Here is a 211,081-nt window from a genome sequence, read left to right on the forward strand (position 1 = left end):
CTTGGCACTCTATTTCTTCACCTCCAAAGAAAGAATGCAATAGTTGTTCCTTTGTCCATAGTTTTGTTTAGATTGAACAAATGTTATAATAATTTGTTACATTATGTAAACTATACATTAAGCTGATGATAAATGAGATAATTCAGAACAATTTGCCCTAGCCAATGATCAAGACCTGCTGTTTATTATGAATTGGTAAACTTTTCTGCAATGCATTTTGAATTTGGAGGGTTTTTTGAATGATAAACAAGAATTTTTCTGTATTTTTCAAGCAGAAGACATCAATTAAAAAAAAAAAAAAATGCCAATTCACAGCATCCCACTTCTCAGGTGTGTTCAACCCATTTCAACAATGTGGTTGCAAAAACACACCTAAATTTGTTGAGCTATGATTTCTATCCAATGCGACCCTATATTTCCTTGCCTTTCATAAAAATGCCAATGGCAAATAGCTTTGAAAGGGGCTAGGAGGTCACAGCTAGCAGCCTGCTCCTCAGTTGCTCCTAAATACAATGAAGTTAGGGTTGCTAAAGAGGAATTTGCAAGTTAGAGGAAGAAGTGGAAAAGATTCTGATCTGTGGCAAAAGAGAGAAGGACTCCCAGTTTTACTGCAGCTGGGTACCTTAAGCAATACACTTTGTCTTCTTCCACATATTTATCAAAGATAGTGACATTAGCTGGAACCGTAAAGAGTAAAAAGTGGTAGCTGAGAGCTTGCTGTCAACAAACATCTTGTCGAGCTGTACATATGTGCCATTTACATATAACCTCAGAGATGTTTCCTGATAAGACACAATCTGCTTGCCATTCTCAAAGTCTAAAAATGATGGCAACAGTACTCTGGTTATGCTGTGGCCTTATATAATTTTAAAGCACATAAGTGAGTGCATAAAAAAAATTTTTCCAGGAACCATTGAGAGCTTGTAATTGAAAGTCTTATTTCTCAAGCATACTCCTAAAATTTCCATTCCCCCTTGTACATTCACTATGGAAATTAATTTGGTACAGAAAAGTTATTCTTGGCAAGACAGAGATCTGTCTTTGGGAAGTTTCATAGTGCAACTAGTCACTAAAACCAGACTTTGCTGTCCTAGCAGCATACCTGTAAACAACTGGGAGTGAATAGAGAGCTTAGAAATATCCCTCTTCCTAGTTTTTATTTTTTGTTTAGAAAACAAACAAACTGGAAAGATTTCTTTGCTCAGGGAAGGAGAGGACTGAAAGTGCTAGTGAGAGCTGAGTTTGCTGCTGGTAGGAAATGCATGAATTACATTCAGTTCTACTGATGCCTTGTGTACCTGATGTACAGAAGCCTGCTATTTAGCTGGAGCCCTCCTAAGCTGTAGGATAAAAGTATTTTCCTTACACCCCCAGCTTGCCCTCTTTAACCACCAACATACGTGTCTTAAGGGACTCAGATATTAAAGAAAGGATCCTATGAGGCTGTACCTGTCAGTAAACAGAAGGGAGGACATTTTGGGCCACAGATCCACCCAAGAGTCCTCACAAGCTCCGAGTGTTGTATTCAGAGTTTTGCTGGGACCTGTGTGTCAGCACCGGTGCCATTTGGGGCTTGTCTCTGGGGGGAGGCAGCGTGTAGGGAAGCTAAGCTGTGAACTTGCAGCATCCACTTCACCCTGCATGCATTTGCTGGGCAGGCCCTGCGTGCGCTCTGTGCATGGGGGAGGCAGGTTACTTTGCTCTTCGTGCAGTTTGAGCACAGCTGTGTCGGGAGTTAATATACCGTGCACTGTAACTCACCATCTTGCTTGCTGCACACAGACTTCTTCTTTGGAGGGTTCTAAAGGTGATACGGGCATCTTCTGTGAGGGCAGGTGTGCCTGTTCCCAGGGTGTGCTTGTCAGAAATGTTCTGGAGTCCTGCTGCATGGCTGAAGGTTGTGGATACTCTAATAATACAAACTATAGTGGGTGACCAAGGCTTTTCTCTCAGCTTGGACACTGACCTGCTAGGTGACTGTGGAGAGCCATCTCATCCTGCCCCCATACTTTGCCTTGTCTTGGTCTGTCTTGACTGTTTAGCTTTTAAGTGCTGCAAGGAATAATAAATATTTTTAATCAAGTACTTATGAAAAAAGAAAAATAATTTTCAAATTGCTAGTAATGGAAGTCATGTGGGATTTTCCCTTCAGAGCAAAGCGGGCTCAGCCACTTTCAGGTGACAGTGTCAAAGCTGTGCTGGGGAGAGATGGAAGGTGTCACCTTAGGAAAAGCCCTAAGGGGTTTGTGTGCTGTGGATTTTCTCCCATTCATCTCTGCTTTCAAAGCAGCTGTGGACATCTGATGCTAGGCTTAACTTCTGCATTTAACAAGCTTTGCACTCTACATCTGTGTAAGTTGTTATCAGAAGTTGGCATCCCAAGGAAATTTAGAGATATTAATCATGTGAGCATGTTCTGTGGAGCAGAGGTTTACTGTACCACCAGCACAGCCTGTAATCTCCTTAGGGATGGGTCCAGTGCTCCGGGCTAGCTGTTCCCCACTTCAACCATTCTCCAGATCCTAACTATCACAAGAGGATTGATTCCTCTTTCATGTGAGACAGATCCTGTCATCTTGCAGCAGCAATACAAGCTCCACAAGCAGATCTTGGTACAAGTCCTATCTTGGTCAGATCTATGACAAATGGCAAGTTAGTGGGTCCTGACTGCCCAGCCTGGTGATTCTCTCCAGGCAGTGAATAAATTTGCCATTGGCAAGGAGGGCTTCTGTATTGCAGGAAAATATCTGCTAGAAACCAAACTAGGACCAAGTCAAGAATAATTACTGGAGGTTTAGGAAAGCATGTCAGGACTTTGCCCTATGGACCTTAACAAGAAAGAGAAAAGTCCATTACTTGCTCTAGATGGAAGCTAATTTTTCTTGTAACAAATTAAATAAAAATGACAGAAGAAAGTAGAGTGAGTTATTAGAACTGGTAGCTCAGTCTGACCTTTTCCACTCCAAAATCTAATCCCAAAGAAGCAGGATTCCTGGAAATCTAATTTTGCCTTCCAGGCTGATTAATTATTGGATCATGCAAGTGTTGGCCCGCCAAACAGTTTACCTTTCCTCCATGGCTGCTGTTCTAGTTAACAATGTAGCCTCAGAGAATAGTCAGTTTAGAGTTTAAACTGAGAAGCTGTAGAGAATTTCACACATTGTAACTGGATTCACTCCCACACCTGTTTCTTAAACAAACAAAAATAGGCTCTATATAAACACAAAGAAACAGATTGCTTTTGGAGGGGTGGAGTGTTACAAACAGCTGCTTTGATTGCTGGTGATACAATAGAAATGTTGATGTGGTAAATATTTTACATAAGCATCCCTTGTTTTTAAGTGATGCCTGTTCAGGACCTACAACCACTCAAAATGTCCAGGTGGCAGGATGGCAAAGCCAAGCAGCTCCAAGTGCTGAAGGGAGAAGGCACTTCAGGCACAGGTCACTGGCAGGAGGCCACTGCCACAGCTCTAACACAAGGTGAAATAAGGCAGAGCATGAAGCTGGGGGCCAGGGTAACTCAGGGATACTGTCAGCAGGAGCTGGTACTTGCTCGCTGCCTCCCAGGGCTGAGGCTTCACACCAGGCAGCAGTCCTTGCACCAGCCTTGAGGTGTCCTCTCTATGGGAGCTGTGCTCTGCAGGCAAGATGTGCTACTGTGCTTGCAGTCCACAGGCACTAGGCCTGTCCTGCAAATGCACAGTCTTGTGAAAATTGTATCATCTCTTCCTTAAAGTGGATAATACTGGGTAAAATGTCTTTGGGTTTTTTGGGGTTTGTTTTTGTGTTGGATTTTTTTTTTTTTTTTTTTTTTTTTCTGCCTTGGCATTATGGTTTTCTGCAGTGCCAATGGAAAAGTGCAGGGATAGGTATGGCATGCATTTGACATCCCTACAGGTTTTGTGCCCAGAAGTTTTTCCAAGTGGAACTTGAAAATTCTGAATATCTGTCTGGAATTTTGAAATGGCCAGCAGCCTTGCTGTATGCAAGACCATGCACCACTACTGGCCACACCACATATGTGCACTTATTTCTGTCCCAGAAATTGTGCTTAGGCATCTGGAAGTACTTGCCCCTAATAATAGTGAGGCACTGGGATAGATTATCCAGGAAGACTGTATTATCTTCAGTGCTGGAAAAGGTCTTTAAGAAACAGCTAGAAAACTGTTTGTCAAGCATGGCGTGTATCTAGTTCATCCCCGAAAGGATGAACTTTCCCTTTCTAGCTCTGCATTCATGAACTCTATGTACAAAAAATTCCTAGAGAAATGTGGGGATGCCCACTGTAGTGTGGACATTTGCCTTGCAGCCTCCCTGCAAACAAAATATTTTCTGACAAGAAATGGCAATCCTTGAAAAACCTCCCATTCCTCAGAATAACCCTCTTTGTAACTTGTCATACATCCCCCTCTGACATTTCTGTTTCTGCTGAGACAAGGTCTCATCTGTAATTCTCAGTAGAAAAAGTCTACATTATAAATACTACTTTGCCCCCTGCCAAAAGGTAAAGGTGGGAACAGCAAACTGGTTTAGAAAGGCACTTTGTTAAAAGTGTGTTTCTCTGTATGACAGTGTGGTTTGGAGAATATTCTGTTTATGAAGAGTGTTTTCTCTTAAAGGTGACTATCTGCCAGGAAGACTAAAATACTCTGGTGTGGGCTTCTCCCTCACCCCTTTCCATATCCTGAAGTCATTACATATCAGTTCTCAGCATTGCCTGTTTCCCTGTGCTGCTCTGCTCTGCTTGTGGCTTATGGGCAAAGATTGCTCATCTGCTCTGAGCTCAGGTTCTCCATAGCAAAGCATACAACCCCAGCACAGTCTGGAGACTTTCCTTATCTTATGCATCTCTTCCTGATCTATGCAGTAATTCCCCAAGAAAAATGAAAAAATGAAAGCATTTTCAAAGGATTTGTAATGGCTGGGGCAAGAAAGAATTTCCAACCAGGCCCCCCGTCCCACTGCCTGTCAAAACTCCCAAACAAAGGCCACATGGGTGATCATGTTTAAATTAGTAACACAAGAGAACATTTACTCTGGAATTACAGGGAATAGTTGCTAATTCCTCTTTCAAGCTGTATACATGGTAGGAAACCCTTCTAAAGCAATATCACAGTACCTGTTGAGGGGTTTGGTAAATGCCTCTGGCTTTGGTGTGGAACAGGTGAAATGTGGTGTTGGTGGTAATCTACTCAGGTCAAGCCCTGGATTTAAGATTTAGGTGATCATTGGTGCTGTGCCAACTCTGAGATGCTCTGATGTGACAGCAAGGATCATCTGAGTGTATTTATCAATATAAAATGACAAAAAGAAGAGACAGGCTAAAGGAAGCTTCTGCTGTAAAGCTTTCTTCATACAGACATGGTCACCTTCAGTGCAGCATTGTTATAACACTGCTTTAGCGGTGTCAGCCTTTGTCCAAATGCAAAAAAGCCCTCAGATCTTCCCTGCCACAAAATACCACTTTGGTAAAACAAGCAGACAAAGCTCCTGTATCCCTGAAATAAGCTTCAGGTTGTGGATGATTATTTTGGGAAGGAGGGAGGTGAAAGCAGCTGACATTCCTCCCCCCTCCCTTTTTCATTCTTTTTGCCCAGCAGCTCAGATTTCAGGAGAAACCTTCAGGTGAATGACACTGCATTACTTGCCTTTCTGCTTCTCGGTGGCACGAACATGAGTTCATCGCAGAACCAGGTGGTGGTCACACTCGACCGCTGGACCCCCCCCTCGCAGGTGGTTGTCCCACTCCGGTGAATGTCCAGGAGCGGAGGGCGCCCAGTGCTTCCTCGCCAGGGGCCTTTCTCCCGCAGCTGTGTGGTGTCCCTGCCTGGAGCCATCCTTGTCACATAAGTAACCCCACTCGCGCCAAGATGCCCGTGAGAGACCTGTCACGGTTGCCACCTCCTGTGGGTCTGTTTCGGTGGCAGGCTCTGATGCGGGTGGCGGCAGTTGGCCCTGAGGGGTCCTGTAGCCCCTCTGGGGGCTACATCACTCCCGGCCGAGGGGCACACGCAGCATTAATCGCCGCTATTAAACCGTAGGGCGCCATGACTTTACACCCGAGCTCGGCAGCCTGTGGAGGTGATGGCTGACAAACCTCCCGCGGGGGCTGAGCGGTACCCGGGTGTGCCGGGGCCCTCTCCGGGGCGGGGGGGGGGGGGGGAGGCAGCGCCGTGAAGCGGTACGCGCCGACCCGCCGCGCCGCCAGGTGGCGCTGCAGCTGCGCGGGCCCGGCCCCGGGGCTTCCCCGGCCGCCTCCCCTCGCCTTGGGCTTCCCGCCCCGCCGAGAAGACCGCACACCCCTCCTCAGACACCGCACTCCACCTCACACACACCCCGCCTCAGACACCGCACCCCACCTCACACACACCCCGCCTCAGACACCGCACCCCACCTCACACACACCCCACCTCACACACACCCCGCCTCAGACACCGCACCCCACCTCACACACACCCCGCCTCACACCCTCGTCCTCCCTCTCCTACCTTCCCGATAAAACTCAGGTTGTGTTTTTCCCCTCACTCCAGAGTCGCTCAGGAGATTGCCGCGATCCCGGGCAACCGGCCCACAGTTAATACATATAATTCGCGATGATAACGAAGCTGCTATAGATCTAGAAGGGAACGGTGTATCTTGAATAACTCTTCCTGAAAGCTCGTTTAACACCGGGGAAGGAAAATAAAAGACGAGAGGGCTCCTTTGCTTGCTGTGAGGGGGGGAACAGGGAAAGGAAACCGAAGTGAAGAGGCATCGAAGTGAGAACGGCAACGGGAGGCAAACGGTTAAACGCACCCTTGCCACAGGGCTCACCCGCAGTTCTTTTTCCTCTAACTGTGCTTCATGCAAAGGAAAATAAACAAAGCAGGAGATTTGGGAACATCTCCTCCTGCTACCAGAAACACCCAGCTGAGGTATCTGTTAGTTCATTCCTGTGGGAAGCCTGGTTCTGCCACAGTTTTTTTGTGCTGCCAGTTCAGGCAACTCCTGACCAAAAGCAGGCCATAAACTGGGAAATGGAGAAAAAAAAAAAAAAAAGAAAAAAGGGCAGGTTTCTTACCGAATTATTGTTAACTATGATGCAGGAAGGTGGAGGAAGCAATCCAGCCATGCTTCGGTTTCCCCCCAGCGTGTGCCTGAGTCCCGGGGAGCCAAATGGGCCGATGTGGTGGTGAGGGTGTGCAGGGCGCTGGGGACGGGGGTCTCGCCCTCCCTTGAAGGCCCATGTGCCACCTCCTCTGTGCCCCGGGGCACCTCCGAGGGTAGGAACCCCCACTGGTCCCCCTGGGGCTCTGCAGCAGGAGCAGCTTGGGTTGGAGTCACCTCCCCCCACTCTTCTATGTGGCTGCAAAATTCAGTTTTGTCTGTGCCTTGTTCTGCCCCTGCTGTGCTATCATTACAAAGGAGGAGGAAATTGCAGTTTAGCAAAAGGCCACCCAGTTAGCTGTGTTCCTGGGCCTCCCTTCTGGGAACAGCTCAATACAGGGGAATTCCTGTCCTTGTCCCAGCGATGAGGCTCTGTGTAGGCAAAAGGGCAAAAAGAAGTTCATTTTCAGGCCCGAGTCCTTATTTTCTATTCTTTCAGCCTAAGGGTCTCTGTTTTTCATTATGATTTTCCTTATACGTAGGACTGGCCCTGAGAGCCTATAAAAATCCCAAGTGCTTAAGCAAATAGAAACTACCAGGCTCTCCTTCCTCTGTGTAAACCAGATTTTGCAGTCGAAGTTCAGCACTGATTTCTCCCTAAAACCCAGAAGCAGCATCCAGAACTCCCCATCCCCAGTTTGTAAATGTGCATCTGCTTGGGGGTAGAAGACAGAAGCTGCTCATTTGGTCATCAAAAGTTAAATGAAGGGGCAGCACATCTCCCCTTACTTAATCTAACTTTGACACAGCATCCCCTCAGGCCGCATGGGTATTGCTGCCCTGCAGATCTCCCTTTCCTCTCTGGTGGGGAGGGAAGGGCTGTCCCTTCTCTCCCCATCTGCTTGAATCCTGGGCGATATGATGGCTGCAGTAGCTGCTGGTCCTGGAGCTGCCACAGCCTGTTTGCCCCGAGCTAAGCAAGCTGAGCTGCTGTCAGGAATGTGCTCAGATGGTCCCTTATGAGGAAGCCAGGACTCAAACTGGAGTGTTGTATGCACCAATCTGTGGCCGATATTTAGGGGAAGAAAGGGGATTAACCAGCCACACATGATGTCTGGAAGAGTTGGGGGGAAGAGCCAGTTACCTAATCTTTTATTCTTACCTGGAATTCTGTACATCCACATATTAACCCATGGTCACCTGCAAATTGTAAACCCACTGGGAGAGGGGCTGTCTTTTCATTCAGGGTGTATCCAGTACAGCATACTGTGGTGGCCTTTTTCTCTGATTAGAGATCTGTGATGACACCATGGGTAATTAGCAGTGATGAACACTGATTGCAAAGGCAGAGAGTGCAGAAAACAGCCAAGAAACCTGTTCTGTTCAGCATCATTTGGAGAGTAGATGAAACAGACCAGGAAGAGCTTTTAAGATGTTACTGATTGTGGGTGATACTGAGGCAGCGGAAGGAGGGAGGTGACTTCTGCTGTAGGAGAAATGTAGCTAAGGTTAGCACAGAAAAGTTAATGGGCATGGAAACATTTAAATGCTGTGTTCTGGCTTGCTCTCCCACTTCTGGTTGGCCTAGAAGTCTTCACTCTGTCCTGAAGCATTGGTGGCCCTGTATGGCAATACTCATGTTACCTGTACTTTGGAGATAAAGGAGCTGAGACACAGAAGGTGAAGCACTGGCCTTACAAGGCACCTTAGTAGTATAGGTAGAAGCAGAATAAAAGTCTGCTGATAACAGTACTAGCAATATTAGCCTACTAATGATACTTCTGCAGGGAAGAAAAGACAGTACCTGGAGGGCATGGTGGTAACATACCACTCTGTGTGAAGGATAGTGCTAGTCCAGAATTAGAGATCTTAGTGTGTGCTGAACATCAGTAATTTGCCTGCAAGTCAGACGGAGAAACAATGAATTGCACCAGCTTGCCTTTGAAAAATAGCCTTTATTAAACCAGTCTTGCTAAAATTGCTGGGAGTAACAGATTCTAAAACTGAACTACTGAATTAGTCTCAAATGGAAACTGTGACAGCCAGCCTTAAAGTGGATAAAATTGGATTTAAGAATTGGACCTTAGGCATAGCAGGATGTCTAGGAAGTTGCTGTGCTATAGCTGATGAATTCATGTGGAGCATGGATTTCATGCTGGTGAATAGCAATGAAGTGAATGTTCTATAGAAACATTACAAACCCAGGCTGGAGAAATTCCCTTTAAAGAGGTGACCCAGGTGAGAAAATACTTTGTAGACAAGCAATCTGCTGTGAGCAAGCTGCAGCCCTGGCGGGCTACAGTCACACTCACAACTACATGTGGTATCTTCCTAGCACATGAAGGAGGAGGGAGGAAAAGCTCCTTGAAACAGAGTAGTGAGAAAGGAACCAGCAAATGCTTCTGAGTGATTTCATGTGTGCAAAAAGCATTTCTGGGGTCAGGCCTCAGTTACAAAAACTCCTGAAGGACAACATCTCTGGTAGATCAGGAAGCCCTGTATCAATGGTAAGAGCTATGACCTTACAGCATGGTGGGTTCTGGTTCCAGAGGGACAGATAAGGAAAAGGTGAAGGTAGGTGTAGAACATTTGAAAGGCACTGAACACTTAGATCAGGTGGATCTGAAGGCTTTCTGAAGAATACAGTAAGGTTTATTAGTGCCCTCCTATATCAACTTGCTTCATTCACACAGGGGAAAAAAATCCGTTATTTTACACAACTCACAAATGATATTTTCTAGTCTTGAAGAATCCAATTTGGTAAGTATTTTACATGGAGGAAGAATCTCTTTGAGAAATACTTGTGAGCACCTTTGCTTGTTGGGGTGTAAGTGTTCATAGGACTAACATCTAAAAGGCATTAAGGATAAACAACAACATACTCCCCTTAATAATTCTACAAATAATTTTTCCAATGGACTTTCCTACTGATACACTGCATGAAGAAATACAGCAGCTTTGTGGTATTAAACTAAAGGTTGTTTCTGGTTTCTTAGAAACCCATATTGCAGTTCTCCATCTGCCTGATGGTTTCTGTATTTATATCTGGTATTAGGGCTCTCTCTAGAATGCAGTAGTCATTCTTGGCACTAGCTATCAATATATTCCTTAAAATAATCAAATGAGGTCAATGTGGGTTTTTTAAAATCTGGAATATAAATTAATATTTCCAACATTTTGCATTTCCTCTGTGTAGAGTCCACATCCGTCGGGAAGTGCTGAGTAGAAGCCTGGGTTAGCTGTCAGTTTTAGTGCAGACTTCCTACACCTCTCCGATGATGACTTCTACCTTAATCCATCTCCCTGTCTCAACTCCTTATCGGCAAGATGGAGGTGATAACACTACCCTGTAGGGAACAACCACAAAATACATAAGATTTCTTATCTAAATATGACAGTTCAGCAGGCGCTAATACAGTTGTGCTCTTGAGAAGTAGATGGTTTACATTCTTGTCCCTGATAAAAAGGAGCGTGCTTTGTCTAGTTTCAGACCACTCATCAAGAATGCAGTCTCATATTATTGGACTTCTTTTTAGCTGGAAAACGAATTGCAACAGGCATAGCATGTGGGTATATAAAGCTATCTGAAATGCTAAGGATCACATTTCCAACAGAGCTGCACACTCTAAATGGAGATTTGGCATTTTCTAAAGGGTTCGTCTCCCATTGAGAACAAGAAAAGGCTCTGGGAGCTTAAGCACTTTTGAAAAAAATCTGGCCTCTTTACAGGAGCTGAGCTGTCTTAAGGCTGGAAAAATGGAGGATGGGTTTGTGAAATCAAACCATAAACTAGCTCTGAGCAGCGGCACCCTGTGACCTGGCTGGCAAATGGAATAGCATGAGTGTAATGTGCACGCTGACGGTGAGAGAGAGAATTATCACAGAACTGATGAGACACCTGGATCAGAGCTTCAAAAGGTTAATATGCTCGTCACAATACAGAAGTTGGTTTCTACTGGCAGCAGTAGCTCTTCAAAGCTCATCTATTTGTTTTACCAGCGCTGTATGCATCAGCATTGTGCTTTTTAGACACATATGTGGCCTTAAAGTCCTAATCCTGTTCTGACTAAGGTCAAATTCAAAGGCTTTTCCCTGCCCCATCCCCTTAAGTTTCTGGCAGGACTTTTATTGTGAGGCAGCCAGGCATCACACTGATGCCTGGGTATAAAAATGCACACCTACATTGTATTACAAGAGGCATGCTGCTCCGTTCACACACACTGACCATTCTGTAGAAAGTTTTTTACTGTTAATCAGATTGAAGAGCTTTGAAACTATCCAAATGGCAATATTATTTTCAGTTTCGCAGCCACTGCTTTTTTGCTCCTGTTCTGAAACTGCGCATCTCAGACGTGCTGGAATATCAGCACACATGGAAGCGTAGCTGTTGTTCTTTTGTAGCACCCTTGCCTTGGAGCTCCGTGTGCCAGAAAAGGACATGTCCAGCCTCTTCTAGATGGTCTTCTACCGAGGGAGCCAGCTTGGATCAGTTGGAATTAGTGTGGTATATTATGCCTTCTATCAGGTATAGGGTACCTGTATCGGTTTCTGTAGGAATACAAGTTTTCGGTGGTCTTTGCTCTGAGTTACTCTCATGTCTGTACGGATCCTCCCTCCAGACGCTGTCAGGATATGAGGCTATATACTTTTCAGGGGACTGCTTGCCATGCTCTATGCTGCCATGCTTTCTTCTAGCTCTGTCTTGCCTTCAAATTCTGACCTTCGGGGCTATATAGTGAAAGGCTATTTAGGTCACTATATTCCTAGGTGAACTACCTGTCATGAATAAAGAAGGCCTCCCAAACACCTTCCTTGAGGGAATTAATTCTGGAAGAGATTAAACAGTGGTAATGGCTGTCTGTCTTATGTAGATGAAAACCTTAGCAAGTGTGTAACAAGGTGATTTGCAGCAACATCCACAGAGTCCCTTTCCTTCATCCACCTCATACTTGTGTGCAACCCCACCTTATACCATGGTCCTCAATGTTCACTTTACAGGCAATACCAAGCAAGTTATGAAGAGCTGCTACACTCCCCCTGGGGTGCAGGCAAACCAGTTTCATCCGAGGACGCTGGCAGTGTGGTTGCATTTCTTCCGCTCTGTGCAGATCTGGTACCAGACCCAGGTGCACCCCTTGCTTGTGGCCTGGAGAAGATCCAGCCCAGCATACATATAGGGATTCTGACTTCACTTTCTTCTTTTTTGTAACTAAAAGGTTTAAAACTGCAATGCCAGACACCATCAAACTGATACTTATTTGCCTTCTGTCTAGGGCAACTAGTAGATCAATATTTTGGCTGGGAATGTATTTTATGCTAAATACAGTATTTTACAAGATAACTGACTTGAAAATATAGAAGAGTTTAAATGTTTTGATTTTCAGGTTTTATGTGCAATAAAATGATGACTGGTATCAAATAGGTAATTTAATTTTTATGAGACTGTTTCTCCCTCTCCAATTCTCAAATAAAATGCTCAGCACCTTTTAAAAACCCCACCTGCACTAAGAGAATGCTTTTTGTTGGCCTCTAGAGCACTGGTTTTAATTTGCCAACAGGAAAAAAATCTATTGAAGGTGGATTATACAAGTTAAGAGATATTTTTAGAATGGGAGAGAGAAAGTGAAATAGCAGGCAACGAACTCCAGGAAACAGACTCAAGTATAGGACAAATGAGTGCAGCCTTAACTCTGCATCCTCTTCTGCAATGTGTATTCAAACTGTTTAAATTCTGCCCCTTTTGCTTGCTGCACAGGGGAGGTCCTCTAGTTGAACCATCCTGCCATCCCTTGTGCTGCAGCTAGCACGAAAAACAGAGTTGCTATTGCTCTTTAAAGAGGTATTTTTGCTTCTTTAAACCCTTTGGTCCTGCTCAAAGGAATCTCTCTGGCAGACTGTATTATCTTGCTCTTCATTTAGTCCAGGGTGACCTTCCTCCCCCATTTTGTTCATCAGCATGTCCAGGATGCTGTGCAGAGGAGTCTAAATATATATATATATGGAAGTACAGACATGGGAGATGTTCTCTGAGCTCAGCGAAGGGAATGCACTCTGCTCCTGGAGCCCTCCCTTACTGTCAGTGCCCACATCTGTACCACGCATGAAGTCAAGCAAAGGTGGCAGGGGGCCTGCATGGATGAATGAGAAGCTCCAGACATAACTCAGATATAAAAAGGAAGAATATAACAAGTGGGAGCAGTGACAGGTGACCCAGAAGGAATGTAGAAACACTGAGTGTGCCAAAGCCCACCTGGATTTGAATCCAGTGAGGGCTATGAAGGGCAACGGGGAAGGATTCTGCTAGTACATCTCTAGCGAAAGGAAGAGTAGGCAAAAAGTGGGTCTGCTGCTGAATGGGACAAAGGACGTGGAAAAGGCTGAGGTATGTACTCAAGGCCTTTGCCTTGGTCTCTACTGGCAGGAGTTGCCTTCAGAAATCCCAGGCCCCTGAGACCAGAGGCAAAGTCTAGAACAACAAAAATGTACCCTTGGTAGAGGAGGATTAGGTTAGGGAACGTGTAAGCAAATTAGACATGCCTAAGTTCATGGGATCTGATGGGATGCATACGTGAGTGGTGAGGGAGCTGGCTGATGTCTCTCCAAAGCCATTATCAGTTACCTCTGAAAGGTCATACTGATCAGCAGAGGTTCATGAACACTAAAAGAAAGCAAATGTCACTATCTGCAAGCAGGCCAATAAAGAGGATGTGGGAAACTCCAGGCTGGTCGAGCTTACCTCGATACTTGGGACAGTAATGGTGCAGCTAATCCTGGAAACCATTTGCAAAAAATATGAAGGATAAGAATGTATTTGGGAGTAATCAGAATGAATTTATGAAGGGGAAAACATGTCTAATCAATCTGATAGCCTTCTATGATGAAATGACTGGTATGGTCGACAAGCAGAGAGCAGTGGATGCTGTTCATCTTGACTTTAATAAGGTTTATGACACCACCTCCCACTGTCTATCCTCATACACAAACTGATGAAGGGCTGAGACTTCCAGCTCTGGTGTTTAGAGCTGACAGGTGTCCTGAACTCCAGTCTTGGCTGCAGAGGTTGTTAATACCTACATTATTACTGGATAATATACTTAACTGCAGGCTCCCAGGTGGACATAGCTCCAAAATTAAGTCATGGAAAGGGACAAGAAGTAAGATGGAGCCTCCCTCACTGCACAATCTGAGGACAGCTCAGCACTCTATTCCTTGTCAGTCTTGAGCACCTCTCTCTCCCCTGGGAGCATGAGGATCCCTTTGCAGGGATAAAACGCCTGATTTCTTTCACAGATTTACTCCCCAGAAGCTCCTGGTATACAGCTGTGGTAGCATTATGTTACTTGTATATTACCTGGTTTTCCAGCATGAGAATTTGCTGAATAGAGTGTATTTCTTTACTCTTTGAACAGTGAAAACCTGGAAGCCATCGTCCTTATTCTCAAAGGATGTATGCCCACACAACTCTTAACAATATAAATAAGGTTTCAAATAGTTAAGGATGGCTGAACTGAGCTCATAGTGTACTACAAACAGTAAAAAAAAAAAAAAATCTTACATTTTTTGTTGATGTTTAAATGGCTCAAGTAGACCATCTGCTTCTGAAACAGCTCATGTATTTTTGGATTTGGTTATAAACTGACCACAGCATTGCAAACAGCACTCATCCTCAAAGCTATCTGGTTTTATACACAACATGAGACTGGCAAAAGAGACGTGTCTACTCAGTGGTTTAGAAGTCAGTCAGGAATGGCATGACTTCAGATTGGCACAGCCACGTCCTTGTCATTTCACTTCACTACCACCTAATTTGTATAAAACAGGGAAAATTTTAAATGGATGTTACCATAAGAGGAGGATCCAATGAATCCCTTATTTGTGGCAAAGGAAAGCAGTCCTTCTAAGGTGACTTCACTTAGCCTTCTGTGATTCACATGGGATGTAGAATTACGGCATTTGTTCTTAAGCAGAATTATGGATGAGACCCAAGACTAACTGACAGCTCAGTTATTTCTTCCTGATGCATTTCATTAATAGCCCCTGCACCTCTCACCTCTATGAAATTGGCAACTAGTGAGGTGCCTGTAAGAGGCTAATTGCCTCCAGAGTCATTTGTCCTGGAGCCAACTGTTAATCTCCTAGTGTTAATTGCCAAAAGCAGGAGAAATCAAAGTAGGCAGGGGGCATAGGAGCTGCATGCATATTAGAGATACGCAGCAAAACGCAGAAGGTGTTCAGCTCTGCTCCGTGACACCACGGCAGAGATTAACAAGTGGAAACATGATGAGGCACTAGCTGAGTGTAAATCCTGAATGTTTTGCTGCATTTTTCATTCATCACCTTCAGATTGCTGTTCTAGTTGCAAGCTATAAAACAGGTGGGGTGAAATCTGGGCCCTGAGGAGGTCAAATAAAAAGTGTCAGAGATCTGACAGGGGTGCCTGTACCACTTCATGTTGGGATGACACTAGCAATGTTGTGGTGGGTTTGGAAAGAAAGAGAATGGAAGTGCAGTAGTTGTATAGTTCAATTCTCTGTTTTGCCATGGCTTTTCAATTTGGTGTTTCCAGACAGAAGACTGAACTTAATCCTTGGGTTAAATGAATCTCTGGAACTTTTCTAGTAACTTCAGTTGAGTTGATATTGTCTCCAGCAAGGTATATCTATAGTGTGTTTGCCTTGTGTATAGTGTGTATGACTTTTGGATCTGGTTTCCTAACATAAGGTGAATGAATAGCTTACTGATAAAGAAAGAGAGAAAACTCTGCTATTTTTTGGATAAATGAAGATGCATAAACAACTATGAAATTATACAGATTGCAGTGTGGGCCAAAAATCTGACCCGTGCTGATTGTTTGTTAAGTTAATGGGAGGAAGGTATGTTTGCTAAGATGCCTATTTTGCACAAAATCTGCTGGAAAATCCTGCTAGGCTCTTCTTTCAGTCTGTCAGACTGATGGCTTTTGAGCATCCCAGTTTACAGCTTCTGTCTAGACTATAGTTTGACCTTTTGTTCCTGGTGTCAGATGGTCTTTCAAGAGCTTGAGTCTGCTGCTGTTGAGCAGAGATGGAAGTGGATATTCCACTAACCTGAGCAGCTGGAACATCTGTTGGAGGGATAAAATGATCAGTTGTTTGTCTGAGTGGCTGAGTGATAAGAGACTTTGATTGGGGGGCTTTGTCAGTATGTGTGACAAATATTTTACCTCCCAGTTTACAGTATAATGATAATTCTTCTAAATAAGTATAGATCACTTTAGATTTATTTAAAAAAAAAATATTTTTTTTTTTTTAACCTATACCTGGAGGAGAAGAAAACAGAAATCTTCTGGGACTATTGCATATTGTAATGGACGTTTGTAAACAAGTGAAAACAATGATTAAATTAACTTACAAACTCCGGTATAGAAACTGCCTGCATAACTCCAGGGACTTAAAAACACTTGAAAAAAAAACACAAGACTTTTGTGATGCTGGTGACACAAATGAGGGTGAGGGGGAAAGAAGGAGGTAAGGCTGCTGCATGAATAACGTTAGGGTTAGTGAGCAGCCTAACAATAACGGATTCAAAAGAGCACCTCTGTAAAGTACACTTTGTTTTGATTCAGATTTCAAGTTGGCTGCAAGCTGTACTTTGAACACACAGCGTAGATATGCTGAAGAGCCATCTACAAAGCTCTGCCCTTCAGCATATTTTTTGCTCTGTGTTATATGGTACACTAAGATGTATAGGAGCTGTGAAGGAGGGTAAGGGGAGGAGGAAATAAGCTTTGTGACCTAGTTTTATACACAAATTAGAAGGCTTAATTTGAGGCACAATCATTTCATCAGGTGTGTGTTGCAACTTAAACTGTCAGGATGATTGGGTCCCTGGAGAGAGATTTTTTTTTTTTTCTGCCCTAAATGCAAAGCTACTTGATATTTGCTTTAGTATACATAGATTTGGCACCTGCTGCTAGCATTGTGACAGCTAGAGATAGTTATAAAAGTTAACATAAATGTATAAATAAAATAATCAAAAGCACAACTGCAATGTTTCACCTAGAGGTAGGGCCTGGCACTGGACTTAGTTATTGAAGAAACAAGCCGGTTTTCCTTTCTTCCCTCAGCCCTCTACCTCAGGGTGAATCTGAAACTATTGAGTGCAACTTCAAACCAAAGAAACAAAGTTCCAGGTGTTTTAAGAAAATCTCCCCTGTGGAATGGAGGGGAGGCCCTCTTCTAAGGGAGCTTCTCTAACTGTCCCTGAAAGTGCAGTAAAGACAAATGCCATCACAAGCCTTCACTTGCCATTTGACTCTTGCTTGCTACCAGAAGAGGAAAGGCGATCTCCTAGCCTGCTACACTACATTCCTTCCCCACTGAGGACCAAAGCCCTTGAGGTCAGCTGCCCACGGAAACTGCAGCGGTGGCTGCCCACACTTGAGTACCCGTGAGTGCGTTTTACCATAACGGCTGGTACGCCTTAAAGAGGACCCTGTTTCTGATGCCACAAGAAACCTATGGCTAGCCTCCAGAAGAAAGAACTCTGGAGGAAAGCTGCTAGCCTGAAGAAGACAAGAAGCACTGGTCGCTATTGTTGAGAAAAACCCTTCTGGAGAAAGGGTTGGTGTGGTTCCCTGGCCTCACGCAGGATTTGTGCCAGTGGCACGGATCACTACTGCTTCAGTTCTCTAGAGCCTCAAATCTCACTTCTGTAAAAGTTGTGTTAATGTGTAGCTAAAGCTGTGCACACACTGCTAAAATTCGGTTCCCTAAAGTGCTTTCTGGTCATGGTTTGCATTTTCCTTAGAATGAATCACAGATGGTTTGTTGTTTTGTTTTTTTTTTTTTTTTTTTTTTCCTTAATCCCATCAGTTACATGGTGGGCTAGCAGGCTGTGGTTTGAACTAGGTCTGTTTAATTTTATACTTCACAAACAAACTGGTGGTAATGTGTAGGGGGGAAACGGGGAAGAAAGGTTTATACTCCAAACACCCAAAAGATGATATCTACTTTTTCAGTGTATTTGACTTATGTGTCCAGGTTTCGGTAGTGACAGGGCTGCAGGGGTGGCCTCTGTGAGAAAGATGAGGGGCTGCCCCCATGCCAGACACAGCTGGCTCCAAACCAGACCCACCACTGTCCAAAGCTGAGACCATCAGCAAAAATGGCAGCACCTCTGTGGAAATGTATTTAAGAAAGAGTAAAACATGCTGCGTAGCAGTCATGAGAGAGAGGAGTGAGGGGGGGAAAAAAAGGAAAGAAACAGCTCTGCAGACACCAGGGGCAGTGAAGAAGGAGGGGGAGGAGGTGCTCCAAGCACCAGAGTGGAGATCCCCCTGCAGCCTGTGGAGAAGACCATGGTGAAGCAGGGTATCCCCCTTCATGGAGGACCACGTCAGAGCAGATATGCACACTGCAGCCCATGGAGGATCCCAGCTGGATCAGGGGAACCATGTGAGGAGGAAGGAGGGGCAGAGAGGAACTGTTATGCGCTGACCACAACCCCCACCCCCCTGTGCCGCTTGCGGGGAGGAGGAGGTAGAAGAGTTAGGAGTGAAGAGTGAGGTTGAGTCTGGGAAGAAGGAGTTTTGGGGGGAAAGCTGGTTTTTTTTTTTTAGTTCTTTGTTCCTCACCATCCCACTCTATTTTTAACTGGCAATAGATTAAATTAATCTTCCCCAAGTAGAGTCTGTTTTGCCCATGATGGTGACTGGTAAGTGATCTCCCAGTCCTGATCTCAGTTCATGAGCTTTCCCACCTTATTTTCTATACCCTGTCCGATTGAGGAGGGGGAGGCAGCAGCTGGGTGGGGGTCTAGCACCTGGTCAAGGTTAACTCAGCACATTCACAGTACGGCCACACTGGAAGTTGATTTGGTAAAAGACACACACAAAGCTCATAGAAATCTCCAGCCTTGGTGAGAATGAACAGCTAGCACCACGTGGAGACACAAACTTCCTTGAACAGATCTCCTGACAACGCAGCAGCAATCTCTTGGTCCACCAGTGGCTGATCTCCTCTAAGAAAATCTCACTTTCCCTGGTTATGCCACATGCTGGCTCAATTGCATGGCATGCTTTGCTGTAAGGGTGACATTCTGTCAGTAGATCAGTTTGCTTTTCAATAGTCTGAGTTTGATGTGCTTTCACTCAAATGGACGCTGTACCAGTAGTTAGTTAAAAAGTGATTTGAAGCCTTTTTGTGTCATTGGAAAGGATGGTTTGCAGTTGCATTGACAGAAAACTTCCTTCTCAGGGTTAGATAAATTTTTAGATGGGAAAACCAGTGTGTCTTTCAGGATGGATTTGCAACATTATTTGATTTTGAGACCAGTGACAAGGGAATTAACACAGGTTTGATAGTCATCGAAGTTGTAAACTTCTGCAGCCCGAACTACGTACATTCATTCTCTATTGGTTTTACTTAAATATTGCGTACAAGAAACTAATGAGGTAGCATGGAGCCTCCAGAAAGCATTTCTGATCTTGTTTTTTTGTTTGTTTGGGTTTTTTTTTTGTTTTTTTTTTTTTTTTTTGACAATGAATCATATATGGCAAATGGCCATTCCTCTTCCTATGCTGGGTCAGACAGACAGCTTAATGGTATTCATTCCTCATCAGCCTTTGATAGATGATGTAGAGTCAATATAGATATGTTATCCTAGCCCATCTCCAGGAAGAGATAAACTTTGATAGAATTATGGATCATGTTTTGTAAACCAGATCTGAAACCATACCAGATTGGATCAAGGAAATGTTCTGTAGTTGCTGCTGTTGCTCTGCAAGAAGTTGTTAACTTGCTGTTCAGAAGAAAGGTGACATAAATATCATTTTTTGCCTGCTAGACTGCTGAAGAAAGACTTATCAAATTACTGTAACTGAGTAACCTTTTTAATGATGCTTATTTTTCTTAATATGCTTAAACTAGTGGTAGACTCAAACCTTTCCTCTTCCTTAGGTCAATATATGCTTCACCATGTAAGCTGTGTTTTCTCCATAGTCGGCTATCAACATAGATATAGATACATATCTATAGATTCTCTTTGCTGGAGCTGAGTTGTGTTCTCCTTTGCAGAGGCTTCATAGAACAGTTGGAATTGTAATTCCAGTGTAGGCAATTCATAAGAATGGGGAGCCACACCAGAGGGGAAAAGTAAGGAGTAACTCATTGTACAGATGCAATACTGGTGGAGTGACGAATGTGTGAAGTGATTTAGAAAAATGTCTTTACAGGTTGAATAATATTATTTCAACAGCTGCTGTGTGATTTATTATCTCTGTTTCCTCTCCTGTAATATCACCTAGACATCCTTTAAATAGAAAGAGTCCCTGAAGTCACACCTTTTAATTGAGGAGGGATGGTGAAAGAGAAAAAACCCTAGCATTTAATTAGCTCTAGAAAATGCTTTGCTTTTAGATGTGTTTCTAAACTGCTCCTTATAATCCCATAGTGCTTTTCAGTTAAGCACCTTATAGCACTTCTCAAGCCTAAGGTCATTGCAGTGTAGACAGTGAGAGAATTCCTACTTGTAGGTACGAATTGCTGCCTCTTCTGTTCAGTCTGATGATTTTCATTAGTGCAATTGTCCTTTGGGCACAAAAACCTTGTTTTCAACCCTGGATCTGTTTTTTACACCTGTACTTTTACTGGCTTCAGTGGATTTTTCCCTCCTAGTGCAAATGTTAGAGGAATGAGACAGGAAAAGCATAACAACATAAGAAGTATGTGACTTTCCACTTAAGACTATGTGGACTTGCTGTTTATTTTGGAAAATCTTCAACACACGTAAGTCCTAAGGACGTTAAGCATATATTTAAATCAAATATGTGTGTAAACTGAACATGTAGTAGTTATACATGTGAACAAGAATGAAAACATGCACAGCACTTGTTTCACTACTGAAAAATAACAAAGGATTTTCCCAGCATCTGTTGACTTAAAATGGTCTTCTGAACAACTTCCAGGTAAAGAGGATATGTATTTATCTTCAGTTCTAGCATGAAAGAAAGAAAAAAAAAGGGAACAAAAAGAAAAAAGGATTTTCTGGAAATCATAATGGTACTAAATCTTGTATGAAAGTATTGAATTTTGAGATAGGATTAAAACTTTAAATGGGAAACATTTTATAAAAGAAAATGTTTATATCTGTACCTAGTTGGATTTTTTTGTGTAGAAAAAAATATAGGAAAAGAGAAGACCGCATATTATTGACCTAAAAGAACCTCTACCAAAATTAACATGCTCAAGTAACAATGAAGACTGTGGCTCCCATTTCTGACTGCAAGGTATTTTGTAAGGTAGGCGACAAGAAAACAGGATATAATGCTGAGCATTGGAGTACAGAAAATATGAGATTTGTCAGCATTTCCTTCAAAACAAAAAAAGATTTAGAAACCTGTGTTGGGATTTGTTTCACTTAACCTTCACCATGTACAATATAGGTGTCTGTGGCAGAATTAGACACTCAGGAGCTTTTCAGTCGATGGGCACTTTTTGGGCATGATTCATCTCATTGCACTTTAGATGTCCAAAATAGGGCAAATGAATTGTCATGTACATGTGTATTCCTTTCTGTTGACTAATCACCTACTGATATTTGACCAGTTGGAGACCTTCTCGATGGAATATAAGAGTTGGTGAGATGTATCTACCCCAGAAGTGACAGTAATAATGGTTTTGAAATAAATACTTTACAGAAAGTACTAGCAATTTATTTACATCATCAGAAATAATTAGAGACTGTTTCAGAAAAGGCAAACAATCACGTTAAGGTACTTTTAAAATCCCTAAACACAGGAGATTATATTGTAATTAGTTCAAAATGTAGGGTGGTGATGATCTAAGTATCTGTTCTTCCAATTTCCTTTTTCTTTGTTTGAGGGTGGGGTAGGTATTTCCCTTGTTCCTTCCCTCTCTTTCCTCCCCCCCCCCCAGATTTCTTGAACGATTCTCTTCACTTCTGCAAAGGTGTTGGGGTTTTGGTTTTGTTTTTTTTTTTTTTTTTTTTTTTAAAGTATGTATGTTTGTTCCTATTCAGCTGGATTTCGCCCCCCCCGAGTAACATATAAACTACTCCAACTCTTGGAGACAAATCAATTTGCTTCCAAAAGTAGCTTGCTTGGATTTTAGCTGAGAAAGTGCTGCAGGGTGAGTGGAGTGAGCATGTCTATGTTTTGTAAAGTATATGCAGTTTGTACTGATCTGGTGGTGTGCTGTTCCTGCTAGCCGACAGCTAGCACATCCTGCCTTCCTGGCTACCAGGTTTTATTCTGAGACCCTTGTGTCTAATAAGCAGCGTAGCAGGATGCCAGCAATATGTTCTAAAGAGCATGAGTAATCCCTGGTGTCTGAGAATAGAATTAGGATGAGCAACCCAATGAAAAGCCAGTAATTCCTCTTATTTCAGCTTCTGTGTGCTCTGAGTCACACTTCAGACGATGCCCTAAGGTCAGTCAAAAAAGAGATACGAATTTCAGTGCAGCTTAAGGGTGCGCTCCCGTTGCTGGGGAAAATACTTGTCCTTTTAACAAAGGCAACTAACTCAATACAAGGGAAATTTTCATGGGCAGAACAACTTTCCTTGCAGCTGCCTTGGCCCTTATGTTTGTTGAGTTTTACTCCAATTATTTCACTTCATAAAAAGTGTCCTTAACTAGCAATGGGGAAAACTGCAAAGGAAGTGCACATGGGGTGAAAAAAAAAAAGAGCTGAACTTCAGTGGAACTTGGCAAATATTTTAGTGTCTGCTTTGCCCAGGAATTTGTTTTGGCTGCTCTGGTTGTAGCTGTGGTGACTGGATGCACTGGAATTTTTCTTGGATTTGATTTTCCCGGGGGTGCTCCCCAAGTGCAGCCATTTGCATTACAGGACAAAAGCCAAGCTCTAGCTAATAAACGTCTCAAGCAAATGTCAGTCTTTTGGCAGACTTGACCACTGCTACCTGTTGCAGGGCTTAGTGATGTTTCCTCTGAAGCCAATGACATTGTCTCAGACAGTGCTGGACCACTGGGTTTGATCCACTACAGCTGTTGATCACTACGGGCAGAGCTGTAAGCATCCATCACCTCTAGAAATCGCACTCTTCAGAGCAAAGCTTAAAAATTTGCTTCTATGCCTATCTCCTTCAAGTCTTTTAACTAAGAGCTTCGCAATTAATTAATGCAGTCTTGCATCAACCACCGATTTTGCTTGTAGGTCCTACTTTAATCTTGAAATACATTGCATATTGCTTCTCCTGATTGCTTCTCCTTATGAATTTAGTTAAGCCAAATGTATATGCTTGTCCTTTCATGTATCTTGCTTACTTTAACCATGACCATGTATTCTGTGACCTTTAGATCAAGCCAGTTCTACGACAGAAACTTTTGTCAGCATTGTGAAGACATTTAAATCGACAGCATTGATCTTGGTTTCAAGAGGCACAAGCATGTTCTTGTCAACACACTGACATCAGCAGCACAGTTTAGTGTACTTGCAGACCAGGTATGTACCATTCTGGCAAAAATGTTTCTTGCAAGGGTCTGCACTAGAGGGGAGCTTCCTAAAGCTTACCTGGATGTTTTTCTATTGAGGATAATAATAACAGATAATTAATAATAAAGGTAATAATAAAGATTACTAATAGGTACCACATGCATTTCGAAGATGGGAATGGCTCCATATTTAGCCCTGGAAATGCGGTTCTGGTCCCTGGATTCTCAAACTCCTCAGAGAAGGGAAGAATCTGCTCCCATCACAGCACAGATCTACCAGTGAGTTTTGTGAGGAAGGAAGGAAGGAAGCTGTAATTCCTTAATGGACACACAAAGCACAAAACTAACCTGTGGTCTATCAGCACATGGGAGGTGGAGACAACAATACCTTTCAGATATGACTGTTCAGATAATACACGTTGTATTCTTAGAAATACTACCTCTCATCAGTCTGGTTTGCGTTACCTGGGGAGCATGCAGTCCAAGAAGCCATAAACTTGTTCCATCTAGAATGAAAACAGATGAAATCTTTGAAGTACAGGAGGAAGCCAGCAGGGCCGCAGAGTGACATCTAGTACAAAGTATTTTTAAATCTGGGAGAAAGATAACCTTATATTCCTGGGGAAGGGCACTGGGGATCTACCTGGAACCAACAGTGAGATACTGCAAGAACATGGGCCTTTCTTCTAATTCAGTACTTCAGGTTGCATTAAGACATCACCATAGAAAATGCAAGATGCAGGACAAGGTATTTCAGAAACACAGCAGATTCTTCAGCTTTGGGAACATGCTAGTGGTGTGTGGAGTTTCTTATTTGGAGGGAGGAGGAAGGGGGCAAGGCATCTGCTTACCTACAGAAAGGATTGTCTTTCCATTTTCTATGGTGGTAGCTTCCTGGAGGTGAGTGGCCTTTTATTCATGCATACAGTAAATTGCTGACTGAGAAATCTGTGTAGGTAAATGAGCTTTGTCGTACTACCACTGAAATCAGCTGGGATAGGGAGGTTCACAGGGACTTCTTTGAATGGAGGCAGAATCGGTATCTTAAAAGACTGTTATTATAAATTAATAGAATAACAGTGCTAAACACGTGTTGGCTGTCAGGTAATCCCACATTGCACTACAGGGCTGGCCTTACAGGGTATGAGGTAGGGGGGTGCCTGGCCGTTTACATGGGTCTTTTTTTGTTTGACTTCCAGCCTTCAGACAGCACAGTTTAGGGCAGCTGGTCAAGTGAAAGGTGTGCTTGACTGTCTGGAATCATTAAAACAATGTGCTTTTTCCTTGGGGGACAAAAAATAAGGCCTGGTCTCTTTACAGTATGGTTGTTTGAGGCAGAGGAAGTTAAAAACTATCTCCACAGAATATAACCAGAAGAGATGTCCAGAAGATTTTTTGACCCACCTAACTAGACTGCTTCACCCTATGGTGGTAGGGGTTGTAATGGGACTGGAGTCAGAATGGTCTAGGGACAGACAGAGAGAGAGAGTCTGAAATTTGCTGTTTCTGTTTCAAATCTGACGGTGGCTTACATGCCTAAAAGCTTGTGCATATTCCTTCAGTACTAGTTGCCCCCCCCTTGAAGACATTCTCTAAAAATTTCACCTTGTGTTTTCAAGAGGATGAAGCTAAATCAGTATATATAAAAAAAAAGTAACTTTTTCTGAGATTCTTTCATTACAGATAAAAAGTTGCACAGACACCCGCATGTCTCTCACAGATACCTCTATTTTCCAATGGTTTTCAGTTTCGTATTTCAACATGCTCTTCAATATTAGCCTGCTTGCCATTTTTTGATAAATTGCACCGAGCTTACTACACACTCTATTTCTGTCTGTGCTGTTTTTCAGCTGCGTTTTTGTTATTTTTAGAGCTTTATCAATAAATAGTGATGTGGGTGGCTTTGTTTGGTTGTTATTTTGTAAAGCTTTTTTGTTATACAAAATAATCTATGAAACACTCTCTGGACTTCTTTTGATGTCACTGGCATCTGGTTCTTAATGTCTTAAGTCTTTCTTTTCAGAAGCCTCTTAGATGACAAGACTATTTTTATTCAGGGATACTGAATGCTGGTTATTACCATGGGAATGGTAGGTGATCACACCTACAGTACTGTTCGGACTCCCTACTGCTCTGCAGCTGCTGAAGTTTCCACTCACAGGTCTGCTTTAGAAGAAGTGCCTGAACTGTCTTTGTACCTATTCTACAACTTGGCACCCATCTGGAAAGACAACTGTGTTTCCTTGTGTTCCCTCCGTTATGCTCTTTTCTGTAGGAGAAGCAAAGCACAGCTGTCTCTAATCTCTGAAAAATAGGCTGCTACATTTCATTGTCCCGATGCACCAGCCATTAGAAAGGTGGTTGTAGTTTGAAATTTTCCGAGATGCTGCAAGCATGCGGGTGGATGTTAAGTTTGTAGTCGCCAATGTGTGTAATGAAGGTATTGCTTTATAAAATTCTTTTAATAGTAAGTAGCAACACAGCCAGTGATTTTCTTCCTGCTGCTTTCAAACGCTCCATCATTCCATCAGAGGGTGATGCTCAGAAAAAAAAAAAAAAAGAGTAGCTATTGTTAAGCCACACTGAGCGACTGACCACCTTCTCCAGCAGCTTAAAGCGCTTCTCTTCTTGTGTTGACTGAGTATCGAGCTGCAGGCTTTTGCCCTCGTCCCTCGATGTCTTATCCAGATTTCTGGCTACAGTCCAGTTCTTTCCGTTAAAATACCACAGTTGCTGTTGTGCTGCAGCATATGTATTGATGGGTGGATGCTGAAATGCCAGGCTGTGCTGTTGGTTGACTTATGTTGGCTGACATAAAGATTCGCCACTTTGATGTGTTACATATTAGTACTTCTCTTTATCCAGCGTTTTCCATTGAATGCTTTTGTGTTGTGTTTGAGGTTTTGGTTTAAAAGAGAAAAATCAATTTAAAGTTTCCTTTACATGAGGAAGACTGGAAAATGGACACTGCATATCAAAACTTCTAAAAAAGAACTCTGGAAAAAAAAAATCTACTGAAAGTAAGCAAAATATTGTGTAAAGCTTTAATGAACAATGGAAAATATTTCTAACAAAAGGAACTCTAGGCCAAACCTAAATAATCTATTCATTTACAAATGTCTACCTAATTATTGTTTCAGCCTCGAGGTAAAATACTTTTAATTGTCTTTTGCAAAGCCTGAATGGAAAACCCTGATGACTTTCCATGTTTCTGTCATAATTACCCAGGAAGAAATACTCTTAACCTTTGATTTTGTTGGTTGGGGGTTTTCTGGGGGGGCGTGGGAGAGTGGGGTTTTAGCTTTATGTCTCTTTTGCTGCCCAGCTTTGGGCTGGGTCTGTTTAGGGCTATTTTAATTTTAAAGACCCCTCCCCCCAACCACATCGGAAGGACACAAATTTGAGGGGAAAAAAAATAGAAATCCTTTTTATACATGAAGATGGTATCAGCATCGGCAAAATGCTCCTCACTTTAGCAAAAAGGACCAGCACACCAGTATTTGGGTGCACCCGAGGAACAAAAAGAACGGTTAGCACAGCGCAGGGATGAGCGGTACATTGCTGAGAAGCCGATTTCATTCAGCAATGTAACTTCTCAACACCCTCCCGGTTCCGAGCAAGCGGACACCCCCAGTTCGGGAGCTCTGCTGCGGGGTTGACGTTAGAAACCGAGTTCAGGACTTCTGTGACCTGCTGTTGCCCACGCACCCCCGGTTCGCCAGAAGACCCGGAGGTCCCGGACCCCGATACGCGCGTGGACGAGGCTGATGCCTTTTGTTCTGTTGCACTGAGCTCGTCTGCATTCCTCCCACGTACGGTCTCGTATCTCATTGCCTGCTGGTGCTCTCCGGCTACCGAGAGGTAGACTTCGGTGGGGTGGGGGAAGAACCTTTTGTTTCCCACAGCCAAATGAGCAACCAGTCGGTTAATTCAGAAAACTTAAGAAGTCTCGCACTTCAGAACAAAAAAACCTTTCATTTCTAGCATGCCAGGTGGCACTGTTTTCGTTGGGGATGATTCAGTGCTACTGGAAGTCAGTGTTTACACCGATTATAAACATTAGCAGCTGCCGCTCGGGACAGCGAAACACCGAAGAAACGACAAGGACTGGCTATAAAGTAACGTCTTACATAATACTAAAGCGAGACAAGGGCTGGAAGAAGGCATTTAGGATTAATGGAGTGACAGGCACCACACATATATTAAAAAAAAAAAAAGAAAAAAAAAGTGAAAGAGGATTTCCCTCCATAAACGGGGCGCGGAGGAAAGCCTCCTTCGCGCGGAGCAGCGGCGGCCCGCTCCTCGCCGGCGGGCTGGAGGACCCGACACCCCCGGCGAGGGCGAGAATCCCCCGGAGGCGGCCGAGTCCGGAGCCAGGGGGGCGGCGATGAGCCGCTGACGGACCGGGGCCGGGAGCGGCCCGAGGGCGCCCGGCGGCAGCCACCGCCTCCCTCAGCGCCGGCGACGCCCGTTGGCCCTCACAGCGCCCGCACGCGCCCGGCACGGCACGCCCCGCCCCTCGCCCGGCGGCGGCGGCGGCCCCTCGAGGCAGCCCGGCGCGTCCCCGCCCGCCGCCGCCGCCGCCGCCGGGCGGGACCATCTCTCCCTTTGGCGAGGGGGGGGGAGCGCGCTTCGCCCCGGCTCCCCTCCTGGTCCGCCTCCCCCCCGCGCGGCGCAGAGCGCCCCTCCGCCTGGCGCGCGGCGTGGTCACGCCCAGCTCAGGCATTAGCGCCCCCCGGTGCGGGGCGCGAGCGCCCAGGCGTCCTCCGGCGCGGAGGCGGCTCGTCCCCGGCACCTCGGAGCGCCGCGGCTCTCAGCGCCGGCCCTGCGCTGCTCCGCCGCTCCCCCCCCGCCTCCCCTCCCTCCCTCCCTCTCTCCCTCCGCGCCGCCGGGCAACGCCATGAAGTCGGCGGTGCTGGAAGTAATGAGGATGAATCGGGTGTGCAGGATGGTCCTGGTCACTTCCGTGGGCTCCTTCATCCTCGTCATCTTCTATTTCCAAAGTATGTTGCACCCAGGTAGGGCACCGGCACCGCAACCGCACCTGGCATCGGCACCGGCCCCGCGGAGGGCAGCGCCCGGCCCCGCGGGGGGCAGCGCCCGGCTCCGCGCCGGACCCGCTCCCCCGCCGGCGCAGGTGGTGGGCGCCCCGGGAGCCCCCCCCCGGCTGCCCCGGGAGCCCCCCCCCGGCTGCCCCGGGAGCCCCCCCCCGGCTGCCCCGGGAGCCCCCCCCCGGCGGCCCCGGGACCCCCCCCCCGGCGGCCCCGGGAGCCCCCCCCCGGCGGCCCCGGGAGCCCCCCCCCGGCTGCCGCCGACCCCGGCTCTCGCCTCCCGGCGCCGCCGCGGCGGGCGCAGCGCCCGGCATCCCCGTCCCGGCCGCCTCCCGGGGCAGCCGCGGGAAGGTCGCCGAGCCCCCGGTAGGAAACTTCCCGCGGGCGGGGGGAGGAAAGTTGGGTTATTTTTTGAAGTCTGATTATTTTCTGCCTGATACCGTGCGAGTGGTGGACGTGGGGACGGCACCGGCTGGCGAGCCTGCCGCGGCGGAGAGCTGTTCCCTCCCCGCCGAGAGACGGGTGCCGCGTGTGTCTCCCCTGCCGCCGGGGCTGCGGGCCCTCAGCTTCGCAGCTTTTCGGTTTTTGGGGGGGTGTGGGGGACGCGGCGGCCGGCCCGGGGCCACCCGCTACTGCCAGCGGGCAACTTCGCGGCGGGGGGGGCGGCTGCCCCGTCCCGTTCCCTCTCGGCCCGGCCCGGGCGTTCGGGCTTCTGGGGGGGCTCCTGGCCGGGGGACGGGCGTAATCGTCCCCGAACCAAACTCCCAGCTACCTAATGCGACTTCTATTTATTTATTTTTTTCCTACTTTACCAGCGCTGGGGACACTAGGGATGGAGCAGCGCTGGGGCCGGGGGGCGGGCACTGGCTGCCGTGGAAATCACTCGCGGGTCGGCAGCCGATTCCCACGAAAGTGGGCTTGGGCCGCGGAAACTTCGTGCGGTGTCGGCTGCGCGCACGGAGCCAGCGTGGTTTGCAGAGAGGCTGCTTTGTGCAGTCGAGCGGCTGCGAAATTTATCCAGCAGCGCCATAAATGAAAAAAAAAAAAAAAAAAATTCTGATCAGCCCGTCTGTCTCTCTTTTTCCCCTTTCTGCCTGAGAAATGAGGTGGAAATTGCACTTGCAGTGTCTTTTTTTTGGAGGGGTCTGACAGCTGAGCGGATGAGCGAGGCTTGTGAGAGGGAGCGCTCCCTCTTAGCAGACCGGGAGCTGTAGCTGGCGGTGGCTGCGCTTCTCGGCGGGCAAGGCTCCTCAGCCGGACCTGTAAACCTCTCCTGCCAGCTCTCCCGTGTCGTGGGTACAGGGATAGCTGCAGCGAATAAGGGATTTGCAGTTTGGTAAAAAGAAAAAGGACGTATTCGGTTTGACTCTTTCCTTCCCTGCATGTGGCTACCAAACCGTAGTTGATTAAAGATGTGTTTTCCTTGAAGTTTTTTGGAGTCAAATGGTAGAGGCTTAGTGCGCCGATAGGGTTAGGAATCAGTAGATTGGCTGTTCTGTGGTGAAGCCAAGTCCTGTTTGGCGTTTCTCTATCCGAGGGCTGTCTGCTCCTCCGAAGTTGCTCTCATTTGCTTGATGAATGTTTTATCATATGGTGCCCATCTGTGTTAATACCTGCCAACTCCTTGGACAAATTAGCATATTTTTTCTTTCCTGCTGTGTCTGTTCCATGCTTGCTGTTTCACAAGGAGTGCTTAGCCCTTAGGAGACCTGGGGAAGGCTTTCTTTTAGGGCCTCAAGGCACCGTGCAGAATTGTTGGTTGTAACGCGGCTTTACCAGTTTAATTGAAGTATGCTACTTTCATTGGTTGCGTTCCACAGGTAGCATAGTTTGCACATATATTCAGAAAACTTGGCCGAGAGTTATTATTTTCCCCTTGTTTCAGATGAATTATACTGCTGGAACACAAAATCAGCATGCAGTAGGTAAGAGATTGAATGAAATATTCTTCTATGAATTTCTGAATGTAGAAAAATCACCTTTCAAGAATTTTCAATATCCTCTATAGCTAACTGTTGAAGATTATGGCTTTGTGGTCGAGCTATTGTGAGACTATAAATAGATTGAGATTTTAGTACAATTCAAAGGATTTACTATAAACTCTGAGGAGAAAATGTGATGCTGCAAAATCACTGGGAGGATAATCTGCACCCATTTCCCTTTTGACATATATTTAGGTTGTTAGCATGAATAGAGTAGATGTGGAAATAAATGTGATTGCAACCTGTCTGTCTTCATTGTACCTTTTTCATCATAACTGATTCTGCCTTTTTTTGGTGGGCTGTTTCTGTAGCAGAAACTGATAGAAATCTATTGAACTCCGATCTAGAACCATATAGAGTGCGGTCATTTGTCTTAAGTACAGTTTGTAAGGCTTGAACAGCTGTTTTCACCAGGTGTCTGCTGTGTGATTGTATGTATTACCGTCTTGGTGGTGCAAGTGACAGGTTAATGTGGAGTTCTTGAAGGGAGAAGGAGGTAGTAGACCTGCCAATGTGATATACATCAGGTAGCAGATAATTTTGAGGCATTATATTCTTATTTTAAGATACGTCAGTAACCCTTCTTGATATGTCTAAGATCACTGGAGCCAGACCCTGGGCAGAGTGCGTGTGAGGTGGGATGGGGCTGGAGGTATTAAGAGCTTTCAGAATCTTGGCTGATACTTCTTTTGGTGTGGAGGGTCTTTTCAGCTTTAGCCAGTTTGCTCTAGAGTGTTGGTTGTCTACCAAAGGGAGCCGTCCTGTGTACCCTGGCTTGCTGCCTGTCACTGCTGTTGGTAGCCTACTGTGCTAAGACTGCAATCAGAATTAGCTGAAAAATTTCTATCTAAAAGGTTTGGATGGAAAATATGGTTAAGTTCTTTGCAAGAAGTGTCAGCTCTTTATTAAAAATCCAACAATTTCTTCATGCACCCCACCACACCCCCCAAGTTAACTTGGTGAGTTTCAGAAGACTTGTTTTCTGCCTACAGAACTTTCCAGACAATTTTAGCAGTGTCACAGAAGGGAAAAGATGCTAGAAGGCCATCAGATGATGAGTTCAACCCCCCTTGGGGACAAGACAGCTCTTCATCTGTAAGACAAGAATTTTCTACTTTAGGAGGTCTGAGTGTGGATCGCTTGCTAGAAACATTAGAAAAACAAATTTCTGCTGGCAGGTTTGTTTTTTTTTTTTTTTTTCTTCGGGATAAACAAATAGGAAAATGACACAGTTAACAGAAGCCTTTCTTAAAAACAAACAAAACCCCCTAACAACAACAAAACCACACCCAAAGCCTGAAGTGGGAAAGGTGAGCTTAGCCTTATCTTTGCAAAAGAATATGATGTTGTGTCCCTTGCACTGTATCTCAAATACCAGCATATTGTAAGGAGATCAGGTGCTTTTTACTCCTTGTTCTTTTTGGCTTCATACCCATTCTTTGTTGGGAAGCAGGTGGTAAACATGCTGTCTGGCTAATGCACTTTTGCATTGTCCGAATTTTGTCAGAAATTGCCTATGTGCTGGGGGGCCCACTCTCCTAAATTAGGTTCTCTGACCACTTGTTGGTGGGGGAAGGTCAACGGTGCTGCCCTCCGGTGCTCAGGAGCACTGTAAAGAAGACTTTGGAGATGATTCTGGCTTTTATGGCTTATCTGTGGATTCGGGGGACTGTTTGTTCCTAAGGGAGGAAATGGCAGCTGGGACTTTGGTGTTTTCCTGTTGCCTGTCTAGGAATTGCTGAAGAGGAAAAAAAAAAAAAAAACCACAAAAAAAAAAACCAAACAAAAAAAACCCAAAACCAAACCCCAACTCTGCAGTGTTTGCTATAGCTGGATTTGTAGCAATATATAACTCATTTTCCCCATCTCTTGGCTCAGAATATTTTCCCCCTTCGCTCTCCTGCCTTGTGCTATCTGGGTATCGGAGTGCAACCTGATCGCTGTTCTCTGCTACTGGATCTTCTGTCTCTGTACAGTGGGTCAGTCTTGGGGTTTTATATGACAGCCCATCATAGTTTTATTTGCTGCCTTTCCTGTGAAATCAGTCTGCTCGCTAGTCCTTAGCCTGCCTACACTTCACAGATGTGTTTACTTTCTCCTGTAGGCATCCCAGCTGCAATGAGCGGGGGAACTGTGTGTCAGTAAGTTCAGGCAGGAGCTGCTCTGCTAGGCTGGGATCAGACTGGCAATGTCCTGTCATCCTTCAAGATGAAAAATTCCACATGAAGGTAGAATAATTAATACTATCTTTATCTTACCTGAGATAGGTTTATGAAACAAATTTATTCTAAGCCTGATTCACCCCCCAAACTGCAGGCCAGGATGTTTTTGCTCCGTTTTTCATCTCCTGTTCAAACTTCTGCTGTTCTCCTGTAGATGCTAACAAAGGTTAGCTCCTCAGACTCGCCTCCCATCCATGATCATCTGTTACACATGCAGCACTGTATGACTGATAGCTGCGTATTCCTTACAGAAGGCTGGTGTCTACCTTTGCTCAAATGTCAGAACAACTTGGATCACATGAGATTTTTTTTTTTTTTTCCTTGTGTCTGAAGAAAAGCTCACCATTGGTTTTAATGGAGGATTCTGTTTGAAAATCAATGCAGCAGTCTCCCATTTTGCAATTGATCCTTGCTTTTTTCCCCTGCTTATAAAGGAGAATGAGATCTGCAAAGCAGTGAGTGTGTGGCATTCCTTTGATGGACCCTGTATACTGGTTTTAAATTATTCTGTTTGGGATACAGAGAAATGGAGTTCATTTGACAGGCACAATAATCTGGCCCTCATTTAATTGCATGCAATGAAATCCATTCCCCAGTTGCAGGCAGAAACCCTGCCGTGTGCCTGTGAGGGGGCCGTGCTGTATTTTTTGTCAGTGTCCCCATAAGCTTTTCATTGATTTCCATGGGACTGTGTTATCAGTGTAGGAAAATTTACTCTGGACCCTCTTCTCAAAGGTACTGGTAGTCTGGAACTGCTTTAAGTTGAGAGTTAAACAGCTCTTTGTATCTTCTGAAAATCTTCCTGGCTAGTGAATGTTAAGCTTATTAGAAGAGCAACTTTTTTTATCGCAGTATGTATGAGTACAGCTTTTTACAACAGCTTTGCAGACCTTAAGAAATAAAAATCTCTATTTCCAAATGTGTTCAAGCAAAATTTACCTGGCACTGTCAACAGTAATGTCTTAATAAATTTTAATTTATCAGAATATTTATTACTCTGCAGTTACCGTTTCTACGGTGCAGGTTTTTATAAGCTTTTAGTTTTTTTTTTTTTTTGTTACTGTGAATCAATATTGGGAAACTGTGCTGACTTTAATAGCACTGACACTGTATTCACATATGTAAAGGTGTCATGGCTTGGCTAAAGTCTGACTTTTTCAGAGGTAAAGTCAAGGTGGATGGAGACTTTATTTTTCCTTTAGAAAAAAGCGTATAGAGCAGAAAAGCACAGTGCTTTTTATGAACAAATTTATACAGTTGATTGGGTGCAACTAGTATGTCAATTTTATCTCTGTATAGGGTGAGCATATTTCTGAATTCTTAATATTTTTCCATTACTTTTCAGAAGTGACAGGTAGTTTATCTTGTACTGTACCATGTTACTAACTCTAAAAGTGATTCAGAGAATGGGAAGAAATTAGATCCATGTTACTTTTCCCAAAGCCAGCACTACTGTATTTTGTTTGACTCTGTTGCCAGACGTACTGTATCAAATCCTGCCTGACAAAGCTGCTGCAGTTGTCCTTGTGTGAATGTCATTCCAGCACAGTTTTTTTCCTCTCAAGCCTTTTGGGCTGATGCATATGTATTATGTATCAACTTTAAGGTGATCCTGAGGGAGTAAAGGACAGGGTTGGGGGACGCAAGGGTTTGACTCTGATGGTTTTTCTTGCAGGTTGTTTATGTTGTTGAAGGCATACATTGGAGTTCTGTGTGTGACTTGTCTGAGTGTCAGCATCAAGCGTGGATGTGTGGGTGAAGAGCCCGGTTCAAATAGATGAAAAGAGCAGGAGTTTTCACATTAAGGAAATAAAATTAAGCTCAGGAATTTTGTACTTGTGTAGACCTGGCATGTCCATGATAAAGATGGAGATGTTTGTGGTGGGTCATTTAGATTCAGCAGCCACCTACTGTATTACAAGGATAATGTTTCAAAGCACTTTCGTGTGTTGTTGGATGTTCCTGTTCCCTGTGGAGCCCATTCATGCAAGATCTTTGTGAACGAGGTAGGTATCCGTCCTTACAGTTGCAAATCGAACTGTAGAGTTTGGTTAATTCCTCATTACTTGTGTTTCAGTATCCAGGTTATAGATAGCATCCTTTTGTTGTGGGCAGAATGCTTGCATGTGACAAAGGGGTGTTTCTGGCACAAGCCTCACGTTCTTAACTGGAAGATGAGACCACCAGAGACTACAGCAAACCAGTGAGATAATTCAGTTCCTAATTATCTCTGGCTCACACCTCCAGACAGAGGGATTTTCTTGGATTCCAATTTTGTGAATGTAATCAGTGGAGGATGCAGCGTGTTCCCCTTTCATGTAATTGTTTGGCACCCGAAACTCAGGTTTCATGAATAAATCAAAATTCTACCGCGTATACACTTGGACTCTGTGTTTCTTCTCTCGCATAATATTGTTATTCCCCGTTTTTCATTTAATGCCAGATCGATTAATGTGGTTTGTTGACTTGTCCTCTCCACATGCTCCTTAATATAAGGAGTTAGTTGTTGGTGAAATTGCCTGGAGTAGATCCATTCCCTCCTGTGAAACTGAAGTCGTAGGAACGGCCTGGGTTGGATTTCAGCTCCCTCTCCACTGTCCTCTTGGGTTGTCACGCCAGCTGCAGCATCGCTAGGAAGTACCTAATGAAAGGCAACCAGCCCACAAGTAATGTGTACTTAAATATAAGGAGTAAGTGCACGGAGGGTGGAGGCTGCCCTGTGGCAGTGTACATCCTCTGCTCTGCCTGTTTCTGTGATGCCCTCTGTGGTCCCTGGGGGCTGGTGGGGAGCCCCTCACGCAGGACATGTTTAATTGCAGCTGTATCTATCTGCGGGAGCTGCGTTTTACCTGTTCCACTCTGGGAACTTAAAGAGGATTGAAAACCTCTGTGCTGGCAAGTCTCAGAGAGCCTGAGCGGATGACAGGACTCTCATTTCTGTGACATGCTAACAGGACTTTGACTAAGCAGCATGGTATAAATAGGTGCAGCACAAGCATTTGTTAATTGGCAGTAAGCAAACTTTGTGTCCATGCAAGTCTGGGAGATTTCCCTGCATTAAAGAAATTTCCCTGCCTTATGCGTTTCACATTGAAATATTCAGTTTGTTTTCATTTTAAACTAATATGCTCTTTTTGGTTGCTTTTTACACCTTGCCCAATGTTGGCAATGAAAGTAAATGACTTCTGGTGTTACTAATTTTACATGTTAGAAATGAGGTCCTAAGTGAGGCATTAACATTTAGCTTCTAAGTATCAGAAGGGGATGTTATATTTAAAAGAAATAAAATTAGATGGCTGCCACTGGAAACTTTAGAGTAAAATGTCACTAGAGCATACTGACTGACTTTGAGGCTGAATTTGGAAACTTAATATTTAATTTTTTTTTCCTCCTGACAAATCTGAATCTCTGGAATAAAAAAAAGCGGAGTATGAGCACTTATAAAATGCTGACTTAAAAAAAAAAAAAGAGTGCTGCACACATGTACCCACCCTCCCTACGAAATATGTAGTTGGTGGCCCAGGAAATCCAAATGAATTGATTTCTGAAGAGCAAACCCTTTTCATCTAACAAGACTGCTGTAAGGAATGTGATGTTCTTTCTTACTAAAAGAAATCCCCAGAGTGCCAAGAGGGCTCCACGTAGGTGCCTTTATTATTTTACTAATTGAAACTGATAGTCAGTGTGGTTTCTCATTTCTGTTATTTCTTCTCAGCTTATATGTTTGGAAACATCCAGTGTGAGAGAAGTAATGATTTTATGAATTCTTTCTAGGCTGTGGAAGGGCAGCACTTTTTACGGAGGTATATCAGCTTAAGCAGTAAGAGCGCTTCTTCAAGGTAGCCTTCATCTTGTTTTTGCCAGGCTGTAGACACTGAAGGATGACTTTGCATCCGTTACTATCAATCACTGCTGCAATGGCTTCACACTCCTATGAAAAAACTTAAAAGAAGGTGCTGGGGGGAAATAGAAAATACAAACAATGCAATTGAGCAGAATTTCTCACAGCACTGTGATTCCAGGGGTTTGGGAGATGGTAACTCTGTCCAGCAAACGACGTGAAGGTAGGTGGACTGCACCATGGGAAGACAGGTGTGAAATGCTCACGTCCTGTAAATGTTGTCTGTTCATCATTTTGCAGTGAGGACTAGCCTTGATTTCAAGGATGTGAGTAAAACGATCTGCGTGTGGTTTTGCAGGACCTGGCCCTCCTTCCCTCTCTGCTAGGTGAAAGAGGAGGATAGGGGCCTTCTCTGCCGTGCTTGGTCTGCGAAGGAGCTGCTCCTGCTGCTTTGAACGTTGTCTCAGGCTAAAAGATGCCATCCGTGGTAATCTTAATAGCAAAAGATTGTGTATTTTTGTCACTTGGGTGAATGACGGGAGATGATGGCTTTTAATTGCAGTCCACACAAAATAGTCCACAAGGAATAAAAGGCTTTGGGTTTCAGTCCACATCTCAAACACAGTGTACTCTGTAAAAAGCAGAGAACTGTCTGGGTTTTTTTCCCTAGTTTTATTTTAAAAGCCAACTCTTTCTATTAGTTTTTAAGACATTTTGACAATTCGAGGTATGTTCTGTAAATGGTAAAAACATGGATTTCAGGACCCTTAGAGAGTAATGCCTTTTGAATTAGTGTAACAAATGACATTGTAACTCATCATTGTCATGCTTTTTTGGCTAATAAACGGTTATATAAGGCAGTCAAAAAGTTTAAAATGGATAAGTTGTAGGGATTTTTGGATTAGGGAAGGTAGCCATATAATTAATAAGGTAGCTATAATTGGATACCATGGATGATCTCTGCTGTAGTACCTTGTCTTAAAACCAAGAGCATTAGGTGGTTAAAATCCTTTTAAAGACTATTTGCATTATTGTGCTTTAAAGTTGATTGGTATGCAGGCAGAACAAAAATGTCTGTATTATCTGAAGTGACCTGACATGGAATAGCACATTCTGCACCCACACTGGTGGGTACAAGGAGCCGAATACGTCCTAGTAATCTGTATTTTTACAGCCTCTGTTGGAAGTGAGAGCAGAGAATTTATAGTAACTGAGGGGGAGTGAATTAACACTTTTTAAACACTTGGTGATTTAATAAAATGTGTCAGTTGGGGTCATAAACATAAAATGATAAAGCCTGTCTTGATTAACTTCTAAAATATATTTGAGTTTCCAGATGGGGATAAGCGCTTTATCTGTGGAGTTAAGTGTGTGTATCTATGTACATAATTGTGAAGTTGACACGTCTGCTAATCAAGTGGAACAAATACACCAGAGCATCAGGGTGGCTACTGACACATGTACTTTGCTTCCCAAGCATTTCTGTGTCCCGCTGTCTCGGTTTAGTAATTGTTGCAGAATCTGTCAGTTGGACATCGTGCAAAGGTCCTGCCACCGTGGCAGTAGCAATCCTGTGGTCCTTGCTGGCTGATTGAGACCTCTCCACCTTCCTTCTCTTCCCAAACCAGACTTGGAGGTCCTTTGTGGCAAGTTTAGGGAAGCTCAGGTAGGATGAATGCAGCTGCCTGCTAGGCTGTTGGGTTTGGGGTTTTGTATTGGGCAAGCCATAAGATTTTCTGACATTTTCTGAAAGGAGTACATCGATGAGTGGTTTGAATTTGCTGGTGGATTGTTTGCATGATGTCTGCATGATTGATTGGCTGCTTTTCAGTTGATTTTAATGAGCGCTGGGTCAGGTCTGCTGTGCCGGAGCAGAGGCTTTTTGAATTGCGTAAAGGGCACATCCCCCGTGGTGGTAGAAATGCAGGATTGCAGGCTTGGGTGAAGCTCTGAACCGTTTCTCCCCTGTAAATCTGGGTCAGCTCCATTGACTTGGTTATATCAATTCTGGATCAAAGCTACTGTAACGAAAAGCAGAATTTGTCCCTTTGTGTCTTCCTACAGAGCAATATACAATAGAATAACAGCTTTGATTTTCTGCTTTCTCACTTATTTGTCCTTCACAGAGCACTTCTGCATTCAAGTGAATGGTAACTTTTTCCCCATAGAGATACATGCCTGAAGTATTGAAGGGAGTGCTGTCTATTTTCATTAGTTTCAGTGGAAATGACATTGACAGATAAGCTATATGTAACCATTAGCATGCAGGGCATCAATATGATCGAAGGCTTCCGGTCCTGCTGTAAAGCTGCTCTGTCCCACGCAGAAAAGGCTATTAATATTTCTGGTCCGATGGCAAAAGTGTAATTGCATTAAAGAAAAAACTGGGAAGAAGTTGGGGCCTCTGGAGCTGTTAACTATTTTGAGATAAAACTCTTTTGAGATACTAAATGAGCTGAAATGGATAATATAAGACAGACATGATTTAATTAAAATTGTCTTCATATTTGGCTGTCTTGATCCAACTTGTTTGTTTGTTTTTTCCCCCCTAGAACACATCAGTGTTTCTGGTGAGTCTTTCCCCATTCTGTTTCCTGTTTTCCGAGTGCTTTTCTTAAAATCTAGCATGGAGAAAGGAGAACTTTTGCAGAAGTTGCCAGAACAGTTTGCAGAACAAAAGTATACATGGAGCTGTTGTGTCCAAATGATTCGTAATGCACAAAGCCTATACATCAGTATAATGTTAGTGACTTACAGCCTCATCTATCTCAAGGATGCTGTAACCAGCGTGGTAACACGTTACTGTGAGAACTCTTTGTGCAACTAGAAATGCATCTCATTCCCCCCAGTGTAGTTGGACACCAAGGGAAACGGGCCATAATTCTTGCATATCCAAACTAGCTTGGGTTGTTTCCCCTTGCCAATCTTTACATAGACTTTTTCCCCCTTCATTTTAGTTTTCTTTGTACTCCTTAGACCTTTTGCTTGTTTCTACATCCATTGGGATGTGATGTGACCAAGAGAGATTTATTTCACACTCCCTTTCCAGCTGCGAGGGGATCTCTTGTCATCAGATTGTACCTCAACTGCTCTTACCTTGACAGGATGGTTTATGCCTGGTGTATTTCTTCAGCATTGCATGAGACTGAAAACACTGCTGAATGTCAAGCAATATGTGTTGTATATCGGTTAATGGCAGGTCTGTGCTTTCCTGCTATCTGCTGTAGTTGAAAGCTTTCACTAGCAGCAAGTTAGGAGCAGTATTTCTGGAAATCTTTGAGAGTTTGGGTCCAAGTCCACTTCTGTGGTGGTAATACTTTGCTTTAATCAGAAGGCTTAAACATGTTCCACAAAGTATGTCCATGCTTGCTTTTTCACTCTACAGCTGGGGAAACTGAGGTATGGACCCCTGTGTGCAAGGGTTTGGTTAATGGTTTCCCACCAGGTTAGTGGCACATTCAGGAATAAAACTTGAGGGTGGGATGGTTTTGTGGAACTTGATGCTTTGATGATCTGAGGGCTGCAATCCCCTCTATGGTTGGAATTAGACCATGGTGCAAACTAGGTGTCAGGCACAGCCAAAGTCCCAGCACTCAGCCCAAGGGCGGCCACCACTACAGCTCCATCCAGGTGTGCTCTAGGCTGGTGAAGATGACTGTTGTGGATGGTCTCGTGTGTCCTTCATAGTACTCCTGCCAGGCAAGGCCTCCTGTTGCAGATACATGGGGCTTTGAGAACTCCTTTTGAGCTCTCTTGTACAAGGTGTTGCCTCCATGGGACCATGAGTCGTGCCCCAGGGCATCTGAGTCCTAATGCTAAGCTACAGACATGCTCTGCTTGGTTGTACTACAGAGCAGAGACATAAGTGGTTCATACTTCTAATTTTTTGCTGTGTTTTGCGTTTATGGTTAGGTTTTTTAAAGTGTAAATCTTGCCTGTGTATGCCCTGACAAACGTTGAATGGCCTTTCCTTTCTGGATCAGAAGTTGAAGGCATACTTGAAGGAAAAACATCAAAGGCCCTCACTGGCTCTTGGGAAGTAAAGTTAGTGGATTCTGGTACTTCAGCACTGAGGGATGTAGTCATTGACTAGGAGCATAGTGTTGCCTAGTGGAAGAGGGACACTGCAGCTCAGGAAACGGGGTTACTCCTGACAGTTCTTTCCTGCTCCGTGCAGACTGTATTTCAGCTACTTTATTCTTCAGCTACCTTCTCTCCTTGATATCTAAGCAACAAACAGCCTTTTCTTCATCTGGAAAGGTTATCTTCTATGTAGTGTTCAACAAAGAAAAGCGGTTGTCTAGGTGAAAAGTGTCATGGCAATGCCATTATACAAATGTCTAGTGAGATGTCAAGTTATGGTTTGGATATAGACAAACTGAGATGGAGGCCATGCCTGTGAGTAAAAATCTCTTTTCTGGAATAGCAAACCTGCCAGTGAAAGCTTTACTGGATTAATGATCAATATCGGTGACAAAAAGGCCTGCCTCTTCCCTTTTTGTTTTCTTTTGCCTTTGAGTCAAGGTCTACTAGAATTTTTGCTGGCAAATCTAAGTTTAATAAAAAAAAAAAAAAGGAGAGAGCGCATGCAGTAAGACCATACCTTTTATATGGTCTTCCTATGTCAGCAAAACTCTTAAGTGTCAGTCAAGGCTGATGTGCATGATCAATTCGGCGTTTTTTACTTGCACACCCATGATTAACATATCTGTAAATTAAAATACTGTCTTTCTGTAAAATAAATTGTCCCTGCACTTTACTCATTTTATTGCAGTTTTCAGCTCAAAGCTCCTATCACTTACCAAAATGAAACATCAGTGATCTGTGTGAGGGGCTGCAGCTGCTGGCTGATGCTCTCCCAGATCCTTCCCTTTTAGACCTCGATGTTTTCTGTGGTGGCTGTGGGACGTTACTGGTGTTCATTCCTTGAAACAGAAATCTCCGGTATAGCACTTCATGCATGTGTTTGCTACTGCTCAGAATGGCCTCAGAGTTAAATCTAGTGTCTTTTTCAGTTCATGTGGAGGTCTGGGGCATCAGATGTAATGCTTCATGCAGTGCTGTTCTGGGGGAAAACTGGTGCTACTTAGCATGTTTGAAAGGGTATTTTCTACCTTAGTCTTGGAAATGTAAACAAAAAAACTTCCCATCTATCTTGCTGAATATGTGTGTTTCTCATAAGTGCAGAGGACTAACAGCTGTAGTGTATGAGCTGCGGTGAGGCATTTTGAAGAGACAGACCTTTGTCAGCATTGCAAGGCATTTAGGAATACCTCTCTTCCTGCCTTTTCCTTCCCCTGCTGGTCTGTAAGTCTCTGTCCTCCCTCATACTCAGACTAGCGTAGCAAAAAAATGTACCTGTATCTGAAATTCTGGGATTTGTTTGCTTCTTGGTCATCTGTCAGAAATAAATTTTACATTGAATTACGAAAAGCGTTGCTCTGTTACAAGTTGTGGCTGGTACTAGATTGCCAGCACAGTACATCTGCGTTCGAATGTTCAGGAGAAGGGCTACTTTAAAACTTCAATTCTAGCCTAAAAATACATGTGGAGTCTTTTTTTCATGTTTAACTTCCTTGCTGGAAATAGCAGGGTTGTGTTGTGTTTGTCATCTTTTCTAGCCGTAGGCAGTTTTAAGCATGATGTAGTTATGTAGCAAACTGGAAAAGCGTACACCCATTGTCCTCAAGTGAAGGCGTGTAGGAACAGCACTATGGCTGCATCAGATATCATGCACGTGGAAATTAAAGGATTTTTGAGCAGACAACCAGTGTTTACAAGTTTAATTTATGTAGTAGCCCTTTCAGTTCCCATCTGTTCCTGTGCCCTTTGGCAAGCGGGTTTGCCATTTTTTAACAAGCAAAGATGTTGTCAAGTTGAGGGAATGAGACTGAGATTTTATTTTATTTGCTGCTTTCTTCATCTCTGTTATAAGATGATCCTTAGGGAAAAAAGGCTGACCCCAGGAAGGAGGGAAGCTTTGTCTTCGTGGGCTGCCAATAATTTGTTGGTACAATGCAAGGTTGAAAGGTCAAAATTGCAAGTTAAGCACTTCCAACCCAAATGTATCTCACTTTCTCAGACACAAGCAAGGCAGCTGCATGGTGGTCATGCTGTAAATGAACGTGATCTGAGAACCCTGAGTTTGTTTTTCTGCATCCATGGCTAAAGTATGGCCAGGGCTTCTTGTGAATGACTTTCTTCCAGAACAGAGGGTGCAAAAATCAGAGTTCATATTCAGATGGACCACAGCAATTGGCTGGCGGGAAGGAGGGCTTGGCTCCTGCTCTGCTTGTATCTCTGTTCTTGCTCTTCTGCAGCACCAGGGCACTCTCTACCTTCGTGGCTCTGCTGAAGCAGAGTGCTGTGGCAGGCACACCACAGACCAGAACTCAAGGGCAGGACTCTGATGTGCCTCGTGCAGTGGCAACACTGACACCTGAGTAATAGAGCTACTCTGAACGTGTGCAGTTTAATATAGGTAGGGGATAGCCCCAGCAAAATAGAAAAGCAAGCTACTAGTGGAAACAGTTGCTGGCTACCAACACTGGTCATTCTGACAGATCTATCCAAGCTCAAGCATGAGCCTTTGTTTGACCCCAATTACCGCTTCACTTCTTCATTGCTTTGAAATGGGCTTGTGTGCAGATACAGGCTTCATGGGAGCTCCAGGGTAGGGATGGAGAGAACATTCACGCATTCATTGCCACTGAAGCAAGGATACATACATCCCTGTCCACGGCACGGTGAGCCAAGCATAGATTGTCCATAGCTTCCCACTTGTATTCTTCACTGGCTATCTCGTATTGCCTTCTACCAGCACCATGAGCTTGTGCTAGGTCAGCTGGCCTCCTTCCTAGGAAAGAATACAAGTGGGAAGCTGTGGACAATCTATGCTTGTAGGGTGTTAAGCTGAGCTGCTGCCACAAGCAGTGTGGACTCGTGGCATCTGTGTCAGAGCGAGCTGTGCCCCACTTACTGTTCTCGGACAGTGCTGCTAAGAGTGGTATCTGTGGGTAATCTGCTTTGTTGGAAGACTACATTGCAGTAAAATGTCCAAATTGGTAAAATTAATCTCCTCCTTCATGCCTGTAACCATTCAGGAAGTGGCTGAATGAGCCATGAGTTGCACATCTCTCACTAGGACCACCTCTTCCATCCCAACTTGCACGCCCCTGTTGTGCTGATGTTGCCCAAAGACATGGTCACTGAGTAGTGACCTTGGAGCTTAGTAGGTTGAACAGACCCCAGGTGAATTGCCTTATACTGTGGTGTATGTTTAAACTAGAGGCATAAATCATTAATAGTGTCTGGTATTTTCCATCTCTTTTATTGTTTGGGTCCAGAAGGTTTTTACTTACTGGTCAGAAAGTCAGTGTTCCCTGCAAACTTTTAATGATTTTTTTTTACTGCAGCTTTGCTTCTGTTTATCCCTTTTTTCCCTTTAACTTGGAGGAATATAGATATCAGGGGGCAGCAGGAGCAGGGCTCCCCATGAGGGGTGGTGAGATGGGAGTTGAGGGTGAGCCCAGGGTGGGGAGTGCCCTCAAGGATGGGGTGCAGCCTCATGGCACCCATGTAGGGTGGTGACAGGCTCTGGCTGTGGTCCCAAGTATAGTGAGGTAACAATTTGAGAATATATCCACCCAGAAAACGGGGCCTAACTGTAAAGAAGGTATGATGTCCATTCAGGAAGACCAGCCAGTAGGTTTGGACATTGGGAGAAAAGGCTGGACAGAGGGCTACCCGTGACAGCTTAGGTCAGGACTGGGTGCCCAGACCTGAGCTTAAATACACACAGGGGCTTGTGGACAGGGGGTGTAGGTGGGGGTTCCTAGGAAGGCTGGTCAGGGCGACTAAGATCAGTTGGTGCCCGCAGGGCCCTGGCTGTAGGGTTGCTAGCTCGTTTTCATGATCTACTAATTTACTGACTGAAAAAAAGCTCTTCTGATGGATATCGCAGATGGCCTTGCACTGCAGAGGAGCCCAGAGATAAGTCAGTGAGGAGAGTTTGCAGTGCCAGTTGTTCCACCAACATGATCGTAAAGGTGTCGTGTTTTATGTAATGGGTTACAGTTAATCTTGGATTTTAGACTTCCCAGTTTTGGATGTTAAATGCACAGATGATTTGGGGGTGGGGGAGGAAAGGCATCTCAAACCACAGCATGGAAACGTAGCAGTTATAGCCAGGAACACCCCATGTCTTCTGAGCAACTACTTCTTCAGGCTTGGTGAAGTTAGTTATCCTTCAGATGACCAGATCAACCTTTGGTGTAATTCTGGGGTTTGTAGCATTGTTACAGTATTTAAGGTCACAGTTTGGGAAGAGATGGGTATAAGAGGATAAAAGGTTGGTGGGATATGAATGTGTAGGTTATCCGATCCTGTTGAGGTGGAAGAGTGTCTACTGGGAGAATCTATTTCATGATGAATATTTATTCAAAGGAAAACTAGTTGTTTTCAGCTAAGAGGATGCACACAGCCTGGCACATGTTGGTGAAGGGGTGTGACTGACTTTCCAAGTGGCCGGGCCCTGGCAGTATTAGCTGGTGACCTTCAAGTGCATTGGAGGTCATGGCTTTTGTTGCTTCCCCCTCTTCTGCTATGAACCTGCTGCCCTTTTTGTCTGGTTTGCTGGCTCTGGCGGTGCTGGCGTGCAAAGGACACCGGCATGCTATTCCATACTGGGCCATTCTTTACGGTTAATGTTGCTACACTGGAGCTGGAACTGGTGATGAAGCAGGCAAAACCTGATCAAAGCACATACCCACTTGGATTTTTAGATCATGCTTTAAAAATGTTGGATTTTCAAATACTCCCAGTAGTGGGCACTAGTACTGAAGAGAAATGTGTCACAAGGTAGTTTTTAGAGTCAGAATTTAAGTATAATTTAAAAGAGATTACTGAACTTAATATTATTAAAATAAATGCTTTCATTATATAAAGAACACTACTGGAACCTATGGGTGCATGTAGGAAGTGTGCTGATCCATCACTTGCAACTTGACGCTAAGGCAAGAGAAGTATTTTTGCAAATACAGAAAAAGGGAGCTCCTGCTCGCTGGGACTTCCATACTCTTGGCTGTGCAGAAGGTTTGTTTGGAGGGAGTGGATTGTAATTTTAAGGCAGGGAGCAGAAGAAATGTACATGGGTTCAGCTAAGACGTATCAGCCTAGCTAGCAACAGGTTCCACGGTTTGCACTGAAATAGTAAATGGAGAAGTAAAATTATAATTATTAAACTACATTTTTATCCTTTTGCCATGTATCCGAGTTAATTTGCAAATCTTTTGCAGTGTTGCCTGTCAATCAGGTACTTTTTACTCTGACAGTCACCACCTTAGGGTTGGGTTATCAGTGCTAACAAATATTTCAAATTAAATTGGATGTAACAGATATTAGGGAGAACAGTTTATCTCCAGTAGTAAGGACAAATTCCCCTCATTCTCAGTTATGTGCCACTCAATTCCATTATGACAGGAATTTATTAACCTTGTCTTATGAGCAATTTAGTATGCCACTTGTTACTGCTGAAGATCGCATTTTTATGATGCATTATTGATTAATATTGTTAGTGTTTGTGTTTACCACTGGTTATTCTTGGCTGTAATTTCTGTCTTGTGCTTGACTGCTTTTCCCTTTTACTGAAATACGTTATTCAGGGGCAATATCTTAAGGAAGACATTTCCACCTGCACACAGGACTGGGAAGTGTAATTAATTACTCGTCAGGATGACCAGAAAGACTTAGAAGCCATAGAAGAATTTCTTAGGACTTCTCTAGCAAGACTGACTCACAAGTGAGATTTATTTAATATTTTTAGTTTTCTCTGCAGCATTGCTGTAGAGCAGCAGTAGCATAGGCAGTCACGCTGCTTGGCTTTGCCAGTGACTCTTGCAATGCTAGAAGCAAGCTGTAGTCTACCAGGGTTGCCAGTTCTCTTGTCTTGAAGGGAGGCAAGAGGAAAAACCAGATACATAATTGACATAAAAAAACAAATGCTTCTTGTTTTATCTTCATACAGTACTAAAAGAAAAAAAAATCTCCTGATTTATGTTAGTCTGAAAGAGACATTTTATAGCAACGAAGTGCTTAGTCTTGAGCGTGGAGTTCTAGTGAAGCCAAACCTTAACTGGAGTTTGAGTGGGAAGTTTGTCAAGTGATCTGGCTGTAAAAAGTTAGATCTCAGGAAAGAGAATTTAAATTTATGTCAATTTATACAGTGTTAATCTCTTCAGAGCAGATCTTAATGCAAGACTGACAATTTGGGTCATGTTTGAAATTGATTCAGAGATTGGTCCTTGATCATTTTAGATCCAGTTCCAAAGCTGACTTGTGAGTTGGGATTGAGGATCAAAGCCTAAATGTCACTTCGTTTCAAGCTTCAGGTTCAGACTGAAGGGTCTTGTTTTAAAGTAGGTTTTTGTTGCATACTGTAACTTCAAGTGCAAAATACACCATTGTACTGAAAATCTCCAGTCTTTGAGGCTTAAAAGACTCATTGAAGATGAAGGTGAAGATGTTTGTGTACTGGTAAGCGTTGTAAGAAGAGACCTCAGTAAGAATAAAAAAAGTGCCAAGTGGCACAGAGAACTCTGGCAAAAGAGAAGCATTGCTATGGAGTTAAAAGATGAATGTTTGAAGGCAATGGCTTTGCCTATGTTTGAAGTTGTAGCATTTGTGAGTAAGGACATGCTGCCCTCTCAGGGAGGGAGGCTGGGCAGGGTTCGTGAGCCTCGAGAGGATGGCAGCTTTGGTAGGATATAGTCACTTTTAGCTACCATTGCATCAATGCATAGAGCTATTGTGCTTTATGGTTAATGCAGCGAGGAAAAGCCAATGCAAAGAACGTTTTTAGAAGCATGTTTATAGATGTGGCTGTAACTGTCAGTTCCACCTTTAAATCACCCTTACAGACACAGCTTTCAGAACCGAGTAATTGGCAGAGCTGAAGAGGAGATGGGAGTTTTGTGTCCTTGGACATGGAGAAAAGCACTCATCACATATAATCATTTTCCTGCCTTTCCTCACCTGTGTGAGGTACTACAGGTGTTGCAGTGCAGGTGTACAGTGTGACAGCTGGGAGGTGAGGACGGGCAGAGTGGGACCATCACGAGGTCACAAGTGGAGGGTGTGGGCAAACGCCGTGGAAGGCATTGAGGGTAAAACAGTTGAATGCTCACGTGAAGAGGGAGTCTGTTCACTTGCTTGAACTTTCCGTGTTTCTTACATTAGTTATGTGTGTATCATCTACTGCGGGTCACCCGCACGCCGTTGGCTTTGCCCTGGTCCTCTCTGCTCCCGCTGCACTGCTCTGCTAGCTCTGACACTTGCCTGTTCTGATCAACTGTCTCATCAAAAACTTTTTTTTTTGGGGGTGGGGGTGGAGACGATAAGTAGTGTTAGTGAGTTTGACTCGGGCAGTGTGGTGTGGTGAGCTGCTGAGGCGGCGCGGGTGCCAACAGGAGGTGAGGTTGGAGTCCCCGACCCTGTGCAGTCACAGCCAGGTGTACCTCTTGGTGAGCTGTCAGTGTGGCCTTACCCCCCGCTCCATCAGAGCTGGTGAGTTTCTACAAGAAGCAGATTTACTGTCTGCTCTTAATAAGTTTCTTCCTTCTATTCTCCCTTTCCGGTAAGTCAGTCTTGAAGGGACTGTAACAGAGCCAGTTAAAGATCAGTACAGTGAAGAGGCACGTCTGTTTAGAAATTGCAAAGAATGAAACATTTGTCAATAATGGATGTGTCTCTTTTGGCAGGATCCAGGGAGCTTGGAAAGTGTTTTTTTCTTCATTAGCGATCCAGATTTTATCCACAGCTTTAGTGTTTTGGAAGTGAGGATGAGATGATGTAATTGCATAAATCCGATATTAACTATTTTTTATGAAGAACAGAAGCTTCGGATACGAACTGTGCTGATTCTAGTTGACCTTTACATCTCCAGTGGGCACAGAGTGCGCTGAAAGCCAAGAGGATCTGTGTTGGTCTGAGCTACTTCTGGTTCTGCTCTCAAGCAGAGGCTTCCAGAGAATGCTTTGTTATGGGGACACAGATGAAATGAAAAGGGTTTTCTTTTTATTTAGGTTTTTTTTTTTTTTTTTTTTTTTTTATTCCAGGATCGGTGTAATCTCTCTGCACTTCCAACATGCCCCTAACAATGTATCATTTTTGGAGGTTCTAGGAAAACTTAGAGGGTTTTGTTTAAAACTGTCCCTGGTGGCTTTGAACCTAGCTGGAGTCTTAATTAAACATTTTTGGTCATGTGTGACTCCACAGTGAGTCAAGTACCTTCGCCTTTGGTGTTTTGTTTTATTTAATCACTAGAGTATTTCTCTGTGTAAAACACTGCAGCATTGCCATCCAGCTTCCTTTGTTAGTGTTAGGAGAGCTTCCATTAAAAATTGTTTTAACTGACCTTTTTCTGTCTTTATTCAACTTTTCATTATTAGTGACCTATTGCTTCTTCAATCTTTCTTCTATCTCCTGCTGCAAACTAGATTGTTTTCAAAGCATATGTTGCTTTTCTGTTCTTTGTTCTTTTCCCCGAACCATTATTTGTATTTTCTTCACTCTCTCTGGCCTTGCTTTACATAAAAGTCAGTTATTGCTCAGCCACTGTCCAGTGGTTTTATCACAGGAGTAGGTGTGTGTAAAACTTTTTTGAAGAGTGAAAAGTTGCACTGTCAAAGGTAGCTTTGGGGTCCCTGTAAAATATTTCCAAATTCAGCTAGTAGTTTTATCCAAATATATAAAAATATCTGAGCAACATATATAGAGCAGGTTTTGGAAACATCTTTCTTCCTTCTTACCAGGTTAGATTTGCAAGCTCTGTGCTTTTTGACAATCCCCACACTAGTTTGCTTCCTTAAGGAAATGGAAACTGAGAGTCCTGTCTGGTTTTACCCTATTGAGATGAGGAATTAGTGTTCCTCAGGTGGCTCCCAGTGGGGTAGAGGAATTAAACTGGTGACTCCTGATTTTTCAGAAGGGAGCCCATGGTACTGAGCTGTGGGGTTGCTCGGGATTGGTGACCTCTCCATCTTGCAAAGCTGTCCTACTTTCCTAGGAGGTTCAGCCAAAGTGACTTTATATCCTGGTGGTTACGCCATTTCCCTCCAGCACCTTTAATCAGTGTCTTCAGTGAACAGTTTAATATTTTATTGCTTTCATATCTACTTTGTGTTAGAAAAATTCAGCAAAATGAGAGGAAAAATCTTAAGAGCTTTTTTTTTTTTTAAATTCCAATAAACTCTTTATTTAAGAACTAATCAAAAGAAAATTTTCTCATGGATTTGCCACTGAAATACAACGGTATTTTACAGCATGGCTTTATAGGATCATTATCAGCTGGCTAACCTACAGTATCTGAAATTGCCAGTTCTCCATGGGAAAGTTCAAAGTACTGGCAGCTCAGTTCTGCCTTTTGCTACAGTGTTTACTGTCATTTGCCTGGCTTGATTACACTTTTCAGACTCCACAGTTTTGAGATACCGAGATTGGAACATGGCCCATCATCTGAGAAATTACAGTTTAATATGTAAAATATTTACAAAATGCTAATGATTTCTAACCGAATAGTAGTCATATATATTATTTACTTAATACAAAATCCGCCCTTCTGGGGTGACAACCACTCCTCCTCCCCAGGCACCCCTGTTTACTCATCTAGCTATCTGGATCTTAAAGATCACCCACTGAGTCATCCTGGTCCATGCTGAGCGCTTCTCGACCCACCCACTTATCTGCATCCTTTGCTGTTTATATGTTGTGCTGCTGGGTATAGCTGTGGTTGTGTTAGGATCTCTATGCAGTGAGAAACCTGCAAGCAAAGTAGGGCTTAATTTGAACCCAATCTCTGAAGAAAGCATGTAAAATTGAATCCACACCTTCTCTGTAAGCCAACCAGTTAAGTGTGAGATGCCTCCTTGCATGTTTTGTTGCAGACAGGAAAGAGGTGGAGTTTGAATCATTAGGGTAGCATTTGTTTTGGTGTCTGGACCTCATCAGCACTGTCTGATGGTAGGTCTAGGAGGCTGTAAAAATAGTAGCTTAATCTGCTGAATACTCCCAGGATTATTGGGTGAAGGTGTCATGCTGGAAACATTTGCCTGTATTGGTACATTTTGCATTTATATGCAGTGCCATTACGTATTTTTAGTTTATTTTTTATTAGGAGGAGACCTGAAACATCTTCTAATTTGATGTAAAATAAATTAGAATTATTATGTTGAGATGAAGCACTAGAATATAATCCATGTTAATTTTATTCGATGAATTGTTCATGCAACTTCTATATCTAATGTAAGTAAGCAACACTGAAATAGATTCAGCACATGCTTTATGTTGGCTGAGGAATGTAGGACATTAATGCTCATTTGTGACAATGAGTATAAAGTATTTGTTGGCAAATGAAGGTGTTCCCTTTATAAACATGTTGTTTCAACATGCCATACTCTTCCTGATGCATCTAGTCCTTACGATGAAGTTTATAATGTAATGAGGTGGAAGCTTAATTCATGTTGTCCCTGTTGTATTTAGGAATTAACTCTTCCCTTCTTTACCCACCCCTCTCCCTGGGTATGTGATCACAGCGACCAGTTGTAAGTCATCCTTTTTATCCCTGAAGTTTCCATTGTGTGATTTTTGGTTTTGATGTAATTTAGCAATACCTGAGTTCAATTGATGAATGTATTGACACCATGTGGGATCTACTGCAGTGTCTGGTAATAACTGTTCATGCACAGTGGTTTCCAGCGTTGCGTTTATAGTTCCCTGAAGCTCTCGGCAACTTTGAAAGAGCCTAAAAGGCGATTTAAAGCAAATTTGTATGTGCTGTTAGACCAATCCGAAACTTCTTAAGGGGCTGCATGCTCACTGGAAAACTTCAAGGACTGCATATAGAAAAACTTGAAATTCATTGGTGTTGGCACACTTTGTCCTTTCCTCCACACTGCAGGAACAACGTGGTACTGAAGCAAGGAACTTCAGCATTCCATTAATATTTTTTCCTTTACGAAGTGGGGATGGTGAATGGGAGAAGGGAATTTTGAAAGCAGACCCTTTCTGTAAAGCTTTCTGCTCCTGAGATTCGTGGTTGTGTTTTGAGACTTAGGTTTAATAGGCTTTTGGCCATGCTCACCTTGTGGTGGATATCATATGGCCTCTTTTCCTCAGAAACAAGAGTCACCCTTCTCCCAGACAGAGGGCCAAAGTGGTTGACTGTGCCTTAGCAGAACTGGTGATTCCAGATGGATACTGGGATCCTTGAAAATGCTCTCTAAAGGAAAAGCATAGGAAGTTGGATTTTAGAGCAATAAGATGTAGCTGCACTAAAAAGTTATACAGGTGAATAAAAAAAACCAAAGTGTGATTCTTGAAGTTAAATGTTGGCTAGGACCTGATAGAGTGATATAGTAAAAACAACCTAACCATCTATTTTATATTATACTATATATTTGGAGAAATTAAGTGGTTACCGTGCAGAGGGAGTACTATTATTCTTTCCACAAAAACAACCCCAAACATGGAGAGATGGAGAAGAGAAAAAGAGCTTATGTCATTGAGCTGCATTTCAAGTATGTTCTAGGACAGAAGACCAGATCAGTACAACTTTGTACAGACTCCTGTTATTTCCAAGCGTAGCTTGTTTTGCTCTTGTTGCCCATTACTAGGCACTGAACCTCAGCCATAATCCTCAGAGTGAGGTGTGGAAGGTGGTGGGCAGTATAATGGGTATGAGCCACAGATACTGGAATGCCCTTTGCAAACAAAAGTTTCTAAAAAGCAATATCCCCCCACAGAGAAGCAGGAACCATACTGGACACTTCCAGGAATTTAGACCATCTCTCCGAGACACTTGGCACATTTGTTAATCCTTTTGTAGACAAGGGTTGGAGCAAGTGAAAATGTTGAAGATAAAAATGTAATGAAAATTGAAATCCTGAAAGGTACTGGGGAAGTCAACAGCAAAAGGCTAATAGATATTTTGTTAGGATAGCAATTTAATGGTGAAATAAAGAGTAGATTTTAAATGCTACAAACCAGAAAAGGCTGCTGTCATTCATTAGGCCAGAATTGTAGGAATGATGGTTACAGTAAATAGTTTTCAGATGTGCAGATCTTGGTACGGATAAATGATGACTCTGTGGATGTGGGGTGAAAGAAGGGAAGTGAGCCAAACTAAACAGGACCTCCTTTAAAAGTCCCCAGAAAAAGTGGCAGAAGAAAATCCAAATAAATTACAAAGAAGCAGTAAATGGTGTGGGAGGAGACGAGAAGGAAAATATAATAGTAATATCCCCAGTCATTTCTGAAAGAGGTGCTGAAGTGTTTTACGGATTGGTAAATTTATACTGGCCAGAGCACATGTCGGGAGTAAGTGAAGAAAGGCTTCATGGCACAGAGACAGCCTGCCAGAGGTACTTGCTGTAGTTCTGCTTAGACCAGCAGTGGCAGATGTTGGATCCAGATGTGGAGCCCGTAATGTCTTCTATCACAAGGAGAAGCCACATAGTAAAAAGCTGGTTCGCCAAAGGAATGTTTGGAGACTTGTGGTAAGAGGCACAATCTTTGTCTATATGAGTTTGAGCAAATTGAGTGGCTAAGATAAAGCCATGTAGGTGGAAGAGCAAGGTGAGTTCAAATGTGTGTCAACCAGGTATACACCATGAGAGTGCAAAAAAGCCAAATGGTTAAAAAATAACACCCCAAAACCAACCCCACTCCTAGTAGGCTCTGCAGTTGGTAATAAAGCACATAATAGATTTCATAAGGGTTCACTGTAGAACACCTGAAGGGCAATGAAACACTAATAATAATTAACATCTTCAAGGCTGAATTTCAATGTGAAGCATTAAAATGAATGAAAGCTTGAGGGGAATGGCAGAGAGACCTGTTTGTCAAACAAAGGTTCATTCTTTCAAATCTGTATATCTCCTTGTAAATAGATAATAGATGATAGATGTGTAGATGAATCAATGCCCTGATAGTACTATATTGAAGATATTTCAATTGTGATTTTTTAAAAAAATAATTCATTAACCAATATTTGAATAAAGACCAAAATGTACTGGAGCATAACAAAAAAGGCTACATTTCCCCACCCCCGTAGCTAATTATTAATGACTGCCTCAACAGTTCTTAACTCATCCATTCTGTTGGATGGTAGAAAACAAGGAATTTGAGTCACGTACCTGCCAGTTGCTGAGTGTATTCAGTGGGGTGGGAGGTCACCTGGCTTTGCTTCCAGTTTAACTTGTGGCAGGGAACTGCGTGCAGAAGCCAAGTACTAAGCCATGGCTCAGAGTGAGTTCTTCACTTTATTTAAAACTTGCATGTATTGTTTGCACTGAGAGCGTGCCTCATTTGGGGGTAGAGCCCCAAAATACCATACCTTACGTATCTATATCATAAAATTTTGGGTTTTCCTCAGGGTAGTGTGGGAGGGTGACTTCCAAAGCTTGGCATCTTGGCTACAAGAGGAACCTTCTGCACCATCTTTCCCAGATCAAAGCAGCTGCAGGTAAAGCAGTTGCACTAGGACTGTTTTATGGGGTCCCCAAGCTTAGAGCATCATGACAAGAATGATGATAGCTGCTTCCACTCGTGTCCTTGTTTGAAAAGCAGAGTTCCTTGCTATGAAGTGCCTAGATCTTTCCTTCAGTGTTAGTTTTAAGTGCTTCACTCTGGTGAGAAGAGATTGCTTTTTGCAAGCATGCTGGTAAGAATGGCATGTGATGAGGGAGATTGTCCATCCTTTTTAAATCTAATCAAATACATGTACTTTGAGTATGAATAAATTTAGAACCACCAGAAGAGCTTTTGCAAAGAAGGAAGAAAAGAAATATTTTAAAGTTTGTCACTTCTATATTTTATAAAATATGCCATACAATATGGCTGTCTGCAGTAGCAAGAAACAATGATCTGTCCTGAACATGACTCCCTAGAGTGAGTAACCTGTGAGTCATGCCTTCAAGAAAAAACACTCAAGCCCTTTGAGATTCATGGTAATTTTATTCCACCTGGAAAATATATGGGTTATACCTTGAAAGATAACACCGAATTTTGGATCTTTGTTGTTTTGTTTTACAGTCTATGTGCCTGAAGAAAAAACACAATTAGATTCAGTTCCATACCACAAAGGCTGATGGAAACCATGTCTTAGATCTGTATGCCACAAAATACGTAACACCTAAATAAGTGATAGTTGTTCCTTTTCTTGGGTCTTTCACACAGTGTTGTAATTTTTTTGCGAACCTTACCCATTTTGCTCATTCCAAAAGTCTGAAATACCACAAGATGATGGTACAAGTCAATGGTGATGTTGCAAATTACTTTCTTTGGCAGGATTTCAGATCCTTTTGAGGTTCCTCGAGATGTGAGGCAGAAGGTGGGCATAGACTAAAGCACATCCTGAAAATGGGGAAGAATCTCAAAGATCTTGTTAGGGTTTTGACAGCAGGTTTTCACTCTACATCTCTCCTGCAATAATGAACCACCGCCGTTCCCTTAATAAAATTAGCTAAATGACCACTTGGCTGCATCTGTGGCCAAAATCAATTGAAGCTACTGGATATGGTCGAGCATTCAGATGCTGTGCTGAGTCTTTTCTTGCAGCCTGTTCCAGTTAAAGTCAGTCAGAAGTCTCCTTGTCCAGCAGCCTGATCCAAGGGCCATTGCTGTAATAGCAGCACATTGTTCTTCCCACTAGGATGTGCCCGTGCTGCTGCATTAAAAGCATTATACTCTTAAAATTGTTTTTTGAGTTGAACAAGGTAAAATGAGCAGTAACATTAACCACTTTTCTTCAGAAGTTGGGAAAGGCTAGGAAAGTCAGTTTAATTCAGTATTTTTGTTTAATTCTTAGTAAAGTGACCTAATCTAAAAGAAGATGCTACTCTTTAATAGGTCCTACTTCTGTGAAAGTGGTTTGGAGCAGGGACCACCACCTCTGCTTGCCTGGAGGCTGCTGAGGGCGGTGCTGCTCTGCCCCATCACTGGGGCTCCTGCAGGCAGGCAGTTATCTCGCAACCATGTGTCTCTGCCTTATCTGGACCTTACAGGCATCCCTCTGATCGTAGACTATATAGTGGAATAAAAATTAGTTAGTTAAATTTGGTGACAGGTCTCAGTATCTGTTTGTAGCTGTAACAGAAGGCTGCTTAATGACACTGTCATGCCAAAATAAGGCCTGGTTCACATTGGAACCAGGAAACTTGAAAAGGTCAGATGTGTGAAGCACCATGGCAAATAGCAGATAAATCTTGTGTCTTTTTTTTTTTTTTTCCCCTAGTTGCTGTTTACCTCTTTCACTTTTTGCTAGTAATTTAGGTCATGCGTGTTTTAAGCATGGCACTGCAAATTGGCTATCCTTGTGTTATAAACGAAGCACGACTGGTTACTTTTGGTCATGGGAGTGCATAGCTTTGAATCATGTTAACAAAGTGAATTTAATTTGAAAAACTTCAGGCAGTTGCTCTGTGTAATACAGAGATGTCTGATGTGTAAAACGCAAACAAAGTAATTGTTTTCCCATGGTTTTTTATCAGGGTTTGTTAGTATGCAGTGACATGCGCCAATTACTTCTTGTTAGAAACTAGCACGATGTCTTTTCATAGCTCAGTAACTCCACTCCAGGTATTTAGGTCCTTCCAATGGAAATTGAGGTTTCTTCCATCAAGATTTCAAATTTGCTGTTGCTTTTTACATGTAACTTGATCCCTGCACAAGTTCACTTCTGGGCTCCCAAAGGTCCCGGTGTCTTGGTTTGGGCTGAAACCGAGACAGCGGGTCCCCCAGCTGCGGTGGGAGGGGATCGGCAGGGGCTGGGCTGCGAGGAGGAGGCTCCAGGGTTCAGACTGCAGAGCGGTTTGTCATTGATCATCACAAGGATAGAGCATCTGAAGCAGACTGACTCATCCCCGGCCTGGTGACTCACTATATGTTTTCTTTTTCCTTGGGTGGAAAAATAACTCCTGTATTTCTAAAGGGAGTGCAAAGTGAGAGCCAGACCATAGGTACCAGTTTATATCAGTAAAAGGCAAATACATATTTAGAAGTATTTTTATCACAGGAGTCCTGGTATCCTAGAAAATGCATGCTTATGTGGTTTGAGGCAAGAACTGAGTCAAAATACGTATTGTTTCAGCTGTCAGGACTGGGGAAGGGTTCCCTGGCACAGAAATGAAGTAGCTTGCTCCTGGTCGTGTTGGGGTTCAGTGTGGAGTCAGGCAGCAAATACGTCTCCCCTGATTCATCTCTGGTCCTGTATACCTTCAGCCACCACAGCTCTCGGGATCTTTCGACCAAGTTTATCTTTTCTCCTATTTAGTATGCCACCATAAGTGGATTTCTTTTTCTGTTTTGCCTATCTGTGTTTGATGGTTTTGCTTGTTTTTCATCTCTGGTGGTCCAAAGAGCCTCTTCATTGTGGCAGTTTCTTCTATTTACTTGGTGGTTTTAGTTAAGGGACAAGATTTTTTCTCATAGGAGCTCTTATGCTAATCCCCCACCTTGTTTAATGAGATGATCTGCTTCCACTTGCCTTACGGGGTGACATTGCAGTCACAGCCCTGCCCTCCTCCATGCTCAAAATGTTATATTCTCGTGTGATTTGTAAATAGAGGACCTGATTCACCAATGTCTTACTGTGTATTTACACAGAGGCCTCTAATCAGGTTAATGAAGTTGAATTCTGTGTCAAACCAAATAATGCTGTGCTGTATCTTCATAGAACTTTTCTCTCCCGGTTCTAAATTCACTTTTCACATGTATTTTTGCCTATTACCTGCGACTTTCAGGACCACACCACAGCTGTCTCTGTTTGGAAGAGCTGCTGCAGTGTTTTTATGTTACCCTCCAACGTGAGCTCCCTGGTAAGGCTGCATGTACGTGCGTGGCCACCCTCGCTGGGGAGGGCTGTAGATCACAGCAGCCGGTTGCAGATGCTGGATCCATACCCTGGGTGGAAGCAGGCAGCTGACACGAGCCGCTGCAATTACGCAGCTCAGTTAAAGTAGTTCAGCTTTTGAGCGAAAATAGATTATTAATTTTGTGGAAGGAAGATGCTAAGAGTTCAGTTCCTTCACAATATTTCTGTTTTTTTCACAATAGCTCTAAAATAAAATCCTCTGCTGGTCCCTGCAATCAGATCTGCATATATTAACTCCTCCTGCTTACAGCTTATTAAATTCTTTTTTATTTAGTACTTACATTGAAACAGCAGTGAATTGTAGAAACTTACTCTACTGGAAGCCTAAGTGTGTATGTGGTTAAATGTGAAATTCACATTGACGGCCACCTGGCATGTTGATAGCAGTTTGGTAGGTATGTGCTCCAAGCTCTGTGTGCATCATTGGGGGTTGCAGGGTATGTATGTGATGGTGGAATTAAACAGCATTTCTGAGGCTTCTGCTTGCTTTCTGTTGCTGTAATTAATGTTCTTCATAGCTACCCTGGCACAGCATTGCTAATCTTTCTTTGAACTAGTGGGTACTATTCCATACTAGGATCACCATGGGTTATAGCACAGGGCAGGGCTGTAGGGTGGGTCTGGCTGGGGCTCAGGGAAGACTCAAGGAAGGAGTAACGATGTGGGCAGCTCTTTGCCAGAGTGTTTTATCCTGAATCTGGTTTTCCATGACCACTCATGAAATCTTTAGGGTAGTTCGGCATCTGAGCATGGGCAGCATGAGGGAAAAATTGTCTTACATCTGTCCTGGGACATGTTTAGTGGGGCAGAACAATGTGCGCTAAACATTTTGGTGAAGAATAGAGTGTGTTTTAAACAGGAATGAATAATACAGATGCTGTCCGTGTTCTCTTTGGCTACTCAAGATAGCAGATTCAGACTTTTCTGTTTCATCAAAATGACTGTGGTGAAGCATTGAAAGAAGGCTGGATTCAGGTTGTGAAGGATGATGTGCTCTGGTCAGGAACTGAAACAAATATTTGTCTGAACTGTAACTGTGTTTCACAAAGAAGACCCTTTACCTGGCCTGACACAGCCTTGCAAAGCTCCAGTATTTAGACTGAAGCGCCTTGCACTGTTCTCCAGCTCCTTTGTAACTTGAACAGCACTTCTCCTCCACACGTACCTGACCTTCAGAAGTCAAAGAGTCTGTGGAATAAAGATAGATGACTTTCAGTTGCAATAGTGTTGTTTTTTTTTTTTTTTGTTTGCTTTGCCTAAATTGAATTGTCTTGAAATCAATAGCTGATTTATTTGAGGTTCTCACAGTGTTGTTGACTTATTGATACTTTTCTAAGTGCAGTTTATTAAACATTAGGGTAGTCCTCTCAAGATGTGCTAGTTTAAGTTCTGAATTTTCTTGCATTAAAACTTCCTTTCTTTTCCAAAACTTTTTAGAAAGTCATTAACAACCTTCAGCCCACAAAATGTATATAAAGAAGTTTTTGTTGACTCTGAATTTGTTAAACCTACATTAGTGTGAGATGTTACTTGTTTCTGAGACAGTTCTTGTAAATTTAGTTTAAAATGTTGTTCATAAACATGAGGCAAGACTGTCTTCAACTTGTAGAAGGATGATTCAAGATACTCATATCTCTTCTAATGAATGACTGAAAGAGATTGCTTAGAGTTCAACTGAGGAACCTTCCCCAAGTAGCAAGTATGGAAATGTGACATATGAAGGAAACATTTTTTTTAAGAAGGGTTTGGGTATTTGTTCTTTATTTCAGGATTTCAGCATCAGGATTTGAGGTTGTCTTGTTCTCTCTTCCTTCTCTTTTCCAAATGCTCAGATTTGATGTAGGCGGCTAAAAAGGGACTAGATTATTGAAAAACTCCGTTATACAATTTATTGAGGTTCTTTTGTAAATCTGGCTAGCAGTGGCTAAAGATACTGCCTCAAGTCCTAGTTTTTGACACTTCTTTTTTCTTCTAAATTGTCCTAGGGGATTTCAAAACATGTTAATATGTTCTGATCTTGATTAGTAGTGTTTACTGTCTTGTTGCAATGAGCCAGGGAGCAGCTTGCTCCTTTCAGACAGCATCAGTGGTAAAAAGTTGAGGATAATCCCTAGACATCCTGACTCATGGGTGCATATTATAACTGTTGAGGAAAAGCATTCACTCGGCATGTACTGAAATTGAAAGTTTCTATTTTTTTTTTTTAACTAATCACTGCATCTGTCCTGCAGACCCTTAGGTTGACAAAGAATTAGATGTTTTGGGCAACCCTTTCCAGTAAGACCTGTGGTGCATAGTCTACATGAACATGTAGGGTAGTCAGAGCAGAAATAAGAGAGCTTTTTTTTGTTGTTGCTTTTGAGCCTCTTCAGGAGTCACAGCAGAAGATAAAATCCTCGTTAATGATAAATCTGGCATTTGCATATTTTCTATTTTTTGAGTGTGCCTTTTGGGTTTTGTTCTTCAGTTGCTGCTTAGCCCAGAGGGAGGCCAAAGTGCGTGTCTGCTGTGTTGCGTCCCTTATTCTGCCTCCAGTGCAAACAATACTGTGATGAGAACTGACAGAGAGGCCTCAAGATGATGGTCGGCAATTTCATTTTCATTTGATAGTGTCTGCTTATGGCATAGGTGGAGGAAGGGGAAGAATGACATTACAATTAAGACCAAGCTGTGTCATATTTTTCCTAAACGCTTTGTTTTTTTTTCCTCTTTCTCTCTCTCTTTCCCTATTTCCTTTTCCACCTAGCACTGGATGCCAAGGTGGAAATCTTTTTTTTTGCTGGGTTTTCCCCAGTACCATTCGACCTCGGGGCGTGTGGCTGCAGGCAGCGCGGGGCCGACGGTTCCCCGGGAGACACGTTGCTGTGCATGGGGCTGTCTGAAGCGGTCGCCTGGTTTCCAAAGGATCACCTTTGCGCTGCATTTTGAATAATAGTAGCTACTTCTAATAATTTTTGCTTGTCTTTTTTGATTCCTGAAGTTTGATTTTTCTGAGGCATCTGCATACCTGAGTCGTTTCCTTTTCTACTGAGCAACTACGGGCCTAAATGCGTGTTGGGCTCTGAAGTCCTCAGGCTTTTCTGAAGCTGTGTTTTCAAGATTTCCCTGCAGAGCTCCACTGGTGTCCCTTCCTCGTCCTACAACAGCTGAGGTCCTTGTGTTGTTGAGCAGCTCCGTGAGCTGGTGCTGGACAAACACCATGGTATATTGAGAAGGGCAAGGAGGACTGGGGAGAGCAGGGTCTCTTACCAGCCTGCAACTCTCCGCGCCTCTCACCAGCGCAGAGGTGTGCGAGGTGCACCCCGGCAGCTGGACTCGGGCGAGCGGCTGGAGGTAAGGTCATGCGTGGAACCTGGCCAGCTTTGCTGCATGGCGTCTACTCGGGGCCATCTTTCTCTTCTCAGCTGCCCTGTCCCAAGGCAGATGGGCTCAAACCATCGTCCCACTTGGCTGCCGCTCGGCTCCCCTCCTTCCTCTTCCTTGGAAGGTGAGGCCAGGCACAATGCTGTCCTTTGGTATTAGCGGGGACCAACCTAAACAGCCTCAGGCTGCCAGGGAAGAAGATGCCTTCAGACAGACAGCAGTGGGGGAGTTCTGAGGGTTTGCTTGCGGTTGCTTCAGCACTCCTGTTTCTCCCAGCCACCCTCCCCTCTCCGACCCTCTGTCAGCTCTGCTGGGAAACACCGGGGGGTGATATATTTGCGACTTTCCCGAAACGGGAGTAGAAGTTTTACAAGGGCGGGCGGTGAGCAGGCGTGAGGCCTGCAGCACTTCCTCACAGTACGTGGACCAGAAAGCCTGGGGAGCCGCCTTCCAAACCCCCGCACCCCCGCACGGCTGGCTCCGGCGGCTCCCCGGCAGACGCGGCAGGAGGGGAGCCTGGGCTGTGCAGGGGCTCCTGCCGTGGCGTGGGCTCACCTGCAGCCCCAGGGCCGTGGCAGCAGGCTGAGAGCAGCTGCCTCCGGGAGGAGGGAAGCGGGAGCTGGAGGCAGCATCAAGCCATCCGCCGCCAAGACGGAGGCAAGATTTATTCGATGCTGCTATGGTCCAATTCCCCAGATGCTGGGAGGAAAAGGGAGGGGGAAGGACTGTAATTAGTTTAACTGGCCACAGGTGTGTAACAAGAGGAAGCAGGAGGAAAAAACAAATTATAGGGCAGATTCTGGCCCTGGCTGTTGCTTTAGACAAATGGATCCTGTGCTGCCCTTGAGGCAGGCTGGATGTGTTTCTGTATTGGGGCTTGGTCTATGGAGACAGATATTTAGTAGTTCAGACTGCTGGAGGAACATGGTGACAAGTAGCGAGATTGACCCCACAAATAAAATGCATCTTTCCAGTTAGTGTGCTCCCCAGAGTCCAACTCTCTTGCTGCTGGTGCTACCCGTGGATGCGTGCACTGCCTTCATAGTCTTCTCTGTGATGACATGAGGATGGTTGATGTCTATCAGGCTGCTTACAAGGTGGAAAACCTTTGTGTGATTTTCCTAGGCTCCTTAAGCAGAAGGCATTGCATGCCACAGCTGGCCAGCCCAAAGAGGACCTTTGCTCAGCCCCCAGCCTGCTGAGCACCTTCATGTCTGGAGGGTTTGAACAGAGGCAAGGCATATCTCTGGCTAACATCTGGGGCTCTCCTGTGACAGCACTTCATTGTACCAAAGAAATCTCAATCCCTGTCCTAAGGGCTTTTCTTAAACAGATGAGAGGGATAAAGGTGGGAGAGGCAGCATCAGCATGCTGAGGACTGCAGCCAGCCATAACAGAACCTAGGTTTCTGGGCTTTCTCTCAAAAACATACTAATTTTTGCTGCTGATTTCTAAGCCTCTCATCGAGCTTGGCTCTTTTAAGAGCTAATGCTGGTTTTTAATTCCATGTGGAGGTTACTGTTGAATTATTTGACATGTTACAGGCTTTCTCATAAGAACTCACAGGAAGCTTCCTTGTGACTTCCCATGTGTTTAATGCATTGCCATTTTAATTTTAATGGCTGTAAAGGAAGTACCTTTGTAGAACACTAACCTTAATTGACTTTCTTTTAAAAAGTCAAATACAGAGCATAGTTTTACAGCTCACTTTTGATCTGTAAAAGATCATACTCAAGTAGAGATCTTGTCAGAATTTTGTCCCAGACTTTCAAAAAAACTCTCCTGTGGTGAGGGAGAAAACTCTAACAGAAGAGATACGTGTATTCTGGATGTAACGCATGATTGGCATGGAGTTGGATGGCAGGTTTAACTTTTCTCCTTGACTTGGCTGTCTGTTATTAGATCCTGCCCCCGGTGCAGCTGTTTCTTGAGTGTATAAATGAGCAAGTGTCCTATACAACCGAGGTACAAAACTACTCTGCACGGTAGGTAGGACCCTGCTCCGCAGGCAGTCCCACCAGCTTCAGTGAGACTAGTGAAGGGTATGAAGCAGTGCGGGGAAGGGCATGGTTCATCAGCTGCTGCACTGGTGCCAGCTCAGGGATGTACGGTTGCTGCTTCTGCTGGATTATTTTGCTGCCCCTCTCTTCCCCCTCTGTCAAGCAGCTGCCCTTGTCTAGTCAAGTACGATTTATCTGATTGTGCTCTGTGAATGACTTGGGTTTAGTTTTTAACCCAGTTTATTTCACAGGACCAGAGGAATGCACAGGTGTGTTCTAATTTTTCAATGTTTTTTAATATTTTAAAAATAATTTTTAGTGCCCTGCTCAGATTTGCAAAGTTAACTGTGTCATCCCTGTTATGGGGACAGTGACAGGAATAAGTTATCACAAAGACCATTTATTCTACTGACCAGCCCACAGCTACAAGTGAAAATTCAAGGTCTCTTTTTGCAGTATGTTTCCTCCATCTCCCTGCGGCAGTACTGACCACATTCTTCTGCTGCTCCGTCTCCTCTCAAGAGCTGGTGGCCCATGAACAAGCAGTGAGTTGCACACCACTGGTAGATCTGCCGTCCATCTGTGATGGCTGTGCCTGATGAGCAGGGGTGAGGGAGAAGGGCAGAGCTGGACAGCAGCCGTGGGATCAAATGTGCAGTGCTCCGGGCTCCAAGGAGTCCTGCCAGGGAGCTGACTGCTCAGCTGCAAACCAGCCCTGCCTCGTGGACTGGTGTGTTGCTCCTGGATTGTGAAAGAAGACCCTGGCAGAGCCGAATGGCAGTGTGGAATGTTTGCTGCAGTGGGCAGTGTCACTGCCAGATCATCTCACATGAGCCTCTGCCTGGATGCCATTGGATGTAAGCTATAGGGTACTGGCATTTTTCGCAGTCCTTATGCTTTAATGACAATTATTTGTCACACTTCTGGTTTTGTACTGATAGCATACAGCACTGAGATCTCCTGCAAGGCTCAGATGGGTATGTTATTTAAAAAAAAGCAAAATTTGCCATACTGTGTATAAGTACATTTAAAAGTAATTTAAGGGACTCGGAAAGCTGCAGTTCTCCATGAGGGTGTTCTCTGTTTCAAAGAGATTGCTGCTACTTATGGCAAGATATCTGTTATCTGAGGAGCCCTGCAAGGCACTGAACAATAGGCCTGTTCTTTGGCAGGCCTCCATAGTCACCAGCATCTAAGAACAGCATATGGAAGATCTCCACTCAATAGCAGTTGATATTGATGCGTGCGAGCAGGTGCATATTTGAATTCTTTGTCATATGGAGTCTATGACCTTGGCTGGTACAGTGTCTGCCTCAGGACTACTCTGTGCGTAGTCCAATCCTGATACACCACTGGAGAAAAACTTCCATGTTCCTTATATTCAGAGGGATGAAAAGCCACCTGGAACAGCAGAATCCACTTATCCACTACCAGCAGGATTTTGGGGAAGCTTGCTGTGGATTTTGTGCTAGGAGCACTTCCCCTTAGCATCTGTTTTTCATCTTACCTGTCAGCATCCCCTCCATGCAACGCTGAATCTCTGGTGTATGATGAAGGCTAAGACATGCAGCAACATTTTCTCTGTGGAGATCATTGATATTTTCTCCCCTCTGCTGCTCACATTCCCAAGACTTCCAGAAACTAGATGACTTGGAGATTCCTATGTTAGGTTTGGTTCAAAATTGCCCTAAACTTAATGAGAAGAGAAACACATGCATAGCTAGGGCTATGTCTGCACAGAAATAATGTCTTACGGTTGGAGCAAAAGAAGCTTATAGCTTAGATATTTTTTTCCAATGCTTGTTTTCAGAGTTGGCAAGAACTGGTGATTTCTGTTCCACTGGAAACATTGGCCTTTGGGTGGAAAACCTGCTTCAATAAAAACTAGAAGCCAGAGACTTTGAGCATTGCATTGATTTCCCTGATGATGCATATTTTGCTGCAAGTATCTTCCTGGTGCCTGGAGGCTCTGAGACCCAGGGCTTTGAGTGCAGGCTGGGTGTGCACCGGGAGAAAAGAACCATGTGCCACTTGAAAACTAGTATTTGTGAGTCTCTAATTCCTTGCCCCCATGATTTAGTTAGGTTTTCTGAGAAGAAGAAATCACCTGATAACAGCCTGACACTAAGAGGCAATAGAAACACTGTGCCTGAGGCTCTTCTAGAAGTTGTTGAGGTCCCTGGAAAACCCCATAGCCCACTATGTTCTTGTTTAGGGACAAGGGATCAGGGGGAAGAGCTAGAAGTTGGGATGAAACTTCACTTGATATGAGCTGATGTCACTTGTGATCAGGCTTTCAATAGCGAGTGGTGTAGAACTGACAAGATTTTGTACAGGTGGTGTAAGGGAATGGACAAATAGAAGAAGCAAAAACTAACGAAACAGACAAGTAATTTCTTGTGCCCACAGTTTGGAAGACTATCCTGTTTGGGAGTGTAGTTGCTTCTGAGTGCATTTTTTCTACTAAATGGAATATTTTACAGCTCAAATCAGGTCTAGACAGTTTAGCCACAAAATTTTAACATTCTTTTGAGATCATTAAAAAAAAGTTCCAGCCATATTTGAACAAATGGCTTTTCATTGACTACTCACCCTCACTTCAGCCATAGGACTAAAACTAAAAGGTTCTTTTTCTCCCTGGTGATTTGGCTGCCAAGGAGGAGAAGAATTGTCCTGTGGTCTAGATGTGGGGGAACAGGAGGAGGTATTTTCTTTTTGATAGCTGCTCATTTATTAATTCTTAGCCCAGCAGCAAGCTGCAGGGGTTCAGGTTACAGCTCTCTTTGCTTTGGGGAAGAATGTGCCCTTGTGAGTTCCTGTATAAATCTCCAGTAGTTCCAATTGCATCAGTACTGATAACTGGTTTAGCAGTGGCTCCCCCAGAGCAGGCCATAGGTAAAGATTGCCTGTCTCCATTTTAGTAATTGTCTGTCTCAATCCTTAGTAAAGATAAGAATGAAAGGTAGTTTAGTTTAAAAAAAAAAACAACCAAAAAACCTAAACACCCCAAACAAAACCCCCTACCAGTTAGCTGTATATAACTTCTGGTTCTCAATAGTGGAATTTGCAGAAAAGACTGCAAGATTGGGCCTATCTGCCCTGAACAATAAATCCTGCTTGAACACTGTTCAGTGTTAGGCCTAAAAAAAAAAAGGAAGAAAAAGAAAAAAACCCTGCCCCATCCTGTCTGATGTACATAGAATTAAGGCTCCAAAGATAGTTCTAAGACAAAGGGTTATTCTGTATAGCTTTTAAAAATCTTTTTGCATTCATTCAGTTTCCAGGAACATGATGAAAACGTTAGGCACCTGCTGGCAAGCCAGCTCAGTTGCACACTGGAGATAGGGCTTCCTCCCCTGTTGCTGCTGGGGAGTTACTGCTGCCGTTATCAGTAGGAGCAGCAGGTACTCAGTGCTCTGTAAAATCAGGCTACTTTTAATTTATAAAGTAAAAAAATGCATGCTGGAAGTGGTGGTATGTACTGAAGTCCTGGAGTGTACAGTGGATATTTGCACATACTGCACTGCAGTGATTTGACAGGTTTTTAAAACATTCACAGGTTTTTACTGTTGTTGCTGTCTCTATGCAAAGTAATGCTGGGGAGGACTCATTCTTGCTGCAGTTGCCACTCGTATTTCTTCATGTGGCTTTTCACTGGATCTGTAGCAGAGCCATGATCTGTGAAAGAGGGAAAGGACTGACATCTGGGGCTCATGTATGTGCTGTTTAGCCCTTTGATTGTAATTTAGTACTGATTAAATACTTCAGTTCCCGTGCAACCATTTGTTTTGTTCCTAATTTTTGTGGTCACTGTGGCAGGCGCTGGTCAGATCCCTGGCCAGGGAGGCATTTCACAGCCATTTGTCAAAGAATGGATACGCACATGTCCAAACTTGGCCACCAGAAGGAAGCTAAATAGTTGAATGTGAAACGAAAAGAGCACTTGTGCACAATGAATGAAGAGAGAAGAGCCCACTTGGAATATCTGTTGTTCTGTGAATTATGCAGTTAATGTGAGTTATGTGAGTTAATGAACTCAGGGCAAGGATCCCTGCGTGAGGGCCAGGTGCTGTGCGGGCAGCCAGGTTAGATGGTCTTCACGGTCCGTGTCCTGGCTCGTGTCTTATTCGCAGGAACTCTCCCTGTGACTTTAGCTGGTTGAGGTTTTTTCCCTTCTGTCCCATGCTCTGGTGTCAGCTGCAGAGCTCAGCACTGTTGATTGCCCCCTCCCTCTGCCCTTGGATTTCTCCTGTCGACGAGTATATTTTTGCAGTTTTGTGGAGCACGCGGTCAGACTGACAGCTCCCACCAGTGCTTCTCAGGTGCACGTACAGTCTGGTCAGAAAGATCTTGATGCGTCCCCAGCTACCATCTGTAGCACTGGGTGAAGTTTATGGTGCTTTTATTTTGGGAGTCTCACGTCTCTGGAGGGAAGCTGGTTCACCTGTTGCTTCATACAGGTATTAAACTAACTGCTGGTGATGAAAGGTTTGCTTTGTTGTAACTGTCGTTGTCAGAAAATCTGTCACAAAAAATAATTTACTCTTTCATATCTAATTAAAAGTCTTACTTTCATTCTGAGTCTTTTTTTTTTTTTTAATATAATTTTCTTTCTTGTCTGGAATAAGTTTCAGAACAAGATGCTAATATTGATGCTCAACGCTTGGGAAAGCAGAGAGCTTATATAGAATCTTCTGACTGTATCATTGACGTTGCTTCACACATCAAAGCAATTCATCTTAAGAAAAGAAAAAAAAAAAGGAAAAAGATAATTAGGAAAGCATGCAAAGTGCAAGAGAAGCATTGTTTAATTAAGAACAAGATTCGTGGATCACTCTATATGGGGAGTTAACTCCAGAGAATTTAGGAAAACATGTTTTTATAATGCGAATTTAAACTAAACAGATTGTCTCCTTCATAAAAAAAGAAAACATTTGATTGTAGGGTATAACTGCCTCCACAAGGAGAACATCTCTGATCCTGGGGGGTTCTTTGCTTCCTGTGGTTCCATGTTAGTCAGCAAAACTCAGTCAAGGGGGAAAAAAACATTTTAACAGTGAATGCAGTGAAGCAGTGGAACTGATTATCAACGATGTGATAAATCCTCAGTTGCTTGGAGTGTTTATTTAAATTGGATGGGATTCCAAATAATATGCTCCATCTTAGCAGAAAGTTGTTGAGCAAAGAAAGTTGTAGTGAGAATGGAGGCTTGTTTTATGTAGAAGATGAAACCCAATAACCATCAGCCCATTTTACTTTTGCTGCAAACTGAAATCTGTCAAAAACTGGGCGAAGGCTGCAGCTCATGTTTGATTCTTGGTTGCAGCTCCCATGGACTATATGAGACCTCTGTGATTTGATTCCATTTTTGTTCCATAGATGAAAGTCAAATGGAATTTTATGGGTTTGCAAAACTTGCGGGTTCTTGACTACTTCTGTTATGTTTGACGCTAAGGGAGGAAGGCTCAGAGTTGTCTGTTTGAAATGTTTTTAGCAATGAGATCACTGTAAAGCTGAGAGCAACCAGGTTATTATTCCTTGAAATCACATGGAAAAACTTCCAGCTTCTGTGGAGTGACTTGTGGTGAGGGTCACAGATGGAGAATACATTTGTACCACATCTTTTTAATTTATTCTCCAATTCCAGGAGGCTCGTTAATAGTTAGCAAGTGTCTTGGGAGTTTTGGATCATAAGGCCAGAGGAGGAGCGACCCTGTCACTGTGGCTTCAATGTGAATTTGAACTCCAGCTCTGCAGTGTGCTCCTGATGGGACCTGGGTTGCCCGGGTCCTCAAAGTTGAGCACCACCTTCTCCTTAAAATCACTGAGTGACAGCTGCCACTCTGAGGGGCTCAACTTCCATCTTTCGCTGCACCAGCTGCTTTCTGTGGAGTGGCAGCTGGGAAGTGCTACGAAACACCCCAGTAGGACCCAGAGGATGGTTGGGTGGTGCACCAGGATGCTTTTCCAAGAGGTCCTGTCCCACAGGGTATGTGGATGTGGGGCTCTCTGGAACGGCAGGTCCCTGGTTCTGCCCTGGGGCTTGTAGTTGGAAGTTACTGTATAAATGATTACATAGTAATGCCCCCCACCACAACTGATGCAGATTTGCTTTTGCAAGATTAAACTGTTATGTTCTGCTTCCCATAAAAATAAGGACACCATAAAATCAGAGAGGGAAAGCATGGTGTCTTTTAATCACACCTGGATGATTTACACTATTAATTTTGTGGAACTATACTAATGCCTTTTATAAACGCGGCAAGGTAATGGTCATGGAAATTTTAGGAGTAAAATAAAGTGTTTTGTGAAGATGAAATGATTTTGATTCCCCGTAGCAGACTGAGTAGTGTGGAACATTAATATTTATAGAGATTGGTAGTGATAGAATTGATTTTGATGACTAATCCTTGTAGCTTTGTTACCATTACAGATATAATTTGCTAGCTGTGTAAATATATCAGTGTATACACAAAATGTTAACCCAGTTAGATTGAAAATGCTCAACTGTTCTTATGCTTTTACTGTTTATTCAGTCCACAAGTCTATCTGTTTTGCTGTTGCAGAGCAGTTACCAAAATGGCCCTATCTTATTCCAGTGGAAAGTATTAGAAAAAATGTCTGTGACCTTTAACAGCAGCAAAACCTGTTTCAGTGCTAACACTTTCAAGTAACCTTTCTAAGGATGATCATGTACTATGGTTACACTGTGTCTGTCTTGACATTTAGTGGAACTTTTATCTCACTTTTCAAATCTATTATTTGAGAAAAATACAGAAGAAAAATGTGCCTGAAATTTTGAATTTAATTGTTTAAATGGATTTTTTTTTTTTTTTGATAGTGGTGCCGTAAAGATGGGGGAAGAAATAAAAAATCACAGTCTTTTGACATGTTCTTCTCCTAGCAAAGGTACATATTCCTGATCACCCACTTACTGGATGTACGTAACTTTTAAGCATCCTAGGCTTGTTGATGTGCAGAGTCTACAGTTTACTTCCCAGTGAGCTTAAAGTTCAGAGACATATCAGTTTAGTTCTATTGTGTATTTTGAATTTCTTTCATGTATTGATGTTTTAGCTTTTGATTAATCTAAACTCATGCAACTGACTTCTGGTACATATTACATCCACTTTATTTAAAACGTTTAGCCTTAGACACCTGATAATAATGTATCTATTTAGCTTTTTCATAAAGGTGAATCTTTAGTGACTTCAGCATGTGAGCCCTCTTGAAAAATAATTGGAGATACTCTCCTGAGTCCTCTAGACCTTTTCAAACCTCACCCAAATTATTAAATATTTCCTAGACAGATGTGGTGTGTTGGAATAGCTCCCTTGTTCACCAAGATTGGAGAGCTGCTCAGAAGAAAACGTCCACTTCAGGACCTTGAGAATATTTATTCTGGTGTAGTAGCCAGATCTTAGGGAAAATAATTTTTAAATCCAGTTGTCCCTACAAACAGTTTTTCTGTGGTTTTATCCAAAAACTGTGTTTGTTTTGTTGTGCATTTACTTACTCATTTCAGGCCAGAAATAGAAGTTTGTTACTATGTGCAGGAGGCATTACTGGGCCACTGAACAGAAAGCCAAAATATGTGGAACATACTGTGCCCTGCTCTTCTGTGTCCTCTTGTTTTTCTGGTGGGTTCACAGTGCAATTTTTGGCAGCAGTAGCTGGAATAGAAAACTTCTTTTTTCTTTTCCCTCTTGCCCTGCAGCTCTTTGGGATGATGGGTCTGTGGAAATCAGGCTGAGGGACACACACGCAGTTGTATGTTGCAGAGTAAGGAAAATGTGGAACAAATTGGCAACCTAAGAGGTCACTAATTTTTTCATTCAAATTCTTTTCCTCCCAGTTGTGCACTATATAATAAAGAAAATACTGCCTGGAGAACAAGAGGTTTGGAGGGTAAATTGGCCGTGATGAAAACTGGATTATAACAGTGATTTTGTTTCTCTTCAACCTTATCTTGACAGGTGGTTTCTGAATATTACATTGCTGAAGATTGCATGTAGGGTTGTACATATGTTTCTCACTGACAGGCAAGGTAAAGCTCCTCCAAGAGAGTCCTGTGCAATCTGCCGTGAGTTTTGTTGGATCTGAGGGTCTCATGAACTACAGCACCTTCGTCTGCCAGCTAATTAGAGGCCTATAGACAGAGGGAATGTGGGACAAAAGCAGGGAAGGGGGGGAGGCCCTACACTGCTGAAGCCTGATCTGGGTCTGCCCATCCCACATCTGCGGTGGGGTGCTGCAACAGGAGTGGGCAGGGAGGGCGATGCACTTGCCACAGGCATCTCTCATTGGGGTTGTCCCATCTCACCATCCTGCTAGGACTCACACAGAAGAGGCACCAAATGGGATCTGGTGCTGAACGACATTTGACGATGTTCAACATTGGTATCTCTCCGTTCCTATAGTTTCACCATTCTCTGATTTTGGAGAACCTCATCCTCAGTTATGGCAATTTAGAGGTGAGCATGAATACCAAATCTGGATGGGGAAGAAATATAATTCCCAGAATGAAGCAGAAAGCATCTGGCTGGTATCCTTCCACATCAAGGATTTTCTCTGAAGTTAAAATTATGGGGGTTTTTTCCTATAATAAGTTTTATGTTTTTCAGAAACAAAGTTAAAATATTACTGGTTTTTAAGGATCTGGATTTCATGGATGTTGAAGATCTGATACTTCACACGCTGTTGTTTTTTATAGACTGGATCCCTGTTCAGATTATGGCTCTTACAAATGTTCGAGGATCTCATTCCCTGTGTAGTGAAGTCATGTGGCCACAGAGCATGTTGGATTTAAATCCCACCTAGTGAAGTAGTTCAATCCACAGAAGATAACGCATCTGTAAGGCATTGCTACTCTTGTATAAGAATACCATGACAGCAGTTTAAAGTACTCAATGTCTTGGGTTTTGCATTTTCCATGAAAACCAGATACCAAGGGAAGAATTCACTTTATGCTAAAAAACTTACTTTTTTTTTCTGTTATAGAAATAAATGCAAAATTTTCACTTGGCTCTGATAAGGAGGTAGTTTTTGACTGTTCCCAGTGCTTACATTGCCAGTATACTAGTTTTTTCAGAGCATCACCAATAGGCTGCCTAGCTCTTTAGTGACTGTTAATGAAACTGTTGCAAAAGAAGGCTTTCTTTGTCTCTTTTCTGGAGCACATCCCTTTTAGGCTCCATTTGTTTTGAAATTCTTATCTCTTTTGGGGTGTGATTTCCTCTTCTAAAGCTTAGTTGGTATAATTTGCAGATGTACTTTAGACAAATAAAACCCATGTGTGGGTAGAAGGGGGTGAACGCACCAGCAGTCACAGCCAGTGGATTGACAACTTGTTGTGTGTGGTGCTGGAGGGCTTGTCCAGCTCGTGGGACTTCTTTGGAGGCCCAAGGAGGTGCTGTCCCCTTGCACTGTTACCTTTGAGGGATGTGTGTGGGAAGACATCAAGGCACCTCCCAGATGATACTAGAAGCAGGCCCTGTGCTGCATGAAGGCAGCTGTGGGGGAACCGCAAAACAGTGCTGGCATGTGTCGTGGTTTAGCCCCAGCTGACACCTAAGCCCCAAACATCTGCTCGCTTGTCTCCCCTCTGGTGGGATGGGGGAGAGGATTGGAAGAGTAAAAGTGAGAAACCTTGTGAGTTGAGATAAAGACAGTGTAATAGGTCAAGCAAAATCTGCGTGTGCAAGCAAAGCAAACCAAAGAATTAATTCAACCCTTCCCCTGGGCAGGCGGTTGCTCAGTCATCCCCATGACAGCCAGGGTCCATGATGTGTGACGGTGACTTGGGCAGTCAAACACCATTACTCTGAATGTCCCCCTTCCTTATTCTTCCCTCAGCTTTATGTGCTGAACATCCTGTCACGGGTGGAATGTCCCTTTGGTCAGTCGGGGTCAGCTGTCCTGGCTGTGTCCCCTCCCAACTTCTTGTGTCCCCCCAGCCTGCCCACTGGTGGGGTGGGGTGAAAGCAGAACAGGCCTTGACTCTGTGTAAGCATTGCTCAGCAGTAGCTAAAACATCCCTTTATTATCAACAATGTTTTAATCACAAATCCAAAACATAGCTGCATACCAGCTACTAAGAGGAAAATTAACTCTCTCCCAGCCAAAACCAGCACAGCATGCCAAGGAATGTAGCCTGAGCCAAGCATGAGTGTGGAAGACATGGCCTAATCAGAGGGTGCTCAATCCCGGTGCTGCCTCCCTCAGTGTGCCTGCACTCTGTCTCGTTTGGAGCAGCTCATGGGTCAGCCTCACCTTTTTAAGACCGATTTGTGCTTTTACTCCATCTGTAGACTGTTCAGTAAACCGTGAAGCTGGTGGTGGGATGATTCCTCTAAGATCCTTTCAGCTTGCTTTCACAAAACTTGACATTTTGTCTCGATGTACTGTTGGGTGCAAATATAGGTACGTCAAAACTTGTAGAATTTTTCCTCTCTTTCTGAACGCTGATGTTGTTGAAGCCTTTTTACACAGAATCACTTTGGGAGCTGTAAGGCTTGCGTAACACCACAGCCTAAATTTAAAGAAGTGCTGGGGAGGCATCATCTTTGACAGCCACTCAAGAGCTTAACGCTGTGTGTTTTGCTGTTTGTCTGGATGAATAAGTACAAGCATTGTTGTGCCCCATGAGTGCAAAGGTAGGCGCAGGGTTTATTGCCTTTAAGCTGCTTTCTCTGGAGCTTGTTGTTAGAGTTTTTCTTTCAAACATTCTGGAGAGATACTGTTGGAAATGAAGTTGCTTGGGGTGGTATAGAAGCGGGAATGGTCTCAGAGAGCCGGTGGGGATAAATTGGGCCAAAGGCTTATCTACTAAAAGTCTCTTTATGTATAGTTCATGTCAATTTAATGGAGTAAACTAAAGGACTGTCTAATCACTTGTAGGTGACAGTTCAGGGTACTCCTGCATAGTTTATTTACTCACCATGGTCTTGAGAGCAAAATTGCTTGGGGCTCCTTGCTGATGTGAGCCTTTCCTTCTTTACCTCTCAATAGTCTCTTGGAAACAAGCGTTTTCCTTCAAACTAGTCGATTTTACTTACTAGTGCTTCCTTACAGTCCTTCCTTTCCCGTTGAGCCCTTGAGCCACGGTGATTAGGGTGTGCTATGTTGTCCTTGTATTGGACATTTATCCTACGCCACTTTGCCTTTCACCCAAGATGTGAAGGGGGCAGAGGCTAAGGGGAGATGTAACCCAGGTATAAGATTCAAACTACTCTTTAACAGAAGTACATGAGAGAAAAGTGTAGAGGAAAATCAATCTGGGTGGTGTGATTACACCAATACAAGTGTGTCTCAGCACTCTTGAATGTATACAGTCCACTTAAACACAAGACCATTCAGTCATTGCATTCAGAAGGATATTATTTCTTTCTGCCTTATCTACTGAAAGCCCCTGTCTCCATTGCCATCTTTATGACCTTGCTTTTCTGGAGTGCACAGGTGTGTGGCTAAATCTGGGCGTATACGCTATCTCACCGGAGCCAGGGGGATCAGAGGGGGGCAAAGTCCTGAGCTGAATTGTGCAAAGTTTCGGTAATGAAGTGGGAAGATCATTTACCTCCACGGGGGGGAGCAGAGCGTTTTGGGAGCTCTAGTGAAGATAATGATGGGCGTTTCAGTGTGTGTGCTGGTGTTAGTGAGGAATTTGATGATGTAGACCCAAGTTTTACAGTCATGCTTACACTGATTAGCACTTCCTGTGAAAAACACCTGCTGAAGTCCGCAGGCTGTTTCATGAAGAAGTGCAACCTGGCAGCTGTGGGTGGGTTTGTGAGGTGCAGCGTGCATGTACAGTGCAGTGTGAGTGACTGCAGTGCCAGCTCCCAGTGGGGGTGACAAGGTGGGTTCCTGGCACTGTGGCACAGAAAAATGTTTCATTCCCTCCTGCAGTAGCATTTAGTGAAATATTTCAGCAATCAAAATTATTTTACTGCATTTTGTGTGCATTAGGTATTTGCCAGTGTTTTCTGTAGAAGGAATGGATTTGGACATTTTCTCCAGGAAGTAAAGATTTGTCAGAGCTGAATAAGGTAGGACAGGCTTTTAGGAAAATGAAAAGTAATGCAATCTTTGCTTCTCCTTTCTTACTAATTCCTGCATTTCTGCAAAGATGGATGGAAAACTCATGAAGAAGTTCTGAAGACTTCTGAAGAAGCTAATGCAGAGAAGCTGGAAAGACTTGTCCCAGGAAAATGACTGTGATTATGAAGATATTTGCTATCTTACTATACTGGAAGAATAAAAAGAAAAATATTCTTGTAGTTTTCTTTAGTATTATGTATTTGTTTCCATAGTAATTTCAATGTCAAAAAATGGGCATATATAAGACCATATAACATGTACAACTTGACAACAAAGAGGAAAACACATGACAAAATACTACTGGAATATGTTGGATAACCAGATATCTTAAGTGGGTCTTCTGGGTGTTTATCAATCTCCTTGTTTTTGAGGTGTTGAGGAAATACGCCTTTTGGTTTATGTAGCTGATTCTGTAATGTCCAATGGAAGCATCCTCTGTAGACTTACCAGTCCTTTCCAGCTGTAACAACCCTTGTTTTGTGTCCTGGTTAGGAGCTGTAGGAAGCCTCTTTGTTGGTTTTCAGTCAACTGCTAGGTCACTTTGCTGCCTGACAAAGGCAGCAGCAGAACAAGCTTACTTTAAGAGTATTAATTCATTATAAATTCTAAGAAGTGCCTTCTCTTTCTAACAAAAATAAGTTTACACTTGAGAAAGCAGTGTATGCCAAAACTTTAATGTCAGAGGAAAGATTTTGCTAACTTCTCCCTGCTAAGCTGCATGGTAGCTGTAAAGAATTTCCTTCTGTTTTGGGGAAATCACGGTCTCTTGTGTGATCTGGGTTTGGCAAGATAATTCCTTGTCTGTCGCATTCTATATTCCTGGGCAGCATTTTATGAAAACATGGCTCTGAGTCTACCTGAGAGGCCAGTCATACTTGCCAAGGCACCAAACGGGTGACAGATGAATGATGAAATAAAAGCCTGAGCAACAGCATCCATTGTCTGAGAGAGATAGCGCTGAAGGAATCAGGTGTTGCAGACAGGGATGCTTTGTTATCTGGGGGCTGCTCTGCTGGGGCACCAGTGGGCTGGTGAGGAAGGAGCACAGGTGTGTTAGTTATATTTGAGGGAAAGAGTGCTATAATCTGTCTGCTGTAGAGTGCAGGCATGCCATCAGTTGCCATCATTCAGTATCACAGCAGGACACTGTATGTGGTAACTGGTGTCGAAGGAGGCTTCGGGGAGAGTGACATCTGCAATCAGTTAACCTCCTCTTCCTTTCACCCTCTGTACAAGGCATTCAAAAGCTCAGTTGAAGGAAAACTTCCTTCTTTTTGGAGAAAAAAAAAAAAAACCAACCCAAAACAAAAACAAACAAAAACCCAAACCAAACCAAAAACCAAACAAAAAAAAAAAAAAAACCCAAACCAAATCAGCTAACAATTACCAGCTTCCTAGATTGAAGTTTTCATAACTGCCCTGAATGGCCATAAGATGATCCTCTCCCCCAAAACAAGTGCTAAGAGTAAACAACTGGCCAGTGTGCCAGATGCGTTCCCTGATAAGCCTGTGATAGGCAGAAAGCAGACTGCCTTGGGCTGTCTATTACAAGGCAGAATGTAAATAATTTTTCTCAGATTAGCAGCGTCTGAAATGTGGAAGCTCCAAATGCATTCACTTGCTTTGAAAGAGGGCGACAAAGAGTAACGGCAGAGGCACTGCAAGTTTCCTGGCTTGGTCAGTATAACTTAAAATTGCCTTTTCTTGGTAATGTCATCTCTTATCCTGGGGGCACATTCTTTGGGGGATAGTGTGCATCAGTGGGGACATGCAGGAAAAGTTACCAGGTGCTTTGGCAAAAAGATATCACTGCTAATGGAGACCGTAACTCTGCAATATACACAGAGGACAAAGTAGTTTAGTTACAGAAAACCAGCAATAACTCCTCTGCCTTTTCTAAGCTTCAGGAAATCTTGTTTTATGTCCCATCTTTCACCTCAGACAAGTAGTTTAGCCACAGGAAAAGAAAATCCTCTTTTTATTTTATTTGAACTATCCCGAGTTATTGACACTTAGAATTTTATTCATCCAGTATCAAGCCACAGCAAAAAAACAGAACAAAGTAACTTTAGTATTCCGGCCCTCATGTTGTAGCAAAAATATCAAAGTCACAGGAAGGAGAGTGTTCTAGTTACTTGTGTGATGTCCTCGTATTCCCCAAGCCTCTGTTTCAGCACTTTACAGCTGCAAAAAGCTGCATTTGGAAAGTTTGGAAGTTGCAGATTTTTGCAGAGAAGTAGCAAATCCATCAAGTTAAAGCGTGCTCAACCTCCTTTCTAAGTGATGTTTTCAAACTAATTGTAATTAATTAACTAGCATATTCTTTTTATGCTTTTGTGTCAACAAGTACAGTATCCAAATCAGCAGGCATAGTGGAACAAAGTAAATTTTGATATGTTACCCAGATGAAAAGTTTGCTTCAGTCTCATTGGGTAGGTTTGCTAAGACTGGCTCTGTTTCATGGACCACACAACAGTTTATTTGCCTGCGCTTTCCCTTAGGCCCCCCAAATTAAAATTTCTACTGCAGAAATGTAGTAAGTGCAGTAAACAATAACCGCTCTTGCTTCCTTTCATCCCAAAAATAAGGTTAACAAAGCCTGGGAAATTGGTTGAACCAGATGGTGAATGTTGAATTGCAGAAGCATGTGCAAAGCGGTGAGAGAGCCTTTTTTTTGAGAAATTAAACCTTTCCTGTGTAATGTTTTCCCTTGCTCTGAGCAGATAGTGGCTGCATGTCTTGTAGTTGTACTTTCAGTGCAGAACAGCAGCCTGTGGTGGTGTGTCCACTATTTCCTGAAAACTAGGGAGTAGCCCTCACTGAAAAACCGAAACAAATGTGAAATTAAGTTAATTGAGTGTGTGCATAACACCTGTGCTATTACCCACATTTAGCATGCTGACTTCTGCTTTCGTTCTTTGGGGGGAAAAAAAAAAAAGCAACCTAAAAAAGTGATTAGTCTGGCTTTGCTTGGCATTTGATTACTTCAGTAATAAATATTTATGTCCTTCTCCAATACACACGTATCATCTTTACATTGTATTAAGCGGCAAGACGATCAATATTTAATTTTATGCAAGCCCTAAGCAAAACATGCAGTTAATGAAGTTGACATTCTTGCCAGATAGCCGTTAGGGATTAGTGCTTGTATTTTAGCCAGCGTAATGAACTCGTATCTTGTAGACCTGATGAGTTTCTAACTATTTCCTGCAGTTTAAGCAGCTCTTTAAGATGGAGGGACATTGGTTATTATTTATCATTGTAAGATATATATTTTTTGAAACCGATGCAATGTGCGTTCTTCTGAAAATGGTGATTTTTCCAGAGGATGTATGCCACCTCCCATCCTCTTCCCTGACCCGTGGAAACGCCTGATGGATATTTCAAACAAAGTCCACCCAAATGCATAACAATGCCACTTATTAATACAAGTGGAACAGAGAGACTAAACCTTGGTGATCTTCAGGACAGGTTTTAATCCGTCAATAGACTCCACCTAATCCCCCTCGCCGTAATTCTGGCGGGTGAGCCGACCTTCTGTGTTTACTTTGTCCTGTCCCGAGGTGAGCATGGCGCTGCCCACCGGCAGAGATCAGGGCGGGCGCAGCGCCGGCGGGGACCCGCTGTGCTCCCTGTCCTCCGCACCCAACAGCCCGAGCCTGCGGCCGGGGGAGAGGGGTCTCACTGTCGGTGCGGGTCCTCTGTGAGGTGCGAGGCCTCCAGATCTGCGGTGGAGGTTTCTGCTGTTCGGCCAGCCAGCCCCTTGCATGCGCGAAGGGGGTTCCCAGAAACCAGAGATGCTGAATTGCACGAGCTGGAGATCATTTGGTATCTTGCAGAAGCCCTTTGCCTCCCCTCCTTGCATTATTCATGTCGGATAATGAAGAAGTCAGTGTTGGAGAGGTCAGAAGTGCAAAAGAGCTTGATGTAAGGACTGGAGAAAGATCAAAAGATGGAAAGAACTGAAATAACATGACAGCTATAGGAGCTGTAAAGGAAAGGTGGTTGAGCTTCTGAAGTGTGATGAGGGAGGACGTATGCTCTGTGTCCAGCGGGGCAGGAGGGCTTGATAACCTGTTTTTGCTTTTCTCTTCGTATGAAAAGTACATCAGAAATGAGCTTGACTTGCTGTAGTTCTTGGTGTGGCTAGATGCAGTTTATTACTAAGAATCTGTATCTATAATCACTGGCAATTTACGGAAAGAAAAAAGCTTTCACCCTAGTTCAGCCATCCAGGCCGGAAAAACAAGGTCCGTTTTAGTGAAATTCCAGGTGTGACAAGCTGAAACTGCTTCCTTACTTAGCATGATATTTCTCATAGATAAAACATTGTAGTATTTTTAAGATTACCTTTCTTCGAACATGCACATCAGAGCTAAGCTGCAGCTGTGTCATGTGCTAATGCCTGAAGGGTGTGAGCGATGCTGCACAGCCAGGTTCTGCAAGGTTTCCTTTAATCTGCAAAGAATGATCTGAAAAAGTTAACAAAATGGTAAATAAAGCTGACCTGGAGGCTGTAACTTACTTGGATATTCAAAATGGAAGCCTCTCTTAAAAGAAGCTATTCTGAAAAATGAATAACCACAGAGGAAGAAGGCAAGTTAGCTGGAAACCAGGAATTCGTTTTGTGATAAGCAGAGTAGAGAGTCACTGTGATCATGGAGTAAGTTCTGGAGATGTTAAGTGTGCTATTGCAGGTGGGTAATCCAAGGCCAGGACTGATACAACCGGATCTGAGGGAGATCTGAAAAGATCTCTCTGAAAGTGACGTTAATATATGGCTGAGCCAGAGCGTGTAATGAATTAGCATATGCATGGTGTGCAGGGAATTTTTATTCTGGAAGTAGAAGAGCCAGAGATCTTGACGAGAAAGAGGGGGGGAAAAAAAAAATCCATTCTTCAGTCTGACCAGTCAGATTGCTTCTGCCAAAGTGAAATTTAAATACTATATGAAAGAAGTTGTTTGAAGTCAAAACTATAGGAGGTCTGGCTGGTGTTTTCCTCACAGCGAGTTCCCTAGTTAAATATCTAAACCGTAGCTTGATTATGGTAATGATATGATCACCACTAACACAGCATTGGTGCAGACTGAGGTAATAACCCTAGCTGAAGTTCGCGACTTGAAAGACCGTGGTGGGTGTTAGGAAGTAAGTTTCTCTTTTGTGTTCAGGCCAGCACCAGGTGTTTAATTGGATACTTCTACTTTCTGCAGAAACATAGATGGGGCCACAGTGAGTTGCAAGATACCCAGTTAGATGGGCCAGTTATCTTTTATGGCAAATTTTATATTCCTATACAGAGTTTTGCATGTTTTGTGTATGCTTGTATAGGTTTCCTGCCCACATTATGGTATGGCAATGACGTGAGTCTGCATCTTCCACTTGTCTTTTTTCCATGTCAGAAAGCTTTCTTTCAAAGGCCTTTTAGATCTCTAGATCCTTTATTTCTCCTTTTTAGCTTCTGCCCTGATATATGCTATCAGGTTTCCCAGACTGCTCTGGCTTTGTATTCTGGCAGAGTTGCTCTGCATGTATCTGCCGCCTGTCCGTCTTTTCATCAGTGAATCCAGCCTGTGCTTCCTCCCATGTTTTGTCCCAACATGTCTTGTCATTCCTCCATAATGACAGTAGCTTTTTTTATGTTTCTTTTTACTTCTGGCTCCGCTCAGCGCTTGTGATCAAGCCAGTGTGAAAGCACTTGCCCCTTCTTTGATCCCAGTGTGTTCCCTGGAAGTGTCCTTATCTACCTTTGCTGCATGGGTTCTTAGTTCCTGTCCATTGTTTTGCTGCTGAAAGCCTCGTTCACCAGTTAAAAAAGTCCCAGATCACAGTTGTAGCTGTAGCTTGGCACATTAGCGAGCTGGTTTTTCTGTATCTATCGTTTTCCCTGCCTGCCCTCTACCTTCCTTGGTTCTGGCTGTTCAAGTCGAGAAAGGGATCTCATGTCGTGCCTCCCCAGGTCCTTATCACAGACTCCGCTGTAGCAGTCGAAGTTAAGAAGTATAGATTTGTAACCTGCAGTATTTTAAGTGGTGTAACTTTTAGTTTTTTAAAAATAAAGACCACTGTAGAGACTGCTTCTTTTGTTAGTACTTCTCATCTTTCCTGATCCCGTTCTTGGTGTTACTTGTATTTTCTTAAGGCATCTCTGTAGAACAGCTTAAGCTGGTTCAACTCGTGCTAAAGGCAGAATCCTGTATCTTTCCATTTCACAGCTTGTGTTATTTCAGTGGCAGGTTTTAACAAGGCAAATTAAATTAGAAAAATCAAGTATTTTAATCAGGGTAGTTTTTGTAATTTAGGTTTAGAAATGTGGTGAATAATTTAAAACCCCCAGATTTATGCTTACCATTTTCTGCTGTTAATTGTTTTACTTTTATTACATAGAGGAAGAAATGTCACTATTTTTCTGGTGATGCCCTGTATCGGGAGAGCAGATAGAACTCAACCCATTGAACATGTTTTTAAATGATATCCTAGTTTAAAGCTGTAGTCAGTTCCATTTCAGATCTTGTGTGTGTCCCTAGCTTGGTTGCATAGATGGCAGGAGAATGTGCTGCTAAAAAATGAAATTAATGTTTTTCACCTTTTTTTTTTGCCATAGATCTGGGAGGAATTAGTCCAAGATTCAGATTTGCTGTATATGAATTTGAATTGTAAGGATCCATTTCATCATACCTACAAAAATCTGGTTGTGTATAGCCTCTATTCAGCTTGCTTTTGACAGTACCTGTGGTCGTTGTGGCCCATATTAAATACAGCCACAGTGACCTAGCTCTCACTTCTTTGAGTCTTGGATCAAGACCCCATGTGGGCACAAGCCTAAACCCTTCCCCCCTGGGATGGAAGTGCAGCTACCTTGCAGCTCAGTCTTCAGTTTGACGGCAGGAGCAGGCTGCGATGTGGGGTGCTGGCTCCAGGCTGCATCCCAGATCCTTTCCTCTTCCCCCCCCCAAACCCAAGCCTGTCTGCCAGCAGGCTTCACCGTGCTGCCTGAACTATGTCCTGCCAGCTTCACCTCCGTGGTCTGTGGAGCTCCATCGTTTGCCTTGAGCAACTGTGAGATCTGCCTCGGCACAGAGGATTTTGCTCTAACACATTCTGCATTCACTTGTACACGTGCAACCATATCGATTCACCCTTGTTTGTGATCTCTGTCCTGTTAAAAAAATATGGTTTATGTTATCTGCGTGTGGTTGAGTTATCTAGGGAAGCTGTAGTTAGACATTTTACAACACATCCCTGGGAGGCTTTACTTCTGTCAGGTTTTGGGTGCTATTTTTGGGTCTTTGTGATATTTTCAATGGCTTCTCATTTACTGTGGGAATACTATTTTGAAATTAACTAGATGTTTCAGCAGTTTTGGGGATTTCCAAGAAAAGTTGTATTATCTTTTTTGGTATCATGTATCTTCCCTGCAATTGTGGTTTCATAGTCTTCCAATTTAATAACGTATGGACTTTATATAAGTTTTGGCTTTAGAAAAGTTACACATTTCAGCTGCTGACTGTAGTACATTGCTATCTTATATTAGTAATAATGAGTCAGTAACAATTTTGAGGGAATTGACATGACTAATGTTAAACTTAAATAGCTCAGGTTTTTTTTTTTGTTTTAAATATTTATGTTCTTATACGACTGCTGTGTTCTTTTGTCTCTTATGGGTTTGTCCAAAAAATTTAAGCACAATAACTTCTTGCTTACAGTAATAGAAGGTAACTGCAGGAGAGGTAGCAGCAGTCAGTGGTTGCTGTTTTAAATAGCATGCAGTTCTTTGTGTTAGATTTGGGAAAAGCAGATTTTTTTGCCTGGGTGACTAGAAAGCAAAGTCAGTATTTTCAGTTTTATAGAGGGCAGTTAGTGGGTTTTTATTTAGGAACCAAAATTCAGGGTGTTATTCTTTTTTTTACAGTTGTTAAGACTTTGGAACCGAATTCTCAGTTGCTTTAAATTCATGTAGTGTTGTCAAAGTCAGTGGATTTTCTGAGATTTGTACTTGCTGTAGATGTGGCTCTGTGTCTTTTGATAGCACTGGAAATCATTAAAAAGAACAAGGAAGAAGCCTTGCCTTTTCCCCCACAGATACCAGCACTTCTCTTTTCTCAGTTGGAAAGAAACCTCTGCTTGTTGGCTTCGCGTGCTAGCATGTGTGCACATTGAGTGATCTCAGACAGTTCCTTGCTTCTTCCAGCAGAGAGTTTAATCACCCTCCCAGGGTGGTACTTCATTGCTCTGTTTAATGAGTTGGTCAGGAGAGACTTAGCAAAGGAGCTAGTGGAAGAGTCCAGCGCTTGATTAGGTTAGTCGGTCAAGCTCTGCTCAATAAGAGGTTGATTAAATAAACTTTTATTATTCCCCAGCTTGCTGACCCCACACCGTCTTTTGCTCCTCACCCAGTGGGACAATGCATGACTTACAAAGAAATTCAGTGGGAAGGGCAAAGGAGTGGAAACCTACCAGGATCCACTACTTGTGCTGTGGTCTTGACTGGAAAGTCATGAGTTAGGGCAGGTTAAGAGGTTATTTCCAGGGTGAGCTTATGCAGTAGACACACATAGCCAACACTACTATGATAAAAGTAAAATACTTCTCATTGTGGTATGGCTTTGATATATCTATGTTGTATCAATGTGGCATCAATCTCGGCATCTGTATCCCTCATATGTGAGTCTGTAGGGTGGGCAAGAGGTTTAAAAATTAGTGTGTGTTTCTGTGAAAGGTTAAAACTCTTGAAAAGAGTTGTTTTACACAGGCCTTTTGGCTTGCAGCTGGTCCTTGTGAGAGGTTCAGCTGACGTGGCTGAGGGCTTTTCTCTCCCTGCAAATCAGCGGACGTTGCCTTTGTGGGCAGCGGGGACGGGAGGGAGCAGCTGGAGAAGCCAGGAGGACCCAGCAGGGAGAATTTGCTGGGAAGGGCCACTGCCTGCCCAGTGCGTCTGCTGCGCTGCGGGCAGCGCGTGCTCACGGCGTGTGTTGGGTGGGTGCACAGGGAAGGCTGCGTCTGACTCGTTCTCATCTGTTTCTCACCCAAACCGAAATGGTTCAGGAAGACCCAAGTTAGTGGGTAGTCCCTTGTGTTGAAGAGACAACGTCACACTGGTATTCAGGCTTTCCTGGTTGAAGACCTGTGCCGTAGCTCCACTTGATTCTCGTCATGCATGTTACTGATGTAATGGACATGGCCATAGTGCTTGCAGCATTTTGGTAGCTGGGATTTTAATGAAGTTTAGTTTTAGCTGAAAAAACACAAACACAACTCTCTCTTGAAATCCCATGATGTGGCAGTTGTCATCCAGTGACAGTGCCTTTCACCTTGCCTGTCTCTCTTTACGGGAAGCCTGCTGACCCATGGAGTCGTTGTGTAGGTATCGCTGGCAGTAATTTATCCTGTCACACATGCAGTAAGGAATTCATCATCAGAAATGCGGACTCTTACATATTTGTGAAGTGTCAGTTTGACAGAAGTACTGACAGCTGGCGTCCTTCCAGCAGGCCAGTAATTGCTTAACTGTGAAAAATGGCAGAAGATAGACAAATGTATTGGAAAAAAAAAAAAAAAAAGAATCTCTAAAATATAGAAGTGCTGCTAATGTGGTATAATTCATAACTGGTTGCTGTTACACAGAGTCACCTTCAAGAATTCAGGTCTATTCTCCTTTCTTCTGTGGCAAGTGATTTATTTGATGACACGTAGCTCAGCAAAGCTATCTGACTGAAATCAGATGGTTTCTTACTGTGGTCTTTGTCCACCTTCTCTTGCCCATATTTTGAGAGCAGGATGAGGCTGATGGGTCTAAATGCATTTTACAAATGCTTTTGTCAGGTTAGAGAAGAACAGATATTAAACATTCATTTATACTGAGGTTGAAGTGGGATTTTAAATATTTAAAGGAGTAATTTATGTGAAGGGAATTCCTACCACTTCCTAAAATGATCATTTCTCATAATTTGGGTTTGGATATCCATATTCAATTAATCTAAAATCTCTATTGTTTTAGTCTTGCTCCCTTCCCGTTAGCTCTTTATATTAATATGTATTCTCAATATATGCCAGCAGGCCTGTATTTTAAGCTAATTATGATTGTCATTCTTATCATACTTGATTACTTTTTCCCAAGGACAGAAATTGTTGGGCAAGTGGCATGGGGGGTGGAAATCGGAGCTCTGAGCCAACAAATGTAACGATGACAGAACTGGGACACATTACCTGAGCACTAAAATGATTCAGACCACTTGCAGATGAATTGTTTCCCTTGTTAATTTCTGCAAACGTGGTCTGGAGGTTAAAGGAATTGATCTTCAGATCGAGAGGTCTCTGTTTTATTTCCAGCTCCGTCACCAGTTTGCTTTCTGACCTTCAGCAAGTCGTGACTGCATCAATATACTTGCATTGATTTTCAACTCATATGCATGATGTGAAGCGAGTACTTCAGTATACTGCTGAATTTGGGCTGAATTGATACCCCCAAGGTTACACGGGAAGACTGCGAGGGAACCAAAAGTAGAGTCCAGAAGTAAACTCCAGTAGGAGGTATAAACTGTGGGGCACCTTCTCTTCCTGGGCAAGAATTTTGACCCAAGGCTCAAGCCCATTGACTTTGAGTAGTGTATGTTCAGATTTAAGAACAGGGCACAAAGTATATGATGATCATGTGGAGGAAAACTGCAATAGGATTAGACACTTCTCAAAGTGGATTGGTTATCTCTTGCTAAATAAGTAAGAGCTGTTCTACAGGAATTTTAAATGCAGATAAATAATAATGTAGAGATGGATTTTTTTCAGTAGGGAATCTAAAGTCTGAGTATTTTTTGCTGAAGATATTCTTGAATGCTCAATTTCAGCTGTGGTATGTTTTATCATCAGCTGTATTCTTTTGCTTTTAAATACTGGCTATTTTGCAGCTTAGTAACTCAAATTCTTTGGGCCAAGAGTAAGAGTTGTTGAAGTCACTCACAGTGGAAGGAAGGAAGGTGAGAGGTAGGTAGTGCTGAGTAACATGAGTAGTTGTTTGGTGTATAAATTTGAGAAAGATGATAGATTTGCTGCTCTTGCTGCTACCTGAAAAAAAGTCTGTGGGTTTTCTCTTTGCTTCAAAGTGAAATTGAGATTTTACGCATGGAAAATTAATCCTGTCTACCGGTGACTAGTTTGCTTCTGTCTTCCATGTGGATATAGTCTGCAGTAGCATCTTTTACCCTAGTGACATTGTTCACTTCATTCTGTGTCTCCCCCCATGTTCTTTTGGCCCAGCTCCAGGCCTTTGCTCTAATGGGGGTATTTTTATCCCTGTTTCTGAGAGCAGACTAATTCATGTTTGCAGAGGTGATGACGCAGTGTGAGAGGTGTGGTACCAGTGGTCCTGGCTCGCCTCATCCCACCCGGCAGAGCCTCCTGGATTTGCTGCTCTCCCTTCCCAACCCCCCGTGCTTGCCGTGTGCGTGCCGTGACTTTTCCGTGCCCGCTGCAGGATCTGGAAAGTCCAGCTGGGCCTGATGCCGGCCGGGTGGGAGCTGTCATCGCTGCACGGAAGGTGGCAGTGCGGTTGGCCCGTGGCCGCTCTCCCCTTGCCTCGGAGCCCTCCGTCGCTCTCTGCTTTCCCCAAGGAGGGCTCTGCAGCGTGCGTGGTGGGAGGGGGAGCCAGCTGGGTGTCTGTGGGGCCCGTGCCTCTGTGCCCTCACGCGTGGGGCTAGGGTTGGCGGGCTGTGTGTGCCCGCGGGGGAGCAGCAGGGCTCCCCTGCCTGCCTCCCTTCAGCCGGGCCCTCCGCCTCGCCGCGGAGCACGGGCGGCAGCTTGCACCGGGGTAGGCGGATGGTTCCTAAAGTACTGGGCTTTTATCTTTATCCAGTGTAGCCAAGGCATTGGTAGTATAACTCAAGAGAACAACCTAATAATAAACCCATGCTTGCATTCAAAAATCTGGGCTGAGTGTCCCTGCTTGGCAGTTTCTTCTTGCTGCTGCTCTCTCTTTTGAAGCGGTTTGGATAGACACGGGTTGGCCGTGCATTTGGCTACAGTTAGCAGCGTGGTACCAGCCCGTATTTTAGGAAACGGCCATAATTCAGGAAAGCTGTTGTGTTCAGTGCTGGGTTGTGTACCTTGTATTTTGAATAACCTCCTGGGCGTGACTCTGTGTAAATTCAGTAACACTGGTGCCTGTGTGGTGTCAGCAGTGAGTTATAGAATCGGGTGAGAAAGTGGACAAATCTTTCCTGTAAACACTGTCATTGAAAAGAGAAAGGTAGTAGGATTTAGCTAGTGCTTTTTTTTTTTTTTTTTTTTTTTTTTAAGAAGCTTTCATTTTCTTGAAGCTTTTAATTTTTTGTTTTGCTTGTGCCAAGTAGATACAGCTTTTCATAAGTCTTATTTTTGCTCTGTCACTTTCTCCACATTTTCTTCAGTTCTTTAAAACTAACTTTTACTCCCTTGTGAAGGAGATAGGTCATGGGAAGGGGAAAGAGGTGATTTAGGGAGGAAGAAGTGTCTGTTCTTGCTGTGTTCTACACTTCTCAAGTCAAACAGTAATGCTGGTTGCTGCGATGTCATACTGTTAGAAATAAATTGCATCATTAGTGACCATTGTGGGTGGCCTGCAGTTCATCCCGCTCGTCTCTTCTCAGTGTGATTTGGGGAGTGAGATGTGTTTAACTGCTTGTTTGAGGTGTTAGTGCATGGACAGTGATTTCACCAAGTGACAAGCGGTGGGGCTGGCTGTCACCCTGCTCACAGTTGGCTTGATGCCTGGCCTTGATGACTGCTTGTGATGGCTACTTTTTTTCTGGGAAGCTGAGAGTATTCTTTTGGCTTTTATCATTCCTGTCTTGCATATTGTACTTGATGTGGCCAGTAAAAGACCTTTTGTGTTTCAGACATTTCCCCCCCTCTTTAATCCTGCTGTAAACTCTGCTGTGAGGAGAAGTGGCATTGTTGGAAGGGAGCTGCTCTTCCCATGTTGTGTCTGGATGGTGGGGAAGAAAAATGCTGTTTGGGTTTGGGAGAACCATTTTGGTCACTCACTTCTCAATATTAAAGTCTATATGAGTATCTTAATCTCTAGTTAAAAGGGAGGGAAGAAGACTGTGTTTTGTTTTGTCTGTGGTGAACAAGCAGATGCTATTTGAAAAACATGGGAGAAAGGAAATGAAGTCTTGTGGTTTCTTCCTTCGGTGTTGTCCTTGTAATAAAAATCCATGATGTAGCTAGTTGACTTTTTGATTAGACAAATCGTGTTGGGAAACCCCTGGTGCTGGAAACCCTTAGTCATGTGCATAGCTTAACTCTGTGTTTTGGCTGTAGGAAGAGCTAACAGATGAAGGAGAGAAACCCTTATGCTTGTCTGGGACTCGTGCTTGTGTTTTGTTTCCCCTTTTATCTCCCTGCCCTGTGTGTTTTATTTGGGGCTGACTTGAGGACAGGAATGACTTGACAGCCAGCTATTTTTTGGGATGAGCCTCAACCTGCCCCCAACCCTGAACACCATCTGGAGGGAGACTGGAAGATTCAGCTCCCACCTGGCCACGAGGAGACTTCTCTGAGGCTTCTTTGCGTGGAATGGGGTGGGAATGGTATTCCATGCAAAGAAGCCTTGATGCAAAGAACCAGCTCCAGTAGGGACTTTTGGAAGCAAAACAGGTCTGGAAAGAGGTGGTTGATGTGTTGTCCAGCTGGAGGCTGGTGTTTAGCAGCAGCTGTCATGGGGGTGGTATCTGGAAAGCTGGATTATGCCATCAGGATGTTTTGAAGAAAGCCACAAGTGGAAGCTTGTGAAGGAGCTCACACCAAATCCCCAAGCACATATTATTCCTAAGAGCTTGAACTTTAGCCTAAGACAGTTTATTTGAATTCCAGTACGTAATACCATTACTAGTATGGCAAGAAGACAGCAAAGAGAGCCTTCTATTTAAAAGGACGTTCCTCAGTGAGGCAGGAATTAAATGAGGTCCTCAGTGTTGGGGCTGGGGTGGGCTGTTGGGGGGCATAGACATTAGGGCTGTTGTCCTCCCTTTGAAGGGAAGTAGCACAGCTATAACAGAAACAGTTAAATTGTCTTGACATTGTAAGCAGAGCATACAGCAAACCACCCTGTATTTTAATTTCCCCATAGGATAAGGAGGACACAAATGAACATCTGCGGAGCACGGAATTAATCCTGTTCATGTGGGAGGATCTAAATAAAATCACTGGTTACTTTCACCCTGCACTCTTTTTTTTGTACTGCAATTACCTCAGGGAGATTAGAAGCTCTGGTTTTTCAGGTTCACTCATATCCTCATCTACAGCCTTTCTATTCCTCGTTATTTTGTGGGCAATGCAAAACAACAACAACAAAAGAATATAGCTAACGTCTTGAGCAGCAAAATTAATAGATGGTAGTGGTTTGGATTTGTTTTTTTGAATACACATATTCAGCTCTCCTTTGAAATTAGCACAAATTCGGTGGTAGCCAGTATAGCAGATGCAGTTTCTGCAAGGTTAATGACAGTGGGATTGTCAAGTTGGGATCTTCTAATTTTCTTTTCTATTAAGGGTTCACATTTCAAGAAAACATTCATAGCTGAGGTAGAGGTAATAGGCAATCCTAATTTCTAGGGCTGTTTGTATTTGCCTGAAATCTTTGTTTTTCCAACACTTGATTTTAGCTGCAGCACAGCCTTGGTGGGAAGAGTAAATATCTTGTGCATCCTGTCATAAAGTAACATGTAAAGTCTTGAACTGTTTTCCATACTCACAGCCTTTAGTTGTTGGAGAATAAAGAATTGAAAGTGAGTGTGTAAAACGGAAAGGAGAAACTACTGTTTGTTGAGAAATGGAAAAGCCCTTGGCAGCATTGCTGCTGAACCTCTTTCTTGTCTGCTCGTGCCTTTGTCTGCCTGTGACAGTGCTCCCAACCTCGAACTCTGTCATCTTTTTTAAATGAGTTAACTGCAGGAAAAACAAAGCACCAAGTGAAAACTCTAAATAAAAGCAGGCATGCTTCCTGATCCCCCTGCACTGTAGCTCTTGTCCTTGTAATTTGCCTGCCTCACAAGCCACTTGTTTGTTATTTGATGTATTTTAGCTAATGTAGGGCCTCTGTGTAGACAGAGTCTGCTGGGAATAGAGGAGAGGAGAGCATGGAGTGACAGTCCTGAGCTGGGAATGGGGCACGGAGATGGTGGAAAAGAGTTGTCAGGCTCAGGGATGGGATTAAAACCCTGGAAACCTAGGGGGGCAAAATGGGAGAGGGCTCTTTTCTGATTCCTCTTGAGCAACTGAAGGCAAGTCCCCACGCCTTCAGCACCTCCTCTCCCCGCTGCCCCTTGCCACCTCCTCTGCCCACTTTGCCAGCCCTTGCTTGGGGTTGAGTGGGTCCCAGGTTCCTGGTGTGGTGGCCAGGTGTCCTGGGTTGAGTGAGTGGTGGGTTTTTTGGTGGCAGGGGAGGGGGCTATAGGGGTGGCCCCTGTGAGAAGCTTCTCAAAGCTCCCCCAGCTCCAAGTCAGCTCCACCTCTCCTCCAAAACTGAGCCCATCAGCTGCGCCTCTGCGGTGACGTGTTTAAGAAGGGACGTGGTGATGGGCAGTGGGACTGGTGAGGAGGAGTTGCTGCAGCTGCGTGAACACCAAGGTCAGTGGAGGAACGGAGGAAAGGAGGGGGGAGGTGTGCCGGAGCAGAGACCCCCCTGTATCCTGTGGGGAGACGGCAGGGCGGCCCCCCCTGCCACCGAAGCTGGCAGAAGCAGCAGCACTGCCTGCACCCCCCATTCCCTGCCCCTGCGCCCCTGGGGGAGGAGGTAGAGATATCGGGAGCAGAGCTGAGCCCGGGAAGAAGGGAGGGGTGGGGGAAGGTGTTCTCAAGATGTGGCAATGCTTCTCACTGTCCTACTCTGTTATGTGTTGTTAGTGTCTGTAATAAATGTATGTTCTTTTTTTCTTCCCCTAACGAGTCTGCCTTTTGCTCACGACCATAATGGGTGATCTGGTCCTATCTTGAATCCCAAGCCTGGCTCATTTGTCCCTTCTCATCGCTGGAAGAGAAGGGAGGAGTGAGCGGCTGCGTGGTGTTGGGCTGCCGACCAGGCTGAAACCACAACACCAGGTTAGGGAGCAAGTTGGGTTTTTCCTTGGCTCACTGCTTTAGGAGTGCGGTGAGAGGGAGCTGGCTGGTGGTAGAAGACTAGAAGAGATGAGGGAAGAGAAATGGAAGCAGGGAATGAGCCTAAAAGATTGGCAGAGGTGTGTAGGGGCAGTAGCAGAGTGCCAAAGGGAATAGTTTCATGGAGTGAAAAAAGCAAAGGTCAGGGAGGAGAGGATAAAGATTTCAGAAAAACAGGATAGGTTTTGTCAGGAAAATATTATGTCAACAGCTTGATTAATAGAATAGTTGAAAAATGGTGCGTTCTGGAAAAAAAATGTTATTAAATGAGAGACAACTATTAGATGAAAAATTCACATTGCCATTTTCTCTTAATATTACTTAAGCTTTTGACCTGGAAACCCTGTAATGAAATAGATAGGAGCAACATACAGAGAATGGAAAGGAAAAACCAAAATAAACTGCCACTTAATTGTTGGATTTGAACATTAAAACATCATGCAGCATGTTACAACCCTTGAAAATGAAGTAATAACAAAATAAAAAACCAGCATCTGGTTGTGGGTGAAACACTGGTGTGCTATGTTGGCACCAATAATGCAGGTATATGTTGACTCATGTATGGATGTAATATAGGCACTCACATTGTACCTGCCTGAATAGGTCTGCATAGGCATGCAAATGGTATCCCTCCCAGCTGAATAAAATGCTTTGACTGCTTTGCCTGCTGAGGACTCAAGCAGTCGATCTCAGTAAATCTTCCTTTCACTGTAGATGGTTCAGATGTGATTCCCAGACACATAGAAGGACAGAGATCATTTTGAGTTCATGGAGCTAAGATGATTTGTTTCAGCTTGGGAAGGGGTAATATGTGATAACTCCTTACTGTAAATTTGAAATCAAATCAGTTTTTTTCACTTGTTGGTCTCTATTATTTAACACAGCTTTTATATATACCTCCTTGGTAATGACTGATTAATATTTAATGAAGACAAATGGAGTTTTCAGCATAGAATTTAAGGATTACCCTGAAAGCAACAGCCTTCAGAGATTGTTCCCTCTAGGTCAGTTCTATCTGCCATTCAACTCTGTGGTTTGAAAAAGCATCACTTAAACTGTAATTTTTATTCTGCTTTGTATTTTTAAACTGAAATTGTAAAATATTTTCAATTAAAATGCAGTTTCACTGTTTCAGCTTTCAAGAACTTGTGGTAAAATTAACCCACGCAGAGTTGAGAGCAAAGCAAGACTGTAGTACATCACAAAAGCCTCCTATGCAGCCTTGGAAGGCTAAAGACAGACAATCAACCTAAGCATTTTTCACAAATAAATGTTTTAAAATTAACTCTCCAAGCTGATGATCCTCTTTGTTTTAATGATACAATATTTGAATGTCAGAATTACTCCTATACAGGTGCATATGGGAATGAATAAAACAAAAGTTAAATTGGCAAGTGAATGCATATCAATCTGGCACACGTAATACTGATTTTAAAAATGTCTGACAGTTTGTAAAAATAGCAGTAACTGGGAAATCATCACTAAGCAGATACATTTCCCATGGGATCCTTGGGGGACCAGATTTTGGGCTGGCTGACGCTAGTTAAATATTCTAATTTATGATCCAGAACAAAATCTGGTCGTTTATTGATCAGGTTTACAGAGGATGCAAAAGTTAGAGCAAAGATAAATGGAGAGGAGGTAAACAGCAAATCATTAATACAGAGCTGTGAATACCTAGTGACTCAGGTGGCAGCAGATAGTGTGAATTCTAGTGAGGGTGAATGCGTAGAGGAATAAAAGCTAAGTGATGCTTACTGAGCTGAGGACCCTCTTTTGTTGAAAGGAAGGTCTGAGAAGGGTTTGAGGATGCTGCTTCATGGGCCTCAGGAGAGCTAATGCCACCCAGGCATGTGTAAGGGTGGAGTACGGGACCGGAGAGGGAGGTTATACTTGTGCATCGTACGGATCCCGCTGCAGCCTTTGCTGTGGTACTGTGTGATGTGGGGCACCCTGGTTTCAGAAAGTTGTGGTATTGTCCTTGAACGTGTTTAGAAGAAAGCATGAGAAGCGAGGAATTGCCTAGAAAACTTGCCACACAACGATGGAAAGTTAAGGGATGCCTTGATCACGATGTATAGGTTCCTGCATCGAGAAGAGAGCTATGGCCGAGAGGAGCAGACAGATGTACCCCATGTTCCAATGGCAGAAGGTCAGTCAATTCAGCTTAGCAAAAGGCTATGTTTGGAAAGGAGGATTTGACATCAAATCAGTTTCCCAAGGTGGATTTCCTGCTCCTGGAAAGTTTAGAAAGAAGATGAGTTATCTTTCTGAAAGATAAACTACATCTTAATTGGGCATTATTTTAGGGAAGTCTTCTGGAAAGGATGCTTTCCTTTTTTTACCTCTCTCTCCTGCTCTTTCTATTCCTCTCTGCATGAGACCGCTGAAGTGTGGGAACAGAATTCTTTTGCTGTGGAAAAACATTTAAGTCCATAGTTCTGCCTAGCAGTTTTGGTGCCTGTCTCCTTCAGAGTCATGCTATCAGCATGATCCTGTATTTTAGATACTTACTGGTCACCAGCTGCAACTGTACTAGAAATTTTACAATGCATTTGGCAAGCTATTAGTGACTGAAACCAAAACTTATTCTCATGCATGCTAATTATGAAATATTATTATCAATAAAGGTCAGATAGGTGTTCAGTGTTATGAAGCTTTGAAATAGTAAGAGATTCCTTCATTCCTGTTTATTCCAGAAGAAAGCTACTTGCATAGTGGCCTCATATATATTACTGTCCCATGCTTTGTAGCATGTCCATAATATTTGGAGGAAGAGTCCCAGTCAATTTAAGATTTTTAGTCTATACAGCATCCTATTTGGCAGTGATACCAGAAAATGTGTCATTTTCAACTGCTGCCTGGTTTGGTTCTCCTTTAAATGCTCTCATTGGAAATAAAATCACAGAAAGATCTTTCCTTATTCACTCCTTTTTCCTCTTGGATGTGGAGTTGGAGTGATTGGTCCATCCACTTGGGTATGTATGAGGCATGACTTGCATTTCCTCACTGTGGACAAAGTGCATCACAAGGTTTTAATGGAACTCATTGAAATGATGGGAGCAATGGAAGGGGGTAGAGGAAGGGAGCAGAACGCTGAAAGATAAGCGGGCACTGAAAGCTCATACATTCACTGCTCTGAATGGTTTTCTTGTGTTTGGGGAATTTCTCCTTAGAGAAAGACAGACCCAGAGTGCTCAGTACATCACCTGAGGTTGCTTGTAAAGCTGGGCTCTATAATGGAAATACAGATTATGCTAATTGAGATGAAGTTTTATAGTGCTAATGTGTATTTTACTCTTCTGTGTGCTGAAGTGCAGCCTGGGTGTGAGGGAGCTGACAATGTCCTATTCATATGTAAAATGTTTTGAAGAATCTGTGGTTTGGAGTATCTCAAAACTGCCACATGAGGGGATTCTTACATCTGAAAGCAATATTATCTGTGTACAGCTCCTTGCTAACAGGGAGAGAAGTGTGTGAAAGCAACTCCCAGCCTCTGCGTAGGGATGTATGGATCCTGCTGAAAGAAGGCAGGAGCACTGGAGAGCTTCCATGGTCCGATGGGGCTGGACATGGCCCAGCAGTGCTCTGAGACCTGGACCTGCCCAGATCCTGGTCAGCTGAGGCGATAACCAGCTGTTGGAAAAGTAAAAGATCTTGCACAGAAGCTGATTGTGTCTCTGTGCTTTGGGATTACTTAGAGTTTAGAAGTATTAAACAGAATAAACTCTTGGAATAAGATAGTAAAGCCCAGCTGTGTATTAATTATTAATCTGGACATTTCGCAAATCTCAGAATCAGGCATTTACTGTCTGTGGTACTTTTTTCCTTTTAATATCAGCATTTGGCCTTCGCATTGCCAAGGAAGTAGCATCCTTCATTTGTGAGAGCTCATCCGCTTATCCATCAAGCTGCAGTCATAATCCTCTTTGCCATAATGAATGACTGCTCTGGAAGTGATTACTGCAGGATTTCATACTTTCTTTCCCTCTTATCAAATTGTTTAGCACTTCCTTTTTGTAAAGAAAATTACTGTTCATAAATCACAGTAAAATATCAGGAGGATGTGTTCACAGTAAAAATATCGGGGCACTGTTTCAGAGGTGGTAAATTTGATCCATCTGGACATGTCACTAGGATGGAAATTACTTGTGTCCACTTTTCTTTGTGCCAGGTTAGGTGTGCGTATGTGTGTGTGCAATACTTGTGCCTGAAGTTCAGGGACCAAAAGTTTGAGCCTTTCATTGCTCTGGGTTAAAATGATTGTTGGAGCTCTATTTTCTCTTCTGCTTGGCTTGTGAGAAGACTTGCTGTGCATTTGAGTATATCCATAGCAAATATGATTTTGTTTTTCATCTTCGATGCACATCTGTTGAAGAACAGCAAAGAAATAGTAGCTCAAATAGACTGCAGCTGCAGCAGCCGTTGTTTTAATTTTGACTGTGATTCAAGATAAATGCTTTTAAAATTACAGGTTTCTAAAGAAACCTTCCTCCTTTAAGGGTTTTTCTCTCATTTTTTTTTTTCCTTTTGAGTAAGCTCATACATCATGTTTGTTAAGTAGACTGGTCCCGACAGTGTATTGGAAGTAATGGGAAATAGAGAAAAAGAAACCTAGCTTCTCATTTTTTTAGGACAATGCAAATGTAGCTTTTTTTCCCTGGACCTAGATTTACACAGTTTTTGTTTGAACTTGCATCAGAGAGATGGGATGTAGCCAACTATCTACAGGCATGAAAACTAGGCTGATAAGAAGAACAGAGTACAGCATTCAACTCATTACTATAAAGAGAACCCAGCAACAGATGTGCCTGATGATGTTGTTACAGTGAGTATCTAGAAATTGGAGGAAGGCATGTTTGGAAACCTGTAAGCTTCACTAGAAATTTTCCAGCCTTCCCATGTTACCGGAAAGTGGTAATAAAAAAACTCTCTAAGACTCAATTTTGGAGTTTTAGAAATCAGGCGTTCTTTATTACAGCGCTGGACACAGAGGGGAGAGCTCCTCCTAATGTGTGTGTGTGAGAATGAAATCAACAAGCATTTGTACTACCTTAATCATACATATTCCCTGCATTTTTACCATACTTTTATTATATTCATAACTTTTCTGGAAGCTCATTAGCATACGTTAATGTCTGTTGCGAATATATGTTGGAGTCTTCGGGTGGTCGTTGGGGGTCTTCAGATGAAGGCTCGTAGTCTTCTTCACTGTGTCTGCCAGTTGACTCTTACTTCTGTGCCAACCCAGTCCTGTGGTTGTATATATCTTGTCCTCCAAGGCTGGCCTGGTCTGGTTTTGTTGCTAATTTGCAGCTTCCTTATCTTTATGTTTCTTCGCACCTGCTACTACAAGGCCAAACCGTCTTGAGTAAGATTATTTATTAGTTCCTCATCCTACAGTTATTCTAACTATTCCTCAAAAGATCAGTATTTGTTCTGCAGCACAATGGTTAAATGGTTAAAACAGCTTAAATTGTTCTGATTTTAATAATTCTATTCCACAAGTATCCATTTTCTAATAATCTTAGTTCACAGGTATCACCCAGATTATTGCAGACTCATTTTGCAAAACACATAGCTAACTTGTAGTGGAAAAGTAGGAAAAAATGTAATGTCCAGAAAGAGAGTTTTTCTTTGCATTTTGATACACTGGATCCATAGTGTTCTTTCATTCAAATTCATTATACATGTTTTTGAAATACATATAGTTAAAGTTGGTCACAATTCCTTAGTTACTTACTTTCTTTGCTTTTGAGACCAAAAAAAAAACCTCAAAAGGAAACAAAGAAAAAATTCTTAATCTGATGTGGATGGTAAAACAAACAAAAAAAAAAAATTTTATTTATGATGACTTAATTCTGAGAGAAAAGAAGTAGACTATTTTGATCAACATTTTTGGGACATCTGGCTTATTATGCCAATGGATGGCATAAGCCAGGGCATACACAGAGGTGAGCAGTAAGCTGAGGCGGTCAGTGATCCATCCAGAATTGACCTATGAAATACTGCGATGCCCCCGAATCTGCATTTCATGCCAGAGAAAGCAAGGTTGTATCAGAAAAGTTCTGACCAAGTCTAACATAGTTTGCACCCACAAAAGCTTGCTTCATTAAAAGCATTTTACGCCTGTGTGTGACAGAGATAAACAAAGCAGCGCTCTCCTCATGTGAGAAGTAAAGCCTGTGGAAAAGACTCTTGATTTAGGTTTGTGGATAATTTCTTGAGGCTTCTAAAGAAATTCCATATGGATTAACATTTAAAAAAAAAACTGGAAAAAGGTTGCTCATTGTTCATTAACAGGAAAGATGTGCTAATTTATGCCACTTGCAATGTCTGTAGGGTGGCCAAGGATCTAAGTTTCTGCATAATTTCACCCAAGGATATTAACTTCCCCACTGTGCCCAATTAAACCCATCCCAATGCTAATCTGAGAACAAACAGGATAAAATACAAATTTATTTCTGGAAGTCTGTCTAAAGCATAAAGTAATTAAATAGCTCTCTATTCTTTGGAGGGCATTTACAACTTCTGCAATTAGTGATTAGAGCTTAGAAACAAAAGTTAAGATTCATTTCCTTTCTGTACCAGGATTTATTTAATGTAACTTCAGCAATCAGCCCATCTAGGATTGCTGGTCAGTGGAAAGGAGGGGGAACCACCTTCAGAGGCACATGGGGCAACCCATCAGGGCAGCTGCAGCTCTCTGTTAATTTCAGGAGTGTAAATGTGTGGCTTAGAATGGACATCTTGCTTCCTAAAATGAATTTGATCTGTAGCAACTAATTTGCTTTCTGGAAGTTTTTAACATCTTTGCCTCTGTTTTTCTGATCTGTGAACTGAGGACTGTTACATTGCTGGTCCCTGGTCCCATAACTAGCAACTTTGCTGCTTGTCTCAGCTGTAATCATTTCACTAAGGTGTGAACTCTTCTTCTTCATTTTTCATCCTTCACTTTTGTCGTACTCATCCATGGTCTTACCTTAGTAACTCCCTCTGGTACATGAGTGGGAGTGGAAACATCAGGGGAGGGTAGGATAGACATGTTGAATCAACGAACCAGTATGGCTAACCCAAAATACAGCATCTCTCTTCCTCAGGTGGAGCTCTAAAACACCAGAGCTTTTGGGATTCTTTCTTTGCTGTGTTCATACAGCATCCAGCTCAGTAGCGTCTCTCTCAGTTTGTCCATGAGGCACAGTGATATTACATGAGGTAAGGTGCTCTGGCCACAAATTTTTGCTTGTTTCTCATACTGAGTAAAACCCTGTGTTACTAGTTACTGTCTGGTGTGAGGCAAAATCTGGTTCTCAATTAATGTAGAGAATAAGTATTATCTCATTCTCTGCATTTAAGAATTTGGCATGCTCACATACACTACCTAATCTGATTTTTACTTTCTAAAAATAGATCTCTTGGCTCCAGCAAAGAAAACTGCAGTTTTGCCTTAAGAAAACAAAAGAAGCCAGACAAGAGTTTAGACATAAATCCTTGTACCTGCGGTCTCCAGATGAAGGACCGATAATTTAGTCTAAAATCCTGAGCTGAATGCATCAAAGCACAAGGCTACAGATGTCACAAGATGTTGCCATCAATCCGTTGATCTTTGTGAACTGCTGCTGAAGGATTAGTGTTCATAAATCATTGCCGGGAGAGCTATCTAAAAGTCTCCTTACTCAGGCTCTGGGGCCGCTGCTGGGTGACAGCATTTGCATTCGCACCTCATCCTCCTGGTTGCTGATTAAAAATTAACCCTTTCATACTGTTCAATGTCCTTAGCCTGATTAGTCTGTAGAAGGCAGCATACGAATTTTAATGAAGTTTGAAACGAGGTAGTCTTTTTGTTACTGACTTTCCGATTTTGCCTGCAGCTTGGACCTCATAGAATCATAGAATAGTTTGGGTTGGAAGGGACCTTAAAGATCACCTAGTTCCAACTCCCTGCCATGGGCAAGGACCCCTTCCCCCAGCCCAGGGTGCTCCCAGCCCCGTCCAACCTGGCCTTGAACCCTTCCAGGGAGGGGGCAGCCACAGCTGCTCTGGGCAACCTGTTCCAGTGCCTCACCACCTTCACAGGAAAGAATTTCTTCCTTACATCTAATCTAATTCTACCCTCTTTCAGTTTAAAACTGTTAACCCTCATCCTATCCTTACGTTCCCTGATAAAAAGTCCTTCCCCAGCTTTACTGTAGCCCCCTTTAAGTACTGGAAGGCCACTATAAGGTGTCCCTGGAGCCTTTTCTTCTCCAGGCTGAGCAACTCCAACTCTCTCAGCCTGGCCTCATAGGAGAGGTGCTCCAGCCCTCTGATCATCTTCATGGCCTCCTGTGGACCCGCTTGATCAGGCCCGTGTCCTTATGTTGGGGCCCCAGAACTGGACCCAGCACTGCAGGTGGGGTCTCATAAGAGCAGAGCAGAGGGGGAGAATCACCTCCCTCGACCTGATGGTCACAGTTCTCTTGCTGCAGCTTAGTAGCAATTGGCTTTCTGGGCTGCAAATGCACATTGCTGGGTCAGGTTGACCTTCTCATCAAGCAACACCCCCAAGTCCTTCTCCTTTGGGCTGCTCTCAGTCCACTCATTGCCCAGCCTATATTTGTGCTTGGGATTGCACCGACCCATGTGCAGGACCTTGCACTTGGCCTTGTTGAGCTTCATGAGGCTTGCATAGGCCCACTTCTCATGCCTGCCCAGGTCCCTTTGGATGGCATCCTTTCCCTCCAACATGTTGACTGCACCACACAGCTTGGTGCTGTTGGCAAACTTGCTGAGGGCTCACTCAGTTCCACTTTCCATATTTCCATCAAAGATGTTAAATGGCACTGGTCCTAATACTGACTCCTGAGGAACGCCTTTTGTCACTGCTCTCCACTTAGACACTGAGCTGTTCACTGCAACTCTTTGAGTGCGACCATCCAACCAATTCCTTATCCACTGAGTGGTGCATCTATCAAATCCATGTCTCTCCAATTTAAAGACAAGGATGTCGCGCAGGGCAATGTCAGATGCTTTGCACCTGTCCAGGTAGGTGACATCGGTTGCTCTTCCCTTATCCGCCAGTGCTGTCACCCATTGTAGAAGCTTGAGCAGTAGGAGTAACTTGAGTAGTTTGGGCTTGTCCAGGAGCACCTTGTTTATCCACGCAGACCTCCTACTGTTTTTACTTGACTTCCTCTTTGTTGGGATGCATCATGTCTGAGCTTGGAAGAGGTGATCCTTGAATATTAACCAGCTTCCTTTGGTCCCCTCTTCCCTCCAGGGCTTTATCCCATACCACGCTACAAAGCAGATCCCTGAAGAAGCCAAGGTCTGCTCTCCTGAAGTTGAGGGTAGCGAGCTTGCTGTGTGCCATCATTGCTTAATTGTAAGGATCTTGAATTCCACCATTTCGTGGTCACAACAGCCAGGGCTGCCCTTGAGCTTCACATTCCCCACCAGCCTGTCCTTGTTGGTGAGAACAAGGTCCATCATAGCACCTCTCCTCCTTGGCTCCTCTATCACTTGGAGAAGGAGGTTATCATCAACACGTTCCGGGAACCTCCTGGTTTGCTTATGCCCTGCTGTATTGTCACTCCAACAGATGTCAGGGTGGTTGAAGTCTCCCGTGAGGACCAGGGTTTGTGCACGTGAGGCTGCTCCCATCTGTCTATAGAGGGTCTCATCCGTTCAGTCTTCCTGGTGGGGTGGCCTGTAGCACACCCCCACCATAACGTCTCCTGTCTCTGCCTGTCGGCCGCCTGTCCCAGCCCCAGGAGAAAGGTCTGGGCTGTTCCCGCAGCCTGAGCCCCGCACCGCGGCCTCTCCCTTCAGCAGCTCCGTCTGGGTGGAGGCATCGGTCACCGCTGGGTAGTCGGTGCGGAGCCCCCGGCCGGAGCTGCAGCCTTGGCTCTCGGGCGAGCGCCCGCCGCCCGGCCCTGAGGGCCAGGTGGGCCGAGTGCCCTTGGCCTGTGCGGATGGTCACAGAGCGGTGCCCCGTTGCTGGGCCGTGCGGACTTCACACCTCTCCGCTCGGCGGGTGCAATGTCTCTCCTTCAGAGAGGCGCCCTCCCGCGCCAACTGCCGGGCCGGGCCCTGGTCCCGGTGCTGCCGGTGGCCGGGGCTGCCTGCTGTGGGCGTGGGGGTGGCCGCCGTTACCCCCGGCCCTGCCCACGCCCCCTCAGCCGCTCGCCCTTGGGAGAGCTGCCGGCTCCCGGGGGGTCTCCACGCTCCCCTGGGGTTTCCCCCCCCTCAGGGACCCCCCATGTACGCCACGATCCCCCCGCTCTGCTGCGGAACGTACCTGCACCAGAGCTGATCGGCTTGACTTGGCTGAAGTCTCGCAGGGCAGATTGCTGTAAATTATTATGGAAGGCTTGTTTTCCTGAAGCAGAACGAGCTGGTTACTAATGACAAGCTTGTTCAGCATGATTTTAGCTAAGTGTCTGAAAGGTATGTGGGCAGGATGTTCAAAACTGCAAAAAATTCAGTCCAAGAGCCTCTGTTGAACTCTGGAAAAGGGCTGCTTCCTGGAGTCACTTACTTCAACTTTGCCCTGAGTATTTTCATGCTTCAAGAGTGTTGCATGTGCAAAATATTGTTAGATTGAGCCTTGCTTGATTTGTATTCAGATGTGACCAGTTTGTCCTGAACATAATTCTTGCCAGTATAGATGGAGCAGTAGTTTTATAATACCATTTGCAGACATATGCTTATGATTGAGCTGTGGATGTCTTAGTGTCTCTGAGAACGTGTTTAGTGTACTATTTTAATGTGTATTTCAATGCTTCATCCTAAGTACCCAATAAAAGTAATTTTCTCTGCTGCTTTGGGATCATAGTAGAAAACTATGCAAGAGTTTGGAAGACATGTCCATGTCTTCATCCAAAGAGAATCTCTAAACCTTCAGTATAGGTATAATTATTTATTCTTGCTTTGCTTTAAAAATTGAGGAAGTTTGAGGGCACTAACTTAAACATGGCTTGAGATGCCAAAGATGTAAGTAACTGGTTTGATGCTGCTATGTGGCCTGGGCCAAGTGGCACTGATCTTTCTGTCTAGGTTGGGTAGGGAATGTTTAGGTGAACGTTCAGCCTTAACCCTCTTGTTTTCATCTCTAGGAGAAGGTACTAAGTTATGTGCCTGCTCTTTGCTGTCAGTAAGATGCTCCCTGGAAAGCATTAACCCTGGCCTGAAATTAGGGGCAGCTGGACAGCAACGTTATTGGAAAGCAATGTATTTCAGCCAAAAGAAGCAAGCAGACTGCTGTCAATTTTCAGTCTTTTATACATAAATCAGACCAAAAAAAATATTTGACTTTTTTCTTTAAAGCTAGAACAGGATCCCATCTTCAACTGAGGTCTCACCATACTGTTGCTAGTGCATACTTGTTCCTCAGCAAGACAACTTGTATCCCAAATAGGTGGAATGAATTTTGTATATCAGCTTTAAGCAGTGCTGTATTACGGAATTCTGTCTTTGTGCTTTAGACCAATATAATGAAAAGTTAAACATTAATATGTCCTCAGAACTTTTCTCAAATATTTGTAATATGAGACAGTTAATTTAAGAGACAGTGAACAGAGGTAAAGTTTTTACATTTGTTTTTTGTTACGGTGCAAGTAATTGGAATAGTTCAAGCAGTGGAAATTAAATGTTGCCAAGTAGGAAAACAGTTGCTAGATGGCAGCTGGGGAACTTCTATTCTACAGAAGTCTTGATAATGGGAGCCTCTGACATTTACATGATTGTAGGATAGTAGTGATATAGGTGGCCGCTGAATGCACACACCCAGCATTTGAAATGTCACTCTGTCTCTGTAAATCCAGTGAAAAAAGTGACAATTATTCTGGGTGTGTCTTCCAGCAGAGTCTCTTCTGCAACTCAGTCCCACACAGGCTTGTGAGAAGTGGTTTCATTTGCCCTTCTGACACTTTGTGAGAAGGTGACCTTTATGGTTTTAAGTTTCCAAGCGTCTTGGTTCCCATGATTTTTTCCCTGCTTTCTCTTCTGTCTAGATAGTCCCAGTGTTCACATACATTTTCAGGCCAGTAATTTTCCCAAGAGAAGTGCCACCACGTCCACTTTTTTCAGTTTCACTGTAGCTTCTGATAGAGAGGCAGAAATTCCACTGATGTGGCTTCTTATTTTTTAGTATTTTCTGCTGTCACTATTTACCCTGTGGGAGTACCAGAAGTCTCCCATTCTGGGACAGGGTGTTTGTAGGTAACCAAGTGCATTATAAATGCCTTCTGCCAAGTAGAGGTGACAACTTCAGCCCGGTTCATGTGTTTCCATGTGAATGATGTTCAGTCTCTGAAATGTCACACAAAATAATGAGGGCTTTATACTATGCCTGCCTGCCTGAGTGTTCCCTCTCCCCACCTGTGCCCGTTGTTCCAGGCACTGTTGTCTTGCATTTTTGGCTAGGTGCAACCTGGAGGTGACATCCCCTCTTGTAGATGCCAAAATCTAGTAGGTGCCTTGCCATTCACGTTTACTCTGTCACTTGTAACCCTGTGTCTGCCATCACAGGTTTAGCACTGGGGGGACCTGGGGAGGAGATGCTTGCAAGCACATCAATTGTTGGACCATGACAGCTGGTTTGAAGTCTGACTGGCCTGGATGATGACCTGCAGGCTGTCAGTGTGCTCCTCAACAGTGCCTTTCCAAAGGGTGTGTTTGAGGGATCTACATTTTAATTTGTAGTCATCTAATGGATCAAGACTGTGGCAAAATTTCTGGACTTTTCTTCTGCACAGACACTAGAAGAATGTTTGACTGAGGAGTGCTGTGTTCTCGTGCTCAGTGCACTGTAATTTACAGGTCAAATTACTGCTCTTGGTACTAGTGGGTCTAAATAGAGTTTTCTAGAAATTGTGCATGGATTTTTCTGTTCTGAGATAATTTAAGGCCTGCACATGTAGTTTGCTTCTCTCTACATATATACACACAGATGATTATTATGCTGGTAAGGTTTCAGTTCAGCGGGGCTGTTTATCTTTCTTGAGAAACTGAAATTTGGTGGCTAGATAACATGCTCTTCAGACTTGCTGTTAAATGAATGACTAGTGATTCCGCAGATTTTAACAAGATGGGTCAAGACTACATTTTGGACAAATCATTCCTGGAGATGGAAGAAAGGTCTTGTTCTTACAGCTCTTGTATTTAAATAACAAACCATCAATTCATTCAGTTGCTCACAGTCCTGACTAAAATTTAGGGGATTGCTGATTCTGCTGCAGTTTCAGTATTAACACTACTCTAATCATTAAAGGTGCTGAATGCTGCTGTCAGCTGCTTCACACACTTAGTGTGCACAAACGTGATCTTTTAATCAGTTCTTGGAGCCATGCATATGCAATACTTATCATTAGTTTATAATTAACTTTAATTATATATGGAGATCAGCCCAAGCCATAAAATGTAAATTTAGATATTTACTATGCTAATAAGAAGATTTAGTGAAGATAAAGAGCTTGATTTTTAAAATTTTCACTACTACAATAGTGTGATGGAGTGAAAGTGGTGTTAAAATTAGTATAGCTGCAGTAAACGTCCATATTATGGTTTTCTTACTGCAGATTGCTGTAGATGAGATTCAGGCCCAAAAGGTTGTATCTTTCACATAATGAAACATGGCCTCAGAGGATCTGAGACAGTAGAAAACAGATTGCAGGTGCTCTGAGAGGTGAGTTTGTCCACAGGCATGCCAACAAGTGTTTTGAACCATATATAAACATACCAGGTAGTTATTCACCCAAGGACAATTTTGCAACAGGTAGGAGTGGGATTTCTGCTGAGGAAAGGGGAGCATTCCCCTTTATTTCGATGCTACAGTTAAATTCCAGGCACAAGTATTTTCCAGGTGTGCACAGAGGTGCTACGTACATCTGCATTGGGTCGTGCTGTTCCTGATACAGATAAACAGGAAACTGAGTGCTGTGGTGAGCTGCTGTGTTGCTGTGCTAACTCTGCAGTCTTCTTCTAAAGGCTTTATTGAAAAAACAAACCAATTAAGTAATATTGGGAATGATAAAAGAGATTTAGTGGCTTCTGTGGCTAAGGTTCTACATTAGCATTTAGCTTTTGCTGGGGAGACAGTAGCTTTTTTTTGTTTGTTTACATCTGGGAATCAAATCTTGCATGTTGTGCAAATAATTTAATCTTTATGGCTGTTACTGCTGCATATAAAGTGTTGCTGTGTTGATACCTGCTGGCTAAGTGAATCAGGAAGGGATACATTTATGCATGTTACTGTTTACTGTATTTAATGGAAATGAAAAGTGAAGTAATAAATTGGGGAATATCCCACTACAACTATTCTTCTTTATTTTGGAACAAAGCATCCATGTTGCTGGATCCTGGTTAATCACTGTCTAGTGACCTAGATACGCTGAAACATTCCCCTTTCCTTTTCCCCCCATTTTGTTTTTTTAAATGAAAATGATGTGGTTTGCTGTTGACTGGAAGGCTCGATTTTGGAAAGATTTCTTGTAATGGTGAGGGGGCTACAAAATGATTTTCAAAGCATCCCTGGACACAGTTCCTGGTGCAACGGTATGGAAGGGGACAACAGACAGAGATGGGGCAGACAAGAGCTCTGTAGTTAGAATGACTGCTAGATGTCTTACACCCTCGCTTTAGTATTTTCTTCCTAAAACCATTTCCAGACACTGGAAGTTGACATTACTTACGCAAAACCTTTTTAAAGTTTTAACCATTTTAAACACTTTCTAAGTTAACTTTTAGAAAGGCACATTAGCATAAAAATTAAGGAATCACAATACTTGGCTGCGTGACTAAAAATGCTTGGAAGTTAATCAGGTATTTAAACATGTAGATTAAAATTATAGCCTCTAATAACATTACTATCTTAGCTGTGAAGAAAATCAAGACATTGAGCCAGTTTGTTTGTTAGATTTATATATCCAACTCCTGCCACAAGACCCATGGAATCTTTCTTTGCTCGGGGAAAAAGTGACATGGCACGTTATTAGATAATTAACTTCAATTTAAAAATAGATATGAAGTGAGCGAAGTAATCTATTATGTTTCCAGATCGGAACTATATACAGTTTTCCGTAGTTCATACTACTTGATGTATCAATTATGATTGCATATTAGGCCTTTGTATTAAAACATTACTTGACTGTATTTTCTGACTCTTGGCTTGAAGCCTGCAATATCGTGTTTGCAAGTGGTGCAGCTCAGAACCGTTGCTATAGGACACTTCAGTAGTTTCTGGTTACAAAACTTGGCAAGCAGTGGTAAAAGCGTGCCTGACTCTGCGTAATGCCTTTGGATTCCCAGCAGGAACATCTCTTGTTTCCTTTCTGTTGTGTCTTAATTAAACCTTGACGAGACAAATCTCCCCTCGCTGCGATGCCTGATGTAGGCATCTGATTGCCTGATACTCCTTCTGTAGCTAGCAGAGCAAGCTGGGGCAGAGGAGTGTTTGCAGAGGTTGATGTGGGCCACATGAGATTAGTAGGACAGGCAAACTTTTGTTTTCCTTATGACTATAGAGGGAGATTGGAGCCGAATGGCTTCTTATGTAGACTTTTATGGCCACAAAGGTCTAACTTGAAACTGATGATCTCTGCGCCTGCTGGGGATCAGATCAAGATCTCTCCTGGAAACACTTTATCATCCACAGTGCTCCTCAGTCAGGCCTTTGACAAAGCCTTTGGTTTGAAAATCTGCTGGTCTCCAACTGGGATAACATAGCATATGTTGGCTTTTGGAGCAGTCAAATATTCAGTTGCAATATGTGGAGCAAAATATAGTTTGGAACAAGAAGTGCAACAGTGATTGACTGTATGTGCGTCGTGTACTGCTGAGTGTCTGTTCTAGGAGAAACCAAAGAGTTAGGCCAAAAGGAATCAAATGTTTTAATAATAGGTTCCAGTGTAATTCTGTATTTAGACTGAGAGAGGCTCAGATGTTGCCTCTCAGAGATGCTGATTATAGGAATCCACCTGACTCCTCCCTGTTGATCTGAGAAGCAGGTAACTAGCACTGCTGAAAATTGTGTTGCTTTTGTCCCTATGCTTGAATTTTTGTGCAACCAAGGTGGAAGTTGTTGGGTAACAGGTTTTATAAGAGGGGAACCAGAGAGCGTTTTTCTTTAGTAGCTTCTACAATACATAAAGGATTTAGGTCTCGGACAATTTCTAGGGAAAGTAGAATTAGGGATTAAGATGTGACGTTGTCTGAGTCCCCTGATATGTTATAAAATACTTTCTTGTTGTAGGTATTGCAATAGGTTACTGCTAACCAATGTTGCTAACCTGTATTAATTTCAATTTCCCCTTGCAGTAATGCGTAGAAATCCATTTGGGATGGACATTTGCTGCCGGAAAGGATCGAGAAGCCCACTCCAGGAACTCTATAATCCCACCCAGGTGAGTTTCTCGTGGCTGTGACCAAATTTCCCAGCCCAGTGTACAAATACAGGCTCTCTTGAAGGTATACTGGTCTGTTTTTTCTCATTTATATGCAGTAGCTGCCTTCATCTTGGAGAGCTGATCCTGGGACCTGCAGAGTTTAGCTATAAAGTTCTATAGCTTTCGCTAAGGGCCTGATTTTTAAAGGTTTTTAGCATCTAATGATGTGGACTCCTCTCAATTTTTTTCTTAGGTACCTAAAAGCCTTAAAAAGAGTACTTTATAGATCTCCTAGCTAGAAGCTGGGGCATCGTGATTTAATATGTCGATCAACACATGGAGTGGCAGGGTGGGGTGAGAGAATGCGGTGGTATACATGAAATGACGAGTGTGGTAGGACTGTAAATTGCCATAATAACACATGAATATCATTTATATATGGCTTTCAGGTAGCCAGTTGCTCTTTCTGTCCTTGCTTGTACGAAGTCTAGACAAACACAGTAGGTCATACTCTTCCTTACACTGTGTGCTATTTGTTACAAACTGTTTGTAAAAAAAAGAAACTGTTTGTAAAGAGAATGTCTCAAAAAACTGGAGTGGGAGGCCCTGTGGGGGAGAGGTGGAGTGAATTCTGTGGAGGTGGGGCAGTGGGCCGTTGCCCTCTCTCTCCCTGCTGTTGTTGCCCAGGGGCAGAACTTGCCTAACTGCGCAGGGGCAAGCCAGAGAAAATGAGAACTTCTGGAACAGCCTATTGCATAGGCATAGGAAAGACTATATAGGCAACACCTCACCTGTGTTTTTGTCAATCCATCACCTATGGACCAAGCTTGCTACTCTGCAACAACGCAGGATCCAAGGGTGGTGATTCCCCTTTTCCTATCCTGTCCTTTGCTCTTTTCTCTTTCCTTTTTCTGCTCTCTCTTCTTCTTCATATATTCAGGTATATAAGTGTACGGATTGTGACAGTTGCCAAAGCATATTGAATTGTGACACCAAAGTGCCTTTATTCACTCCCCGGAGGTTATCAGTTGATCGATGACAAATTGTCTCCATTCACTCACTAAAACTGTCAGTTAATAAAGTTACCAGCTAAATTGTTGCTCTGAGTCATTGCCATGACTCGACCCACCCTGTGGCTCTGCCGAGCAGAGGCTGGTTCTTCCACCTGCACGAAAGCTCTCGGGGAATTCAAAAGATTCACCCCCATCATAACCCACCACGTGGGACAAGACACTATTTAACACCTGATGGTCTTGATGGGAAATTAGTATAGTCTCAGCTAGAGTTCTTGTGACAAGAAGTGCAGGAAAGCTAACTGAAATTTGTGCTCCTGTTCACCGTTCTAGATCAGTTTTTTCCCTGCATGTGGGCTGAATTGGCACATTCAGGAGCAGCATTTCCTGTTGGCAGCTGAGAGGAAGTGCTGCCATTGAGAGAAAATGCCAGCTGACTATTAAACATATTTATTAAAGTTTAACAACTGCCTATTATATATTTATCCATCAATGAATACATTGAGTTTTACTAAATTGGCTATTAAGGAAAGTGACTATCCCAGTAAATCTAACTTGTTAGATTTAACAAGGCAGTAAATGTTTTAAATACTATTTGATTATGAAGAGACTCACTATATAGTGTGCAAAATGCAGTCTAAGTGATTTAAAGTATTTATATGAAGAATTGACAACAACCCAAAGATATGTGATATCTGTTACATAGTGCAATAAGGCTCCATTTGCTCAACAGTGTTGTTTTCATGAACGTAGGCTGACTTTCTAATTCAATTTGAATTCTGTGCATGGTTGGGAACATCAGTTTATCATACTAATATACTGGCCTTTATTGACCATTGTGGGAGTTAGCACTGGGTAAATAGACAGTGCCTGTGAAAGCCCTGAAGAGGAACAATCCAGTACTACAAAGGAAAAATATTGGCATTTGCAGGTTAAATTTAAAGACTCTTTGCAGATGCTCAAGATGGGACGGTAATAGAAAAGAGACTGGCTGAGTAATTAGTCTCTCTGGGGTCTGCCGTGTGTCGGTAAAAAACCTCCTTGCCCTTTAAAGACCATCCCGTAAGAAAGAAACATCCCCATCCATTGAAGGGCCATAATCCCAGAGCCCCTGCAGGCTTGGTCAACTGAAAAGATTTCCTGAGCTTCCTGAAGCAGGGGACGCAGCTGGCAGCTCCGTCACTGACTCTCCTTCCTTTCTGCATGCCCTGACCAAGCAAACCATTAGCATCCCTTTCCGGGCTCGCCTACGAGCCAGCCAGAAAGTCGATGTTTGAGGAAGTGCTGCAGTTCTTGCAGCTGATGTTGAACTAAGCAGATGGTGTTTTTTACACCGAAGTGTTTCCATCAGCTCGCTGACATCCGTTCTTACCAAGTTTTAGTTCTTATCTCTTTCTTTGTTCTTAGTTGGTGTTTGTTTGTTCTTTGGATGGAAGCTTGCATGCTGCACTCAGTGCTAGAGGGATTGGCAATCTCAGGCAAGCATGTGCATGCATTTTGGGAAAAAAAGAAAAGGTAGTGAGTAGAGGCTGCCATAGAAGACAACATACTGGAGATGACCCCTACAATGTTTCTTCAAATACTTGGGTCATCTTTTTCTGTTTTTACCCAAATAAATGTCTGTCTCTGAGGTGGCAGATTAGAGACTGGTCTGTATCTTGGCAGTAACATTCTTGTCCTCAAGAATTCACCAGTAGTTGTGAGGTTGTGGGGATGGAGATCAGACCTCTAATATTTCTCTTCACTTTCTTGCTGAGTCAGTTGTGATCAGTCATTTGTAAAGTCAAGTCAGAAGTCAATATATAATAAATATGGAAGAAGACATTTTTGGCCAAAATATCTCTTATTGATCTAGGTAATAGAAAACATTGGTTAGATCTTTAACTCTTGACCATGAGAACTTGTTGGACTCTTGGTGTGGGCGAACCCATGTTTTTCTCCTAGATGCCAGTGTCTGTGTGTGCCATCACAGGAACTCTTTAGCACTCAGTTTAGCTGCCTCAGAGGAACTGTGGAGCTGAAGGAGCAGATATTTGTAGTTCACTTTGTAGTTCAAAGGAATCTGTATAATTCAGAGTTAGGCCACTGAAAGATGCCCTGCAGCTATGGCTTTGGATTGCTACAAGCTAGATGCAGTTGTGATTTTTTAGGAGTAGGAAACTTTAAATATTTAATGTGTCCATGTGCATGTTTTTTACATGATCTACTATAAAAGAACCCACCTATGGCTCACCATCCTCTGCTATAGAGTGCACTGTACATTTCATGTGCTTCAGGTTTCTTAGCATAGGCAGCAGTGTGCAACCATGACTGCTACTGCTGCGGTTCCTGGGGATGTCTCCAGGACCCCTGAGAGAGGAGAGCAAGGGAGAGGGCTGTATGTATCCCTGCTTTGAGATGGTATTAAGGGCCCATACATACTTGCATGAAGTGTGCTCCTGGCTGTTTCTTATCAGGGGAGATGAGAGTTCGGCCACGGATTGAAATAGGTGCCAGATAGGGTCAATACTCTCTCAGATTTAAAATGCTGTGGCTTAACACGAATAAGGTTTTTCTTCTGCATGGTCAGCATCAGGTTGCACTGTCCTCATAAAACCAGATGGAGACAGGTTGATTTACACCAGCTAAGAATTTGACTGTGGGTATTTACTGTGCTGACATATAACAGCCTCTCTGATCCTGCACTGTTTTGTTTCCTTCTATGGAGTTGTTTGCGGATGCCATCATTTGTGTCTTGAATCTTTTTTTTGCTTGATAAATGGTTGTGGAAAGGAAAGAGAAAGCAAAGGAACACAGAAATGAAGAAAAGAAAAAGGACACACACACATACCCGCATGCCTCCACAAAAAAATCCAACCCAAACCAAAACAACCAGAAAGGAAGATTTAGCTTGAGTAAATTTGAATGAAGCAATGATCTGGAGGTAACTGAAAGGGTAGTCTGATGACTTGTAGGAGCTGAGTGTTAGAATTGCAGTCAGATTTTCAGTGGACTGAGCATAATTGTTCATATATTTGGTGGAGAAGAGGAGGATAAATGAGTGGAGATACTACTAAATTAGGGCTAGAGAAAGTGTCCACGACAAAGCCCGTATGTTATTTATGTCTGAGTTGAGTGTCTGACCTTGTGATTATTGTAAAAGTAGGACTAATACTTTTGCTCTTTTGCCTATTGCAATAGAGCAGAATGTGGGAAGTGCATTTGTCTGAACAAAAGATTTCTTCTCTGTGGCTTTCGCTGCAAGATTTTTCATGACCACTAATATACCGTGAGGGAAAGAAAAGTCAATATAACTGAAGTGGATTTACACTGAGTAAGTGCATTTCCGGGCTGTGGTCTCCACATACATGGCAGGCAGTGTGGAGCGTCTTTGAGACCCTATTATCTTTTTTTTTTTCCTTTCATTTTCAGGTAGAGGTTTAGTAATAAGGTGCAGAGCTACCTGCGGCAAATTTTGAGGGCTGAAATGGACCATCTCTTTAATGGGTTTATTAAAAAGCCAGTTTGGATCTGTATTAAGCAGAACTATTTTCCTTCACACATAGTTGGAAGGAGAAGAAGATTCAACACATGGCAGGTAGCAAAGGAGAAAATACAGATGTAACTGAACACAGATGAAGAGCCCTGCAGGAATGTGACATAAGCTTGCACTGTATCTTGGGTGGTTTTTGTTTTTTTTTTTTTTTTTTTTTTTGTACATGAAACCCCAGGAATTTAAGAATATGGGCAAACAAATATTTGCCAGACATATTCTTGGAAGGCAACATATATAACTGTGTCTTGTAATTTGCATGACTGTGTACAGCCCCACTGCTCCAAAAATAACAGATAATTGTGGATCAGCCATGAGCTGGAGTCACCAGAAGTTCATAATTGGGCAACATCATACTTGAGGCTTGCACACTTTAGTGGCTAGCATTGATCTGTTTGGTGCAATGAATGTGTTAATAAATTACAAGAAATTGCAAACCAAAATAGACCAAATGTTAAAGGAATGGGAAGTAATTGCGTCTTTAAAATTAGAATTTGTCTTCTAGGTGTGAATATTAACATTTAATTCTCATTAAATACAGGCTACACCATTGTTTGATCTAACTATCTAGACTGCTGAGAGGAACACACCAGAGATCCAGTCCTGTATCCACTAGGATCCAGATCCAAGCACGAGTTTGTTTCAGTTCCTAGTTTGACATTGCCTGACTTTAATTCGTGAGTCCGCATGACAGTTTCACTAAAGGTCATGCTGTTTGCCATTTTTTACTTGCCTTTTCAAACACATCTCCTTTTGTAAAGGAAATGTATTTCTAGGTGGCTGCTTTTGGTGTAGCTGGAGCCAGGATGTCTAGTGATTTGCTAAACATGGTGAGTCAGAGCTGTGGACCTTCCACTGCCTTTGTGTTATGAAATTGTACTGGACTGGTTTGGAGCAGTTGTTCCAAAGTGCCCCATTTCTTTTATTACTTTTGCTTTTTTTTCTCCCCTCCTTCCCACCAAGTGAAAGGAAGAAAGTGAGCTGTTGCCTCGCGCACAGTGTTTATACATCCTCAGTCACCTCAGGCCAAAAAATACCCCTTTGTGGGGAACTGCCGTGTGATTATCTGTGGCTTAGACTGCCTGGATAGCATCAGCAAACATCAGCTTAGTTCAGCTCACATCACTCAACTTTCGTCTGGGTTGGTACTTTCCTATCTTCAGGTGATTTCCACTCACCAGGATGACTCTGTGGTCAACTGCACTGATTCCTGGACAGAGGTTTGTGGTGAGCTTTGTGGTGTGAGCCCTGTGTAGGTATTGTCCACAGCACTTTGAATCAAAGGTTCAAATGCTTAAAACCTGGTATGTCTGCCCTTGGTAACTCTGAGGCATTGAACAATGTGCAATTTGTTTCTGTGTGCTACAGCTTCTTTTTCTTAGAAACACAAGAACCAAAGGGCAGGTCACTGAGTAGGATGAAAGGTGCAGTTTGCCTGGTGTTTTTTCTCTGGCTGCAGATGACTAGGACAGACCACAAGAAGGTTAAAGAGCTCACAATACTCTACCAGCACACAACAACCTGTTGGTCATGAGCTTCCTGAGCCAGACATGTGTCTTCATCAGCTATGTTATGCAAGAAAAGCTTGAGATGCCAGACAATTACTATATCAATCAAAAGGGCAGAAAAAACACTGGTCTCCAAAGTTACTTGCCAATTTCAGTACATCAGCGCTAGATGCTAATTGTTCTCCTGTTTTCTCATAGATGTGTTCTGGGTGCTGAATTTCCTCCCAGGGACAGCAATACATATATCCCAATGTGAACTTAAGAGTATGAGAAATAGTGCAGTTTATCTAAAGAACAGTACGTTAGAATTTATTGATGCTTTGCGGCTGAGGTGAATAGTCATAAATATGTATTTGTCCTTCTTGGGGGCAAGAAGTGGCCCACAAGTTTTGCCAATACTGAAAACATATGTTGTATGCTTGATGCTCATCTTTGTAGGCAAATCTGTGCAGATAACAAGTGTGGTAAGTGCAGCTCTTAATCACAGTATTTGATTGATCATAGATTAAAAACTCCTTAATGGGAAAGATGCAGAATGGAGGCATAGGGAAGAAAAGTCAGTGTACAATGCCAAACTTGGGGTACACAGTCTTGTTGGTAAACAACAACTTTATATGTAATTAGCTTTCCTTGCTGCAGCAAAATGCCTGCTGAAGACAGAAGAGCTAATTGATTTACTCTGTGGATGACTTCTTATGCAATGACATTACTTACTGTCGTGCTTGGAAGTTGTAAAATGGCAGCTGGCCTGGGATGAAATATTACATTAACCTTAGCAGAAAAACGGCACTAGTGAGAATGCTTTGTTATTAATTACTGATTACAAATGATAAGAGGCTGTTTTAGATGCTGGGGAAATGACTTGGGGAGGGTAGGGTTTCAGCTACAGTGTGCTTCATAGATCATTTGTTGTGACATGATGGATGCCTTTGTAAGTCAAGAGGAATTAATCAGACAAGTATGTACAGTAACTACTAGCACTCAGAACATGCTCCTTCAAGTTACTGCAGTGCATTGGGATGAATTTTTGGGCACCTGTGTTTAATGAAAGACTTGTTACCTGCATGAAGTGAAAAAAGGCAGCCATCACTCAAAATAGCTCAGATTTCCCACACAGAAAAAAAAAAAAAAGAAGCAGAGACATCTCTTTTTAATTTCTCAAGTCCTTGACTCATATTTTATTATTTTGAGAGCACGTGAGTTTTAGTATAAAGGCTTTCTAGAGCCATAAGAGTATGAGAAGAAAGATTTAATAATACAGAAAATGCGGCCAAACCAAAAGGGTTGTATATATTGGAGGGAAAAGAGGGGTAACACAGCTTTCAAAACTGGGTATCTGTACGCAGTGTGTGGGCTCCCTGTTGGACAAGCACTTGGGCAGCTGGGTGGAGGGAAGACCTAGGCTCCAGCACTCTAACCCAGTGCTGTTCAGCAGCTTTTTGTGTTCAATTGTCTCCAAATCTGGCCTCTGGTGACCTGAACCATGTTGGTTCAGTCAAATGCTTGTTCTGAACTGAGTAATGTTCAAACAGGGCACCTGCCTCTTTCTCTGCATTAAGTTCTTTTTTTATTCCTCCTCACATGAAAGTTATATACCAGAAAACCTGGATAATCATACCTCAAAATGCAGGGGGATGTGGTGGTTCGGAGGATTAGGAAGCAAAGGGCAGTGGGAGAGTATCAGTGTTTGCAAATAGGTGTAATGGGCACAGGTGTCTGCCACCAGCTCCTGCAGCAGCAGCGTGCATCCTTTCTGTCTGCACTTTAACAAGTGCTCCAGCATCACTGGCTAAGTAGCTGTATCCCAATATTCTCAACCTAGACCTTGTAAACTGCAGGCTCTCTTGCTTATTTTTGGTGCAGGTAGTTTTTGGGCAGCTTTCTTCATCGTGTGAAGGGTAGCAACTGTGTTTGTTTAAACATCTGCCCTTTTTTTTTTTTTCCTGTGTTTTTTGTTATTAAAGAGGTTTCTTAACTCTGTGCAGCAAAATTGTAGCCCACTTGCAACAGGGCCAGATGATCTCTTTAAATCCAGAGAGCCCAGCTGCAGCCTCTCTTTCCCCAAGGGGCTGTAATGTATCCCAATAGACAGAAAAATGAGACAATACAAACGTAAAACCTATCTACTGTTACTTGTAATTCTCATTTACTATGTAACTTTATTATTAAGGAGGGGCAGAAGAAGTTGTTAAATTTGCAATTATTTTCAAGAGATTAGATTCTCCAAGTCCCATCTTTACAGACTTACCTGTATCCGATGTAGCATCTCACGTCCTACACTGACCTGTAATGTTCATTAATAATGTATGTAATATTGGTATGTATTATTCATTCAATTTTTAGCTCTGTACAATATAAATTAACCTCAGTAATGTAACCAGCTGCACCTTACTGAAGCTTTCTTTGGTAAAAATACAATAATTTGCTTGTCCGTTTACACAGAGAGTTTCAGGAATGCTTCTCTGTATATACCACAGACAAAGCAAGATTAAAATACTGCCCCTTGAAAAAAGTGGCTGCAGAATCAAGCTTGCCTTTTGGGACTAGTGTGCTAAGGAAATTTGTGGTATTACAGGGAGCAGCCTGTAGAGTTTTTGTACAAGTGTGTAAATCATTAAATCAAGCACCGAATATTTAAGGATGCTTTCCAAGTAAGTTTTCCCTTTGCTGCGGATTGTGGGGAGGTGTAAAGTGGGTCAAGCCAGATGTTTCAGCCTAATCTGCACCTCCTGCTCAGCACGCCGGAGAAGCACGCTTCCCCTCCTGCGGCGCGTGGTGATGGCCGGGGCTGAGCAAAAAGGTCACCTGGAAAATACGCAGTTTGGGGGTGGCTGAAACTAGCTGTGAATTTGCCCCGGGTTCTTCCAGTAGTAGCTGGGAACCACTTGGGTTGACTTGGGGTGAATCTCACAGGGGTGTGGGGGGGCTTGAGGCGATTGGACTGTGCGTCCCGCGCTTGGCAGCGGGGGAGCTCAAGTCATGTGCAGAGGTGACACAGTGCAGTGAGTGTCTTCGGTCTCTCCCAGTGATGCTGTGTTGCATTCTGAAACTCAATAGAAGAAATGAGCAGGATTTCAGGCTAACAGGCTCTTTATTAAGCCTCTTGTGATTATCTGATGCTATGATAGAGTAAGAGACGTGGTTATTTTAAGACCTTGTGTGGTCATCTGTTGGTCGAATAAAACAAGGAGAAAATTGTGCCTTCCTCTGTCAATCTTGTTTGTCTGGTATCGTCAGACCCTCATGATGGCAGTAATTAATACTTCACTGAATCCAAAGTATAAACTGGAGGGGCCCGGGCTGTTGCTGCCAGTGGTCAGGGCACTCTCCCAGAACCAGGAGCCAAATCCCTGCAAGCAGAGAGGACACATGCCCCACGCCTGGGAAACACCCTAACTGCTGGTTGTTGGAGTTGTTCTTATGTTTGCTTGTTTAATCATCAGACTGAAAAATCAGTTGTTACAGTAATCATCACCTGTGCCAGCCACACTTAAACTGCTTTTATTCTCCAGTTTTCGGAACTTGCTTCTTACTCATATGGAAGAGGTGTGGAAAGAAACGGAAAAAAAAAGTATTTTTACACGGTGATACCTATACAGCATTTGAACACAGCAAAACCAGTGTTTATATTGTGTATGTCTTTTTTTCCTCTATAAAAATAACATAGCAGCAGTTCATACTGGGGCCACTCAAGTAGATCTTTGCTGCTCAATCAACCTGTAGCCAATTTACATGCTGGTGTGGATGGGGTCTTATGTTTGAACCAGCCCTACGTGCATGGGGCAATGGCAGAATGTGGGGTGTAGAATGGAAACAGTTTTTTTTTTCCTTCACACTGAGACTATTGTGTAGTCACATTGGAGGGGGAGAGTGGCTTTGTATCCTAGGTTTTCCAGCATGCTGTCAGTGTAGATGTTTCTGTCCATTCATAACCTTGGGAGGAAACCGAAACCTGATCTCTTGCAAACTGATGGCAAAACTCTTAAGCTCTAAAGAGGCCAAACTTCTGGTTAAAAGAGCTGATCCAGGGGATGAGAAGGGAGCTATAATTCCAACCACTGTTTTATCTCCCTATTCCACACATTCTATTCCCCTAGAAAATGATGAAGAGTGTAAGTCTGATGCTGAACAGAGTTCCATTTTTTTTTTTTTTTTTTTTCCTTGGTAGTGACATAATAAGTATAGCCAAACCAAAGTTAGTTGGCAAACTTACAGTGCACTGAAGTTTATGTGTATTTCTGGTGCCTCAGAAATCCAGGAAGAAGTGTTCTTTTCTTTTCAATCTTAAATGACATCTGAGCAGTATTCTGAGTATGGTTCCAGCACAGGGCTAAAAGCAAAACCTTGCACCCAAGTTTTAGCGGAACAGTAAAAAAATTACAGTATTCCCACAGATTGCCTGTCTGCACAGCAAATTAGAAAACCTCTGTAGCTATCAAGTTGATGCCCTGATATAAATATTTTCTCCCTGTAAGCGTGAGCTGTGTCTTAGGTCATTTCAGACAAGCATCTGGGGATTAGTAAGAGGAAGTGAATATTAATTTAATTAGAGGACAGAAGATGAACGTACAAGCTGGCGTGGGGAATTGACATCAGGAGCCAAAGTAACAGACACCTCTACCTGGGAGAGGACGGTTTCATCTATTCAAGTCAGGCTTGGCTTTTGCCTTGCATACATTTTACTTATGAAATGGTAGTTGAAGGACTTATATTTACATAGTAATATAGTTAATGTCATATTTTGGGAACTAAGCCTTGATGTCAATAGATGGATGGAGAGCTGGAAAGCAGATGCACAGTGGTAGCTTTCAGTTCATTTTGATACATTAAATATTCATAATAAGCTCAATTGAAGGAGAAAAGAAATGTTTCATTGAACTGGTAAGGAGAAGCTGAAATCATTGGTACTTCTCCAAAGCGTAACGTCTTACTTAATGTAAATTGAATGAAGGTTCCTGTGGTGAAGGTGAGACACAGTATTAGGTACTTCCACAAATGCTGCTTTCTTTCTGTAAGAGATTGTTGTGCCAGTGACATCACTCTATAAAGTAATAGCCAAGAATGACTATTCTGAGCAGTTTGTGTAGGAACAGCAGAGGCTTTTCCCTTCTTTTTTTCCATAGCTTTGGACCTACTTTCTTACATTTAAATGCCACATATTTACAGCCTGGAAACAAATCCTTCCACACCGCACTTTCCAGGCACGGGCACGCTGTCACTAAGTGGTAATTCCTGTATCTGTAGGTGTCTCTCACCCCCGCTACACATGCTCTCATTTGTGCATGGTTTGCTGCTGATCTGAGTCTCCATCTGAAGAACATGGGTGCTCTGCTCAGCCCGCTGCACGGGTGTGAGCCTGCAGAGACGCTTTCGCCTCTGTTCCCGCGCAGTTTCTAGCCCAGGTAGGGCTTGGCCTCGGGCAAGGACTCAGGGGCTCTGGAGTAACTCTAAAAACTAACGCAGTGTGCATATACAAATGGATGGTTGTGTGTGTCTGGGAGGAGATTTTGCACCACAAAGCTTTGCACTGACAGTCTGATGGTGGAGCGCGATGCACACAGCTGTATCATGTCCAGCTCCCAAACAGCCTCGTAGGGCTTAGTTATGCCACGCACAAGGTGTCTAGTTGTAGGGATAGGAGTGATTCTGCTGCTTTCTCTGCAGCTGTTTTTATCTTCTTTATTTCATGTAAACTTGGGTTAATAAACTGTTACTGAATTTGCAGCTGTGTGCAGGGGGCTAAAGTCATCTCCTCGCCAAGATCTACTTCTCTGTTCTTCCCATTCCCCCTCCCCATTCCTCCAGCCTTGAAGTCTCCTTCTCAGCCTGATGTCTTCAGCTCTGCTCAGTCTCCCTCTCCCATTCTGACCTTTTATCTTACAAAAACGAGAATCTTTTTACATGAGTTACTGTGCAAGTTTCTGGTCCTGGCTTTATCAGAAAGTGGTGGAGCCAGCCAGCGAGAGAACAAGGGTGGACAGTTGATGGCAAAGCAGATAGAGGAGAGACTTGTCCCTCTGAAAATTACACTCTTGTTTATTTGTTTATTTTTAGTTCACTAGTGCGACAACAAACCAGACAAAAGAAAAGTTTTTTGTCTAAATGCTGGTAAAGAGAGCTCAGTGTCTTCTTTTGGGCTTATAAAAAGCAGCATTTCTTTCAATGGGAATATAGAAAAAATAATTCTTATGTGTCAAGAAAGTAATACCAGGCCACGTCTTGTGTTTATTAAAAACGGAGGAAGCTAGAAAACGGGCAGCACAAGATCTGTGGTTTCACTTCCAACAACCTCTAAAGAAGTCATGGGACACTGAGATGTCAATGCATTGAAGAGCTTTTTTTTCAAAAGGGAGGTAACAGATCGCACTGTGCATCCTGATTATGATCCCTGAATTACACAGCTGCTGATAGGTAGCACGCAGACCGGTAGAGTTTTCAAGCATCACCTTCATGCCTTGCACAGAGTATCATGTCCTGGCCCTCTTTGACAGACCCACTTCAATTTTCACATGGGCTGTTAAGTGAGTTACTGTATAAAATATTGACGCCGAAGGAAGAAAACTGCCTTTTTACCCAAGTGCAAATGATCTTGAAACAAAATACATGGGATAAAAGAATGATTTCTTAGGCAGGTTTAATGAATAATTGATTTCTGTTTCTCATGACATTATCAGCGTAATTAAATCAGTGGCCAAAGAAGTAAGACAGAAGGTATCATCTGCTGAGACATCGAATCTCTCTATCTGACCATTGGCAAAGTGCTGCCATCTGTTATTAAAGGCTGTTGTGCAGTCGTGCAGGTTGAAGATCTGTCTTATCACTAGCAAGTCAGTCTTGTGTAAGTACCAACATGATAAAAATCCATGTATTCAATCAGTTATCTGAATCCAAAAGTAACCTAAATAAGCTTCCTTCCTTCCCTGCCAAACCTGCTCCTGTCTTTGAAAGCTTTACATTGAAATGATTCTTGCTTTGTGTAGTTTGGCTTTGCACAGCGTATGTGGGTGTTGGTGCATGTTTCCAATGGATCTGTCTCAGAACTACTGGTGGTCACTAACTTGGGCCACTTGTCAAGCCCCAGAAAATGGTTGCTGTGGTGATGGCTTTTTTTTTTTTTTTTTCTGTTAAGAAGTATGTTGAAAAATCGGGAGAGGCCCGAGGAATAAGAATAGGGGATTGGAAAGCAGTCTGGATGCAAATGAGCTTGGCTAACGTGTGTATCTTTAGAAGACATACTTATATGGGACTGTCGTTTCTTCACATGAGTTCTGCATTGGAGAAATAGGGCGTGGAGGGTAATTGCGGAGGCCAAGCAAAGATAAAACTAAAGGGGAGACAGCCTGCCGCCACAGGCACTGTCAGTAAACCACTCATTTAGAAACCAGTTACAAATTTATTACAGTTAACAGTTACTGTTGCTTTATTCTGCAAAATTAATTCTGAGAAGCAACTTCTGGCTTTCCTCTAAGTAACATCTCCTGGACACCACAAGGGTCTCTTGGAATAATGTGCTCCCTTGTGTGCCCGCCCTGTCACACACATCAGCCTCAGATCTCTCATACAGTTAAGTGCTAGAGTACGTCTCGCAGCAAAGCTCCAAGTCCACGTGGAATAGGAAATCTAAATATCGTGCTGCTTGGTAGGTCAGTGTGTAGGCGATGAAATAGTCTGATGTCTTTTGAAAGTCAGCACAGATCTTTTTGCTGGCTCTTGCAGATGTTGGAGCAGCCCCTTGTGTCACGCATAAGAGGAGTCTCATCCAGCAGCTACTGAAGTCAGCAGAAAGACCCCCCCAAAGTTGCTTATTTTGCCCTGGCGTCAGTTCCTTAGTTGCACGGTCTTAATGAAATACTCCATTCACATTGTTAGCCGCTCTGATTGTGTTATAATTGCTACATTGAGCGATTGGTACCAGAGAACCAGTGTCTGTTCAGTGATACTCAGCCGTGCATGTTGTAGTCTGTGTCTCTGAGTGTGGGAACATGAATGCTTTTGTTGAATCACCCTAATGATAATGCAGCAATCATCACCACGTCGAAGTCGCAGCAGTAGTGGCCTGGCAAGGCGCGGCTCTTGCACCCCACTGTGCTGCAGCTATGTTCAGCCAACACCGTTGTCTGAGCTAGTGTGCACAGTGGGCACATCCTACTTTTTAATACCGGCTTTGCCATTAGTATTTTTTTGTCATCAAATCGTTATGTCTCTGATTCCACACTTGTAAAATGAGTTATGCCTGTTTATCTGCTTCTCAGGGGCATATTGGTGGTATAATTATTGTCTGCATAGAGTTTAGATTGTAGAAAATGACAAGTATAATTGCTAGTTACAAGTTAAAATGTGCATCTACCAAAACTACATAGCTGCCATGAGGTGTAGCTGTTAAATTTCTCACTTACTTGAAGGTAAGCCAAGTATTTAGTTCTAACTATAATGAATCTAAATCAAGATGTACCCGTTTCATTTTCTGACATATAATATTGTCACTGCAGCATCCACCAATATATACTGAGTCTGAAATGTTAGTCTAAATGACATCAGGGAGAGCCAATGTTTGTGTGGAGGCCTTTATAGACTGAAGGCAAACTGCTTTCTCATACACAAATCTGAACATGCATGTGTGCTTACCCCAGCTGTCACTGAAATCTATGAATTAGGGATGTGCTCAGTCCTGCCAACAGATTTTGTACCAGCCTTGAAAAGTGATGGTTTTGTATGCCCAGTGCTTTATTATGCATACAAAATATGTATTAGTAAATCTGAATTTTGATTCCACAAGATGTGTTTGTATGACTGGGTATGGCTGGCTTTCTGTACTCCAGCTGCCGAGCTTTGAGCTGAAACAAGTAATTCTCAGTGGGAAGAGTAATTGTTTCAGCTCAGAATTGAGTGGTTAATCATTAGGAATTCAACTGGCATGAAGTGCACAACATTAATCATGATGCGCTAATGTGTCATCGATGTCGGTGTAGTGTGTACTCCACTGATATTCACTAATTGATATTTGTGGTTTTCATTGGAAGGGGTTAATGTGTGCTCTGTTGTTAAGTAGGATATGGGAATGTCAGACCCCAAGAACCAAGGGGTTTAAAGAGCCTGCCCTGCTGCACACATAGTGATGGTTGAAACCCTTAGAAAGGTACCTTTTTTCCTGAAATCTCATACTAAAGGTAAAGCTAAAGATGTAGTTTGAACAAAGTAGTGTACGTGCCCCGAATGCCCCTTATGCCATGACAGGGGAGTCCCAGCTTGCAGCAGGAGTGCAGCTGGGTTGCGTGGGGCTGGAACATCTTGAGCAGGGGTCAGAGATGCTTCTGCCTGAGGTCGATCTGGTCCGCTGTGGAGGGGGGGGACATTGCCCCCTGCCTGACAACTTTCACCAGCACCCCCAGGCCCCAGAGGCTCGGACCAGCTGTGACCTGCATCCCAGCAGGCTGCGCTGGACCTGTGCATTGCAGTCCCAATGCTGGAGAGCCAGAGTCCTGCACCTGGGGCTGGCTTTGCACGTTCTTGCTATCACCTGTGTTACCCCAAAAAGGTTTTGATCTCTCTTCTGAAACTGCTGAAAATATGATACTATAATATAATGAATGATGATGAATATTAAACTGAATAGCATCTGGCTTATTCTAAATAACATTAGATAAAATGTTGCTGTTTTCCTGTTTTGTGGAAAATTCCCTACTTGCTAACCAGCATTTACTGCATGTCTCTGAAACAAAATTATTCATTGTATTCATTTGCTTTGCAGCAATGCGTACTCCCGTGTTGAGAATTAAAAACAGTCTCCTATGTTTAACGCCTGAGGGCACAAATGTAACCTGTTTAAATATCATTCTTCAATTATCCTTTGAATCATCTGCCTTCCAACTCTTACCAGACTCTGTAAAATACCCTTCTGACTACCTATCAAAAAAATAGTACATCTGTTCTTTCAGTTCATTTCCCTAAACTGTAATCAAGCACTGTCTGTATAATAAAAATGAAAAGAAGTGTCTAGCTGGAACAGCATTCTTCACTTTTATTATTGAAAAATGCATTAATGTTCCCTTATCAAATATATCCATTTAACAAATCATTCCATTTCCCTCCATCTTTAGGATGGAGGGAAAAAAAAAAAGGCACAGAGAGACATTCTTTCCTGATCAGAAAGGCCAAGCTTGATTTGTTTCTTATGCTATAATTTCATGAGACCTAAAAATGGATTATGGTAAATAGCTTGTTGACCTCTCTTTTGTTTAAACATAGCCAAAAGATTATAGGCCTTTACTGTATCTGGTCTAAGTTGCCATTTATATTAAAGCAGCATAGCACAGGCTGTTAGTGGAAATTATATTTAGGCATAGGGTAAAAGCTTGTGTGTCTTAGGTTGGAGTCTATTTCCAGCCTGTCTGTGGCAAATAGAAGTGAGTGATTCATTCAGGTTTCTGGTGGTTAAGTTTCAGGGACGGACACTAAAGCACTTTTGAAAGCGCTTCCTTTTCTATCTCTATTCAGAGGAAAAGAAGTGGAGGGAGCACTTCAACTGCTCAACTTGGAGATTTATTTTTTTTTCCATTTGCTGTAGAGGCTTTTTGAAGCTCCTTGATTCGGCAAAGGGATGCAGACCAGGTGTCTTAGTCTGCCAAATCCAGGCAGTGTCATACTGCATCCGTTCTTTGCTCACTTTCCACTGGTGTAAGGCTTACACCAGATTCAGGACAGTGGAGGGTTGGCCTGAAGTAGCCACGGCCAGGTACCCTCTTGCAGATCCTCTCAAGGCAGGGGCAATATCTAGACATGTATCAGAGCGAGGTTTGCTTTTGGGCAGATTCCAGCCATGTCTTTCCAGGTGGGATCTGTCCAGCTACAGAAAAAAGTGCTTTGTGGACCATCTGCCTAAGGTATGAAGAGAAAGAGTGACCACCCAACTTCCCCAGCAGCAAAATGTGGGCTCCCCAGCACTCCATCACGATGCTGCGTGAGCTGACGCTTGGGAACTGCTGGTGTGCTGCACCAGAGGGAGTTGAAGAGACCAAATGGACCAGAGGATCTCCCCCAGTGGTAGCCAAACACTGTTAAAAAGCTGTGTATAATGCCTGAGGTCTGTTTAGCTCAGGAAGAGGGTAGAAATGTATTGGTTTTAAGAACTGTAATTAGAGACAGTAGCTTGGTGGTGGTTTTCCCAGAAGACTGAGATACCATGGGGTTTCTGAGATTCCCAAGTGACCAGGATTTTGAAAATCTCACTCGGGGGCTCTAGAAGTCAGTGAAATCACACATTAACATCAGTCTTGGTGGGCACCCAGAAATGTCAAAAGCTAGGCCTGGGGTTTAGAGCAATCATCAGCTTCCAGGGTGGAAAAGGCCCATAAGCAGCAGGGCTGTTGTATGCTAGCGTGTGAGATGCTTCATCAGATCGGTTCAGAAGCGAAGCCCTTGACTCCTGCTCAGTCATAGCCTATATATTTTCAATAAAGTCAAGACAATTGTATGTGTGTATTCAGGGCAGTATTCATCTTGATGCAGTACTTGGCTCTAGTAATTATCAGCATTTGGCTGTTCTTACAAGTGCTGAGATCCTGAGGAAAGTACAAGGTCCATTAAGACTCACTGCTTCTCCAGGCATACGGGTAGCACACAGTGTGCAAGCTCTAGGATTTCCAAGCTGTATTTTGAATCTTGAAACATTACGTGTGTACTTATTTTAATGTGTCTGTAAAAAAAGTCACGCAAAAAGACAACAGTTTTGGGAAAAACAATATTGTGGGGAAACTGATAGGTTTTTTGGACCGCTAGCTTCTGGTGAAATTTAAAATCCATAATTATTCAGTAGCTAAGGAAACTAAAGCCATGGTGAAAATAAAATAATAAAATCCTGCTGCCCTGTTAGAACAGAGCTAACATCAGTAATTCTTTCTTTGTGCATTAAGTTTTAATGTGTAGACAGGCACTCTGTGCATAGCAGGGTGTCTGTGGAGTCATCAGTGAAAGCTAATAAATGCCTGTCATATGAAGAATACATTACAGAGAGAGCCAAGTTAAGTGAATCATTTAGTTACCATTAGTCATTTTTCATTAATATCTTTAACCGTAGTATTTATCCACTGTGGTTTAAGTAGGATAGAGGGGATAATGCCGGTGATGTGCTTTATCCTGAAAACAAAGGTTTCTTCCAAAGTGTGTGGTGTTGCTGGGGATCAGGATGAATGTTTCAGCTGTGATTTCACCGGTCTCCTTTTTTTATTTATTTAAGACTATAGAAACCCACATGGGAAATGAAATAATTTCATCACATGGTTTGGCATTAACCAGCACCCACCATTTACATGAATGCCAATTGAATAGTAATAGCTGTGCTGAAAAGGGAATATCCATAAGCGTGTTTAATACTGGGTATTAAAAATAACATCTCTGAACGAATTTCCACGATACCAAATGTGTTATTCCAATCCGGTGCGTCCTGTTTGGTGTATGCATCTGCTGCTGCGACCCTGTTCAGCCACAACCTCTGGAGCACAGTCAGCCTGGGACCAGTGGGGGTGGAGGTGGGAGAGCACCGGGGAGTTGGTTGTGACTCTGCAGGTCCCACTCTGGTCTCGAGCTGCTGCTCGGCAGCGCTCCCTCTTCTGACAGGCCGCCTGCTTGGGGGCTGGATGAAGCTGGGTTCCTGACAGTCTGTCAGCATGAAAGAGTTACAAGAATAAATATGTTTGATCTTACTTACACTCATAAATTTTTCCTCAGGATAATGTACCTCTGCCAGCTTATACTTTTTTCCTTTTAATCTGTTATTTTTCATAACTTTCTGTTCTAAACTCCCAGATTCTGAATTATATATCCCAAAATAATGTCATGGTTGGGCATACATGTGGAGATGTATCCTTCCCAAGTTGCTGAGCAGTTAACAGAGTAAGAGGTGCACACTTTGTTTATATGATACAAAGTCTTGTCAGCATGGATTTAGGATTACTCTCAGTTTTGCATCGTTCTCGATTTGCATCAATACTGTTCCACTTGTAAAGCTACTCTCCAGTAACCACCGAGGCTCCAAGGAGAGAGGGAAGAAATTAAAACAAAATTTTAGAAAATCTTACAAAATACACAGTCTTTTCCCAACTGTAACAAAACTGAAAATAAAGTTTGATGGTTCAGTATCTCTGAAAGCTAGAAAGGAACATTGTAATTCTCTTCGGAAAAACGAGGCATTGCCTTTTCATCAAAAGCCTTGGTCTCTGCTTTTGATGAGTTGTGAAATATCAGCTCCAAAACATGTAATTGTCTTGGAACTAAAATTTGCACATATTCCAACTCAGGCTAATATTATCCAGTGGGAAATGAATTCACACTGTAGGAGGAAATATATAATTTTTTTTTTTCTCTGTGAAGCAAATTACCCTTGCTACAATTATCTATGTAAAGTGTCCCAAATTATTTTATTATATATGTTCCAAAAGTAATTTACGTGTATGTATGGACATGAATTTTTAATCTTCTGAAGGATGCTGAACTGTCAGATGTGGCTTTAACCACAAGTCAGATATGTTACAGCTTCTGCTGCTGTTCTCTGGGGTCACTCACCTGGGCAAAAAAACCAGAATCCAGCCATCAGTTCCCTGCAACATTTTGTGTGACTGCCAAGTAATGCTGTGCCCTGAGGATCAGGATGTGTGTCTGTGGTGAGTGGGACTGCAACTACAATGTTCGTTTCTATGCACCACTGAATGACTCCTAAATTTTAACACTATATCTGGTGCAGAAATAACCTTTGTCTTTGCCATTTGATTTTCAAGGAGGGTTCATGGGGGTGACCCAGAGAGCCTCAGTCAGCTACTGAGGTGTCATGTGAGCACTGTGGCCCTGTGGTGCAGAGCAGTGATTAGGATATGGCTGTAAATCTTTTGGGGAAATAAATCCAAGCGATGCTATCAAGCTGTGGAAAATTTGCATACCAGATAAATCTCAGGAAAAGTGATTGTGGCACATAAATATTCTACCTTTCTGGGCTGTGTCTATATGCTGATTATCTAGCACCAATAGCTTCTTTAATGAGTAGAAATATTTCACTGTTTCACGTTCTCCAGGGCTTAATTTTTGTAACTGAACTGCTGATTCAGTTGTACCTTACAAAATAACTCAATCTGGCAATAATTCAAGGCTAAAAATGTGAGATGTAACTGCCTGCTATTTATCAAACAAGCAATTACATGGAACAGAGCATCATTCCATTGAACAATGTTTAAATTCTTCTAATTGTGTTTTATAAAGTAACGTCTCCTGGTTTTGCTTTTGTTACTCAGCAGCTCCCAGTGCTCTGGCTGTAGGCAGCCCGGGACGCATCAGAAACTTCTGGCAGCCCACTGCAATGGCTCTTACTGATACCGTTTTCTCCTGGCCTCTGCAGGTTTTGAAGGGTCAGGGTTGGTGAAGAAATGCTAATGCGTTTTTGTTGCTACTGAGTTTATTGATCCTGTAGCTAGATTGAATCATCTGGCTCGGTGGGTCTTGATCTTCTCTCTGTGTCCTTTCCCTCACTCAGCAGCCACTTGGCACCAAGTGTTTTACCGGAGTATTGCTAGCACAAGGTCCCTTGTATATCATATTCATACATCATCTATATGTCATCTGTATTTTTTCTAATCTTATAGAGAGAGCTGCAGGGATTTACTCTAGAGCTTAGATTTTGACCTTCAGGCTTGGATAGACCACTTTGTCCTTCAAGACTGCTTTAGCATCTGTACACCTTAAATTTGAAGGCCAGCACACATCTTCGTTCAGCCCCATCTTTTGGTAATGCTGATGTTATTCAGTGTATTCACTTAGCCAAGCCTGCCCTCCTCTTGGCTGTGATAAGTAAGGTAAGCGGGCTGTTCGGTTAATCAGTGTTTGGATGGGTTGTTCATGGTCTGGAGGTGGTGAGAGAATCCTGCGCTTCCCTCATGTGCTCATTTCTGAAGCCATGGTCCCAGGACAGAGGTGGAGGTGTGTTTTCTAGGGTTTCTGTAAATAGTGCTCCAGGCAGGCAGCACCGTGGGAAATTTGAAAGCGTAACTGTCATAAAATAGCTGCTGTATAAAAATGTTAAATACGTGGGTCTTGTGCTCTGAGCTGATGCCAGGAAGGGCTTCTCGAGCTTCTCCTTTTGAAGCTCCATTTGGGCTCTGAAAATTGGACAAATTTTTATCTCTTCTTCTTCCCTCTCTCACCATGTAACGAGAAACAAATGTTCAGCAGCCCAAATAACATCCACAGGGAGGCTGGAACAGGCACTGTAGTTTCCAGTTTGTCCTCTTTTTGCCCCCGTTGCCAGTATCTTGGAGGATGAACGTGGTGACTTTGTTGAACTCCTTGTCTTTGGTGTGGTGGTAATTATCTGAGTCTGAAATACTCTCAGCAGGATTGTTTGATGGTGGAAAAGGAGAAATAGGATGTAAGATGGGCTTTATTTTTTTTTTTTTTTCTTTGTTCAGGACTGATTCTGGAGGGTTGAAAGCAGTAAAATCCTGCAGAAATTTGGGCGGCGGGGCTTGGGCTTTATTTTTAATCACTTAGCATATATAAATAAGCAGGTTTGTGGTGTAGCATAGTGCTATTTTTGCATTAGTGCTTTTCAGAGCTAAGGTATATTTTGAAGAAGGGAACTTATCCTCGCTTTTAGCTTCTGTAAATGCCTCAAGGCAGTTTCATGATTTGGGTGGATATACAGGGATGACCATTAAAAACCTGAAGATTTACTACTAATTTAAGACTAAATCTGGAACAATACAGGATTTCCTTGAATTTGGAATACGTAATGTTTGTGCCAGTTGAGACACTGTGATCTGATAAATAATTATCTCTGTAGGTAGCCGTATAAATGAAAATCTAAGCTCATGTGGAAAACATATCCTTCAGAGATAATTCTCTATCTTTAGATAAAAGCCTTGAAAAACACTGGCAGAATACTGGCATTTCTCTTGCTCAGTTGTTTTTTCCTGGGATTGGAGACATCGTAGTGAACCCAAAATTGAAGTCCTAAAAATTGCATTATGCTGTCAACCCCTGTCACAAGAGTACAATAGTTGTTTTATTGTTGGCAGCTGCTACTGTAAGTAATGACTTCTAAGCTATACCCCTAAATTTGAGCAGCGTGCAGTAAATCATATAGCCTAAATCAGTTTAAAAAGGAACAGAGATGAGATTCCTGCCTGTTAACATGAGACTAGAAAAGGATTAATAAAAGCTAAAAAAAAAAAAAGAAGTCCATTATGGCCACTGCAGTCATAAATAAGCTTTATTGTTATGTCTCGCCACCAGATGTCAAGGCACCTCTGGTACTGCAATGTAGTAATTTTCAGTCTTGTTCCTTCAGGTTGTAGAGATAGAGTTGGGTTTGCCAGGTGTTGTTTCTGCTGTCTGCTTCCTGAGCTCTCTCTGTTGACCCCTTTTTTGATGAGTTGGCTGCTTGTGAGACACCTGGCAATTACTATTCTTTACAGAGCCTGGGCTCTTATTAACAGGTTAGGAGTCTTGGTGACATGCCGCAAGCTGATTAGGTGTGTGCACTAAATAAATACTGTGATACAAGGAAGGCTCAAATGAAAACCAACAGGGAAACCCCTGCTACCTTCTAGCAACACAGAGTACACTTTAATGTATTCTTCACTACAGGAAAGGACTGGACTCATCACCAGGGCGCTGTTCACCTGTGAAGCTCCTCCTGCTGTACTGAGTGAGGCTCTCGATCAGTGTTTTAAGGATTTTTATTGCACCCCTCACCGTAATTTCTGGGCTCTGCTGCCTTCCGTGTTCGTGTGCTGCTGGATGCTGAGACCTTCCTTCATCAGCATTCTTAGGCAAGTGCTGAGCTTCAAGAGTGAACTTGAATAAATTGCCAAATTGAGGTTTATATGGGGAATGTTGCATTACTAAATCTTTGTCCTTTTTACATAAGGCACTAGCTGCAGTTGCTGTCTGCCAATATGACTGTGGGTGAATACTGAAGAGGCAGTGATTAGGGAAACTGAACTATGTGGTTGTTCTTCCTTTGCTTTCTTCATTATTCATAAATTCACAGTTAGTCTCCCTGTAGTTAATAATTCTCTATACTTCTGTACAGCCTTCAATCAGAGGATCTCTAGTACTGTGTGAATATCAATGAATTAGCATCCTCTCACCTTACTGTGGGCATTTGTAATTCTGGTGCAGTGTCTTGCCCAGTGTGCAACTGTACTCTTTGCTGGCCTTGGAGCACCCAGCTTTTGTTTTTTAAGGTCAATACTCCAGTGCACTAAAAGCAGCCATCTAACCTTAAAGTCAAACTCAGGAATATAATTTAGACTTGTTTCTTACTACTTTATAGGCCCACTTAGTAATCAAATCCAAAGGAATATATATATATTATATATATGTGTATATATATAAATATATATATATGTTAAATACAGGTATATATGTATGTATTTAGCAAACCTAAAATTTAAAGAGGGGCATAGCAGAAGAAGTGATTAACTCTCAAGTTTTAAATAATCGCAAAACCAAAAAAGGAAATTTGAGTTAAATATTTAATGTACACCCTTTCTCTCTTTACCACTCAATGTCTAAATTACACCAATTTGAATCCTCTTTGGGCCGCGCGGTCCAGCAGAGGCCATCAGAGATGATTTATTAGAAGAGATATTCTCTTTGTCTTGTGGGATGCTGTTTGAGACTAGTACAGACTCTTCCTGTTGTTGTCTTCTGCTTCTCCCCAAACCAGAAGGGATTACGTGAATGCTTGCTAATCTGTTTCAGGCATTGTTTGCTGGGATTTAGGTTAATGTGGTGATGAAGGTAGGAGGGGAATGCCTTCGCACCTTGCCTGAAGTGGCTTAGAGAAGAGACTAACCCAGCAGAGTTGCCAGAGCTTCTGGCTGGTGCAGACAGGAGCAAATGAAGGGTGCTGTTTGCTGTGTCTGTGCCTTGGAAGTAAAATCCAATGACTTTCTGTTCTGTATAAGGCACGGTGCATTTACCAATAAAACTTGGTTTTCAGGGTTAGATTCACAACACTGGTGGGAGGAGAATTACGGCTGGGTTTCTCTTACCCGATAGCTTGGTGGATATAGCTAATGTCTCAATATGAGGGACGTAGCATCAGGACTGTGACTTAAGACACTAGTCTTTGGAGTCAAGGCATCATAGGTCTTCTTTCCATTAGGATGGATGTTAATTATTTTTACCCAGTCATACTGACCACAGAGGCTGAGCAGGCTACAACCATATTGCCTGATAGCTAAGCAGTAAGAGTGAGTGAGTGGGAGAGAGAAAGTACCATGGATCATCTCATGTATTGCTCTCTGCCCCTTGGAGTGAAATGGCAACCTTCATTTTCCTGACTGCTTTGATTTTCTCACACATGAGCAAAGTTGTTCCAACTTTGTGTTGGAGGGGGTGGAAATACATATAGTTTGGTTGAAAACGTCACATTTTGCACTGGGCAGTAATTTGCATATTTCTACAGATGTGTCTCAACAGCTCTGGGTGTTTGTTATTAACACAGTGTTATAAATAAAGCAAAGGGTGTTTGTAACAAATGAAACATAAAAGTTTTGGTCTAAGGGATTGAAATAAATGAAGTATTACTTAAGAGAGAAAGAACAAATTAGGCTCACTGAGTATCCTTAAATTCATGGAAACCTTCACTCTGGATTTGCCTCTGGTCTCCTGATTCAGTCAGTATCCCAGCAGCCTTCTTAATGAAGTTATGTCTTACCTAATAAGCTTTCTTGGCTTATTAGGCAACACCTAAGTTTTAAGGTAAGATTTGCAGCTGAGAAAGAGAAAACTCTAACCGTTAGAAATCTCTCCAACAAAGTGGGTAAGTTTTCTGTAGCACAGAGCAGACTCACAGTTGGCAGGATTTGAGGTGGTCACAGTATTAAACACTGAAAATTGTAGTTTATGAAGGAGAATCAGTTTATTCATTGCTTAGAGAGGAACTATGACAACAGTTTTGGCTGTCTGTGCAAATGTTTAATTTCCAACTTCAGCTTTCGAGGACTTTCACTTCTCCCTCCTGTTTGATTTTCTTCATCAGCCTTTGCCCTGTGCCCTTTAGCAGGATTGTTTAAATGCTGCTCTAACATGAACCTGTGCACGCCTTCATCAAGAAAGGTGTTTCTGGTGTCACATTCATTGAAATCTGTCCCCTTTTGCCTGATCTTGATTGCACTCAGTTCGCAAGGTGTTGTGTTACGTGATTCATTAAATGCCTGACACATGCTAGGCCTTTTCAAGATTGACAAAATAGGCATAGTGAAAATGTCAGTAATCTTCCTTATAAATGCCAGTCATTTTCTTATCAACACACTTCTGTAGAGCTATTGTGTTTCAGTTTTTTCACTTTCTTCCCGCTCAGCTTTCATAGCACAAAAAAGTTGCAGCAGTAGCTAGAGGTAAGTTCCCACCCTGGAAACTACAGCGTCGTGGGTTATTTTCTCCCTCCTGCTTTTCGCTCCCTCTTTCCTCTTTCTATCTCTCTCTCAGTGCATCTGAGAGCTTGATCCTACTGGGTCAACAGGGTTTTGTGTACAAAGAGATGGAAGGATGGGGCTGCAGAGGTCAAAATCTCTTCTGTACTGAAACGTGCTTGCTGAAGTTTGCCAAGCAGCTCAGCTGGTACCCACCCTCACACCCTCTGCCTCCCGACCGTGGCGTTTGCCAGCAAGAGGCAACTATTGCAGCAGTTTCAGCCCAGAAGACTTGAGTGCTGCAGAAGCTGCACACTGCGGTTTGCTGTCTCCTAAGCAGTTCTTTGTGCAAAAGGAAAATTCATTTATCAGCACAACAGCTGAAACAAAATGTATTTGTAACCTGCACAGAGTTCTGGAGGAAGCAGCAATAACATTTGGTGACAAACCTTAATGTAAAATATACTGTTCACCCGAGTCCTCCTTTCAAATCATGAGCTCTGCATAAATCTGTTACTAAGAAAAACATGCAGGTGGAATAAAATGACTATTAATAAAAACTCCAGAGGTAGTGTGTATATTTTTACAGCAAAAGCAGACAGTGCCTGGAGGAATATAATTCTTCCTTTTGTACATACACATTGTTTGTCTCCAAAACACTGAGTTTATATTCTAATGGAAACACATCTAGTCCTGCCTTTACATGGGCTTTATAGGCTCCTTAAAGTCAGTGGAAGCATTTAGGGGAGAGCAGAACCGGATCCCTTCTGTTTCCTGCTTCTGTAGCAACTAGACCAATATGTATTTGTCCAGAGGTAAGTATTAAAGGCACCAATTCTTTCCGAAATGGGAGAATAAATACAGAGCATGTGGCTGTACCTGTAATATATGTTGGTGACACCTGCAAAGGTTAATGTTCTATTAACTGCCATCAATGCATGGCAACCTGGAAGTTTAAGGAGGAGGAAACCTTTGACTACAAAGTGAGTTTCTTGTTAACTGTTTTTTGTAGTGTGTTCACCCTGTTAATGCTTCGAGCAATTTGCAGAGCACAGAGGAGAGACACGGCTGCCAGGCTGGGAAGTCACAGGGACTACTTCCACACTCCCCTTCAGCATCCTTTACAACCTGCCATATTTTCCTGGTATTTCAGGTTGGGGAGGGAAATAAAATCTGCTTTCTGGGAAAGGATCCAGAAATACGTTTTCAGACTGGGTTTATCTGAAGGACGGTAAGGTTTTTAGTTATTACCCTGGGCATAGCTTTGGAGTGGGCATTGCATGGAAGGGATGTTGGAGCTGAAGACTCCTCCCTCGGACTGGAGCTGAAGGCAGTGAGGCTGCTCCGACAGAGTAAGTTGGTATTATTCATTCTTGAAGTGTAGAGCAAAAAGGCAGCTTGAGGGAAAAAAACCCTAGTTTATTAGGCTGGGTTGAATGTAGCAGCTCATTATGGCCAAGTGCTTTACCTGTAAAACAGGTAACACAGTCTCTGTGTTGCTCCAGGGGACTCCCAATTGCCCATTTGTCAGGCTTATGGACATCCTGCTTGGAAACACCATTACTGAGTGTGCTTCCCCCTTTGTCTTATCAGGAATGTCAAAAGCTCTTCCAAATGTGCTGCCCATGTAGTCTCAAACTCGTTTGGTCTTTGTGCTGTCCAGATAACATTCTCCATGGTTACGTTTGCCAAATTGGTGTTAAAATGAGAAAATTATCAGTATGTTGATGGAAAAATAAATCCTTTTTTGCTTTTTCCTTTTTGTGTCCTAATCCATTTCAGAAAAAATCATACCTTAAAGTCAGGACCCCACTTTGTGGGGCTTGACTTAATTTACCTCTTAATAAAGCTCAGTAAATCTCCAGTCAGCATTTTGCCTGTACAATGGCACTGTTCTCTTTTGCCTCATCCTACTTCAATTTCTACTCTCTATCAACAGCAATCTTCATCTCTTCTCCACCTGAAGACAGGAAGGAGAAATTAAGAACTCCCAGACTCGGCTGTATGCTCTAACTCTCCTCTGGCATGATCAATTCCTGTAAAATAAAGAAAATTATATCAAGCAAACATTGCCAGCATATTCCAGTTGAATGATAAAAGTATTAAGAACAAAAGATCATATACTGAGCTGACATAAATAGACATAATAGTACTGAATGCTTCTACACATGGTAGTTGATAGAGAATTTGACCTCTGCTTTTATGTTAATATTTGCTTATCTCCTGCTGCTTCTGGGAAGAGAAGTTGCTTTCTTCCAGACCTGTAATTGAAGCCTTAGCATTATCTGTCTATCCAATTATAATTATTAGGATTTTTAATATTATGCACTTACAGTAGTTCATAGAAGGTGTGAATCGGGTAAAAATTGTGCTTAGTCAGGAAAAACTCTGCATTGCTCTGATGGATCAGAGATAAAATTCCAGAGTCAACTGAGACAAGCTGTTCTGGAGGCTACTTTGACATTTCAACTTTAACTGTTCCTTCAGACTTTGTATTTACATTAAATATTTAATCCAAACACATGACTTCTGGTTTAAAATGACAGCTGTTTCCTTTTAATGTGCACAGATATTGCAAAAACCACAGGAATTTCTGTAATGAACTTTTAAAATCTCCCCTCTTTTTCTCCGGATCTCCTGGTGAGGATAACAGTTATTGCCCTTCAGTGTTACCATGTAGGAAAACCAGGTGACAACAGTACCCAGAGAGTGCTGTAGAAAATTTATGGTTTAGTCTAAAACACATGCTTGAAGCAAAGGTTGCTTTTAGGTCTCCACTCATGCATTTAAACACTTGTTTAGGAGCTGCCAGAGCTGAGGTCTGCAGCCGTTCCCTGGCTGGAGGCACGCTGCTGGCTCTGGCACCTCCCTGGGCGCTGGGGCGGCAGCAGCCCCCAGCCTGGCAGCTGGCAGGAGTCCTCTTGGGGACTTTGGTGGGGCCAAAACGGGGCTCTGGTGATCAGACAGGCTGCAGCGTTAGTATCCAAAGAGTTGTTAATTGAAATAGATGGAAAAGACTGAAATGCATGCAGGCAAAGCCATGAAAAAAAACCACTGACTTGCTCCCTTACCCATCTTATTTCTCCCAACAAGCCCAGATTTAAACAATAAATTAAGAGTAGAGACTAAATCATGTCCTGGAATAAGAAGAAAAATATGATCAGCATGAGTAACTGTGGATAGCTTTTGCCATTCCATCATGAAATAAACTGGATTGGGAAAAGTAACAGAGGCTGTTCCCTGGGACAGGGAGGAGACAAGGGAGTAGAAGACAAATGCGTGTGAGCTTTCTCCTCCAGGAGGGAGAAGAGTGACCGTTAAGCCCTGAAGCCACCCTGGTGTTGCAGCCTGGAAGGGACATGTCATGGGAGCCCAGGAGTCCCCTGCACGGGGGAGTGGTGCGGCAGGAGCGTTGTCACCAGATAGCAAGCTTTCACTGGGGTGTGAGCTGAGGGGAGAGGGCACACAGGCCTGAGGGACAGCCTGGCCCGCAGCTCAGGGAGTGGCTGGATGGGTTATTTATTTGTGGTCTGTCTTTCCATCACCATCTTTGTAGTCAGCTGCTCCTTGTACAGTAACAGTGGATTTGCAAAGTTGCTGTGCAATCACTGTGCCGCTACTGGAGGTGCCTGTGAGGAGACCCGCGTTGACCAGAAGGCTTGGATTTGCCCCATGTCTTTGTTAAGCCACAAATATATCGCAGGAGCATTTGGGAGTCAGCTGAAACTGTGGCTTGTTGTAAAAGGATCTCATCTCGTAAGTAGGTAAAGTGGATGAGAGGTTCCCATCCCTGTTTTACAGGCGCGGCGATGAAGCATAGAGAGATCACACTGGATGGTGGAGATCAAAGAGGAAGCCAAGGGGAGAATAACAACTGAATCAAGGTCTTGGGAAGACTGTTCTTTGCCTTTCATTGGTCTGTCAGAAACGTGCCATAATTTCTTATACAGCGTATCAATAATTGCAAAAGCATACACAGCAGCCTATCTTTGGAGGAATGCCCAGACAGGAAAACACAACTGTTTGTTGAGCAAGTAATGGGAGTCATGTGAGGGCATAATAAATGAAATCTATTTTAAGGTACCTTAGTAGGTCGACATCAGTACAGGGAGGCAAGGCATACTCTGTACAGTGAGAAAATGCAGTAGTTATCATTTTATTAAATTACAGTATGAACATCCCTACTAATTTATTAACAACTCTTCTAGTGGTTTTCCGTGTCTGGAAACATCATTAATATTGCTGGCAACAAATGCCACATCTGGTGGCGGAGAAGAACGTAGCACTTCTCATTACTGTGTTCAAGTAGAAGTGGAGCTTGTTGCATGTGGTTTTGCTGCACAGTGATGTGCAGAATGGTAGGCAGTGTCTGTCCCCAGGCTTATCTCACCCTTTTGAGGCAAAAAAAGTTAAAAAGCAAAGAACTCTTAGAGATCCTCCACCTTCTGGTAAGGAAGGTGATAAAAATTTGGACTGATACCTACTCCTCTCGGTGCCTTAGGTACCCGAGGAGAGTTTATTTCTGTTAACCCTCTAGAGGGGATTGCCTGGCTGGAGCTCTGTGATTTAGCAGCATTATTTAGCACTGTATATTTTGTAACGGTGATCCCATAAAAGGTGAAGAGGACCACCTGATGGCTTTTTGGTGTGTCTTCATGTCACAGTAACGATTTTGGTAGATTAGATGGCTATCTTAGTCGTTTCTTCACTAATGCTGGCTGAAGTTGTGATGGCAATGACAGACCTGTCCACGTGATCTGAAGGACATACTGAAGCGTGGGTGGGTTGGACCTAGTCCCCTTGACCTTTCTCTTGCCATGCCCCTCGTAAATCTGGCCACAAAGACCATTTTGTAGTAACGACGCTGAGCTCAGGACCCACCACAGCTGCCCTTGGCTCTCCCATCCCTCAGCCGGGCTGTGTTGTAGCTCTGCTCAGTGAAATTTGAAAAAAGTCTTGCAGCACTTTTGTGCAGAGCTGAACCCCCTCTTAACTGCAGGTAGAAGTTGACTTTGGTGCAGTCTGCTGAGGGATTTCAACAGAAATTTCCTGAGAGTTCTCTGAAAGCCATTTTCCCATTCAGTGTCATTTCCATGTGTGACAGCAGCCTTTTCTGTAGGGACACCCTAAACTACTAGGAAAGTTGACTCATCTGTTGCTTTGCCAAAGAATAATCTTTAATTCATGATCTGTTCACAGTGGGCTGGGTGCTACTTAGCCATGGATTTGAGGGGGAGTTTGGCTTGTTTAAAAGCTTCAGTATTAAGCCCACTGTGTTGAATTGGGTCTTTATCGGCACATAAAAGCTTGGGAGGCTGATAAGGCACAGAAGTACTGTTATTGAATTATTTCTTCTAAAACTTACTTTTGTATGTGATGCAGTTGTTGAAGAATAAAAACAGTTTAGAAGAACAACTGGGAGAAACAGTAGCTAGAGACAAGCTATGAGCTGTCTCATGCATTTCTAGAGATTGTTGGCATTTTGCAAAGTCAGATACTTAAAGGGTTAAACAGTTAATATGCAGGTAATGATAAGAAGCAGGGCTTGATTTAAATCCTCACTAATGTCAACAGAAATAATTCACATTGACTTCAGGGGTGGACTTTAGGTCTGACTGTACGCTCCTAATGCAAGGCAGTGTCTGTATTTGAAGTAACCAGACTGGGCAGTCCTACACACGGGTTGTCTGTTGCTGACAGCAAAAGTACTGGCGTGTCACTTGGAGAATTTCTCTGTTGCTTGGGAGAATGATGGATGCAAGCTGAAGGGCTGGAGGTGAAATGTTACTTTCCCTAATAAAAGCTCTCAAAGTATTTAAAACTGTCTCTCCGGTTTGTTCTGTCTAACTTCTTGGAGTGTTTGTTTTGCAGAAAATAATACTGGGAAAGTTCCTGGATGTGTTGTTTCGATGTATTTTCTTCCTTCCCAATCCTAGAGGAACTTGTTATTGATAATGTGTTCCAGCAGCTTAGGAGACCACACTGCAATAGGCTTACAAGAATCTTTCATGTCATTAAATCTCCATGAAAAATCACAAATTGGATTTAAAAAATCCAGTTTATTCAAATGCTTACATTGTTGAAATAACCTTTTTCTTACAAATCTGTTGTACTGTGTGGTGGTTAGGAATCTCTCTCCTAAGTGTACAAAAATGAACTTTACCATAAATTTAAACTGAAGTATTTTAATTACTTTCCTTCCTACTTCTACTTCTGATTAGAACTCTGCAAGGGATGAGGGCTACTCTCATGATCTCATCCTCTGTGGGATACCTCAGAAAGCAATGTAGCCCTGGTCTGGATAAAAGGGAAAGGACAAGGGTGTCTGCAAATGAGCATACGTTCGAGTCTGTGTCCTGTAACCACATCTCATATGTCTGGCTTGTGTAACTGTAGGGTGAATATTTGCATACAAAGCAGCTGGGAAGTTCAGACCTCTGTCCTAAACCTAGATTTGGATTCATTAAGTCATTCTCCTTCTACTGCATCTCAGGGAATTGCCCAAAGTACATCTGTACTCGCCAAAGCCAAAGTTAGGGGTTTTATGATCACTGCAAGACCACCCACTGCCATGCGTGGCAGCACCAGCGCGAGTGGCTGTTTGTTCATCTCACAGACTAAAAAGGGAGAAAGCAAGTTCTCCTGAATGAGCCTCCAAATCTCTTTTCATCCTGAACAGCTCAACATGGGTGGAAAAATTCCCTTTTTTATTATGTCTGTGGTGAAATGTGCTGTTAAAACCAATTTCCCCAGGACCAGCACAGTTTAATGGTGATTTATACACTGAAGCAGGTCTGACATTTAGATCCCTACGTGGTTCTTTACTATAATGTTATCACCCAGGCCACCTCTAAATTCTGGGGAGAAATGGCTTTTTAACTAAAAGTAAATTTTTGCAAAGGTGTTTCATTTTTCATTAGTGATGCTTAGGATTTTGTTAAAAGCAAATAGCCAATTAAAAATCCTCAGCCCAACATAGCAGTCAGCTAGTGAAAGACAGATCTGTGTGTTTGCAAGCCTTCATGTTTTCAGCCCTAGGAGGGAACATATCTACAGCAAGTAAAGGACAGCACTGCAATCTGTGCAGCAACCTCACATTTGGGTGATGGTAATAGTCTAATGATGGCAATGTCAATCTCAGAGCAGGTCAATTTATTCTGCCCAGCAGCAGGGAATGTGTTATAGATATACCCATAACTGACATCTATCAGAACGACTGTGATGTATGTGGGGAAGAGAAAGCTATATACCAACAAAACAAGTTTCAACAGAGTATGCCAGGCACCTCCGAACTGAGTGCTGGGTGTCCACATTGCTCATTCTAAGTTTTGAAAGTTGCCCCCCTGACATGTGAGAAAGGATCTTTTAAATGAAATGGAAAAGTCTATGGAGATAGTGTTTAGTTAAGCAGCTGGATGCTGTGGAAATTATTAGCATTACTACATTAAAGTCCTAGTGTCCTTGGCAATTTTCAGTCACCCAGAGCATGACAAAGTGAAACATTGGTATAAATGTGTTAACAGTGAGAGCTGAGCATAATAGCAGCCATTGTATTCTCATCATGCGTTCAGCAACACGCCATAAAAATTATCGGAAGAGTATGTCAGCAGGATGCAAGCATTTGCTAGTCATCTGTCTCTTGGGATTTCAGCCTGGCAAAGGCCCTTGGTGACGTATCTTCTTACTTCCTGGTATCAATACAACAAGTATTTGGATATTTCCATATAATTTTTTCCGAGGGGAATGCAGATGATGTGAGAGAGGGAAAAGAGACTGAGATTCCTGTTTTACTCAGAGTAGGTTTTTTTCTCCCTTCTTCATCAGTACATTGAAAAATGCCATCAGTTTGGAGGAATGTTTGATATGAAACAAGTAGTGAAGAAGTCACTACGTTTTCCTTCTTCAGATCTCTGCCCACTGGGGCCTGTAATCTCAGTGCAGAGGGATGCTGGCGTCTTTGCTCCAGGTGTCAACGTCAACCACTTGTTTAGGGATTTTTGACAATGGTTTCAGCACCTGGTTCACAACCTCCTGCCGAAAAATGAGAGGTGAGATCCTGGTGTATCACGAAACACCACCTGAAGGTGTGTCCCAGTCTTCCTGTTGAGAGGGGTTTCATATCAGTGAATGTGGGGTGCATCTGCCAGCACAGAGGGGGTATTGTGCAGTGTCGGGCAATGAACTCTGTAACTGGGGAGGCCACCTCCAGCTCGTGCTGCAGTGAGCAGTGTTTAAGGGTCCCTTTCAGCACTCCAGCACAGCTTTGTTGCCGCAGCTCGCAGCGCACGCCCTGCTCCTCGGGACAGCAGCGGCTGAGCTAATAAGGAAGTATCTCATGAAGGTCCTTAGTGATTTGCTGATGGAGGAGAGCTACCCTTGGCACTCTTAAATAAAGAGTAGTTTTTCGTAACCCAGGACCTCTTGGGGAGAGGAGGAATAGGAGTGTTTGGGATCGGATGCTCTCTTGACCTGGTATTGTTTGCTCAAGTTTGGAAACTTGGCACCCTCAAGCTTTCATTAAACTTTGATTCTTGTGTATTTAGAAAAGGCTACAGGAAGAGGTACAGCAGTTTTGGCAGAGTTTTCCTGCTGATTATTAACCGTAAATTTTAATATGTGCTTTATGTTTTTTGTAAGGTAGGAAAACTTAGTAGCTGCTCTTCTCCTTTAAGTCTTTTGCTTTCTGTGTCTTTTCAGGCAGCTGTTGAGTTTGTTCCCATCAAAGCAGTTTTTGCCTCAAAGAGCTCATGCTGTAGCATTGCAAATGGGCAGTGGGTTCAGAGTCTCACTGATGTTTTGGGGAACAGATAAATGTTTTAGTTCAGCTGCCACAGTGATCCTTAACCGATTGGCCTTTGCGTCAGTCCTTGTGTGGAAGGAAGCCTCTGCTTTACCATACGCAATTTAGCAGCTGCTCTGCTCAAATACTCTGGTTCTAAATACACACACGTTTGCCTCTCTCTATACCATTTTTCACCCTGCAAAACATCTTTGTACCCTTTCCTGGTTTCGACCGCCCCAGTTCCTTGATCACCTGTTGTGTACCATAGTATTTTCTGTGACTGCCAATGAATTCTCATCTCATTGCAAGTCTTCTTGTCCAGGAAAGCTGTCGGCCATCCTCACCTCGCCCGGAAGGCTTCGCAGGTATGAAAAAGTAGATAGAGATGACTTGAAGTGAGGTCACTCAGCTTTGCCTTCTCATTCATTCCTCTGGTTCCCTCACACTTCGGCAGTCACAAGTGGTAACATATTTTTGTTGAGACCAATCATAATGAGATTTTTTTAGAAATCTCTGCAGTTGGATGTTTATGTTGGCACCAAGGTATGCTTAGTGCATATTTTACAGGCCAAAGAGCTAATTTTGAGACTCCACTAGCAGCTTTTGAATGCCCCATTATAATGCCTGCATTTGTAAATTGAGGCTTTGAATAGGTTTGGTTTAAAAGCTGAGGGAATTAGATGATCTTTAGATCAGTGCTGCAAGTTTAGGCCCTTGCCTAATACCAAGTCAGTGGAAAATCAATTCGTCTTTCCATTTGCCTTAATGGACTTTTGGATCAAACCCATATTCCTAAAAGCATTTGAGTGCATGAATAGTGTCAGGTTTTCATACAGGTTTTTAATTTGCGAGCCTGAGTGGTTGCTAGTGGAACCCCAGGTATGTAGACATCTGCAGATGGGGACTTCTGCTTCCAACTGACTGAACCAGAGCCCATGTACACTTGTATCCGAAAAAGGGGAAGCCCTCTTCAGCCCAGTCTAAAATATCAGACGGTTTTCTTTTGTAAGTAATTTGTTAAAACAGTTATAATTTATAAATAGTAGCGTAAAAAGACAGACTGCCCTCCTCCTTCCTTAAGGAATGCTGGGATTTTGGGAAAAAAGGGGTTTCCTCTGTGTGGTGGTTTGGTTTTCTGAAGATTTAGCTGTGAGATAGTGCTCCGAGCCTACCCGTACTGTCATACAGAAACTGCCTGTATTGCAGTGCCACAGAGGCTGAAAGAGTATGAGCTGAGCCTTGTAAAAAGTAACAATAAGTTTCCCTGTGTTAAAAAAAAAAAAAAAAAAAATCAACAGAAGCACTACTAATCTACATCATTACGCTATAGATCCTTCAAATGCAAATGGTTTATTACTTTGCCCATGCAATAAATTCACTGCAAAAACAACTCCTCACGTTCCTTATGCTTTTAACCTTGGCCTTGACTGCTGAAAATGTTCTTTATTTAATGCTTCAGCATTCCTACTCCTTGGCAAGCTTATGGTTCAGCACATAAGGGGAATTTGATTGAAAGGCTGCGCTACATTTAGGATCAAATTCTCAGTGGCCGATTCACTAAGGGTGCAGCAGAGCTCCGTGAAGGAACTGCTAAGATTTGTGGAAGCTGAGGTTCGTTCTGCTGAAAAGCAGTTGCCTTTTTAGTTAGTGCAAATTGGCAGAAGCCTTCTCCAGCAGGTACCTTGTTGATCTTGTCCTCCGTTTGCGTGAAACCATCTCCAAGAGTGACAGTGCCTCCCAGACGTGTCAGGAAGCCTCTAGGAGCTGGGATCTGCCATAAGGTGTGGGAGGGCAGCTTTTCACGTGGCATCTTGCACCTCCTATATATGGATCAAGGCAAATAAGAGATAATACGGTTCTGCAAAAATGTCACCAAAAGTTTAGTGCCCTCTGTAGTTCGTGTGTGCACACCCACAATGTTAAGCAACTAACAGTAAAATATGTTGTAAAAGGTCTTCTGAGTTGCGATCTTACATGTAAGTTTGATTGTTTCAAGTTCAGTCAGAATGATGCTGGATGCTTGATGGTGCTCTCTTTTTACCTTTTACCCTTTCATTTGTATAAGCTTTGTGTCAGAAATCAGAAGTAAGGTAACAAAGAGAAGGTAAGATACTTGTGTGAAGAAAGTCAAGGCCATTTGAAGCTTCTTGTATGACTGTTGTATCTCCTTTTGTTGCATTCGATTGTTTGGCTTGAGGCCAGAAAGGAAGGTAGGAAATTTGCATGAAGATGGAATTACTTCCACTCTTTCCTCTTTGAATTTACATGGGCTACTCAATTTTTTACCAAGGCCTAAGGGGTAATTTCATCAAGGTCCACTTAGGCAGGTGACAGCACATGAGATCAGCCTTCCTGGTCCAGCCATTCGCTACGTGCGGCTTCGGAGCCGCGCTGGGCGAGAACAGAAAAAACCCCACACTCGCCTGCACGGATGCAGGAGACATTGTTTGTCTGGAATTTTGACAAGGTCCTTGCAAAACGTGCTTGCAGTCTGGCTGCCGAGGAGGGTCTGCCCTACGTGTAGCCCTTGGGTAGCCCAAAGGAAGCCTGAGGAAGTCTTGGGAGTCTTCTCAGTTCTGCCATGATGAAATATGATCTTGGCCCCCATCCTGGAATGCTTACATGCCTTGCCAAATTTGAGCTGTAAGCAAATAATGAACCTATATCACAGGCATGTTCCTCATCTTTAATCATTCTTGTGTATAAAGAGCTTTGATATTATTTGGATGGAAAGTTCTAGCTGTAAGGAGCAATCCTTGCTCTTATCAACAGTGTGTGTGCAAATCCCGTCAAACCATTTTCCTCATTTGAAATCCAAAGAAATTAAGTGTTCCAGCACTTATGCAAACGCCTTGCTGGACACAGAAATACTTAAAAATTTCTAACTGTCTGTCCAAATCCATACAAAAAGCTAGTGGTAGAATAAGGAATTTCACGAGGTTTTTTCCCTGTCCCAGATTGGGTCCTGAAAGCTCTGTTACTCTTGCTGTAACTGTTCAGCCACAGGGGAGGATAAAGAAAGCCCTGTGTTATTTTAAAAATAACTTGTAACCTTTAACAATTACTCTGTTACTTCTTTTCAAGTTAATAAAAATGTAATTTTCAGTAAAAACAAGGGCTCAGGAAAAGGTGCACAAGGGAGCTCAATGGCCAAACTACCTTGAAATTCAGTAGAAATTGGGCACTTGAACTCCTTCTCTTTCTTCTGGAAATCTCAGCCTTAGTCCCCCCATTGCAGTGGGGTTTTCTGCAGTCTGGTAAAAAATTGTTCCCTTTCAGAGCTAAGTAAATCGTAATGATTTAAATCCATCTTTTACACGTGTTTGGGAGCAGGGGGGGTGTTTGTTTATTTATTATAGGATACACTAGCTGACTGTCTAGTTTCCACTGGTGCAGAGAAACGCAATGAGAGACTCTATTCAAAACCAGTATTAGTGGTGAATCAGGGCTACAGGGAGCAGCCTGCAAATTCTGAAAGTACTGAAGTGAAGGTTGCGCAGATTGCCCTTCCCTACTCCTTTTTTTTTCTTTTCTTTCTTTTTTTTTTTTTTTTTCCCTGCATAAACCATCAATGTGTAATTTAAAATAATTACATGCTTTTTTTTTTGTTTGGTTTTGTTTGTTTTGTTTTTGCCTGCAAGGCACTGACTTTGCTTCAGAGAGCAGATGGAGAAATTCACTGACACAGTGCACCAGGAAGGAACGTTGAGGACAAATCTGGGTGTTAAAGGGCTGCTTCGTGTTTCATTTTGTCTTGTCCCTGAGCCAAACTGTGCCTGGGTTGTTCAAGAAAAAAACCTGAAAGATCACCAGCAGCATCAATGCTAAGTTTGTTTGATTTTTGCACGCTTCACATTGCAGCCCATCTTACTTGCAATGACGGCTTTCTACGGATGGTTGTGTGGCCACCCTGTTGTACAGTCTGTCTAGCTTGCATACATTTATGCAGTTCCTCTGGAAAAGCCGTGTTTTGATTAGGGATTTTCCCTCGATTTTTTGTTAAAAGCAATTTAATCTTGCAGAAAGCTTTGTTTTTAGCTGCTGACAATTAAGACAGCTAGTTAAAAACCGCTTCTGGAACAAGTTTTGTCTTGCTTTGAGGTATTATATCTCCACAGAGAAAGCAGGAGCAGATTCTGCTGGGCACAGCACCGCTCACAGACCATGAGGATTCAGTGGTGAGGCTGCCTGTTGCGATCGAAGCACCATGGCCCTGGCCCCACGGGACTCACATGGATTTAAGCCATCTTTACATCCTGCTGTTCTCGGAGTAGTGGACTACTGACCAAGTGTGTGTTGGCCTTCCTGGCCTGAATTGCAGGGAATACCTGTAGGGGAAAAAAAAAAAAAAAAAAAAAAAAAAGAGAGAAAATTAGGGAGCAATTTGTCTGCACAGATTAATACAGACTTGTCGCGTCCTATTTGCTGGCCTCTTGGCCCTCCATGCGGCATGGTCCCTGGCTGTGCCATTGCAGCACCTTGGGGGCACAGGGCGTCTCAGGTGGCAGAGCGACGTGGTGCTGAGCTGGGGCTGAATCTGTGCCTTCAGAGTGGGGCCCAAGGCACAGATGAGCTGGTGTTCTCAAAACCCGTCCTCCTGCCACGTGGTCCCGTGTGCAGCTACAATGTGCCCTTATACTCTTAAGGTCATTTGACTCATTGCTGGGGATTTCATTCATTTGAGTTGAGTGGGCTGTAAGTAAGCTCTGCAGGGCTCCTTCCTTCACTGTCAATAGCTTTTTTTTTTTTTTTTTTTTCCCCTTCCTGAAATTACAAGTAACTCAGTGCCACTTTTTTCTTACCTCACACATTTTCTCCAGAAAAAGTCAGGGGACAACCCCTTTGGATGGAGAAAGCAGCTCTGAGAAGCCCAGGGTAGTGCTTCATGCCACCTTGTATCTTTGAGCTTGGCTCACCTCCCTCCTGCCCTCTGGCCCCCAGAGAGGGAACCTCTGCATGTTGCAGTCCTCACCAAAGCCTCTTTGCTTCTGCTTCCGTTTTAATCATTTATTTACAGAAATTGTCTTTTCAGAAAAATCTGTGGGACATGCCCTGAGCACACCTATGTATTTTTAAAGAGCTTTTAACTGATTCCCTTGGTGTGAATGATGAGATTGATTAGGGGAATAAAGACATGTTAAAACAGAGAAGTAAGAGGTCATTCATTACCCTATACCACCGCATACTGCTTGGTTTCCAGTTATTAAGAATACATGAGATACAGGGCTGTTGGAAGTGGACACACAATCCTTACTTTTATACTAACGTCGACTAGTCCATGTAATTTAACAGTGTCCTAAAAGTCCTGCTTATATTTTACAGGCTCCCTCTTTGAAGCGTGATACTGTTAGCACTCAGGATACAATAGGCATTAAATTTCATCACTTGCTAAATTACGCATAATAGTCTCCACACTGCTCATTTTTGTGTAAGGAAAGAGCCAAGGAAGATTTCCACATTAACCATCCAAGCTCGGTTGTGCCATGCCTGTCAAGTAGCGAAATGTGCTCAAGTTCCCCCATCATATTTCCACCGCTTTTTGGGATTTGTAGATATTTATTCCCAGCTAAGGAAGGTTGAGGACTTCAGGGTAACCTGTTGAAAATGTGTGGGAATGTCTCTCAAGAAGCAATTTGTGACTGCTTTAGCTTAAGGTAAAATTTAGCATCCAGGCGAGCCTGTGGAGGAATAAAGACATGCTTTCTTTCCCCTTGCAGCGTGCGGAGTCGGGGCTGGGAGGTGAGGGTGGAACAACACCGACAGTGTTCCCGGACACCCGGCTGCCTCCCCTGCTGTAGTTTTCCACAGTGGCAGAGGGAGCTGAGCAATCTGCAGAGGCGAGGCAAGCCTTTAAAGGAAAATTATGTGCATAGAGAAAAAGAAAATAAGGCAGGGTAGTGACTCCCAAGCCAGCATCTTTGCTGTGTGCCTTCAGACAGTCTCCAAGCAACCGGCAACGTAACAAGGACACAATGAGTCAGACTCAAACAGTGCCATTTCTGCACCTTCATACAGAGGTCTGTATATATTCAGTCTCTACGAGCTCAATCTTAGCTTCCTTATCCAGGCTGATTTATTAAATGTGAAGAGCTGGCAGGCGCCTGGCCACCCGGCACGCTTGGTGCAGGCACCTCAGCCAGATCTCCAGCTGGAGCGGCTGGGTGGCAGGCCATCATCCCCGCTTCTGCCAGGCCTCCCTGCAGCCATCCTCCAAGCCTACAGCTTATTTCCCAAAGACTCCTTTAATTCTACAGCTTTCCCAAGGCTTTGTGCTGAGTCCGTTCGTCTTCCTCCTGTAGATTTGCAGCTTGCCTGAGCTTTGAAAGGCGAAGGTGCACGGAGACGTGTAGTGACTCGCCTGTGAAAAGAGGTCCCTGAACTACGGAGCGTGCGCGGGGAGTGCAGGCGAGAGATGCACAGCATGCTTGGGTTTATTGATCCCCTCTTGGCGGTGGTGTTGGCAGTACCTGTGCTTAGCACAGGGGAGCGCTTTGCTGAATGCCCAGTCCTGGTGCCGGCGCTGCTGCTGCTGCGGACAGCACAGCTTGCTGTTCTGTGGTAGGAAAACACACTAGGGTAGTTTCGTCTATTTTAGGTGCGTCACTGGAACTGGCTCAACACAGATATAATAAAAACACACTGTATAGCAGAGAGGAAACTACTGAAAGAGAATACTGTTGCAAAAAAGGCGTGAAGGAAATTTCCACTGGTCGCAGAAGCCCTAGCCTCCTGCGGGGCTGGTCAGTCCCCAGTACCATTCTTTTAGAAGATGTCAGTGTTCATTGATTTTCTTTCTTTACAGTCAGGACACTTCAGAGGTGACTGCTAAATGTAAGAAATTACAAGTACGTTTTACATTATTTTGGGTCTGAAAAATGTTAACGGGCACATCTGCAGCCATCGCCCAGCCCCAGGCTGGGGACCTGCAGGGCGGCCACCGGACGTGTGGCTCTCCAGGGCACCTCAGGCCTGGCTGTTGGCTCGGCCACCGCTAGCTCATGTACCCCTGGTTCTCTCAAAAAGCTCCACCAAAAAAGAGCAGGGGGAAAGAAGAAACGGAAACCTCAGCATTTATTGTTTGCTTTGACTCATTAGCCCCTTTCTGTTGGCAGTAATTGTGTCGGGCTGGTAACAAAAGCCAAGCCAAACCAACAGCACTGTGGAACTGGTAATTTTTAATCAAGATGGCAATCCAAGCACTCGGGATCCCCACAGTATTTTTACTGTAAAAGAAAAAAAATGCTCCTCTTCACAGTAAGCGTTGGCCCTCAGCTAGTGAGTGGAACCAAAAAGTTGGGGAGAGAGCAGTCAGTGCCTGCTTTGTGGCACCGTCCCAAGAATTGCTTGGTGGAAAAACCATGGGAAGTCACAGACTCCCTTCCCCTCGTGAGGGGAGGTGGGAATACCTTGACAAAGTCTCAGAATTTTGGCATGGGTAAAACCCGAGCCTGGACTCTTTGCTGGACACACGGGCATTGCTCTGTTAGCTTACAATGGGAATTAATCGTCGGGCTCCTGTGGTAAATGCAGTGGTATGTGGTCTCTCCTTGCCCATGCCAGGCTGCCATGACAGTTACAGCATATCACCCCTCCAGAAGAGAAATGTCCCGTTTTCATCAGGGGTTGTAGCAGCCAAGACACCAATCTGAATTTAGGAAATTTCTAGGTCTGTTCATCTCCACGTATTATGTTTTCACCTGTCTGGCCAATATTTGTCATTTTCTTTTCTTGAATGACGCAAACTTTTTTTCCTCATCTTGCGTGCCAGTTAAAAAAAAGGCTTTTCTGGGAAATAAAAATGCTTTTTGAGGAAAACAACAGAAAAAGAAGTTTATGTATTAAAATAGAAAACTTTACATACTTTAAAACACCCAGCTGTGGGGTTGACTCAAAATAGATTTGTTAACCATACAGTTTTAATCCAAACCAAAAGATTACACTTCATGGATAAAGATTCACATTTATTTTGTAAACTCTGGTACATGTTATTTTAGTCTGCTGGGAAAAAATAATCATCACCGTAATTTATTTTACCTTTTCACTATTTCTTTCCCCCTCCCCCATTTTTTACATTCACCTTTAGTCTCCACGATCTATAAAAATAACCCTAATTCTCTTCTGCGCTGGATAAACCAGTAGCTATTATAAACTAGAAGAAAAAGCCCCTTTCATATTGTTGATATTGGATGTTTGTTTAATTTCAGTAGGGCTCTCTAAAGGTGTAATGCAAGTAGAGTTTATTACTATTTGAGTCTTTAATTGCTGTAGTAATATTTTTTTACAGCTCCTTATTTTTATGTTTAAGGGTCCCCAGACACTTTGATTTATTGGCATTGGTGAATGATTGATAAATGATTGAGGTTAAATAGAAAAACTGAAGGCATTGTATGAAATAGAAACGGTGCCAGAATGACCGTGTAGGACCTACCAGTATATTTAACGTGATATATACTACACAGCTGCTACAAGCTACAGCCAAAGCTACCACAAATATCAACTGTTCCCTGGGAAGGGAGAAAAAAAACATAGTAACAATAAGAGTGGGTTTTTTTCCCTGCTAATCGAGAGAAACGTGGTTTGTTCTGTTGCAGTCCAGCTTTTCATTTCAGTGTCTCAGGGTGTTTATTTCTGGAGTATCATAACCGCACACAAAAAAAAAGTAAGTTACAGACAGGATTTTCACAGGGGCCTAAAGCAGTTAGGCACCTAATTTCTGTGACATTTCAATGGGAGTTGGTTATTTTTGTCTGTTATGCTCTTTTCAAATTGCAAAAACAAAGGTTTCTGTTTCAGGCTGGTTGAGCATACACAGCTTCCACTGCCATCAGTCACTGTTCTGCTTACAGACAGATTTTGGGCTCAGGTGCCTGGCAGAACCTGTACTTTTATATTACTCGTATTTTTAACCTAAGTGCCGAACAGTTTACACTTAGCAGAGAGTAAGAAGTAATGGGTATTTATTTATTCCTGGGTGAACACAGAAGACACTTTCTTTAACAAAACGCTTCTGCTGGTAGCACTCTCCATACATAGGGCAGCACAAGTTAAGTCACTTCAGGTTGCTTTTCTTTCCTGACATCTTACAGTATATTGAAAATCTGGGGCTTTAGGAGGAAGAGCACAGGGATAAGCGTGCGGTGCCTGTGTTGGAGAGAGAACAGTCAGCCACCACAAAAGCTGAGCAACGAGCATGGGTTGTCAACTGTTCATGTGTCCTTGGCTTGTTACTTAATTCCTAACTTTTAAAGCTGCTGGTACCTCTCCCTGCGGTGGACGTTCAGGCTGGCAGTAGCTGCTGGGGCGGGCGGTGGGTGCTCCTGGGGGGCCGAATCCCCGGCGCCGTGCAGAGCCAGCCCCGACGGCTTTGCTTTTGCGGCAGCGTTTTGTGGAGACGAGTGGGGAACGGGCCCCGGGCTGTCCCCAGCAATGTGTCTGTGTGACCGATGAGCAGATCTGATTCGGGCAGCGCCGGGCAGGGTGGGGGAAACCGGGACTACCTGCTTCAGCGGGAGTCCCCCCCCCCCGTTAAACCGAATGAAGCGTGACACCGAGCTGCACCCTGACAGGCGCCAGCTGACTTCAGCTGGGATCTGGAGCAAGTCCAGCTATGGCATATGTTCGCAATCAAAAAGTCATTAAAAATTCACATTGACAAGTTACTCAGCTTGGAGCCTGTCTGTGAAACTGTGCGCTCCGGCCGATGCGGTAGCTCAGGTTCAATGTTCCTGGTAATCTCTCCTAATCCTGTGAATCTGCAGGAGCTGGGAGAAGGGTGCTTGCTCTGGTTGGGCTTTCATTTTCTTAATCTTTAGGAAATGATTTCACTTTCACCAGACTTGGCGCAGATGTCTTCTGAAGGGCTTAGCTCTGAACATCATCTTTCATGGCATGCCTTCTGATGAAACTTGGTATGGTGAAAAAAAAAAAAAAAGAGTAATTAATTTTGTCTCTGTGTCAATTGTGTGGGCCAATGCAGTCATCTGGTTTGGCTTCTGATTTTAGTTGATAAATGTAAACGTCATTAAAAGGGCTGTGTGAGAGCCCCTCCTCCTCCCCAGCTCAGGATGCAGCCGTAGGAAATCCATAGGAAGCAGGTCATCCATAGGCACCTCAGAAATGGAGTGAGGTGCACAGTAACATGTGAAGAGTTAGATCAAAACAAGCTTATTATGGGTTTATACAGCACTCTGGCAGTGAAAAAAAATTTGATACTGAAAAAGCAACAAATTAGAGGTTGTGGTAATTTGCTGTTGGCAACCACACTTGCACTTGGGTGCAACGTGATTGGCAGGTACTGCGGGCTTTCTGTGAACGCTGGTGCCACTTGAAAGCGCGGTGGGCTTCCCCCTCCTCGGTGGGGAGCGCGACATTTCCCACTAAATATTTCTCTTGGTCCTGCCCTTCTCTTACAGAGCGTGTCACTGGCACCTGCTTCTCGAGGGACTGCGCTCGCTCTGGGGGTCACCTGTAACAAATCAGTAGGGATTCCCTTTTGGTTTCCTACACGGCGTCTTTCACCAAAGGTGGAGATGGAACTGAAGGTTGTGCTGTCCCGCTTAGCAAAATCTCTGTGCCACCCTTCTGTCACTGCACTTCCAGAGTTGCAGACAGACCCTGAAGGAAGCAGAGAAATGGAAGAAGATGGTCGAGAAGTCCACTTTTATTGCATCCCAGGGAGAAATCCAGCCCTGGAGGAATTACTTAAGAAACCAAATTCTTAGCAACTTCTCTTTAGTATGACAGTCTCTGGAAAAATGAAAAGCATTAAGTAGTCAATCCTTGCTCAGAGTTGAGCTTTGGATAAATTAGCAACTCTTCAAGGCACAATTTTGTTAATCGCCAACAATTACATACTTTGTTTTTACATTAGGCCAGCTGTGCTGAAAGTTCCTGTGCCTCTGGTGCATTTTCCATTTTTTAATGGGCTCGGTATTAAAACTCAACAATCAGGAGCTTGTTTTTATATTGGAAAAAGTTCTCTGTGTGATCTTTAAAATTAACTAGGTAATTTTAGTTCTTCAGTATTATTTGCAGAGTTTTGTTTGTCTGTTTATGAATCCCTTCTTCCCCCATTTTGGTTATTCAAGTACAGTCTTTTTGACTTTGAGGTAATTTTTACATGGTAAACACTTGATCTCAGAAAGAGATGCTTCTAGTTTGGATTATTACAAGTCTGAAAAACTTAGCTGCATACTTTTGGAATATTAAACAGTTTGATAAGGTGTGAAAATATGTTTTTTTTTATATTTATTTGCAGATCAGTTAAATGCAGTGTAAACCAATTTCTGAGTTTATTTACTCTCATGTATTTACTCCGGCTGACAGACTAACTCACTTTTGGGATGTGGGACAAGGACAAACATAGGACTGTGTAAATGAAATGGGTGTGTTTGCCACAGCTGAACATGTGGTTCCCAAAGTTCAGGATGTGTAAAAATATGCAGTAAAAACACTGATGGCCTGTGCCAGGCAGACAGTGCCTTTGAAGGGTGGGGCTCCAAAATGCCTGCATAGCATTTAAATTTCGTTCTTTTTCCTCTTTGGAAAGGAGAATCGGCACAAAAGGAAAACTCTACTCTCCTCTGAATTAAAGAGAAGGCGTGTAGCAGCCAAGGGCACCATAGCTGTAAGGTGCAGGTTGCTCTCAGGGGAGAATTGGGTAATACCAACTCAAAGCTTTGATCCTGGGCTCTGCAGGGGTAAAATGGGCAGAAAGATCCTCAGCATGGCTTAATGTCAAGCCCATAGTGACCAAGCAATGACTTGTGATGTCCACATCACAAGTGGAAGACTGAGGTCCCCATGTGCCAGACCCACGGTGCCTGGACATGAGTGGGGCAAGCAGATGTCCTGGTGCATTCCAGGCATGTTGGGCTGTTGCTTGAGTCTAGTCAGCACGTCTGTGTTTCAGGAGATGTGAAAAGTGTGGATAATTCTCCAAAGTACCAGAATGAGCAGGTCCAGGAAAAGGCATCCAGGGGCCCTCCCAGCCTGGCTCAGTAATGGGAAGTTGATCGAGGCTGGCTGTGGTTGAACTGACTCATCCTCTGGAGCAGTCACCAGCAGAGATGTGGTGATGTGCATGAAGTGAGTTTGGATGCCAGTTGTTATCACAGCCATGCTAGGTGCTAGCTGGCACCTTTCCCAGCTTGGCAAGCACAGAGCTTGCTGGGGTTAGTATCTTCTGATAGCGGCGGGAGAGAGCGGGGAGGTGCATTGCCATGCTCTGTCCCTGCCACCTTACCCTACAGCTCTCAAAAAACCCAAATAGAAACAGGAGTTAAAATAAGTGCCCTATTGAGAGGGGGGCTGACTATATTGCAACAGTGAAGCTTTACTCCTAACCAGAATAACTCTTCTTTCTTTTTAATACCCAGTGCAGGAAGTTGGTGCTCTTATATCTGAGTAGTAAGTTTATGGTTTTCTGAGACCCTCCATAAAATGAAACCTGCTGTGGATCTTGTCCAAAGCCCATTTGAGTGAATCACATGGACTTCCATGGATTTGGCAGAGTTTATGAATCAAGCGCTATAGCTTTCAGTATATTGCAAACAGAAAACTCTGTGTTGCTATTTTTGGTGAGTCACTTGCTCTTAGATAGCTCTTAATGGGGAAGCGGCACCTTCAGTCAGTGCTCATCCCTGAGGAATTACCTCTCTGCCCCTTCAGAAAAGCAACTTCTGTTCTTTGGAGCTGTCCTGGGTTGAGTGAGTGGTGGAGTTTTTTTGGTGGCAGGGGAGGGGGCTATAGGGGTGGCCCCCTGTGAGAAGCTTCTCGAAGCTCCCCCAGCTCCAAGTCAGCTCCACCTCTGCTCCAAAACTGAGCCCATCAGCTGCGCCTCTGTGATAATGTATTTAAGAAGGGACGCGATGAGGAGCAGTGGGACTGGTGAGGAGGAGTTGCTGCAGCTGCGTGAACACCAAGGTCAGTGGAGGAACGGAGGAAGAAAGGAGGGGGGAGGTGTGCCGGAGCAGAGACCCCCCTGTATCCTGTGGGGAGACGGCAGGGCGGCCCCCCCTGCCACCCATGGAGATCTACGGTGGAGCAGACATTGATTTATGGGCTGTAAGGTGTTTCTCCTGGATGATCAAGGTGTCTGTGCCCGAAGAAGGCCGAGGTCTTGTGGGAAAAGGCAGCCCTGCTGCTGTAATTCAGCGCTGGGAGGATTGCAGCATGCGGGGGTGTCCCACGCCGGAGCAGCTGGGGAAGGGCTGCAGCCGTGGGAGGGAATCCAGTCGGAGGAAGTTAGTGACCCATGACGGAGCAGTGTGGGGAACGCTGCGGCCCATGGGAGGGACTCACATCGGAGAAAGTTTGTGGAAGACTGTCTGCTGTGAGAGGGGGACAACACTGGAGCAGGGGGAAGAAGTTCCAGAAGCTCCCCCCACCGAAGATGGCAGAAGCAGCAGCCCTGACTGCACCCCCCATTCCCTGCCCCTGCGCCACTGGGGGAGGAGGTAGAGATATCGGGAGCAGAGCTGAGCCCGGGAAGAAGGGAGGGGTGGGGGGAAGGTGTTCTCAAGATATGGCAGTGTTTCTCTCTGTCCTACTCTGTTACATGTTGTCAGCGTCTGTAATAAATGTATGTTCTTTTTTTTCTTCCCCTAATGAGTCTGCCTTTTGCTCGTGCCCATAAAGGGGAATTTTTTTCCCCATCCCAGTCCTATCTCGAACTCCAAGCCTGGCTCTCTGTCCCTTCTCATTGCTGGAAGAGAAGGGAGAGAGAGTGGCTGCGTGGTGTTTGGCTGCCAACCAGGCTCAGACCATGACAGGAGCAGGCTTTCATTTTTGTAATTTCCATAGCTAACCATTTAGTGAAGAAACTCTAGTGATTTCTTCTTCTCTCTCCTTCCCCTGGTCCTTATTGTCTAATATGGCAAATCTCTACCATTTGATGAGATCCAGAAGAGTTAACGTGTTTGAGTGTGTATGTGAGAGAGAGAAAGATGATCTCTCTTTCAAGTTCCCAGCATGGCAAGTGGCCTATTAATTAGTTTTCCAGTTAAAACACTAAATCATGTTAATATTGCAATCTGAAATTTTGTTCATGTTGCATCTGTTAAATCACCCCTGTAATCTCTTTTGCTTTCACCAAGTAATTTGGCCAAGAAAAATTTGTGCAACTTCTTTCTCTATACTTGTCTTCACCAGTTTAATTACAGTGTATTTTCAAGTCACGTATTTTACATATAGCCTGAACATAGTTTTCAAATCTTCTGCTCGTTTTTAATTTGCGCTGTAGTTGTGCATCAGGTCCCTGATATAACTGGAATATAGCATTAGTTTGATTGTCCCTTGGCTAAATACTGCTGGCAAATTAAAGACCTGAGCTGAAACCTGGTAGGATTATTGGGGGCGTACATTTCTGACATAACTGGACCTTGGAGATGCCACTCTGTATGCAGTCAGTGCTGAGTTTTTCCTGAGTTTCATGTTAACTTAAGCTTAGCTGATGCTAACAGAAGCTTTATTCTACTGACTCTGGTTGATATTTGAGGTTGTGTGGATATTTATGAGGGGAAAATCTTCTACCTACAAAAAATTCATGCTTTAACTATCCTGCTTTGACTATTCCCTGGGATATTCCTTTAGGCCTTTCTGGCTTGGTCTCATCCTGAAATGCTGACACACTCCATAAAATTATGGTCAGATCAGGGAGTCTTTCCCCCAGGTCCCGGTGGAGATATCTGACCCCTCCCCTGCTTGAGTGGGAATATTGCCAGACCTCTGTAAGGAAAATCCATTCCCACTCTATAAAAGAAAAAAAAAAAGTGCTTGTCCCTTCTTGGTATTTTTAGATACACTTTAAAACCTGTCAGTTGATTAGGTGTAGATTGCCTCTTACCCTCTGCTTCTCAGTGAGACCTTGATGAAGTTTTGGGGCACTGTGGGTGTCATGAGTCTTGATGTCTTTCCTAAACAGTGGAATATCATTGTCTGCATCTTCCACACTCAAAAATCCAGTAGCTTTACAAATAGCCAGAATGTAAAGATGTCTAAGTGTTGTTTTCTTGATGTCATCCCCTTGTTCCTTTTGCACACTGGTCTTTATTTGCTGTGCAATAGAGTCAATGTGTGCCACAGATCTGGGCCCATCGTCCTGGATCCTGTACATAATTATACAGAATGAAAAAATTGTCCTGGCCTAGAGAAGAGAATTATTTTTATATGATCTTACTTGTTATTTCCAACAATTTGAGGGTTTTGCTGGGTTTGGTTTATTTTCCTTTCTAAAATGATACTGAGTTTCTGGTTTTGTTTCAGAGGGGCTTTCCTCCTCTATTTCAGCACCAAATGTGTCTCTTCAGCTGCTCTCAACCCTATCTATTTTCCCATTTAAACTGTTGAACTGAGAAGTTATTGCTTCACATTTGCATTCTGGAAATGTCACAGGAGCCTGAAAGGCATTAGATTTTGCAAGGATTTGTTCAAACATTTATCGCTGACTGCTGCTCTAGGGTGATTGGAGTTTTAGCCGCTGCTGGCAAAGGAGACCAGACAGGCTGCCCGAGTCTGCTGGAGGCTGCAGCTTGAAAACATCCTCTGCTGCCTTTGCTTTTGGGTTTCGGCATGCTTACAACTGATTAAGCAGACCCCAACCAGTGAATATTTGTATTCCCCGAGCTCCATGTCCTTCCCTTTGTGTCAGCAGCATGGTTGGAGGCACGCTGCCTCACAAGCGGTCCTAAAATGTGACTTCTTTGTTAGAGACAAAGCATCACCTGTGGTAGGCAGCATGTTTAGGCTGAAGCATCCTATAATGTGGCAACCATGTAGTGAGGCAGGCTGGCAGGTCTTGCCTCGCACAAGGCACTGCTGTCTGGCAGCCTGCTAACAGGGCAGATTCGGGCACTCTCTGCTTGCTGGGGCACCTTGGTGATCTCTGCACCTCAGTTCTCTCACCTGTTAGGAGTGGCTGGTGGTATCTGCTCATGTCAGAGAGGCTTTGTGAGAACGAATAATGGATTTGCAAAGCGCGGTGAGTAATGGGAATGTTTAGGTAGATGTTACTTCTATGAGCCCTAATGATCTAAACAGCACTTGTCATCATGTAAGCCTCCAAGTGAACTTTCCAACCTGCTGTGAGACTGGATGTGCTGCTAAGTAGCATTCTCAAACTTTTTGGCTTTCAGAGGCAGCTTTTGTGTCATTGCTGCTCATGAAAAATACCTAGGGACCATGTAAAGCACCCACTGGTTTCTTAATCAGTCAGTAGCAATAACACTGTTTTTCTTTTATATGGCATCATAATGCAATGATCTGAACAAAGCACTCCTGCTATTAATTAATAACACTTAATAAACCCCATGGGGTAGATGGTGATTATTATACTCATGTACCGGCAGGGAGGTGGAGAATCAGCAGGATTTGGTGACTGTGTAGTGTCACACCCAGTTATTAAATCCCACGTCTTCTGGCACCCTGTCCTGATTTCTAGCAACAGACATCCCATCCAGTCCTTCACATGGAAGAAGACAGAAAGCAAGATGCTAAACTGATGGGCTTTTCAAACATACAGATTTGGGTCTCTGTCTTTGTTAGCAGTGATCCTGTCCCTAGTGCCTCCCTCAGAGTTGGAGGCCCCAGAGTGAGGACGACCACTTGTCCATCCTAGGGGACTGCTGGCCTAAAGGATTTCCAGTTGCAATTATCTGCTCTTAAAAATCTTTTTGATAACTGGCTACAATGTTAAACAGGGAAAATTGAACTGTCAGAGAAATGATGCTTAAAACGGCTCTTTGGAAAAGCTCAGCAATCTGGTCCTTCTGGTTTCATGTGGATTGGCATGGTAACAAGCATCATTTCTCCCTTTACTGCCTCCCTCCGCCCCCAACTTAAACTTTATGTCTGCTATAAAATGTTGTTTGAGAGATGCTGTCACATCCCTGGTATGATGATATACTGTGGTAGTAACACAATAGGGATTGTAAACATCTGGAGCAGGGGAGTGATCTTGTGAGCAAATCCAGAGGTGAAACCAATGGAAGATATATTTTGCTCCCGTGCTTGCTTGCTGTCTGGAAGAAGGCTCTGCTGCAGCACCACTGAATCACTCCTTATAGCCAAGTTTTATATTAATAGCTGGCTTGAGTCAAGCTTAGCAGAAGCAAGCACTTTATTTCCTCCTGTCTGAGACACACATAAACCTTGTTCTTCTTTCATATTGTAGGGTCTGCCCCCATTTATCCAAACATCCCAGAAGCTCCACTCTGGATGCTAGGACTGCGACAATCCCTTCCACCCCTTCCCCATCCCATGCTGCTGCAACCTGTTTGCTGCCAGCTGCTGCACAGGGTCGTTTTGCCCGTGTGCTGAAGGGACATCTCTCCACTGATGGAAGCTGGAGGTTGAGATTGTTTCCTGATTTTCCAGAGGGAACTGTTGGCTGATGGGGCTTCCGCCACTACTGGTGTCCAGAGGCATGGCAAGAGGGAGGGACCATCTCCCCCCAAATTCATCTCTGGCCCAGCCCCATCCTGGGGTGCCACCCTGGCATGAGGAAGTGTGGGACAGATTCTTGCTTTATCCAGTGTCGTATCTTGTGTGCTGGGTACAGTCTTTGAAGGGGTGGTAACAGAAAAGTGGTTTTGTCTCTGCTGAGGTTCTCTGAGAGTGATTGGAAATATATAGGTTGTCACTTGCTCCCTTAAACTCTTAGTGCAGTCCCCAAGGGCCACATTTCCCAAGCATCGATGGTTCCCAAATATTAAAAAACTAGATGAGTTCTGTAATTTAAAAACAAACCACCTAAAGATATGTTTGCTTTTATTTCCTGTTTAGTTTTTAAGTCTGAGGATGTCCTTTTCACACCTCTGTGACAGCAAGTATCAGGGAGGTGTCTTGCTTTCCCCCACCTCGGGTGGCTGATGAGAGTCTCGTTTGGGTATGTCAGCTAGGTAGGTATGTCAGCCAGGCAGCCTAGTCCCTTCTCCCGGCCACAAGGGCTGTAAGAACATACTGGTATTACGAAGCTTGCTATATAATTGAAGCAGCTGGCAGCGAGGCATTCCCAGATCCTGGGTCTTCAACATACAGTCTGTGTTTGAAAAACCGAAATTAATTCAAACCAAAATTTTCTTGAACTTCGAGAGCACATATAAACTGGCTCTGACAGAACCATTGGCCCTTTGTAAATTGAATTCTTGGAGGTTCACATAGCTCTAGAGGCTGAATTATAGCCAGTACATCTTTCATACACAATCCAACTTTGACAAACTGGTACATTCATAAAGACTAGTTAGGGTTTGGGTTTCTTTCTTCTATGCTTACTTTTGTCTGGATTGGCTGCAGGAAAGAGTGACCATTTTGAAACGGATGAAGGTCTGTGGAATTCCTGAGATACCAAACCCAGCCTGCAAACACCGATTAAATCAGTGAGGCAGCACAAGTTGTGCCCGATGCACAGGGAAGTCTGCAACAGGTTTGCTCATCCAGACCTCCATCATACAGTTTTACCAGTGCAAACGGAAGCTTCCACACACTTGGGATGTGGCAGGCTGTACCAGCTGCACGGCGCTACCAGCCCCTTAATAGGCTGCAAACTGTTTTGCAGTGGGACATTGGAGGATGACTACTCTGCAAGAGGGCTTGGAGCTAAACTCCTCAGAGCAGTGTTTGGCTGGTCATTTGGATTGAAACAAATGACACATTGAAATTAAAACCCTCCCCGCTCCTGCAAGATTTCAGACAGTCTTGTTTTTATTTTTGTTTGTTTGTTTATTCATGTATTTAAAAGAGGAAGGTATTTCAGTGTTCATGAAAAGCCAGTAGCCAGCAGGACTGAGAGCAGCCTGAAACAGTGCTGGCAAGCGTTGGGCAATTCCCTCGCCTCGACAAAGCGATCCAGGCTTTCCTGACAATAGCCCTATTCCTCTCCTGTGCCCCTCCACAACAGTGATTGAAAATTGCACCTCTGCGTTGATTTCTTGTTGTTGTTTTTTAAATATATAGCATGTATGTGTTTTAGACTTTATTAGCCACCATCAAAAAGTAAATGAAACAAGAAACAACAAATGAAGCTTTTATTTCAAGCAGAGCTGGGTTAAACAAATGATCAGTCCTCCAGCTGGAGGAGCGAATATAGTGGTTACAAAAAGCAGACCAGAAAACATACAGAACTGCTTCAGAAAAAGAAAAAAAAAAAAAAAAAGAGCCCGAGACAGAGGGAAACAAAGAGTTATTCAGTTGATCAAGTGATAGACGCAAATGAAGGGGACAAGGGGGTGCAAGACCTTGTGAAGAACAGCATTTCATTTTAAATATCCCAGTTTAAGCCTATTCATTGGAAGTGAGTTTATATTGCAAAAGGCAGGATATATTACTGTTGCCTATCAGTAGTGACAGGGCATAAAGAGCAGCAGTGTTTGATCAGGCTTTCACGGGTAATGTAACGTTTCCACCAGGAATTAAGCATAAAACTTTTTTAGGTTTTATAATGCAGAGAGGGGGGAAACTTGTAACAAACAATAGTCTAGGGGATGTTTGCAGCTCAAAACATCACACTAAAAAAGATAAATAATAGTGTCATTGCTTTATAGAGGTAAGGCAAACCCCCCCATCTGCACCCAGATCTGTATGATTTGTGCCAATGTGCAGCAGCACAGGACACAGGCCTGTAATAAATTTTAAAGCTTAAAAGACAAGTGTAAATGTTTAAATGAAAACCATAGCAATGGTATTATTCGTATGACTCCATAGTTTGTGTCAGTGGGCCCAAAGGAAGATGAGGGCATACACAGTACCTATTCAGGATCCGGAGCCGTCTCTCCGGTGGGCTGTATCTGCTGGAGGCTGCTCAGAGTCTGAGCGAAGAGACTGCGTTAGGAGCAGCCTGATGGAGGTGCAGGGCTGAGATGGGACGGGGGCTCTTCGCAGGCTCCCAGCGTGGCCCCGAGCCACACACTGCTGGCTAACTCCTGCAGCACTCCGTGCTGTAGCTAAACTTCCAGAAAACCGAGCAATGACCACAGAGAAGGCTGAAGATTTACAGAACCCAGCCTTTCTGTATTGCTGTTCCATCTCCTGTAAATGCAGGGAAAAAGCAGGCACCGGAAAAGCATTTTCTTAAAATGCATGAATGACTTAAGACTTGCAAAACGAATCTGCAAACTTTCAAGGGTGATGAGCAGCAAGAGTACATGGGATGAATTTTCTTTAATTAAAATCTTGTTTACATGGCCCATACCAAGTCAGTGACAGGTTGGCTTCAATGTTTCACAGATTATAGAATTGGTGGATGCCCTTTAAACTAAAATTTCTTCTCCAGTGGGGATTGCATGACAGCAGACTGAGCTGAGTGTCATGCAGGAGAGGAGGAACCCTGAACCCATCCCTGACATCTACTCCTTCCCTGCCTGCAGACAGTCAAACTGTGTGGCTTAGCCTCTCCCAAGGTTTTGCTAAGCAGCAGGGATCAGGGATCTCTTGAGATATCCTGGCTAGCCCTGAAAGGGCTGAATGAAGGCCAGCAGTCATATTATGATATGGAAGATAATTGGGATAAGATTTTTGCACAGGTATCATTCTTTCTAGTGTCCAGGTTGCTAGTATAGGCATCTCTGTGTGGTACTGTGTTGTATTATGGAGAGGCCATAATGTCTCTAGAGAGCCTGGAGGTGGAGTTATGCTAGGAGATACAATCTTTCTAAAACTGGATTTGGATATCCACAGTAGTCCCTGCTTGCACTGGAAATCTTGGCCCTTAGAAGCCACCTAGTTCCCTGTGGGAGTTTCTGCTTAAGCACAGGAGGATGCACAGACCATCTTCCCCTCCCGCCCTGACCATCACAAGCCACAAAATATGTCTCAACACCACGTTTTTAGATCTGTAAGGGAACAGCAGAAGCCGAAAGCGTGGTGAATGCAGAAAAACAGCCTCCGCCTCAAGCACGGATGGTAACATCCAGCTGTAGTAGTTCAGAGATGTGAGGACTAAGGAAGAAATGCCAGGAGAACCCGGGCACTTTGGCTTTTGTTTTTTCCATGATTGCTAAGCTGGCTTCTGGATTGCCAGCAATGTTTTCTGGCACTCATGTGTTAAACTTTCTAAGTTTATTGCTGACTTACTTGAGCTGGCATTTGACTTCCCACTGAAGCATTTTTAAATAATTTCTTTGGCTAATCTAAATCATATACCAGAAAAAATAAAAAAAAGCTAAAATACACAGTGAGGGCTAGTGGATAGAATGGCAGACCAAAATAGAGTGAAATCCAACAAACTACATTTAAGCTTGGTTTTAGGCATTCAAATAGTAATCCTGACTTCAGCTGAGCTGTTGTCATGATGACAGCTAGCTCACACTGGAGCTTAATGGGTTTGTCATCCAGATAGAGACAGAACAGATCCTAAAGGTGGGTATGTCTGGTGACAATAAAGAACTTAAAAGTTTTCTGCACCAAAATGGAGTCAAAACTGTGCAATAAGCATATGTAAAAATTAGGGCAAAATTCTGCCCCAAAACAAGTCATTAGCAACCCTTATAATTATGAGGTACAAATTATGTTTCTTTAGAAGGCTGAACTTGCATTTCTCCTTGCCCTTTTAAATAAGGTGCAGAGTATTTCTTTTCTAGTCTAAAAAAGACCAGCGTATTTCCCTAGGTATGTCCCTACTTTCCTCTCTAAAGATTTCCATTTATAGTTTTTGAAATATTGGCAAGCATGCGGAAGATGTAGGCTGTGCTATTGCAAAGCCCAGCACATGTCAGCACCAAGCTATTGCTATTGCCATCCAGGAACCTTAAATTAGAATTATAAATGGCATGGTAGTAGTTGAGCTGAATGCTTGATTTCTTCAGCTGGTTGGCCAGTCCAACAAAATAGCAGAAAATGTATCTGAGGTGAATAAAAGATAGGGATTTACCAATTGAAATTAAATCCAAAATGAAGGGGTTTTAATTGTTTTTTTGTTCCTCAGCTCAAGCTGAATTATTTTTTATGGAATAAAAAAAATACCTATTTGCATATTGAGTTTTCTTTCTCCCACCAGTGACTTTAAAATGGTTTTACTGATTAAACATTTTGACTTCTTACCCACTAAAAAGATGCCCTTTTTGATTGAAATAGTTGTTGAATTTGTGGACAGATTTGTTTGGCCTGAGGTATGTTTTAAAGGAAAAAAAAAAAAACGCTGCAGGGAATTTGGCCTACTGGCTAGCATTTGTACAGTCCTATCCGCTTTCCTGGACACTAGTTATTTGTTTCCACTTTCCTTTGTTTTCTTTAGGGAAAAGATGCAAGGGATTCAAGTCTTTTTTTAATACAATAATTATAATTTGATGCAATGAGTAAAGTGATTTGGTGTGTTGCTATGTTTGGGTGCTTATACTCATGTGTATTGCTAGACTGGCTGTGTCTTGGCATTAATTTATGGACCCACCATCTGTAAAATCAGGCCAGATTTTGATCAGATGATCTTAGGGATGTTAAGATTTCCAACCTCTGCTATCATGTGATGAACCTGCAGTACTTCAGGCACTCATTTATTTAGATTAAAAATTTTAGCACAGCAGCATATCCCCATCACCAACATAAAAAGTTCTAATAAGCTGGTGTTTCAATGTGTCATTCTCTTCTGTGCAGGCTACAAATGAAGAAGGTAGCAGTACATGTAGGTACATAAAAGCAGCTCTCAGAAAATATAATTTCTAGAAATGCTTGTTTGTTACTGCTTCCACAACTTGGGAGCAGAATGAGGATATTCAATTTAATATGAAAATAAAAACTAACAGGAGGTGCCCTAGGTATGAAAGTGTGGCAGGTGAAAGAACTGTTTGGGAGCAGTGACATTATCATTGTTTCTGGCTTTACTACAGCTTGCCTAGACATATTTAAAGTTGAAATGTGCTTGTTTTTCTTCTTCTAAAATATAAAATGTCTAACAGAAGTGGAAGACAGAATTTTTGTGAGAAGTGTCCTGTTTTCAGCGGTCATTCAATGTATGCCTATTGTCATGTGTCAGACAGAGACCTGGGTTATTTCATTAGCTTCTTGGTCAATAAATACAGTTTATGTGACATTATATAGCCTACATTTTGAAGAAATGTTTTAGCTGTTCAGGAAGCAGCAGATACTTTATTCTTTGACTTCTTAATAGCACTCCATAATCTGTTTAAGTTCTTCTTCACTTGTGAGTACGGCTATTTAAGAAAAACATGCTTTATGCAATTTGATATCAAACCTGTGCCAGGATAATAGGTGGATAATTCACTGGTGTTTAAATTTGAGAGCAAAACTAATATTTTCTGAACTCTGATTTCCATGAGTTAGGCATCGGGTATCTTGAGACTGTGGCTCTGAGCAAAGGACAACGTTACTACAAAAGGCTTGATGAGAGCTGTGGGTCTGGGACAGGGCAAGAGGCTTGGGGGTGCTCCCAAATCCCACCTGAGGATGGCAGTCGGGAGGAAGGCTGCTGTGTGGCCGCACGAGGATGGCATCTCTGCCCAGAGAGGGGTCTTGACATCCATGGAATTCGGGAATGGTTTTCAGACCCTGAAAGTAGACTGCGGTTTCAGACAGTAATATTATTCAGCAGTGTGAATATGGAATTGTTTCTGCCTTTATACAGATCAGTGCCCCCACTGCACGTGGTGCTTCATGGCAGAACAAGTGATGTTTGGCCAGGTACTTAATGTGTTTACTGCTGGTTTTGTTTCATGTAACCCGGTGGTGCTGTAGAGATGTTACGATTCGGAGGCTGAGTTTATGTCCGGATGTAAAAAACCCTGTGGAGGGCCCTCGGGGTGCCACCAGCCGCCCGGCGCCCATGCGTGGGGCTTGGGCTGTGCCTTCTCCGAGGTTTTAGCAGTGCTCAGCACACCAGTGGTGCCTGGCCGAGAGTCACACAGACACTTTCCTCGGCACACCTGGCTGCATGCGTGCAGATGTGTGTTGTGTGCCTTAGAAACTCTTGGCTTTGCTGTAATGTAGAGATTTTATCAGCATTTTATGTGGGAATAGAGGATTATACTGAAACAGTTGTACCAGTTCAACATCTTGTGTGAATGCGGTTACACTCAGTAGGTGCAGGATCTATTTAATTTCGTAGCAGTAGAAACAGGGCTCATTTGGATCTTGTATCTGCACATGGGTAATCAGCTCCTGCTTGTAGGCTGCTTGATGAGGCGTGAACTTGAGTCATTACTATGTCCATTTAGTGCTTCGGAGTTGGAGCTCTAAAGATACGTGTTGCAATCTCAGCCCTGTGTATTTGCTGGACAAATGCATATTTAATTTAACCTCTCTAAATGCAGAATATGGTGTGCCAGGGCCGCTCTGTGGCACGTGCTCCACAGGTGGCATTCCCAATGCTCTGCTCCATCCACAGAGGCACGGAGCAGCCCCTGGGCCATCCTACCAATGGGACAACCTAAGCAGGAGCATCCCGGTGAGAGGGATACCTGCCACTGGGCAGCAGCTGCTCTGCTGGCGTGGTGTGATGGGGGGGAGGCTGGGGTTTGGGAAGCTGCCATGAATGGATGAGGCACAGGCAAAGGCGTCTGCTGCAATGCCCAGCTCCAGCCTTGGAGAAGACTGGGTCTTCAGCTTCCTCCAGCTGTCCCCACTTCTCCCCCTTTCCCATCCTCAGACCGTTTTTCCACGTGCTGAAAATGTATCTGTTCATCCTTTTGTCTTTACCAGTGTTTGCTGGGGGAGGAAGGCTGGTGTTTTATTTTTCATTCCTTCAGCAGCTCAGTTCTCATTGATACTTGCCAGGTCTGAGCTGTTAAAGCAGAGACGTTTTGAGCTGAGTGCAGAAATGTCTGCAGGGAGAAAAACAGAGCTGGAGGGTTTTGCTTTAAAAATAAAATACAGGTCCTGCTAAAATTCACCCGTGGGCCAAGGAACAAACATGATAAATTGCAGCCCAGAGGGTAATTCTTCTGGAAAGGTAAAATAATCTAAAAATAGCACCTTAGAATGAAAGTGCTTCATTGACAATAACTAGAGTGTTGCTACGGTGATGCTGGAAAAAAATGACCGTTGATACTTAGACTGCCACAGAACCGCTCCCCTGCCCTCCCGTGGTATGAATCAACTGCTAGTATTAAAATTACAGACAAATTTTGTGTTATATTTCAATTTTTTTCCTTGTCTGAATGCTTTTCTGTTCTATCATATGTCCTGCAGACAAATGAAACATCATCAGAGAAAGGCATTGAAACAAAGTTTATTGGTCAGCTTGGTGTGATCTATTCATGTTTTGTCTCAATTGCAACTCGATGCTATTTCTTTTTATCAGAGCAGCTTGCTTCAAGAGCAGTCTGAATGACACCCAAAGATAATAGCTTGATGGGAATACTCACAGCTTTTTTTTTTTTTTTTTTTTTTTTGCTTGCAGCAAGTAAAAGACATAGCACTGGTGAAATCCAGAGCCTTTTGTTTCAACAAGTTCAAGTTAAACACCTCCCAAGGCACACGCTATCCTGCTTTGTGAGGATTATAAGAGATGAGAAAGTTGAAACTCCAAATTTCTTTTAAGAAAACATAGTTTGGCAATGAAGAGTTTTTCTTTCAGCATACATATCAACAATAGAAAATATGGGTAATACCTGTTTGATATATTTAGCCCATTCAGGCCCAATTTAGAGGACTTGAAATGAAACACAGCTTCAAAACATTTGTGGCTCTGCAGAGACTATATTTGCAGGCAAGTTAAGCTTCGCAATCTTTTGTATAGCAGCTGAAACCTACTTAATCGTCTGCCTTAGGTAAAACTGGTAAATGGCTCTGTTTATACAGCAGCTGCATCTCAAATGTGATCTGTACAGCTGGCGGCAGACCAGTTGTAATGTAGATGATATTTTAATTTCCCCATCAAATGCTGTCTGTAATTTGTGGGGCTTTCCTTAGACAAGTGAAGCGATATTAAAACACACAGCGGGTACTGTATAATATTTTCTGCCTTCCTTGAAGAGCCCGGAGTATGCCAGTTACACTTTAGACAATGTTGTATGAATGTGAAAGAAAAATACATCTGTGTGTTCTTAAAATTAAGTTTAATTTCTAGCTGCATACAGAGTTCTTGTCTCTGACTTTCTCCATGTTGATGTTGGGCTAGATCCATCAGTATGCAAAAAATCGCTTCTATATGGCACCTACCCTTACCTAGCGAAGATACAGCATCAAAGTCAGTCTCATGGGTTCAAGAAATTATATAATTAGATTTCCAGAGGATTTGTAGCCCTCTGAAGCTAGAAATTAAATTTTATTAAGGGTAATTTTAAGAGTAGTTGACTGGCAGTGTGGGAGAATGGAGTGTTAGATGGCAAAGGAGCGTGGTTTTATTAACTGGCTTTCTCAGTCTTTGCTCCAGGACAATTATTGGGCCAAATTGCATTGAATTCAGAGGAGATGGAGGCATCTGAGACTTTGTCATGTTACATAATCTTTTTAAACAGTGACTCAAACTCTGGCTTTGCTAGCTGGAAGGTTTAGCACTCTCCTTTGCAGCTGGTATTCCAGCAGTGAGGAAGAATAAGAAATACAGGAAAGTGAGGCTCGGTTTAGTTTTTCATGCTGTATGCGAGAAGATAATGATGGGTTCTTATTGTGATGAGGCGCTGACTGAAAGGATTCAATTCACAAGAGCCTTATAGGAAACTTATCAAGAATTTAATAACGCTTCCCTCCACATGTTTATATATAGCATATTGCTTTTGTTCAGCTTCACACAGTGTGTTCGGGTATGAAAAGCTGTGTTTAGAAGGTACTGTGATTAAGGTTTAGAGTGATGCTGATCCGTGCTCGCTAAAAATAATAAAAGACTTCCTCTGACTTCAGCAAGCTTCAGATCGGCCTTACAAGGCAGGAAGCTCAGACGCGAGACCCCCCTCATACATCCTAGTGCTCCGACACAGATTGCCCCAGCCGATAGCGCTGCTAACGGAGAGCAGGGTTGTCATTTCTGAGTGTCGTTTGCTGCAGATCTGCTTCGCTGCCTGCGGATACACGGAGAGAAAAAGTATGCCAGGGGACAGCGAAATTTAGCACAGCCGCCAAGATGGGATGCAGAAGTTGGGATCCATGGCATCCTGTCCCAAGAAGTAGTTTCCTCTTCCATCAGGGTCCGAAATTCAGTGGGAGCCTTGCACAGAGGCAGGAGGGTGCCAGGCAGCTGCTGGGTGGCACAGTGCCTCTTTGAGAGGCAGCTTCTCTTCTCCCAGTCACCGCTGAGGTCCTCCTGGTCTGTGCAGCCCCTGATTTGGGAAGGGAGAAGGCATGTCCGTCACTCTCCCGTGCTGCACTTGCTTTGATTACAGCCTTCTTTGTAGCTCTGAAATGGAATTGGATCGATAGCTTTTCAAACTGAAGAACAGCATTTTAAAGGGCTCTTAATTTTTGAAGAGCAGATCACTTACACAAAGATGTAAAGGTATCTGCCATGGTGGACCAAACTATGTCCTCCATGTCAAAACTGGGCACATTATGAAATTGCAGGTCTGCTGACCATTGTGAGTATATCAAAAGAAAGGTGACAGTGGAAACTTTTTTCCTAACTGGTAACTTAGTTCCTCTTAGAGATCTTGCTGGTGGGAGGTAACATTTATGTGCTGGTGGAGTCAGATTCCTGAACTAGCTTCAGGTGGGGTTAACAAATACAGCTCATTCTTTGTGATTAATTTTCCAGGGTCTGTCTTTTCAGTGTACAGGTAATATAAGATGGTCTGTCATTTTACAAAGAGGCCACAGTTACAGTCTTCTGGAATCACTGTCTTAATGTAGGTTAGAGTTGCTGAATAATTTGTGTGTGTGTGAAAGTGATTCTACAAATAAATAATCTGACCTTTCTGCTCTGGGGAAAGCACATGCTTAAGGAAGAGTAGGTATCTAGGATCTGCTTATTTTAGCTTTGGCAGAGCAATTGGTCTGAATACACACTGTGTAATGTTATATCCCTTGGGGATCCCTTCGAAGTATGTTAAACACCATCTACATATTTCTTCTCCTTCCCTTAATGACTTATTGACTTTTATCAATGTATATCATTCCTTTCTCTTCTCCTTTGATGATAAGTGAGTTTGCTTAGCAAATGACTGCCTTATGATGGCCTCTTAGCTCTCCTTACGGGGAGAGCTTTGAAACTAAACATCACTCAAAAATCTGTGAAAGGTACTGTGATGTTAGCTTGAAGCCTGAAAAGGTTCGCCTGTCCTTGGATTAATATGTCTGAAGGAAAAGTAACTTGTAGAGGGCTCGATCTGTGATTGCCTCCAGGAAATGAGCAACAGAGACCCTTTGTGAATACAAGCCACTGAAGAGCTAACTGAGCTTTCACAGGAGTACAGGCAGAGTGTTTTTCTAAATACAGCTAGAAGCTAAAACCAGGATCAGATAGGTAGGAAATAGTATGTGAAATTAATTTCTCCATGGAAGGCTAGCACATAATCTTTGTCTTCTTTTAAGACCCAAAGAAGTCATTTTTGCTAGTAAACTGACTCTTCTGAGAGTTTTTCCCACTTTTGTAGACTCAGTGACTGCATCCCTTAGAAAAGCACATGCATATCCATATAAAACACGTGCCTGACACAGAGCCGTGTGCTCACCCCAAAGTCCCAGTGTGGAGTCACGTTTTTAGAACAAAGACCCCATTTCCTGCAGTGGGTCATGCCAGTACATGCTCCACCAAAACACCTCCCCATTCTAGCTCAAGTGGTACCCTGAGCTCTGCCACCCACTTCAAAGTAGCACCTGGGCATGGGGCAGCCCTGGTGTGGGCTGGAGACCAGAAGCAAAATGGGTGAAAGTTGAGCACCTTTCACTGGGAATGATGGATCTCGACCTTAGCAAATGTACCTATCTTAATTTCTGCATCTACATTGTTCTTCACCTGCTTCAGTTATTTCAAATAATGGCAAGTAGAGAGCAAGTGAGGGGCAATGAGGGTATGACCTAGCCTCCCTCTGCCCTGAGGCTGATGGGCTTCTTTCTTCCCTTGAAAGACCCTCCCAGGCCCTGTGTTTCTGTCTTGCTTCCTACAGTAATTACCATGGCTGATGTTAAGGGCCTGTAATATCCAATACATAAATTGCTGTGGCAGAATCATTGTGTTTTATATCCACTGGGATTAAACTAATCTGTTGTGTTATGCTGAGAGCTCAAAAAGTAAGAAGAACCCTTTCATACATTTCAACCTCATTTAGTAGAGGTTATCTAAAACTTGTTTCTGAATCTTGCTGTACACTCTTATAAAATAGTGACCATGAAGCATTGGTCTGCAGTGTATTAATGTGATGTACTGTGCTTATACTGTGGTTAATACAGAGATTGAGGAATGTGTAAGCACATGTCCTCGAGAATGATTTCAGCCTTGGCCTGAAAAACAGTGGCCTCTCGTAGAGTGAGATGTGGTTATGTTAATTGCTGGTCTTTTAACAGTTCCAGCCGCTGCACTGGATAATTCCCAGGTGTCTGAAATATCACGCTGTGTCTTGTGTTTCTGCAATTGAATTCATGTAACAGAGCTTCAGGTGGGTTGCAGACTGAGATTTTATCTTCTCTGCAGCATCAAATCAGATGATTTTTTGAGTCCTTGACCACACACAAAACCTGCCCTTCTGGACACAGTGGTGTTTAGCAGGTGGGGCAGTGGGCCCACCTGGCAATCTGTTCAGATACTCCTTTGCTTCCAGATGCTTACCAGCCCTCCCTGCAGCAAGGGTCCTGCAAGGACCATCCCCCCTCTCAAGCAATGGTACTGTCATATTGCCTCAGGATCTTCTGCTATTCATAGTGTACTCAGAAAGACAAACAGGACCTCACCCTCATGAATTGCTAAAGAGCTACTTCAGGAAGCCCAGGAGATTAGGTGATTTTCTTCTACAAGGCTTTGCTATGTCTGGTGCTCTGTGTGATGTACCTGTTAAGATATACTATCCCAAATAAATTTTTGCAGGATGGCCACTCAAAACCAGCTTCAGCTGAGCAAGGCAGCCAATCACCTGAGTTAACTCATCAGCAGAGGTTTATCTTTAGAGTTCAAATCCAGTGCAGACTGTTCCATCTTGCATGTGTCTTTTGCTTAATAAGAACGCTGACTAGGAATATAGATACAGCTCAGGCTTTCAGCTGTAGCTTTGTAATTCTAGGTAAATCTCTGTGAATCTTATGCGTTGGATGAGATCCTGACAATTCAATAAGGCTACAAGCACTTAGACTCATGGTCAAGACAGAATGGTTTTGCTCTGATCCTTCTTTGGTGTATATATGTCTTTTTCTAGATCATGCACCAACAGCAAAGGCCATAATCCATCTTGGGTTGGGCTTTAGCTCTGAGTTTGGTGTCCCAGTATCACTGATTTCAGCCTTGAGACTGGCTATTCCATTGGAGGCAGCTTTTCTAAACATAAGAATTTTAGCCAGTTTTCAGAGAAAAAACAGGTTTCCCCAGACCCCTCTCGTCATTCTATCTCAATGAAACTGATCTTATTGAAGCTTTTGGCAACCACAGATCCACAGTTCAGAGTCCCAGGGCAGATGCAGTACAGTTAAATCTGATCATTGAGCAGAACTGACAGTGGATAACCCCTGATCAGTCAAGACACTGGTTGGTCTCAAGTTGGTTTCACATCCCTCCCTTTAGTTCCAAGAGATATAACAGTCTCCTGATGTTGGCCTGTCAGAGGTGAACTTCATGTGAAGGGAGTCTCCCTTCAGCAGTAACTTATTTCCTACAGTTGAGCTGTATCTGGGAACATGTTGATCTTGATTTGACTGACAGGTCTGTAAGTCAGTTTTGTGAGTTCAGCTTCAGAAATAACTGTGAAGTGCCAAGGATAAGAGCTCTACTGTTGCTCGTGACACTAGTCCTGCTGTCCCCACTCTGTAATTGGCCAAAATAATCAGCATCCTGAAGACTCTGAGCTTTTGAGCCTATATTGTTGTTCTTGCAGAGAGAAAACCTCTTTGTATTCTGTAAGAATTCAGTGTGTTTGCATGTGTTCATGATGGTAGAGTACTTAAGGGGATTAGCAAAAGATCTTTTATCATGGGTAGTTGGCTAAAGGAAGTATTTCTAGGAAGTAACTGTCTCCTTAATCTTTATCATTTTCCTTATATTGACACTCCTCAATTTATTTTTTTTCCCAAATAATTTAATTTACAATAATTTTCTTAGCACATCTGTGGATGAGTCTGTTTCTCTTTGGAGCCTCTTCTGTTGCCTTAACACAAATGCTCCCTTGACTCTTCTTGGTTCCACTGCTGTTAAGAGTCATGGTCATCACTAACTTAACTAAAGTTAAACAGGGCTTCATACAAGAACGCATGAAAAAAACCTCAGTCCCTCAGAATTTAGGAAAGAGAAGGATTAAAGATGCCTGGTAACCTTAACACAGTCCTTCTGGGTGTTATAAAACAGACTTTGATTGTGTAGTTATATGTGGCCCAAGGGCTTTTCTAACTTGAGCCAAACTAATGTGTAGCTCAGGATGATCGCCAATATGCTTCGGTTTTCCTTCCTTGTTGCTCACAGCATCCTTTCTTTACGCAAGAGGTGTAAGCCCTGTGTTGCTACACCATTCCATGAGTGGGAGCATTTGCTGCCATGTCTGTGGTGTTCCCAGCAGGTTATAAGAGGAGGTTTCCTCACAGGATGCTCTTTCGCAGACATTAGACAGCGTGATGGTTTTGGCTGGGGTAGAGTTAATTTTCTTCATAGTAGCCAGTATGGAACTATGTTTTGTTTTGTGCTGGGAACAGCATCGATAATTCAGGGGTGTTTTTGTTATTGCTGAGCAATGCTTGCACAGAGTCAAGGCCTTTTCTGCTTTCACCCCACCCCACCAGTGAGCAGTCTGAGGGGGCACAAGAAGTTGGGAGGGGACACAGCCGGGACAGCTGACCCCGACTGACCAAAGGGACATTCCACTCCTGTGACGGGATGTTCAGCAAATAAAGCTGAGGGAAGGAGGAAGAAGGGGGGACGTTCAAAGCGATGGCATTTGCCTTCCTAAGTCATCATCATGCATGATGGAGCCCGGCTGTCCTGGGGATGGCTGAGCACCTGCCTGCCTGTGGGAAGGGGTGAATGAATTCCTTGGTTTGCTTTGCTTGCACATGCGGCTTTTGCTTTAGCTATTAAGCTGTCTTTATCTCAACTTAAAGGTGTCTCACTTTCACTCTTCTGATTCCCTCTCCCATCCCACTGCGGGGGAGAGAGTGAGCGGCTGTGTGGGGCTTAGTTGCTGGCTGGGGTTAAACCACAACAGACAGCAAATACAGAAGCAGCATATGGCATTATAATTCCTTTCTTGTCTACCATGTAGGCAATATGGCCTGTAATTAAAGCACAGTGCAAACGTAACGTTTTGGGAGAGCTGTAGCTAACTGTCTCAGTAACTAAAGGACAGCTCTGTACTTATCCATCCCTAGCATTATTTTTCAGGGCCTAGACACAGGCTTTCTTTGAAGCAAAACTTTAAGGGGGCAAGCTGGCTAGCCTTAAATCCTTCTGAAATGTCTGTTTGTTTGAGGATAATGCTTATGAATTAAGCATGGGAGCGCTTGGTCTGCACAAGTTACGGGAAGTCATGATTTTACCGTTGTCACTCACACCTTGCCGGTGTGGAATGGACCTCGTGTGAGGAAGAGGTGGGCGGCGTGACAGCTCTCAGCTGTGCCTCGCTCCAGAGCCACTGCTGGAGAAGGTCAGTGCCGGCGGCTAGCAGGACGTCTGGCACAGGAGAAGGCCTAGTCAGATGGTGCTGGCTCTCCTTACTCTCGCATCTGGCTGTCAAAAACCACTCCATAAAGGAGCAGTAAAATACGTGGACTATTGCCAAAGTATGTGATTGCTGCAGCACCGGAGGATGCTGGTTTCTCTTTGCTCACGGGAGCAAATGTGGTTGTACATATGACAGTGTAGGAAAAGCTGGTCCCCTGCACCGGAGTCTGGAGCAAAAGCCGTGATGAACCCAACCAAGCCAGAGTATTTGCTGTTGTCCTGAACTTTGATTGACTTCAGTGACTAACTCCACTGACTTTATCACCTCAAGCAAGCCCTTCTCAAATACATCAGCATCCAGTTTCAACAAAACTTCCTCAAGGAAGGTGCATGCTTCACAAATATATAATTCTTCATCCCCACTGCTTACTTTGGGAAGATGGGAGCTATGAATTTGTGTCCAGTGCAGCACTGTTCCTCAGTCTCCATCTCTAGTTTGTGGTGACAGTTTGGATGACAAAGCTTTCTTCAATCATTTCTTCAGCTTTTAAAGCTAGCAGCAATAGAGGAAGATTGTAGTCTGGGAGCTACTACTTTTTATGTGACATCAAATGGTACACACCACATGGCAAGATTCTCTGAAATCACACATTTGCCCTCAGAATGTGGGGATAATTGCACTCTTGTGTGTTGAGAAACTGTAGCAGTCTACATAAAGAGATGATAATGATGATGATTTTGTAAGGGCCTCAAAGATTCTTAGCACATTACAGGGGATTAAGTAACTTTTTCTATTACTTTTTGTAGCTATTTCTTAAAAAGCAGAAGGTACAGTTCTGCAAAGTGGCACAACAGCTGCTTGATTTTCACAACAACTAAGCATAGGCTTAATGTGTAACGCACACTTAAGTGCATAGCTGCATCACGATGATGAGCTAAGCTGGAGTCTGATATTTTTTCAAAAATGCATGTAAATAAGATGACCTTAAATACATGATCTGTTCAGGCCACTAACTAAATCAGCTGAATGCCACTTCTTGGATGTGTGCTCTGAAGTAGACAGTGCCTGTAATGTCCATCCATACAAACAGCTCCCTTCTCTCTCCTGAATGAAAGGAGAAGCTTATTTCAGTTTACACGATGATGCCAGTTGGAGTGCTGAATGTCTAAAATGGGTCCGTGTTACTGGCTATGTCTGATTTGCTTCTAAATCAGTTGTGATGAGGAGAATTTACCTTTATGAAAAAGAGTAAATGAAAATCTGCAATTGCACTTTGTGAGTGAGATTGAAAAGGAAGCCCAAAATAGTCGAGGACTAAATCTCTCCCTGTAACAGTCTGGCTAAAATGGGTATTTAATTTGGGGGGATATGCTGGTAGCAGTGAAAAATAATTTCCCAGCAAGGAAAAACTGTAGCCATGCAAAATTCAGCAGGATTTGTTGTTGTTGTTGTTTCTGTGATTGTTTTTGTTGCCAAAAGTCCAGTTTGATCAGGAACTTCCTACACACAGTACCATACCAGGCTCAGAGTGTGGTAATGTACACGGACTATGGGGTTTTTAAGCTTTACCCAGTGGTTTTCTAATTCTCTTGCTAACAAAAGTGAGGAGAATTTCTCTGAAGCTGCAGAGCTGCTTTAGTGCAGAGCAAACACTGCTCCTTTGTCTGTGGGGAGAGGAGGACCCCACGCAGGCATAATGTGCTGATGGGTGAGGGAAGGTCAGATGGTGGGGTAGGAGGTTTGCACCACCTGAAACAGAGCTCAGCTCCTTGGGGCTCCTGGCAGGAGGTTTTGAAGGGGTGAAGGAATGTTCCTGGGTTCACTGGCCGTATCCTGAGCTGCTCTGGAGCCTGGCAGAAGGGACTGCTCACCCTCCACGTGTCCCCAGCAGCCACCCAGGGTGCTGACAGAGGCTGCTGGTGCTGCAGCCGGCAGGATGGCCTTGTGGCTGGAGGTGGAGGACTCTTGGCAGGGCTCAGTAAGGTGGCTCGTCACGGGATCCAGGGTTCCACCCTCTCCAAATCCCGTGGTGCTCTTCAGTGGAAAGATGAGTGATCCATCCTCAGGGGACCCACCAGACCCACAAACAATGAATAAGCTATTACAGTAAAGCACAGAGAAGCAGCAGGTCAAGTCCTCTTTAGCTTTTTGTAAGGAGATTTTAAAGCTCTGGTCCAGTGCTTAGCAGGTTCTAGTGGCATTCACTGAGTCCGCTGGGCTTCGGATGCTGTACATTGCAGCTTCTCAAACGTACCATGCCAGTGTAGCAGGACAGCTGGGAAGGAGAACTGAGAGTGCTGTACAGCTGGTGAATGATGAGGACATCTTGACCTTGGTTGGCCAGAAGCATTGGGAGCAGCAAACAGGAACGTAGAAAAACAAGATAAGGATGCTGAGCTTTGTCTGAAGAAAACGTGCAAGGCTACAGTTAATGGAAAACATCTGGCCATTTCTTAAACAGTGGAAAGTTTTCTGCCTTGAGCTAAAAGTGTATAAGATGTTGTGCTTGTGCTTGTAAGGTTTAATTAACCAATAGGCTTAGGATAGCAGTAACTAACTTGTAGCCAATGAGTTGTCTGGTGTATTAGGGACAGAGGGTAATGACCAATCAAATGTTAACCAATAAGCATTTATGTTGGGGGCGTGGGCAGCCTTTTATGGGGGATAAAAATGCAGCTTTCTGATTAATAAGGGGTCTTCGATCTTAATATCGGAGTCTGTGTCGTCAATCCCCTCATGCCAGCACCCTGCATTTCCTCCTGCCCAGTAAAGAACAATGCAGTGTGGTGGGCAGCGATAACGCCGAGCCAAAAGAGCATTCAGAAAGCATTCAGCATTCTTGCTGTCATGGACTGCAAGAGATCAGCCTGTGAGACATCGGACGGTTGTTAAAATAAGGAGGGGTGACAGAGGAGCACGGGCCAGATCGGTGGCTCCTGTGGAGCCCTAGTCTGTGCATCGGCTGTCCGATGCTCCTTCCCCAGGAGCAGGGGTCAGGTAACAAGGATGGTGCTGCTGATGTCCCATCTGGATGTGGGGGTGAGGGAGGTCATGCAAGTTGCACGAGAAGCCTAGTTCAGATAAGGTTTCATTACGGCGGGCTGTTACCACAGTGTGAAACAGGCTCTTGCCTACCATGAAACCAGATTCTTTCTAAAGGTTTAGTATCCAAAGCTCAATATTACAGTGGCATCCAAGTGAGTAAATGTAGGACTGTATCTAGCCTGAAGGCTTACCTGCACCGAACTAATTACAGGATCAATATTAAAACATGAGTCACGGTTTTGTGTGATTTGTATCAAGAGTAACAGCAATAAATCAAACAGCATGGAGTATTTAATCTTCTTAATGCTGTGAAAATGCATATTATTCTCCATGTCAGACAGCAGTAGGAATTGCCAACTGCATTTTGTAGGAGGGGAAAACTGTGGCTAAGGGCTAACGTTCCTTGCCCAGAGCTGCAAAAGGAGTTGGTCAAAGCAGCATTATTCATGAGTACTTTTTTTTTTTTTTAATTAAAATTCTGGTTTTCTCCTGAAATGTGCATATCATCTGCCCATTCTGACCTTGGTGGGAAGCAGCCAGGATGGGAGACTTTCCTTTTTCTACCAACAGCACTGGGGTGCGATCCATCTTGGTGCATGGATGTAAACAGTGGGCATGCCTTTAGGTTGTCAGTTCTTCTCATTTGGTTTCTTTATCTTTGTGCTCAAGTGGTTCCCCTTACTTTAGTTTCATTTATTTTCATTTAACTGCCCATATTATGGTGGCTCCTGCCACCTAGTCCTTGGCACCATCCCATGTGGCATCTCCTGCTGGAGAACTTTACTCTGGGAGTTCTTCCTGCATATGTTCTGCAAAAACCTGTGGGGAGGCAGAAAAAAAAAAAAAAAAAGCTGATTTCACTTGTGTAAGTTCTCACAGGGCATGTTTACCAGACACGGAGTCACATTCTCCATGCACCTTCAGCTTGGAGAATAAACTTGCCTTTCAGGCAGAGTTGCATGAGGACCTCTTTCAAGAAGCTTCATGGGAACTTCTGAAGCTCAGCATGTCAGATAGTGCAGAGGACTTAATGCTGACTCTCAACAATATCCCTGGCATGACTGGGGCTTTGCTATCCAGCAATGCCCAGTCCCAGCCTCATTCTCAAAAAAAATTCAGGATTGTATTTGCATTACTGTTGAAAGCACCCCAGAATGAATATGCTTCCTTGTGAGACTAAAAGATAGTAGTGAACACTTCATGCTCAGAGTATCCCAGAGGGATGTCAGGAAACAGAGGATGGCGTTTAGAAAAGTGGGCGTTGTTTACTGATACTAGTGGGATCTCAGTTATCTGGTCTCCTCTGAGCGCGACTGCTTATTGGAAGGGTTTTGCATACGTATTTTGGACTTCTGTGCTTGTATCAAGTTGCTTCTAATTGCATAAACAAGAGTTATGACATGGAAGTTACTGGCATTATTGGCTAAACAGGAGTTTATTAAAAGGGACATAAGGTACTAATTTTTCAGGCTGAAAAGGAAAGATTGGGGTGGAGGGATGTCCCTAAAGCGATGCTATTTTATCTAATGCCAGCTATGTGAAGCGTATCCAAAAGCATTGATTTTTCCATTGGAGGTTGTACTTCATCCACCTCATTTACCTAAGTATTCTTAAAGGCAAAGACTTGGTAAATTGACTTTGGATAATAAACCGGTGGGTTTCAAATCGATGGTGTGCCAGGGTTAACTGTCTGGAACTGGAGAAGTATCTCCATCCTGCTTCCCTGACTGCCCTGTCATCATTCAATTCTGTGTGATTGGCACTGACTTGCCACCTGGATTAGTCACCTGGATCTATAAATTGTGCTGTTCCTATCCTCAATTCCTCACCGGTCTTCCAAGAGTATCTCCCAAACTCTTCTTCCACCCATTTCCTCAGCTGCTGAAATACCTGGGCATAGCAGTGAAAACCCCTCATGCGTTTCTGCTGCTGCAGGTTCCTCCCAGGACCACTGGGGAAACTTGCTAGATGGAGGGAGGTTATCATAGCCTAAAGGCAGCCTTCAACTTGAGTTATTGTGAAACTAAATATTTTTTTGTACCTGAGGAAGGTTTATGTGTAGTCAGGTAAAGTCTTTGAGCTCTTTCTCTGCAGGTTCCATGGACCAGTCACACTGCAGATCGTTTCATCACTAATCCTAGTGACTTGCCAAGAGCACTGCTTGCATTATGCTTTGTGAAGATTGCTTTGGGCAAATAACTCCACCATACCAGAAAATTTAGTGCATTAGAATGCGTGAGATTTATAAAGGTTTTGATGAAAAGGTTAAAATGATGGGCAACATCACCTATTTTTCTTAGTGAAAACCCAAAGACCAAAAAGGCTTTTAAAATTAAACATGTATCAGAGTATAAACCAAAACATTTTGCTTTTTAGAGCAGAGAGTGCAAAAAGCTTGGGATTTAACAGCAGGCAAAGAGAGCCAGGCTCTGCTTTCTGGCCCAGAGATGAACTGCTGTGGCACAGATTGCTTCTCTGCAGCTCACCCCCACTAACCTCCATACCAGGATGGCCATACCCAAACCATGCAGATGGGCCAGGTTGGGGCAAACCCTTGCCACATGTCTGGGAGAGGGCTGCCTGGTGCTGACCGTGGGGATGGACAACACAGACCAGTGCTCAGGCACAGGGATGAGTTTGTCCAGCCTGATCAGTATAGAGAGTAACTTTGGACGTGAATCACTTTCAGATGAAAATAGGTTGACATATTAATGCACTAAATTAGGTAGCTTCATCAAGTGGTCTTGGTGTTTAACCCATTTTACTATGACGACACAGTATATGACACATTAGTGGCGAAGTAACCTTTCCACCACTGCCTTGGAAGAAAGATCAGGGCAGGACAAACCTTTCCAATCATCCCAAGTCTTGCTGTGCTGTTGGATCATTTTCATCTGCGCAACTCATCCTGTCGAGCCAGCTGAAAGCATAGGGGTAATAACAAGCAGATCATGAAGGGGCATTCGATGTAGCTGCTAAATGGGTGAAGCCTAACATTGAGTCACAGCTACCAGAGGCAAAGCATGGTGAAGATCTGTTTTAATTACAGCACTCAAATATGGTGGTAATGGACAACATGATAAATCTTTCTTAGAGTTAGGTTTTTCATTACATTTTTAATGGAGTACTGATTACCCTGTGCTAACTGATGTGAGCCCTGAGCAGACAGAAGCAGATGAAAACTATCTGGCAGCTGGGTGCTGCCATGCATTGATATGTCCAGTCTTCCCTTACTGCACATCAAATGCAGGCTGGTGGGACACCAAGGATAAAGCGAGAGTAGTGGTGATATTATAGGGCCCATTCCATGGATTTCACTATTTCAGGTGTCTGCCATCTTTTTCCTTTCTTCCTCTTCCTTTTGCAAATTAATCGAGTTAATTTCTAGTATGTGCTTCACTTGCATTTTTGTTTGCTGACTTGTCTGGGCAAGCAATGGTTTCAGGCAGCCAAGTAAAATAGAGTTGTCCTCAAGTCAACTGTTGGTGAATAGATTTTGTATCTGGCTTGGTGGGTTTTCGTGATAGTTTTTCAAGCTCAGTTCCTGTTTATGTCTATAGGAGTTCTCCGCTTGCTTCCAAGAACAGGATTTTGTGCAAACTTAACACTTATGTTTAAGATAACCACTATATTGTATTTATGGTATGTTTAGAGCTGAAATGCAAGTACTGGATGAAATATTTAATTCTGAGGGTAGGTGCTTGGGAGCTTTAGCAAGCTTGACCTTTCAGTTGGACTCCTAGTCCTTACGATTGACTGTCAATTAAGTGGTTGCTTTGGTTTTAAATGAAGATTTTAATCTGAGGCACATAAGCCCAAGTTTCATTTTGAATCATCTTAACCTGACTTTCAGACAGTCAGGTTAAAAGCCCAGTGCTTGCTGAAAATTAAGCTACTTTAATTTATCGAAAGTTGATTTTTGATGGTTTGTAACCCCCCTTAAAATATATAGGCCATTATCTCTTGCAGTGTAAACACTGTGGAAAATGTCACATTTAATAAAAACTGTGACCTCATTCTCAGCCTTATTTTAAATTAGTTTCATTATTTTACTCAATATATTATTTATTCATGTATTCAACTATATTTATTCAGTGAAGGCAGAGATATTTTGATTAATTCAAAGACTAAATGCTCTGTACTTCTTATGCAAATTTCAAAAAAAAAAAAGGTAAAAGTCTCTTTGTACTCTGAGGGCTAAATGCATCATCAGAATGTAATGAATGCCACTGCTTGTGTGCAGTCGAGTGAGGATTCATGTTATCATGAATCTCTCTCCGTGGCTTTTATTATTATAGCAAAAATAAAATTCAGCACATGGGTTGTATATCTGCTTGATGCTTATTTACAGACCCCATTTAAATGGGAAGTAGAGTGAGTGGTCAGATGAGTCGTGCCAGTTGCTCAGTTAGGTATTGCAGGATGACTCCTGTATTTCTTTGCTGTTATTTCTATATTTCTGCCAGCTTTGCCTTTCTCAATTGAAATTTAATAATTAAAAATAAAATCCCTGCAAGGCGAGAGAGGTGGGACTTTCAAGAAGCACTTGCCATTTTATTAATTAATTTTTCACTGAAGTGGGGAGTTAATCTCATTGACCTGACTTTGGTGGGAGCACAGCTCAGGCCAATACTCAGCACTATTAAACAGGCAGAGCAGCAGTGATTCGTAAAGTTTGCACAGCTTGATACTATATACAGGCTCCGGGAATGTGAGCAGGGTAAGACGTTGAAGGGCCTTCAGACTAGGCCTGTTATTTTCAACTAAAATCACTCATAGAGTTTCCATAGACTTGATTTAGCTTAGGAAAAAAAGCCCAGTGGATTTGGTTTCTATTGTTTTTAATGTATACGTAGGGCAATACATGTACTTGCTGTCCCCTCAGTGCTGCGGCCGAGAGCCAACCCAACCCAGGGTCCCTTTGCACGGGTTCCAGGCACAAAAACGATCTGCCGTGCCCGACCTTGGCATGCCCAGCCAGGTCTGGTGGCGAAGGGGACGCAAAGGGTGTAGCAACCGTGGGCTCTTCTCTAGCTCGTGCACAGCCGAGCCAGGGGGATGCCCAGGGGCCAGGAAAACTTATTTTGCACCACCCCAATCCCGCTGCTCCCCCTCATCCATCCTGTGGTTCCCGACTGAAAGGGAGAAGCTGGTATCGCACTGCAGAGAAATTTTCTTGCGTGATTCCTCATCTGGTGGACGTGGCCGACATCTCCCACCTGTGAGGTGTACGCTGACTACTTCCATGCACCCTGCTGTAACGTGCAAGGTCCGGCTGCATACCGGGCTGCCTGCCCGAAAGGCTGGCGATTTTGATCGGATTGTCTTCACGGATGAGGCTGGAAAAGGGTCCAAGGTAGTGGAAAACCAGACCTCTTCACTATGCAGCGTTGTGCAGAAGGACTGACAATTGCACGGGCCAGGCATTTCCCTGAGTGCCTTCCAGAAAAAAGCCTTTCCAACTGCAGGGCGAAAATTTCGCTCTCTGAAATCTATACCAAAATCTTTCTCTCTCGTGTTGTATTCAGCCCCCAGGAGGGATTTCCATTGACATTAACTGATCCTCTGTGTGTTGCAGATCTGAAAGCAGAAATTTTGTGCTCGTATTGTCCGACTCTATATAGACAAAAAAATGACAGCCTGCTTCAACCTTGTACAAATTGCTGGTAGAAACAGGGTTTTCTTGTTCTGGTTCTCCATAGATCAGCCCTTAAGCACCAGTCTGAGGGTTCCCATATCCTATCATGCAGCATCAGGCAATATTCTATCTTGTAGCAATTTTGTATCACAATATGGAAATTAATGTAATTATGGAATTATGGAAATTTCCAGCAGAGGCGCATGTTCCCCTTACCTATGATAAAGCCTCCCAAGTCATACCATTTTACAGATATGCTGTAGTTCATCTGAACCATGAAGTGCAAAGCAGCTCATTTTTTTGATCAAAGTCTAAATTAGAATGTTGCAATAAGAGCATTTCTCTTTCACTTAAAATATGTGTATTTCTGTATTGCATTAACAAGATTCTGCATTACACTAAGTAGTTTTAAACATATGAAGTGTGACAAGGCAGTAGCTGTCTATGTATCTAATAATAGATTCCATAAGCTATATGAGTAAGCTGAAAGTATCCATCTGTCTACTAAGGCATGTCCTTCACATGGGATTTGCCCAAAATAAGAACTTTCTGTTCCAAAAATCTGGTTACAGAAATTGGATTATTACTTTGAGCATGAAATAATGTCTTGGCATGAACTTCCCGTTAGCTCCTGGTGAGGGAAGAGGCAGAGAGCATGACCTGCAAGGTTGGGAAAATGTCTTCAGGTCAGAACTTACCAAACCTTCATGTCTCCATCATGTTCTTCAAAGCAAGAGAGCTTAAAACAAACACCAGCACTGTGGGAGGCACCTGCAGAGCGGTGTCAGCCTGTTGATCTAGACATCAAATTCTTCTTGTCTGTTTGCAGTCCTCAGTCACATCACCATGTAAACTTTCATGCTTAGGATATCGAAATCGTTGCCCTTGTCATTTTTTAATTCCTCCTGTGTGCAAACTTTGGTGTGAAACTTAATGATAAAACCTGTGGGCAGCTCTCCTAATAATATAAATCTTCCTTGTGTTAGTGGGTCATCTGCTGAGCCCTCAGCAGGGTGCATTGCATCCTGCAAAAATTCTCATAACTTTCTCAGGCGGATATTTTCATGATAGCTACTGGACAATTCCCATCATTTGAGACTGAAGAAAGAGAGCAGCCCTGTAGAGGCATAGAGATTGGAAACATTTGTATATTTGTTTGTTTGTTTATTTTACAAAAGTCTACTGTGCATTCCCTCATTATAAAAAGTGTTGCTTTTCTCTGAAACTGCTGTTGATGCACTAGCCCTAAGGCATTTGAGAGAAAAGCTTTCATACCTGGCTGTACAATGAAAAGAACATTGCCATGAAGGGGCAAAACATGTTAATGTTATTTGCCTGTATTCTCGCTGTTGCTCATTTTCTTTGACTTTTAATTTGGGTCTTCTCAGTTTCTCCATTACTTTTATTAATTATTGCAATAGCACTTACTGGTTTCAGTTAGCAGTCAGTCCTTCATGGTGCTGGACATTGCACAAACACAGTGAAGGAAATTCTAAATTCCTTGAAGTCACTGGCAAGCTTGACATTCAGTTTCATAAGGTCCATAATCCAAACCATAGTCTTATTGCAGTGAAATGTGGACATGGTAAAAAATCGTGCTGAGCTTAATTCCAGCTTTGTCAATGGCAAATGCATTTTTCATTGAGTGCTGAATTCAATAAGAAAATTGAGAAGTGTGATGCAGAAAGGGAAATGCTGGACTAGAAACCGGGAAACTTTTATTTTCATTGTCTTGTTACTTTGGTAGATTTATTTTTTGCAGAATCTGGTGCTAATGACAGGAGACTAGGACACTGTTGGGTGTGAAGCTTGGCTCTGCCACAGACTCACCAAGTCAGCATGACCAAATTTCACATTTATTGAAATGTGACACAGCAGTAATGCCTGTGTGCTTCACAGTGAGACTGAGAGTTTGTAAGTCTGGGGACCATGTGTGCTCCTACACAAACATAAGCTGTCTGCTTGTTCACAGGTATCCCAAATGAAAGGCTGATACTTTATGTTTGGATCACAGATGGGTTTGGTCTAGTTGTGTTTCTGTTGGCATTTACCTATTCAGTGTATAGCAGTGAGAGCACTGTTGAATGCTTTTCTTTAATCTCTCAGTAAAATACGTGTTTTCTATCTGCAGGTCTTGCTAGGTTATATATAAAAGATAAGTTAGTGTGACTAACCGTGGTGTAAATTACCATTGTCTAGATTTAGACTTCTAAGAATGGAGTCTGGGAATAGTCTGTGCTTTCTCTACTTTCTCGAGCCTTAGAGGGAGCAATCTTGCATCATGCCTGATCACCACAATCAGAACAAGTTGAGTGGTTTCTTTGATGTAAACAGAGCTTGCTTTTAATTTCAATCACTTGCTATTTAAAGAAAGGTCCAGGAGAGTAACTGGTTTATAAGTTCTCTCAAACTTCGCATAAGGTTCAAGAAGGCCATGAATGCAAAGAAGGCAAAGCCGTTAAAGAAAGCAAAATGAGGGTATCAGCATGTACATTTTAAAAACACATCTATAAATTTTCCATCCAAAATTGTATTTGTTACTCTTTGCAGTAGCTGTATTGCTGTGAGCTGCCTATTCAATGACTCTGTCATCCTTGGACATAAAATTTGGTTGTGTAAATAATTTCAGAAAGTGATTTCTTCCAGTCCTAGTGAATCTTTTTAATTACCCTGTAATTAAATGCAGAGCTTTTTAAATCTCCATGAAGTGATACGTCCCTAGCTGCATTCCCATGATTTCAGATATCCACACATTTTATTTATTTTGTTAATTTGGAAGCAAACCTGTCAGATTGGCCAGTTCTGGGAGACCAGATGATTAGAAACGCTCAAGGGGCTGTCAGTCATAAAACACCAGGCCTGGTTTGCCGTGGACGTGTTCATAAGTTCGGCTCTTCCAGTGTGGCCGAGCTCAGAGGACGGGTCACCACTGCCACCTCGCCCAGCATCAGGGCTGGCTGGAAGCTGGGTCAACCACAGCTTCGGTCCAGGCAGTTGGGGTGGTCTTGGGTGAGTGAAGGGACCCATCGCTGCTCCATTCCAGTGGCACAACAGGGAGAATCAGGCTCCTCCACAGGCTCCTCCTTTCCTGCAGCTCCTCGTGAGGGGTAAGGGACAGCCCAGAACCCTCCTCCAGCTGTACATCCCACTTACACCGCTGGCGGCACTGGGTGAGGGCATTCACCAGCCAGCGCCACAAAAAATCATCAGGAGTTGAGCACGGTTCGTGGGTTTTCTATAAAAAACTAATTATAGATTTTATAGCTGACTGCCAAATCCATTTTTCCCTCTTCTGGGAGCCATTCAGTGAACTTTATGTTCTGAGGTAGAGTGAAACTGCCATAGTTTAATGCAGTGTTTTATGCATCTTCCCTGCACTCTAACACCTGATTTTTGCTAATAGTCCAGTGTGGATTTTCTTTTTCTTTCTAAATTATTTTAATAGGCCTGAAATGCCCCGTGACCTGGCATTTCCCTCTAGAGGCCCACTCCTTCTTCCCTGGGAAGAAGCCGGTACTTCCAGGACCAGTTGCCTGTACAGATTTGTCCCCCGGGTGGCCACGGGCTCGGGGTGGGATCAGGCCAGGTGACATCCTCGTCATACCCACCCAAACCAAAGGGACAGAGGTGGGTTAGCATCATCCTCTCTCCACCGCCCCTGGGGGACACCGCGTCCCCTCCCCTGACCGCGCCGGGGGAGCGAAGGACCCTGTGGCACCCCGCATAGTCTTGACCCAACGTTGCACTGGCTCAGGATCAGCACCCCCTCTTCAAGTCGGTGCTGGGCACCGAGCGCTGCTCCCGTGAAGAAGGTCTGAGCAGGGGGTGTGCACGGTTTGGCTCTCCGTGCACCGTGAGTGCTCTGAGGTGAGGACGTGCTTGCTCCTCGCCCGAGCAAACGCTCTTTCAAACGTGACCGCCTGTGAGGAAGGGATGCCGTGGCTCATGTGGCATCTGTAACTCTGAGCCCGGGGACCCGGGCTGCAGTTACACCATCTAAAGGCCTCAATCTGGGAAGTGCTATTAAAGAAAAGAAATAGTGCAGAAGGTAATATTTCAGATGATTAGCATCCATGTTTATACTCCTTTCGCAGAACCATATGACTTTGTTAGTGCAAGTCCTTGGGCATAAACCAGAGCAAACCGTGCCTGTAAATGAAAAACAATCCTACCTAAAATGAAAACCCCATCCAATAAACAAACTCATATAAAAATAAACTCAGGATTGAGGTTGTCACAGTGGTTTTCATTCAGCCTTTTTTAACTGACCCATTTCCACATTCATGTTCTTCTGGCCATGGGTATATTTAATGAAAAAATAATAAAAAAAAAAGGAAACAAACTTCAGCAGAATATCAGAAGAAATGCTTCTCAACAGAGAGGTTCACTAGGATTATGAAACATTTTCTTCTGCAAAAGCAAACAGATTTTCAATACAAGACTAGGCAGCACATTGAATATGGCACACTATGATACTCCACGTGAGGAGAAGGGTCTCTGAGTAAAAACATCTTTTCTAGTTCACACCTGTGATGGGGGGAAGATTTTCAAAGGCTTTAAGAAGCCATTGGTGTGGTAAATTCCATATGCAGTTTCAAAGATACTCATCTCCATAACACTGCAGGTAACACCCCACAACGCCCCACGTCAGGATTTAGGGTGCACCACTGTCCTCTACTCAGCAGAGAAGCTGTGCAGCTTCTGACAGTAACCCTTTGGCCCTATAGCATCTCTCTGTGCTGTTGGGTGAGCAACAGGATTTCTTTAGGGGCTGTTAGTGGTAGTATGCAGCTCTTACCAACATCAGAAATTCCCAAAGAGTCAAGTCAAAAGCTTTTGGAAATGTGGTTTGAGCCTGGTCGGCAGCCAAACACCATGCAGCCGCTCACCCACCCTCCCCCCCCATTTGGGAATGGGGGAGGGAATTGGGGGGGTAAAGGGAGACTCGCAGATTGAGATAGAAACAGTTTAATAATGGTAATAAAATGAAAACAATGACAGTAATAGAAAATATAAATGGGCAATGCACAATGTAATTGCTCACCACCCATTGACCAATATCCAGCCCATTCCCGGCCAGTGACCCCAAAATACCAAGATCCCGCAATCGCAATCCCAGAAACGAGAGAGAGAGAGCCCCTTCCCAACTACCCCTCCTCTATACAGTGAGCACAACATTCCATGATATGGAATATTTCACTGGCCAGTTTGGGTCTGGTGCTCTGGCTGTGCTCCCTCCCTGCTCCCTGTGCACAGGCAGGACATGGGGAGTTGGAGAGTCCTTGAAATCTCAGCAGCTGCTGAAAACGTCCGTGTGCTATCAGCATTCTTCTCATACCAAACCCAGTGCTGAATCCAAAACACAGCACTATTCTAGTTACCAAAAAGAAACATTAACTCTATTCCAGCCCAAACCAGAACAGGAAATCAAGAGGAATTTTTTTATTGACTTCACTGGCTTTTGGATCAGGCCTACATGTGGGTTTTTTTGTTTTGACATTGCCTGAGACAGAGGTTTCTTGATAGTACAGCACCAGATTGCAGGCTCTACATCTTGGTTTTGTAATTCAGAACAACTCTGCTTTTATTAGATTTGTGTTATCTCTTATTTTACTACAACCATTTTTGTATTTCATAAATATTAATTCCCCAGACAATCTCTTTTGTTTAGCAGTAATCATCTATAACAGGCTTTTCTGGTTTTCTTTCCTCTCTCGTCCCAGAGAGATGTCATCCTCTGCCATCCAAAGTGAGAGCTTCTCAGAGGAACCTCTTCAGCCCAGAGATGTAGGAGCAATATTTGTACTACATATCGGTTTTGTTTTCTTCTCTGTGTTCCTTCCCCTTCACTTTCTAACACCAGAGCCAGGCTCTGATTTCACTTGCTTCCTTGGAGGGGACTGTAATGCTTTAAAAACCTGCTCACCATCTTTTTTCTCCTGCCCTCCATGGTCAGGCAGTTTGGACCATTAATTCGTCCTTGTACCAATGTTGAGGTACCAGACTGCTTTACCAGATGCCATTCAAACCCAGAGAGCTGTTTCCAGACAGCCTGTGGTTTTGTTACTGGTTTGGCTTTTTTCATGGAATCACTGAAGCTACTTGTTTTCCTTCATGCTTTCCTTCACCTTCTCTACAGTGTTTCTAGTTGTTTTTAATGCAGATGAGTAAGGTGAGGTAGGCTGAAGCAGGTAGGCAGAGTTGTAGTACTTCATTTAAGCTGAACCCACTAACCAGCTTCTTAGTGCTACTTCTCCAAAGCGGACTGGTTTGGCTTAATATTGTCCACCTTTTCCAGAAAAAAATCAAGTGCTGACATTTACTTCTCACATGACCTTTATAGATCTGTGAACTTTATGATTTTTTTCAGTAACATCCAGGTTGATTTTCAGGTGTGTGGCAAACTCATATTATCAAATTAAAAAACAGAACTATACATGTAACCCTCCTTTTTTGTACTTTAAGTGATTTTTTTTTTTTAATTCCAGTACAACATATCGGAGTGCTCTGTATTGAACTTCAATGACTTTCCATTAGATCCCAGTGGCATGTGAGATAGCTGTTTTGATAAGTGGAAAACTGTATAGATTGCTGCAGTACATGCTATACATTTTCACAACAGGCAGTGCTGAATGTCTGTTACTGATTTCTTACAGAAACCAACTTGATATGGAAGTTACATCCAATGGTGAATCTCACAAATGTCAATCAGGAAAGAAATAACAAAGAGGGAAAGGTGTTAAGTCTAAATGCTTTGAATATTGGTAATCTGCTGATACCAGCATTCTTTACTGCCACAGTTTCTCAACCTGAATTTTGAGACTCCAGATTATTCCATTTACCTAACCTCTATGTAACTGAGAGGACTAGAAACTTCAGGGAGGACAAACATTTAAAGAGATATTTTGTTCTGAAATTCTCCCAGAGAAGTACCAGGAGCCAGGGCTGAAAAATAACCCTCAACCCCCATTTTAAAGCACAAGCAGAATCACCGAAAATTTGAAGTGCTGGTAGCATTGTGTTGCCTTGCCTTGAACCCAGCAGAGTTGTGCTTGGTCAGGGAAGAGGTGTTGGGAGAAGACAAGGTTCAGCTTCTGAAGGCAGTAGAAAAATAGAACAACACAGGACCAGTTCTTTGTGGTTTGCTTCTCACATCTGGAAAGAGGGGATGGTGCATTATGCTTTGAAGTTTACAGATAAAAAAAGACCAGATAAGTACTGAGTATTATTTTTATCCCAGACCTCAGTCTGCAATAACAGCTCCAGATGTAGCTTCAGGATGAATTAAACATCCTGCCAGCACCTGCAGATCCCTCTGCAGTTCATCTGAGGTTTATTTGGGAACCAGCATTTATTTCCATTGAATATGTACATCTGTTGTCTTCAGACCCTAACGAGGCAGGTCAGAGCTAATATATGCCCATATTGTAGTGGACTCGGGGCTGCTCTACTACCTTGCCGCAGGGAGCTGAGAGATCTCATAGTACTTCCGACAAGCTGTAATTTCAGGCTACAGTTGAGCTCATAAGATTTACTGATCTCAGTTGATCCACAAAAGCTAAGAGGAGGAGATGAGAGGGGCCCGATCCTGTCTGAAATGTTGCGGGGGGTGAAGAGGGAACAAAAAGTATTATTAGACTGATGTGTAGGCTCTGCATAGCCTAGCTGGCTGTTCAGCATTTCAGTTTTTCTGAGCTAATCTTGGCAAGTGTTTTCTCCTCCTGGAAAAGGGTGTAAGCAGATCTGTACTATATCTCTGCTCAGGTGGTCCTTCTCCCTCTGAAGCTGCAGACGAGAGAACATGAATCATTAAAGGTGAAACAGGAGCAGATGTTCTGCATCAGGTTTAAACTGGTAGTGTATGGTAGCTGCTTTATCTCAATCTCCTAGGTACTGTGTGTGTTTTGGAGCAGCCTCTTACTCATCCTGTTTAACATTCACGTCTTCCTTTGAAAATGTTTGCGTTGCCCCTCTCCGCTCCCAGCCCTCCGTGGGTTTGAAAGTTCAACCTGAGCTCTAGCGGTATTGAGTGCAGCTTGCAAAAGGGATGCTGGAGTGGTTAAGTGAAGAGCAGCAGCTGAAGAGAGTGAGAAAAGAGCAGCGAGAGACACAACTGAAAAAGAAGTTCAGGCAGAATGGAGAGTTAAGGCTAACTTTAAAATAACTGGGATGACCTTGGACCCTGTGTTGCATTAAACAAGGACTGAGAGAGCACAGTGGTGTTAATAAGGTGAGTTAGGGGTCCTTGACCACTTCTGAAGAGCACTGGGGAGAGGGACTAAAGTTGGGGCCTTGCACTTGCATGTGCATAGAGAGGTGATGGCGAGGTGGATGAAGAGAGCACCCAGAAGGACAGAAGAAGTTGAATGAAATGAGACTTTGTTCCTGGAAGCGGTGGCTCCCACGTTCTGCTTTCCTCTGTGAGCAAAGCTTCTTTTTAAACAAAGCCACAGGTGAAGTTAGGTCATGGAGCAGGAGGAGAAGGTCTCTAAAAACAGTAGGAGAAGTTGGGAAGAGGCTTTGTGAGACTTCCCTACTCATGCTAGCTGGGATACACAGCAGTTGGAAGATACACATGGGATATATTACAGGAATGGATATAGGGTTGCAGACACTCGATCGAAAGCATTTAAGTGTGGTCCTTGCAAATGGACCTTTACATGGTGACCTGCTCCATCTAGTATTGACCTCCAGAAGGGATATAACAGGATAATCAGAATTTTGTCAAATCAGTTTTATATTTGAAATGCAAAACTAAAAGCATTGAGCAGTTGAATGCTGTTGCTAATGTCTAGGTCAGCTGTGCTGATGCATCTCATAAAAGGCAGGGTATGTTCAAAGGGCAAAATGCACTGTTAATTATCAGCATGCCTGTGGGAGGCATTTGTGCCATGGAAGCCCCCCCCCGGGGTGAAGGGCAGAGCAGTGCTTGGCAGCTCTCCCTGCCTTGCGAAGAAGGGTCCTGCCGCTGGCAACACTATGGGTTGGAGGAGGAACCATTAGCTCTTCATTCGTGGGTGGGAGTTCCTGCACAGAGAATCTAAAATGACAGATCTCTTAGCTGGAAACTGTAATTTAGGTTACTTCTCCTGACAGGAGTATCAGCTCTTCCTGCACTATGTGAACTTGTCGCTCTTCCCTGCTCCTATGTCCGTGTCACCTGGCAGCTCTGGAGAAGGACAACCTCCGTTCAATAAATCAGAACAGCATCAATTCCCAGTGTTTCTCAGGTGCTTCTGCTGCCTTGATTGAAAACATCAGAGAGGTGACAGTGGTTCCAGGTACTGACTGGCTGTGGACATCACGGGTGCTTCTCAGACCACCCTACTAACTAAGCACCACTCACTACTAAGCAAGATCAGCAGCAATGCCTGCTTTCCCTCCACTGTGCTACTGATTTTTTTCAGTCCCACCTACTTAGGTATGAGAATGTCTTTCAGTGTTTCAGTACTGCCTGGAAGCACCCGTGTGCCCTGGTCTGTGACCCCCATAAGCCAGTGTGCCATCTGGGTACTTACTACTGGGATGTATGTGTATGTGTGCGCATGTGTATAGGGAGATGTATGTATTCCCACCCAGCTTACTAGCATTATTTGTTAATCAGAGAGAAAACAAGCAGCTTAAAAAAATAAAAAGCCCTGAGAGCACTCTTTTGGTGCCCTCCACATTGGCAAATGCCGAGTGCCTGCCTAGCACTGCAGTCAGCTTTGGGGGGTTTTGCATGCAGAGCAAGAGCTAGCTGAAAACTCTGTCCTGAAGTTCCTTTTTCGTCTCATCTTTGCTGGCATGCTCAAGCTGCAGGTGGGACAAGGAGGTTGACAGGGATATGGGGACAGCAAAGAGGGAGCCAGCCCTTTCACCAGATAGAGAGGGAACTGATGAGAGGCTGGCACACGATCAGCATCCGTGAAAGGAGCAGAGGGCAAGGAGTCAGAGCTTGGCTGCAGCCAGAGAAGGATCCCGAAGGCAAGAGCTCAGAGCGGCCTTTTCTGCTCGTTTTCTTTGGGAAGTTTAAAAAAGAATGAGCATTTTAAAAAGGGGAGAAAAGATGATGTGCACTTTCTTTCCGGGTGTAGTTGAGGGAACATTTTCAATTAAATAGCTGCCATTTAAAGAAATAGTAAGAATTTGTTCTTCCATTGTAAGTTAACATTTAGTATGCAGTCCCTAAATGGATCTGTTATTAGATGAGACAGAGAACCCTTAGAAACCACAGTAAACACAGCTGTAGAGATGAGGAAAATTAACAAGACATGGTGCTAATAATGATACCTTCCAGTTGTCTTAAATTGCTGATGAAAGTTACTTTTAACATTGCTCTCATGCTCCAACATAAGAAGGCTTAATGTAGCAAGTCAGATGCTTAAAAATACAACCAAGACACCTTTAGGTTTGTCGGGATTTAAAGAAGATTACCTAGGCATGTTTTCTGTTCTTTTATTGCTGTGCTGAGGTCTCCTGCACTGCAATTTAGAGGGACCCAGGGAGACGGGAAGTTCCAGCGAGGGCCTGGTGGTCGGATCTGCAGTGTTGGATGTTCTCGTCTGTGTAGAGCTGGCACAGTGGATGGAGCATGTTGGCATTTGGGAGGAGACCTTGGTGGTCAGCAGAGAGGGCAGCCTTACACAGATGTTCTTTGCTTCCTAGAGAAGCCTGTGGTGGAGCCACTTGTGGTCGGCTACTGGCAGTGAGTTTCTTTCTGTGAACAAAGGCTGAAACTTCTGTTTAACAAAATCAGAAAATACTGAAAAAGCAAGTGAATTCCTCGCCTGTGTCACAGTGCATCTTCAGTCTTTTGCTTTGGTTCCTCTTTGGGACCAATCCTGACAGTGTTAGTCTTGGATTAAATGACTGCTGCTGGCTTGTTTGGGGCTGAGCATCTTTCCGGGTTGGAGTCACTGCTATTTATCTCAAGGTAGAAGAAATCACACCTAGGAAGCTATTGATGAAACAGGCTTTCCATGTTAACCCAGACTCTTATTTCTGTGCTACTTTATTCCATGGGAGGTTTCCTGGGAAGCCTGTTGTAATTAAGATTATTGATGGATGCTAGCATTTTAATAGAAAAGGCCTTTTGTCTTTTCAAGCAGGGAATCATCTCATTCTTTTTGTACAGCATCAGAAAGGTGAAAAGTTTCCAGTTAACTGTCATTAAGACTGTGGAGAATGAGCAACCCTGGTTAGTCACCTTCTGTGAACATCAGTAAGCAGCATGGACAAATGTGCCAGGAAAAATTACACTGGAACAGCAAGGTTTAGTCTGAGCAAAATATAGCCTCACCAAGGGGAAGTAAAAGAAACTCAATGTTAATTTGTAATAGTTTAGTTGAGGAAGAGAAAATCCATTATCCAAAGGATTGAGGTATTTTGCCAGTCTGTGTCCGGATGAGTTCATTCAAATCATGACAAGAAAAAAGAGTCATACTGAGATAGAAGATGAAATCTGTTCGTGTTTCTGCCACCAGACTGCTGGGGGGGTGAAAGCAGCTCTCTCTGCCCCGTCTCCTCTGGGCCTTTGCACCACCCAGTCAGACAGCAACCGAGCCTCATGGGGGAGAGCTTACAGCAGGGCTATACGCTGTCAGGCATCTTCACTCCTGCTTCAGCATCTTCCCTTAAATCAAACAGCATGGCATTTCCTGCTGGGTCCTGAGACTGGATCCCTGGCTCGAAGGAGCGGCTTTCACCTGAACCGCTCGGAGATGTCAGAAGGGGATGTCCCGCCGTGTCTCACACACAGCTCCTGCCCTGGTCGTGGGGGACAGGGACTCAACACAGCTAAAGACGTAATTATGGGGTTCCCCTCTCCTTGAGCAGGTTGCTAAAGGCTGTGAATTCTATGTAAAGAAACCAGCTATGCAGCAACTCTCTTCTGTTTTTCCTATTTGGGTTTCAAAAGCTTTGGAGCAATATTGGTGCGTTGCATGCTGAGTTAAAAATTGGAAACGTATTACCCTGATTTAGCATGGGACCGAGTAAATTGTATTCAGTTAAAATAGCAGATCCTGCTGAGAAGAAAATAAGTATTTCTGCTTGACTGTGTGACACCTAAGCTGCAACCCAGAGGTACAGGAGGAGGATTTGTGTTCCCGAGAAATCCATTAACATCGGCTGCCAGGTCAGAGCTGCTGGGGCCAGCGGGGCACGTGTGTCCCAGGCAACTCCAGGCGCTCAGGCCATCCGCACCTCCTCCACCACGTCCCGTGCAGGGTCTCGCACGGTGTCTGTTGTGGTGGTGCCTGAGCTCCTCTCTGCTCTCTGCCCACCCCATAGTTTGATGCTGTTGCCTTTTCCTGAGGGAGATTTCATTCAAAGCACTAGTTGGCCCCTCTGCCTGTGTGGCTCTGCAAGCATTTTGCTGAAAATCTTGCTTCTGAAGTGTGTAAAATACCTCGGCTTGCAACAGTGAGCTTAGCTTCCAGAAGCCACCTTCCCAGGATTGTGAAGCTTGAAGGGCCCACAAGGAGACACCTGACCACATGGTAGGATAATTTGGGTCCCTCTGACACCTCGGGCAGGTGGAGGTTCCCAGTGCTGGAGGTTCCTCACTCATTTTCAGCACAGACATCTCTTATCCTTTCTGTTGGGATTTTTCCTACATCTAAACGGAGCCTGTCTTGTTTAGCTTTATTACTACTTGTCCTAACCCCAGTGAGTCCAGACAGATTATTCCCTTCCTCCTTGTGGAATTTCCTATGTATTTTTGTATTTACGTATCTACTTCGTCCTGTTTCCCCCCTCCACCCAGTTTATCTCACCCCTACTACCACAACTTCTTGCAACAGAGAAATAAATGTCAGTTTTTCCATTGTCTCCTAGATGCCAGCTATTTTAAAATGCAGTTTCTTATTCTGTTTTTTAAGGGCTACTCCCAGCTCCACCCTGCCTGACTCCATGCATCCCCAGCCCAGTGTTCCTCCTGGTGCATCATTTGCAGATGTCCATGGCGTGCCTTTTTCTAACCCGTTCTCAAGCCTCTCCTTGAAAACCACATCTACAGCTCCCACAATAGAGATGTAATAGCAGAGTACAGAAGCTACAGGTCACTTCCTTGGCTTCAAGCTTCCCAACACATGTGCTTGGCCCCAGGCTTGGGTTGTCCCAGTTTGCGATTCATCTGTGCCTTGACTGCAACCTGGGAGTCGTGAGATAAACAGTGGCAGCCCCTTTGACCCTATCTGCAGTCCCTGGTGATGTGGAGGCAGTTCTGCAAGCCCGGCCCTTTCCCGAGCTGCTGCAGCCAGCAGTAGCGTATCCTCAGGAAGGGGCTTTCCCAGGCGAGGCCAGGTGCCATCAGCTCCCCCTCAACCGAGACGATCAAGTGCAGCCTCTCGTGCCCTCAGATGTGGCATGCTGTTGTGTCCCACCACCGAGTCACCACTCTCTGTCCTGCGCCCACACCAGAGCAAACTCCCTCCTTGCTGCTGGATGTCTGCCAATCACCCTTGCTGCTGGATGTCTGTTAATCACCTGTTAGCATAATTAAGTCCATCAAAGGTGATGATAGGTAGAGCCTCCTGAGGCCTACTTGAGGCAGCTTTTGCGTGGCTGGTAATTGTAGTGGGTAGGTGAAACAGCCATGTCTGGGGACCAGGAGGGGTTAGAGAGACCGTGGATGTGTCCCTGTGTGTTACAGATGACACGCACAGGTCCAGAGAGCTTGAGGTAGTCCTGTAAGGGAAACATGTTGAAGGTTCAGGTTCAACCTATGCCAGTGTGGGATTTTGGAAAGTGTAGCAAGTAGATCATCTAAGTGTTTACTATAAAAGGGGAGACTTTTTCAGTCTACTAAGAATAGGTATGAGGGAAAAGCATGAAGAGGTAGGGGTGAATTAAAGACGGTCAAGCATTGGACTGAGACAAGAGAGAGTACTGAGCAGTGCTGTTAGGGCAGTGCTAGTAAGAGGCAGAGTGAGGGGAGCTGTGATCCAGCCATCACAGGTGTGCACATCTGTGTGCGTGTGTTGGAGGGGAAAGGCCAGAAAGTTTTCATTTTAAACTTAAATTTGTAGGGTAGCCAGACCTTTCAGCTTTTTAATACAAACAGTGGTTTACGGCTGCACTTAAAGAATGAGCCAGAAGTAGATAAATTCATCACGCACCAGCCTTTTCTGTCAAAGCAGCGGCATGGGGTGGTCAGGCTCCCGGCAGCAGAGCCTCTGCCATGGGAAGGCAGCGCAGCTCCGTCACCCTCACCCTGCCACAGCAGCTGAGGTCCTGGCGCAGGGTTTCATCCCCTTCTTTTTGCTGTGAGGGAAAACAAAAAAAAAAAAGAGGATTGGCCATCTGCCAAATTCCCCTTCTCCCCCTCCCTTCTGACAGCCAGCGTCAGAAAGACGATGCAAAGTGCTCTTTGTGCACGCAACACGAAGCTCCAGACTTGTCTTCTATAAATTAAATCGCAAGAAACCCACCAACATGAAGATATTTTGCTTTAATTACTCCCAGCTCAAGGCTCCTCCAGCCTTCCTGATGATTTCTTAAGTCTCGTGTGTATTGCACTCAAACTTGGTCACTCTGATTTTGCCTTCCCTGTGTTTGAAAGATTCCCCCAGAGCTTCAGAACAGCAACACGCACAGCAGCACGTCCTTTACCCCCTGTGTGGCCAGGCCGTAGGTCTTTCTGCCTGGTTTTCCTGGACACTTCAAACTTTTCCATCTCCTTCTTCAGAGGATACATTTTACAGGATGTATACTTTTATCTTATTAGCCCCAAACTCTATGTATTGGCTGAGTCCTGACACCATATAGTTTCTAGCAGGGAGAAGGGGAATGGACAGGCTTCCAAAGATGTTGGGCATTATACGGGAGAAGGTGGCATTTAGAAGGGGGCTTGCTCTTGTCTTCCTGAATCCATACCTTATTGTGTGACAATCTTAGGCTGATTAAAAAGCTGTTTTTAACATACAGCTGGCGTCACTTGGTGTTAGTGATTTTTCAGAGAGATTTTTGCATCATTTAGGCTCACTGTGGTACTTTACTTTCTCTCCAAGACAAAAAGACCAATGCTTAATGACCTAGTTGTGAAGTTTTCCCAGGAAAGCATCATCACTTGCAGCTGCATGTGTCTGCTGCCGGATTTTGAATGGTTTAGTGTTAATGCTTTTCTACACCCAAATCAGGTACCTGGACAAAGAAGAATGAATATCAAAGTTGATGCTGGTTTGGGGTGTGTAATTATTCAAATAATTGTAGCCTCCAGACCCGAAGTAATGCAACTGCTGAATTATTTCATCCTTTCTTTCTACATGCATATACATGGATGCACACGGACAAAGTTGGGGACATGCATTGGAAGAAGAAGAACGGAATGTGTGAAGCAATTTAAGATTTTTAACAATACAGTGCTAGCAGCTACTGTGTAAGACTGTTTTACTCTCAATAGCTTTGATCCTTCCTTTTATAGCTCTGGTGCATTCTGTACAGTGGGAACAGAAAATGGTATGGTTATCTTGGGTTGCAATACATAGAATTGAAAAAAAATTGCATATTCACCCTTATCTTCTCTGTGGGGCAACAAGTTAAATGTGTGAAATAGAGAAAAGAAAGCAGCTTTGTAATATTTCAGGAGTTTCCTTCAGAGGATATAAGTTGTCTCTAAAATTTTCTCACTTAGTAAAAATGCTTCTAAGCTAATATTAGTTTTATTATCTTCTATTATCCAGCCACTCTGTAGAGACATTTTCATAGCAAATTTGTATTCCGGTTTGTCTGTCCACAAGTTGTCAGGGAAGATGTTAAGCATTTCCATCTCCAGTACACACAGTGTGCTTTCTAGTCTGCTTTATGGGACTCTGAACAAATATTAATTGAGGTTTTGGTGGGGTTCTTATTTGAGTGCTGGAAATTTTTGAAAAAGTTAAGAATAATATGCTATGAAATCTGAAATAAATCAAAGTATGAAACATTGCAAAGCTATTACTTAAAAAAAGATATTGCAGTCCTGGTCAGTTTAATAAAATCCCTTTATGTAAAATGCAATTGTTCTTTTAGTTTCAGTGTTTTGATTCATATAGCTATAATTGTCTGACTGTCATCTGTAGAAATCTGCAAAGAGTCATAATTATTTGTGATGATTTGAGAAGTGCTTATGGTTGGACTGCTGAAATATGAACAATCACTATTTCCCCTTTATTGTCTAATGCTGAATGTTTGTAAGAAAACAATCTGGAATTTGGTGTATAGAATATATATGACCAAGTAGGGTAGTTACGGATGCAAACTGTAAAAGCCAAGTATTAAAATAGTGTAAAATATGTTTGTAACTTCAAGGCTGTCCATCAAGGTTGCACAAATCTTATTCACGCTTTTTATGTGAAAACAGGATTGGAAACATTCTTGCATGTAACCTCATACTCAAAAAACCCCCCAAACCTTAAGCGTTTGTGAAAATATAAATAATACCAAGAAACATTCTATATATTGAATAACAAACACCTCCTATAACTCGGATGGTGTGGTTGATGGGCTGGGGGAAGAAGAGCTAATAATACCTGAGAGATTTTAACCAAGTGAAATGCTGCTCTCTCCCAATGTCACATAACTAGGACTGTTAGTGCCACCTATAGTTAGTCTGTCTGACACTTTTCACTTCAAGACCTTGTTTTCAATGGATTGGGAGCCTGCTGCACACACCTTCTGAACAAATACCATTATGAAGGTGAGCTCTGGTTTATGCTAAGCGTAACAGCGCTGCTGGATAGACCCAACTGGGTGTTCAGCAGAGATGCAACTGATTTTGACTGATAGCTGCTTGGAACACAGCTAAGGGGAATGCTGTGGCAACTTGCATAGTTCAAAACCCTGCCTTATAAGCATGGGGGATACTTCTTTGCACACTAATTTTTTATAGCAAGACAAAATCTAATTAATTTTTTTTTTTGAGTGTCACTTAGGTATTTCCATAGTTCTATTTAAAAAGTGCTTTCAGTGCAGATACCTGTGAATTGGATTCATCTCTGCTCCTAGTTTGCAGTACACTGCTGTATTCGGGAAAAAAGAAAAAAAAATTAAAACGTCCTGTGTTTAAATCTGAACTTGCTGCTTGGCCATCAAGCCTCAGAAAGCCCTCAAAGATTATTTTATCTTGCTGTGCCTAAGTAATCAGAAGAAAATACCTCCCATCTCATTACTGTGATTTGCCTTGAATAACCTTTGCATGCCATGGGTTGATGATTGTCAGTTGGTCAGCATAGATATTATATATATTTCTGGTCAGTATATTCTCTAGTGTACTACACACAGAGCCCTCCCCGCCTTCACAGGAAACATCCACATGAGCAGAGTGTGCTGGACTTTGCTTTCCTCCCTTGTTGTTAGTTTGGGACTGATGGAGACGAGAAGCTTCTGGGATCAGAGTGTCCCCAGACTACTTTTTTTTTTCTGCTTTTAAATGCTGCTGAGCTTGGAAGTCTCCCGCTGCTCGTGCTGCCTCCCCGTTCAACTCGGCTGCCGCATCAGAAAAGAAAGAAAAACTTTGATCTTGACATGCCCTTCTTCTCTGTCCCCTTTTACAACTTCTGCAGGAAAAAACCCCGTTGTCAAGTGCATCTGTGGTGTTGTCAGTCCTTTCGGGAAAGACTGGATGCTTTTATCAGATGTCTTCCCAAAACCTTTAATGCCCAGCTGAAGTCCAAGTTGAACTGTCAGAGGACAGACCTGAGCGCTGGCTTTGTCACCATCCTCACGCTGCTCTCAGGGTAACCTGCACACACGCTTTAAAATGCCCCTCCCAGAGTGGAGTAGATTTAGGCCATTCCTAATTGTCGTTTCTTGAACTGAGGGATCAGCGGGGGCCCCTGGTAGCGGCCATTGGTGCAGCACTCGGTGTCCAGGCAGCGGCAGCTGTTACAGCTGCTGTAGCCACATCTGTAACAGCTTTGGGGGAAGACTGTCCGTGGCCTTGACTGTTTGACTTGCCCTTCACTGTCCATGGGTTTAAAGATACCTGTCCCTTGGATCTTATCTCTCTGGCTACTTAAAGCTGTAAGGGTGTATTTTCCTCACTAGTTGTGAGCACATTTTCACTGGCCAGGTGGACCTCTAGTTTAGATGAATGTAGTTTCAGACTCGTGTGAGCTTACTCTTTTCACAGTTCCCCTCACCAACTTCAGGAGTGGAATTGTTATGTGGCTTAAAAGCCTTGTCTGTAACTTAAAATAAGAAGGAACCATATTAGCATCAGATAACTCAGTGTTAATACATAATTCCAAAATACCAAATTGAAAAGTGCTGTTATGATTACCTCGCACGGTGCTATGGGCTCTGGGGACCATGGAGCGTGTCCCCTGTGGTTTGCAGTTTACAAGGAAGAGTTTGGTGGTTCTGCAGGAGCTCCAGTGCCATACCCAACTTTTCACCAGTGCAGTGTGAGTGTGGCTTTCATGTTGCCCACTCCTCCAGCGGGAAGGCTGTTACCGTTAAGGCCCAAGGAGAGCCAGCAGGACTCTGCTTCTCTGGGGGAAGCAGGTAGGTTGTCCCTTCCAGGGTGCATCATGTGTGTTAGCTGCAGAAGAAAATAGGTTTTGATACAGTTGGCATCATTCTAGGGCAATCAATAAATTGGCTTTCTTTTTAAATAAGCTGAAGTCAGTAGGCAAAAAAAAAAAAAAAAAAAGGAAGTAGAGCTCTTTCAGAACTGTATTTCCTACATGGTCCTTCATCCATCAGCCATCCCTAATGGTACTGTAATTTATGAGAATAGGGCAATACCTGTCTAGTGTTACATTGACATTGAATATGTGTCATGTGTGCCACCAGACAGGCCAGAGCATGTGCAGAGCTGACCCTAGGGTGTTGGTGCATACTTAGTAAATGTAGCTGATCAAACTTGTATGCCATTTCTTCATATTTCTTCCACGTAAAAAAGTGGGAAACAAGTGCTACTTCAAAATGCACAAGTATCATCTTTTAAGTGAATGTAATGTAGTGCAATCTCATTTGCAATTGCAAATAGTAAGGTTACATTTTTCCCCTTACTCCAAATGCCTGAAAATCTCATTAATGTTAATGTATGGGGACGAAGTGCTTAGCCTATTGATGTAGGAATGAAATCAGGAGCAAAGCACTGCTCTACAGAGATTCATCTGCAGATTAGGGTCTCAAGCAACCATTAGATTATCAAATCTGACCTTCTATCTAATACGGGCCATAGAACCTCTTCCACTTAATTCTGTATTTATCCCCAAAACAGAATCAGAAGAGCAAATACAGTGCATTAACATATTGTAATGTAGCAGCAAATTCAGGCATTTTTTTAATTTTTTTTTTTAAATCTAAAACCAGAGGCAAACAGCAGTACTGTGCTACATGATATTAATGAAAATCTGCAGGAGGAGAGATTTCAGCATATTATCTATCTGCAGCGGACAATTTGTATGTCTGTATATTTGCAAAGGGTTTTGTTTAGTTCTTTGGAAATTACTCACTGGCAACTCTAACCAGTATAGAGGTGACCATTAGTTCTGCTCTCTGAGGACAGCATAAATTGAAATATGGATTTTACTTTTTTTTTAACAGAAAAAGTAATTTTCATCAAAAATCTGTGTGGTCCTTGACAACTGCTTTCTAACATCTTCTTTTGGAAACTCCTTGCCAGTTAGTTTTCCTAGGAAACATGAAGCACATTTCACATCTGGCTTCTCATCTCTTCAACTATAACACAAAACTGCCCTTGAAGCGTACCTGGGAGGTATTCAGGAGTAAACCACACATGCACAAAAGGCAAGCCAAGCTGTCTAAAGGAGCTGCACTGGACTATTGCATGTTTTAACCATTAGCCAACATTTTACTGAACAAGGGGGCTAAAGAGATGAGATGAGGGAAGTATCAAGGAATTCAGAGGAGAAGTGGTGGGTGGCAATGTACAAAATACAGAGGTCCCAGTCTTGGCACATAAATGCTGTCCTGAAGAAAAAATCCTCCTGCCCAAGTTTGCGGTGCACCAGCCCCCTGGTGTTGCCCATTCCACGAGAACATTCCTCTGCAACTCACCACAGCTCAGAGGGAGAGTCTCTGCTGCTCATGTATTGCAAAAGCTTTTGCTGCCCCTTGGGCGGGTGAAATCTGGGCTTTTAGGGCTTCTCTGTAACAATATAATTTCTGTTTCCTTTCCCTCCTGAGCTCAGAAGTCCTACAGCTGGCTTGGGGTTTGGTTTGGGTTTCGCATCTAAAGCGCATTTGGTTCCTGTTCTTTGGGGATTTTTTAAATATGGATCATGGCTAGCTACCTGTATTGAAAGCAGAGATTGGACCCATGACTGCAAGAAACTGAAGCTTCAGTAGGAACCCCCAAGCTGGTGCAAAACCATTTGCCAAGGGTATTATACTGGCAAGGGGGAAGACCCCTATAACCAAAGGCACCCCCTTAGCAGATGTATAGACTACATTGCCTCAACTGCTTCATTACAGTATCCCGTGATTCACGTTAACCTAACTAGAAGGTGTCAGACAAACACTTTTGAAAGACTTGGCATACAAGGAGGAATCTCAGACCTCCTTGCCTATCAAACAGGAAGGTCAATACTTGCCTTAATACTTGGGTTTGAGGCTAATCTAATCGTTGAGCATAAGGCTGTTTGAAATCCACAGGTAAGTGGTACTAAGTAAATGTAAATAACATTACCAAAACCTTCCTCCTGTTGCTTTGATGCAATTTATTCAGAATATGTCAAAAGGCATTTGCAGCAGGGAGGGTAGGGCTGCACAGCACAACACCGTGCCGTGCAGGGACACCTCAGGTGGCTCTGAATAACCAAACACAGGAACCCGGCGTCCCCATGGTCCTTTGCTTGGGCTGGTATTCCCCATTTCCCAGAGGAGCTCACTACCTGCCTTAGCAGAAGCTTTCGCTGTTGTCGCTGAACACAACCTGGGCAGGAGGTGGCTGGTGGTGAGACAGTGGCCATCTCCGCGCAGCTGCTGTGTGGGTCCCCCCTAAGAGAGATTACAACCACTCCAAAGCATCTGGTAGCAGTTACAGTAGAAAGTTAGGGCGCTGTTGACAGAACAATAAAGGTCTACGGGTGAACATGGTGCGGTGTATGTTAGAAGGCCACACACTCTTTCCTTCTCTGTCAATATGGCTGTAGCAGAGAGGCAAATTCTCATGTTAATATTCTCCCTGCTCCTCAAGAAATCACATCTGAGTGAATGTTCCCCTTGGGGAGTACCAGGAACCTCTACGGAATTAATTTCTTCTGCCAAGGTCGTAGCCAAGAAACAAGTCACAATTATTAAATTCTCTTGCATAAAAGCCATCAGCAATAAGAGCAGATGCTGTTTTCATGTTGACAAGTGCTCCAACTCTGGTGTTTTCCTACCCCATCTCATCAGCAAAAGGTCAGGCAGAGTCCAGCACTTCTGTGGCCACGGGGTGGACTGTAGAGTGGAGCGGAGATCTGTGTTCCAGGACTAAGAAAAGCAGTGACTGCATCTCAGGATTGCCACCAGGCTGTGTGAGCACTTGTCCCGCTTTGTGTTGGCTTCAAAGCAAAGCCCTGGACGCTTTGTGAACAGCATTTAAGCAGCACATATCAAGAAGTTTGGAGACAAAAAGAGTTTATCTTCTAGCACAGGAACAATTTTACTCAGCCACATAGAGAACAATTCTGTACAGCCAGTAATCTACTTTTCTCTGTGTTTGTTTAATAAGCAAAAAGGCAGTAAGAGTTTCCCAGCCACTTGACTTACTGGTGCCTGTGCTTTCTTTGCAGTTGTCCAACACAGCGATTCTTCATCAGATTAGACGAGACCAAGTGACAGACACGTGCCGAGCAAACAGCGTCTCTAGCAGGAAGCGCCGTGTGCTGACACCCAACGATCTCAAACACCTGGTTGTGGATGAAGATCATGAAATGATCTATTGCTATGTTCCCAAAGTGGCCTGCACAAACTGGAAGAGAGTCATGATGGTTTTGACAGGAAGAGGCAAGTACAGCGACCCAATGGAAATCCCAGCCAATGAAGCCCACGTGTCTTCGAACCTGAAGACCCTCAACCAGTACAGCATCCCAGAGATCAACCACCGCTTGAAAAACTACATGAAGTTCCTCTTTGTTCGCGAGCCTTTTGAGAGACTGGTGTCAGCCTATAGGAACAAGTTCACCCAGAAGTACAACACCTCCTTCCACAAGCGATACGGCACCAAAATCGTGAGGCGCCAGAGGAAAAACGCAACCCAGGAAGCTCTGCGCAAAGGCGATGACGTGAAGTTTGAAGAGTTTGTGGCGTATCTCATCGACCCGCACACCCAAAGAGAAGAGCCCTTCAACGAGCACTGGCAGACTGTGTACTCCCTCTGCCACCCTTGCCACATCCACTACGACCTCATAGGCAAATACGAAACACTTGAAGACGATTCAAATTACATTCTCCAGCTGGCGGGAGTAGGCAACTACCTGAAGTTCCCCACCTATGCAAAGTCTACGAGAACTACTGATGAAATGACCACAGAGTTCTTCCAGAACATCAGCTCCGAGCACCAAACACAGCTGTATGAAGTCTACAAACTTGATTTTTTAATGTTCAATTACTCAGTGCCAAGCTACCTGAAATTGGAATGAGGGACAGGTCGGGGGGAGAGAGGGGAGAGAAAGCCTGTTTTATTTAAGATTTTTATTTGTCATATTAAATATGGAGAATGGGTTATTTTGTAAATTAATATTTTCTTTTTTTGAATGATGCTGCGAGCAGCACAGTCAAAGTTATTTAAATCAACTGTAAGAAAGGACAGCTCTCTTTGCAGGGTAACAGGATTGTGACAATCTAGCTGTAGAAATGAATAATACTGCTACACTGTTAAAAAAAATTTTAATTGTGTTCTGGTGAATTTCATTGATCTTGCATTCCTCAAATTCTAATTAATGTTATTTATACTTATTTAAAACATGGTCTCTTGGTAGGTGTCACTTAAGCAGCAGAGATGACATTTGGACTAAAGGAGCCTGGTTTTGTGCTTTCCTCAGTTGAGTTTGTCTCCAGATAATGAGATTCTTCATCAGCTGTTGATGCAGGTTAATAGGGGAAGGGTTCTTGATACCACACGCTTGAAAAGAGTGGTGGAAATTATTTCTTCAAAAAGTGATATTGCACATAAGCATACTAAAAAAAAAAAAAAAAAAAAAAAAATTCTGTCTTTCTAGCCCTGAAAGGGAAAAGTAAAACAGATTTTGATAGATTCATGACATCTAAAACCCATGACCAAAAGAAATGTGAATGTATTCCTTGGGAAGAGAAACCATGAACTTTTTGTAAATTTGGACTTAACATTTTTATCAAGAATACGACCAGTCCCATTGTCTCTTAATTTGAAGCCTGCCAGCCCACATGAATGCAGATTTGTGGATGGTCCATCAGAAAAAATCAGCACTTTGAAAGTGGCTGTAGAGATTTTAGAATGCCCAAAAGCGATTGGCATTCACTTAGTTCACATCCAGGATGGGGGTGGGGGGGAGCTCCATCCTTTGCAAGTCATCCCTCCCTAACTGATCTTAAGATGGACAACCCAAATTTGTTCAAAAAACACTGGTCACAATACATTGCTATAAAGGATGTGAGCATGTCATTTGAAAAGTCAGAAAGTCGTCTTCGTGTTGATCTCTGAGCATGCAAGGCAATAAAAAAGGTCTCATCTTCCTACACGCTGGTTTCATGGCTTTTTCCCAGGGGGAGTGGGGAGACTTCTTTTAGTCGATGCCTAAATACCATTGACAGGGATGTTTCTAATTCCCACTGGGTTAGTATTTATTCTAAGCTCTAGTGTGAGATCATGGCCTTTTTAGTTAAGGTGAACGTCTCGGCAATGATTGTTTTGGGTATAGCAGCTTGTTGGGATGGCAGATTGTACCAGGCGTAGCACACTGAGCCGTTGTTTTGGGCAAGCAAGCAGCAATCTATTCACAGCGAATAAATAATGAAAAGTGGGATTTCAGTGTGGATCTATTAGGAAGCGAGTGAGCAGAAGTACAGGCTTCTCTGAATGTTTGCTTTGGTTTGATGTAGGTGAGGTGTAGAGCCGAGCAAGAGGGCCTGGGGAGCAGTCTGTAGCCACCCCAAGCTGCCCCGTCCTGGGGCGGCAGCGCCGGCAGCCGGCTGAGGGGCAGAAGGAGGTAGAGGCTTAAATAGAGGCACTCGTGGGAACATAAAATCTGTTCTGAAGTTGATTGGTGGTTACAGTGGAGTTTTAACTTGCCTCCGTGTCAATCTTACGATCGGACCAAACCCTTCTAGAAATTAGTGAAGATTTAAATAAATTCAGCTAAAGGCAGAGCTGGTTTAGCAGTATCAGAGCTAAATCTTGAAAATGTCATATTGTACAGTAGCTGATAATATCTGTTGAATTACATTAGTCTCCAGGACACATGTGGTTAAAGAAGAAAAATAGGTTCCATCTTATTTTATTAAAATAAGTCACTGAATAAATCTCAGCTAAGAACAAATTAACGTAACAAACAGCAGCTGAAGTCCTTTTCACAATTAGATTTGGTCTTAGCCAGGATTCAGGTCATTATTTTTTTATCATACCCTACAAATAAATCTCCCAATCTTCTGGAACAGCCACAGTTTTCATAACCCAGGTCCTGTTTATAACCCCCAGCGCTGACCCGGTGGCTCGGGAAGAGCTGGCTGGCTGCACCTGGCAGCACCGAGCTCCTGAGCGGGTCCTGGTCACAGGCTGATGTTTCACTTGAAAGCAGTTTTGTGTCATTTAGAGTTTGCGGAGCTGTTTCAAGTGCCTATCACAGTGTGGCCTGGGTTTCTTTTGTTCATTGTTCAATGGTTCTAAGTTTGTTAAAAAAAAAAAAAAATCTGTCTGAGGGTAGATTCCCCCTCTTCCCTCCCTTCCCAGTATTTCCCACGAGCTATTTGTGTGCTTGTTTGGTCTTGCATCCAACAGTGCTCATATTTTAGTCCAGTTTTCTCTTCAGTTAGCTGTTAATCCCTCCAACAGAATGTGATGTGAACTTTTTTAATTAAAAAAAAAAAAAAAAGTTGCTTTGGAAAGTAAATATTTTAAAACCAGGGTGTGCTTTCCCCCTTTCTTTTTGTACTTTTCTCTGTCATGACCATGCTTTCATCTGTTCTGAAGTATTCTCTTCAGTTTCAGTCTTTGGAAACGCAAAACCCCTACTTGACAGCTATGATAGAAAAGCTTTAGGTGAAAAACAAGTTCAGGAGCTCTGAGGGGTGAGCCCTACTCGAGCTGGGATTTTTAGCAGCAGCTTTGGGTTTGATTACCCAGATTCTGCCTCCCCGCCCTAAGGGTGGATGCTCAGCACCCACATGGCTTTTATGTGGACTTAAGTGAGTACTTAAAAGAAGCTACTTGCTTTTTATAAAACCTTGTCCCCAAACTACTACAAACTGTCCATTTAGTGTGTTAAGTCTATTTTGGGGTGCTGTGAATGGGCTGTAGATGTGTGTTTAAAATGAACAGCTGACTTGCTGGATGCGATCGTGTCCTGCCCACGGAGCACAAAGCCCTCACCAGTTTGGAGGAGGGCCACAAATGTTAAGGAAAAGCCCTTTTTTTTTTTTTTTTTTTCTTTTGGTCTACTGGGTGTATTGTTCTGACTGAGCCAAAAAAAATATCTCTTTCCACTGCACCCATACAGGAGGATGTTCAGAGTCGTTCCTCCTTATCTTGGTGAGCTGGCAGCCCCCGCCTGCAGTGCGGGTGCAGCTGGGGAACAGGGCTGGTTTTGTCCCCACCTCTTCACTGGGTTTCCCAGCTGGAGGAGAAGAGGGGGGGGGGCTGGTCTGATCCCGAGCTCTGCCTCCCTCCCTGGCTTCGTTCTGATGTGGCCACAACTGGTCCCAGGCAGCAAAGAGGCAGAACTGCAGCCACAGCAAAATGCAAGATACAGACGTGCGGGGAGCTGCTGCTGCAGAAGGCTGTGCGCTGGTTATGGGCGAGCAGTGGTGAGCGCGGAGGGGACCCAGCAGGGAAGGTCCTGCTCCCCACCTCTGTCCCCAGCCCCCCTCAAAGCCACAGGGCCCGGGGAGCAGTGCTCCCCACCTCTGAGCAGCCGGTGCCTCCCCGTCATTCGGCAGGGCCAGCGCTGAGCCCAGCAGCGCCTGCAGCTCCGTACCCGGCGCGATGCCCACAGCCGGGGTTCCTTCCTCCCAGGTGGCCCCAAGCACCTTAACCCAGAGCCCAGTCCCCCCTGAACGTGGGGGGGACTCCTGGGCAGCGGGAAGTGCCCCCCCCAAACCTGCCTTGGTCCATGCTTCAGCCTCTTCACAAACCATGTCCACTGTCTCAGAAACGTGAAAACTGCCTGAACCATGCGCTGTGTAAAACAAGGGAAATAAATAATCCCCAAGCAGAAGTGCTTTTAGAAGTAAGTTGACCCCAGATGTTTTAAGGTTTCACTGTAGTCTGCTGCACTTTTCAGGTACAAAAAGGGACTGTCCTTACTATTACTCTTGTTACAGAGAGTGTTATTTTCTTACATGCATGCACAGTACAATGTGTACGAATAATTTAACATCGATGTGGGGTTGGATTTTTTTTTTAACCTATTTGTATGTAGTAGAAGGCTTGTTGTAGAAGAGTATCTCCTCATACCTAAATATACTGTTGATAAAGAAAAAAGCTAAATTATACATTGCCAACACAAGTGTGAACTGCTCATGAATCTTTCCTTAAAAAAGCCATTCAAGCCTGATTATTTTTCTAAGTAACTTCAATTAAATTGAAGAAAGAAAGTTCCTCTCTGTGTGCTTTATTTCTGGCTGGTGCTCTCAGGGTGGATTTTTCAGGGTGGGATTTTTTGTCTACATAGCTTTGATTTCTCACAAGGGTTATTGTGGCAGGACAAGCAGAAGACTTAGAATTACTGTTGTTGAGCTGGAAAGCAAAAGTCATCTAACAACATCCCTCTTGCTCCCTCCCTTTTAAAGTTCCCAGCCAGCAAGGATGAGGGCTGTCAATTAAAGACCTGTTGCATGCCCAGAAACATTGTTCCACATCAAGCAAGGGTGTTTTAGGGTCAGTCAGATGACTCCAGGTATCTGATGAGCTTTAGGCCATGTGCTTGCCCACCTTCATGTGAATTTGCTAACAATGGCTTTGAGTTGAACATTACCAGCAGTCCCCAAACCTCTGTGGTCTCATCCATGGTTTTCACTGAGGCCACGTCTAACCCCAAAGCAGAAACTTCCAACTGGGCGTTGAAGACAAACTTGGTGAGGAAATCAACATCATCAATTACACTCAGGAAAAACATACATTTGGGCAATAACTCACCATCGTATCTGTGTTGTTGGGAGGGACCCTGAGGTCAGCTGGGCTGCCCTACTGCTGAAGGTCACCAAGACTAGGTTGGCCATGGTTTTGACTAGGCAAGGCTGCAATACCTCAGGATGGTGGGCTCAGAGCCTCTCTGGTTGACCTGTTCCAGTGCCATACTACCCACCCAACAGAGATTTTTTTTTCTAGTGGCCACTTTGAGGCTCCCAACCTTTACCCTGTATCCATCATCTATCACTGCTGGAAGAAGAGTTTGAATTCACTTTCCAAGTCTCCTTCAAGTAGTTGTAGACTGCTATTAGATTCCTAATTAGCCGTGCCATCACCAGACTAAATAAGGCCAAATCCCTCAACATCTTGTAGGTAATATGCTTTAGGTCGGTGAACATCTTGGGATCCCATTAACTGTAACCTCTCCAGCACCTTAACATCCCTCTTGAACTAGGGAGGGCCCCAAAACTGGATGCCATATTCTGGGTGCAGCACTGCCAGTGGCAAACAGACCATTTAATCTGCCAGCCCTGTTGGAGAATGGCTCAGAGACAAGGGTCCTGAGCCCACCGAGCAGTTGTACGATCAGAGCCTGTTCTAGGGGCTGATGCTGCCTCGCTGATGCTGAGCCTCACTAGGGTTTGCCTGCAGCTGCTCGCAGCTGCTGATACATGAGGAATGTCAAGGACGCTTCGGCCCTGTGTACCGTGGTGTGTCGAAAACAGGTTGA

At 43.5% G+C, this 211,081-nt stretch overlaps 1 protein-coding gene across 3 annotated transcripts; it reads left to right on the forward strand.

Annotated features, from left to right (window-relative positions):
* The first annotated feature begins 28,306 nt into the window (after window positions 1-28,306).
* Window positions 28,307-209,814, forward strand: CHST11 (carbohydrate sulfotransferase 11). Of its 3 annotated transcripts, none has more exons than XM_042792967.1 (3): window positions 28,307-28,560; window positions 107,450-107,535; window positions 204,821-209,814. In XM_042792967.1, the coding sequence occupies exons 1-3, from the start codon at window positions 28,443-28,445 to the stop codon at window positions 205,667-205,669; spliced, it is 1,053 nt and encodes a 350-aa protein (XP_042648901.1). In that variant the 5' UTR covers window positions 28,307-28,442; the 3' UTR covers window positions 205,670-209,814. The 3 variants fall into 3 exon arrangements, with proteins under 3 accessions (XP_042648901.1, XP_042648902.1, XP_032863917.1); XM_042792968.1 differs by having other exon boundaries at window positions 28,307-28,545; XM_033008026.2 differs by lacking the exon at window positions 28,307-28,560 and adding an exon at window positions 75,899-76,703.
* The last annotated feature ends 1,267 nt before the right edge of the window (window positions 209,815-211,081 follow it).

The sequence above is a fragment of the Tyto alba genome, unplaced genomic scaffold (genome assembly GCF_018691265.1).
Source record: "Tyto alba isolate M040663 unplaced genomic scaffold, T.alba_DEE_v4.0 Super-Scaffold_2, whole genome shotgun sequence".
Taxonomy (NCBI): Eukaryota; Metazoa; Chordata; class Aves; order Strigiformes; family Tytonidae; genus Tyto; species Tyto alba.

Coding starts and splice junctions, on each gene's coding strand:
- CHST11 (XM_042792967.1), top strand. CDS start 28,443: ATGAAGTCGGCGGTGCTGGAAGTAATGAGGATGAATCGGGTGTGCAGG. Junction 28,561..107,449: donor CCAAAGTATGTTGCACCCAG/GTAGGGCACCGG, acceptor TTCCCCTTGCAG/TAATGCGTAGAAATCCATTT. Junction 107,536..204,820: donor AACTCTATAATCCCACCCAG/GTGAGTTTCTCG, acceptor CTTTCTTTGCAG/TTGTCCAACACAGCGATTCT.